This window comes from Xyrauchen texanus, chromosome 41 (assembly GCF_025860055.1).
Source record: "Xyrauchen texanus isolate HMW12.3.18 chromosome 41, RBS_HiC_50CHRs, whole genome shotgun sequence".
NCBI classification, from domain to species: Eukaryota; Metazoa; Chordata; class Actinopteri; order Cypriniformes; family Catostomidae; genus Xyrauchen; species Xyrauchen texanus.
Window position 1 is genome coordinate 22,293,599 of NC_068316.1, and position 247,061 is coordinate 22,540,659.

General features: G+C 38.9%; 3 protein-coding genes across 4 annotated transcripts; all 3 read right to left on the minus strand.

The window, feature by feature from the left end:
• Positions 1 to 22,260: 22,260 nt before the first annotated feature.
• Positions 22,261 to 36,157, minus strand: LOC127634645 (serine/threonine-protein kinase PRP4 homolog). Of its 2 annotated transcripts, XR_007969391.1 has the most exons (16): positions 36,024 to 36,157; positions 34,051 to 35,286; positions 30,259 to 30,417; positions 29,980 to 30,135; positions 29,528 to 29,609; positions 29,234 to 29,444; positions 28,953 to 29,026; positions 26,855 to 26,945; positions 26,598 to 26,745; positions 26,231 to 26,368; positions 25,942 to 26,095; positions 25,723 to 25,837; positions 25,260 to 25,411; positions 24,759 to 24,948; positions 24,461 to 24,547; positions 23,931 to 23,982 (listed from the first exon to the last, which is right to left on the minus strand). XR_007969391.1 is itself a non-coding variant. In XM_052114276.1 (15 exons), exons 1-15 carry the CDS (start codon positions 36,068 to 36,070, stop codon positions 23,779 to 23,781), a joined length of 3,054 nt encoding a protein of 1,017 aa, XP_051970236.1. In that variant the 5' UTR covers positions 36,071 to 36,157; the 3' UTR covers positions 22,261 to 23,778. The 2 variants fall into 2 exon arrangements, 1 of the variants encoding a protein (XP_051970236.1); XM_052114276.1 differs by lacking the exon at positions 24,759 to 24,948 and having other exon boundaries at positions 22,261 to 23,982.
• A 4,627-nt stretch (positions 36,158 to 40,784) lies between these two features.
• On the minus strand, positions 40,785 to 207,583 carry LOC127634650 (transcriptional activator GLI3-like). The gene is made up of 15 exons (XM_052114284.1): positions 207,252 to 207,583; positions 179,619 to 179,792; positions 144,398 to 144,643; positions 121,047 to 121,152; positions 95,144 to 95,349; positions 90,569 to 90,724; positions 84,647 to 84,848; positions 79,112 to 79,328; positions 75,391 to 75,504; positions 71,123 to 71,263; positions 48,783 to 48,932; positions 48,383 to 48,547; positions 47,142 to 47,435; positions 45,089 to 45,482; positions 40,785 to 44,973 (listed from the first exon to the last, which is right to left on the minus strand). Exons 2-15 carry the CDS (start codon positions 179,749 to 179,751, stop codon positions 42,617 to 42,619), a joined length of 4,881 nt encoding a protein of 1,626 aa, XP_051970244.1. The 5' UTR covers positions 179,752 to 179,792; positions 207,252 to 207,583; the 3' UTR covers positions 40,785 to 42,616.
• A 22,413-nt stretch (positions 207,584 to 229,996) lies between these two features.
• On the minus strand, positions 229,997 to 233,865 carry LOC127634486 (C-C chemokine receptor type 9-like). Its single transcript, XM_052114072.1, has 3 exons — positions 233,787 to 233,865; positions 233,321 to 233,355; positions 229,997 to 231,456 (listed from the first exon to the last, which is right to left on the minus strand). Exons 1-3 carry the CDS (start codon positions 233,812 to 233,814, stop codon positions 230,413 to 230,415), a joined length of 1,107 nt encoding a protein of 368 aa, XP_051970032.1. The 5' UTR covers positions 233,815 to 233,865; the 3' UTR covers positions 229,997 to 230,412.
• Positions 233,866 to 247,061: the final 13,196 nt, after the last annotated feature.

The window sequence follows — 247,061 nt, forward strand, 5'->3', positions numbered from 1 at the left end:
CAATACAACCTACTAAACCATTAACTTGATCATAGTTCCAGTAAAAATGTGAACGTTTTAAAAACAGTACACACAGAGGCCTTTCCAAAGGCTAAAAACTGGTCTTAACACATCATCATATGGTAAAGATTTGCTTAGCTTAAGGTCACCGACCTTCAAGCAGTGAAAATGGGTTCTGTTTCTTTAAGAAACACTAGAACAAGCATCTGCTAACCAGAAGTAACTAAAACATCAGCAAGTGTGATGTTTGATATCGGAGAGTTAACCAAGAAAGTCATTGTCGTGGAAATCCCCTCATCTCTCTTTAATGGGAACACTCTGTTTGGAGAAGGATCACACAATGTGGTCGGAGACATTCTGCAAGCACAGCAGAGAACTGCTCATATTGGCATCATTCCTTTGAAAAATAAAATGAGATTGATATCTACAGCTCTTCAAGTCAACATAGAGCACATTAGCATTTGACTTTGGCCACGATTAACAAATAAACTTCTGATAAAAGGAGGTGCTTGGGAAGGATATTAAAAGGAGAGAGAAAGGTCTTGAAACTTGAATAGGCTTCTCTAATCCCTCGCCTGGGCCCCTTCGAAAACATTTGAGCATTCTTGGAAACCACAATGAACTGGTAGTCGCATGCCTTTTTGGTGAAGTCACACTAAAGGTGTTTGTACCACCCAGTCTGGATGGAGGCGATGAAACCTGGATGAATACTGTTTTTCACATTAGTTTGTGCATATACTAGCACCATGGCGTTACTAATCAATGTTAGTTTATGAGGAGTTCTGAGAAAGCAGATATGAGGTTAAAATAAAAAGAGCAGCATAAACATTTTGTGTTTTACCAAATAAAAAAGTGTCGCTTGAGTAAATGATGACAGAATTTTCATTTTTGTGAGAGCTACTGTATTCCTGTAGGCAACAGACTTCTAATGCAAAACAAGCTCTTGGCACATGAAGGATTACTCCAGCGTCTGCATTGACAATCTAAGTAAGCACTGGATGGTAATGGTAGTTCTCATTTTGTGGGGCAGGGAGACCACCTGCAGCTGAACGTCAGCAAGGTGATGGAGTTGGTGGTGGACTCTATAATGAACAAATCTGCACCTCTTCTCTAAAGTGAGCTATTTAGAGGAAACTTTAGTGTGTCTTATTCCACCATGCTTTAAGAAGCACCACTGATGATATTGTCACCATGTCACCTCATCTCACCTCAGAAGTAATGATGTTGCACAAGAACAGTTTCTCTTATTTCATGAACTGAATGGCATCACAAGATAATGCATTTGTATTTTGCACCAATAACATTGCACTATATGCGTTTCATGCAATTGTTCTCAATATCTGTATTGTACTTGCAATCGATTATTGTATTGCTCCCTGAAATGTGTCTTAACAGCACTAGACAGCATTTTAAAGCATCATACACTTGCTCCTGACACAAACACTATTTCACAAGATTGGCAGCAACATTATGCAATTTTTTTCTACCAGGATTTTGAGATATCGCTGCCTTCAAAAAGTGAACAGATGACAATATCACAGTTGATAGATTTTGAAGCTAATATTGAATTGGGACATGCCTTGATGCCTTCCTATTTCTGTATACAGCTTCTAAAGGTAGCAATTTTCAGCTTTTTTGCCAGTTTCTGTCAGAGTTTTAAGGGGTCATGAATTGGAAAATCAAACTTACCATGATATCTTGACATATAAGAGTTCATAGCACTATAAAAACATACAGTAAATTTCAGAACCGAAAACTTCTTAGTTAGTCCAAAAAAAGGCTTTATTGAAACCAAGGTGCCAAAATGGCTTGTTTTCTACTTCCTCCTCACTAATACGCCATAGTGAGGTGTTACATGAGCACAGGCCAGCCTCTGCATAAACAGATCAACGCCTACTTTTTCGTCAACACTGCTTAGGCCCGCCCACTGATCTTGCGGTTAGAGTAGTGCGTTGAGATTATTTTTGGAGCAAAAAGAGGTATCACGATGGCCACGAAGATGTCAAGACGTTGTGCAGTGCCAAGTTGTGGGAAACTAGATTTCTTGCATTTGCTTCACAATGATCCCAACATTAAGAGAGAGTGGGTTATTTTTATTGAAGTCCCAGATCGCGTCAGTTAGAATGTGTTTGTTTGCTCAGTTCATTTTACTGATGATTCTTTCACAAACAAGACACAGTTCGAAGCAGGCTTTGCAGAGAGACTTAAATTAAAAGTTGATGCAGTGCAACTATATTGGACCCGACAGTGATGTCGCAACAAACAAGTGTGAGTATCACAGTATGTTAATTGTTTTGCTATGTTACAGACTGTTAGATGTGTACTGAGTATTTTATTTGATCTTAGTGATGTTATACACTCTTGTATTAGTTTTAATGCAAAGGGATCTCTAAGCAGCATTTATTTTCTTGTTCTGTTGGCATGATGGCACAATTGCCACAGATGCACCTAAAGAGAATTGATATCTATATATTTAGACAATCTCTTTCCTTTTTAATGAAAACATGAAAACGTATGAGTTTGTCACTACACTATATGATGAAAGCTGATTTTATGATGAACGAAAGCGCGACAAACACCGGTGAATGTATCCTGTATACGTTTACATGTGGCACGGTAAGTGAATCCTTTCACAGTTATAAACAAGATAGCACCATGTATTTACACTTTATTTGTTATTGTCATGCGTTACTCAGCATTTTTAAACAGGGCAATGTTTCACCATTCAAAAATGCCCTAACTATGTTACAAGATACACACTGTTGTTTAAACAAGAATAAAAGTAATACTGTAGAGCGGAGGAGGGCGGGCCGGGCTGGAACAACACATGCCCGGTCCCCAATCAGCCTGTTGGGGGCGCGTCAGGGATAAAGGCAGTTCGACATGCAGCTGCTCTGTGTGTTTATATTTGTGTGTTTTTAATTCAGTTTGTTATTAAAACTATTATTTATATTGCCAAGCCGGTTCTCGCCTCCTCCTTTCCATTGAACGGCTTTACAAATACCTATTACACAAATAGACACAGTGATTACCACGCTGTCACAGACTGCACTATTCATTGTGTTTGTGGAGGGGGTTAATTTGGGATCAGACTCTGGTTCAAACATGTATGGATGAATTCCTCCAGTTGTCATTTTTATTACCATCCGAAGTTTTCAAAACAACCCCACACGCACGTAATGGCGGGGGCATTTACACTTATCCACATGCAAAGATGTTACCCAATCACAGCAGTGGGCGTTTACACTGAAGTCTTCAAGGACACACACCCTGAGCATTTGAATCAGAGGCACAAAAACTGGATAAAAAATGACCAATTATTCGTAAATTATGACTACTTTTATTACTTTTTAATGAAAAAATCACATTAACATTATAAGTGGTCCTTTATTATAAAATAAAATTAAATTAAAAATACAATCTATAAATCAGCCACAATACAGAACAAACACACACAAAAATAAATAAGTGAACCTATATAAAATAAGTTGGCTGCACAGAACACTTCAGCCACCTACTGGCTATTATTGTTAAAACAATTTTCAAGTCATGTTATTTTTATTTTTCACCAGATGGCAACAATCTGCCCCATTACATGAGAAATTCTATTTTTTTCTTCATGTTTCAACTATGTTTTTACTGTAGGGATGTTTAAAGATATGATTGCAAACCATTTCAGTTAGAATGCAGATCACTAGGTTTTCAGAGCTTGGGTTTTAGTAATCGTTATTAAAATGCAATAATTCATTGATCTTAACAATGCTGGACACACGATTCTGCTTCCATTAACTCAGTTTACAGCTCTCCAATCAAATTTCAGCAGAAGGATTGCAACAGAACAGATTAATGAGAACAGAATAATATATCTCTTATGCTTCTCTAGGAACTAGTCTGATGCTGTCCAGGTCAACACAAAGCTCTAATTAAGTCGTTATTGTTGGTACAGCTCTGGAAGAAGCTGCTCCAATACAGTTTAAACCTTTTTTATGGTACCTATAAAATGGCAGAAATTTTTCTGTAACACCGAAAGAATGAAGGTTCCTCGTGATATTTTCCTCTCGGGTATTCTGCTGTGGACTAGCACTAAATAGCTAACATGCATTTTGATTGTCAGACCTATTGGTATTTCTCTGTTTTCATATGATGTTTTTTATTTGTGGGGCCAAAGGAGAGAATGGACCCCACTAAAGTATCATTTGTCATATAACAAAAAGATCCTGCTTTAATTTTAGTCACCTTATTCTGATTTGTGTGTTAACCTCCTCAGACCTGAGCTTTGGTTTGGCGTGCATTTTAGATTTCTTCTAGCTTTTTGGGGTTAGGAGGGACCAATACATATAATAACCAGATATTATCTTTGAACATGAAGCACTTTTTGAAAAAAAATGATGTCCACATATGTGGACACTGGGTCTGTATTCACATAAAAAAAAAAATCAAGACACCATTGTGTAACAAAGTGCAAAGCTCTTTTATTTACAGCCTGAGCACTCCTCGTCCTTGCTTGGGTTGTCCTTCAAAGCTTGGTCCTGGTGTTGGCTCTTCAAGGTCCTCGTTTGAGCCATCAGACTCAACCTGCTGAGTCCGACGTCTGGGAGTGTGCAAAACGACAGTGCTACGGTCTGAACGACAAGTTTCAGCACGTTTACGTCCCCGGGTGGCCTGTGGAATGGGGTCTTCATCCCCACTACTCTCCTCCTCGCTGCTGCTTGGCTCCTGTTGTGGAGGATGGTAATCAACGTCATTTACTGGTTCATCATTGTCGGACCAGTCTTCTACCTCGGAGTTGTCCCCAGAAATTGAATCCAGTATCAATTCCAGTGCCGTTGACGCAGGAAAACGCTCTGGAAATGAGATCATGAGGAAAATAAAATAAAAATCAATGTAAAATTATTTATCACACATGCAATGTCAATATATACTGTTATAAACTATTGCAATTGATGTTTTCTAACGAATTCTTCCCAAACTAATTTTTCAATCTTATGCGCGACTGTGTGTGTGTGTGTGTGTGTGTGTGTGTGCGCACAATCGCTAGTGAGCAAGATAGTGTGTGTGTGTGTGTGTGTGAGTGAGCATGAGTGTGTGTGTGTGTGTGTGCGCGCGAGTGAGCAAGAGTGTGTGTGTGTGAGTGTGTGCGCGATCACGAGTGAGCAAGAGTGTGTGTGAGTGTGTGTGCGCGCGCGATCGCAAGCAAGAGTGTGTGTGTGTGTGCGCGCGATCGCGAGCAAGAGAGAGAGAGTGAGTGTGTGTGTGTGTGTGTGTGTGCGCGTGCGTGCTCGTGATCGTGAGTGCGATTTTGCTAACATTCTTATACAGTTTCAACGAAGCTAAGTCCCATTGTCCACATATGTGGACATCAAATTTAGCGGCATAGTAAATCTTTACTGTTACAAAAGTTTGTCAAAAGTGCATGCCATTTTAATCATACAACACTATGTTGAGGACTCTCTCACCCTTCTGTCAACTCATCCTTCCACCCGCCCACTTATCCTCCTGAGACACGAGCGTGACTGCTGTGTGCATTTTCTATTTCGCTTTGTGATTTGTAACTAGTAGCACTTAAAAAACTAAGTTTTACATTACAAATAATACCAAGCTATAGAAAGTTATTATTTTTCCAGTTGTGTTGGTTATTCATGTTTTCGAAACGTTATAGACATTACATCAGAAATTAGCATAATTAATTATAATTCACTGTCAACCATGTTAAAATAAAATTTAGCCTCATCAATTCTGAATATGTACTGATTACCATTGTCCCATGTCTGCCAAACATGTTTAGAGGTTCAGACATCATCTGCAGCCTGAAACTGTACTTTTGGTCAGATTTTAGGAGTGAATGGATTTAGCTGCATAGAGAGGTATAGGATGTTCCCTTGCTCCCTGTTAAGTGAATGACTGCAGTCTTGTCAAGTGGCGAATGAGCTTCTTATGCTGAAGAATGACAAGACGAAGCAGAGCATCAGCTTAACTACATTTTTTGAGTGTCTTAGCAGTGGCTCTATACAGAAATATACAGTGATTTCCATGTTACTACAGTGAGTATTTATTTGAATAAAGACCATAACTTATAAAATGGTTATCAGTGGGTCATTGATAAGTATTACAATCTTGACATCATGAAATTTGTTTACATGAGGAGGAGGACCACATTTGTATCTAAAAAGCAAACAGTAGAGCACTTTGTACTCCTCCACCTCAACAATCAGTCATGTATCATCTGTTGTTGAACACAAATTAGATAAGTTCTGAATTTACCAACATCACGGTCTGTCACACCCATGTGTTTACAGGTGAAAGCAAACTAGGCTGTTATTGGGTATTGCTGAAGCCTATAGACCTGTTCTATGTTTAATAGTGCATAAAAGACATCTCATAAGTTGTATTACTGTTGTTTTAAATAATAAACCGTACTTCTGATTAAGAGCTATAATTGCAATATTTAAAATATGTTTCAGTTGTTAAATCTCCAGGAATTTCTTTTTTCTTTTAATTTGTTTTTCAGATTTGCTCTGATTCATACAGTATAAAGACACACTAGACTAATAATATATGCTTATTCTGTGCATTGTGTACTTATTTGTGTCAAATCACATTCATTTTACATATCAACAGTGCACGGTTAATTTAATCGAGCGCAAGCGGCGCTGCAAAATCAGACTCGTAGCCGAAACCCCCACTGCGCTGCACGCGCTGCTGTCACTTCCGATGTGAATGCTCTAATCTGTTATTATGGATGCTTAAAAAAATACGTTCTGCTCACGCGCCGATTGTGCTTCCGATGTGAAATGGGTGTCATTAAAAATAAACACTTTTTATTATTTTTTATTTACTTTTAACAACTTTTGATTGAATAATGTCCCAATTTCCACATATGTTGACATCATGTTCATCAGCGTGTTGACATCCTAAAAATTTATGAATTTTTTAAAGCAGTATATAAAACGAAATAAGAGACACTACTCTTTACACTCAAACAGGTTTCAATGAAAAGAACGTATAGAGGTTTCTTACCAGAGGCACTATTTTTTGGCTCTGTGTCCATAAAAGTGCTTAACCCTTAAATGAGAGGCTAGAGTCTTGTGGACAGTATTCAGTTGATTCAAATCTTAGTACAAGGTTAATTAAGAACCATTTGGCCATTGAACCATTTATTATGAAGTTCACAATAGATGTACTTCACTTACATTTAGAGATGTTATTTTCCTATGTAGCATAGGGCCTGTTCTAACCTCAGCTATCTTTGAGTTCCCCCTCTGAACCTTTGGACCAAATAGATCTTTCATTGGATAGAGTCTTACAGGCCCTTCAAGCATCACCTCCCACAAACGATCATACCGCTGTGTTCCTTTCTATGTGTAAACCTTTTTTACAGCTCCTTGGTGCAGTGTAAAGCCCTGTGTTTGCATCTCTTGAGATTTGTACCAAAGACAAGAATGTCTCTAGGATTTGTGATTATGCTCTACATGAAACAAACAGCATCTCATTTTGTCTCTATAGGGTCATTCTGACTTAATGCCCAAGGTAGTTTTTTCTGCAGATACGGGAAATGTAGATCGAGCAGTGTGAAAGAGAGGTGATTTTTTATGAACTTGTATTTGAGTAGTTGAGATGAAATACTTTTGGAAAGTTGGCTTATATATATATATATATATATAAAACCCTCCTATATATATATATATATATATATATATATATCTATAGGAGGGTTTTATATATATATATATATATATATATATATATAAATATATATATATTCAGAATTTTGCTAATCCTTATATAATTATTATTCAGGCAGCTTTTATGACCACACATTAATTGAGAGACTATCATATTTGTGTTTTTAAATATTACTTTTTCAGACTTCAGGACTATTTAAAATGAACTAGTGTGTGTCAATGAGCCATTTATGTGCTGCATGAGGGGTTGTTCACAATGAACGAGTTTTAGCATCCGTATGCACTGTTTTTAATTGTTTATCTTTGTCTAGATGGATGTTTTTCTTGCTGTTCAGGATTTTTTAGACAGCACATTAAGCAAAAGACACTTTAAAAACATGTCTCAAGGCAACTGTGTTCTTTTCTATTCGTTGCCCTGTGTCTAGATTTTTATCACTAGAACACATTTTGATTGAATGCCCTGAATAATGTTTGCCTTGTGATTCTTCAGAAACTACTGCAACTTATATGCCACACTCATGTGGATGAATAAAGCAAAGTTTGTAAACTGTGTCACGATTCCCGATCTCCACTGATTTACAGAGTTGTTTTGTTTCTTTATGTTAAGAAAAATTGGATGTCTTTGTTGTGCTTAGGCCAAGATCTTAGGTTAAGACTCTGAGAAATAAATTATCCATAAGCCTTTGCCAAGGATGTCATTCGCATCCCCCTCCATCCTATAATCATTCAGAATGGGATATAAATCTCCAAAGGCAACCTTTTCTAGCCATTCTTCCCTGAAGAGGGCATAAATCCTTTGGACAACACCATATGCCAAAGGCATGCTTCCACACTCTCTTTCTCTCCCTTCATCGTCCTATGGATCCTTTACCATCTCCCTCTCATGCCCTCCACACAGAAACCCTAAAAATCTTCATTTTTATGTGAAAAAAGGCAAAACAGCAGGAAGACAAAAAGACTGAGGCATCTGCTTAAGAACAATGAACATCTACAGCCATTCCACCCAATCAGTTCACAGGGGGCTTTGACCCAGACCATTACCTCTACAAAAATCGGGAGCAAGGGGGAAGTTAGCGCACCCATAACTCTGATTTCTGCCACACTTGTAGACACATACACACAAAGTTTGGAGAAGAGAGTGGGATGGAGAGATAGAAGGAGAATCAATGCAAACAGAAGGCCGGATAGTTGTTTTAACGGTGTAATGGACTGTGGTCAGAGTTTAATGGCAGCAGCTGGACTTCATGTTTTATGGGACAGGCGTGCAGTGCTGCTGATGGAAGCAGACACACAGGAGTGCTGGCAGGGTTCCGGATGCCCAGTCTGTGTTCTAATGTGTGTTCTAATGTGAGTTCTAATGGCCATTTGGAATTGTCATTTTTTTATGGCATAAATATGAGGGTGTCAGGGTTTGTGTAGTGATGAGGCCAAAGAGAGGATCAAAATGCTGCTCTTTTAATAATAAACAAATAGAAGATACAACTAAACGAGGGTAAACAAACTCCACAGCTGTATGCTGGCTTACAAAGCTCTACCTACAAACAAGAACTGATGAGGCACAAGAGAAACATGAAGACTAAATATTCACCAGGACTGATAGGCTAAACAAGACAAAGCTGAAAATAATGAGGAAGCCACATTACGTACTTACATATTTTTTTGCTCATATTTACCCTTGGTAAATATGAGCAAAGAAGGCTGTGAAAAAAAATCTGCATCAGTTATCCTTTATATCTTTCATTAAAAAAATCACAAAAATCAAACCTTTGATTGAAGTAAAACAATTATATGCTCATATTTACCAAGGGTGCCAATATTTTTGGCCACAACTGTATTTTAATGGGAAAATTTAGGTACAAATTGATTTTGGATTGATTTAGAGCCTATTTACACTTACTTCATGGCTATGCACTTAAATGAGATTTCCGCAAAATTGACATAAACGCGATCTATACTATTCATGCACAATATGCAAATTCACATCAGAATTCAATTCCGTGATGATGCACTTGAGGTGGCTCATAAAAACATAAAACGTGTGGATGCTAAAATAGCTTAAATATCTTTGCCGATTTCAGTACAAAAGGCAACAGCTGTTATGAGTCATATTTCTTCTTCCGTCAACTGAGTTCCGTTTGGGAGGAGTACATTTTTACACATTTGGCCAGTGGATTATGTTCTCTCACTTAATGTTCTGAATAAATTGGCAAAAATAAAAGTAAAATAAAAATTGGGAAAGGTTGCAATATATGACCTCAGTACCACAATGGATAATGGTAATATTGTTTCACTTTTAATGGACTATATCTCAATTCCAGTGGGTCAGAAATGAACATACACTTGCATACATTTACATTCACATACACAAGTTAACTGTGCATTTAAGCAGCTTGGAAAATTCCAGAAAATTATGTCAAGCCTTTAGACAATTAGCTTCTGATAATGTACAGAATTTGAGGTATACCTGTGGATGTATTTTAAGGCCTTCCTTCAAACTCAGTGCCTCTTTCCTTGACATCATGGGAAATCAAAAAAAATCAGCCAAGACCTCAGAAAAATAATGTGTGGACCTCCACAATCTGGTTCATCCTTGGGAGTAATTTTCAAACACCTGAAGGTACTGTGTTCATCTGTACAAGCAACACAAGTATAAACACCATGGGACCATGCAGCCATCATTCCGCTCAGGAAGGAGATGCATTCTGTCTCCTAGAGATGAATGTAGTATGGTGTGAAAAGTGTAAATCAATGCCAGAACAACAGCAAATTACCTTGTAAAGATGCTAGAGGAAACAGGTAGACAAGTATCTATATCCACAGTAAAACAAGTCCTATATTGACATAACCTGAAAGACTGCTCCAAAACTGCCATAAAAAAGCCAGACTGCAGTTTGCAAGTGCACATGGGGACAAAGATCTTACTTTTTGGAGAAATGTCCTCTGCTCTAATGAAACAAAAATGGAACTTTCTGGCCATAATGACCATCTTTAAGTTTGGAGGAAAAAGGGCGAGGCTTGCAAGCCAAAGAACACATCCCAACCGTGAAGCATGGGGGTGGACGCATCATGTTGTGGGGGTGCTTTGCTGCAGGCTGGACTGGTGCACATCACAAAATAGATGGCATCATGAGGAAGGTAAATTATGTGGATATATTGAAGCAACATCTCATGACATCAGCCAGGAAGTTAAAGCTCAGTTGAAAATGGGTCTTCCAAATGGACAATGACCCCAAGCATACCTCCAAATTTGTTGCAAAATGGCTTGAGGACAACAAAGTCAAGGTATTGGAGTGGCCATCACAAAGCCCTGACCTCAATCGGATAGAAAATTTGTGGGCAGAACTGAAAAAGTGCTAGCTTTTAAACCAAGTTAAACAATTTAAAGGCAATGCTACCAAACACTTACAAAGTGTATGTAAACTTCTGACAAACTGAGAATGTGATGAAAGAAATAAAAGCTGAAAGAAATAATTCTCTCTACTATTATTCTGACATTTCACATTCTTAAAATAAAGTAGTGATCCTAAATGACCTAAGACAGGAAATGTTTTTATGATTAAATGTCATTAATTGTGAAAAACTGAGTTTAAATGTATGTGTAAACTTCTGTCTTTAACTGTATATATATATATATATATATATATATATATATATATATATATATATATATATATATATATATATATATATATTAAATGTCAATTGATTTCTAAATAAATTCAAAGTTTTCTTAAATAATTACTTTATTTAAGAAAAGTTTATTAAATAATTACTATATTTTTTTAATAAATTGATGTATTTATATACTTGGAAATTGAGTGAACCAGTGAACGCATTTACATGCACATTCTTACACAGATTACGCTTAATAAGATGAAAAAGTGTGTGTTCATGTAAATGCAATAAATGGCTTTTCTTTCCGATAATATGGTCATTAAAAGATGAAGAATAAACCTGTCGACACAGGTAGATTTTTGCCCATTACCCCGATTTCACGTTGCATGTAAACAACTTTATCTCCGTTCTTACTTGCTTATCCAGTGTTCAAAAGTGTTGAGTGCATGTCTCTACATGGTTTTGAAGAGAATAAATGTATTATTTCATGTAATCTCAGGAAAAAAATTGTTTTTGCTTTGTTGGATTTAAAAAAAATAAAATGATTATTGGGAGTTATCAGCGCATCGTTGTGCATTTAAATGGGCTCATTATTATGTGTTCTTCAATATTGTCAATTATGTTCACTGTCACTAAAGCCTGGCTCATCCTCAGTGTTGTCAATCGGAAAAGCTAACTGAGCACTCCTCTTGTCATTTTCATAAAACATTGCCATGTTCATTTTTGTTTGATAAGAAGAAATACAAATCATGGGTGTGTTATTTTGCATTAATGCAATTATGGTAAACATGTTCAAATAAATATATAAATGCAATAATGCCACTATGTATAACAATTCTCAATGAGAAAATGCATTAGTGAAATTCCATTGTAGTAATTGCAATAAGTAACAGCAACATAATTAACTTACAAATATGGAGCAAAAAACTGGGAGAAAAAAACCTAATGTCATGTGCCTTAAAAACATCTGAAAGGTGAGAAAGTAAAACATTAATTCATTGTTGCCTGAAAACCAGATTGTGTTTGGCAGAAAAAGCAATATATTACAGTTGTAAGTGGAGGTGTTTTGGTACAGTTAAGTATTAGACTGTTATTAGCAGAAAAATTCTCAGTTCAGATGTAAACTCAGATATATTGTTACATACAGTGCTGGGTAGAAACAGATTGCATGTAATCTGGATTATGCATTTTGTAATTGGATAATGTTACTTTTTATATTGTGCATAATCAGATTACAGTTACTTTTACTTACACTGTCAGCTGGAATGGATCTATATTTGAGACAGCTAGAGCTGTAAAAATGTACATGACTTGCGATGTAACATTTCTCCATGCACCATTCAAATTCATATTCCTCTAAAGACTTTCTGTTCTCCATTTTATTCTGTGTAAATCACTCAAACACACAGGAACACTTTTATCAGTTTCTCTTCATAGTTACAGAATTTGTTTTTATGGTTTACAGAATTCTGCATCATACAGTATTTATACAATATGATGCCTGGAATAAGTTAAGATGTGCATTACATAGAGCACATTTCAGCCTTGCCATTTTTTTCTTTGTTTGGCTCCTGTGCAGCTAATTTACAATCAGACATATTCAATCAAGTTGCACGGTGCCAGCTGTTTAAGTAAAATTATCAATGATTGGGTCATTAATACTGGACTTTTCCATTTACCATTTGTGCATGGTATACATTTTTCCATAGACTTCAGTAAATTATTTCCACTGTGAAGTGTCTAGTAAAAAAAAAAAAACATTTACATTTTAAAAATGTGTTGTGAGATCCCTGCGTTCTATTCCATTTCATTAAGTTGCACTTCATATAGCTGCTTTCAAAAGCAAGAATGTGTCCTGTGTGACTGTCACATTAAAGTTAATTCATATAGTCAGGAAGTACCAGCAGACTTGAGTCAGCATTGCGGGTAGGAGACAGGAAGTCATGAGGTACAGACGCTGCACTTGTTTGTTTGTGATTTACTGAGCATCATTGGAGAGTGTGTACAACACTAATGGAAACATAATGATAACATACAGTATAAACAGCTATAACCTGCCCACTGCACACAAAAAAGGACAGAGCACCACCAACTCAAGTGAAGAGTAGGGGAATAAATAACATACTTGGAGCCCATGTCCTCGTCTCTCAAGGAGAGATTTTGTGATGCACACTTGCATAATAGCAGAAGCACCTGATGCATAAGCAATCTTCTAAAGCTGTTGGACTCAAATTGGTCTGCCACACTCAGGAAAGAACTCATAACAGACATGTCTTAGGTGTTAATGTCAGTGACAAGACTTCTTTTGAGGACTACACAACAAAATCAATATAACATGCTTAAAACGTCTTTTTAACAAGTAAACCTTTAACCACTGGACAGCGACTTTATCACAGCATACACAGCATCTATTATGCCAAATGTGGCAACATGCTTTTTTTCATGATTCGAGATGTGTGATGCTGCTCTCCCGCTGGTTTCTAGCATTTTCTTGGCCCTGCTGAGTTTATGTGTCCACCTCCTGCTGCAGAGCCATTTGTAGGCACTCCCGAAAAGGGTAATTTATGAATGCTGTCAAAACTGCCAAGCAAAGGCATAAATTCCCATGAAGCACTTAAATGCACGGAGTCACTCTCTGCCTTTTTACTGTGCTTTAGTGGAGGACAAGAAAAGTCATGTAAATAAAGTTACTTAAAAGGCAACAAGTAGAACTGTATAATAATGATCTAGTACCATGTAGCAATTATTGAAATGTGCTCAGAAAACTGGATGCAAAATCTATTCAACCATCAACCACACTAATATGTTTGGCACGTCCACACTAACACGTTTGAAAATGCATCTTCTCAGCATTTTATTACAGCCAAAACGGACATATTTAAAAAATGTTCTCCCAAGTTGATACATTTGAAAATGCTGATTGCGCATTTTATTGTGGACAGAGTAAACAGAGATATTCGAAAACGCTGATTTCTTGAAAACGAATCAAGATGGCGGTCCATGTTGTAGTGTAGTGGTTCTCAACCTACTTCATTCCCTTACCCAAACCTTGCATTTCTCGAATTCAAGCAGATGGAGGGCTATATCTGGGGCCTATAAAATGAAAATGCGAAGTCAGAAACTAATAATAAATGTGATATTGTTAATATATTTTACATTTGCCTTTTTATTTATTTTTTATTAAATTAAAAGAGCCAGACTTTCATTATTAAACTATGCAAGTGCATTATAAAAATACAAATTATTACATTTTAACTATGATATGCTGATCTAGAAAATACCTTAATTAAACACAAGCCATTTCAACATTTATTGCAAGGAAATTATTTCTTTCAGTTTTTCAAAAATTACAAATTTCCCCAAGTTGTAAAGTCATTTTTCCAATTAGACAAAAGTGTCAGTGAAAAGCATGCTAAAGATGAGCATTTTCATTTTCTTACTCCTCTTTTGTTTCAAATAAATAATTAGTACTGACTGACCAGAAAGGACACTTGCTTTGTAATAATTATTGATTTGTCTTCTTAAAATGAACATATTACGAGTCACACTATGATGCAAGGTCATTGAGAAAATCAGGCAAACGTCCGAGGTGGTCAGCGGAAGACAGATGTAACACAGTGTTACAACTGCACCTGCTGCATAGATAACATGGTAGCAAATGTTTTATTAGCTTTTATCCAATCAGAAACCTCAGCTACGTACGCAAGACAAATGAATTAATGAATTGCTAGAAAGCCAGACAGACACATATACTGTATATTTTACACAGAGATAGACAGATGGGCGGATGGATGGACGGACAGACAGACAGATAGATAGATGCCTCATATCATAGTTAGGAAATCCAAAAGAGTATTTCCAGCTGATGTGTTAGAATATGTATATATACAAGCATTAGCAATATTTGAAAATAACATAAAATGTGAATGCTGTGAACAATGGAACACTGCTTGGCCAATCAAACTCGCCGACCGTAACTAACTGTTGTACAATGTACTATAAATGAGTAGGCTTACTGTTATGTAAGTTAAGAATGAAGTGGACCAACTATTCACTAATGCTCATAGTTTAAAAAAATAAATGTTCAACTAGCACATATGGGTGTGGTGTTTGTGTGCAACATACTTTTGACTATGTAGTGGACTATAAACAACGTATACTATAAAGAAGACTTCCAGTTTGAGAGAGATGCCAAGCTATAATGTTTTTCACCCAGGAATGACTGAGTGGGTAGGGGTTTCAAAAGTGTGGGACATATGAAAAGACATAGAGGACGAGGAAAGGAAATTAATCAGGATGAGAGATCAAGATCCTTTTTTAATTTGTCAGAATATCAAACCCACAAGGTGACAACACACACTCCCAAAATGTAATATTTGTATATTCTCTGTGAGTGGGAACGTCTAGGTTACGTATGTAACCCCCGTTCCCCGATGGAGGGAACGAGACGTTGTGTCAGAGAAGAGACACTAGGGGTCTCTCTTGAGTGCCGATATTCACCTCTGGACTATGAAAAAAGGCCAATGAGAGTTGGCAACCAGTATTTGCATGTCCCGCCCCCGGACATACAGGTATTTAAGTGGCGCAAATACGGGAGTTCATTCAGGATTTTTCTGAGGAGCCGGAAATGGTCCGGCCACAACAGTGGCTCGGCTCAGCGACGTGGCAGGGGAGACACAACGTCTCGTTCCTCCATCGGGAACGGAGGTTACATACGTAACCTAGACGTTCCCTTCTGTCGCTCTCTCCACATTGTGTCAGAGAAGCGACACTAGGGGTCCACTTATAAAAGTGCCATGCGCTGAGCCGTGTACGTGAACTGCTGATACAGGAGCGAGCAGGTATTCTTACGTGCAGGACGACCAACTGTATCAGGCTGCACGCACCCTTCCCCAATGCCCCATTTAAGCCATCAGGATTCCTTATCGTTACCCTGGAGGGGGAACAAGGTGCTGGCCGCCAACCTGGGAACGGGCCAAGCCTGGCCGGGCCTCTTTTCTCTCTATGTTTCTCGCATAGAGCAACTAAGGCCGGGGCCCTTACACGCATTGAGGGAAGGGGGTCTTAGCCCTTATTCAGGGCGGAGAAGACCCTGCGGAGGCCACGCCTACCCGAGAGGGGAGGCAAGTTTAAGTGGCAAACCCATCAGAGGCCTGACTCAGGGCCTATGTGGAAAAGTTGGTGAGCACGGCGAGGCAGCTGTGACTGCCTAAGGGAAACACGGAAGTCAGCTCGCCAGAGGGGACAGAACCGTGGTGTTACACACAGGGGGAGTCCGAAGGAGGCCTTACCTGTGGAGCACCTATACCAGTACAGGGTAGCTTGCGGTACCCGCAGTGGCTTGGGTCGGCGAGTTCCTCCGCTGAACTGTGACCCACGAGGGCTAGGGAGGAATCAACCAGTGTCCCAAACCTGAGATCTCCTGGGAATGAAGGCGCACTGTTTCCCCTGGTTAGGGGGAAGGGCGCTAGGTGCAAGCCCGCTGCTCTACAAATGTCTACTAGGGCAGTGCTCCTAGCCAGTGCCCATGAGGACGCAACACTCCTGGTGGAGTGAGCTTGGACCCGCAAGGGGGGGGCACGGCCTGGGTGTGATAAGCCATGGGATAAGCTGCTTGGAGACAGCGTTCCCTTTCTGCTGTCCCCCAAAGCAGACGAAGAGCTGCTCAGAGCATCTGGTGCTCTGTGTGCGGTCCAGATAAATACGTAAAACACGTACTGGACACAGCAGTGAAAGGGCTGGGTCTGCCTCCTCCCGGGGCAGCGCTTGCAGGTTCACCACCTGATCCCTGAAGGGCGTGGTAGGAACCTTGGGCACATAGCCCGGTCGCGGTCTTAGGATCACGAAAGTATCTGCTGGACCGAATTCCAGGCAAGCGTCGCTAACAGAGAACGCATGCAGGTCCCCGACCCTCTTGATGGAAGCGAGAGCGATCAGCAGGACAGTCTTGAGAGAGAGGGCCCTGGGTCCAACTGAATCAAGCGGCTCGAAGGGGGGGGGTCTCTGGAGTCCCGTAAGGACGACCGAGAGATCCCAGGAGGGGAACAGGTTAGGATGGGAGGGAGTTATCCTCCGGGCACCTTTTAGGAACCTGACGATTAAGTCGTGCTTACCAAGAGACTTGCCGTCTACCGTGTCGTGGTGGGCCACGATAGCGGCGACATCCACCTTGAGGGTGGAGGGGGACAGCCTCCTCTCCAGCCTCTCCTGAAGAAACACGAGCACTGACCTAACTGCGCACTTCTGCGGGTCTTCGGCTCGGGAAGAACACCAGTCCGCGAACAGACACCACTTTAAAGCGTAGAGATGCCTGGTAGAGGGGGCTCTGGCTTGATTGATTGTATCTATGAGCCTGCCGGCCAGCTGTGTGCCAACGCGTCTGCCCCGAGGGGAGCCTCTGTCCGGGCATACCAGAGCAGACAGTGGGATGTTTCTTGGGAGGCAAACAGGTCTACCTGAGCCTTGCCGAACCTGTCCCAAATCAGCTGGACCGACTGGGGGTGGAGCCTCCACTCTCCGCCAGGCAAGCTTTGTCTTGACAGCGCGTCCGCTATCACATATCACAGTGACTCCAGTCGCTGCTGACTCCAAAGGAGGAGACAACAGGCGAGCTGTGACATGTGGAGGGAGCGTACACCACCTTGGCGGTTTATGTAGGCTACGACCGTGGTGCTGTCTGTCCTGACTAGGACGTGTTTGTTCCGAATTAACGGACGAAACTTCTGCAGGGCCAGAAAAACAGCCAGCAGCTCTAGGCAGTTGATGTGCCAGCGCAGCGGGCCTCGGTTCCACCGGCCTGCGGCTGCGTGCCCGTTGCACACGGCGCCCCAACCCAGTTTGGAGGCGTCGGTTGTGACCAGAACGCGTCGGGACACCTGCTGCAAGGGTACTCCTGCCCTTAGAAAGCAGAGGTCTGTCCAGGGTTTGAAGGTTTGGCGGCAGGCAGAGGTAACTTTTACGTTGTGCGTGCCGCTGCGCCATGCTCGTCTTGGGACTCGGAGGATGCCATATGCCCCAGGAGCTGTTGGAAACGTTTTAGCGGGACCATGGCGCCTGGCTTGAAGGAAGCGAGGCATTTCAGCACTGACTGAGCACGCTCGTTGGAGAGACGTGCTGTCATTGGGACTGAGTCTAACTCCAGACCGAGAAAAGAGATGCTCTGGACCGGGGAGAGCTTGCTCTTTTCCCAGTTGACCTGAAGCCCCAAACGGCTGAGGTGGCTGAGCACCTGGTCTCTGTGTGCGCATAGTAACTCTCGGGAGTGGGCCAGTATGAGCCAGTCGTCGAGGTAATTGAGTATGCGTATGCCAGCTTCTCGAGCTGGGCAAGAGCTGCCTCTGTGACTTTCGTGGAAGACGCCGAGGGACAGAGACAGGCCGAAGGGGAGGACTTTGTACTGATACGCCTGGCCGTCGAACGCGAACCTTAGGAAGGGTCGATGTCGAGGGCGAATTGAGACGTGGAAGTACGCGTCCTTCAGGTCTACCGCTGCGAACCAATCTAGATGCTGGACGCCAGATAGAATTTGTTTCTGGGTGAGCATTTTGAACGGGAGTTTGGACAAGGTCCGATTGAAAACTCGCAGGTCCAAGATCGGTCGTAAGCCGCCGCCTTTCTTGGGTACAACGAATTAAGGGCTGTAGAAACCCTTCTTCGTTTTGGTTGGAGGGACAGGCTCTATCGCGTCCTTTAATAGAAGGGAGGCGATTTGTTCGCGCAGGGAATGGGCATGTTGGCCATGTACTGCGGAAAAATGTACGCCCATGAAGGGGGGCGGAGACCTGGCAAACTGAATTGCGTAACCAAGTCGAATGGTCCGGTGCAGCCAGCGTGATGGGTTGGGCAGTGAAAGCCACGCCTCTAAACTCCGTGCTAGGGGCACCAAGGGGACGAGTTTTTTGGACGTACCTGGCGGGACTTTGCAGCGGTGCGGAACAGGTAACGCGGCGTCGGGAGGCAACGTGGCGTCCCGAGGCTCTGGTGCTGAGAATAAACTCAAAGCACTTACCTTGCTTCGCGCATCCGGCAGGGGGCGGGTTCGTGACTGAGGAGGAGGTCTGATGTTGGCGTCCTCTGGACTCGTCTGAACCGGCCGGGGAACAGTCGTGGCGCTGAAGGCGGGGACACCGCATCCATGGAGCCGGAACTGTTGAGGCCTGAAAGCAGAGTGCCGTGAGAACGGCATTTGTGGGCCAGGTGACCCCAGAGACAACAAGGAAATAGCTCTATAGAGTGTAAAGAATTTAACAAATAATTCTTCTCCCGGCCCTCCACCGGGGAACGGAGTGGTCTTAACAGCTCCGGAGCTAACGCCTCGGTCTCTGGGTCTGTCATCTCAGGAGCGCCTGGGAGCCTTCTGGGTCCTCAAGGGGGTCCGTGAGACGATGGGCGTCCAACTTCTGCGGGGAGCTCAACGCTGGGGCTGAGAGCTGGGCCCACTCACTTGTTAGTTGAGGCGGAGCACCACTTTCTTTCTTTCTTGAAAGCCGCAGGAGGACGCCCTCGGCGAGCAGACAGGGCATGGCCCCTGGCGGCAGGTTTGCGGCAGGGCAGGATGCTCTTTTTTTGCTTGAAAATAGCCTTCGTCTGTTTCTTCACCACTGAGGACTGCTGGGTGAAGTCATCAAGTGGTGTCGCCAAATGGACGGAGCTGGGAGACGGGGGCGTTTGAGAAAGCGTGCTTTGTCTGCCTCCTGTACTGCCTGTCCATCGTTGCATTTCTGGACCATGGAGTGGCCATCACCTGTTTGAGTGTAGTTCCTGCAGCACGTCAAGAACAGGACCACCCAAGTGCAGATTTGAAGTGCCCTGTCCCTGTGGACTTGCAGGAGGGGGCCATGGCGTGCAGGGGGGAGCGGTCTGGGACCGTTCTACCACCGAGGGTAGCGAGAGCGGAGGAGCGAGGAAGCTGGGCTCAAGGAGCTCAAGGAGTGTAGAATAGCAGTATGTTGGCTTTCACAAACCAACATCATAAAATCAGTGTACTTTTTGGTTAAATGCAATTCTCTCTAGTGGCTGAAGAAAGTTACAAATGAAATTAATCTAAAAAAAAAAAAAAGAAGAAGAAAGATTGCATGGCTTCTGCATGGTGTTGTAGTACCAAATAGAACATAATCCATTACGAAATATTGCATTTCAGAGGCATCAAGTCTGTTCTGCCACAGAAAATAACTGAACAATGGAAGTTCAAATATTAGACACATTTTTACTAGGATTAGCTTGTTATTAATGACCATTTGCAGAAGTATACTCCTGCAGTATTTCATCAAGAATTTGAGGTCATTTGTTTTACTGTACAGTAAACATATTTCTGAGCAAAACCATATGAAAATGTGGGTGCTGGGATCAGGAAAACCATGGATAATAGGCAGGATATGATCTACAGGCTTCCATTGAGACACACGACTAAATACCTAAATGTCAAATGATGCCAGGGAGCTAAAAGAGAGAGAGAGAGAGAGAGAGAGACCTCAGCGGCTGCATATGAAACAAGGAAAATGCTGCCACTGGAGGCTGTATACGGAGGTAGGAAGGGATCATGGCATGTACGAATCCAATGTTTGCATCACATTCTGTCTAATAAGATACCTTCATCTGATCTATTTTTTAAGGCAGCATAGATGTATCCTTCGCTGACTATGAAATACCACATTCCTGAGCATGCGGATCCACAGTGTTTGAGCTGAAGAAACAAATGGCGGACGAAGTGGCAGTTGTGTATAATGTACGTTTTTTTCCAAATTTTGATGTCATTTCAGTATTGTAGTTATGGAATATACACTTGGTTATTGCCTGATTTTATTCTAGATTATTAGACCATTTTGTATCGGTTGTACTGAATGAAGCAGACCCGTTACCTTTAGTTGGCACCAGGGTAGGGTTGCACCGGCTGTGCATAAGGTCTCACTTAAGTTGGGACGTAAAGTTCACACTAAGGGCTTAGTAAATACTAGTTGGTTTGTATCTAAGTCAGTGATTAATTTGGTTGCACCACCTGTTCTTAAGGCAAGACTTAACTAGTAGTTTGTAAGGTCTCCGTAAAGTAATACGTGGTCGCAGAATATGACGTTAACCTGTACTGAACCAATAAACAGCCTTCAAATTTGTACACAGAAGTGTAATAAAGCCGTGAATTTCAATTTGATCTTGCATAGTCACGGCTCGGCCTGGCCCTCCTTCTCGTCACACTCCTCCCTCCTTTGCCTCAGGCCTTGGAAACCCCTGCATGACGTCCGCCAGAGGGTGGATGAGTGATCGAAGACCAGGTGAAGAAGTTTTTTTTCTCTCTCGCCTCTCTCTCTCACTCGGGGGGATCAAAGAGTTTGTCAAACCAGATTCAAATAACCCAAAAATCCCAGCTGAGGTAGGTGTCCAGAAAGTTCAGCTGCATAGTGCCTGTTTCGATCAAGAGATAAAGAGGTGCAATGATTCTCTGTATATATATACAGAGAATCATTGCACCTCGCCCTGTAATTGGCCAAAATGCTCCGTTCTACTTTTCCGAGACCCTCTACTCTTCCCTGTGGAACACGGAAGCTTGATCTCTGACCCACTTTCTGTAGATCTGAATTTCTGTGGTTTGAATTTTAAAATATTGAATTTGGTGTTCTGAATTTCTTTTAACTTTTTTAAAATGGGATATTTACAGTGTAAGAATTCAGAACCAAAAATTTGCTGTTTGAAAATACATATTTATAAAATTATGCCATAAAAAAAAAAAAAACATTACATTTTATTAAATATGAAATGTCCAGGATTGGAGTTTAGAAAATTAAAACTCAAACCTTTTAAAATACAACATTATTTCATTTGGCAAAATCACACTTATAATTCAAATTCCAAAGTCTATAATTCAAATGTACACAATTCAAATTGTTTTGGCATATTTCTGGCTCCATACACAATAACCCACTTTTATGGTGTCCATCTGAACATACTGTGTGACAATCGTTCGCTCAACATATGTGACAAACTTGTGTCCACACTCAACATTGCCACCCAGTGCATTCTCTTATAACTGCCAGTTTTATTTGGTGTGTTCAGGATTTAACATGCAATCTCACTGTATATATGGCCAGCAAAGCAAAACTTTGTAAAATTCGAATAGTATTTTTACTATTCAAATAATTATTGCAGAACGAATATTCGAGCACATCCCTACCAATTACCACTATACAAAGATTCAAACTTGAAACATTTTATTACTAAAATGATAACACTCTAGGTGCAGTTTTTATGTTCCTTCACAATTCAATCTTTCGAGTTTATTTTCAAAAACAAAACAATCTTTCATTTTCCAGTAACAATAGAACACAGATGTTGCACATAATGAAAACTGTTAAGTATTTACATTGTAAAATAAATGTGATCACCAGTTTGTCAGGGCTTCTGTGTAAGACACTTTATTACATGTCAAATCACTTTTGAATTCAATTGCACTTCAAATTAAAAAAAAAGAAAAAAAATGGGGGTAGGGGAATTCTCGACATTTTCCTTCTAGGCTGAATTTTGCTGCCAAATACCTCAGGGCTAACAAGCACACTAAACTGAGCTAGTATAAAGCCTTGGCTAATAAACACCATTTGAGACTAATGAACCAATAAGTACTACAAATTAAAACAAGAGCTTTGGACCTAAATCAGTGCTTTTTGGACATTTTACACAATTAAGTCATATGTTAGTTAAATGGGTAAGAGTCTTCGGTAATGATGAGGGCTTCTATTGTCAATAAAAACGGACCAGAAAATGTTTTTGATGAGAGTTTGATGTACAGTACAATTGAGATAAATACAGCAAAACCAACATTTAAACAGATGTACATGATAAACTTCTGTTGTCACATGTCCAATCATTTCATCAAGGAGACAGCCTTATGAAATTACTAACCAGGAAAACCAGTCAGCCAGCCTTGGTGAACCACATTGAATTTTTGTCAGAACCAAAGACTGCCTAGTTACAGATCAGTGGCCCAAAAATCACAAAAGCACAGCCAGCCATTCAATGGTGCACACCTTGTTTAGAAGAACCTTTAATCTGTCACCAAAAGGGACACAGATTTGGGGATTACATTCAGAGAACCTCAAAAATAATTGGCCTTAAATGTCTTAAGATACCCACTGTCATGCTTCCCCAATCACTCTTGCCTTCAACACCTAAATACCTCTGTTTCAGCACAGTTCTGTCAACTTTGAAGTGAAATAAGACCAAGTCTGATAACTGCTAACAGTGCCTCTATCTCAGTGAATGACATTGTGTGTATATACAATAAAAACAAAATCATTCTGAGAGATCAATCAAAAATGATTGGGTGAAATAAAACGAAAATCACTAGAAAAACAAGAATGAATAAAAATAGAAAATTGAAAGTCTCAAGATGGTTCAGAATATTCTGAGCTAAAGTCTGTTGGCTCAGTCCTGGAACAGCAGAAGATCTCTGGCTCTACTGGGTGGTCAAAGTTCAGAAGTCAGAATTTAAATGGTGTCATATCTTCTCCTGAATGAAAGGATGCTGTAAGGCTTGGTTGATGCTGATGCGTTTAGCTGGATCCAGCATCAGCGTTCCATCCAGAAGATCCTTAAGCTGCATGACCTTCTTCCTCTGTTCCTCAGGTAACCTCTGACCTCCGACCATGTCCGCGAGCAGGTCTTTAGTAGGATTAATGGTGCTCATTACCGTTACTTTCTCCTGTAACCAAAAAAAGGGGGAATTAATTAACAGAAAGACTAAATGTGACAGGGATTATCCTCCCATCTTAATATGGAATTAAGTATGAACTATGCAGGTATGAGGAGTTTAGCTAATCATAACAGATTATAACAAAGTAACAGTAGCTTTTAAGCAAGGGATAATGTATAGTCAGCGGAAATTATTGCAAAATAAACGCAAACAGTGTAATCAATACCCCAGTGAGTTCTAGTATCATACTGAAGGATTTATTCTGCTATTATGACTGGTTGGGCTTTGTTATCCTGCTTATTACATGGCTACTCGCAAATAAATACATGTACATGAAATACTGATTTGAGTTGAAAATATTCAATTAAAGAGACTACAAAATGATACAAGAGATATAAAATGCTACAAAAAGACAGGATATGTAAGTCAAATTTTCTCTGAAGACAACAAGAAAATGATTTTGAGAGACAGATGATCTGGAACATACCCTTTCAGTCACTTTGTCTACCTCTATGTACAGGAAATTCAAATTCTGGTCAAAATGTTGGTCTTTAAACAGGCCTTTTCGGATCATCTGCACATAGAAGAAAAAAGAAATAAGCATAAAACAACATTAAATTGAGATAAATTGCCATCTTTCTACACATGATTTCATACACTTGCATAAATGGCAATTTACCATTTCCAAAAGAAACTGGTAAAAATATAGCAAATGTATTGATCTAGGTACATTAAAGGCATAGTTCAACCCCCATAAAATAAACATTTTGTCATAATTTTCTTACTATGTTATGTTATTCCAAAACAGTATGACTTTCTTCTGTGGAACACACAAAGAGATGTCCCCATTCACATTCACTGTATGGAAAAAAGATGCTGTGACAGGGTGGAGAGTGGGGCCAGGTCGTGATGCTACACACCCGGCCCCTAATCAGGCTAATCAAGCCTCAGAGGGGGATAAAGGCCGACTGGAGACTGCAGTGGGACAGAGAGAGAGAGATTTACGGGCAGCTGTCTGACACCTTTGCGTGTTTGTCTTTTTGTTTTGTTTTTCATTAAACTATTATTTATATCGTCAAGCCAGTTCTCGCCTCCTTTCCTTGAACGCCCTTACAGATGCATTGAAAGTGAATGGTGATTAGCGCTAACATTCTGCTTAAATGTTCCTCTTGTGTTCAAATAAACAAAGACAGTTACATGGGTTTGAACAACATGTGAGGAATTGAATACAGATTTAGATATTTAGGCAAACAATCACTTTAAGACAGAGATCTTTGTGTCATTACCTTGTTGGGCATCTTGCCCTTGACATCCATAGCCAGTTTCAGCATGTGATTGTTGGAGGAGCCAGGGAACAGAATCTTCCCTGCGTACAGCTCATACAGGGTACAGCCAACCGACCACATATCAATCCCATAATCATATGGCTTACCAATGACTGGGGAAGCAGAGAGAGAAACTGAGTAATAGGTGACTGATGAATGTATTTTTCTGTACTATTGCAATACTACAATGGAAAGGTTAAGTAGAAATCACACGACAGTATCAAGATTAGGGATGGATCGGTATCAGCTCCAATCCTGATGTTTAAACGGGTTTAAAGATTGTTTTATTGCCTGCCCCCCCCCCACCCCCAAAGTATGAATAATTGAAGCAGGAGAACGTGTAAAACCTGGCACTCAAATAGTGGAAATCTGCAGTCATGTAGACTGCGTGTAGGCATTGATCACATCTCAATAGCAAACTTACCAATTTCAGGTGCCCTGTAGAATCTGCTGACTAGGTAGGGTGTAATTTCATTGTCGGCGACATGGGATGCTGAGCCAAAATCACACAGTTTAAGAATGGTCTTTGACTCATTCACCTGCAGACAAATGGGAAGTCAACAAATGATCCTTGTCTAATGAATGATGCAGTAAATCCCTGTCTAGTCAGGAAGGTTGAGAGTGTGGTTGTAAAGATGCTTACCAGAATGTTGTCTGGTTTAATGTCGGCATGGAGGATGTTGCAGCGTTTCAGTAGTTTGAGGGCCAGAAAGAGCTGCTGACTGTAGGAACGCACTGCCTTGATGTGAAGCCCTACATCTTTACCATACTTCTTCAGCACCTCACGCAGATTCATACTGGGAGTTAAAGAGATAAACATAGCAAAAAACAGCTGAGAATGAGATTAATGTGTATTATCCTAACCATTTTTCTAATGTGTTGTGTTGAGGAGGCTCTCAGTAGAACACACACAAAGCAGGTGTCTGAAGTACCTGAGAGGTTCAAACACCAAACAGAGATGCTGTTTATGGTAAAAGTGTCTGAAGAGCCGCAAACAGTGGAATTTATCATCAGGATCTGCGTCATTCAGTTTCTTCAAAAACTCAAGCTCCTTCAGGCCTGTTTTCTGCCTGCAGTCAGACACAACAAAACCGTTAAAAACAAAATAAATATCCTTCTGAGCCAATGCACTGAACAAAACAAACCAAAGAGAAAACAAAGACTAAAGATACAAAATGAAAGAGTATACACAGCAGAAAACATTTATTTTGACTTGACGTTTGTTTATAATTAAAAACAGCACATATCAAATGGCACTAAGGCAAAGCAAGAGTGACAATCATTTAGTGGAGTACTCACATGAGCTCATTGTTACGGATGATCTTGACTGCCACCTCCTGGCCAGCTCGGGCAGTGTCTCTAGCTCTCACCACATTACTAAACACGCCCTGACCAGTGTACCCATACACATCATACCGCTTGTCCAGTATCTCACCTATGTTCACACCTAACAAGAGAAACACATTGTCATTTTTAATTCAAAATATATAGCCAACAGTGGGGTTAAGAGAAATAAACAATGAACAACTTCTTGTTCATTTAAAATTAAGACTTACGGTAGTATCCTTCTGAATCAGTCCAGTTATCCCTGAGATTGGGGTTCTCTTTAAAGTCTTTACCAATGCCTGCAGCCCTGAGCCTGGCACTCTGTAAAGGTAGAGATAAACAGGTCAAAATTCTCTCTTAAAAAAGAGAAAATGACTGGTGTAATTACAGGGTATATGCAGGAATCTTGAAGTTAATTTTAATACCTTTTCAAGACTTTTTCAAGAACTTCTCAATATCTTTTAATACCTCACCGCCACTTCAAGCTGTAACCATTTACATCAGTGATACTTTTAACTTAACAGTTTTAGTTTGTGATAAAGACTATAGACCACTCTGATACAAAAAAAATCAAATAGGCTGGGATAGTAAATCAAAGCAAAGTTTATTAAAAACAAACCAAAACTTTGCTCCACCCTCAACAACAATCATGCTGACATGTGCCTCAGTTCTTCTGATTTTGTTCCCAGCAGCTTCTCAGTTTGGACCAATTCGTTCCGTTTTTCTTTACTACGTCTTCTGAGGATGTTGGACTTCGTGATCAGATGTGCCATTAATGTCCCAGATTTCCCCTCTGCCGTTTGAGTTTGGTGAATGGTGTTTCTCCGCTGTGTGGAGACACCACAACACCTCAGCACGCAGTGTTGCTGTGCCGCCCAGAGCCACTCTGATGTCGGCTGCAGAAGATGAGGAAGCAGAGACAGCCCGGGTCGCAGCTGTAGCTTCAGGTGCGACTGCCGGTGGTGTAACGACGTTGGCACTAGGTTGTGGTGGTGCAACGCGATTACCACGGAAGCTAGCGATGGAGAGCTGCCGCTCTCGGCGTCTAGCAGCGGCTTTGTGGCTAGCACAACACATGTGGGACTTTAACGAGTTAATGCCCATTGACACAATACTTATTTTTTTCTTGCATAATGTACAATATGCCTCCCTGACATTCCCCTCGACTGGCTGCAGCCACTCTTTGAAGTCCGGCATTTCCATCCAGGACACTGCAAATTTGCACTTCCCCATTCTGTTCATGAGTTCACCAACCTTCTCTTAAAACATTTCGGTGCGTTGTAATACGCACTGGGAACGCCAGAGCATACATTGTGCTTTTGAAATTCCGCCCGCCTGCCCGCTCTGGTGCTCTCAGAGGCAATTTACGAACACACCCACAATAGCCTAGTTTTTTATGTACCTGTTCGTTTTTTTTATAAAAATGACTAAATTCACACACTTTTACGATGTTTTTGGGACTCAAACTGTTGGACAGCTAATTCAGAAAAAATACTTTCAAAATGTAAGACTTTATAAAGCTGTGATAAGACTTTTTAATACTTTTTAAGGGTCTTAATTTTCCCAAAATTGATTTATCACCTTTTAATACTTTTCAAGACCCCGCGGATACCCTGAATTAAGGGGTAGTTTTAATTAAGTCAACAAAATCACTGATGAAAATGTTCGTTGACAAAAGGATATTTAGATTGCCAATTATAACGAATACAAAATGAAAAAGATGCATAAATGACTATTGACAAAAATATGACAGGAAAAAATATTATTTTAAGTATATTAACTGTGCAAGGACAGTGCAATAATTCAGTATGTTAGTGATTTCCCCAATTGAGATGCGCGAGTTGAATGTGCTGAACATCGGCAAAATGAACCACTTTAACACGGGTTAATTACCTCACCCAAACTCCCAATTACACATCCTATTTATGAGATTAATCAGTATATCCAAAACATATATGTAATATTACAACTTACATCTGCACAGACAATGAAGCAAATGAACAGGTGAACTTGAACTAAGTTATGCGCTATTCATTATATGCAAAACTTGCATAGCGTAACTTGAGTTGTGAATATGCCGTTTCCATAAAAAAACAAGCTACATGCAATGCAGTCTCCTAAACTGGTTAAACAGGTAAATTAATATGTTTCTAAAGCTTGTAGAATTCTGAAAACAGTAGGCTAACTTCTAAAGATTAGCTAATAATTCATTATATGCTATTATTTCAGGATCACAGGTTTTCAAAACAAGGACAGTATTTTTGCCTATCTTGCATATGTTTTATATATGTTTAAATTCAATTACATTAAAAAGTCCAAAAATCTTACATCAAAGTCTGCAGCAAACATGTCATCTGACTCAGTGAACATGTCAGGTGCTGAAGGCTTCTTTGGGTTGGCTCCTGCAGAAGAGAGGGCAAAAAGACAGCAATGATTGAGCATTTTCTCTTGGAAAAACTGCTGCATTGAATGTCATTAAAAGAGGGACTGTCAATTGTCCCAATGAGGGACAAAAGTCATACAATATTCACTGCAATCTAACATTTTTTAGAACATTTTCTAAAACATGCCAATATCCCAACCCATGCAGACCTCTCGGAGTACACCACCTTCTTTCTCCTGAGCGATGAGGTTGTGCTTAGCCTTGATGCTGGCCTCAAAAGTGTTCACATTCTCCCGTTCGTATTCCTTCACGTCGGCTGCTACGCGCTCCAGGATGTCATCAGGGGAAGGCGAACGACTGCGGGTACTGCTCTGAGGACTGCTGGGCTCTGATGCCATGGAGCCCATATTACTGTCCTCATTTCCGGCTTTATATTTCTGGCAAAGTTAAAACAAAACAGAGGGTTTGAATTTATGGGTTTATAATCAAGTCACCTTTTGGCTGATTACTGCATCATTACCTGTACAATAGCAAGCCGCTTTTGTCGACGTTGCTCAATCAGAGCCTCTTCATCCTCCTCCTCTGCATCAAAATCTTCCAGCCTAAACACATTCAAATCAACATGAATTTACAATCAATAGGCTTTAATTTAGTAATATAGAACTGAATTGTGATTATTCTTTATAAGACTCTGCAACATACAAAATGTATAATAATTTTTTGGGTTCATTAATTCAAACTGAAACCATAACATGGGAGAAAGTAAGTGCCTTCAAATGCTCTCTTCCCTCGTATGGGAGCTTTAAAGTGAGGAACTATCCACTGCCATTGTATTGAAAAGACAGACCATAATATTCATTAAAACGTTTCCTCTTTTGTTCTGCATAAGAAAAGTCATACGGGTTTGAAACCACATGAGGTCGAGTAAATTATGGCAACTTTAATTTGTGGCTGAAACATGTTATTACTCACACTTCTTCAGAGGAAGAGTCTCGGTCTGCTTTCATGCCCTCTGATAGGCTGCCTTTGAACTTGTCTATATCTCGACTCCGCCTTCTCCTCCTCTCACGATCTCTGGAGGTGGATCTCCGTGGTCTGGCGCGACCAAACCGATCCCTTTCAACAGACCTGCCGGAACAGAAAGTGTGCATTATAAAATTAAGAATGATTTCACCAAATAATACCAACATTTATTAAGGCAATAACTGTAAACACTACTACAGTTCAAGAGTTTCCCTCACTGAGTCTCACCTGCGTCTGAGGGGCGATCGGCTCCGCCTCCTGGGTGAGGTGCGAGACTGACGCCGTGGTGATACAGATCTGCGTCTGAGTGGTGAACGACTCATCCTGCGCCGAACTGGACTTGTATCCCGCGACCTTCCAACCCCACCATCAACACGAGGACGCTTCCTAAGAGAAAATTGTTAGGAAAACAAATGACTTTAACTGTACTTTAACATGTTTGCAAACTGATTAAACTAATCAAATAGGCTCAATGGATATAAGAACAAAACAACTGCCACCCAGTAGTTATAATACACTGAAACTATAAAATTAAAGATTAAGAATCCAACAGATGAGCAATAAAATGTACATACCAACGCATGACTAATCCTACTACCTCAGTATTAAAATGGACAGGCCACAAGCTGCTCTACAGGGGACTGTACCTTTAACTAGTGATGCACCGAAATGAAAATTCTGGGCCGAAACTGAAACTTCAGGATGCACTTGGCTGAAAACCTAAAATGACTTTTTTTAAATACGGTACCTAATTGAAAATAGATTTTTTTATATAATTGTATTAATATTATACTTTTTAATAAATTACATGAATTTAATGAATCTGAATTGAAAAACTTCAAACCAATAAAATTATCACTCTTTTATTGAAAGTAACGCACCAAAATTGGACAGATTATTAATATTATATGTTAAAACAATATTAAATAAATTATTCTTTATTCAGTTCTTAAACAATCAAATTTAACTGTTTTTTTTACCAATTAACCAAATAATGTAACGTTCTAGAAAACTCTAATGATATGCAAAACAGCAGTTAAGTAATGAACTTAGCAGTTCTAGGCTAGTATCTTGCAAATACAAAAAGTTTAAATATGCTATACAATCATTTTAACGAAAACAACAGGCAAAACACAGAACAGCAGAGGGCCTCTTTTCTGTTTATGTAAACATATTTCCACTTTAATATAAAATGATTGAGCAAAACAACAGTGCAAAACAGCAGTAATAGAACTAAAACCAACATCAAACTGTAAATGACAGATGTAGCCGCACGTGAAGAACAAAGTTTTGCAGGGCTAAACAAATTATAATGTAATTGCTATACACAGCAAATTCGACTGCTTTCTATTTAAGTAAAAGTGGCAGGTTTCTCTTCAAGAACAAAAGTTGCTCAGCTTTCTGGCAGGAGAGATGGTTCCTCTTCTCATCAAGAATATGAGATGCTGCACTGAATAGTCTCTCTCTCTTTGTGCTGGTGCTTGGGGCAGACAAATACCTGCGTGCAGTCCGTGCAAGCAATGGAAAGCGATCTTTGTTCATGTACCAGCAGTCAAGAGGTTTGTCGTGTTCGCGTTAAGCGATCGTCTGTGTTCCGCAACTGCTTTCGGGTCTTTGAATAATGTATAACATGCAAGGATAATGTCCTAGAGTAAGATGGTGCCCACTAGGGTTGCAAAAATACCACTAGGGTATGTGTAAAAAAAATAAAATAAAATAAATAGAAAAAAATAAGAAAGCTAACAGTTTAACATAATTAACAGAATTATAAATATGATAAAAAATAGCATGTAACTATAACATATTATATAACTAAAGCATGTTAGTTTACATGTTAAATGAACTACTAAATGAAAAATAACATCAGCTGTGTGAGCTTTTAAATGTTTTAATGTCCTGTGATTATTAACAATTAACCTATACTGTAGACTGTTCCTGTCTGTACCTTTAAGTGCTTCTCAACTGGTTTTGCTTCAGGACAGATTTTACATTGGACATCAAGTGTCGACCTGCCATAGATTAAACATAACCTGTATGTAATGTATCCTGGGTTGCATTTCCTTTTATGTTGTATAGTTTTGTTCATGGATTTCCAGTACAAGGACATGCAGCAAGTGACATTATTTTTGTTGATGATGTCAAAATCTACAGGAAGTTTTCTCTCCCCTTCTAAAAATTGAAGAGCATATTTACTTATATGGGCCCATTATTATCCCGTTTGTTACCTAATATTAAATATTTATACACATATTACACAGAACGAAAGGCTCCACGTTACCATGGTTAGGTCAGTGTACTAGTCTTAAATAATAGTAATATAATAATAAATGACAGTATTTATGAAAAAGAAATAACTTTATCTACAGCTGCCACAATAGATTCTACCTTTAGATTATTTCAAATGAACCTATAACATTTTGTCAAAATATAACAGTTACTTTTACTCATGTAAAATCCTGAAACAAATTTGTAAAGGTGATGGTGTGTAATATATAATTTTTTTTTTTTTTTTAGCGCATAGCACAATGTTGCTCTTTTCCTCCTCAGTGCTGTTTGCCATGTCAGGGCTGGTATTGTTTGAGAGGTTCAAATTGACAATCTCCGTAACACTTTAAACTATAAAAGTCTCACTGGAATTGAAATTGGTCACATCCGTTTTGATGTCTGCACTCCGCAATATCGAGGGAAGCCCAGTTGTTGAACGCGCGCCAGAGAGAAGAGCAGATCATTAGCACAAGCTCGTTTACACTCGCAAAAGTGCAGATGAGACGTCTTTAGCTGTTTGCGAGATTATCATTAAATATTTTCAATGGGAGAACCATGGCATTGTTCTTGCCCTGCTGTCCACGATCCAGTCTGAATAGACCAGTTGGGAAACACTGCTTTATCTCTCTCTCTCGCGCGCGCGCACACACACACACACACACACACACACACACACACACACACACACACACACACACACACACACACTCGCCTCTCTCTGATATTTTCTCTGCTGCATGTTTGTGTGTGTGACGCAAGTTGACAAGTCTGACAGACAGTCGAGAAGGAAAGGAGATGCGCATGTGAGATTCTCCATCCGGTTGCATTAATTTTCAATACCGTAGATAAGAAAATGTACATGGTATGATAACCGTAAATTTTCAAACCGTGGTATACCGTGAAACCGGTATACCGCTGCAACCCTAGTGCCCACCAATAGAGTTGGTGCCCTACGCAGACTGCGTAGTATGCGTGTAGGGAGCGGCGGTACTGCTTTGATGTATTTCTACACCGCTGACATCGGCCTTTGCTGGGTAATGCCGTGATAATGGCTTGATCGATTGAGAGTGTAACTGGAGTACTGAGGGGCGGGGAGGCATACATTTTCTGCCATTTTCCATTTCGACCAAAACAAAAAATGCCATTTTTGTCCAAACATTTTCGGTGGCCGAAATTTCGGTGCATCCCTACCTTTAACTAGAGTATTTATGTTTTAAAAGTTTCTTTGAATTAAAAAGCATCTACAAAACACAAAGCATGTCTCTGATATGTTCATAAAACATAACTTCACATCTTTAGACTACACAAGACCGAATTGAAAAAAAAAAAAATAATAAAACAATTAAACAATGTTCGATCCCTTGAGTGTGACTATTTATTCAACAAGGACATTCCTACTAAGTGGGACAGTCCTTCACATCGATATCAAAACCCAAAAATAGCACTGATCCTCTCTAACACTCTCAGTGTCAGTTAGGGCAGCAAAGATAACCCCTGGAGCTCAAAACCAGTTCAACCAAAGCACAGACAACAGTCGTGCGACCAACCATGAAAAACCAACCATTATTATGAAAAAATAACTACCTCTCAACTTCTAGCCAGTGACAGCTAAAAATCCCCAAACCCCATAAATGTCCAACACAAACATGTTTAGCCTTTTAACATTAGACATTCACTTTGAAGATTTGCTGTCATTAATCTCTTCTATGTAGGCTACATTCACACAAAAGACCATAAAGGTGTGCTGACATGTACCTGGAAGGAGAATCTCTCCTGCGTTCATTCGAGCGACTTTGTGCCCTCCTGGTAGGTGATCTATTCCTAGATGGCGAGTGGCTCAGTTTGGAGCTGCGGTCTGCTGAACCAGAGGGGGGCTGGTTGGGTTGACGCTCCCGTTGCCGAGGGGAAGAACTGTGTCGTCGTTGAGGGCTCAGAGCTCGTCTGTGATGAGGTGACCGATTCTCTTTTCCAGAAGAAGTGTCTTTGGACGGAGACTTTCCCGGCCTCTTTTCTCTGTCAGTCTCTGAGCGGCCAGCCCGGGCATCTTTGGAATGAGACCGCTGTTCTCGTGACTGGCTATTGCGGCCATGTGAACCTGATCTCTGCCTAGCAGGCTCTCGCTTTTCGTCCGTACGAGGTGAAAATCGTCGTTCTGAACGCCCCTTCTGGTCAACTTTTCTTTCTGCAGAGGAGCGTCTTCTTGTGGATGGGGACAGGGACTTCCTTCCACGTTCCTTTGATTTGTCCCTGCTCCGGGAGCGTTTTCGTTCTTTGGACTTGCTACGCTCCTTGACGGTTTCTTTTGCACTTTTGGTCGTTCGGTCAAGTTTACTGTCCCTCCCTGCTTTGTCTCGGGATCGGCTGCGACTACGCCGTTTAGCACTAGCTTTGCTGGTGTCTGCAGAGTCCCATCTAGATCTACCTCCCCTGCCATGGTCCCTGGGTGAGCGGGTTCTAGCCCCACTATCTCTTTGCCTTTGCTCCCCGTTACGTGCCCTTTGTCCATCCCTGTCCTCCTCCGAGGCAGAATTGTAACCCTGCAGAATGAGACCCATGCCTGACTGAACTTTCCCCTCCATTAGCTGACTGTCTAGCTCTGCTTTAATCAGTGCTCTCTGTTTCTCCAGATCCTCTAAAAGGGCTTTATCATCCAAGGTTGCATTGCCAAGGGATGGAGAGCCATCCACAGCCCTCGTGTTGGCAGCCCCAGAGGGCAAGGATGATGCCACCTCTTTGCGTCGGTGCTTCTTATGTTTGTGTCTATGTTTGCGCTTCTTATCTTCCTCAGACACATGTTTGTGCTTTTTGTGCTTGCTACGGTGCTTGTGTTTCTTTTTCTTGTGTTTGCTGCCACTGTGATGTTTGGAAATGCTTTCCTGCTTCTTTCCATTCACCTCTGCTTCCTCTTCACCCTCCTCTTCCTCCTCCCCAGACATTTCCCCATTTTCATCCTCATTCCCGCACTTTTCTTGACTCTCCAAATCCTCCGGCCTATAAATATAGATCACAAATTAACAGTAACATGCAAAACCAGTCAAATATTTTTATTTCAATAAAGAGCTTCTGTTCATCCTTTAAATTCAACACTAACTATTTCCATGGTCGCGCACATTTTTCACGCTTATTTCATTTGGGCGGCGAATTTCATGTTTGTTTTGGTTTTGTCAAGGTAACACGATGTTCTTGACAATCTTGTCTACCTGACCAACCACACAATACGTCAACAAATGTATCTGGGTAGGTCAATTAATCTGTGTTGATACTGTGCTGTTCAATAATACTAAGAGATGACTTCTTAGAAGTTGCATTTTAATTAAAATCATGATTTTGTTGAGATAAACTCATATTGTAAACCAGTAGGTTCAGCGTGTTGATCATATGAAGATTAGCTGCAGGCACCTTACGAAACACTATCACATACAAAGGGTTATAAATACACCTGAGAACACTTGCCAGATTAAAGATATTTAAAACAGATAATTTAACAAAACCGCTTAAAAATTTATTTCTATACAACCATTATTAATATTCATAACTGGTTGTTGCATGAGAGCATTTAGCATTAGCATGCTAACACTAGGCTGACAGGAAAAACATCAAACAAATATCTAATATTTGGCTCTGATATAAACACAACCCTGATAGAAGCACCGTTTTTTCTCTAAACACTTCCAAGACATACGCTAAACAGCGCTGTTGTGGAGGTTACATAGCCCACATGCTCTTACCCGTTATTCAGCCTTTTGCTCTGTAAATCCATTTCCACGTCGGCCATCTTGTTTCAGCAGCGGAACCGCTGTCGTGTTCTTCTGCGGGAAGATTATGAGGCTGAACAGAGCGAAGGGGAGCTTCTGTGCTCTCTAGTGTTTGCAGTGACAACTGCGGGGACGTCTAAACTCCTATAGGCAATATTCTTGCATTCTCCATGAACCCTTGTGCGACCGTAGGGACATTTTTGTCTTTTTCATTTTTGTTTTTTGTTTCGATCATTTTGGCTCTGTTAATCCCAACGGCATACATTTAGCCAAAGGTGTGTATTTTTGAGGGTATTTTGATATTTCAACCTCAGTTCCTATACTGTGTACACAAAATAGTTACACTCAGGATCTTCAGGACACGAATGTCCCAATTGAAACCCATTAAAACGGTAATATTTGATCCCAGTGCCATTAAAGCATAAAATCATGAAGTCTGTGATATTATGCTTTTATTCTGGAGCCCTGGCTTACATTTTTTTATATCTTCCACCAGATGGTGCAATTTTTCTCATGTTTAGCCTAAGGAGCAAATACATACTTTTACCCTATTTTCTGTTTGCTGTATTATAGAGCACCGCAGGCCGATTGAATAAATGATGCAGCTAAAATTATGTGGGTGTGTTGGTATGGATGTCACAGTGTGTTTTGTGTGTGTGTGTGTGTGTGTGTGTGTGTGTGTGTGTGTGTGTGTGTGTGTGTGTGTGTGTGTGTGTGTGTGTGTGTTTGTGTGTGTGAAAACAACAGTGGCATTATGTAAACAAATGGGCAATTAAAGGGTTATAATCCTGTAAAAAATTTTATGAATATTTGGTAGTTATAGTTATCAGGACAGATGTTGTTTAAGTCAGTGAAAGTGAAAAATTATATTATTATTTAATATTTTTATGGCAGTTTTTTAAAGAGTTTTTTTTTATTTTATCTGACACTGCACAAAAAAATAATAATGCATCAAAACCAATGTTGTTGCTAATCATTGACACATCCCAGACTGTGATAATCAAAAAAATCTAATAAATAAATAAATAATAATAATAATAAAATCCCCTTAGCATTATGTATATGGAAAATAATTCAATTTTTTTTCTTCATAAAAAACAACAGAGGCATTATATAAAAAAATTGGCAGTTAAATAAAATCCTGAAAATGAATTAATATTTGGTAGTGATCAGGACCTGACATGTACGTGTTTTTTTTTAAAAAAAAGATTTTTTATTGAAAGTGGAAAATAATATTATTTTGGCAGTTTTTTGACACTGACATTTTTGTCCTCTAAGGACCTCTGACGCACAAGGGTTAAGACAATCTACTTTTATTATAGTCCCATACAGACAATTGATGGGACTATATGGCAATATACAGAATAAGTCACATGGTTCATGGTTTTCACTGGTATAAAAAGTCATTTATTTACATAAATGTATAATACTTGAAAATACAAAAAGAAAGAATTGCGATTTTCTTAGTAACATATTTTCCGAAATCACAGTTTAATTTGAATATAAACTGTATATTCTGCATATTCTGCATAATATGACTGTACATATCCACAGATATATGAACTATATTAACTAAGATTTCGGTGTGACACATTAACTGTAGTTTGGGAGAAACATTTGTAATTTGGAGAAAATGTGAGGGAATCTACTTTTTATTACACGTATTGTAGTTTCTAATGTTATTTTAATAACAATTAAAATATGTTAGGAACTGTACACTTAGGCTATCGAAAGAGGAGCCTCACAGTTTTAGCTGTGGGCTTATTCTATAATTGGGGCTACATTTCATATCAACAAATAAGTACAAGTGCTTTCTCAATAAAACAACTATTAGTTTAAGTTAATATATTTCTTCAGTGTAACATATCTAGTTGCAAAGCTTGAACACTTTTTTGATATTAAGGGAAAGGATGTTTTCTCTAGTGAGTTCGTCAACTATGTTAAGGCATGCAATTACAGACACTAATTAAATGCTACACTTCTAGTAACACACATAATTAAATTTTATTTTTTGTCTATTCTGCCAACTATGCAGTCATTTTTTTAAATAATTGTAAGAATTGTATGTTTGTGCAGGTATTCATGTGATATTGTCTGCACGGTCACTGACAGTAAATGTTGTAATCATAAATCTGCCTTTAATATAATTTTGGTAGTTTTAAAAGATGTTATGCAAAACGCTAACCTTTGTGGATGTAAAATATACCTTGAAGGATATCAGAAGCAGCATTATTTGAAATGTAAAAAAATCAGCTGTAACATAGTTAGCAGAGAATGTAAAGTAGTCAATAAAGCAATATGCCTACAAATGACACATAGATAAATACGATCTCCGTTTTAAATGACAATGGAACAATTTCTAGTTAGTTTAGTAATATCAATTAAATGTCCTTTAATCCCCAATCATCATGATTCACATGCATGATCACATACACAGCCTCAGTGTCCTGTGACACATACAGTACAGGCTTAAATTATGATAGAAAACTGATCTATGGAAAATAATTCATTATCATCAGTGGACACAGTAGAGTCATGTCAACTATGTTACCCAAGAGTTGGCCCTGGAGGTTACTTGGTTGACAATTCCCCCATTTTGACTGACCACATGTAATTTTCTTGATCAGGTTAAGTGATTATATATATATATATATATATATATATATATATATATATATATATATATATATATATATATATATATATATATATATTATATATTTTAGTTAAATTCAGAAAGATATTGCAAACCATATCAATAATTGATGGTCAGTTACAGTTTTTCTCAAACTCAAAATGAGAATTATTTTTTCAAAAGAGTAAGTTCAAATCTCTGAACAATTCGTTTCTTGTTCACACCAGATTTTAATTTCTTATTCATTTAAGTAAAGTGCACGTGTTTTGGCAATTGTCTACAATTTGCACAATAACTGAATGCACATGGCTTGCTGATCAAAACTGATGAGTTGATTCTCAGTGAAATCCTCACTCTTCACAACTTCTAAATATTCTTTCATCAAGTGAGAATCACATGCAAAAGGATTCATTCAATTATCAAAATCTGTCAGACATACATGTATATTCCATAAATATCTATGATGGAATGTTTTTTCATTGTTGCAGGTTTTTAATTTTTGCATGTATGTCATTTTATGGCAATTTTCTGTTCACCAATTATGACTTTACATGTACGAAATGTGTAAAAATGGACATGCAAATGTGATTTGTGTAACACATTGCTACAAAAATAAATTTACTGTATACATACAAATGAGCATTTCCTTTTTCTGTATACTACAGTATTGTACAGTATTGAGTTTTCCCAGTAAACTTTTACCTAATGTTGAAATCGGACAAAACTGACATTCTTGTATAGAACAAAAATTATATTTGTATGTAACAAACATTTCCAAGGTTGACTGCCATGGTGAAAAAACATCTAAACGTTTTGACCAGTATGGCTCACATGATGACAACATTTTTTTTTTTTCCTTTTGGTAGAATTGGCCAATTTACTAACACACTAACTAGGTTTTGAAACATGAATTAAACATTTTGAGTGAGTTACTACATTTTGCAGATATGCAATAGAGTTGTGATGTCCCATAAAACAGTTGTGATAATTGCACTTACAGTTTAGAGAACGTAAGACTGTTTCAAAAAATTAGTCAAGTGATTGAGAAAAACTGTAATATACTCCTTGACGATATGCGATTGTAGTAAAAATGTAAAATAAAATTTTTAAGTTGCAGGGTGGTGTTTGTTGAGTTACATAGTTGACAGAACTTTTGTGGACACGAGTAAAATCAGATATTTATTTATTTAAAATGTCAGACTCAGTCTAAAAAAATATTTATTTATTTTAGGATTTAAAAAGAAATAAAATATAGATAATGTTGATTTGAATTTTTTTTTTATTAATTATTTTGACTTAAGACCCACTCCAAAAATGGACAATGCAAAAACTGTCAATTAAGAAACATCGTGGCATTTTCAAGCAAAATGAAAATTGTGTGATATTTTAACAAGCTTAATGGTTTAAATTGGATATTTCTGAAGAAATGGTAAGAAAATATGTAATAATCATCAATGGACATTGAATGTACCCTAAATTATTGAATGAGCCTGTGGTTATGGTCTTACTATGGTAAATTCGTAGTGTATCCAGCAGAAAAGATCGGCTTCGACCATCAGAAATTGTCCAATGCTTGTATTTTCAACTGAGTAATAATGTCTGTCTATGAATGTTTGCCTACTCTTTGCTCATAACTTCTTCCTTGTCCACTGTACTTTTAATGTATGCATGTTTTTATGAATGCCTCCTAACAAGATTCCCTTAGGTTTTTACGTTGTTGATATGATATGACCAACACAATGACATAAAGAAGCAAGTTCATCAAGGCTCTTCAACGTATGTGCAAGAGGCTACTGTATGTCATGTGAGATGTGATGTGAAGCATTAACTCATAAGCTCACTGGTAGAGAAAGCCATTGTAAACAGTAGACATTATTACATTATAAACATCTAGTTTACATATTATACATTTTTATGTTTTATTTTAAGCTATTCATAAATATCTTTGTTGCATTCGATGCTGTCTAGTGTCACCTAAAGATAATGCATTTGAGTGTTGTTTATTGTCATCACTTCTATGAACTGTAAATAGATATTTATCTATTGTGTCCTAGATTTCAAACATTATATACAATTTTAAAGATAGACCAAGACATCTGTTGCATTTTCTTTTTTATTATTAAAACCATACAAACATTTTTTTTGTAATCTGATATAAAAAGAGCATTGAGACTTTGTTCCCAGTCTGAGGGTGCCAGGCACCGTGACTCCATTTTGATCCCTCTGTCTGAATTCAAGACAGGACATAGGTATTCTGGCTTTATAGGATTAGGATATCTGTACCAATTCTGACTCCTGCCATCTAAACTTTTTGCTATAGTCTACAGAATGAATATGTATTTACAAGCATAAAAACAAAAGGAAAGAAATGTAATAACTGAAAACAACAACTACACAATGTTCTACCAACACTGTTTACAGATCTCACATTTTACAATGCCCTGCCAACAGAATGTGACATATTGTGTATTATGTTAAGTCATAGGACTCTTGCCACATTTTTCATGTTGATTTGATTTTCTGTAATTTCTTATAAAAAAATTGGCAGTGTTTCTTTTGGATGGACAGGTATCAATAAGGCACATACCCTAGGCCCAAACCCTTTTCTTTTCCACTGGGAATGAGTCATATCACTTTCAAAACAAAAGCAAGACAATGATACACAGCTACAGAAAAATGTCAGATAACCGTACAAAAACAAATAGAACCTACCTATTAGAGTACACCTTTAAAAAAACTGTACATATGCAGTTCGAATCTGCAGGATAGTTTTAATACTGATAAAAACTTTTTAGCTCTTGTAGTGGAGCTTGATGTGTCATGGTGTTTATAAGTCTAATTTTCACTTATTATATCATTAATGGGTAAATAGAGAAACATGTTGATCTATAAAACCAAGACATAAATGATATCCCATACTACAGATTTACTGCACTTCTGACATAAACAATACACTACTGTTATAAACAAAATACAAAAGAAAATGTAAGAAAAATGTAAAATATGATGTGCAATAAGCAACATGTTGATATTGATAACAAATTACCACAATGATTTTGTTGTTTTTCACAATTGTCACATAATGCACTTCTTACTGTCAGTACCAATCATACAGAATGTGATCAGCATGATACAGAATGTAATAATGTAAAATATAAAAAAGGGAAAAAAAAATATCAACATTCATTTACAAGCATACAGTTAAGCTAAATCAAAATACAGAATTTTCAGCTCATGTTCTATTCCACACTTGTCGTACCTTTATACAACAAAATGGTCCCTCCTACTTGGCTCAATGCCGTGTTGGAAAAGTTGGTCAAAAAACATTTGGTAAGACTTATGATATCACCTCAACATCATCGATATAATCAACACTTACTACAGAAAATTAGAATAATTAAAATATGACATCTGGGCCAGCGAAGAGTGACATTTGACCTTGTCTTGACCAGATGCAAGTTGAATCTGTGCGTATTCACAGCATCTCTGTTGTAGATAACGTACTCAAAAATAAAGGTACACAATATGAGTTAATCTACTCAGTTTAGTGGACATGCACTTATAGCAACAGTGTACAATTAAACATAAAAATAGCAACAACACATGGAATACTGTTTCATTGGGATAGGAAAAAGACAAGATTCTTCTGCTGTCATCATATAGCAATATAAAAGAAGGCTTTTAAAATAGCCTCTATTCCAGAAATGGAATAACTATTTTTATAGATATTTATATACAGTATATTGGTATCTATTGTTTTTTTTGGTCACTGCCTCTGTGAGGATGAGGCAGATTCAAAATATATTTGTGTGCCAACACATTGTCTTAACATAATAAAATGTTCTCTTCCCGCATCTTTACATGCACAAGTCCATTTAATTTGTTTAATTTATTACCATTCTTATGCTTTTTTGCTGGGGGAGTACACAGACTACAGCATAATAGCCAGAAATTTGCTCTCTTCTGCAAGGGTGGTGAGGAGGGAGCTCATGTCACCAACAGCCATGTTGTTAGTGCCTGGATTCATGCTGTTAAATGCAGCGGAAAGACGAGGAGTAGTCAGTCGAGAGGGTGTCCGAGACAGACCCTGGAAAACACTTGGACTGATGATGTTAGACACCAGGCCAGCCTGCTCAAAGCCATCTTCAAGGACAGAACAGATATCTAAACCCACATTATCTAGAACACCTGGGCTGCCGTCTACTGTGCTGGTCACCTGATCAACCCCAGGAGACAGAAGTGCCTCAGTATTTTCAGTCTCTGCCGTCAAGGACTCCATTAGACATGACTGCACTAAGTTGTGAGAAGATGCTTTGGACTCTGCCATGTCAAAACACTCTGCAATGAATGCTGGCTGTTGTCGCTGAATGGAAGAGCAAGTGTTGGTTTGAAAGTGTTCACTTGCCTCTAGCTTAAGCCCAGAAACCTGATTGGCAAGGGAGCAATTGGCATTATTTCCATTACTTAAGCTTTGCTGCTGGCATAACTGTTCATTATGACCATTGATCATTTGCTGAGTGGAGTAGGACTGTGTATGATACAATCCTCTGTGGCCACTGTTGACAGGTGGATGGGTCATAGGAGGCTGGGGATGATGACGCAGTGATGATGCTGGAGACATACTGTAGTTAGCTGGTCTTTGCAGCACAAAGATATCACTGATTTGATGTGTGATTGTGTGGTTTTGCTGGAGGCGAGCTTGTGATGCAGTTGTCTGCTGGGCACAGCTAGGACGGATGGGGCCCCGAGAGATATGAGAGAAGTCTGGTCGACCAAAATTGTTCTGCCTTGATTCTAGATGGGAGGTTGAGCAAGACTCGATCTTAATGCTTGAATTCATCTTGTAGGACTGCTGTTGGGCAGGATTTTGGGTTTGTTGACGTTGGTCTGGATATCTGCACCCATAGCTCATATTTGCCACATGTTGGGCACTTCCTCTATAATGAGTTGAGTGCTGATCTATGAAATCTGTATGCTGTTGTTGTTGCTGCACAACCATGTTTCCAAAGCGACCAAATGAGTTGCCAATAATGCCACTCTGGTCTGACCATCTCCCACATATCTGAGACTGCTGTCTGGGAGGAGAAACGTCAGCACTGCCAGAGCTCACCTCATTCCATTGGATAGGCATTATGTCCTTACTGATGCATTCCTCTTCTGGTGCCCCCTGATGCTGTTGTAGACTGAGGTATTTCTGTCCATCTGCAGTACACTGGTTAAAATTGGATCTATGGGGACTGGAATCACTGGAATGGTTTTTCTGGTTGTGAGCCAATTGTTGATCTTGGGAGCGGAGATACTGCACCAAGTCATCAGGAAAGATGTCTTCATCTGAATGTAACTGAATACCATCCTGGTCCATGGCTAAGTCCTCAAGTGCTGATTGTTCCATGATGTTTGGAGGGCAGGGAGAGTGTAGACTCCTCTGAAAGCTTCCATGTGGGCAGGTGTAGTTCTGCAGGCTCAGACCCAGATCTTCTCCATCTGAGAAATGATGGGGTAAGGAATTTACATTATTCAGACTGCTAAATCGCTGTACCTGAGGCAACCCAAAAGCATTAGGATCCCGTGTCCGCACAGGGTCACTGGCTCTTCTATCACCATTGCCTGGACCTTCACCAGGGTAGAGTCCCCTTCGTTGATACACTGTCTGACTGCCATGTACATGTTGCGCACCATCACTGCAGCGTCGTGGCCTGACCAGTGGTGGTAATGTGAGCTGGCTGTTATCCTGCCCATCTCCCATCATAGCCATGCGAGTCTTTAGGCTCAATTGTTCCATGTTGGGCAAGGGTGTGGGAGGAGGCCCACCTGTAGCAGCTGCATACTTGGCCTTCAGGTGATAGTGTTGAGCTGGCGTGAGGCTCAGACCACCTTTAGTTCCCATCCCACTTCCTCCAATACCTCCACTTCCACAAGCCCAGCTTCCACCAAGCACCACCCCACCTGAACCTCCACATCCTCCATATTGGCTTGCCTCACTGGAGCGTCGGGAGGCATCGGTGGAGATTGGGTCATAAGAGTCAGTGGCGCTAAGGTTATGGAGACGTCGATGGTGGCTGTGCTCAGACTGCGAGGCCTGGCTAGAGCGGCGGCTGGAGAAGCATGGGGATATGCCAGAAGACCGACGGCTGCTGCTCAAGTAGGCTGAGCTGGTGCCACTGCCACTGCTGTCCCGGCGCTCACGCAGCAAACTCAGCACTGTCAGCTCTGTGTTGGACAGCTCAGGACCCAGGGGAGGCTGGGGCACTGGTGCCCCCACAGAAATACTCCTACCAAGGCATGTACCTGATAATGAGAGATATTGTCTTTAAAAGAGTTTGAAATTATCATTTTGATGTCACTAATATCCAATGTAAAACATTATAATAACCCTGGTGAGAGCTGTGCAACAATGACTTACCCTTCCCTGTGAGGGCAGGCAGGGCCTGGCCTTTATGGGGCGGTGTTGGGGACAGATGACCAAGCCTAGGCACAGCTCCATTAACCTGCCTTAACCTCTCCATCTTAACATGTTCCATCCAGCGTAAGGGCCGTCCTACACTTCGGCGAGCCTGCAAAGTTAGTGTTGCCGCAGTGGCTGTTGCAGTGGATACTGTAGAGTCCATGATGGGGGCATCCTCCTCCTCCTCTCCCACTCCTTCCTCCAATTCATTTTCCTGTTCCTCGAGCACTGCTGCCTCCCCCACAAACCCAATGCTGCTCATAGTAAGCTGGACTCCACGGCCGAGATGGGGGCCGTTGGGGGACTGGTCACTGCTGCATGAAGACTGACTGCTAGGGCTTGGCTGAGACGTCTAAGAGGGGAGGAGAAAACATTTAGAATCTTGCATTCATCACAGAAATTGATATGTAACATTATCATATCCTGATTTCTGGGGAATTGTTTTTTACAAGTGAAACATGTAATGATGAGAGTGAAATGCTGAAATGTTGAATCAACTGAAACACCTGGTTGATAGAAGAATTCAATTAATTGCATTCTATCATGCAACAAAACATCATTTGATACATGATTACAGTGATTGTTGCAATAATTATTTAATGTTATATATTTTTTCAAGTACTACTACAAAATACTGAATAACTCATGTTTCTAAATGCAAAAAATCTTTTAATCACTTTCATCTCTGCTTCTGCCCCTTACTTAAGTCAAAGTGAATCACAGAATTGTGAGAAATAGGCTCCCCCTTGCCCAGCAGTTGGCAATGCCAGAACTAAATAACCAACAGCGGGAGTAGATGTAAGCTTGTTTGTCCTATTTTCTGAAAACAGCTCATGGACAATGGTCTCCCTTCAGGGCTGATCGGTCCTAATTAGGTTGTTTGCTGTTTTATAAATGGTTAATGCCTGCTATAGAATGGACTGTCTTGTTAGTATTGCTGCAAGAAAGCTTGTACTTTCTCTTAGATTTCAATAAGCCATTTTCTAACCCCTGAAACTAAAGAATGAATCTGCACAAATAAGGAAACCACAAGTGCAGTCTCACTGATTTAAAACCGCAACAGAGGCTAATTACAAATTCAGTTACTTGTTGTTTATTAAAGATAGATTTATGCACGCTGAGATAATACTTACATGAACATATAATAATTAATTACAAGATTATTACAACAAAGTGTACACCATGCTACAGAAAACAAACCATTACTAATAACAGTGCATTGCATACTGCACTACTATTAATATCAGAGATTATATGATGCTATTGACTAATGACAGAAAGAGGAAGAATGATGAGATTACATTCATTCAGATGGCCCAGACTTGCATGGAAAAAATGAGCAATGAAAAGGAGTGAGAGTATTCCAATGGTGACATCACCATTCTCACCTGATCACCCACTGTCCTTAGTAAGAGAGGACAAGTTGTGCGTGAGGTAGCGGACAAAAAAACATATTCAGTTATTAAATAAATAATGCAAAGCAAGATGCAACTGGTTGTAAGCAAGTATTTGGGGCCGTTCACACTGTTTTTAAATAATCTTTCTATGTAATCATGCACTAGAGCTAGGTCTTTAACTGTTCTGCTGTGTCTCGCTGATTTGTCAGCTTCTCGTGCAGGAGTGATACAGATTTTAGACACTGTGTCAGGTTAAAAAAATAATTTTAACTTTAAAAAACACGTATGCTTGTATGTGTCTGCATTGCATCTAGTATTTATTTTTTTTTTTTTGGCGGAAGAACGCGTTCGTTCTGGATGGCCCCTTAGCTGATCAGTTATGGAATCAGGAAAGATAAAATAAGAGATAAGTCAAATCAGTGTGGAGTTATTAGTAAGGCAAAATACCTGAGAAAAGTTAGATTTAAAGTGGTTGCTAGCAAGTATTTACAGTATGTTAAACTTTGCTTACGATATGATGACCAACATTAGATACACTGAAGGCTGGAATACATTTACATGAATAAACTCCTTAAGTGATTTGAGAGATGTTTTAAATATGGAAGGAGGCTTACCATTGGCTTCTCTGTCTTGATTGACTTGACTTGTAGACATTCGGCTTGTTTCGAGGTAGAGTGGTTGTACTCCCTTTGGTCATTGATAACTCCGAGGGACAGTTGCCCTGGTGACCGGCCCTGTCCATTACCTCCATGTTCTCGGGGCTGGGATGGGGGTCGTGGGTATGTATCTCCACGTTGTTTCTTGGTGACATGGGCTTCAGGACCGTGTACAGTCTTAACATGTTTCCGTAAAGAGCTGGGGTCAGTGTATCGCTTAGTGCAACCAGGAATTTTACACACATAAGGTTTCTGAGAGACATAAAGAGAGAGAACATTAGCATGTAACACTAATAAATGTATCCTATTTCTTTTATCTTTTTTAACTTGAAATTAAACACAAAATGGCATTTGCAAAACATTTTACTACGTAATGTTTTTTAATTTTATTTGATCCCCTTTAATCCCAATTTGGAATGCCCAATTCCCACAATTTAGTAGGTCCCCGTGGTGGCGCGGTTACTCACCTCAATCCGGGTGGCGGAGGACATGTCTCAGTTTCCTCTGTATCTCAATATGCGCATCTTTTCACGTGGCTCGCTGTGCATGACACTGCGGAGACTCATGCTACTCTCCGCGATCCACACACAACCTACCACCCGCCCCATTGAGAGCGAAAACCCCTAATCGCAACCACGAGAAGGTTACCCCATGTGACTCTACCCTCCCTAGCAACCGGGCCAATTTGGTTGCTTAGAAGATCTGGCTGGAGTCACTCAGCACACCCTTGATTCAAACTCGCGACTCCAGGGGTGGTAGTCAGCGTCAATACTTGCTGAGCTACCCAGGGCCCTTACTACCGTAATGCTACATAATTCCTAGTGAAACAGGATGTAGGAAAAATATAAACATAATTTTCTACATGGAATATTTTTCTACACAGAAAAACATGACTTGATTTCATCCATTTAGAATTGATTAAATCATGAAAGTGGGCTTGGCGTGCTCTGTATACAAAAGGTGGTTGGGAGGGTTGAAAAAGTGGGCTTGTTGACATCAGCCCAAAAGAAAAGTTGTTTCAGAGTAAAGTAATTACATACTAAGCGAAGATTACAAAGACAAACATTTTTAACACATTAACACAAGCATTTCATGTTGACTTCAATTACTAATTGTCCAGACCTGAGAGCAATGGTATCTTGTTTAATGCTTGATATATAAAATGGGGCCAATTGAGGCTTGTGTTTGAGTAAATGTACCTCATTGGAGTGTGTGCGGTTCTGGTGTTTGGCTCGGTCTGATGCATTTGAAAAGGCTTTGTTGCAGCCCTCATGCTCACACACATAGGGCTTCTCTCCTGTGTGTGAGCGCAAGTGAGTCTTCAGGTTCTCCAGTCTGGAGTAAGCCTTTGAACAGCCTTCAAACTGCACAGAGAGAAAAAGACACACATGTGTCACAGTTACATTGATACGTTTAAGACAGAACATGTCTGTTGCAGCAGGTAGTTCCTACCTAAAGCCCAGATAATAGCTGTTCTACTGTACCAACTAAAATTAGTTTCTGGAAAAAAACATAAAAAAAAAGAAAAACTATATAGATGAAACCAAGCTGCACTTTTAACTTGCAGCAGTGGCAGAATGTATCAAATATAATTCTCACCGTGCATTTATGTGGCTTCTCTCCTGTATGTCTGCGCATGTGCACCACCAGCATGTACTGGGCTTTAAAGGGTTTCTGCTCTCTTGAGCACTCCTCCCAGCGACACACAAACTCCTTCTTTTCTCCATGGATATGGTCATTATTTATGTGCTGTGAGAGGAAGAGAAGATCAAAGTTCATGTTAATGAATAACATGACATATCGTCTGTGACATTCAAGTTATGTTAGGGTATGTTCTGCATTAAATAAATTTTTTCTTAATCAGAATTTTTGTCTTGTTTTGGTATATATATATATATATATATATATATATATATATATATATATATATATATATATATATATATATATATATATATATACCAAAAGTAAAATTACAAACTAATTACATAACATTTTACATAAATGCCAAGTAAATATTTGTTGAATGTTTAAATATACTGTCATGTGTAACTGTTCCTCTACATTACTGCAACTCACAAGCATGTATGAACATGATGTTATGGTATTTGTGCCACTAGGGGGCTTCAGGATCACAAAATTGTCTTGGGCCTTTAGCGACCACTTGCAATGGCTTAGCTACAGAAAGCATAGGGCCAGAGTCATGAAATATCTGAGGAATATCTGAACTGATAGTTTTAGCATCATAAAACTTGGGTTTATACTTTGTATGTCTGAGGTTAAAGTGTCATAGTCTCTAAAGGTCAACAGCAGCTGTTTTTAGGGGAACTTGACTACAGAACCATCTGTATCAACATAGAAATGCCTGTTTAGCATCAAGGGAAGCCATTCAGACTTCTGTATATGTCTTTTCTTTCTTTTTTTCTTTCTTTCTTTCTTTCTTTTAATGCTCTCATTTTTACTGCATTCAGTGAGGAAGTGTACCGTAGTTCACCCTCTATGACTCCTTCAGTGCATTGTAAACACAGTCTGTTCTCTCTGTGCTCTCTCACACGATACTTTGCAAGGAGCTTCCTGTGACGGTAGTCTTTAATTTTATTAATAGTCAGATATTGTGTCTTATTTTTTTTTGTTTCTTTGAGTTTGTTATGCCAATAATGGAGGTTTTCTTCTTGTGTTGTGTTTTTGTTTGTATATGTTTTGCCTGCCTCAACTGAACTGATGAATTTGGCTGGTGTTTATCCAATAAATACTTTTAAGGGTCAGTCTCTGAGTGTGCTGCTCTGTGTATAAAAGCACAGTGATGGTGATATTTTGGGGAAGAGTGTTATAGATTAATTTCTAGTGGAACCAGGATTACTGGCTCTCTTATGAATGTCTATCAAAAGAGGGAATCTGCCCAGTTCTGCCTGACCGCCCAGGTTAGAAGAACTTCTGTGAACTCCCAGGATATTTTTACAGAATTCAAGGTGGAAAACTTCAATTGAACTTTTGTCCCAGAGTTCACAATTCAGTTTATATTTGGGGCCCCAGATTTCACAGCCATACATATACCAATCAGCCACCAAAACAGCGCCAACCCGCATCTCAGAATAGCATTCTGAGATGGTATTCTTCTCACCACAATTGTACAGAGTGGTTATCTGAGTTACCGTAGACTTTGTCAGTTCGAACCAGTCTGGTCATTCTCGGTTGACCTCTCTCATCAACAAGACATTTCCATCCGCAGAACAGCCCCTCACTGGATGTTTTTTTATTTGTTTTTGGCACCATTTGTAGTAAATTCTAGAGACTGTTGTGGGTGAAAATCTCAGGAGATCAGCAGTTACAGAAATACTCAAACCAGTCCAGGGCTACATGAGTTTTGAAGCATTGTGGCCAATTAATTTATGTAAATATTAAATAAAGTTGTGCTTAGGCTGCAGCCTTGGACTGTCTTTTCTCCAGAAGAATCTGGTTGGGAGGGGATATTGTTTAGACTTCTGATTTGAAGATGGTAGAAGACTGGCTGATTGTTCAGACTAATGACAATGTGGTCTGAGAGAGGTAGTTGTGGCATTACTGTGAAGTAATTGATCTTGTTTTGATCTGTGATGGCATAGTCCACGGTGCTACTACCTAAAGAAGAGCAGTAGGTACATCGACCCAGAGAATCACCCTTTGTTCTGCCATTCAATATGTAGACCTAGGCTTTTACAGAGCTGCAGAACTTTTTTATTCTATTGTCATAGTTCTGATGCGGTTTAGTTGAATGCTTATTTTTAACTAATATACTGTAATCCAGTTCTTTTACAGTTCTTTCATTCAGATCCCCTATTTTTAGGACTGAGCCTAAAGACTGCAACTGAATGATCTCAGATTGTAATTTCTCTCTCTCTCTCTCTCTCTCTCTCTCCCACCACACTTTCTCTCTCTCATGTGTCAATTTCCCCTTATCTTTCAATTTCCTATTTCTTCTCTCTCTCACTCTCGCTATGCTCAGTCTGTTGTGCGCAAGCTGGGGTAGTGCATGGTTTGTGAGTCTCAGTGTCCGATTTAAACGGGATTTCAAATAAACCCCTGTCACCTCCAATCACTATAGTCCTATGGCCCTGCTTTGACAAGTGCTGACAGTTGTGCTGCTGTGGCAACTTTCAATCTGAGGCTTTGGCAGGGGTGGAGCAAGGGTGGGGGATGTGTGTGTGTGTGTGTGTGTGTGTGTGTGTGTGTGTGTATATATATATATATATATATATATATATATATATATATATGTCTGTATTGGGGGGCAGTAGTGTTGGGGTTTTAGTGAAAGCATCTCTAATGCCAGAGCTTTCCAACTGAAACCACCACCTTCATAAACACATCTTGTTGATACTGTCACCTCTAGCTTAACCAAACCCCAATGTCAACCTCAACTTTCTCTCATACTTTCAAATGTTCTCTCTCTTTTTTTCAAGCCATCAAATCCCTGTTGTGATTTTTTCAATCTTTTTCTCAACATGCTGCCTCCACCTAGGTCCTTCTCATTTTCTCTATGTAACCCCTTTTTCTGTTTGTATAGCTGACTCTCTCTGTCTTTGTTGTGCACACACTTGCACAGCAAGGGAGTCACGAAGGGTTGAAGGTTTCAAAAGAAAACACACACACTTTTACGCAAAGCACTGAGAGGATGAGGTCAACATCTGGCATCCACACAAAGACAACAGTATGCAGTATTTATGAGTTCTTTTCCTGTCCAGAATCATGCATACATACAGAACGCATTCCAAAGCAACGGTGCATCTCCAAGCAGGGATGTGCAAAATACACTTTTAAAATCAGTTAAAAAATATCTGAAAAGGTTGGTGGGTTGCCTGAACGACTAGTCAACAAATCGGTCTTTAGGAAGCTGTTTTTACTTTTACTTTTTTAACCCAACTTTTTTTAATTTGATACGCCGTTTTAAAAACCCAAAATTCCTTCCGCAAGAAAGTGCAAGAAATGTGCAAGAAATGACCCAATGGCCAAAGACAACCATCTGCATGTTCATTGTAGCAGCATCAGTTGAAGGAGCAAAATGTGCAACAGCTAAAGGTGTGGTCACACTGGACTTTCCTTCCATTTATATGCATCTGAACATGGGTGACTGGGAACACAATCTCATGTGAAAAAATAATACTAACCTGTGAATCTGTATGACGAGAAGACATATGACCAATTGATAGAATAGATTAAAGAGATATATCACTTGGCTCATTACAATGAATACTTTGTTTTTTATTATTGCAGGACAGTGGAGTAGATGGTATATTGTGCAATTTTGAGGGTCTGTATAATTTTGTATCCTCAAAACCAAGTGTGAGCACGGCAGTTACCAACTTAAATATAAAAATTAATATAATAATAAAAAAATCTCAACCTCATTAAATGACTAATTGATTGTTGGACAACTAGTCGACTACTACACATCCTTATCTCCGAGTGGGAGCAAAAGAGAGAAAAGAGAGAAATACAAAGCAGAAAAAGAAAGCGAGTCAGTGAGTTGACCAGAGTGACAGTAGGAAGGCAAAGAAAAGCGAGAGTGAAACGGCTTCTAAAATTTTTTTGAGAGGTGGTGGTAGAGACAGAGAGAGGAGCTCATCCTCTATTCCTCTTCATGACACAAAGACGGCCTGCATCACAGCTGTCTCTGTCACCTCTCCGCAGTTTCAGCTGAACTTTCACAGAGTTTGTGTGAGGAACATGTACATTTGTGTGTGCCAGTGAGTGTGTGTGTGCATGTACACCCTCTATATTTGCACTTCTACTTCACTAGATGTCCAAGTAGGACTGTCATTCAAACCTTGCTTCCTTTGAGACAAAGACAGTCTGGGAAGACCTTCAATCACCAGACTGGGTTTAGATTATGGCAACTGATCACCACGAGACCGCCAGATCTTACTTGAGAGTAACTGTCCATCAACATCACACAAAATCATACGGGCTGAATTTGATAAATTTTCACAATAATACATTCAAACACTATAAATCAATCAACAGAGTCCTCTATCGTCTTCTTGACCGGGAAGGTAAATATTGAAAATCTCATGCATATTATCTAATCAGCCAATTGTGTGGCAGCAGTGCAATTTATAAAATCATGCAGATATGGGTCAGGAGCTTCAGGTAATTTTCAACCATCAGAATAAGGAAAACATTTAATCTCAGTAATTTGGACCATGGCATGATTGTTGGTGCTAGATGGGCTGGTTTGAGTATTTCTGTAACGGCTGATCTCCTGGGATTTTCAGGCACGTCTCTGGAATTTACTCAGAATGGTGCCAAATACATCCAGTGAGCAGCAGTTCTGCGGACGGAAACGCCTCCTTGATGAGAGAGGTCAACAGAGAATGATCAGACTTGTTTGAGCTGACAAAAAGGCTTCGATAACTCAAATGACCACTCTGTACAATTGTAGTAAGCAGAATAGCATGTCAGAATGCACAACATGTCGAACCTTGAGGCGAATTGGCTAAAACAGCAGAAGACCACATCAGGCTCTTTATTAGGACCATAGTGTTCCTAATTCCTAAAGTGCTCAGTGAATGTAGATTGAATGTAATCAGTACGAGTTCGTTCTTATGATAAATAAGTTAGACGCAGTGCAAAAAATAGAGAAAAACGCAGGTGTCTCAAGGCAATTTTTAACATTCTTTTTAACTTGACACACCTTTATATATGCTCTGCTATGGTCAAAGAAGTCAGTCTAATGCATGTTTACTTTGAAAAACAATTGAAATTGTTTTTGAAGAATCAAAAACATGTTTGGTGTGAACACGTTTCCCTAAAATGGGGTAACAAGAATTCCACAAACGTATACATATGGAGGCCCACAAAGAATCTACAAATATTTTCCCATTTTGTGCACTGAATATGGGGGAAAAAATCTGTAGAGTTCCACGAGGGAATGGATTTCAATTTGGTCAAACATGTAAAACAGAGCTGAGAGATTTGTACCCTTATTGTTAGCTGCATGCTTAATCAAATCAGCCAACATAACTTACAAAACACAAACATAGGAGGGGCGGGAGATGTGTCGAATTTTGGGTGTTCCAATTCTGCGGAAGTCTACACAGCTTTGGGCAGACTTCTGCGTAATAAACTTTACACATGGTAAAATGTGTTAAACGGAGTACTGCATTCTCACTGGTAGCTGAAAGCGTAGTCGAATCAGCCAAATATCTAATAAACCAACATGCAAGAAAATGTGTCTAACTTGTGAATTAAAGTGTTCAAATCATTTGGAGCTTTCTGCAATCACTAATTCCATACAGGTCTACGTATAGGTAAAACTCTTAACCTGAGTGCAGGCCCTTGGATTAATGAATATATGTCATCATTCAGTGTACTGTAAAAACTCTTTTTATTCATTCATCCCCCATATTATACCCTGCTTCAAGAGGGATTCCCTGTGGCATGTGATCCGTCTGCCGGGCTGGCTGTTCGATAACACAGAGAAAGAGAGGCAGAGAGAGATTGCAACACATCCCTGAATGCTGGTACACTCGCTTGTACAAATGAGCTTAATGCTGTCGTGCGTGATGCATGACCCGGCTACACTGATAAAAGGATGGAAGAGGCAGAGAGGGAAGTGTTGGGGGGGTGACACTAATGCCCTAATGGCCTGATGTAATGGCAATGGTTATTGAGCGGATGATGGCGTTGTTGTAAGCGAGCGGGGCTGCAGCTGGGGGAAATAGACTAACAGGTGCTGATGCTACACAAGCTGCTCAGAGGAGAGATCTATTCATCTTCCGCCCGCCACAGTATAGGACAACAGCACAGAACAGAGCAACCGCTGGGACTTTCAGACTCAGAGGAATGAACAAGATGCTTACTTTTATTTGATTGATGCATGCAAATACAAACAAACACATGCACAATGGGGCATGACTCCAGATATACAGTGGGGTGCCAAAGTCTGAGTCCACATTGAAAATATGGGAATTGAAAATTGTCATTTAGACCTGAAAATAAACAGAATGTTTCAGGATTTTGATAAATGCAACACAAAGAAATGTTATGATGTAAACTAAGCTGATATAAAAATAAGAAATATTTAAGATTTCTAAGAAACTAATCAAATCAAATAATGTGTGACATTGACCATGTTAACAACATTTTACAAAAGGTCAAATGGATAATGTGGATCACAAAATTGCATAAACTTTTAGAGTCCATGACAGCTCGAGTGCATGCTGTCATTAAAGCAAAATGGAGACATACTAAAAACTAAGAAATATGTAATATTTTTTAATTCACATCTCATTAATAATTTGTAATGAAAAAATAAATAAAGGTGCAGTATGTACATATTTCAGTGTTAATATACTTCCATCCCAGATTAATATGCAGAGACAACTATAAGCAAGCCATTCATAGATTAATTTTCTCGAAAACTGCAAACATTTGTTTTTGCGAAAACTGTGAAAATTGCTCTGTTTGTTTTGAGCAACCTGCTTAGACCCACCCCAACAACGTTACTCAAGTTGGGGTGGGACTATCTGACTGTTTGAACAATTGCAGGTGAGGGGCATATTCAGAAAGCTGTTTTAAAACCACTGTTTATTTTTCAATTCCGTTCGGTAGAGCTATTGTCGCAGAAATGACATATTTCAGCTTTAAATTAGACAATTATAAAAATGCAATTTAGAAAAATTTTCACTAGTGGTCTCAGACTTTTTGACCCCACTGTATATTCCAGTGTAATAAGTTAAAGTTCCTATAGTAGACTCTTTTCATATAATGGCATTTCACACATGCACGAGAGCCCTAATTTGCTGCAGCTTTATGGTCGCTTAAATTAATCTACAGTATATTGTCAACTTATCTGGCTAGGTTTTTCTAGTCTGAGGCCTGAACCGTTCAAATGTAGCCATGCATGAAAAGAGCCTGTTTACACACCAATATCACAAAGCTCTGGGACCCCCAACAGTGTTTAGCATTATCAAACATACACTAATAAATCATGCTCTCTTTTCTCATTTCAGTCACTGATGTGCAATGAAAGTAGCGGGAAAAGCTGACAAGACATATAAAAAGATGGAGAGCAAGCAAGAGAGTGAGAATGAGAGTAACAATATGCGAGGGGGAGTAAATTGGCATGTGTAATTCAGCACAGCCTTTTCATCTCTGCGTAAGATACTCCAGACAGATAAGATGTCTAATCCTCTGCCTGATCAAAAAAACTCCACATTTTGCCAATTAAAGGGTCTTTGCCAGCAGCCAGAGTGGGGTCCGTCTTCCCACTCAGCCAGCGTTTATCTCCCCTGGCACAGGGAGGAGTACAGAGCAGCTTAAAAGTGATTTTCATACCACACGCACACACACACACACACACACGCACACACGCACACACGCACACACACACACGTGCCACCATCAGTCTCAACCACTATGAGTGTAGAGAGCAGGAGAGAGTAAGAGAGAAATGTCCAAAATGAACATTCACAATGTGCCACATGTGAATAGAAATGGGCTTGCCAATTGACTGGTGTCTTTTTAGGAACTGCAACAATCAAATTGTATAAGGATTGTAATGACACTTAAGTGACATGAGCAATAAAAGTTTTAGCCCAAGTGTTTTTTCATCCAAAATTCCATGTGGTGGCACATAAGTGGAATATTCCTCACGTTCAGCCACCAAAATGAAAATATGAGAAGCTATATCAGGATGTTTCTTTAACAATGTTTACAGGTGCAGTTTGAGACAGAATATCATATATGACGCTGTGAGTGGCATAATGGACTGCACTGTTTGTCACAAATATTCAAGGAATGTGGATGAGAATCGTAAAGGATTTAACGATTCTGGTTACAGAATTCAACGATTGAACCTGGTCAAATTTTTGCAAAATGATTTTTATGTGGCCTGTTGTACATTACACACCAATTTCCAGTTAATGGGTCCATCAACAATTATTTTAGTACTTATCAGAAAAAAATATTTGGAAATAAGAAATTGAATTCTTATTGATTTACTGCTCTAAGCAGCCTGTTACCAAATTATGAGAGCAACAATTACTACAAATGCTGTTTACACAGACTTTTTAATCAAGATACTTTATTCATTCATGCATTCATTTTCATAAAACACCACAAAATACAATCAAGTTTAAAATGTGTCTCTTTAACTACACATTGTCATTTCAATAACCATCCAGTAATTACTAATGTAGGTCTCACAAGTCATGGGTTCATTTTGAGTCGGACATGACAAAATGAATGACTTCATTCGAAAGTCATTAGTTCGATAGGAAGTACTGTTTGTTTTGTGGTGTAGATTCAAAAGAAGTGGCTCATAAAAGTAATTCATTTAGGAATCAGACATTGGCTGCTCTATCATAATTTGATTTCGGTATTGTTTTACAAATGTAAGGGGTTCTGAATAAGAACTGATTCTTGGTTCCTAACCCTAGCAAGGAAAAAAATGGTCAAGTAATGCCATTGTCATAGGCACAAAAATATTTAATATATTTAATAAAAAATAATGCAAACTACACTTCTATGGCCAGTAATAAATATTTTTCGAGCATGCACACAAATATTCAAGACTAGGGGGACCAAATGTATCAAGTAAATGTTTGGTTACGTATGTAACCTCCGTTCCCCGAGGGAAGGAACGACACGTTGTGTCGGAGAAGCGACACTAGGGGTCTCTCTTGAGCGCTGATATCCACCTCTGATCTATGAAAAAAGGCCAATGAGAGTTGGCAGCCGGTATTTGCATGTCCCGCCCCCGGATATACGGGTATTTAAGCGGCGCAAATACGGGAGTTCATTCAGGATTTTTCTGAGGAGCCGGAAATGGTCCGGCCACAACAGTGGCTCGGTTCAGCGACATGGCGGAGGAAAGACACAACGTGTCGTTCCCTCCCTCGGGGAACGGAGGTTACATACGTAACCAAACGTTCCCCTTCTGTCGCTCTCTCCACGTTGTGTCAGAGAAGCGACACTAGGGGACCCATTCCAATCTTGCCATGCGCTGAACCGTGTACGTGAACCGCCGATACAGAGGTGGGCAGGGATTTCATCCAGTGCCACGCATCGTCTGTACCTGGCTGCACGTACCATTCCCCAATGTCCCATAAGAACATCGGAATCCTTCTAGTTACCCTGGGAGGGGAACAAGGCGATGTTTGCCAACATGGGAACGGGCCAGCCTGGCTGGGCCTCTTTTCTCTCTATGTTTCTCGCATAGAGCAATCACGGCCGGGGCCCTTACACGCATATAGGGAAGGGGGTCTTACCCAGACCCTGCGGAGACCACACCTGCCCTTTTTCTTGGGGAGGAAAAGTGGTAGACACATCACAAGGCCGTCTTAGGGCTCGTGTGGAAAGTATGGTGCGGTGGTAGATCCAGCCTCGAAAGGGGGGAGTTGCTACAGCACGGCGACCGGGGCAGCTGTAACTGCCTAAGGGAGACACGGGGGTTCACTCGTAAGGGGACAGAACCGTGGAATTTACACACAGGGGGAGTCCGAGCAGGAGGCCTTACCTGTGGAGCACCTATACCAGTACAGGGTAGCCATCAGGGTACCCGCAGTGGCCTGGGTCGGCGAGTTCCTCCGCTGAACCGCGGACCCGGAGGGCTGGGGAGGAATCGACCAGGGTCATGACTCGGAGTGGGGCGCCCTGTGAAGAAGACGCACTACTTTACCTTGACGTCAGGAAAAGGGCGCTGGGCGCAAGCGATCCACCCGGCCGGTCGGTCTACGTGTTACCAAGTTCTACGGGCTCGGACCTGACAAAACACGAGACGCAACCGACTCAACGCGGAGGTTGTAAAACCTCGCGAAAGTGTTGGGTGTTGCCCAACCCACGGCTCTACAGATGTCTGCTAGGGAGTTGCCCTTGGCCAGTGCCCACGAGGACGCAACACCCCTTGTTGAGTGAGCTCGGACCCGCAAGGGTAGGGGCACGGCCTGGGTGTGATAAGCCAGTGTGATGGCGTCGACAACCCAGTGGGCGAGCCTCTGTTTGGAGACGGCATTCCCTTCCTGCCGTCCCCCAAAGCAGACAAAGAGCTGCTCAGAGCATCTGGTGCTCTGTGTGCAGTCCAGGTAAATGCGCAGGGCGCGCACTGGACATAGCAACGAAAGGGCTGGGTCTGCCTCCTCCCAGGGCAGCACTTGCAGGTTCACTACCTGATCTCGGAAGGGTGTGGTAGGAACCTTGGGCACATAGCCCGGTCGCGGTCTTAGGATCACAGACGTATCCGCCGGACCTAACTCCAGGCAAGTGTCGCTGACAGAGAACGTTTGCAGGTCCCCGACCCTCTTGATAGAGGCGAGCGCGATCAGCAGGGCCGTCTTAAGAGAGAGGACCCTGAGTCCAATTGATTCAAGCGGCTCGAAGGGAGGTCTCTGGAGTCCTGCCAAGACTACCGAGAGATCCCAGGAGGGAACTAGGCCTGGCCGGGAGGGATTCAACCTCCGGGCGCCTCTCAGGAACCTGAGGATCAGGTCATGCTTACCCAAAGACTTGCCGTCTACAGGATCGTGGTGGGCGGCAATGGCGGCAACATACACCTTGAGGGTGGACGGGGACAGCCTCCTGTCCAGCCTCTCCTGTAGGAACAGGAGCACTGACTTGATCGTGCATCTCTGCAGGTCTTCAGTTCAGGAAGAACACCAATCTGCGAACAAGCGCCACTTTAGGGCGTAAAGGTGCCTGGTAGAGGGGGCTCTGGCTTGGTTGATTGTATTCACAGCGGTCGCTGGTAAGCCGGCTAGCTCTTCCACATCCCGTCCAGGGACCAGACGTGGAGGTTCCAGAGGTCTGGGGGCGGGTGCCAGAGCGTGCCCTGTCCCTGAGAGAGGAGGTCCTTTCTCAGGGGAATTCGCCAGGGAGGAGCTGTCGCGAGAAGTCTGAGTTCCGAGAACCAAGTCCGAGTGGGCCAGTAGGGGGCCACTAACGTGACTTGCTCCTCGTCCTCCCTGACCTTGCACAGCACCGGTGCAAGAAGGCTCACTGGGGGAAATGCGTACTTGCGCAGCCCCGAGGGCCAGCTGTGTGCCAGCGTGTCTGTCCCGAGGGGAGCCTCTGTTAGGGCATACCAGAGCGGGCAGTGGGAGGTTTCCTGGGAGGCAAACAGGTCTACCTGGGCCTTGCCAAACCGTTCCCAAATCAGCTGGACCGACTGGGGGTGAAGCCTCCACTCCCCGCCGGGCAGGCGTTGTCGTGATAGCGCGTCCGCTACGACGTTGAGCTTGCCGGGGATGTAGGTGGCACGCAGTGACTTGAGTCGCTGCTGGCTCCATAGGAGGAGACGGCGGGCGAGTTGTGACATGTGGCGGGAGCGTACGCCACCTTGTCGATTTATGTACGCCACCACCGTGGTGCTGTCCGATCTCACAAGGACATGTTTGTCCCGAACTAATGGGAGGAACTTGCTGAGAGCAGGAAGGACGGTCAGCAACTCCAGGCAATTGATGTGCCAAAGCAGCGGGGCCCTTTTCCAACGGCCCGCTGCTGCGTGCCAGCTGCACACGGCACCCCACCCAGACCGGGAGGCGTCGGTTGTGACCAGAACGCGTCAGGACACCTGCTGCAGGGGCACTCCTGCCCGTAAAAAGCAGAGGTCTGTCCAGGGTCGGAGTGTTTTGAGGCAGGCGGGGGTGATCCTTACCCGATGCGTGTCGTGGTGCCATGCTTGTCTCGGGACTCGAGTCTGGAGCCAGTGCTGGAGTGGTCCCCTTTCCCTCCCTCCAGGACATATACACTAGGCGGTGTGTGAAAAAAGTTCGGAGGATCATCAGAGACTCCAGCCACCCGAGTCATGGTCTGTTCTCACTGCTACCATCAGGCAGGCGGTATCGCAGCATCAGGACCCGCACCAGCCGACTACATGATAGCTTTTTCCCCCAAGCAATCAGACTGTTGAACACTTGATCTATCAGGATTAATAATTAGCACTGCACTTTATTAATCTATAATCTCACACTGGACTGTCAACATATTCTCCTCAATATACTACTTCATATACATATATATATATATATATATATATATATATACATATACTCCTTACTTATTGTATTGGATATTGTGTATTCTATATTGTGTGTATTGTACATAATTATTGTGTTGTGTAAGTATGTGTACATTTGATATGTAAATTGTGTTGTGTAAGTATGTTGTTTATTGTAACTGGTATATGTCTCGTCACTGTCATGACTGCTATGTTGCTTGGAACTGCACACAAGAATTTCACCTACTGTTGCACTTGTGTACATGGTAGTGTGACAATAAAGTGATTTGATTTGATTTGATTTGATATGCATCAACCCCAGCGGCGCGACTGCCGCGGAGGACGCCATATGCCCCAGGAGCCACTGTGCCTGGCTTGAAGGAAGCGAGGCAGTCCAGCACCGACTGAGCACGCTCGCTCGTGAGACGTGCTGTCATTGAGACTGAGTCTAACTCCAACCCGAGAAAAGAGATGCTCTGAACCTCTGAGCTTGCTCTTTTCCCAGTTGACCTGAAGCCCCAAGCGGCTGAGGTGCCGGAGCACCTGGTCTCTGTGTGTGCATAGTAACTCTCGAGAGTGTGCTAGGATGAGCCAGTCGTCGAGGTAGTTGAGAATGCGGATGCCGGCTACTCGTAGCGGGGCAAGGGCCGCCTCTGCGACCTTCGTGAAGACGCGAGGGGACAGAGACAGGCCGAAGGGGAGGACCTTGTACTGAAACGCCTGGCTGTTGAACGCGAACCGTAAGAAGGGTCGGTGTCGTGGCAGAATTGAGACGTGGAAGTACGCGTCCTTCAGGTCTACCGCTGCGAACCAATCTAGATGCTGAACACCAGCCAGAATATTTCTCTGCGTGAGCATTTTGAACGGGACTTATAACTAGGCCCGATTGAAAACTCGCAGGTCCAGGATTGGTCGTAAGCCGCCGCCTTTCTTGGGTACAATGAAGTAAGGGCTGTAGAAACCCTTCCTCATTTCGGTTGGAGGGACGGGCTCCACTGCGCCCCTGGCTAAGAGGGTCGCGATTTCCGTGCGCAGGGAACTGGCATGCTCGCCGTGTACTGCGGAAAAGCGGACGCCCCTGAAGGGGGGCGGGAGCCGGGCAAACTGAATTGCGTAACCGAGTCGAGTGGTCCGGTGCAGCCAGCATGATGCGTTGGGAAGTGAAAGCCACGCTTCCCAGCTCTGCGCTAGGGGTACCAAAGGGACGAGTATTTTGGACGTACCCGGCGGGGCCTCGCAGCGGGGCGGAACAGGTAGTGCAGCGTCGGGCGGCTTCGTTGCGGCCTGAGGCTGAGGTGCTGAGAATAGACTCAAAGCACTTACCTTGCTCCGTGCACCCGGCAGGGGGCGGGTTCATGACTGAGGAGGAGGTCTGATGCTGGCGTCCTCTGGACTCGTCTGAACCGGTCGGCCGGGGGACAGTCGTGGGCAGGCGGAAGGCGGGATCGCCGCGTCCGGTGTACCGGGACTGTCGTAATCTGAAAGCAGATTGCCGTGAGAATGGCATTTGCGGGCCAGGTGACCCAGAGGCAAAGGAAATAGCTCTTTTATTGAGAATGTGGGTACCACAGCCCCCGTCAGGGGTGTGGCAAATGAAAAACAAAGGATTCTCCTCCCGGCCCTCCACCGGGGAACGGAGCGGTCTTACCACCTCCGGAGCTAACGTCTTCGGCTCTGGGTCGGCTGTCTCAGGAACGCTTGGGCGCCTTCCGGGTCCTAGAGGGGGTTCGTGAGACAGGGGGCGTGCGCCGCCTGCGGGGTGCTCGACGCTGGGGCTGAGAGCTGGGCCCAGGTTGAGGTGGAGCAGGAGCTGGTTTCTTCACCGCAAGGGGATTCCCTCGGCGAGCAGACGGGGCAGGGCCCGTAGCGGCAGGTGTGCGGCGGGGCATGATGTGAGAGATGGCCTCCGTCTGCTTTTTCACCACAGAGAACTGTTGGGACAAGTCCTCGACGGTGTCGCCGAAAAGGTCAATCTGAGAGACAGGTGCGTCCAGGAAGCGGTTCTTGTCGGCCTCACGCATCTCGACCAGATTGAGCCAGCGATGGCGTTCCTGGACCACTAGGGTGGCCATCGCCTGTCTGAGTGCCTGCGCTGTGGCCTTCGTCGCTCTCAGGGCGAGGTCGGTCGCTGAGCGCAGTTCCTGCAGCACATCAGGATCAGGTCCACCCCCATGCATGTTTCTGAGTGCTTTGGCCTGGTGGACTTGCAGGAGGACCATTGCATGCAGGGCGGAGGCAGCGCGTCCAGCCGCACTGTAGGCCTTCGCGTTGAGAGAGGATGTTGTCCTACAGGGCTTGGATGGGAGTACGGGGCGGCTATGCCAGGAGGTAGGGCTACCGGGGCATAGATGGTATGCAACTGCCCTATCGACCTGGGGAATCGCCCCTTTTCCGTGGCGCTCTCCGCCGTTGAGGGTGGTGATAGTGGAGCGGGTGGCACCTAGACGGGCGGAGAGCAGGGCTCTCCACGTAGACGTCAGCTCGTCATGCACCTCCGGGAAAAACGGGACCAGGGGGATGCGAGGCCGCGAACAGCGCGCTGCCCCCAGGAACCAGTCATCCATCCATGAAGTCTGTGGGGAGGATGGAGGGTTCCAATCCAACCCCACGCTCACGGCGGCCCGGGAAAGCATGTCAGACATCTGAGTGTCGGCCTCAGCCTGGGCCTGCTGGCCTGAAGGCGGCAGTCCAGGGGAGTCCTCGTCATCAGACATCACACTCTCCGATGCAGCGGCGAGCTCATCTGCTTCGGGCTCGGGAGGATAGACAGCCAGGCCGTGAGGCGAGCCGCTATCGCCGCGAGCATGCACGGGGACCAGCGAGTGTGTCGGGGAACGGGAGGTTCGCGGGGGGCTACCCGGCGAAACTGCACCCGCTGCCGCCCCCAAATCGCCCCCAGCGCCAACCACATCGTCCTCAATCCAGAGGGAAGAAGGAGTAATGCGGGGTGCAGCTGGGGTGGCTTGCTTTCTGTTGAAAGCAAGCCGTGACCGCAACGTGGTCATGGTCATGTTCTCGCAGCGAGAACATGAACCATCCACAAACGCCGCCTCGGTGTGATCGCGGCCCAAACACACGAGACAGCGCCTGTGGCCGTCTGAAGCGGAGAGGCTTCTACCGCATCCAGGAACAACACAGGGGCGGAAGGGCATCTTGAAAAAGAAGCGTCCTGAAAAGGACGTTCAACGCCGCTGTGTTTTGCTCTTTTAGAGAAATTACTCTTTTAATAGAAATTTGCTCTTTTAAATACACAATGTGTGTGTGTGTCTGCGCTGTCGAAGCGCTCAGGGGCAACAATGCTCGCCGTGCAATGTGAAGGAGAAAGCCGCTGTTGTGCGCCGTCAAGATCCAACAGCATGCAGATCGTCAGAGGAAACAGGAACGTTAATAGTGGTGTGTAAACTCGCAGCAAACTGCAGACAGACCATCGGCTCCGAAGAAATTTTCTGAATGAACTCTCGTATTTGCGCCGCTTAAATACCCGTATGTCCGGGGGCGGGACATGCAAATACCGGCTGCCAACTCTCATTGGCCTTTTTTCATAGATCAGAGGTGGATATCGGCACTCAAGAGAGACCCCTAGTGTCGCTTCTCCGACACAACGTGGAGAGAGCGACAGAAGGGGAACCAAGTTTAAGGACTGGTCATTGAAAAACCTGCACTCCAAATATATCTCTTTAGCTGAACTTGATTCAATCATGGAGAGTGGTTCCATTTGTTTGAAATTAGTTTTCTTATCTTAAAATTACTACGTAATCTCAACACAAACACTTTGTTAAATTTGATAAACCTAACACATTTAGACATGTCAATGTAACTCAAATAAATCTCTTGAATTTCTTCATGTACTAACTAGTAAAAGTGAATGTTACGATGCTTAATACTTCAGTGTGTAGTTTAGTAACTATGTTATGGTTAGCTCAGATATTTCTCAATGAAGCAACCAATAAAGTTTAAGTGCGAAATTTGCTTGTCCTCATCATTAGCTCAAGCTTCACTCTTCACCATAATGGTAACCCCCAAAACTCCAACATAACAGAAACTCCTCTAAATCTAACATAACAATACATAAATCACAAACCAGTATCCCTCTTTATATTCATATTGCACAAAAACGCATAAACTAATCTCCCTATCGAGTCACATGCAAAGCATGCTGGGAAACGGAAATTTCTTCAATGCTACAATAACACTACAAACAGTATTTATGTATTCCCAACTCAAATAGATCAGGTAAACTTCCATTTTATAAATGTAAATGGATGGAACACAATGAAATCAAGTTTTGATTGTGTTGCTTTAATTCATTTTAATTAAGTAAACTGAACCAGCAGCAAAAAAAAAAAAAAGAGTTTATATTGATCTTCTACTTCTGAATATTGTGGTAGATGAGTCCCCTCAACGAGGTGATTATGGCCCTGATATTTATGGCGTGTAAATGTACCCACAATTGGCAAGTTTAAAATGTTACTCTTGGACCCTGTGTGGTGGCAAATAGTAATTAAAATTAAAAACATACTGTAGCGATGCTAACTTTTGCATAGGGGTGTAAAAAGTCCTCAGGAATTATACTTATGTAAAAGTATGGATACTGAGTGAATATTTTACTAAATTAAAAATCTAGCCAAAAACATACTTGAGTGAAGGTAAAAAGTATTCATATTAAATTGTACTAAAGTAAAAAGTAACTTTTTTCCTAGTTAGAATGAAATCAATAGAGGAGATTGTGTGAGAGAGGATGTTGTTAAATTCAATTGGCTTGTTAAGTCATTTTTTTTACTATCTCTAACGACTGTCATATTTCTTCCCCAGTGGCATTAGCAACCTGGTCAAATTTTTGCAAAATTATTTTATGTGGCCTGTTGTACATAACACACCAATTTCCTGGTGAAATGAACACTAGAGGCGCTAAAACAACAATTACATTTATCCCATTTCACTCAAATCACGAGTAAAATGACAAATGATCAGTTTATAAACATGTTTTGCTCTGTTCCTCACACAATGCTATCTAATGACATATAAACACTTTTACTATAGCGCATGACTCATTTTAACGTTTGCATTACATAACCAACTACATTTACAAGCTTGTTTAAGCATGATCAAATTGTGTGGTAGCTCATCTGATAGATTGTTGCATATGTAATACAAAGGACTGTGGTAAGAGTCCTGAAGAGCACACGAGTCGACACATGAACCGAAAGTGTCATCAGAAATTATGTTTTTCATGGCACATTTGCTTTTTCTGGTTAGGTTTAAGGTTTAGGATAGGGAGGTTGGTTTCGTTGATTTACATCTCAATAGAACAATAACCCTAAAAACCCTCATATGTTCAGGAGAACATTTCACTTGTTTTTAGCGCCACACAGTGGACATTTACCTTTGGAAATTCCCTCAGATTAATAAACCACATAATGTTATTTTTCAAAAACTTTGCCGTTGCATAGGAGAAGGCACTCACAAATTGCAATGTCAGAACACCCAGTCCCTTTCGACATAGAGAAAGATTTAAAAAATTTAAATTACGTTTTGAAGAAATTGAGTAATGTTGTTGGTTTTGTGAATTGTTTGGCAAGTTTAAAATAAATTACACGTACACACTTAATTACAAAAGTCTTTTGATTTTGTATATATATATTTTCAACGTGAATGATAATTTTTGACTTCATAACTGTCCCATCTGTAAACGTAGCAGGCATTTAGAATAAAATTTAGGACAAAAACCGTCAGTGTTTCTCTCTTCGCGTTCATAGTTTTGAACAAATACATCACATTCAGTCAGGCGGTCATATACATTTAGTTGCACAAATATTTCAACGAATCCAAAGTTCAAATCAGATTCGAAATTCTGCCTCTGCAGATGGTCGGAACTCCACACAGCCATTGTGCAACACTCCATCTGTAATTTATTAGATGCAGTGAAAAGGCGGCTTTAGTCCAGTAAGAAAATTATCTGCAAAAATGTAATAAGTACTTTTCAAGTTTAAGTAAAATTGTAAAGAGTAAAATTTGTTTTTCTTTGGAAATGTAATTAAGTAAAAGTACAAGTATTCTGTTTAAATTTCATTCGAGTAAAGTACAAATCCCAAAAAATTACTTTATACCCCAGCTTTTTCACATTTACATCTTCTATGCAAACTTGTTCAATCTAACTCATAAAACTATCTTTCTAACTCTTTCTATTTTATTCACCATTAAACACCGTGGTTTGAGAGGAAACCCACTCACATCAGCTAACTTTTAAGAGCCCTTATGAACTGAGAGAGCCCCTACTGAAAGAAAGGCAAAAGAGAAATCCAGAAAGACTGGTAGAGAACCAAGCAGTTGGAGTATAAGGGCCAGAGTGTTTGAAAAAAAAAAAAAAATCTAATGAATAAGTCAAGAAAAAAGGAAAAATAATGAAATAAATCGGTAAAATTGACACCCGGCTGGTTTATGCTGACTGTGTAGAGCAGATAAGTGTGCTAAGTTGCAGAGATTTGATGTTTATCTTATCGAGAATGCTAAAGCCATGCACATAAAAGAGCATGGCCATGCGTCATGGTGAGAGGATGTTTAACATAGCTGTTTCGCACACACACAGCACAGAAAAACTTAATTTTAACACACTTCACAATTACCAGACAGGCTTCTAAAATTAGACTGATATGTAGGGAAAAGGAAGATACATATTAATACTGGGCCACTGTGATATTTTAAAAACAAAATGTAACCATGTTAAAAATGCAAACATGTCGAATATATAGTCTTGTAAATCTGAATAATAAATTACATTTAAATAAACATTTGTTTTTGCAAAAAAAGTTAACGTGTAAAATTCCAGTAAACATGGAAAATTCAGTAAAGCTTATATGCAAATTAAAGATGGACCAGAATTTTTGGAATTGTTTTTCTTTTCTCCCTCCAAAAATCTTATGGAGGTTGTGGGATATGGGGGAGGGGTGGTACACAGCTTTGATATATGGAAATGCAAGTCCCCCCACCCCACAGTGATTCTTGTTGGACGAGATTCACTGTGGTCCACACACTGCACTCATCCTATTACTGAGGAAAGAGCGATAAGAACCCTCATCCCTCAGCTGAATTAGAGTGGAGGGACTCTGTAGGCAAATATTTGTTTATTTGCATGTCCTCCATTACAACGGCACCATAGAAAGCGTCAAAATAAAACAAAAACCTAAAGAAGGCGATGGAATTGAAAAACAAAAGCAGATCTTTATATGATGAGTGATGCAAATTTGATTTGATGAATAAATCAGATGAGGAACAAATGTAGACTACATGGAATAGTTTTACTTATATGAATTAATTTGTCAGGCTATTTAAGTAAACTGCAAAAAAACTAAATGGAGATTACAAATTATAAAAACACCTTAAATACACACTTGTATATGGTCAACATATATTGTATATATATGCACTGGTGGCCAAAAGTTTAGAATAATGTAAATATTTTGCTCTTATGGAAAGAAATTGATACTTTTATTCACCAAAATGGCATTCAACTGATCACAATGTATAGTCAGGACATTAATAATGTGAACAATTACTATTACAATTTGGAAAACAAAATGTAAAACTACTTCAAAGAGTTCTCATCAAAAAATCCTCCACGTGCAGCAATGACAGCTTTGCAGATCCTTGCCATTCTAGATGTCAGTTTGTCCAGATACTCGTGTGACATTTCACCCCACACTTCTTGTAGCACTTGCCATAGATGTGTCTGTCTTGTCGGGCACTTCTCACACACCTTACAGTCTAGCTGATCCCACAAAAACTCAATGGGGTTAAGATCCATAACACTCTTTTCCAATTATCTGTTGTCCAATGTCTGTGTTTCTTCGCCCACTCTGACCTTTTATTTTTATAGTTTCAAAAGTGGCCTTTTCTTTGCAATTCTTCCCATAAGGCTGCACCCCTGAGTCTTCTCTTTACTGTTGTACATGAAACTGGTGTTGAGCGGGTAGAATTCAATGAAGCTGTCAGCTGAGGACATGTGAGGTGTCTATTTCTCAAACTAGAGACTCTGATGTAATTATCCTCTTGTTTATTTGTACATCTGGCCTTCCACATCTCTTTCTGTCCTTCTTAGAGCCAGTTGTATTTTGTCTTTGAAGACTGTAGTCTTCATTTTAAAATCTTGATATTCAATAGGAAAATTGTTATTTGAAGGGCTGTCAGTTGGTTAAATGAATTACATGATATGCCGATTAATCTAAATTATTAGCTTATATAAATATTTTAAAATAAATATTATTCAATATATAATGAATTAATTAAATTGTTATAATTATAAATAAAATAAGATATTATAAATATAATGATCTATATAATTCAAATATACATTACATTAATGTGGCAGACAAGTAAAACATTGCTTAGGCAATACCAAAAACTGCTTTAGAATGCATTATATTGCTTATTTCCATATCACCGAAAAAGCCTATCATTGGACTACAGTCCACAGCACTGTCTCTCAAAATGTGCATGTTGCCTGTAAACCTGGGGTCGGGGTTACTAACCCATGTTGACTGAGACTTGAAAAAACAAAAACAAGGTGGTACTTCAAGCTTGAATTGCTCCGGTGGTAGGATAATTGCTTATTACGGTTCAGAGGAATTATTTTATATATATTTATTTTATATTTTATATAATGGATCTGACTATATTAATGCGTCAAATCACTACCCAATTACTAAATTCAAGAATTTTGTTGATAACATAAATTACTTATTATACATACAGAAATACACACCTAGCAATCATGGCTTTTGAAACACACAGGAAAGTAGTTGTCAAGATCCTGAAGCTTTGAGCACAAACCATTCCAAGTGGAGGCTTCCAATTATAGTTAGGGGTTAGTGTGGCCGCCATGGATTGCCATGTCAGAGTATGGATAGACAGCCGTGGAGAACTGGAAATCTTTCAATCAGATATGTGCCCTTGAGGTTGTTGTGTGTGTATTTGTGTGGATGACAGGAGTGGTTAAAAGAATGACTGTGTCTGTGTTGGCCAGAGAGAAGTGGTATATTTTCACAGAAAGTGAGCTTTTATGTCTTTTCACTCCTGGGAGTGACTATGACAAATGGGATGTCTAAAGCCAAGTATATTCAGAAAAATAATAGTTTTGAGATTTTAAACTTCAGCAAATTAAACTTTCAGCATTCAATTAGTTTTATATCTCTATGTGTAGTGTCTAATAATACATTGGCAATTAACACTTAAGTTAATAAAGCTTGATATTAATTAAATCTGCCCATTTTGATCCTTTTTTTCTCCCCAATTTGGAATGCCCAATTTCCAATGCGCTCTAAGTCCTCATGGTGGCGTAGTGACTCGCCTCAATCCGGGTGGCGGAGGACAAATCTCAGTTGCCTCAGCGTCTGAGACAGTCAATCCGCGCATCTTATCACGTGGCTTGTTGAGCGTATTATCGTGGAGACATAGTGCGTGTGGATGCTTCACGCTATTCACCGCGGCATCCACACACAACTCACCACATGCCCCACTGAGAGCAAAAACCCACATTATAGCACGAGTAGGTTACCCCATGTGACTCTACCCTCCCTAGAAACCAGGCCAATTCGGTTGCTTAGGAGACCTGGCTGGAGTCATTTAGCATGCCCTGAATTCAAACTCGTGACTCCAGGGGTGGTAGTCAGCGTTTTTACTCACTGAGATACCCAGGCCCCATTTGATCCTATTATTAAAAAACTCTACTGGAAAACATAAAAATATTTTGCCCAACTTTTAATTACAGAATTTCCACTGATTTTATGGCATGTATACATATACTTGTATCAAAGATTTATAACTGTTAAAATTTGTTTAATTAACTCTAACTACAATTTTGTTTACATTTTAACATGCACATATTTAAATAATTAAAATAAATGATGACTAACCAATTTCTTCACAATTCTAGATTTTATACATGAAACATGGGTGTGGTGTGTCCACTCACTTGTACAAGCTGCTCTTGGCTGTCGAACTCTCTGCAGCATCCCTCCCAGTGGCAGTTGGTCTCATATACCACTTCTGGCTCCTGCTTGCCCTCCTCTTTGTCACCCTCTTCCTTTACCAGAGTCATTCCATCTGTTTGTTCCTGCACAGACACAAACACCTGCTCGGTGAATGCCCGTAACGCATGGAGATGTTGTCCACACACATCTAGCATAACTGTGGCATAAATATTGAAAACTATAAATTCTTCATGTTCTTGTTATGGGTCGTTCACAGCGATTAAATCTGGAGGTTTTGTGATATAAATCTCCACCTTTGACGAGCCCCGACCAGTAGGTGAGAATATGTACAAAGAATGTGATTTGCCAAAACACAAAAGAAGAAGAAGGTGAAAGAGGAGATATATAGTAAAAAAATTACTTAAATATTGATCTGTTTCTCACACACACCTATCATATCACTTCGGAAGACATGGATTTAACCACTGGAGTGGATTACTTTTATGCTGCCTTTATGTGATGTTTGGAGATTCAACGTTCTGGCCACCAATCACATTGAAAGGACCAACAGAGCTGAAGTATACTTCTAAAAACCGTAATTTGTGTTATACAGAAGAAAGAAAGTCATTCACATCTGGGATGGCATGAGAGTGAGTAAATGATGAGAGAATTTTCATTTTTGGGTCAACTAGCCCTTTAAATATTAGCAAAGAAATAGTTTGGTATTTGCTTAGATTATTTGTTAATCATAGCCTTTAGATAGGACCAAATTTGGCTGAGGGGCTCTTCAGGTACTGAAATAATTGTTAATGGAATCATTAAGGAACCAGAATTACAAAGTGGAATCCAATCGGAACCAGAAATGTTAATTTCCTTACGATTCCCATCCCTACTGTTGGTTGCTATTACGCATTCCAACTTCAGTACAGTATCGGGGGCTGATTACATGAGCCACAATCTCTGCACTCATATTGGTAGTTACTGCATTGTTACATATTTGCATAAAATGTAACGCTGCTGAAATTAATTGCATTGCCAACATTCACTGTCGCTCACGTTGCCTCAAATCGGCAGCTTGGTTGCTTTGCCACTGCAATTTGCTGTCAGTGTGAACGCCCCTTTCATCTATGCTATTTGGTAAATACTGGGTAACTTTAATCATTACAGGCATTCACCACAAATGCAAGCACTTTCTGCTGCACATCAAAACCCACACAAATATTACCCTAATGCACATTACTGCTGTGTGACATGGAGGAAATTACTCCATTCAGAGATAAAATTCTTTGTGTGGCACTGTAAATGAGGGCTGTTCAATGGTGCAGATTAGACGGTGGATGATAAATTATGTTACTTTGAGTACATGGCAGCTGGAAGAGTCTTGGCACCTTGTTTGTAATGTGAACATAATACTAAACTTAATAAAAAATACATTTGACATTTGGAACACCTTCTGAGAAAACATTTTGCTGCATGACTTTACAGTGGGGTGTTGGTGTAATTCATTTTATCTAGGAAAAAAAAACAAATCCATCCAACAATCCAAAGCCCTGGAAAAAACACTTTGCTTGTTAGGTGCCACAAATTATGTAGAACTGGCGGTTAGTTTTGAGGTTTCTGAGAGTGTTAACAGCTTTGAAAAAGGAAAACAGGTTTTCTGAATTCTCAGGCTTGAATGCAGCTGTCAGTTATATCTGATTTATTTCCATCTGGACCACAAAGCAAGAGAAGTTTTTGTGCGCCCCTGCATCTGCCTGTCTATCAACATAGGCCTCTGCAGAGTACAAGAGCCATGCAGTTGAATAGTAGCAGTGGCGTAGAATTTTGGGGGGTGGGCATGTCCCCTCAATGCTGTGAAAGGGTGATTTGTCCCTCCTAATCATGCATCTGTGCTTGTTTATATCTTTTGTATCAACACTGAAAATAATTTAGTGTGAGATACCTTGCAATTGTGTGACTGTGAGTTTGTCATAATCAGACAAAAACTAAAGTCCCGAACTGAACTCCGTTGTATGAGTAGGTATCGCCCAACAAGTTTCACACAATCCCTGTTACTGTTACTTTTCTCAGGGCTGGTCACAATGGGCCAATCACGTCGTTTATTATTACTGGATGAGGATTTTTTAAAATGCTTTTATAGATAATGCTGAGGCAGATTTCCATGTACAGGTATGAATCCTTGCAATTATACGTTTTTATTAAAAAAATAATTATCCAGTGTAAAATATTAATTTTATTAAAAATTAAACGTTCTGAGATTTAAATGCAGATACGTGGAGGATTCGGTTTTCAGAGCATTAAGCGCCTCCTGCAGGAATAAAACTTGTCAGTGGCTGACAACATGTGCAATTTCGGTCTGTAGTTCTGTTACCCAAACAAAACTTTCATATGAATTTTGTAAAAAACATTAAATAAATTACATGCGTCATATGTGTAGTCAGTGAAGATGTTAAAGGCGTCCACAGGAATTATCAGTTGTTTTTTTCAGGGCCACGGACCACAGGAAAGAACAATACTAAATGCAACTAACCATATCATCATTCATAATTAGTATAGAAAAATACATAGGCTTCTCAATTTTTAAAAGGGAGGAGAAATTAATCCTTAAATCTTTTGTTGTTGAAGTCATAGGCCGTGCACCCATCAAACCACTGAATTTTGGCAGTAATTAATTTGTCATTTGGTAGTCTGGCTAATCCTAATACAGTATTTGGCCCAGTGTTTGTTCCATATATTATATTATATTTTATTATATTATACTGTATTATATTATATTAGAGTGCATGGTAAGATTTTATGTTTCATAAACTTCATGTTTGATTTTAATGCAATTTTATATATTTTTTAAACTTTTGTAACAAAACAAAAAAATTAACTAAACTATTTTTGTACTATGTTGGGTCGCCACTCGATATCCAATGTAAAATCTGGGTCATGAAGCAAAACCAGTGCTGATTTAGGGCCATATAGCACTATTGCGAGTGTGATATTGCTTATATACAACAGTTCAATGAACAAGTACATTTTTTAAAATTAGGAAAAACTGAGTACAGTCATAAAAAGAGCATTTGTGCATGGAACTACTTTCTTATGTGATGGATCAGAATCTGCCATTGCTGGTTCAAAACAAATGATGCGTCCAAGCTTCCATTACTAATACAAAAATGTAACTTCAGAAATAGTATCACAACTTGTGCTGTTTCAAACAAGTTATAGGATAAACAAGGATGAATGTGTGTGTGTGTGTGTGTGTGTGTGTGTGTGTGTGTGTTAGAGAGACAGAGAGAGAGAGAGAGAGAGAGAGAGAGAGAGAGAGAGAGAGAGAGAGAGAGAGACGGAGCATGTGTGATCACCTGTTGCCACACCCAAGAAGAGATATTGTCAGCTTTCTGAAGATCAGCTTTCTCAGTGGAAAAATAGCATCCATGCGGGGGGTATTTCTCCCTATTTCGCAGTAGGCGGTGCACAAGAGTCGATCACTATAGAAACCGCAATGTCCTCCACCATTTTAAACAGTACCCATTGTGTAATTAATCAGTCTGTTCTGTCTTTCAGCTGTGATGAGCCGTAATGCTGAAGTTGTTCATTTAAAGCAGTTTAAAGCTATTTCCTAGCTTTAGTAGTGTAGTGTAATAAGTGTAGTATGCGATTACGAAGAGCTGTTGTATGTAAACGGCTGATGCGGATTCACTTCACGTCACCTAACTGGCTCATATTACACACAAAAATTATCTTTTGCCACCACCTGCTGGCAAACCATAGCTCTTAACAGATATGCATTGCTCTTACACTTTAGTTTAAAAATGGCATGAACACAAGCGGAGTGATATACACACAGTGAAGCGTCGGAGTGCTGATGGTGTCAGACCATCAGTGCACATGGAACGTCTCCCGTCCAATCAGATTTGAGGACCGGAACTAACAGTTGTATATGTATACTGTCTATAATAAAGTATGTATAAATCCAGCAGTTGCAACCATCAGTAATGGGTGGCATTGTAAAAAATGTGTAATCTAATTTTTCTTTCATTTTCCATTCAGTTAAGCATCTGATTAAAAGAAAAACAATTTCCTTCTGGAGCCGTGGAGATCAATGAGGCTTATCTGAAGCAGTGCCACAACAGGCGACCAAATCAAACACGCAAATAAATAGCTTTACAGTATGTCACATAATTGGTTCCCCGAGCTCTTGCTGTGTGTGCATGTGTGGGAGCTGTTTTGAGTTTATGTGTGTATTTGAGTTTGTTAGTATGTATATGAAGGTGAGTACCTGCATGCTAACAGCTCCAAGGCTGGGTGGCTCTTCGTCTGGTTTGAGTTTGGAGCGCTTGTGGTGCATGGGGTCCCCTGTGCTGCTTACAGCCGACTCACTGGTGGGTTTACTCTGGAAAACAGTATTTTAATCACACAAATGCATACAAATATGTTTTTACTCAATGACCATGTGGTACACGGATGACTTTCACTGTTGTGCACTATCTCCATGTTTATAACACGACTTCCGATGGACCTCATGCAAATATCGACAGGGGCGAATAGGGTCTGGACACTGCGGGCCCCAGAGCTTAAGCCCAGGTAAGCCTGTGAGGTAATGTGGCCCTGACCATGGCACATGTATAAAAAACCATTATATTCCCATGATACATGTCCAAAAAACATAATATTGTCACTGTGGTGCATGTCCAAAAAAATCATTGACATTTTTGTAAGTTTAATAATGTTGCATACGCATAAAAAAAAAATCGCCAACTTCTCCCTGAACAGCATAAACCCCTCAATTGAGTCCATTCTCTTATTCACGGCTTTCCTCTCTATCTCTCTCTCACTCTTTCTGCCAGGGGAGTCCCTTGAGACTGACCCGAGCCAGTAAAGAAAAAGCACTTAGTGGGAGAGGAAAGTAACATTCCCTGGATGAGAGAGCAGGATTCTTTGGCTCTGGAAGTCTCATCCTGCCAGACTCCTCTAGCGGAGTTTAGCTTCTCCTGCTCTTAAAGTTAAAACATGTCAAAATTCAGAAATGCTCTGAGCTGGAGATTCTTATTGACGTTATTGTGTCTCCCATATTAAACTTTATGTGTTTCCAGATTAAGGATATTAGCCCCAAAATAAAGCCAAAAAAGTATCATTTTGTATTGCGAATGGAGACTATAGAGACCATTTTGGTAGAGAACAGTATAAGTTTATCACAACCAAAACGTTTTAAAATAAGGCCTAGATAGAAAGGTTTGTTTACCCCAAATGATACCATTATATTCTCACTCTCATGATGTTTCAACCTGTATGATTTATTTTATTTTTCAAGTTAAATTAGCTAGTTATTTATGTCTAAGATGCTCTTGACAGCAACGTAACACAAATGGGTTTATTTGACTTGTACACTATAAGTCTTCTAAAGCTATACATGTACATTATACATTTTTACCAAATATTCAGAACAGGGGTGGTTCAAAATGTGGTTTTTAATGATGAATTCCGAAACATTTTGCATTTAGTCTCCCCAATTTTGAATATTTGTTTGTATCCTTTCCTAGATCTGAATTGTAATACAGTTTAAAGATATACTTTGGAATATACTGTAAACCACATATTCCAGTCATAATTACCCTTTAAATCAATACAAAAATTATGAAATTATGTTTAGCATAAAGAAAATAAAGTCTACATTAAGAACTTTTATGATTTTTGCATTGTGACATTTTTTAAAAAAACTTAAGTACATTTTATCCCATAATACTCATTACCATAACACATCTGCATGTTTTACTTTCACTATTCCCATTGATTTCAATGATGATTCTCATTATCATAACATAGACATTTTTTGTTTACTGTATTACATCGTGTTTTACTACATAAAGTATTTACTACTAATGCATACGGTATATAACTATTTTATTTTTATTTAAATCAGCACAAATAAAAGGCAGTACCAAAGAAGTGCTACTATGATGTATAAATATTGTATGTTACAATTTTAATAATATATAATTATTGTCTCATTGCGGTAATGAGAACTGGACAGTAAAATGGGTATTGCCACAATGTAAATGAAAAGGTCTATTTCGGGTTCAATTTAAGTTAAGCTCAATCGACAGCATTTGTGGCATAATATTGATTACCACAAAAAATTATTGACTCATCCCCCCTTTTCTTTAAAAAAAGCTAATATTCTGGGTTACAATGAGGCACTTACAATGGAAGTGAATGGGGCCAGTTTTTGGAAGGTTAAAAGGCAGAAATGGGAAGCTTATAAAAGCACTTACATAAATTTTTCTATTAAAACTCATGTATTATTTGAGCTGTAAATTTGTGTAAATCTGGATTTGTTTTTTTAGGTCGTTTTAGGGCTTAAAGCATTAGGTCATCATGGCAACAAAGTTGTAAAATTGGCAATAACTTTACACAGAAAAGGTTAGTAAGTGATTTTATCACACAAAATTCACGTTGACATGCATATTATGTCTTGTGGCTATACTTTTGAGTATTTTAACATTTATATATTGGCCCCATTCACTTCCTTTATGTGCCTCACTGTAACCCATATTTGTGCTTTTTTTTTGAGAAAGACGGGTCGAAATAATTTTTGTGGTAATCAACATTATGCCACAAATGCTGTTGATTGAGCTTAACTTGTATTGAACCCGAAATATTCTTTTAATGGCCCAAAAAATGCTTTTTCTCCTTGCAAAATATAATTTCTTGTGTTTCTTTAGATTTTCTAATACACCATGACCAGGACATTTTCTTAATGGGTTTCATGTGAATCACCACCTATATAGTGTATGAAACTAATGATACAGACTCGTCAGTGAGATCCATGAGAGAGCAGAGAATTCCCAATAAAACACCAATAATGCTATTTTCTCTGTTTGTCACTTTGAGCAATGCTCAGAACTTCCCTCCTTTTTCATTAATTGTTCTTTTACAACCACATGCTGAGACAAATGTACCACAATGCCCTTCTATTAAAGAGGCTAGTGCTGTCTCTGCGGTCAGGCAGAGGAAATGGATGACACTGTGCTGAGTAGTGTGACTATAATGGTTGAAAGGAGAGACTGGCATTGGTAAAATCTCTGGGAAAGTCATTCGTCGTCCCATTGGCTTCTACTAAAGCACAGTGAAAACAGGGATCAATACAAACAGAAAAAACAATGAACTGCACTTTGCAATTTTTAATCCACCAGTCATACCCAGTATAAATGGACATAGCTTGCTTGGGTAAAAAAAAACACATACGAAGAAAAACACTTTTACGCCCATCCTTCAAAGGGAAGGTTTGGGAATGTATCTGTGCCTGATTAATGGTGGAGGTGGAAGGATTTTTGTTGCTAACAAGCGGGGTGTTATTTCTCAAAGGTGCCTACCAGGCAAGCTCACCAGCTCACCACGTCGAGACACAACACAGAGACAACACGCACACAAGGGAAAAACTCCCATGGGGCCTGTCTGTGAGGGAGGGCTACCTGCAGCCACACTTTTGTGGCTGTTTATATATGCCGGCGTGTTGATGGTGCATGTTTTCATGAGCCACACACAATAATAAATAGCAGCAGCTCTTGTGATGATAAGCGCTGAATAAATTTAAGCCTTAAGGGGGGAAATCGCTGTGTGATCTAAACGAGTTGCCGTTTAATACAAGAACACCCAAAAGCAATCATGTTAAATTATTTAAAAAGGCACTGTGTTGCTTAAGCTCAAAAACAAAACAAAATTCTGTTCATCTCGTTTTAGTTCATCCAGATTTCATATGTGATCGTATTATAACTGACTTGTGAAGGTTGGAGCTAAGGCTTAGTGGTTAACTAAGATTGAGCCTTGGTGCTCATATGGGAGATACAGGATTGAATCCAGCTATTATTATATCCTATTCATCCTTCTTGTCCCTATAATTTCATGCCATCTCTCCACTTTCACTATCAATATCAATAAAATTTAAAACATTTAAATGATCTTCATATTGTATGAAAGTTTGTACAGTGGTTAGAACTGACCAGTGAGTCTGTGGAGGCTGTGGAACGTTCTGTAGGTGCCAAACTGGAGGGGGGAATGCCTGGTACCGGTCTCTGTGTGGCAAAAGCAGGAGCTGGGTGTATTAGGGGCGGACTGTGCCCGAATGCAGAACCTACGATGCCTGGTTGTCGGCTAATCAGTTGCTGATGCATCTGCAGTGGCACACGGCTTGGAGGATACGCAAAACTCAATGCAGGGCTGGGTGAAAAAAGAGACAACAAATTAGAGACTGAAGCATGAGAAAGTTCACAAAATGGTTACAATGTATGTAATTTGGTCCTACGCCACATAACAAACTCTCTACTTTATATAATACTTGTCATTGTTTGAATATGATTTATTGAATATTTTTTAGTGAATAAAAATTACAAATGTATTTAGAAATAGAATTTATTGCAATGTGTAAATGACCATTATAGGATCAATGATCATTATATTATATTATATTATATTATATAAGCATAAACTTCACAAATTTGTGTTAGATTTATAGTTAAAACAAGTGCTAATGGAGGACTGATGTTTAGGAGATTTTTGTCGTGTAAAAGTAAAACTTCAATACCCCTTGTACTAAGACTACAATAAAAAAAAAAATTTGGATGTAGAAGAAACATTCCTAACTTTAAGCAACAAATATGAGTTCAATAAGAGTTTTTAGACAGTTAAAAATACAGAGTAATACAGAATAAAGAAAATGTACAGGAGATCCAAACAGATCATCTAAATCTGTCAGTTTTAACACTTTGTAACCATTTTAGTAAAAATGTCAGCAATAGTTCATGTAAAATGATGTATCACCAAATGAAAATAAAAGCTGTATTTAAGCACACCATTGAACTTTCATATATCACATACTCTTCTATAGATGCCATTGTCTCTCTTTAATTATAAAGACCTGATGCTCAATAACAGACATTCATAGGGGGTTCCATTCATCGTGGGACATGCTGGCCGCTCCATACGAGCTCATACGTCTACCGGTCTTATTACAGGCCGAGAGGAAATCAATGTAGCCAGATGCAGTATGGCTGACCCGGCTGTCTCATCACTCATTGGGCCTGGACCCTTGCCTTCAACGCGTCCTCACATGTGCACATAGACGCACAAGATATGACTGATTAGCTTACGAAAACAAATCACTGATTAATCGCTCTCAGTGGGGGAAAAGTCTATTTCTGTTGTTTTCTGTCTCTCTGAGACCCCCACCCAAAACATTGGATATTGGTATGGTCTAAACCGTCTAATGGTCTAAAACTAATTTTAAAATGTAACTCTCTTACATTTCGGTTATAGCATGTGTATATAAAGTATGCCTTGGATCATTAATACAATAATAATAATCATATTAATTATGGAAAATGGGCATGTAAGAGGGGCTCTGTAACACACCCATTTTCACCTACAGTCACCAAAATGAGTATGTATATAGTTCTCATCAAGCCAAACGACTTTCATGCTCACATTCATTAGTTACGCCCAACGGGAAGTCAGGCATTTTGGATTTTCTGAACATTGTAGGCTCTGAAATTTTAAATACTCCTTCTAGGTGATTTGTGTGACTGGCACCAAATTTGTGCAACATCATGCGAAGACATTGTAAATGCTAAACTGTGGCTATTATGCGTCACAGTAATAGTGCCACCAACTGGCAGCAGGAAGTATCACACTTTTATCAGACTTTGAAATAGCCCTCTTATGCTTATATGATCTGCTTCAAAATTCTTTAGAAATATGTCAAGAAATATGGCTCTTACAACAGACTTTAAAATATTCCTCTAATATTTATGCAAATTGCTTAAAAATTGTTTAGAATAATATCAAAAAACAAATGCATTGTTTTCCAAAAGCCACCGGGTGGAAATGGGCCAGATATGCTTGAGCCCGTCATCGCTGATTGCAGGTATATATTATTATTATTATTATTATTATTATGTATTTTTATTATTTATATAATTCGTAATTTTTTTCACACCAGTTGAAGCTGAATATGCAGGCTAAATAAACTGTGGAATATGTTGTTAACTGTGGTTTCTCCTGGTATTTCAGACATAATATCTGCTGAAACAACATTTACATTTATGTCTGTGCAGTGTGCAAGTAACAATGTTATTCTGGAGGCATGAGGTGTCAAGCAATTGTAAAATGTCAAGCAAACATTTTGCAGCAAATATTAAATACCAATACAAATATTAAACAAAATGAGAATAAATTAATATAACCTACAAACTGAAAGTACTGTAAAACTCTATTAGAAATGTTTATGATACACTCAAGGCTTATTTGTGTTCACATATTTTTGTGGAGGACATTAATAAGTTAAATTACATGTGCAGAATTAGTGAAATGCAGTGGAATAAATTGCAAGATCGAGCCTCTATATATTTCTAGAAAGGAAAAGCTATTTTGTTTGGCATGTTTTAGTTTTTTTTGGAATCCTCCCTATGCAGGAATATTCTGATTAGATTTACACTCTATGAAGTATTTAAACCTCTATGGAGCATTTAAAAATGTTTGGAATAAAGGATTAACCAGATACTGTAAGTACTTTAATATGTGGATATAAATGTGATCAACTTACAGTCATGCTCCACTATAAAATCATCACTTCTTTGGTAAAGAATTAAACACGGTGCTCAGGTTGGTTTATAAGTCCTTACATGTGAATTGTGTGAAACATTTGTTGTTAAAGTGATCAGACATTCTAAGAGACATTTCAATAGTAGAAAATGTGTATAATATATGATATAGTAAATACTCTTTACAAGCTCAGATGTCTAAGATGCTCACAATTAACAGAGAAATTAAGTCGAGGATGCGGCCATCCGATCTGAACTTAAAATCCCCATGCGCATTTTCAAGGTTTACACTGTAGTAATACTGGCTTCACAGACTCATCATTGCTTTGTAATTTTCTATATGTTTATTTAAAATATTGCTTCATACCTGTGCTCATTGGATGATCAGTCTTACGAATATTTGTTCTATTATTTGGATGGATTTGTTATTATTCATGCCTTTCCAGATAAGGTATTCAGCTTCGGGTACATCACTTGTGCCAAAATCTACCAACAATAGATGGTAGATTTTGCCTTGGATATTGCACATATGAATTCTTTTAAATGTTTAATAAATATTGTGCAAAATTAGCATTTAGTTTAAATTCAGCAATTCTGTATAAATCTTATCTTTTGATATATTTTAACTGTACTGTATATCTGCATTATATCAGCCATCTTCCACCCTAAAATTTGCCATTAAAAAAACATAATGGTCAACCACTACTTGTCATTTCTCATTTCTTGACTGAACATTGTCTTGGTATTTGTGATTACATGATATAAAAAAAAACTGTTTTTTGAAAAACAAGTATTTTATACTTTCCAAAAGTCCATTCAGTTTCATATTGTTCTTTTGTACTATCAATTTATCACTAAGGTTACAAATATCTCATACATTTTACAAATAGCATTAAAGTTGCATTTACGTCATTTTGGGAATTACCGTAACTACAAGTTCCTGACTTGAAAAGCCATTCATGTTTTTGTAGATTTGTAACTGATAGCAAGAAACTCAGAAATGTATAAAAGCAAAATGATCCATGTCTGTAACCAGTGATTGACAGATTTAGATATCCCTATTTAAAAGCACATTGATAAAGCTTCAAACCATTCAGCTGATCAATATCTGAACGTCGATTAGCCTAGAGATCGATAACACTCTCAATGATGTGAGAAACACTTAATTGTCTACTTATATTATTATTACTTAATTACCTACATGTCTGTCCATCCTCCTGCTATGCACAACAACAACTAATTGGTTCCTGTTAAAATTGTACTATTTCATAAAAACTTTAATTATTCAGCTGCTAATTGACCATTGAAACAGATTAAATGTTTGGTCAGAGGAGAAAATGGTCAGTTAATGCCTAAGAACAACACTCAGGTCATCCTGCTGAATATAAAAAACATCTTAAACCAGCCTAAACTGTTTTTTTGCTCTTAGCTGGTCTCTGTTTGGTCAGTCTTGTCTGGTTTGCTGTTTTTAGAAGGGTTTCTCCAAGCTGGGAGACCAGCTGGCCAACAAGTTAAATCAGATGAACGTAAGCTTGGGCATCCTGCTAAAATAAATAAATAAATACAAATAAAAGACTAAAACCAGCATAAAATGATTTACTGGTCTTGGCTGGTTTTGGACATCTGGTGTAAGTCTCCAATCTGGTTCAGCTGAAAAGTGCCTAAAACCCCTCTAAAAACATGCCTGGCTGGGAGACCAGCTGAAACCAGCTAAGACCTGCAAACCAGGCTGGTTTAAGCAATTATAAAATTTTTTTGAAGCTCTCTTGAATTTCACCTCAGATAGCATGAGCGGGCCAGTTTTATTCACTTTATCCACAACAGATTCTTTTTCTTTTCCATTAAAGCTTGTGTTACTGTCCTCAGCCCAGACTCTGTGTTCTTCCCCGTCCCCCTTTACATGACCCCTTCATTCGTCATCCCCCCTTCCTCTCCTGCTTTCCAGAGTGAGCGATTGTGTGGCGGCAGTGTTAGGCTAAAGCTCTCCTCTGCTGATGGAGAGAACATTAATCAGGTGATGCATATCAGACAGACGAGTGTGAGGAGGAGGGGAATGTGTTCACACGCCTCATCCTAATAGCGCTCTCTGTGTTCCCTCGTTTATTTCTCCATTCTGTGTTCATTCATCACTGCTGAGGATGCGCTCGAGTGTCCACTTTCAGCACGGAGCGCTTTTCCTCTCTATCTCTTTCGCTTGCCATAATTGTCCGTTCCAATACACACCTCTCCATTTTCATACTTTGTACTATGATTAAAATTATTTTTCTCTTATTTTGTTTATTAGGGGCCAAGAACTGTATGGGCAAGCTGCTATCCAATCTGATCCAACCTGCTCATGGTCGCTATAATGTGGTTCGCTAACAGCGGGGCGAGTGGTGAGTGGATGCAGCGGTGGATGGCATGAAGCCTCCACACATGCTATGTCTCCACGGAAATGAGCTCAACAAGCCACGTGATAAGATGCACTGGTTGACGGCCTCAGTTGCAGAGGCAACAGAGATTTGTCCTCCGCCACCAGGATTGAGGCGAGTCACTACGCCACCATGACGACTTAGAGTGCATTGGGAATTGGGCATTCCTAGAGCCACCATATTTAGGGTTAAGATTTCTCCCATTTATAAGTATACCAGTGATCCATCTCAGCCTATACTATATCCTGTTTCCCCTTCTACTTACCAATATTTCCTGTCATCTCTGCACTTTTGCTATCAATAAAAAAGCAAAAGTCCCCAAAATGTATATTTGACTTCGTTTTTATCTTTGTATCTCTCTTTTTCTCTTCCTTCTGCCACATAAACTTACCTACAACAAATGAAGTGCTCAACAAAGTGAGCGCATTCTGACAGGATAAGAGAGAAGGAGAGGTGGACAGAGTGACAGATGAAAGAGCTGTAAAATTTCCACATCCTGTAAGTGTCAGTCTGGTGCATGTGGTGGTACCTAATGGTGCCGGCTGAGAGATGTCCGTACGATCCACAGGGGGACGAGCTTGAGCGGGAATTATTAAGGATTGTGACTAGAGAGTTGGGCGAGGTGCGAATCATGGCCTGCAGGTCAAAGTTTGGGTCAGACAGAGGGGAGCAGGGAAGGGGACGTTTTCTGCTGGGCCGGGCAGCAAGCCTGGGACTGGGAAACCGAGAACCTGAGAGAGACACAGATAAAGAAAGAAGAGGAGATATTTATACAGTAAATATCAAGTTATGCTTTAAAAAATAATGGTATCACAACTGATGCAAGAATACCCATTGAATACATTAATGCATTTATTTTTTCTGTATTTCTGTAAGACATAAAACTGTTGACATCATTATTTTCTTTTATTCATCATGTTTTATTTTAGAAGAGTTTTTACTATCGGTGAGAGAGAGAAACGGAATTCCCACCAACAACTTCACGCCAGACATTTTATGATCATGTCAGTGGAGCACAACTAAATCACTTCTGACATAAATTTCAAAAACATACCCATTCTTATGTGGTTTGTAGTATATTGTTTTGTGAATTAACCACACAGAAAGCTTTGCTGACCAAGAACCATGACTCTTTTTAATTATATGCCATTTATTAATCAGAGAGTGTTGGATGCATTAAAAAAATAATAATAATAATAATTCAACAATGACCACATTTCCTGCATTGCAAGCATTTCACACACGGTAAAAAAAAACAATGAAGCTTCTCTTTCCCAACTGATTCTGGCAGCATCACCGCATCATTTAATCATGTTTAATTGGGCTGAATAGTGCGTTAATGCTGAATGGAATTGCACTGGGCTGTTTTTGAAGAGCTTTGACTAGAAAGCAGATCGTACGCAGACAGGCCCTCCACTCAAGCACAATGAATGGCACCTACAGATTTAGAAATGACTTTTGTTGTCTTTTCATTGGCGGATGTCACAAACAAAAAAGAAGGGAGAAATGGTGGGAGAAGTGAAAGGAGGAGGGAAGAGGGAGAGGTGCTGGGGGTAGATTGTGGTCTTTTGTTTGGTAGAGTGACACAATGACTTTATGACTCATATTTTTTTCTTTCAGTTGTTCTGTACTTTTTTAAACAGAAAGCATGCAAACAAAACAAGATTACGCTCTCTCTCTCTCTGTCTCTCTCTTTGACTCTCGCTCTCTCTTGTTTGACACGTACAGTGATTACAGGGTCTGTCATTCACATTTAAATCACAGTGTGCGTGCGTGTGTATTCCCACATTTAGAACATCTTTCCACATTGTTGGCATTCTGCTTAGAACTCTGCTTTAGGGCTTTGTATGTTTGTGGATGTGTGGGGCACAGAAAACCACAATGCAAACAGACACACACAATCATACAAATGTGTACATATACACTGGTGGCCAAAAGTTTGGAATAATGTACAGATTTTGCTCTTCTAGAAAGAAATTGATACTTTTATTCACCAAAGTGGCATTCAACTGATCACAATGTGATCAGGACATTAATAATGTGAAACATTACTATTACAAATTGGAAAAAAAAACTTAAACTACTTCAAAGAGTTCTCATAAAAAAATCTTCCACGTGCAGAGATCCTTGATATTCCAGCTGTCAGTTTGTCCAGATACTCAGGTGTCTTTTCACCCCACACAGTTGTATCTGGGCCTTCCACATCTCTTTCTGTCTTTGTTAGAGCCAGTTGTCTTTTGTCTTTGAAGACTGTAGTGTACACCTTTATATGAAATCTTCAGTTTTTTGGCACTTTCAAGCATTGTACAGCCTTCATGCCTCAAAACAATGATTGACTGATGAGTTTCTAGAGAAAGTTGTTTCTTTTTTGCCATTTTTGACCAAATATTGACCTTAAAACACACCAGTTTTGCATACTGTGACAACTCAAAAACAAACACAAAGACAATGTTAAACTACATTTATATGAACCAAATATCTTTCAACTGTGATATAATAGCAAGTGATTTTCTAGTATCAAATTAGCAATTTAGCATGATTACTCAAGGATAAGGTGTTGGAGTGACGACTGCTTTAAATGAGATTAGATCTGATCGAAAATGACTTGTTTCAAATAGTGATGGTGCTGTATTTTACATCAGTAATGACCTGACTATACTTTGTGATCAGTTGAATGCCACTTTGGTGAATTAAAGTACCAATTACCTTCCAAAACAGCAAAATCTGTAAATTATTCCAAACTTTTGGCTGACAGTGTACACATGAACACACACACACACACACACACACACACACACACACACACACACACACACACACACACACACACACATGTTGTGTTTCCATGTTTTATGGGGACTTTCCATAGACATAATGGTTTTTATACTGTACAAACTTTATATTCTATCCCCTAAACCTAACCCTACCCCTAAACCTAACCCTCACAGAAAACTTTCTGCATTTTTACATTTTCAAAGAACATAATTTAGTATGATTTATAAGCTGTTTTCCTCATGGGGACCGACAAAATGTCCCCACAAGGTCAAACATTTCGGGTTTTACTATCCTTATGGGGACATTTGGTCCCCACAAAGTGATAAATACACGCTCACACATACACACACACACACACACACACACACACACACACACACACACAACACACACACACACACACACAGACATTCTTAATGATTAAATTATGATTTTGCATTTATGCTGGAAAAGACTAGGGGCCTGATTCAAGAAAGATTCTCAAAAATAATATAATTTCTAACTACTATTTTTTTCTCTTATTTTTCAAACTTTTCTAAGAATAAAAAAGTTACAAATATTTTGGATATATTTTGAAAAGAATTGTACTTATGTTTTTCTTCTACCTTCAGTATTTATAGCTAGATACCTTCTCACAAACTTCTTATCATTAAAACTAAGAACTTTTTTTTTAACTTTCTGAAAAAATGTTTTTTACATGGTCACCAGCATGTTGTTTAACCCTTCAGTTATGTTTGGGATGTTTTTGACCCATTTAAAGGGATGGTTTACCCAAAAATTAAAATTCCCTCATCATTTACTCACCCTCGTGCCATCCCAGATGTGTATGACTTTCAATCTTCTGCAGAACACAAACCAAGATTTTTTGTAACCATTGTAGGTCCCTACAATGCAAGTGAATGGTAATCAGACCTTTCAAGCTCAAATAAATCACATAATGACAGCATCAAATTAATCCATATGACCCCAGTGGTTAAATCCATACCTTCAGAAGTGATATGTTAGGTGTGGGTGAGAAACAGATCAATATTTAAGCCTTATTTTAATATATATCTCCACTTTCACATTCTGCAAGTGAAAGTGAAAGAGGAGATTTATAGTAAAAAGGATTTAAATATTTATCTGTTTTTAAACCACAGTGATTTAATTCCTTCAGAAGACATATATTAAACCACGAGTCGTATGGATTACTTTATGCTGCCTTTATGTGATTTTTGGAGCTGTCTAGTTACCATTCACTTGTATTGTATGGACCTACAGAGCTGAGATATTAAACATCTAAAAATCTTTGTATTCAGCAGAAGAAAAAAAGTCATACACATCTGGGATGGCATGAAAGTGATTAAATAATAAGAGCATTTTAATTTACTACCTTTAAATGGGTCAAAACATTGAAAAAAACATTTATTTGTCAAAATTTATTTGAATTCTACACAACAATGAACCAATAAATAAGTAAAAAATAAACTGTATTAAATTTTGATGATACTTGTTTATATTTATGCAATGTCAGGACATTTTTGGTGATTAATAAACTATTGCTAGGTCGTTGCTTAGGCATTACTAAATGCATGCAAGATGGTTGCTTACAGGCCCAAGTCAAAAGAGACTATCCCTAAGTCTCAAAGGTATATTGATCCCTAGGTCTGTATATAGAAGTATAAGGGATTTTTTATGTCATTTTTTGTATGTCAAGCTGATGAGTTTTAATAAAAACCATGAATCATATTTGTTTCAAAGAGATAACATTTGTAAATATTTCTAATTATCATTGCTTTTTTCCCCTCAAAATGAATGGTTTACTGCATATCTGTCCCACCTTATTCATATACATATATTGCATATACTGTATACGTGGTGCTCTTACCAAATAAATACTCTTTTAAAAATGGTGAAAAACAACCCTATACATATGTTCACGTCTACAATCAAAAAGGAGGTGCTGTATATATAATGTACCCTATAGGGCCTTGTATTTGACAGAACAAAGCAGTTGTTTGGAATTTTTGTCTGAAACAGAAGGGTCAATCAGGCTTTTTAATTAACGTTACCAGCACAACTTCCTTATTCAACCAGCTTCATCAGAAAAACACATTCTAGTCCACCAGCTAGACCACCACCAAACCAGCCTGGATTAGCAGGAAAACAATTCTGATATGAATTTAGTTTTTAAGTAAGCATGAGTAAATATCACATTGTTGCTCGGTGATACTTCTTTTCAGTGAAAACATTTCAAAAGCCAGTAATTCCACCTTAAAACCCATCTAGGCCCTGTAGAAGGCTTTAAATTGAGGTGTCCAGCTTTAATATAGATGCACCATCTAATCACTGTTGGCTAATTAGCTGCTAACACATTAAACAATGCACTGCCTGCACACAACTACACAGGACAGGTTCATTCTTTCATTAGCCAGTTTTTCCCGAGAAGTAATTACACTGATGTAGGCTAAGCTCTAAACTAACTGTGCTATCCCATCCCCATTATTAACAAAAGCTTCTAGATAACTCACTTCTCTTCAGTCAGATTCTACATATAATAAAAGAGAGCTTTAAAGTGTTAATTTGGCCAGCATGGAACACACTTTGTTAAAACAGGATGACTTATTACCAAGAGCAGATCACAGGCGATTTGAAGTAGGTTGGATGTCTCCATTTGAAAACGGTGGCCCTAATTGTTTTGTTTCAGTCTATTAATCTTAAATAGTGGCACAGAAGAAAGCATTTCTTCAGTGATAAATAGTGGGACATTCCAATTCCCACTTAATAGCAATTAATTTTCTGATATCCATGCAAGTTTGGCTAGTTTTAATTAGTTTGTGAAGAATAGGAGAGAAACCACTGACGAGCTGACTAAATACATTCTCATCAAAGACTAAGGGCCAGTCCATCTGACCTCGCTCAGAATCACTGTGCTTTTAATTTCCTATTTACAATTTAAAAGAACTCAATGTCCTACACACATTCCCCCCCTTAAACGAAAGCATTAAGACAATGGAACCATTTAAGCACTTCATTACCTAGGAATGGTTCTCTAAGAGAAAATAATTATATTTTAAATAAAATGATATTTAAAGCTGCCTCGTTTTTCCTTCTGACCTGACTTTCTAACATTTATCTCCTCTGAAATTAACTATAAACGTAAACAGTCCTTTGATTACGTTCACAGTGGTAAGGAACGAGGAGGAAGGTTTGGCCAATTTCCCCCTTGATTTTTTAACTGTCAGTAGAAATGGCCCTATTTGACTTGAGAGACTTTTGGCTTTTGCTTAAATGATAGTTCAGGTTGTAAAATGGGTATAAGGAGTTTCAGCCCAAGCCTGCATATTTTACTCAAATTTGAATTTGAAAACCGTAAATTGTAATCTCATTGGCTGGCTGCTACAGTACACAACCTCCATGAGTCTTAACCCATCCACCAGGAAACAAGGCTTTGTTAACAAATGAACAATCAGCTGCAATGATCGCTTCCGAGGAAGAACTAGTTTGAAGGACTAGGATTTGTCTAATCGAACTTAATAGGAGGAAGATAGCAGCAAGTAACTCTTGGAAAAACATCTAGTAAATGTCTTTGATAATCAAACAAGAAGAGACTTTAAGTACCAACTAAAGATGGCCTGTTAACATGAGATAGATGGATGTTACTTGCATCAGAAGAGTTATGGAGTGGGGAACTTGCCTTCCATAGCCTGCAGGTACTCCATATGCAGGGCGTTGCTTGCAGACCCAGTTGTGGATGCCACCGAGGGAATGATGTCAGCGTAGGGGCTGCGGTGACCTGCAAGCAGGGCCATCTGGTGGTAATACTCCGCAGTGGTTAAACCGGTGTGGGGTGCTGATGGGTCCAACCAGTAAAAGAGGGAAAAAAAACAAAAACAAAAAACTTTGTCATCTGCTGCAAGGAAATAGAACAAATATGCATTGTTTCCCCAATATGCTTTCAGAAGCGATGCTGCGCCGTTGCTGAATTATGAGTGCTGTTATTATCTATAGACATTTCACATGGTTCATTAATATCCATGATGCAACGTAACACAGCACCAGTCAGTGGCGTGCTTATACTGCACGCAGTCAAATGGGACACCTGTATGAAGCAAAAGGAACCTCACCATTTAGACGCATTTATTCACAGTGATGTCATCGTATAGCAGCCAATCATAGGCGAGTGCGTACACATACACAATAGAGAAACAAGAAACCTGACAGGATACCTCTTCTAGCGGAAAGTCTTTTAATCTGACAACTTCTTTGGCAAAGGTAGTAGAAATACGTATAGGACTCCAGACTGCGACTAAATAGTTGCATCTTGCAAATATAGATTTCGTTTTTTTAGAGGTGACACTGGTGTGACTACAGAGTTTGTCAACTCTTGTTGTTTATGCGTGACGCGTCTGTTTTCTGTTTCGTATGAGAAAAATGGCACGTAACAGCACTAGTCACTACCCGGGTCAACTATCAGCCAACACAATGAACAGAGCAGTGCCAGCGCAGAGCAGTCTCGCCACGCAGCGCAAATCATTATAAACAGTGTGAGAAACGTGTCGCAGATGCCAAACTCATTTGAATTTGACTGGAAAAACACTATGAAAACCCTTAGAGAGTTTAAATGTTTAACGGCACACCATTATAAACAAAACTGACCAGAACATAAATGAAAGACTGTACAATCCACACATCACCACCCTAACAAAACCATACCTTGGATTTACTATAGTAACACTTACTGTGATAACAACAGTATTTCTGCAGATGTGCAACACTCAAAAAAATATATTATAGCCTATTTTCAAGGTTGATCCATTTCAATTTAATAAAACAATTCCATCTAATTGAATTGCCTAATCTTTAACTAAATCAAATTTATAAATCTCACAAAATGGAAGTTTTATTAATTACATTTTCTTCAAGACTATTCAATTCAATTAGATGGAAATGTGTTATTCAACTGAAATGGATAAATCTTAAAAATAGCCTAAAATATTTTTTGGACTGAATGTGTTCAATTCATACTAAATATTTGTGTATTATTTATATAGTCCTATTAAATAATTAATTTCTATTACAATTATGTCAGTTTCAAAAAGTTTCTCTTTTGTTTTTAGAGTTTCTAAATGTATAGTTTCTGTCATTTCAGAATAAAAATGCCATAGTTTGTTTTGTTGAAGATACTTACTACCGTAGTAAGGAGCCATGCTTGGTTTTACCAGTGACTATCTGTGATCTAATTATAAATCTCACTTAAAATTATGTACACTAATGGAGGAACTAAAATATATTATTTTGGACCAAGCAATCAGTTTTTCTTCTGTGTAAAATCTAGAATCTTCTCTTTGATTGTAGGAAAAAGTAACTGGATTTGTTTGCCTTCAGAAATTCAAAGAGACTGTACTTAATCAGTAAGATTGCATGCAGAATATTTCAATTTAGCCCTATATAAAAGGCCTATATAGAAATAAACTTTTTTATAGATGTTACTGTTGCATCAATTCAAAATCAATGCTATACTGTCTAATGTGCATTTCAGTGCAAAATAATATATAATAGTGTCAATATTTTTTTTAATTAAGCAAACAAAAAATAAAAAATGTTCCATTGTTGCTACCAAATCAGGTGTAATCACCATCTGTAGAACTTGGTGGCACCAGTACCACTGCTCTCATGTGTTAGTCTGGAGCCCTGTGGTGACTTGGATGTTCTGTTAGATAGGTTTATAATTTCTACTGGTGTTCATGTTAAATAAAATTATTGAAAGTGATTTTCTGAGTGCCTCAAGTGTCAAAAGCTCCCAGTAAATAATAAACACACATGACAAGCTGAACATGAATAATCCATCTATAATGATTCTAAGGTCATTTTAAGCTGTTTCACCACTAACGTGCATAAATCTGGGTCCGGCCTTACAGGCTCGTGGACACATGCACTACAAAGGAAAAAATAATCCTAGGGGAAACACTGAATAATGTGAGCCTCTTAAGTGTTGCCTCAAAAATGTCCCTATATTTTAGTGTTTATCCTGCATATTCCCTTTAGTTCTAGATATCCAAATGTTGAAGATTGGGGGTGCCTAATGTAAAAGTCGAAAAATATTTATTGACCTCTAATCTGAATATTGGGGGTGTGCAGAAAACCTTTGTCTTCCCCTCACCAATTCCAAACGACAAATTGCTTTTAAAAACAAAAAGGCCTAAATCTTATTTCTAAACTCTCAAACAGTATCCTGTTCTCTGCCTCTCTGTCATTCTTTATATATCTCTGTCTTTCATGTTTTCTCTATATCCCTCTCACTATTTAGCTACAGAGAGCTACAAGTCCTTGCACTGTATCCTAAAAATAAACTTTTGGCAACATGGTTTTCAATGCAAATGACACAATTGAGAGAGCACACACACAAAACACACACACACACACACACACACACACACACACACACACACACACACACACACACACACACACACACACACACACATATACATACACAAAAAAGGGAAAGAGAATAAGATAAAGCCTCAAACAGAGCTTCTCAATGCAAATACAAAATCAGTTTAGTGGCACAAAGTGTTGTGGTTAATTCCTGTGGGGATGAAGATCTTGACTGAAGCCCGGACTGAATGCATGAAATGTGCATCTCTGATTGGTTGTGTGAATGTAAGAAGAAATTCCAAATTAATTCGATGTGGGTATTTTGTCTTAAGTATTGAAAGAGGGACTGGGTGGAGGGGGAGGGGGGTTCTTTAATTGTCTCTGTTGTTGTGTCTTGCCTCAGTCGTAATATGTCTCGTTCTCCGCTCACATGCAGAAAGAGCTTTGCAGAATTTCTAAATGGGAGATGTTGGCACTGAAGTGCAGGACTGGCGGTGGGTAGGGGTGAGGGGGTTTTGGTTGTGGGATACTTGAGTGGCAATTTTTAAGGATGAAAATGCACCCTCAATTTGGTGTGCCACCAGAGCTGGAGGCATTCTGTTGGTGGAACACACTGGCATCTTGGACGGCACACCAAAATGTCTTTCAAAAGAGGAATGGAAAGCGAGGGAGGAAACTATAAATTGAAACAGCGATAAAACTCCCACCTATGTTTATTCTCGTTTATTCTTGGGTTTTAATGCCATTTTTTTTGGAGTCAATGATGCCGATATCTAACAGGGTGGTTGATTGACATAAATATTTTCATACATAAGAAATACATTTTAATGATCATACATGACATACATGCACAAAACTGCCACAATAAAGCACATTGTTCTGTGTAATTACAAAAAAAATTGAAAATGGAACACATGCACTCTGAAGTCCTAGCCAAGTGTGCACTGTTATCTGCAGATGCTGATATCATCAAAATGGCTAAATATTGGCCAATATATCTGAAATGTTATGTTAACGTTATTGGGTTTAAACCTGGAAACATGCTCAGGAACATGTGGAACACTAACAATTGAGGGAATGCTAACAATAATACAATTACAATCTAATAATTTGTTTGAGGATTAGACACCTTTGTGATTTGTTTCTACTACAAATAACACATAGAGTTGACCCCTATTTGAAATAAAATGTTGCACTATGATTCTTCAGTACATCACATATCATGATTTATTTTACAGAGCAGTCTATGTTCCAGTCCGCAATGAAAAACAAAACCCAAAACTTTGTTTATCCATCTAATGATTACTTTTCACCTGACGCAAAGGTCACATCAAGTTAACTACATCAAGCAGTTCACTTTAGCCGTTTATAACTATCCATTTGGGAATGTTCCAAGTTACAATTCTCCTTTGAAACATGTGGTAGATAGTCAAACTTTGCTGACATGAGATGGCAACACAGTTCGATACATTCACGATTATCTGTGGCCTCTGGGAGGCCCCTCTAATTGGCCCCTTTTGCTATTTGTTCTCCAGGCTTCAATTAAGCCTCCATGCCTGAGGAGAGGGCCAAGGGGCCGGCATCCTTAAAAACAGCAGGCTATAGATAGATAAATAGACAGACAGAGGATGGATGGATGGATGGATGGATGGATTGATTCAGATTTATATTCATCGTTTCCACTGACCAGTGATTGTATCACATTGTATTTGGACTCGTTTGGTTTTTCAGGAGCATCTGTTGTTTTTTTATGTTCTGTTTATGTTTCATGAAATTACAAGCAAAAACGCTCACCATCTGTAGAAAGCATGCCCTTTATTTATTGTATGAAGCAGTGATGCTTACTTTAAGAGGAATTAGTGGACCCTGTATGGGTTCTTGAGGTACTCACCATCTGCAGGACTGAGGCCCCTGGCTGCAGAGATCATGGAGAGTGAGGGACTGCTGTGCAGCGAGCGGATGTAGTCCATGTAGGGGTTAATGTATGGATGTGGAGGGTTAAAGGGCGACTCTGCCCCCATCGAAGGGTTCCGATGCGGTGAGATCCGGATGAGGGAGATATCTGAAAACGCTGGGCTGGCCGCCAATGCAGGAGGCCTTGAATGAAAGACATAGAAAAGCATTTAAGCACCTTAGGAGTCTTTTTCTAACTGTATTCCTTCACTTGTTCAGCTGTGGGGATGTTCCAAGTCTTTGGGTTTATTTGTAAAATGTCATGTTAACTGTGCACAAACAACCCAAGCGCATGCATACATTTAGATGAAGTCATCAAAGAAAACAGAGCTCCGCACAAGACACAAAAGCTCGGCATGTGATCTATTCATTTTGGATCTCTGCTCCAGATCTAGCGTCTGCAAAGAATGGTGTAGGAGATCGAGCAGGAAATGAATGGTGACACTATCTATCAGGCTCCACCTGCAGGGCCAAATCACAGAGTGAGCGGGAGAGAGAAAGCCAGAGCTAAATTCCAACTTCTCCCTTCGCAGACATTTCCTAAGATCAAAGGCAGCTTTCAACACATCACATTTTAATCAGACAGAGATGGCCAGGAATTTTCACCGCTACCCACAATACTGTCTGTGAGTTTATGAGTGTCTCTCAGTCTGTTGAGGATTTTGGTGTTGTTGTTCTAGTCTTGAACAGCCCCTATTCCACCATTATTATTTCAGATTTGCTTGAAACTTCAAACAAGATAGCCAATGTGGGTTTGCATGACTTAGGCAATGTGTACCACAAGATACACACTTTTTGGTTTCTTATAGGAGGTATGAAAAAGAGTTTCTCACCCAATCTTGTTATCTTTTATCATTGTTGGGTCTGATTTGATTATTTAGATTTTACATTTACATTTATGCATTTGGCAGACGCTTTTATCCAAAGCGACTTACAGTGCACTTATTACAGGGACAATCCCCCCGGAGCAACCTGGAGTTAAGTGCCTTGCTCAAGGGCCCAACAGTGGCATCTTGGTGGTGCTGGGGCCTGAACACCCAACCTTCTGGTCAGTAACACTGAGCCTCAACCACTGAGCCACCACTGCCCCGATTATGTGGGTCAGACTGACCTAAAACCAACATGGCCGCCCATGGTGCAGGACATCCTGACTTTGTGATAATTAATTAAATATTAATCGTACTATTCTTCATTAAAAAAAAACAATAGAACTGCTAATATTAATTGTGACAAAGAAATGACAAAAAGTTAAATGAAATAATGTTTTGGGTAATTATTTTCCACTCTTACCTGTTTAAGGGTTAAAGCCATTAAAATAACTAATAACTAAAATAAATAAATAAGCAATTGGCCCTTGTAGCACTTTTAGAACGAGAGAGAGTCAAGCTATACACAAGAAAAGAAAATAAAGTGCCGTCAGACACCCTATAGAATTTTTTGACTTCAAGTGACATCTTTAAAAGACCGGATGGACCCAATTACACACCAAAGTTTGTCCCCTCTCAATTTTATTCTGTCAGCCTCTGGAGTCTACAGTACTTCAACCGATAATGAAAGAGCTTGACCTGTTACTCATAATGAAGGACAAGAATGGAAACAACAAAATTCCCCTCCTTTTTGTTAGTACAATTAAACCATACAAAGGTCTCAACAAGTAAAAAGTCAATGGAATTTGGCATGCCCATGTATATATACATTGTATACGGTAGCATTGAGAAGTCAGATTGATTTTAGCAATTAGATTCATATAATTCATATAATAATAAAAAATAAGTTAAAAGTATAATGTCAAGATAAATAGTGCCGTTTATCACTAAATCATCAATAAACATAGAAAAAGACAAATTGCATTGTTTGTTAGAGCTGGGTACTGATTTCCTGATTCGATTTGATACCGATTCACAAGCTTTTGATTTGATTTGATTTGAATTCTGATCCATTTGGGTCTATTTTTGGGTCTATTTCAGATATGTCCATTTTGCTTGTATATGAAAGAAATTCCCTCTCAGCTAATTCTATTAATTATACAAAGGGCCTTCTAACATACTACATTATGAAAATATTGATTTTAGCATTTTTGTTTTATCATTAGATATTATTTTAGTCAAATAGTTTTTTTACATTTTACAGATTCCATGTATTCAATCAATAAATTTGTTGTCCTGAAACTGCATGTATGGCATCACAAATACTGTATTTACTGTTTCAAGGTTGTCCCATCAAGTTTGAATTGCTCTGATGGTAGGGACATTCCTTATGTAATTTATGTACAGATCGAGGACATGATTAAAAGTGTTAATTATACAATTTATACGTATTTATACTGATATGTAGAACAAATGTTAAATAGGTGCAGTCTCTTTAAGATTCGCAGCAGTTCAGCGAGTGTCTAACAGAAGTGTTTTGTTTGAGCGAACATTAATGAATAGAATCGAATAGCTTCTTTAACACATCCGTGCTATGTGTGATTAGAATTAAACGTTTTTGTAGTTATTGTTATTGTTTATGATGAACAACTGACTGTACAGAACAGAAAGGATATATATGGGAAAAAAACATTATTCAATGACCAATGGATTGAGTGGATCTCATCTTTGGACACACATTACACGGAACGCATCAATGCAAACTTTTACTCTTAACACGCCGTGAAAGGATCTCAGTGCTGAACTTTTTCACCACTATACTACTCAATATCACTGGTGAGAGAAATCTGAAAATTGACCAACCAGTGGCTAATCAGAGGTGTCGTTCAATGAAGATTGATATGCATAGGCAGAACAGGCTCAACAAAGGATAACATGACAACTATAATATATAACTACAATATGATGTCTATTAATCTCTGAATATCACATGCCTTTGTTATGGCTCAAAGAATGTGCCAGTTTTTAGTTCACCAGATCCGTTCAGGTTCATGTTTGTCCAAAAATGTGTTTGGCTTTCAAAAGATCTGAGTCAACAGCTCACTGTCTTTTCTATCTGGGCAATACGGGCCATTTTGCACGTCTTACAATCACAAGACATGTTCGTACTTCCTCCACTAACTCACACACACACCCATATACAGCTATGGTGTAGCATACTGGTAGCAGGTGTGTGTGCAGGCATGCATGTGTGATTGACAGCACCCTCATGGTGTGTGTGTTCATAATCATTAAACATCAGCAAACAACTATAGAAACAAACATATACTCATGCCATAAAGGAGTTTGGACCGTATCACCAGAATACAACACATGCACACACACACATGCACATACACACATACATACAGACACAACAAAACTTTCATGACCATAATGACAAAAGAACCTACAAAGATTATTTATCTCCTATCATGACACTTTCTTTCAAAATCAATATTTGCAATAGTAGCTTTCACACTGCTACAAAATCAATTGCCCTCAGCAGAGGCAAAAAAACGACCTAACTTGAACTGTGCCTGATTTACACCCCCTTAAACCCACAAATGGACTGCAGCGATTTCAAATCTTTACACACTCATTGTTATCTTGTTTTAGAAGGTACAGGAAGACAAACAGCCTCTTGTTATATCCCAGTGAGACTACTCTGTTTTAGGTGTAATAGAGCATTTCAGGATTGAGAGAGAAAGCGTGAGCATCCAAAAGAGGTTATAAACATGGTTATAACACAGGGATGATTTACACAGTTGCATATCCTGACTGTTATGGTTTATGTGCTAAATAGTTTTAACTTGGAGGAGGATGCAGTCACTAACAGAAGAGAGCAAGTTGATAGGTGATATATTTAAAAAGTGAAATGTGTAGGAGAGAGAGCAACTCGTATGGACGTTTTGAGAGTGATTGTGAGGGACCGGGAAGGCTGAGAAGTAGACAACAGGAAATCAAAACGGACCCCTCTTATTAAAGGGGTCATGTCATTAGTAATCAAATTTCACTTGATATTTTGATATATAAGAGGTCATTGTACTACAAAAACATAATGTAAGTTTCAAAACTTCCTCTCCAGTTTATTGTTTCTACTTGACTCATTTTAAAATCGGTCCCATAGTGACGCAGGAATGAGGTGTTAATTTCAGTATCCCGTCAAGTTGAACTGATAGAGCGGCTGAGGTACTTCAACTCTGAAAGTGGTAATATTGTTACTGAAGTTTGCTTTTAACCAACGAAAAGATCAATATGTCAAGTAAAGTCCCCAGATGTTGTTGTGTTCCCCACCAGGGAACAAAAATCATATTTCCAATTACACGGGATGCATATTGAAGTTGCCACACAACAGAGGCTAACACTCGGGTTGACCATCCATTACAGCTGGTTACAGATTTATTAACCCTTTACATTCACACCTTGTGTTAGTCTGGACTATTTCCACTATTCTATCTTGTATGCCTAGTAATATAAGTATTCGGCAGAAACAGTATCCTGACTTTGTTTAGTTTTCGGTTGTTATTTCAGTCACAACAACTCACATAAAATTGGACATACAATGATTAATGATTGAATGGACTGATTGCTTTCAGGAGATTTTGTAAATTGATTGCATATGTTCATTCTTTCATTATTGGAAATCGCTTCAAAGATGTTAGCTTATCATAACACAGTGGGCGTGTATATTGAAGTCTTAAAGGGGACAGCACAGAAAACTGAGTGTTTCAGACAGAGGGCCAGAGACAGGGTGGGAAAAGTTCATTTAATGTTATATTATGACTGTTTTTAGTGCAAAAACCTTTACAAACATTATAAGTGAACCTCAAGAAAAATAATAAAGTAAAAAAAAATAAATAAAAAAAAAAAAAAAAAAAAAAAAAAACATGACCCCTTTACATTTTCCTGGTCTTATTGTGCAAGATTCATGTGTGAATATGTAGAGTGGAGGAGGGCGGACCGGGCTGTAACAACGCACGCCCGGTCCCCAATCAGCCTGATGGGGGCGTGCGACGGATGAAGGCAGCCGGTGACGACGGTTTGAGAGAGAGAGAGAATTACAGGCAGCTGCTCTGTGTGTTTATGTTTGTGTATTTTTGGTTCAGATTATTATTGAACTAATATTTATATTGCCAAGCCGATTCTCGCCTCCTCCTTTCCCTTATACCCCTTTACAGAATGTTAGAATAATAATATTAATAATAATAATAATAATAAAAAAACATGTTTTTATCTTACATAATTTTCTCAGCCTATGAAACAGTTTCTCTATTCTGCTGATGTAAACAAGCAGAGCTCAGTATTTTTTTCTGCTGGCTGGGTCAGGCCATTGTTCTGATTTTTACTTGCCCTGACAACATTTTTACTGGCCCCACCACATACATTATAGATTTTATTTAAGAAATGTATTTTGTATGTGCATGTGCCAGGAATAATGTTTATATTTTTAATTTAATGTTAAGTTTTCAAACTTATGAATTAGGTTGCTTTTAATTTTCCAGTTTGTGTTTACTGTAAATGTAATTGTAAAGTTTGATGCAGTCACTCCAACAGTTTTTTCCCCCTCCAGATACATTTTCCAATTTACACGAAAAAAAAAGCTTGTGACAAATCTTCACATCTTACATATTTACTCTTAAATAAAGCTCTCCCTCACAGTTATTATAAAGAATCTGCATCAAAGAAGGAATCTTTCAACACTATTCTGATTCACTCTGATATACATTGCATGAAATTAAATGCACTGAATGTTCTTCTTGAGAGAGAAAGAGAAAACATTTTTAAATAGCACAATGCAGAGAGCAATGTTTAGTTATCAGTCAATACAGGCATGAGAAAGACAAGGGAAGAGAAAAATGGAGAATGATGTTGAAAGAGTAGAACAGAGAGAGGGTGCGTGTGAACTGAAATGGAAAGGGCAGGCCCAAAAACTGAGCAAGTATGTGTTCACAGGCATGTCTGAAGATGTATGTGTACCTATATATATATATATATATATATATATATATATATATATATATATATATATATATACATATAGGTACACAAACCCACACATAATATATATATATATTTGAAAACATTCTTACGGCAGTAACACTATGTGTACATCTCTCTCGTGACTCGACACTGCATGCATGAGCTTGGACTCATAAATCAGCATGACAGAACTCCGTCTGACATGAAGGAATGTAGTGTGTGTGTGTGTGTGTGTGTGTGTGTGTGTGTGTGTGTGTGTGTGTGTGTGAGAGAGAGAGAGAGAGAGAGAGAGAGAGAGAGAGAGAGAGAGAGAGAGAGAGAGAGAGAGAGTAGTAGAGAGTGCAAGAATATTCTCAACCATATGAAGTACTTGCACTTGATTTGAGATCTGTATTAAACACTAAACCCCTCAGTGTTGAAGGCCAATGGAGGTTCAGTAAGGTCAGGCTGGGCAAATGGAGTAGAAACATTCAGAAAATGGTTGGATGGAACAAATATAAGATTTACTCTAAAAACAATAATAATAATAATAATAAGAAGAAGAAGAAAAAACAGTTGGCCAATAAAAAACAGGTCTTAATATTGCCTGCAATTTATCTTGTTTTACTAGAAAATGTGACAAAAATACTGGTAAAGAAATGTTTATTTGTGCTTCGTGCAGCTCTTAAAATGATTATATCAGACAGACAGAAAAGAGAGAGGGCGCCACATATGGAAACCATTTCCTGACCCCCCTCCACAAACACACATACTCTTTCATTGTTTTCTCTCTCTTTCATTTTCTTCTTCTGCACACCGTCACGAGTTCATTCAGGACTGTTACTTCTCTTCGTTAGGCCTTGCTTGCAGTGGAAAGATGAAATGAGCAAATTTGGACTGACGTGATTGTGTTATTCTTCGGCAGGAAATGGTGTCAGGCCGTGTTAATATTATGCTGGCAGAGAGCTTAACAACACTGTGACTTTTGCAGTTTAAACAAACTGGCCATTACGGCTCCCTGCTATGATCAGAGCGGTCGTTCTGCAAATATATACACATGGTGAGAGTAAAATAAATATTAGGTTGCATTAGCTTACATTGTTTGAAACACACGCAAATGTGTATCAAATACAAATACGAGAGGGGGGACATGATAAACTTTGATGTTCTTCTTTGATTCTGTAAACACCAGCTGCACCTATTAGTGACAATGCTCTTGTTTACCATAAAGGTCATGCAAGTCATTTCTGCACCCCTAGTGGCACCAAACAGAATTGCAAAAATAACTTCTGAAGCATATGTGAGTGGCGATGCTAGTGTGTACCGAACGCTATGCAGTTGCTTAGATGTTCAGAGTGTTTCTGGAACTTTGCTTTATGATTGCTAGGGGGTTCTGGAGGGTTGCTTACTGGCTCATGTCAAAAGAACCCACACCCTTCTCTCTTCAGCTTCACTTAGAAAATCACTTGTTTTAGGCTTCCAATGTCATCTCATCTCCTAAACATCTTGACATTTGGGTTGCTCACTGGGGTTTTTTAAGACAGTACTCCTTGTAACAGCCTGATCTCATAAAATTACGTGACTGGCGACATTTTAGCAAAATGATATTACGTGGTATAATACAATATCACAGCAGTTTCGAGGTGAAATGTCCACTGTGTGGCGCTAAAAGCAAGTGAAATATTCTCATAAACAGAGTACCTCTCTACCCTACATCTTAAACCTAAACCTAACCAATAGTGTCATTAAAAGCAATTGTGAGATAAAAAAAAAAAAACTTGTAAATGTAGTTGGTTATGTAATGCAAACATTAAAATGTATCGCTTTACAAGTCATGTGTTATAGTAAAGGTGTTTTGATGTCATAAGATAGCATTGAGTGAGGAATGGGGTGAAAATGTATTGTTTATGAACTGATAATTTGCTGTTTAACTCGTGATTTGTCTAAAAGGCAATGTGTTCACTTTAGCAGGAAACTGCCGCGATACGTACACCGAGACATATCAAAATCATTTCGTGAAAATGTAGATATAGTTATGTGATTCTATTGCTTTCTGCTACACAAATACATCTAATTAATTATTGTTTCTAAACATACAGAAGCTCACAGAGGCCATAAAATAAGTTGTGATCTTAAAAAGAAAACAACAGAAAAATACAGTAGTTCAAATGCCTGGCTTCCTTATCAACAATCATTATTTTTGCACTTTTGTTTGGTGCCACTAGAGGCAGAAATTGCACACTTCACCTTTAAGGCATGCACTAGACAATTAATGGTAGCAGCTGTCTTTTATTTCCTAAAACCATCAGGAAGTTTGCATTTAGCAGATTCCGGTCTAAAACACACCTCCAGATTGACATGAGAGAGAATGAGATCCTAAAATTCTCTGACCAGAGCACAAATTCTTCTTGGAGTGCAATGCCACAACTCCAGACTCGACAGCGAGAGGAGGAGAGAACAGAAGAAAGTGTGGGCATATGAGAGTAAGGGATGTAGGAGAGTGGTGAAAGAGAGGAGAGGACAGGAGAATGGCGAGGGGAAACTGGAGAGGGCCCCTGACAGCGGAAACAGCGGCTCTTTAATGTTCCTCTTTTCAATGAGATCAAAGAACAGAGACACAGAGAGAGAGGCTAGGAGAGGGCAAAGAGAGAGAGTGAGAGAGAGAGAGAGAGAGAGAGACAGAAAAGTTTAGAAAGTGTAAAAGCTAACCTGAGAGAGAGAAATAAATAGCGAGAGGGGCAGAGGAAAGCACAGGGTGTGAGGAATGATGTATGATTAGAACGTTGGAGAGACAACATGACAGATGGCGAGAAATACTGGCCATCGATAACTAGATAATGCGATTGTAGCTCGACATGCATGCTCCAAAAGACAGAGGTGACAAGCAACGTGAAATTAATCTGGAAATCAAACACAACACAAATAAGGTAGAGGCATCATAGTGACTGCTTGGAATGTACATTTTTGAACAGACGAGGAGACTGAACATTTATAAATAAGTGTTTGTTAAACACTTGTGCCATTTGGCCCAAGGTGCTGTCTTTAAAGTGTTTCCTTTAAGAGCATATAAATCTCTTGTGCAGTTATTTATGGTTGTAAAATCAGAAGGCAAAATAGTTTCTGTGCACTCAACTCTTCGCTTTCTTCCTGATTGGCCGCAGACAGGATTTCAAAGAAACCGGAGTGTTGTATCAGATCATATCCCTGTGAAATTTTGGCACCCCGCCTGAACTTCCTCATTCCTGAGCATCAGCGGCTTTGCACAAATCTCTGATAATGACAAAAAGACCATCTAAAGCTGTAACCAAGATGGTTTTATTGGAGGTGAGAGGATTGTTGTGCAAAAGAGGAGGAATTGAGCCCTCGCTTAATTCTGAATTGATGTCCTTTTCACACCCACCGTCAATGAGAGATAGAAAGAAGAGCTTGAGATGAAAGAGCTGGGAGGGTGACAAGGGTTGAGATAAATATTCTACTAAATGAACATCTCCCTTTAGGACCACCAGGGAACGCCCCAATTGTCCCCAAGAGAACCAGAAGACTGTCCCATCTGTGGCCTTGAGACAGTGAGAGAGACAGACAGAAAGAGAGAAAGACAGAAAGATTAAGTCAGTTTAATCTCAGCTGTGTAGTCTATCTCTAATTCCCTACTAGAGTCATATGTGAATTTTTGACTTTGGGTTCAACTTGAGACAAAATACCCCTATATGTACGCCTACAGGAACCCACATGTACGTGTACACACACTTGCTGCTAACAAACTACATCTACAGTACCTCATATAACCCTCTTATGGGGTTGGTTGGCACAAATGCACAACATAATTTTGAACATTAATTAACAAAAGTCAATAAATATTTGGTGACATTGCATAGGTTTGTTTTTTAAATAAGAACATAAGCTTTCATTTACACCAACTTCGGATCTCTTAACTCTTTGTTCTACCCTAGATATTCAACAAAGTATGAAAAGTGGGCCAACCAACACCTGGTCTCCCTATTAATAAAGGTAATAGTAGAGATTAGAGGTTGACCATTAGTGTGTTTTGCCAATACTGATAACTAAGGTGGGAAAACAGGCCGATAAACAATTATTCGGCTGATAGTTTTTAAAATGTACAATATGAATGCAAACTTTTCACTCAATGCTGAACTTGAGTAATTATCACTTTCAATGGTGATACTTTAATACATTTCTTTCACACTGGTATCTTCTTCAAAGCCTTTGCCATCTGAAATTAATTAAAATATTACAGATCAAATGTGTTTGTTTGCAATTTGGCCCAAGGTGCTGTCTTTAAAGTGTTTCCTTTAAGAGCATATAGATCTCTTGTGCAGTAATTTATGGTTGTAAAATAAGAAGGCAAAATAGTTTCTGTGCACTCAACTCTTCGCTTTCTTCCTGACTGGCCGCAGACAGGATTTCAAAGAAACCGAAGTGTTGTATCAGATCATATGACTGTGAAATGTTGGCATCCCACCTGAACTTCCTCATTCTTGAGCATTTATTCTGCCAATAGTCTTTAAAATGATATGAATGCAAACTTTTCACTCAATGTAAAATAGTGCTGAACTTTAGTAAGAATCGCTTTCAATGGCGATACTTTAATACATTTCTGTCACACTGGTATCTTCTTCAAAACCTTTGCCATCTGAAATGTATTCATTCAAATATTACAGGTCAAACGTGTTGTTTGCCATTTGGCCCAAGGTGTTGTCTTTAAAGTGTTTGATTTAAGAGCTTTTTTTTATAGAGACTGTCTGCTTCATCACTACTGACATTATTGATTTATTTTTAATAACTATTTGAACTAATTAATACATACCTTGCTTTTCTCTGTCGATGTTTTAAATCCACTTTTGAAGCATCCATCCCTCCTGCATAGTCTAATTACGTTGCACAACAAACTCCAAGTTGAGTCAGAGATTGTATTTGATTTAACCTCTACAGGGCACCATTATATCGTAGAACCAGTGAGTTCAGACTGTAGAACCCTCCAGCCATGGAGGAATTAATAAAAAAATTTAATTATAAACGATCGGAGTCTATCAGTGTCGATTTTTTTCAATGGCTAATGGTTAAAAAATGCAAATATTGTCCCCAGTTAATCGGTAAATCCGATTTATCGGTCAACCTCCAGTAGAGAGCACTGATGTATCGGCCAAACATCGCTATTAGATGATAAACTAAATCATCTGCACTTGCAGACATCGGCCAATAGTTAAAAAATAGCTGATATTGCTGATTATTTTCTAATTATGACCATTTCCTTTTAAGTTGTGAAATTAATTATCAACCATTTCAAACCATGTAGAATTTAAAAGCAGAACCACCAAATTATCGGTATCAGCAGATATTATTTTAAATAACCGGATATCGGCACACAGATTTTGTAGCAGTGCATTCCTGGTAATTAATGTGGATTTCATATGCACATAAAATATGAATTTGTCTAATGTAATACTATGCAAATTCTCTAAATAAGAATGTTTAGAACGCAATTTTGGCTGTAATGAATACACATAAACACACTCAAAACTCAAGTTTAGTTTGAGTGTGTGTGTATGTGTATGTGTATTCATTACAGCCAAAATTGCAGGGCATTTGGTGTAAGCCACTATTTTGAAAGTTTATGTTCCAGTTCTCCCAAAAAGAATCATCTTAGTTTACACAATCTCTTCTGCTCTGTTGGCTTATTTTCCAAAACATAGTAAAACACTGTTGAGCAACTAAACAGCAACTTCTTCCCTTGTAAACCTAATGTTTAAGTTCCAGCACCCTGCAATGCAAAGTTCCCTGCAAGATGTTTGGGAATGCATTTTTACACCACAATTAAATGTAATTTCAACCATCGTGATAAAGCCGCTACAAATAACAACGTCAACACAGGAAACTCAAGTCAAGATATCAAAGACAAGTGCGGAACAAATTAGACTAGCTATTTTCCTGGCTTCTCTGATGTGAATCAGCAAACCTAAAGAACTGAAAATAAGCAAACTGTCATCTTTAATTTGTTTGCTACATCTTACCTTTCCCATGGTGCATTTAAAAGCAATCTCATCTGAAAAGTTTCAGCCCAATAGAGCAATGAACTATTTCACAGTTCAAGGGTATTGCTTGAGAAGTGTGTTTTTGAAAGTTGAACTTATTTACAATTTTTTCTCTGACAGAACATGCAGCATACGTGAGTTTAACCTCTCACTCCGGCGCCCTCCGATTCCTCAAGCATGCCTGAGGCGAGAAAAACAGAAGGAGAGCGCAGAAGTGTTTTCAACACAATGGAATGAAAGAAAGGGAATATATCTCTTCTTCCTCCTCTCAAAGCAGCTCTTGTCTTCAGATACGGGGCACGGAGGCAGTGCCCAGAGCCAAACACAAAGACAAGGTTACGGGGCCCAGGACTGAGTCAATCTGCCACGTAACCTCCACAAGGAGTTAACACAGCTGGAAAGGAACGCGAAGAGAGACGGTAATAGTAGAGGTGAGGCAAGGGGAGGATGTAGGCCAGTTGTGGTGTCTTTGTGTGTGTGTGTTTGTGAGACTTTGAGGGTAAAATAAGATTTCAGTAGAGGACTCCGTGCGAGTAGGGAAAAAAATGACCACAGGATGCAGAGACCAAAAAAACTCTTTACTCCCAAAAGTCTATCCCATTTTTTCCGCCATGTAAAAGCAGGCAGGCTTTTGGGAGGGTGTGGGCTGCAATAGCCTACTTTAGTCACACCAGCAGATCCATCTTGTTCGACTAATAAAATGTCAAGAGCAGTGCGTTGATATTTAATCATGAGTGAACGGTCATGAGGGGTTCGAACTGTGTGTGTGTTTGCAGTACAGCAGCAGGGAACATCATCCAAAATCACACACACTTTTCAGCTTTAACATAACCAAAAAAGAAAATAACAAATGAGATCTCTGTAATATCTCAATTGTTTCTCCTAGACAACGAGATAAAAAAGGATCAAAGGGAAAAAGTATCTGGCCTCTTGCCAGATTTAAAAAACCCAGTAATCTCATCATATCTCATCTCATGCTCAGATTTGCCAAGATATTAACAGTCTGAGATTTCAATATGAACTTAAATAGTTCTAAGCAACTTTTCTGTGCTATGCTATCCACATTAGTTTAATAGTTTTATTCTCTTAATTTGTTAACAATTGTCTCACTGTTTCAATATAATTTCCTCTTAAGGAATTTTAGGATATATATTTGAGTCAATGTAAAATATAAACACATGTTAGAACAAGAATATTCCCCCAAATGTTGTCCCAACTAGTCTAACAGAGTTGTTGGAACAAACAATTTCATATTAAACAATGTTGCTAATTTGCGAGTTTCCTTGTATGCATTGCAGCATGAATGAATGATGTGGTTAAGCTTATTCTTTGCTGTTTGCTGACTTTATTTATGCTGTTTTAAAACCTTATTTTATGTTTTTTTTGTTACCACTGTTAGTCAATCGTGTGGTGATGTTAGGAGCTCATATTTAACTTAATGAGGTTTGTTGATTGTCACCATTATTTATGTTTGTGTGTTAAGGGTTGAGGTCTGTTGTGTGTCCATGGCATATCTTCAGAGGCAAATATTGCAGTTAACTTCATATAAAGGTAATTGAAAAATGTACAAAATTAAAGATCTCATATTGCGAATTGATAGTTGGCTGAACAAGAAATTTGTAGTTCTTTCAACAAGAATTTTAGCATTTAGCAAACAAACAAATTCACATCGACACATCATTGCATTGAATTGCTCTACAATTCTTTTTTTACAGTGTAGACCTATATTTAATTTTTTACTACTCGTATTTTATGACGCCACTGATTATAAAAATTCTGTATTTTTAGCCTTATTTTTATTATTTTATTTTTATTATAATATTACAATATTTTTATAGCATATTATTACTTTTTGAGGTGACTTTTGTGTTACTTTGACATTCAATATGCATTATCTCTCACCAAAACGGTTGTTGTGATCCAGTTATACATTTAGTTACAGTCACTGCTATATGCATAGTTTTTTAGGATTTTAGGATTTCTGTTTTCTGATTGCAATTCTGCTATGCTGTGTCTCATAACTGAGATCTCCATAAATAAATAAAAATTTCTGGGAAGGCATATTTACATATTTGTTTACCAAATTTAAATCCTTTCTTTCAAATTCCTTATGAAAGCCAGACTTGTGAAAAGGAGGTTCTGAAATTCCATTTGTGTATATGTGTATGAATATATGTGCACAAGAATGTTTTACAAAGCAATAGAAGTCTGAGGGAAATGTTTTTTCACACACACTAACCTGATGACCTCACTGACAGACAGTTATTCCTCCTTGAAAAAAGGAGGAGATGGTTTGGTCAGGGTTGCAAAACACAAATCTCCCTTCAACTATACAAAAACCACCTGTAACAACAGTTGAATAAAAAAAACAGTTTGAACTAAGCTTTTCAACTTCGATAAAATGAAGCGAGAAATTTGAGAACTGAAGTGACAGATAGGAGAAGTAAAAATGAATTCATTTTCCTCAGCCTTAAATCCATCACATCATGTCTGGTCACCTCATTTCAGACAACCAAATGTTTTAGCAGCTCCATGTGGTAAGACCATAAAATACCTCACTCGCAAAATACATTTACACAGTGCTTTTACAGAGAATGTAAGAGTAAAACAGGGGTTGTGTGAGAGAGTAAAAAGAAAACACAGAATTAGAAAGAGATGGAGAGTGTTTGGGACAGAGAGTGAGAGCGCAGGAGAGGTTTTCTGGCTGAGAGCAGGTAGGATTTATAGCTGTGTTCGGTAAAGCTGGTTGAACGCTGTAACTGCCCCCCTGAGCAAGAGAGCAGGGCCCGCAGCTCTGCAGTGCTTAATGGAAACTGCACATTTCGAGCCAGTTCTCCTCCTCAGGGGCCCGACGCCACAGCACATGCAACACCCGGATAGACGGCGTCCTCCTCCACATTAACTCATCCACCAATGAAATACAGCTCAATGGGGTGAAATCAGTTTTACTACAGGGAATCAATCACTGCAATCCAAATTTATACATTTCTATATGCAAAGACAGAAGATTTATTGCATAGTTCAATTAGTTTCCAATTTCATTTGTAGGAAAAAAAAAAAAGATTACTTTAAATATTAAGCAGCTTTTCTTTTAAAATATTAGTTTTTTATTTCTTATATTTTCATTTGCAGAATCTGCTAAAGTAAGGTTCTGGGTTCAATACAAATTTAGATCAATTAGCAGCATAATATTAAATACAAAATTTATTTTGACTTTTTTATTAAAAAACAAAAAGTAGCAGCAAAAATCGTGGTTACAGTGAGGCACTTGCAATGGAAGTGAATGGGGCCAGTCCATGAACGTTAAAATACTCACTGCTTCAATAGTTTAGCCACAAGACATAAACAATATGCAAGTTAACATGATTTTAGTGTGATAAAATCACTTACTATCCTTTTCTGTGTAAAGTTATATCCAAGATTAAAGGGTTTCAAAGTTGTAAAATGGAATATTACTTTACACAAACAAGTAAATGAATAAATGTTTTTACCACATCACAATCATATTAATACGTATAATGTTTACATCTATACTTTTGAAACAGTGTGTATTTGAATGTTAATGGACTGGCCCCATTCACTTCCATTGTACAGTAATTGCCTTATATTCATATTTTAAAAAATAATAATATTATTATTATTATTTCACAAATACTTAGTATTAAACCTAGAACATTCCTTTAAAAAAAAATAAGAAGAATGAACATTTAGAAATTAACAGCAGATAACTCAAAGTGCAGAGTAAGCAATCTTTTTGACAGTTTGTTGTGTGTGTGCGAGTGAAAGAGTGTGTAAGAGAGGGGTGTGTCTTTTCAAGCCCAATTAAAAGAGGACGTGGCCCATTGAGTGACATTGAATTACTGTCAGTCACCCTCTTTAAACTGCCTGAATTTGATTACATGGATTTATCCTGTCAATTAAACAACAACATTTCTATCTGCTGTTCAGAATGTATTTGTCACATGTGTAATATGTGGCGCTTAAAAAAAAAAACTTGAATCTTTAAAAATATTTTATACAAAGAATGAGATATTGTTAACAACTTAAACAATTTTGTTTATGTACAAATATAAAAATAATTTTTCAATATTAATAATAATTTCTATTTTGGTCATTATTTCCTAAAATAATTAAGAAATTTCATACAGCATGTTTTCTGTAAAAAAAAAAAACAATCCTTAGATTTAAAAATCTAATTAAAATATAAATATAACAAACTAATTACTGAATGCAATTTCAAACAAAACTGAAAAAGCAGTAAAAATTGATTTAAAAATTATGAGACTTATTATTGAGACTGTCTCTGTGTGTGTGTGTGTGCGCGCGTGTGTGCGTGCGTGTTTGTGTGTGTGTGTGTGTGTGTGTAAGAAAAATACTGTTAAGGATTATTACTGATAAGTGTGCAATTTTGATGAAGAAAACAGACTGAAAGCTTTATTTCCCTAATAGTTAGCATTTAATCAGTTCTCACATAATCACATGTGCTTGTTATATTTGTGTTTGAAGATTGTATGATAATTTCATACTTGTCTTTTTGCACAAAAATTATGTGAAAAAAAGTAGCTTTATTCTCTCTCTCTTTGTCACTCCTCTCCTCCTTTTTCTCATCTTTTCATTGTAAATATATTTGGATACCTCCATAATACCTATCTTCCTCAGTCTGTCTTAAAGCAACAAAAAAAAAAGGTCTGGCCATGCATTTAAGTGATGAAACCAATGTATTACCAAGCAGCGGAAAAAAAAGACATTACCTCAGTCTGCTCCCATTTCTCCTAAGGAATTTATCTCACTCCTTTCCAAATCCTGAAATTGCTTGAGAAAAAAGGGGGAGGTATTTTGCCCATTCTTGAACGTCTCCACAAAGTGGCTTGCAACTTTCTTTGCATTTTCTCCCCCTCTTTTTCTTTTCGTGAAAATTGAAGAGGCTTAATGTCAAATACGGCTAAAGCCAGCCTCTCCATATCATACAACGCAGTGTGAAAATTACTAGGGCGATGATAAGACGGCCAGATAGCAGAAGAGAAAGAGAGAGAGAGAGAGAGAGAGAGAGGGGATAAAAAGAGCAAGGGAGACTGAGAAAGGAGGCAAAAGTCGACAGAAGGGAAGTGACTCCACTCAATTATACAGCAAAATTGGTATGAGTGAATATTTTTCATTCAGTTGACTGATGATATCTGTGAAGCAGCAATGCAGATAAATAAAGGGGCTTTCTGTCAAGTATAAACATCATTAATCATAAGGCCAGCCACTGCCTGACCGCCTGTCCTCACACCGCAGTGCAGGAGCAACGGATTTGAGGGAGAAAGAGAGAGAGAGAGAGAGAGAGAGAGAGAGAGAGAGAGAGAGAGAGCGAGAGAGAGAGAGAGAGAGAGAGAGAAAGCTAAGCTCTTAAATCTGAAGGGGGAAGGCGTAAAGGATACCATACTTTAGACTTAAACTCCATGTAGGGATATTAGAATAGCCATTACGATATCATAAATACTAAGTATTTAAGATTACAGAGCTTTATGGGACTTTATATTTAGCAATTTGAGGATCATGGAATTAAGCTGGTTTATCTGAAATAACTGTAATAATTTATATGACATTTATTGTAACTTTGATGAAACAAGGAAGAAATAAAAAAAGAGAAAATTTCTTAAAGGGATAGTTCACCCAAAAATAAAAATGTACTCTCTCTTTATTTACTCACCCTCATGCCATCCCAGATGACTTTCGTACTTCTGCTGAACACAAACAAAGATTTTTAGCGGAATATTTAAGCTCTGTTAGTCCATACAATGCAAGTGAATGGTATCAACAGTTTGAAGCTCCAAAAGGGCATAAAGGCAGCATAAAAGTAATCCATAAGACTACAGTGGTTAAATATATATCTTCAGAAGTGATATGATAGCTTTATGTGAGAAATAGATCAATACTTAAGTCAGTTTTTAACTAGCAATCTCCACTTTCACTTTCACATTCTTCTTCTTTAGCTTTTGGCGATTTGCATTCTTCACAACCTACTGGGCCGGGAGGAGAATTTCTGGTACAACAGACTTAAATATTAATCTGTTTCTCATCCACACCTATCATATCTCTTCTGAAGACATGGATTCAACCACTGAAGTCTTATGGAATACTGTTATGCTGCCTTTATATGCATTTTGGAGCTTCAATTTGGTACCCATTCACTTGCATTGTATGGACCTACAGAGCTGAGATATTCGTCTAAAAATATTTGTTTGTGTTCAGCAGAAAAAATAAAGTCATACACATCTGGGGTGGCATGAGGGTGAGTAACTTATTTTTAGGTGAACTATCCCTCTAAGTTAAACTGGCTACATTTAGTGAAGCATGAGAAATTCATATGTAATGCAACTAAGGTAACAAATATTAAAGAAAAGGTCACATGCCAATGCACATAACTGCCGACATAACACATAACATTTCATATTTTGTATGTCCTATATCAAGAGTATTACATTTTTAATAATAACTTTCATTAAGAACATTAACTAACATTTCTTCAGATGATTATAATAGATCATTAAAATAGCTGGAAAAGTTGTGCACATTTAAGAAACTGTTTTTATACATGCATCATCTCTATGCACCCCTGATTAAAACCCCTGATTATAACTGAATCCTCTTCAATTACTACAATTGCAAAGTTACTTTTTGTACATTCTTTTGTAGTGAGGCCATATACAGTATATACAAATAAAGAAAGTAGGCCTATACAAGGAGAGAGGATGGTGCATGTGTTTGCGTCTGTAGGGTGCTGTTGAGATAAGAGACTGTTCTTTATGCTTAACACAGCGTCCCCACTCTGTGTGCAGATTGGGCGCCCTGACAACAGTTTATGTAAATAACACAATTCAAAGCACTCAGGCTCACACACTCACACACACACACACACACGCACAAAAGCACAAATGGTGCATGTATGCACTGAGATTTTATGCTGTGTTTTGCTTTCTAAAATAGGCTTGAGATGCACAGCAGTATTATCACAATCAACACAACAAATCGTCACCTTATTTAGCTTATTTTGCTTAACTTGCATTACTTTGAAAGGCAAACTAACAAACACTGCAACAATGCCTTGGCCAACTGTAAAAATCTGAGAGAAGGTAAAAATATTGCATAGGCCTATACAATAAACAAGTCAAGAAAACAATGAAGAAATAATGAGAATATGTTCCAATTTCAAAATGAATGATACATCTTGCTGGAAAACATGAGGTGTCTTTAGGGTAAAACAGTCTTTCACTTTTATTTTATTTTGGAGCTTTATGCCATTTTATTGTTTAAGACAATGTTGATAGTAGATAGGGATCGGAAAATGACCCAAGCTGGATTCAAACGCGGGTGACCTGCATATACAGTTGGTACCTCCGCGCAAAATGTACAACCACCAGGTCACATCTCCAACAGACCTTTATACTTTTGTCAACAAAAACACATTCTAGTACAACGATCATAAACTACAGCCAGCTAAATCTCCTTGCCTACCTAGCTATTCATTTGACCATAATTAGTGCAAATCAACATTTAAGGTGCTTGTAATTTCCCCTAATGTTTTGACATTAAGCTCAGTTCAGTTACTAAATGCAAAGAACACTAAAGTGCAGACCATACAGTGATGTCAAAATTCACTCAAATCACAAATCACCCAGTTTTTTTCTGAAAGACCCTTTTTTTTCTAGTAAACAGCTTTACTGGTAAGCCAAGCCAGTGAGTCTATTAAGTATGTGTGAAGTGTGTCTAGTAGTGTGCTATTTTATTGCTTTCTCAATTGCACAAGGGACTCTAACTCTTGAGTAAACTCTAGCATTGGGCAATTGACTTACAGCGAATGCCTCCGTTTGTCCAAGCCAGTCACCGAGGAGACTGGATCCTGTCACTTGAGCTTTGTGTGCGTGTATGTCTTTTGTTTGGCTGAGGAAATAACACTGAAGCCAACAGAGACACTGAGACAGTGAGGGAACACTTACCATTAAGCACCAAACACAATGAGCAAGTCAGCAAGACAAACACTCGCAAACAGGCGCCCTGCAGAGAGTGTCTCTTTAGCATTTCAAGTATTTTTTAAGCAGAAGTGATCAATTAAAACTGGGATGAATAGAGCTGAGCTGATCCCAGGTCAGGACCGGTGAAAGGTCAAGAGAGTGAAGAAATTTGTTGTCACTATAAAAGTTTTGAAATTTGTTGAGTCAATATAATAGAAATTAACCAAACACATACAGTACACACATATATACTGTATATACACACACACACACACACTGATCAGCCACAACATTAAAACCACCTGCCTACTATTGTGTAGGTCCCCCTTGAGCCGCCAAAATAGCACCAACCCACATCTCAGAATTTCTTGTACAGAGGAGTTATCGGAGTTACCATAGACTTTGCACTGCTGTCACAAGATTGGCTGATTAGATAATCACATGGATGATTGTTGGTGCCAAATGGGCTGGTTTGAGTATTTCTGTAACTGCTGATTTCCTGGGATCTCCTTGGATCTTAGAATGCAAAGCACTTTGGAACTAGAGATGTATGGGCTGCAGAAGCAGAAGACCACGTCATGACCATAGTGTTCCTAATAAAGTGCTCAGTGAGTGTATATAGATATATTCAAGTGCACAAAAATGCCATTTGCAATTCACCCTTTAGTCCAGTTGTGTTTCAGAACCACACTTAACTTCCAGTATGACAGTATGACTTCCTGTGTAAGTCAAATAAACAGAACAACCACACAAGTCAACACATCCATCCCGTGTTTAGCCCAGCCTTTCTCTCTATCTCCCCCTTTAATATTGAATACCACACCGTTGCCCTCTCCCGTATGAATTCATAACCCACGTGATTTTCCTGCTTTGGTAATTGTGCTTTCCCATGGCCTAATAAGACTGCCGCGGGAAAGAGGGAGCAAAACACAAAGGACAGTTAATTTGTGATTTCCTCTGCTCATTCGGAGGCAAATTAAGTGTCAAACTGCTAATATGAAGCATATTTCATTTTATGAGCTTTTAATTTAATTCCATCCCCTCATATCACAGCCATTAGTGTCGTTTAGAATGCTACGCTTGCAGCTTCCACTCAGAGCAAAGGGGCAATAAATAAACATGTTTCAATTAAAGCTTTCTCAAATAATAGGACAGGACTGGCTAACTCTGCCTCGTCAACTAGCAAATCAGCACCGGTCGAAGGAAATGAGATGGTCATTACCACTCTGTTTTTCTTTCTTTCTTTTGCTGTTTTTTTAAAAAGTCATAGATGCCCACTCGTGGCTGAGGAAGTCTGTGTTGATTGATGGCACTGCCGCGAGGTGAAAGCTACTGTAATTACGGACTGTAATGAGGAGCTGCATGGGAAAGTACAACAATAATATCCTGTCAGTTCTTAGGCATATATTTAAGAGTGCTAATAACGATTAATTCTCACCAAGGAGAACTTTGTCTTAAACAATTTAATTTTTCTTTCTTAACATCCACTCCCACATCTCTGTCACTGCTCCCGAGTTGTTCACGTACAGATACACATCTACAAACACCTTTGCTACCTGTAAATGTTACATTAAAGTATAACAAAAGAGGAAAGTGACACTATCAAAAGCTACTTAAAGGGATAGTTCACTTAATTTAAATTGTCATCATTTATTGAACTTTTTTCCATGCAATAAGAGTGAATGGTGACTGAGACTAACATTCTGCCTAACATCTACTTTTGTGTTCCATGAAAGAATGCACTTACAATGAAATGCACTTAAAATGGAAGTTTATGAGGCCCCATAGACTTCCATTGTATGTGCATAAAGTAACCGTAAACAATTATTTTCTGACACCTTAGCCGGTCCCTACTCTATTGTGTGATAACATTGGATTTTTAAATATCAGTAAAGGAGCTGCATTGCCACAAGACGTCTGACACATTTTAATTTTGCAAGAGTGAAATACAATTTTGCCCACTCTTACAACTTCTTGGCCATCAAAGATAATCAATACAATTAATTGATGGATATGTGTCAACTATTCCAGAATATCAAGGAAAGTCTTTACAAATCGACAGCAGAAAACCCTTATCACATCTTTTTGGCTAACATTAAAGGAATAGTTTAACCAAACATGAAAATTCTGTCTTCATTTACCCTCCTTTATTTATTACAGTTCTTTATGTCCAAGCTTCTCTTTTTCATTCAATGAAAGTGAATAGTGGCCATGGCTGTTAAGTAAATATTCAGTGCATGATTCTTTTTATAAACAAACACTTCCATTACGGTCTATACACAAAGCTATCATACAGTATGGCTTAAGTAGACTTGAAATATAGCACACAAGTCACATGGACTACTTTTATGATGCTTTTTGGTGCTGTTTTATCCTTTTTGGAGGTTGACAGCCCCTAATCCCCATTCACTTTCATTGTATAGCATTAGAGCATCATGGACATTTTTCAAAAATTCTCCTTTTGAGTTCCATTGTCAAAAGAAAGTCATACAGGTTTGGAACAACATGAGGGTTAGTAAATGATGACAAAAAATTCATTCCGGGGTGAACTTTCCCTTTAAATCTGATCCTTATCAGGGTGACTAACTCAACTTGTTTAATTATAGTGCATTGTCAACCCAAGAATCCTGGCTATTTTGCTTTCAAAGACAAGATGAATATCAATGGTGACTGAACACAATGAACATTGCATTACAGTTAACCGACGACTATCAGTTTACTGTCACTTAAACATAATGAAGGTTCTTTCAGTGTCACTAAACTATATTAATGAGCCTAGACACAGTTATCGCTCTTTGTCATATTCATAGATTCAAAAGCAAAGTGATTTGTGGCTTGACTCATACTCTGTTAAGTATGTACAGTACATAAGGGTGCGTCTGTCCACTTCAAGGCAAGTCAAGCAATACAGCCACTCCACCTGTAATTCAATTCACCTGCTTCCTCGCACGCTGCGCCTCTAAGCCGTGCCCTGTTCCCTTCATCTCTCCACCCGATGATAAAGCGTGGCATATGTTTGTTTGAGACTTGTTTGAGTCTGGTGTTGCCCCATTATCTCCGCATAAGCTAAATGCTAAATCATATTTGCCATTCTGCTTATGCTGACATTGGACATCAATCAAGCCCCCGGCACGTGCCTTCCCTCCCTTTTTCATGGGTTTTCTTTAGTGCATGGGTTAGTGCAAGGAGATGACATAAAAAAATCATTATTCTTTGTGGTGTAATGGCGCAAGAGAGATATGACTCCAGAGAATGGAGAAGAGGGAGGGGGGCACAGGGGCAGGCAGAGGATGTAATGATAAAGAATTCGAAATGTAATTTGGACCAAGTAGCTGCCCCATTCAATTTGTCCCACCACAGAGCTACAATGGTTTCATGTGACGGTGGAAAAGAGAGAAAAGTATAGACAGATGAGAGCAATGGATTACAAAGCAAACATATCGATAGTAATTTGAAAAGGAAACATGGTAGACATTAATGATGAATTACTTATAAGATAATGTAGCAATTAGATTAAAAGAAAATGATAGAAACAACATGTAAGAGAGAGTTTAGAAGATGAAAAGTAAAAAATAAAAATAAAAACTGGGAGAATCCCTCCATATAGAGAGCTTATTCATGATCTCTAACCAGAACACAATCCTTTTTGGACCAGAACTTTGAAGCTCCAAAATGACAATAAAGGCAGCATAATCCATATGACTAAAGTGGTTAAATCTGTATCTTCTGAAGAGATATCATATGGATTAGAAGCAGATCAATATTTAAGGCCTTTTTTTACTATAAATTCACCTCCCTGCACAGTAAGTGACATTATGCATGACTAATGTGAAATAAAAAGAATGTGAAAGTGAAAGTGGAGATTGATAGTAAAAAAGGACTTATATATTGATCTGTTTGGAGCTTCAAAATGTTGGTATCCATTCACTTGCATTGTATGGACCTACAGAGCTGAAATATTCTTTAAAAATCTTTGTTTGTGTTCAGCAGAAGAACGATAGTCATACACATCTGGGATGGTATGAGGGTGATTAAATGATGAGAGATTTGTAATTTTGGGGTGAACAATCCCTTTAAGGAGCAAATTATTGTTCTTATCTCATGAATCATGTTTTAAGCAGGTAACATCTTCATACACATTATCATATCAGTGTACATTAGCAACAAAGAGTTTCCTGGCTTGGGGTTGAGGTGGGGAATTGTTGCAGTGCATGTGACAGCTTGTAGAACAGCTGTGGAGAGTGAGGAGTTTGTTCCGTCTCATCTGACAGGGGCTGATGAGCGGTTTTAGAGAAATCACGTACTAACAGGCTGCTCTGTCTGTCTCTGTGTTTGACGCACTCATTAGCATGTTGCTTGACAGCGTATTCCCCTGCCCTTTGATCTCTGACACTAAAAACCAGAGATCATCATAGTGATGTATGGATTACACCCCATGGTAAGAGCGCTAACAAATCTCAAAGTACTGTCATACTGCTACAGTAGACCAGACACAACCACCCTTCCCGTGACACACCTAGCTAGACAAGACCTTAAACAACTTAGTAAATAATGCATGCAACTATGAACGTTCAAGTCTAAAATGTTATCTTCTTTTCTACATTTTGGCTTTCCATCCCCAATGACAGTTTTGACAGCGAAAATGTAACTACAAAAAATGCTCTCCCAAGTGGATACATTTGAAAATGTTGTCTTCGCATTGTAGTGTGGACAGGGTCAGAGACGCAGTCATGTGATTCATTTAACCTAAAACAATCAGGATGTAGGCCCATGTTATAGAGGAAATTTTGCCTGCTAGCGTTGTCCACTTTGATAGCATTTTTAAAGATAAATGTAACTTTGTAAAACCTTCTCATAGCATTCCTTCAAAGGCGACAGGAAGTTTACTCTGAATTGTTGTCCAGCAATGGATAACGAGGACAATTGCATTTCAGACCATACATGGAACAGGCAATTTTTTCGAATGCGCAGCAAGACAATTTGAGAGGTTTCATTCTTTTCAGTGCGGATGAGAAACTTTTGGAAAATGCTTCAAAACGGCAGTGTGGACGGAGAGCATTTCAAAAACTAAAACACCGTTTTCAGATTTCCCCCACAATTCATTACCGTCCAGGTCATTATTCAAGTTATTTTGTAATTGTCATTATATTTATGGAGATATTCATTAGATTATTATTATTATTATTACTGTAATACAATAAAAAAATAAATACATCAGCATAAAGGCAGTAGAACAAATACTGCCTTGGTGTATAAATACTTAACATTTAAATAATTTATCATTATTTGGTAACACTTTACAATAAGGTTTCACTTGTTAACATTACTTAACAACATTAGTTAACATAAATAACAATGAAAAATAATTTTACAGCATTTATTAATCTTGGTTAATGTAAATTTCAACATAAAGTAAAACATTTTCAAAATTAAAAAGGTTGTATATGTGAACATGAGTTAATGCAATATGAACTACATGAGCTAACAATAAAAGATTGTACTTTCATAAATTAACATTAACAAAGATGAATAAATTCTGTAAAAATATAATGTTCATAGTTAGTTTATGATACCTAATGCATTTGAATGGAACCTTATTATATAGTGTTACACAGTATTTTTTTGCATTACAGTAATGAGAAAACTTTTTTTATGGTAATGTGAAATGGTAATTAGTACAATTTTAATGGCCTAAATAATAGGCTTTATGTTCTTTAAGCAAAATATATAAAACATTGTATTATTATTATTTTGTACTGAAATATGACTGGTACGATGCAATATGAAAGAGGAGTAGATCTGCTTGTCTGGACTGAAAGCTGCATTACAATTGAAGCATATTGAGACTGGATAGATGTCTATGTCAATGGAGGCAGTTGAAGGTGGTAATAGACACAAAATGAGTTTTGCAGGTGTGTATGTTTACTCACATGTGTAGTGGAGGTACTGGCGAGTGTTCATAAATGTACCGTCCTTGTGTGTGTCGGTCATCGATTGGTACCGGAGGATGAAATGCAGGGAAGAACTGAGGCGGAGCTGAAAAAAAGAAAAGAGAGAGTTTAAGAGCTTTTTCTATCATTTAGTTGTTATTCATTTCTGTGTGGATCTGTGTGGATTACAGTTAAAAATAATAATAAAAAAAGTGTATGGTATCTTGGAAATACCATACATGAATATATAATCATTCAGTAGTATGGTATATATGAAAGTACCATGATCTTACCACGTGAAACTATCACTGTAAAAGACAATGGTACCGATATAGTACTTTTTTGTAAGGAAGCACTCACAGTAACAGACTTGAAATGTTTATTCCAAACAATCAAAATGCAGTATCAGTAAAATCAAACAGCAATAAAACACAAATAACCTCAAACCATTTCACAAATTTGTGTTTAACATCACAGACACTGTTGCTTCAAGGCTAATCAGCAATGACAACTTTTTGTGATTAGATTTTCTGTATAATATGTCCCACATGTGCTTATGTTTACACATGCAGCAATGGATGTGTGCGCCGCTCCATTTCAATGAGCTTCACGGATACAAAAAGTGATTCGTCACAACCATCAGGGAGAAGTGGGAGGATTTTAAAGAATACAGATAAAAAACTGGGATAAAATCAGATCACAAAAACAGCCTAAATTTAGACCTTAAAGAGGAGCCGTAGAGTCGCATAATCACTCTTAAACATCTTTAAACATCAGCATAAAATATATTTCAATGCGGCAACTTTTGTTTAAGTCTAAATCACTTTGAGTTAAAATGTGATGTCTGATTCTGTTAAAAACTGGATCCAGGAATCAATTAGCTACGAACAAGAGGCTAATTTAAGAAACATAATATACCCATTGGTTAGCCAATCATAACAGACGTCATTTATGTATAAAAGTATAAAAGATTGCAAAAAATATATATTTTAATGGTGCGTTCACATACAATGCGAAGCGAGCATTTTGCGTGGCATGATTATATACAAAGTCAATGCAAAGATGCGAATAGACGCAAATTCATGGCAGGCGGTGCGAATGAAGCGAATGGCGCGACTCGAACAAGCGAAAATGTGAAATCGCTTCATTCGCGTATCCACGCGAGTTTACATTTTTCAACTCGAGTGAAAAATCTGCATGCCGCGTTGTCGCAAAAGCCTATAAGCATTGAGATTGTCCGAATGTCACTGATGTAGTAGCAGAAGATCTGGAAAAATTTATGAAAAAATTGTTGTGGGCACCCGGGATTGCATGACACATTGCATGAAAAAAGACATCGCTTGGAGGAAAGTGAGCGAGGAAGTTGGACTACCTGGTAAGTTCTGATAATATGCAAGTCTATTTGATTCCAGCCATTGGCTGTACTTTATATAATACTATAAACCAAGTCGTAGATGCCCCTCCTCAAGTCCTTTTCCAGAAGAGAAGGGGGAATACTCGCAAGAACGCGAGTTTAAACACATTTATAATCCAGGGTTCAAAGCTGCACGAGCAATGCAAGGCTAAAAGTTATTCGCGTTGTGTGTGAACGCACCATAAGTGTCAGAGATGGAGGGAAATTGTCATGTAAAACTGTATCACCACGACTAACATTAATAGGCATTGTTATGGTATCAGATATCATAGAACATGATCTAAATGATGACCATATTAATGTGCATTGTTATTTATGTATACATGGTACTGCAAGGTACGTTAATGAATATCATCTTACTTTCCAAAACATCATGGTATTACCATGCTACATGTCCTAAAAACAAAGTAAAAAAAAAAAAGTAAAAGTAATGCGGTACTATTATGGTATCAAATGCCATGGATATATAGTATTGAACTGATTGATTAGAAATATTCAGGCACCGTTGTATTTATATGGTATTTCAATTGAATATGTAATTTCATGGTACATGAAATGTACTATGTATGGCGAGAAAGAGAAGAATGGATAAAGAAAAAGATTAAGTGTGCTCTGGCACTGTAACAGGGTGGGGTGCTGAGGCAGATGTGTTCTTAGCTTGTAAACATTTTGCATCCATGTGCCAAGGTGTTTAAAGGCTGCACCCAGTTACCAATGCCCAACATCTGGGCACAATCCTGTGCAGTCCACACTGCCAAGCCTGGCACTCACACCAGGCAGTCATGCCACTCCCCACTCACATTTGTACAGGCCTGCCTTACCTCATTCCTCACCTCACATTAGGGTCCATTAGCGTTTTCATACACCATGTGACACCACTCAGAAACCTAATTGGTGAAACGGCAAGTCCCACAGCTCTTATTCCAACACTAGTCCTTGAGTAAATCACACTTGATAAGATCAAAAATTCCAAAATGCAAGCAAGAATTTGACTCTAGACTCCAAACGTGTCTTTGAGGATTGTACTTGTTGCCCTTGAACTGAAACAACACAGCGGAAGGAAAAAACTCCAACAGAGATGTATTGTGTCAAAAGTTAGAAGACCATGTCCACAGTAAACGTGATGAACTACACCTGTGTGAACTTGATACATCCACTAAAAATCACCTCGATAGCAACTGTTACATTGAAACATGTTACATTGAATTTTGAGAAAAGACATCATTTGTTTACAGACAACACTTAGCTTTATATTTTTTTTATCTAATGCAGTGCCAATCATGCATTTTTATATGTGACTAAAGTGTCCAAAAACTTTAGGGGCCACTGTATCTGTTACGAAGGCAGACGAGGAGTAGGGATCTAAATGCAGTTTTATTGTAAATAACTAGACAAACACAACTGGAACAAACAAAACATCCAATATGGGAAAGAAAAGATATAAACAAGGGAAAACATCCACGACAGGCTCAGGCAGGAACACAGAACCGAATATACAAGGCATAAATACTCACAAAAATTCACAGCAGGGTTTAAATACACAGGGGTAATGAGGACTAAACGACAAACAGGTGAGAACAATGACTGAGTGCTGGCAGTGATGAGGGCCGGGAATTATGTGAATTGTAGTTTATGATAGGTGACGAGTGAAACACGGGGCAGACATCAGGGGATCGTGACAGTATCAGTTAGTTATGCAAAAATGCAAATATTAAAGAATTAAAGAATGAGTAATAGAATGATAAATAGAGTGATTAATTGGAATAGAATGGATAATCATTCTTTGCATAATAGAATGTCTTAAGATATTTTTTTAAAAGTTCAAGTTCTTTTAATTTGAAAATCTTAAATGCGGTTATCATACACTAGATGCCAAAACAAAAAGTAAGATGCGCTGCACTGGTCAAAAACACTGAATAACATTTGCAATGATTGGAATAGAAAGCAGGTGTCTTGAGACAATAAAAAAATAAATCAATTTCACAAAGCTTCTTAAAATGCAGTGGTCCTATGTTAGATGGCAAAAAAAACCAGCAAGATGCACTGCACCAGTCAAAATGTTGAATAACGTTTGAAACGATTGGAATAGCGCAATGATTGGAATAGAACACAGGTATCTTGAGACAATTTTTACAAAAGTTAAATTTCTTTTAAGTTGACAAAGTGTCTTTAAAATGTAGTGGTCCAACGCCAGATGCCAAAAAAAAAAATAAAAAAGTGAAAAGCACTGCACTGGTACAAAACTTCTGTGTAGTGCAATGTGGCAGGGCGGAGGGCGGGGCCAGGTCGTGATCCTACACACCAGGTCCCGTATTAGGCTAATCAAGCCTCCGTGAGGGATAAAGGTCGACTGCAGAGGATCGTGCGGGAGAGAGAGATAGTTTACGGACATGTCCGTCATATGTGTGTGTTTGTCTTTTGTTTAAGTTGGTAATTAAAATATTATTTACATTGCCAAGCCGGTTCTCGCCTCCTCCTTTCCATTGATCCCTTTACATGCATGTTTACAAAAAACAACCACTAAAAACAGCGCAAATGTATGAAAAAAGTGTTCAGTGTGAACAGCCCCTTACTCAATCTCAAACGTAATCTCATAACTTTATAGACAAAAAATTATTCTATAGAGTTGTCATGACATGCCACATCTTTCTCTCTATCTCTCATCTGCTGTACAGCTTCACTCTTTCTTTATCAGATTATCATTCCTCACATTTGCTCTTGCACTGTACTCATAGTAACCTTCCACTTCTGTTTCTCTCATCTCCATCACTCAGCACTCGTTTTATTCCCTCCCTTTTCCTGTTTCATCACTCATAGTGTTCTGTTCATCCCTCACATCAACACTGGTCTCTCCCTCGCTCCTCAAAACTTCTACGTCCCTAAATTCAACTTCCTCCACTGCATCAGGCCATCATTCCCTCATTCCAAGGCAGCTCTGCATTGTGTCAGTCCTCTCTCACTCTCCTCTCCCACGTTCCTCTCTCTTAGTACACTCCTCCCTACTTCTCCCCCATTATCCAACATGATCACATGGGAAGTTGGCACATTGTTCCGAGAGTTCCAGTACCCAAGGATCGGCCATAATATGCCGACACACTGACAAGCGGCATCTCCTGTTAGATATTTTTACATCAGCTCCTACATGTTTACCTTCCTCTGTGATGTGACTAGAAGCACGTTGCATCAGCAGAGTGGGAGCCCTGGGTTTGGATCCCCGACCAGGAAGTAACTGTGTTCGCATAATCAGTGACAAGCGGGATTCAGAGGTTGCATTTTCCCCTCTAACATAAAATTTTTACTCTTCATTGTATTACAGTCTGTACAGCTGAAAACAACTCATGTCACAATTTTGGCGCCCCTCCGTGGACATAACACTCAGAAAATGGAGCTTTCACGTGTCCATAAGCTCAACAACACTTACTGGCTTGGCCACTGGGGGCAGTGTTTTGAATTTCGGTAAGCACAGACCGATTTTGGCCAAAAACAATCAACCTACTAAATCCGAATTTACTGTGATTTACTATCAGTCTGGATCATCGGCCTCCTCTTCTTTAACACCAACTCTTCTTCTTATCAACTTCTTGTCTCGTTCCTTCTATCAGGTACTTCTATCTCACTCTAACTATCGCATTTGACTATATGCGCTTAACAATTTCACTCTCTTAAAACCCATCCCTTGCCCCTCTCTTCCTCAATTTCTCTCAGCAGAGCTGACAGATGTTTATTGGACTTTCACACTTTTGTTTACATTGAAAAAGTCTGTATCTAAATAGAGTCTGCCGTCATCTTCCTCTCCTTAGCCCACTCACTACATAAAAAACAGGGCACTGAGAGAACCAAACATACAGTGTACTGAGAACAAAAATGGAATGTATATCTCCAGTAATCCATATCCTCCTCCACCTAAGTAAAGGAGTATATTGTGTGACTCTGGATTTCGTTTGGTGGTTGTATTACCAGTTTGGCTCTGATTAGAACAAAGGCCCACATTTGCGTGAAGATACTCTGTCCCTCTGAAAATAAACCTTCTTCACATGATTCAGAATGAAGGTGCATTTAAGGTTTAACGGTAAATGTTGACAGTAATACCTTGTACAAAAAGTACAAAACACACGCCTCAGCAAAGGACATGCTTGATAACAAGAAAAAGTGATGTTCAAATCTTCAATTTGTTGTTTTTCTGAGACAAAGCAACAAACCCAATTGTGTCATTTGTTTGGTTGGCTTGTAAAATAGAAAAGCTTAAAAGTAAGCAATGGCAGCTACATCAATTACATCAAAGCTCAATGGTTATCACTGATTCTTAAGACCAAACTTTTTGATACCATGTTGCAAGAGCTAATGAGGTTTGACAATATCGACATTTGATTTGATCTGTGAAACCAATATTGACATCCAATATATAAGATCTGGGTATCAAGACGTGACATTTTACAGAGATCTTTCAAATTCGGAGTGGAAAACTGTGGACTTGTTTGTGCTTACACTTGTGCAGTTATAGCGTGTTACTGCCGTACTGTCGACAAAGAATTCGGCTTTTGGACCCACGATCTGATCCTCCCTCCTCGGCTTCAGTCACCATCACCGAGGGTATGGAGAGCACATGCTCTTAAATGCATTTTTTATCAAACCCCTTGTTCAACTGCACATCCAGGGGGCTCGGACATGTCATTCAAGCTGAGATGAGCCACCATCCTCAGCTTCATTCACCATCATGAGGGCCTGGAAGAACTGTTCCTCCCGACTGCATTTTTTCATCAAACCCCCTGTTCGACTGCACATTCAAGCCAAGATGAGCCACCCTCCCCGGCTCAGCTCACTGTGAGTTAGACCCCAGAGCACACGCGCTCCCAATGCATTTTTTTTCACTGCTTTTAGTTCAGTTCGTATTTGGAGCAGATATGCAGGTGATCGAAGCCAGGGAAAGCGAGCCCCGGCTTGAGGCAGTGGCTATAGCAGTGTTTCTGCAGGTTTTATGAAGCTAAATGTAAGATTTTAAGACCTTTTTAAGACCAACAAAAGAAAATTTAATGAATAAATGTGTGTGTGTGTGTGTGTGTGTGTGTGTGTGTGTGTGTGTGTGTGTGTGTGTGCGTGTATTTATCACTTTGTGGGGACCAAATGTCCCCATAAGGATAGTAAAACCCGAAATGTTTGACCTTGTAGGGACATTTTGTTGGTCCCCATGAGGAAAACAGCTTATAAATCATACTAAATTATGTTTTTTGAAAATGTAAAAATGCAGAAAGTTTTCTGTGAGGGGTAGGTTTAGGGGTAGGGTTAGGTTTAGGGGATAGAATATAAAGTTTGTACAGTATAAAAACCATTATGTCTATGGAAAGTCCCCATAAAACATGGAAACACAACATGTGTGTGTGTGTGTGTGTGTGTGTGTTGGGGGGGGGACTTCAGAATCTATATTTTCCCGCATTTTAAATGTGCTGTTTGCACATTGTGCTTCATGTGGATTAGCTAATGTTCTATGCATCCGATTACAATGTGTGTGGGCTAGTTTTAACAGGAACCCCCTCCTATAAGTAATGTCATGTGATATTTTATGTTCTGTTTATTTTTCGCGAAGTCAAAACTGAAAATGTGGCTTATAAGCAACACCTTTTTACATGTAACATGTATTTCAAAGAACTCGTTCAGTTTTGCTCATAATGCCTACATGCATTGTAAAGTACAGCTTCTAAGCTTTAAAATGTAATTATCAATAATTTGAGAATAAATTCCTTGGAACAGGGCAATCTGATCTTAAAGGGTTAAAGGAATAGTTAATCTAAAAACTGTGCTACACGGAAGGAAGAAAGTCTTATGGAGTGACTAAACTACAGAATTTTCACTTTTGGGTGAACTTTTCAATTCTTCTGCTAAAAGATATTGTTCCAAAGATGTAAACTTATGTGAATAGTTGGTCTCTTTGTGTGCTACGCAGTGATATACTGTACACACCAGGGCTGGACTGATAATGTGGCATACTGGACATCTTCTCCATTTTTTGGGCCGATCAGGGTGGAATGTCCATCGGGAGTACCGAACGGGCAGGTGGTTCGGCCACGAAACATGCCGAATGGGCCATAATTAGCAACAATTAGCCGCCGCGTTATACACAATGGACCAAAAAACGGCGCTGCGATATGCAGAGAAGGACAGCGAACACCCCCACCACAACAGTTGGGCCAGTTGCCTTGTAAAATCCCGTGCCGATTTCTCTTCCAAGTCCAGCCCTGGTACACACTAACTAGGTGAAAAGATGTTTCAAATCAAAGTTGTTACTATATTGTGCATTTTTGCATGGTTGTACTGACCAATTAGCATCCAGGACCATACTGCAGCTATCCATTTTATTCAGAAATGTTTACTGCTATTAAGTTGACATGAATGGCTTAATTCAGCATTCAACGCAAAACAGAACAATCAATATTTGGCAGAATGAAGTGACCTCTAATCTCTAGTACACTACTGGATTGCTTCCCAGAAAGTACTTAATCGAAGCTCATAGGTAAACTGCTCCTAGAAAGAGACCCCCAAAAAAATCTCAAAATCTAAGTAGCATTCTTTTTCTGAAGTTTTTTAAAAGCATGCTGTGCATATTGGTCTACCATTCCCAACATCCCTGCTTTTTAACTATCACTTTTTGTCATCATGCATAATGCAGTGGGCTATTTTTTTGCTGTCGTTATTTCACGGCGCAGTCATTAAGACGAGATTATAAAGGGTTTTAATGAAAGAGCTGATTAAAGGCATATTTTGACCAGACTCATTAGTTTCTGATGGAACACAAACACTCAGAAAAGAGTGTGAATATGATCACAATTACAGCTTATCATTTTATAGGATGATACAGCCTGAAGCATTTACTAAAATCACTCCCTTAATCGTTTTATGAAGACTTACTTTTTCTTTTCTTTTCACTCCTTCTCTATTGAAGTTTCATTAAACATGCTCTTTAGGGGATTGGTGTAATATTATGTTATATCCCTGATCGAGAGGTAATTGTATTGTGACAAACAGATCAGATTGTGAGAACAATAAAGGTTCTCTTCTAACGCCACTTAAAAAGTCATAAGCAAAGCAGAGAAGTGAAAACTTTCTCAGATCAACATCTCATTCATGCTCACACTCAAGTCACTGCCTCGCTGAAAAAATACAAAGACACAGTGACAAAGTGTCAGAGGTTTATAGAAGAGAATGATAAGGAAAAGGAGGGAGAGAGCAGAGAGAGAGAGAGAGAGAGAGAGAGAGAGAGAGAGAGAGAGAGAGAGGGAAGAGTGGAGTCCTTTTATGAATCAGAAATATGGAACATATAATGGCTCAGTGATGCTGTTCATTGTTGGGTGTGTGTGTGTGTGTGTGCGTGCGTGCGTGTGTGCGTGCGTGCGTGCATGCGTGCGTGTGTATGTGTGCCTTGTGCTTAGCCAGATTTCATTTCGCCACTTCACTCACTCATGATCTCACTGCTCAAACACGCTCCCCTGCACAAAGCTGATGACTGAAGGTCCAATGAGCATTAAACCCTGTGTGTGAGTGTGTGTAAACTTACTTATACCACAAAGTACTTATACTATTTATACACAACTGGTTGTAAAACACAATTTATATATATATATATATACACACACACACATATATATATATATATATATGGTATCTGGCACCAAGACGTTAGCAGCAGATCCTTTAAGTCCTGTAAGTGGCGAGGTGGGGCCTCCATGGATCGGACTTGATGGTCCAGCACATCCCACAGGTACTCAATCAGATTGAGATCTGGGGAAATTGGAGGCCAAGTCAACACATTGAACTCTTTGTCATGTTCCTCAAACCATACTGAACAATTTTTGCAGTGTGGCAGGGTGCATTATCCTGCTGAAAGAGGCCACTGCCATTAGGGAACACTGTTGCCATGAAGGGGTGTATGCGGTCTGCGACAATATTTTGGTAGATGGTATGTGTCAAAGTAACATCCATATGAATGCCAGGACACAAGTTTTCCCAGCAGAACATTGCCCAGAGCATCACACTCCATCCAACGGCCTGCCTTCTTCCCATAGTGCATCCTGCTGCCATCTCTTCCTCAGGTAAACGATGCAAACACACCCGGCTGTCCAGATGATCTAAAAGAAAATGTGATTCATCAGACCAGGCCACCTTTTTCCATTGCTTCATGGTCCAGTTCTGATGCTCTTGTGCCCTTTGTAGGCGCTTTTGGTGATCGACAGGGACATGGGCACTCTGACCAGTCTGTGGATATGCAACCCCATACACAGCAAGCTGTGATGCTCTGTGTGTTCTGACACCTTTCTATCATGGCCAGCATTAAGTTTTTCCTAAATTTTTGATACAGTAGCTCTTCTGTGGGATTGGACCAGACGGTCTAGCCTTCGCTCCCAACATGCTTCAATGAGCCTTGTGTGCCTATGATCCTGTCGCCGGTTCACAGTTGTCCTTCCTTGGACCACTTTTGGTAAATACTAACCACTGTATACTGGGAACACCCCACAAGACCTGCTGTTTTGGAGATGCTCTGATGCAGTTGTCTAGCCATCACAAATTGTCACTTGTCAAAGTTGCTCAAATCCTTACACTTGCAACATATTAGGTTAGATTGGGAAAAGAAACACAGACATTGGACAACAGATAATTGGAAAAGAGTGTTATGGATCTTAACCCCATTGAGCTTTTGTGGGATCAGGTGCGTGAGAATTGCCCGACAAGACAGTCACATCTGGCAATTGCTACAGGAAGTGTGGGGTGAAATGTCACATGAGTATCTGGACAAACTGACAGCTAGAATGCCAATGATCTGCAAAGCTGTCATAGCTGCACGTGAAGGTTTTTTAGATGAGAACAATTTGATATAGTTTAAAATTCTAACTGCAATAAAATTTTTTCACGTTATTAATGTCCTGACTATTCATTGTGATCAGTTGAATGCCACTTCGGTGAATTAAAGTACCAATTTCTTTCCATAAGGGCAAAATCTGTACATTATTCCAAACTTTTGGCCACCAGTGTGTTTGTGAGTATGTATATATATATATATTCACAATATTGTGAAATTTAAAAGGTTTTCTTTTAGGGTCAGGGTAGAAAGCACAGATAGCTTTGGTTTACAACTAGTAAATGGCGAAAATGGTGTCTACTGTATGTATGAGTCTGTAAGCCGGGTAATGGGTAAACAAGTACTTATTTCACTCTATGTGTGTATGAGCAACAAAGTATCACAGGCAACCAAATGCACACAGACTCTCACAGACACCTGTGCATGCATGCGCTTTGTACAGCGTTATGCGCTCAGGCTGCGGGTTCCAGCTGCGTCTGCATGTAAACACACATGAGGGCTGTTGAGCACTGCTCTGTGGGGGTTACTGTTGACTTTTGTGCATTCTGTTAATTATAGTTCCAGATTGATGTGACTGTAATGGGCTAATTACAGCTGTATAAATTATGCGAAAGATGGAGGGAGGGTGGGAGGAAGGAAAGAAAGAAAGAAAGAAAGAAAGAAGGAAAAAAAGGAAAGAAGGACAAAAGGAAAAGAATCATATTCTATCCCATCCTCTGTATGAATCTAGGAACTATATAGGGGTAGACGTGGAAATCATGATAATATTTTGTTTTGTTTTTTGTCTACTATTAATCAATTTTTGGCCACAAAACCAAAAAGGATGCAGTACAAAACAAAATACTGGTCTACGAACTACTTTATCAAATATAGAGCCAATCACGGAACAGATTCCCTCTATTGATTTCTGACCATCCCACAGCGGGATAAATTAAGGAGGGCCAGTATGGCAATAATCCCAGGTGCCTCTTTTTAACAAGAGAGAGCAAGCATGTGGAGAGAGAAGAGTCTGTATCACAGTAATCAGTGTAATCACGGTCAGGTCACAGAGGTAGATAAGGGTCAGCACCTCAGGGCAAATTAAGACCTTCACCAAACCAGCTCCATTTGTCTCAGTTTGGCTCTCTAACTATTGATTTCTCAATGTTTTTACCCTTCATTGCTCTCATCCTGTCTGAAATCAGTAGGCCACTTCACTTTCTGATTTGAGCTCTAAATATAAGATGATGCTCTCTGATTTGGTGCTCCAAGAGAAGATAAATGGGCAGAACTTCCTGCCTTTTAATTTTTCAAATTTGTCAGTTGTTCTCTTTTGTTTACACATCCACGTTTTGTACTTCCCTCCTTCCCTCAATACTGACATCATCCCTCTCGGCACCCTGAGACTTATGGCCCAAAAAAACAAGCAGGAGTTGTATCCATTTATTCTGTCCCACCAAACAAATGATTCCTAAATAATCCTTGACACATCCTTACCCTGTGAGTGATAAGGGTCCCATCAAGAGATCAGGCCTTATGAGAGAAAGCGAAAGGATGAAAAGAGAGGAAAAAAGAGAGAAACAGGAACAGTAGTAATTTGGTATTCTCTCAAGAACAGTGAGGAAGTTTTGAGCAAGTTTAGGCTTTAGGGTTTGATTGTATGTAAATGAAATGCTGCATCAGAGCTGCCTTGCGGTTGTCATTACACTGAATTTGCATCTTAAATATCCATAAAAACCCATAACATCTTTAATATTAATACAGTTCTGGCTTGCATTCACTGTTACTCAGAATTGAGAGAGTCAGGAAAAGAGAACATCCAGTCCCGCCACATTAGCTGCTGTCTCTCTCTCTTTCTCTGTCTCTCACTCTCACTCTTTACCTCTTTATCAAGCAGGTGGTGCCCTGGGGTGGCTGGCCCGGACTGCCAGACAAAAGCATGTGTGCTTTAAAGCTGATTAACCCAGCCCTACTGCCTTAATGAGAGCACAGTGTAGCGGGCACCTCAGAGACCTCCACGCTGAACCCTTCCTGTGCCTCAGACCCCAGCCAGTCATCCCACTTCACACACATCAAAGAGCTTCCAGCACAGAGCAGGAGAGGTGAGGAGAGCAGGGGGTTGGTGGGAGGTGAGGGGGGATGGACAGAGGGATCCCTTATCTCCTCCTGAGAGGATGCTGCTTTGCAGAGTGAGATTGTCTGGAGCTGCCACCTGTCCCAGGCATCTTTGAAGGCAATGCTAAGCCTGTGATGGGCCTGACCTCATTCAGCTCCTCTTCTTTTATGTTTCTCTACACTTTCTTTTTAGTTACAACCCCCCTCATCCATTGCTCTACTCCACCCCTCTCTTTCTAGTGATTAGTACCAGATATCCATCCATTTTACTGCATGCAGACTTAATATTTTAAAATCAATAATTTTATAGATTTATTTTAGGTTTATTTTCATACATATTTTATGGCAAGACTGGTTAAATGATCAGGAAAACAATAAAAGTGTCTTTAAAAATGTGACACTGCCGAAAATCTATTTCTAGCAAGTGCACTTTAAATTGGAGCAAGAGATATGGAGGGACTGACCTTATTGTATCAGATATATCGCTTTGCTTAAAGCTAATTGGTGTTGCATCTGTATGAGATCTGTGATCGAGAACATAACCTGCCACAGAGCAGGTTAGCCACTTAGAGTATGTTACTATGGCGTTGAACCTCGATGAAAACCTATCCACCTTGTTGGTCCCACAAATTCAGAGTTCGCTCAAAGTTCAAACTTACCTGGCTAGCCACTTAATCCTGCTTTGTGATATAGGACACTGATGTGTGAAGAGCACCAGTAAGCAAAGGTTTGCCAATTAAAACAGCATGTTTAATTATTTGGGTCACAGGGAGGGTGGAAAATGTACATGCAAACTAAATCAGGACAAATAATAATAATAATAATAATAATAATAATAATAATTAAAAGGAAATGTTAAACACAAGAACTTTGAAGGTGAATTAACTTTTCTACAGTTTAAATACCTTCTGAACAAAATAAAACGAAACACTGAATAGAACAGAACAGAAGAACGTGTAGAATACTGCCCCTTAAAGCAAGGGTTTTTAAACTTTCATAGCCTAGGACCCAAATATGGCATTTTGTTATGGCAAAACTATGCAATTATGTTATGATGTTTGCTATATCAGTTAATTATTATTATTAAACCAAATGTGACATGCACATATTTATAACATGTTGAAACTGATCATTTACTTAAAGTTTGAACTGTCTGGAAAGCATCATATTTTGCAACCCCTAAGAAAATGTACCATGGCAACCATAGTTTCTTCCAAACTGAAAAGCCTCCACCTTACTTGATATCATGTAAGAGAGAGAGAGGGTGTGCCTATCAAATGATATTGTGGAGTTATACCATCACCATAACAGCGTTACAGCATGAAAGATTGCACTGAGAATAGTTGATTTGCTCTTAGCCTTTTGAATTACTCTTACTAAGGAAATAGTTGCACATTTATTAAAATAAGTCACGACCCAACGTGGCTTTGCAACCCAATTTGGGTGGTGACCCATAGTTTTAGAAATGCTGCATTAAAGTTGTACACCTTATACTCCTTTCAAACAACACACACACAGGCCTGAAGTGTAATGCTGCCTGAATACCCACTGAGATTATTCAACAGACAAGAGCAGCATGTCAGGATAAGAGTGAAAACCAGTAGTGTGATAGATGTACACAGTAGTAGTCCACTAAAAAAATAGAAAGAGGGAAAGAGAGAAAGAGAGTCCTAAAAGGTGTCAGGCAACTGTTGCTTTCTCCCACATCTTTAAGACAAAGTCTTACAGTGAGTACTGAAGTTACTGATAGCAGTTGTCTCCATCCTTCAAAAAAGATTTTCAAACCCAAGGTTCAAAGCATTTCTTTCTCCAAGAGATATGAAACAAGGCTTATGCATTATGATCATTCCAGAAAAACATGGAAGCGTGAAAGGAAACACATGTCTCTTGAATGACTGTGGCATATCCGACAGATATAGTTTTCTGCAGGAATTTCTTATATAGATAAAAAGTTTCCAAGGAAGTCCATTACTCCAGTATCAGCCAGCACTGAAGTGCGTTTTCACTCTCAACATGCTTCATTTTGTACCCTTCAGGCAAAAGAGAGAGAAAAGAGGGAAGCTAAAAAAGCACAGGAATGTGATGGTACCATACACGGCCAGACTCCTTTAATAAGCTCTATAAAGGAGGATCATGTGATTATCTGTGGTGTACTAGACCGAGAGGGCTAATAACATCGAAAGATTCCCTTTCTTCATGAAAGGATCAGGATAAAGGAGTGGAGGATATTTCTTACTAGTGCCCAAAGACTGCTCTCGGCATCTTGACCCCTATAAGCTCTGGCTAGGCAACAGCAGGGCCCCTCTTTCACAAATCCAATATGGAAACAAACATGCACACCAGACTTGCAGTGGTCAATGGGAGTCTCTCTCTAAGGCTTGTATCTTCATTTTGAGGCATCTTATGGTCACAAAATAGGAACACTTATGTAAAACTACAGTCCTGCCTCATTTAAAGCATAGAAAGTTCCTTTACTTTTTGTAACTTTTGTTGTACAAACTCCAAACCAAGGTATGTACTAGAAAAATCATTTGTATCACATGTACCATCAAAATTGAGTTAGTCTTCCACTAAATGGAGATCAGTATTGCTTTAATTGCCTGAACAAATAACCACCACCCCTAAAGGAACGGCAACTAACAACTGTGTCTTCTGCAATTTAAATGCAATTTTAGACAAACAGAACAAATTTGTAGTTTTTTTATATTAGTGGCTAAGTGGGGGGTTAAGAGTGACATTATAGAGTAGCGATGTTCATGATGTAAGATTTTATGTTGCAGTTTTTACACTGGAATTGGAACTAACCAAGTTTGTGTAGGTCAGAGTAAGGCCGCTTTTCATTTAGTAATAAAAACACAACTCACATCATCTAGACTACTAGGGGGCATGGGGTTAACTTCATTGCTAATCAACCTGATTCTGCTCTTGGGAAGTTCTTGGGAAGTGACCAAGTGTTTGACTTGGCCAACAGCCAGCATGGAAGGATGTTTAAAGTCTAGATTCCATATGTCTTCCATATGATTGGTTGTGTTTCAAACACAACGAATCTTATTTTGGAATGGTTATGCAGAATACGTCAATTTCCGTTCTGGTCATGTTCAAGTCTTTGACATCTTACTCTAGTTCAGTGGTCAGTGGAGGCTTGATTTTTGTGATGAGTGTTGTGGGGTTGTGTGCAACACAGCAATATCCAACTAATATATCAGTGTCTATCTAGACAAATCCTTTTTTTGGTTGACTGTGGCTTGTGTAGGGTATAACATATATAATTTAGAGATGTGGATGGGCTCAGTTAAAACGGGTATTTTGCACACATTTTACCACCATTATATGTAGGGTAATTTGCGCGCATGCTAAATTTAGGAGGGAATTTAGGGTCTTGAAATATGTGAGCTATGAACTAAATTAAACTGTCGTTATTAGGTAATGAAATGTATAATGGAATTAGTCACGTTCAACAACCATTATAAATTAGATAAATAACAAAATTATATATCTTAATAGATTCCCCACCATTAAAATCATAAAACAACGTCTCATTGTATCAGCTCACAATTTCTACTGTAAGGAATTAGCTTTAATAAGGGAATTATGATTAATTCACTTATTGGAGTAATATTATTCTCATGGCTTATTGAAAATAATATCACACATATTTAGGTACAGCTTAGAAGTGAAATCTTTCAGAAACAGGGATGAGATTATTTATCAAAATACACCAAAGTCAAGTCGTCTTTGAACAGAGACAAACTTTATTACTATTCTAAACATAAACTAATCTAACTATAACCAAGTTGGTGAAAAGTGACTGAATGTGAAACAACTGATCAAAACAGTGAAAATTAACTTTACGGAGTCTGTTGACAACACATTAAGAACCATTTATCCTTCTTTGAGTCTACATCGATTTGTAATCGTATTACCCAAATTATTTAATTAATACACCAGTACTTTGAGCACAATATTGGAGATGTAATTGCTTGTCTTTGTGGTGTTTCCTTGCGTTCTTTGTGTGGCTTGGTTCTTGGTTGAAAGTTCGTTCCGTTGATGTTTTCCGACTTCGATGACGAAGTTTCTTGTTTGTATGAATTAGTTTGGCTGTGAAGCGAGGCCTTCTCATGGGTTTGTGAACTGTAGAGAGTGATGAGCTTTTTTGGGATGTAGAGTCCCGAGCTCCCTTGGACCTCACATGGCATGGAGTCAGAGGGAAGTCTGAGTAGTCAGCGGAGCAGAAGATGAAGAGACCGGAGAAGAGTGAAGAGACGAAGAGAGCAAGTGAGAAGAGTTTTTCCTGTTTGGAACTATTTGAACTGAAATTGGCCGCATCACCCAAAGGGCATCAATCAGAAGTGACTTTTCAGAGTCCCGTGGTCAACTGGGCTGTCTTTTCCAACAGTTGAGTTATGGTCCTTTGTTTCACACTCAAAATAGTGCATATTAAATCACAAGCTTTTATATCTTGAGAATGGTACAAGAGACATGATATTCGTTTCATCAGCTTTATCTTCATAACGCAGCAAACGCTTACATACTAAACATGACATTTTTTCATGGATGTTATACGTGTAGGTAACTAAACATGAAAATCTCTGGTTACAAAATCATATTGGTTTTTCACATCGTTGCATTTTATCAAGTTAAGCCTTTTAGTTCCCATTCTTAGTAGAATGAGATGCATCATACAAAATTAAAGATTATATTTATCAATTATAGGTGATTGCATATCGCTACACAAATTTTAAAGATCTCCATTAGCCTATAATCATTAATTTGCCAGGTAAAAATGTTACCGCAGATGAAATGTCTTAGAGTTGTGCAAATCTGATGGTCCTTGTAACCTTACACAGAACAGCCTGGTGTAACTGGGTGGGGGTTCTGGCTGAAGGTCAGTAATTTATGACGTGGAAACATTCCAAACTGAAAGACTGGATTTTTCTCGTTTAAAATCATGTTGTTGGAATTCTTCTGCATATATAATCTTACACTTGCTATGCTCCACCAAGGGTATTGAAGTGGGAATATTCTTCGGTATGGTGCACACCAATGCAGAGCTGACCATACAGGATGCAAGCAGTGACAGAGGTATGGAAGTGCCTTTTTGATGGGATATCGCCAGTCCATCCTTGTTTGTGTTTGTCTGGACTTTGGTGTGAGGCATCAATGAAGCTTTGATAGAGGATTACAGGCTTCATGAAACTGGGTAGATCTTTATCCGAGCAAGAACACAGAAGACTGAAACTGTAGCCCTACACCACTGAGTAAGCTAAAGGTGGGAGCCAGCTTGTTTTTTTTTTGGTGGGGTCAATATTTCACACTGAGAAGTTGTAGACCAAAACTAAGTACGTTTTGGAGTCTATTTGCAGTAATGACACTCAGTAAGCTTGAATGTCAAGGATAAGGGACTTCAAAGTGCTAAACTCTCTAGATATTTGGAAAGTGTTTGTGAAAAGGCAGAAATGCTTTAAGACTGTAAGGACAGCCAAGACTGCACTGACTGAACGTGAATAAAGCTATTGTTTATTGAATTTGCTGAGGAAAGGATATGGCTTAGCGGTGCTGGGACAATTATGTGTCGGTCCAAGATTTTTAAGTATTGGAGAACACTAGGACAACTAAGATTGTGGCCCTCCCTGTGTGCCTTGTTCGAAATATTCCCATTCTGTCTTAAGATGAAAGGGAAACTTTCAATTCAGCATGCTTCAATTCCCATAATGGGACATGGCTCTTACTGGTGAAGAGCACATCTGTTTAAGAAAATAAAAACACTTAGAGAAAGAGGATGCGAAGAGGAGGATCTTCCTATCCCCAAGAGATATAAAAAAATGCAAGGCTAGCAAGTGCTGCACTGTTGCTGAGGCCCAATGACCTGCTAATCAGTGGACAATATAAACAGATGTCGCAGCACTAGCTGCTTTTCACACATTTAGCACTCTTCCCTTCATTAATCCATCCTTCAGTGCCACAGTCTTATCCACACTGTGCATTAGTACAGTGCTAAGCAGGATATGGAACTCTTATCCAGTGTATCCAGAGAAAAGAGGATAAAGCTCAGGAATCACAGCTAACGCTAATGCTGTGGCTAATTCTCACAAAGAGGGCTATTTATCCTGCATGCTCTTTATGCTAAACATGCCTGTTCTTTATGCACTTATGCAGCGGGTGCAAAGCATCTGGGTAAATGTAGTATTACTGTCTTAACTCATTGAAGAAGGAAAAAATAAACAGAGAGGCAGAAGAGAGGAGATGTGTAGCAGTGTTGCTACAACTTTTAGCTACAAGCTACTCGTAAATCAAAGTAACTAAACTACAGTCAAGGTACTGTTTAAAAAAGTAGTTACACTACCGTTTCAAACATAAAAGGAGTTACAACATTGAAGCTTTTTAAAGAAAATATTGTATAAAATATAAAAATATAGTAGCTATGTACCTGGAACAAAAACAATGAAGACCTTGAACAATGCTATCGAAGTGAATAACAAGACAAACAACGCCGCTGCAACATGGGCTGCCATCTTGATTGTTTTGGGTTGAATGGATCATATAACTGTGTCACATGACATCAAAAATGTCTTTGTTTTCAGATTTCTCCATTTCCCCTGTCCAAAATACAACATGAAAACCACTTGGGAATGCATTTTCGGATAGCTCTGTTTTCGCTTTCAAAAATGCTGTTGTGTGGAAGGAATGTCAAAACGTAGAGAACAATTTTGCATTTTTTTAAATGAAAACATATTAGTGTGGACATGGCCTTATATAACTAAGTCAGAAACAAATTGATAAGCAATTAATGTAATATTTTGCATACAAACGAACATGAAGTGACTTCTGTGCAGGGGCTCAAGTGAATTTAAATTTATTTATTTCAACTGGTTCTTTTTCATGAAACATCCAAATGAACTGATTAATTAAAATGAACTGAAGTTCCAGTAAAAGAGAATTGGTGAATCATTGATTTTACCGATACATTTACTTTAACAGTCCAAATTAACTAATTAACTTTATCGCTGCGTGCGAAATAGAACATGACAAATATTGCGCATTTTGGCCCATGACTTGTTGGAAAAAGTAGCTTCGAAAATATTGCTGAACCACTGTCACACATTTTAAAATTACTAGCATCGTTACTTTAATCAGTCCTTTAATCACTACTCCCCAACAATGACTTGTGGAACTTTCGAAGAGGTCCTTGCTGTGTCAATACTATCGTACCTTCTTCTTTTTCTGGCACTTGTCGTTTAGCTCCCCGATTCCTGACACCCACTACTAGGGTGCCCCACTGTGTGTTGCCGTGGTGACCAGGTGTGCCGAGGCGGCAGGTGGAGGCTCATTTAGGCGCATTAGGCCTTGACACGCACCAGCAGGAAGAGTAATCATGCTTTACCTGCATCGTCTCACACCTACCTCTACTAGTGCATACACAGCACAAAGAGCACCGACTTGCTCTCCATCACATACTTACACACACACACCGGATCACAGTTACACTAGCACACACCTGGGATGCATTTACGAGCTGATGGATCTCCAAAGGGAAAGGGTAGGGGGGGACACACCGTCACAGAGTGTGTGTGCATGGGGGTCAGGGTTTTTCACACCTCAAAGCCAATGGATGTAAGTGAATGGCGCCAGGGTGTTTTAAAGAGCTGATGAGTGATGTAGCTCTGGAGGGTTAGTTAAAGGGTCCTGGCCTATCATAACCCCAACTGGTCAGAAGCATATGCAGTGTCTCTGATCTACAACATACAATGAATGCTTTATTCACACAAAAAACTACATAATTTGGCATTTCACAGTCTAGACAAAAATGGCTTCTAACTCCAACACTGCCAACTCGAAAAAGCACAAAAAGCATCTATTTACAGACTATTATTATTATTACTACTGCAATATTTTTTAAAACCCCTAACCCTAAGTATTAAACTTTAATACCCAATTCATCCCACATTGCTACGGACATGAATGATACTTAAATTTGTGTGGCATGTTGAGGAGAGGTGTGTTATTACTTTTCTAAGCTGTCAGACTTTCAGATTATAAACGAATGGATGATAAAACAGGCTACAAAATGAATCACCATCTACCAACAACCCAAAACAACCTACAAATATGGCGGCATGTTATACACCAGCAAGCACCACTCATGTTTTCTCCAGAAAATTTACAAATCTATTGTAGAGCTATAGTAGGGATTATTCTGTTGAGAGAAAAGTGGTTCATAGAATTGCACACAAAAATGTTTTGGAGGTGCAAAGACCTTTTACAGAAGTTGTTGCCTCTCCAGGCCAACTGTGGCTATCTTGGTGCAACTACAATGCTTTTTCATTTAGTAAGAATAAAATCAAATGCCCGAGGCCATGTCTGAGAGACATTTCATAGTCAAGAGAGGCGAGGCGAGGCGAGAGGGCCTCCCACTTCTTCCGACATTCATTCCATCATCAACTTTCTCCATTCTGCAGCTTACTGGTGCCCAACTGATCCCCCATGCAGAGAGAATGGACATTTCCAAGACTAAGAGGCCCTTTTGACTTCTCCTGCTGCTTTTGAACCCTTCGGTTTCAATGTCTGCCTTTTCCTCCTGACCTCTGACCCCTACCACCCTTTCGCCCCGCACCCTCCACCCCAGCCTATCCCTACGGGCTCCAGCCAACCGGAACACCCCTATTTCACTTTTGTTCACTCTTGCCTTCATTCCCTCTCTATTCTTGATTATATTTCTCTCTCTTGCAGTTTAACTCTCTCTCTTCCCTCCACTCATTTTCTTTGTCTTGCTTAATTTTTTTCATTTCTTGTTTGCTCTGTAAATTACCGTCCTTTTGTAACTTCAGTTAATCTGTCCCGACGTTTTCTGGACCCTTGACCCCAACCAACACTGCCTTGTAACCTCCCCCATAGCAATACTCTCTATTTCTGCCTCTTTCTCTGTACATAGAGAGTGGCAGATTTGCTGAGCTGGTCAGGCCTGTATTAGTCAATATGTGAGGGGTTTAATTTTTCAGATTGCAGTTGACCTTAGTGCATTAAGACAGACAGACCAAAACAGACCAGCAACAAAGTATCAAGAACTCCTAAATGAACAATGGACTAAATGATCAGTGATACAGTAAATGGTTTTGTGCATGTGAGAATGAAGGTAAGAGCATTTCGCTAAGTACTATGGATTAAAACCACATTTTCAAACCCAATTCTAGGCCAATTTAGCAAAACTAAACAAGCCATCACATTGAATCATCGTCCATGGGTGACATCCAGGCAAAGGTGGTCCAGAAAATTAACCTCATAAAAGGCCTTGACTAGACTCATTTGTCTTTCTCTCCCTTTATTTCTCTTTTTTACTCTCTTTTGTCCATTCAGTCATCCTCTCTCATGCAAAGAGTCTCTCGTGGTTATCTAGAAAATGACGGGGGTGACTGGTGGGCCAGAGAAAAGCGGGAGAAAGAGGAATATGGCAAAAAACAAGGCGGGGGGAGCCTGACTGCTCTACTCTCTTCAGTGCTTTGATCACAGCGCTGATGATCGAGACTGGAGTTGTGTACTTACACCCAGCCCCTAATGAGGGAATTAGGGAGCAGGGAAGAACATACTAACTTCCCCTCTGAAAAAAATTAAAAGGCAAGCAAAAGCGAATGAGAAAGAAAGGGCAACTAGTCAACTGTCAGGCCCAATCAATCAATTAGCAGCTTTGCCTTTTGCCTCACAGAGGGGAAAAGTTAGCATGCTAGCTCTGCGCTAAATGTTCGTCCTTGAGTTTTGTGCAACAACAATATCTAGTCTTTAGGGATTTCGGGGGAAAGTTCATGATGACTGCCTAGTAAAAAAAACATTATTTAAATCCACCAGGATTTCGTAGCACTTTCTCTTGATACTTGCGGCTCAAAATGACTGAATTTGCAGCTTTTCTCACAAATGACCATTTGCTGCATTTGTGTGTGTTTGTGTGTGTGTGGTTTTGCAGTGAAAAGTCACAAAAAACCCTACTATGCTAGTGTCATTGGTGTCAGTAACTTTATAATTGCAATTACCAGTAAATACTGTATTTTATTGCATAATAACTGAATAAGCAGTTATCACTGAAAAATAACATAAATATACAACAAATATCATACATTTAAGTGTTAAACCAATGATATGGCAAATACTTTTAAAGGTGACTCTGTAAATTTTATCTTAGTGTCATCTTGGACTTACACTGACACCTAGCAGCTTGGATTCAGCATAATTTAAAATCAATAATTTCAGTTTCAGATGCCATTGTAGAAATGTAGTATTCACAGTCAGCCATGATTACTTTAATCAGTGACTGAAAGTGTCAAACAACAGGATGGTTACTGAGATTAAATGAGTAGTATTCGGCTGGTCATGTGATTCTAACATGGCAGCCACCATGTGTGGATCATCTCCATGTAGAATAAAACTCAGGTCACTGATATGACTGGAGTCTTCAATTTAATGTGAGTAGTTATGATTTCCTACATATATTGCAAAATTACAACTCATGTCTGCGCTTCATCTTTGATCCCGTAAAAGTTTAGACAAGGATTTAAATAGTAAATGCAATAGGATTACCCTCTTGCATCTAGGCTCTACGATACTGGAAACTAAGCATCCCATTTGGGCGTCGTCATTTCTGCAAAAATACAGGACATTCATGCTAATATGGGACAGTTGGCAACTCTATATGGAGATGATAAAATAGCGGCTGTGCATTTGAAGATGTAGATGTTTAACAATCAGTCATTAAAAAACCCATACAATCGTCCACTAGTATGACTACTGGGGGAACAGTTTTGGATGAACTATCTCTTAAAGATTTAAGGAAGGGGCCTAACATATACTATTTTTAGAAAAAGACCAGATAATGTATAGTTTATTTCAAAGAATCTTTTGTAAATATCTGAAACTAGTCCAACAGATCAATCCATAAAAAGCATTAGTAAGGAGATGTTTTTGCAGAAGTTACCAAAGTAAACAACTTCCTGAGCTGCGAGAGGTAATACTCACTATAATGAGGGTCCAGGTAACCATTTCGAGGGTCCATGGTGAACAGTGTACCCCGGTAGGGTAGGGTGTGGTCTGCCAGGTGTGGCAGGGAGCTGTGAAGTTCTTTTTTCACCAATTGGGGGCGCTCTTCTGTAGATGTGGATGGTTCCTCTCTCAGTTTTCCAGCTGATGCGCCCAGAACTGCAGTCTGCCCACCGATGGCATTACGCCTCTCACGATGATAAGGGGGACCTGAACCGTCATCCTCTAAATGAGAGAACAACAGAGACAGAAAATGTTATAAATTAAACATTTTGTTTAGATTTTTGCCACTTTCCTTAGTAAATTAAAGTGAGATGCCAGAAATTGATGGGGAAAAAGTGGGAAATGGGATCGGGAAATGACACAAGCTAGATTTTAACTCATGTTGCCCAAACAAGCACCAAAGATCAATGTTTAAAAAGGACATTTAAATGCAAGAATCCAATCTTAGATTATTAAATGCAAGAGTGTATGGATCTTTTGCACATTTTTGAGCTCAACATACAGTATTTGTACAGTTTTAAGCTATAGCTATATATCACACATTGCACTCAGGTTTCTGGCAATTAAGTTATAGCTTGAATATGGATCTGCTACACAGGAGAACTGTGCATCTGTGGAGGACATCTGTGCTATGCATCAGTATATGTGACACACCTACAGTATATGAACAGTGCTTTCTATCCAAATACACAATGTGGGAGTGGGAAATCACATAACAACTGTTGCCTGTACGTAAATGTGTTGTGTTCCTTTTTTGTAGAGTCAAAATACTTTCTCTTATACAAGTTTAATGCAAATAGACAACTTTAAGTACACCCTTTGTAGACTTATTTTCTGAAAAGTGTTAACACGTACACTATGTCAGTGATCTTCTATAATGAGATAACAACCTCCATGATTTTACCATAGATCATAACGGTCAACTAGCTTGTTTCGACAGTAAGTCACCGTTTGCGGATACCATTTAAATGAACGAGGAGAGCTGTAAACTGAGACCTACCGGTCACTAAATTGGCAGTGACTTCTCTTATAAAACAGCAAGGTTATCATCATAAATTCCACACATAGTTAATTTCAAAAGGATTGTTTGGTGTAAAACATGTTGAAGATTAGCAGACAGGTGGTCAATTCATTAAGTGATGAGCTGTTTCCTCACGAAAGCAATTTATTCAGCACACTGAAGCATCTACTCCATAAAAATCCATAAAACAAATATCTGCTTGTCTCCTCGCCAGTGTACCACCCATAGAATGTCTATGGGACTGCCCACGTTATGCACTGCTATGCTAAACTTGTAGGCTCCCCTTGATAGAAAAGCTCTGGCTCTGTGACTTGAGTGGCCCAAAGTAACAACACTGGTTCAACCAATGGTGTAAATTTAGGGCGGGACTACCTGTTTGTATGACCAATGACAGGTTGGCAGAGTGTTTGGGAAACCTGTAAGAAAACAATAATTTTTGCAATTCCACTTGGTGCCACTAGTAGCCCAGAGCTACACATGTAACCTTAGTTTAAAGGGATAGTTCTCCCAAAAATTGAAATTTTGTCATCATTATCTGAATCTCATACCATTCCAAACTCATATGACATATCCATTTGAATTAAATGGAACAAAAAAGTCATATGTGTCAATATAAGTCTATGAGTTTAGTTTTTGGGTGAACTAGCCCTGTAATATCTGTCATGGTTATTTCATTACAAGCCTTTAAACAAGCACTGCAGAGGGAATTTTCACAACACATGTTCACACAAATCTACAGACACGCACACAAACATACAGAGACACTCACAGACAGACAGACGTACCGACAGGGGCAATAAATATGTGGAACATGTTCAGTCATGCTGAGAAGTCTTTGGGTTGTGCAAGAAGGCAGTCTTACTGCTAACGTTTGCTTTAGGGAGCTCTTTATGGGTTTTTTGTGTAAAGCCTCCTGGGCTTGAACTCTTGCAGGCAAATGTGCAGGCTCACAGCTCCAAACAAGAGCAATAGTGTGTCTCTGTGTCTGTGCTTGCCACTGTCTGTGAAATAATACAGTCCAACATTCAACATCACAGCAATAGTCAGGCAAGGATTTCCCACAAGCTTGCTCTCTCTCTCTTGTTCTCTTTTTTTTCAAAGACACAGAATCCCATGGAGAGGGCAGCTGAGTCTTTTCCCTGCATTCCAAACTGCCCATTAAGTGGCCTCATGGGTAGTATCAACGCCCACAAGCTATCCGCCCGCTCTCCCTCTCTTTTTCTCTCTACCAGTCTTCTAACACTATTCCTACCTCTCTCCTACACACAGGCGCACACACACAAACACAGAATGAGATGTACTTTCCCTCTTTCTCTGTCTGTAAGTAATCTGTTCTGGCGGGCAGAGTAGGACTTGTACCCCAGAGGGACGGAGTCTCCAGTGGACTAAAATGGGGCAGGGAGAGCCAAGTTTACAGGGCTTTGCAGGGTTTACGAGGTTTAGTGCTTGGTATTTGCTGAAGACACGTGACCCATTACCTGACCCCATCTGGGTCACAACCTTTCAGGCTAGAAAGAAATGTGGTGCAATACAGTCCTCCATAATTCAGCTCTATGGAAAAGTCGTCTAACCCCTCAAAGCATTTTCATTGCTGTTTAGTACCACTCGGTGCTTGAGGAGTTTAAAACTACAGCTGTAATGGGTCATTGAGATTAGTTATAATGTAATTTAGGCTGTTTTCACATTTGGTTTGATTGCTTGGTCCAAACCAGAGTTCAATTCAACCCCACTCCCCCTATTCTTACAGGTCTATTTTCACATTATACCTGTTGGTGCAAACCACAATACATTTGCATTATCATTGTAATAACCACCAATAATCACCACTTGCACTAGCATCAGCTATTTACCATGGTAGCTAGGTAACAACTCGAGATGAGAAGATACCAGCTATACTCTGTGCTTTTACATGCACTTTGAAAGTTGCATTTCAACATTAAAACACTATATCATTGAAGACAGTAGCTCGACTACACAAAAACCTGGGGTAGCTTGATTATAACTGCACATGTAAATATACTGAATATGTTAATTATTTGTCCCTTTGAATTTACAGCCAAAACATTTGAAGCACAAAGCGGGACTTGCGTTTGTCTGCCACAAATGCATTGTAAAAGTTGCGAAAAATGTGAGCTGCTCTCTGAAGCCAATTTAGTTGGAGTCAAGTAGTAATGAGGTTGTATGCCGCAAATACATTGCAAAAGTTGCGAAAAACGGGAGCTGCTCTCTGAAGCCAGTTTAGTTGGAGTCAAGTAGCTATGAAAAATTATAAGCATTATTACTACAATAAGTGTGACAAGAATCATGCAAATAAACAAATTATATATCAATAATGGTTCACTTTCATGATTTAGGACGGTTTGCTTTAATACGATTGTGAACTGTTCTAGAGTTCAAATGAATTGTACAGAATTGTTTCCACACCGATAGCTCTAACTTTAAAGTACCCTACAGTCTACACGTTTCTGCATCCCATTAGTATACTCCATTGACAGTGAGTCTGTATGGATGTGTTCAATGCATGCGCACTACAACTGTTTTTTTCAATCCCAGGCATATATTGGGCTAAAAAAAAATGGACAACCATAAGTATAATGTGGCCTTAATAAGGGGAGCACACAGTGCTCCTTAATTCAGTGTTATAAAAAACTTTTCTACCCCACCAAAGACCCAGTTCATAACTGCAGCTGTACTGGGGGTCAATGAGGTTGGCAATGATGTCATTTCAACCTCACATTTGTTGCAGAACCAGACAATCCCAAATTAAGTTGATATTTACAGCTTTATTTCTACCCAACGTTTTGGAATTCAAAATTAAAGCACTTTAAAAATCTACCACAAATTTTTAACAAAATTCAAGACCATATGACCATACAAGCCTTGGGAAAGCCTGTAAGAGTTGCTTTGACAGAGCGTTTATTTCTTGGCATGCAAGAGCGTTTGTGACTCTGGTCATTAAGCTCAAACCATAAGCCTCCTCCAGTTTAGTGGAGTTTAGCAGCTTGTTGTTGCTGATGTGAGTGCTGCTCCAGTGCTGGGTTGTTTTAAAATATCTCTGAAGCTCTGGCATGGAGTTACGTAGCTGGAACCAAACGTCCTGTAGCTCTGGAACTAAGGTTAGTGAGACTCAACAGCACAACCGCTTGGCCCAGTGTGCAGCGCTGCAGCTCGGAAAAACCTATTAAATCAAAGAGTCGTTGTGGATTAAAGAGTGTATTTCAACACTGTGGAATACACTTCACTAACTCAGAGAGAGAGAGAGCATCTGAGGTTCCTCAATCCGTGAAAAATGACAGCATCAGTTACGTTTTAAGTATTTAATCCTACTGCATAGCCAGTGATCTTATTGAGGGAATAATAGCACTTATACAGTTAAAGCGGGTTTAATTGGCCAGCTCCCACAAAACCACAATATTAACATAAAGGGATTTAAGTATCATCCTGTTACCATTCTCAGACACACATACATGGATTTGAAAGAGGATGCTATGGTACGAGTATACACAGGTCACGCACCAAGACCATTTTACACACATTAGCACAAGCAATTCTTATCCATTATGTAGGGTTGAAATTTTCCGAAGAATTCCCCTCAATATAAAGCAATTTAAGGTTAAAGATTGAATTGTTAAAGATCATGTCACAGTAATGGGCTCCACTATTTGTTGTGCTGAATGAATATCCAAAACAATATAGGAGAATAAAGGTCCCCAGGTTTCATTAGTACTAAATTCTGAATTTGGTCAGTGGTAAATAAACACTCTTCCTGTCCTCAGGGGAAAACTGAGTCTGATTCCCTAGCTGGTTGGCATTAATCACCAAAAAGATCTTTCATCAAAGTCCTATTAGTGTAAGCACTATGGTGACCAACAACAGCTGAGATATACCATCTAGTCCAGAGGCCGAAACAGCAGACTCTTTGGACAATGAGCCTCACTATGGCTTATTAAGACATTAATGCAGTGTTATGCCAAAATAACAAGCACATTATTTGTCAGGATTTCATTTTTGCCATCCCTTCAAAAAAGTTGCTTGTGTTGTATGAAGCGATTCATAAGCGATTCAAAAGGATTCAGTGACAAAGCCTTTCTTGTTTTCTTATTTAAAGTAAACATGAAATGACATTCTTAGCCAATTTTACTTTCATAAGACGTACCAAAAGGCTTATTTACATGGACAACAGAAAGCTGCAAAACTTTCCATCATGACTGGCAGCAGAATTGTGTTGCAATAGTCGGGTTTTCCTCTTACTTCAAACTCTGGAATTCCCCAGTGTACTTGAGCACATCTACATGGACGTGAGGAACAGTAGTCAATATTTTTATATAATTGGTGTGTCGAATTGTTATATTTTTATAGTGCATGTGCTTTTCCCAATGTACTGCCAGAAATGTCAAATACTTTCCGCTGTTTTGATATGATTATGGGTCTAGGGCTAAAACGATTAGTTGACGTTATCGGCAACATCGACAATAAAAAATTGCCGACAACATTTTTTGTTGTTGAATAGTCATTTGATCTAATTTAACGTAACATGAGATCACATTAAACTTCAATTATGATGCGCGAGAGCAGCACTGCAGTTCGTGCCTGATTGTGGAGAGGAAGAATTACACAGCTCACGGTCCAGAAACACTCTAGACTTTCCAAGCTTCAGGTGATGTAGATCGCAAAGTATGAGGGAATTATAATCCAAAAATGCAAAATAAGTAAATACAGAAGCACTCTCATTGTGGAATAAGCAGAGCTGCCGATCCGCTGAAGCAAAACTTGTGTGTCGAGCATCTTTAAAGGAAACACCTTGGCATTACATCTTAAATGCAGTAATATTTAATGTGTTATAGCTTTATTACATTTCAAATAATACGGAAGCAGATCATGTAAACAACGTGGCAAAACGCAGCTTTATTAATAAGAGAGAGTTTGTTTTTTGAGAGTTAAATATGGATTGAAGTGAACAAAAAAGTGAAAAAGGGTAGTCTTCGCCCCATTACACACTACAACAAAATACGTTTTGATTTGTGTTTGTTTTGGCTTGTTTTACAATATAAATATCTAAAACTAATTTAAAACAACGTACAAAGTTGCTAGCACAATAGTGGTTAATCATGCAAAGTGCTTGCTATGCTCACAAAAAAGAGAGAGGGATGGAGGGATGGTTAGGGTTACACTAATTGACCAACCCTAAAGCCCAAAGTCTACTTTGTTCAGACGCGAATACTAGGCGCCTGCATACAGGACGCGTGAATGCATGCACCATTACTAACCACACATGCGCCTGAAATTATTCGCAATAAGTGGTTTCACAAGGTGGCAAAACTCACATTTCAGCCGTTGCTGTCATGACAAAACACTAAGAAAATGTAATCGTTGCTTAAAAACAGGAGACGAATGTGGAAACAACAACAGTGGATGCGCACGTCAAGAACACATTTGTGAGGAGCTCAGTAGATACCTGCATCTGTATAGCTCGAGTCTGAAGGAATATAAAGACATCTTTATGGGCTGAAAATCTTGACGAGAAATAGTTCAGTATCTCATAGCATTCGTAGCATGCATGTGCCAACCGCCTGTGTATGCGTGCAAAATCAACTGAAGTATATACATTGAAAGGTTAAGTGTTCAACTGTACACAGACACTAAGCGTCAAAACCAACATATACTTAGAGCTTAGTCCTGACCCTAACCCAACACCACTCTTAATGGCTCTGCAAACACTCAGTGGTGAGGGGTCGATAGCCTCTTGATTCATTCAACAAACAAAGCTGAAGAGCAACATTTCTGATAAACTCTCCCTCTTCTCGCAGCTCTACTCATTTGTTCTCCACTTTTCCATATCTACTCTTGCTTCTTACACCCCTGAAGAAAATAATTGTTGCAAAATACTCACTGACTTCTCAGACATTACAGAGGTGAGATATCTTCTAAATCTCATCTGTAGAATACTGGGGTAAGCCATCTGGACCACCAAAACACCTCACTTTATTTCACAATTACTTATTTCACTAGAAGCTCTTGAAATTTTCAAGGCCTCTACTCCACAATATTGGGGGGCCAACACTTTAAAAACAGAGTTTCTGAAAAACATTTATTTCCAGGACATCAATTTCCGCAAGAAACTTGGTGCAGATCTGACATGGACAGTCATTGCCCTTTAGGATACAGGGAAATTGTATTGCAATCACTTAAAAAGCATAATGTGAAAGTAGAAGAGACTTTGGTGGGGTCATCATTTGGTACAAAGAGACTTTAAAAAACAACCTATCGATCATGAAAAAGACTCAACTCATGTTTGCCAAAAAAGGCACCATAGACTGATAAGGACCTTAACAGCTGTGCAGCCTACATACCTCCATCAAGGACAATCATTTTGATCAGCTTCAGATGGAAACCTGCCAATTCTAGGCCCAGGGAAATGTGATGTTATGTGGGGACCTAAATGCAAGGACAAGTTCGGGGAGGGGGGGAGGGGTGCACTAAAGGAGAAAGCATAAAGGAAGAACGAGTCTGTGCTCACTGTGACACGGTGAGGTCGAGACAGAAACACAATTCTCCTTAAATCATATATTTTATTGGTTACAATATGAAAAAGTACCTCCTATTAAAAAATCTACCTATTTACTTACCTGACTGTCCAAGAGAATTGACAATTTCTCTCCAACCCTTCTCTTTCTCCACCCCGTTGTTGTACAGTTCAGAGGAAACATCAAATAGGAACTGGTGCTCCTGCCAATGTTCCACTAATTTTTCCTCCATTTCTTCTGTCCAATGAGACTTTCTTGATACCACAGCCATGCTAGTTGATGTTCTGTTGCAGGTACATCATGACTCCTCACGCTAAAAATTCCCGTGCCCTATTTCTTGCTCTCTCATTGGCTGTAGGTCAACGCTGCAGTTGTATTCAGTCAAAACACATTTCACATTGCATGATTTGGAGTCGCAGACGGGTCCAGATATTAAAAACTTCTAGATATCTTGCTGACATCGGCGACACGTCGGCGCTTCTCTCAAATCGTGTATTTAAAAGTTCATACATTACAATCATCATTCACGGGAGCGAGCTCTGATTTGCCTATGATTTAAGGCTTTTGTTGGCGATCTCCACAAAACTGTCGGCGAGCGAAAATCGAGCTTAAAATCGTGTAGTGTAAACTCGCCATAAGCAATAAAATATTCCTCTGGAGTAGGGTGATGGTTTTAAATCAGAGTTCATGTTTCAGGATGTAAACTACAAAAAATTGTGTTAAAAAATGGGAGAGGGGGGCAGAAAAGGTCAGGGAGAATGTATGGAAAAAGCAGATAAATGTGGGGAGATCCAATAGGTAGAGAGAGAGACAAGAGCCCATATCAAGACTCAGAGAAAGTGAGTGGAATAAGAGCGAGAGACAGAGATCAAGAGACACACAAAGAACAGGAGAGAGAGACGGTCAGAGAGGGAGAAAGGGGAAAAGAGTTGGAGCCGAGCTGCCGAGACTATTCCTGTGGTACTGAGAGCTGGTGAAATACTAGAGCCTGGGCCGTGTGCCTCTGATCAGGGCGGCAGTGAGCACAATTACCTCCTTTTCAAATCCTTCGGTGACACCACGGGAGAAAGGAGGACTTTGAAACTTGAAAGGCAGGGCGCTCGCTTTCAAACCTCAAACGCAAGCAGGAAAGGGCTCTGAAATTTGTTCAGCGCTCCCCATCCACCATTAGCTTGTTTCTTCCTCTTGCCTCCAGGCATTTAAGCGATTTTTGAAAAGATGTTAAGAAATTCATTCACTACAGAGGGTTATAGAGGGAGCGCAATAATTTTTTCCCTTTCTCCTTCTCTCTTTTTCGTTCTTTTTTGGTGGAGCAAGCTTGCCCCCATGGTCCACAGAGAACAAGCTTGCTGTTTTTGTGTTGGAGTGAATAGACCGCTGAATCTGTGGAGCAATGGTGGAGACCAAAAACGCAAAAGGAATAAAAGAATTTGGAAAAAAACACACACACACATACACACACAAAAAAAACGAGAGGAAATAAAAGAGCTGGGTTGATGGTCAGGGCCATGGAAATCCTTCTCATCTGCCTCCTGACATGTGTAATCTCAACATCAGAGGCCCGCTGAGCCCAGCAACAGCACACTCACCTTCATCTGAAAGTCTGGGGAAAACTTTTGAACTCTGCTCTGTAACATGGCTCAAACAGAAATCATTTTATGAGGAAACTGACTACATGAAAGTTGTTAGACTGTCTATATTAATTGTCCCGTAGGAAAGAAAAAATCCCAAATAATAAATAAACAATAGAAAGAATTAAGAAAATAAAATGTCTCCTAGACAGCAATGACATTAAATGGAGAGCATAAAGGTGACTATAGCTAAAATTTCCTGATTTAAATTTTTTTTGCATTAGAAAAGGACCTTAGTAATCGCAAGCGTTTCAGAAGAGATCTCAATAATAGATGGGGGTTTCCATACAAATATTGTAGTTCGAATTTTCAAATTGTGTTACTTGAAATTACTAGAATCTCTCCTCCCTGCCCAGTAGGTGGTGATATGAAAGAAGAATGTGAATCGCAAAAAATAAAGAAGAAGAATGTGAAAGTGAAAGTGGATATTTATAGTAAAAAAGGACATAAATATTGATCTGTTTCTCACCCACACTAATCATATAGCTTCTGAAGACATGGATTTAACCACTGGAGTCTTATGGATTACTTTAATGCTGTCTTTATCTGCTTTTTGGAGCATTAAAGTTCTGGCCATCATTCATTCACATTATATGCACATAGAGCACTTAGAAATCTTGTTATGTGTTCAGAAGAAGAGAGAAAGTCATACTCATCTGGGATAGCATGAGGGTGAGTAAATGATGAGAGAATTTACAATGTTTTACTAACTAAAAATGAATAAGACGTTTACAGCACTTATTAATCTTGGTTACACATTTTATTTTCATTTATTATTTACAATAATTATTTTACATTAAAAGTTGTAAATGTAAACATTGGTAAATGCATTAACATGGACATTTAACTATGGCATTTTTATAAATGAACATTAACCAAGATTAAATTATTATTATTTAAAAAAAAATATTTCATGATACCCAATGTATGTACAAATGTTAACCCACACAACCTTATTGTGTGATGACATTTAAATATGACTCAATATTAATTTTAATAGTTTATGTAATTTATCAGACCAGCATTTATCGGGCAAAATAAAAATGGGGATCTCAATAAGTGTGGCAGCATTAAACCTGAACAGAATTTTATGCTAAATACAACTAATAACACTAGAAAATAACCCAATTTATATAACTTGAAAACATAGTGATGAACAGCAGCATTTAATTAAATATTGCCTCGCAAGGACTTCTGCACAGGGACTCGAATAAACCTGTGAATCTTTACTTTGAACAAACTGATTTACTTAAATGAATAAAACTTTCCAGTGCTATTTGAGAGAAGACATTGCTTGAATGTCCTTTCATCAAGCTTGAGAGTTTCAAACACTCTACCTGTCTCCCACTGTTTGACAAACAGGTAATACGGTCACTAGCTCATGCCATTGGTTTAGCCTTTGTTGTTGTGTCCATCCCATTCGGTGGCGGAAACAAAAGGACTATAATTACGCTATGAGCCACTAACCTTTAAGTTAATAGCAAGATGACAATAATGCAAGAGAGACCATTAGGACAGGTATGAACATCGCTCTTGTGACCAGTGTGGGATGCTTCTGGCTGTGGTATGGGTTATGGGTGAGTGTAAGGGCAAACTCAAAGGCAGAGCCTACTTCCTCTCTTCCAGCAGCTCACAGCTGACTCTTTGATGCATGCCAATCATATCTCACCCGGCTCAAAGTGGAACGTGCTGCCCCGTTGCTGAGCGGTCGGATCATGCAAGTCAAAATACAAGCGGGGTAGTGCAGAGGCAATTTATGTCAGATCTGCAGGCTGTTGCACATTGATTCTGGTGAGAACGAGGGCTTTGTAAAAAATAAATAAATAAAAACAACATCAGAAAAAGCAAAAGGTTAAGACTGAATATCCACCTGCAGATGTTATGAAGGGTTTGTTGTCAATAGTAGAGGATGGGTTGGCTGGGGAACCTTTTTTGCGGTGTTGGTGGGGCTGTTGTGTGGGGATTAGGGGCTGTTCACACCATTTTTTTGTTTGCACTATTTTTGTCTGTTGTAACATATTTTGCATTTTGTGCAAGAATGTCATGTTTTTTAGTCACCTGTATTAAGAGCAAGAACGCATACAGTCTGAACGCCTCCTAAGTGTGGAGGAAAGTAGAAGATCATGAAAAATCAACAAAACCTTTCCTCAAAGCTTCCCTCCTCCTGTGAAATAATCTCTCCCTCCTCATTTGTCTATTTATTCCCTTTCTCTTGCAAATCAACTTGCAGAAGAGGCTGTAGCAAACACAATTAACAATGCTAAGAGGATGCAGATATTCTTGTGCTTGGCGTGCAAATAATAACACCACTTTTCCAAACGGCTTACCTGATTCTTCAGCTTGGCACCTGCACTAATAACCAGGAAACACTAGCGATTAGAAAATACCCAAGGAGACAGTGAGAGGGGGAATAAGACCTGAGAAGAAGACTCAGTTGTAGAAGGAAAAGAGCAACAGGATTACTTCAAGAGTGTGGGATACTCCTTCGTTCAACTCCTTGGCTCCCTGTGCAGTAAGAAGCAAAGAGGTTCTCAGAGACTTATCCTTTAACCCCAACCAAGAGGTTTAATGCCAAATCAACACACCCTCAAAGATGGGTTCAACTTCCCATTGTGGAGGCAAATAATCTATGTGATACAGAGCAGTGGCGGGTTTACAATACACCATCAAAAACAAAGAAGACGATCTGTTTTGCATATATGTTTTGAGCCAAGAAATGTTGTTCACCCAAAAATGAAAATTCTGTCATAATTTACTTTCTTTCAAGGAACACAAAAGATGTTGTTAGGCAGAATGTCAGGGACCAAATGCTTCCCTATATTACAAAACTGTAATAAAAGCATATCCTTTTCTTGACACAACACAAATATTTTCTGTATTATTTTTATTAATTTATTCTCCCCTTTTTCTCCCCAATTTGGAATGCCCAATTCCTAATGCGCTCTAAGTCCTCGTGGTGGCATAGTGGCTCGCCTCAATCCATGTGGCGGAGGATGAATCTCAGTTGCCTCCGCGTCTGAGACCGTCAATCCACGCATCTTATAACGTGGCTTGTTGAGCACATTACCGCGGAGACATGGCACGTGTGGAGACTTCACGCTATTCTCCACGGCATCCACAATCAACTCACCACACGCCCCACTGAGAGCGAACAACATTATAGTGACAACGAGGGGGTTACCCCATGTGACTCTACCCTCCCACTCAACGTGGGGCCAATTTGGCTGCATAGGAGACCTGGCTGGAGTCACTCAGTACTCCCTGGATTTGAACTTGTGGACTCCAGGGGTGGTAGTCAGCGTCTTTACCACTGAGCTACCCAGGCCCCATTTTCTGTATTATTCAAATGTTTCTATTTGGTGGGAACTGTAGGTGAGTTCATTTTAAAATGGTGATGCAAACTTTTAATGTGGCTGCATACAGCTGCTAATTTATAAGAATATTCAGCATTGCTATACTGCATAAAACAACACTTGCATCCAAAATAATGTTTCTTTGGAACACAAATGATCTTACACCAATGTATTTTGTCAAAAGACTGTGATTTAAATTTCCAAACAGCTCCGGTAAGGTAGAATTAAAACCTGAGAGACAAATAGGAGGCAGTGGTGGCTCTGTGGTTAAGGCTCTGGGTTACTGACCAGAAGGTCGGGGTTCAAGCCCCAGCACCACCAAGATGCAACTGTTGGGCCCTTGAGCAAGGCCCTTAACCCTATCTGCTCCAGGGGTGCTGTACCATGGCTGACCCTGCACTCTGACTCCAGCTTAGCTGGGATATGTGAAAACTAATAAATTTCACTGTATATATGCAAAAATCCTTGTGTATAATGTGTGACCAAAATAAAGGATTCTAAGGATTCTAAATAACTAAAAGCAAGCTGTTCAATCTAGATCACTCCAGAATGCCTACACCTTCCCTAAATACTGCCTGAGCACTGCCAAAGGAAAATCAGATGATAATATCAGAATATTTTATCATGAGCCACATAATTTAAATGATGAGAGCTGAGTAAAAATAGAAATGTAATGATACTAGCATTAGGGGATCTCAAAGAAAGAAAACAGGAAGCAGTTTAAAGATTTAGTGATGTGAAATGCATCCATTAAAGGGATAGTTTGCCCAAAATGTTTTAATTCTCTCATCATTTGCTCACCACCATGCTATCCCAGATGTGTATGACTTTCTTGATACACATCTGGGATGGCATGAGGGTGATTAAATGATGAGACAATTAACATTTTTGGATGAAATATCATGTTGTTCCAAATCCATATGCCATTCTTTCTTCTGTGGAGCACAACAGGAGATGTTAAGCAAAATGACAGCCTCAGTCACCATTCACTTTAATTGTATAGAAAAAAAGAGAAATTAAAGTGAATGCTTACTGTGGCTAATACTGCCTAACAGCGTTTTTTTGTGTTTCACCAAAGAAAGGCATATCGATTTGAGTTAATGAGCGGGCGAGCTATTCCTATAATATTTTGCATTACAAATGGTGTGTTTACATCATGTCGGAATTACTGTCACTATGAGATTCAAACCTGTTAAAAGCATCCACATTTTTGAAGAACTCATATTTACAAATTGTAAACTCTGAATTCTATAAAAGCTCTGACTTTACAGTTGTGACGTCATTTAAATATGGTAGAGGCCCCAAAGGTTAAAAGAAGTGAAGACATATTTCTGTTTGATATGCCATTTTAATATGCCATCGTTACCTGGAGAGTTTTCTTTATTCTTAAATATTTTGCAACAACATATAGAGGTAAATTAATGAATGAATGTAGTGATAAAATATTTGGCTGTTATCAACAACAAAGCAGTTTTGACGTTATGAGTGTCAGAAACTAATAACTTCCAAAGTCCCAGGACTTGAACAGCTTAGTGTAGAATCTCAGAACTGCCATCTAGTAATTGTGACACAACATGAATGCAACATAAAACAGCAGTGAGTGTAAATTATTTCATTCTGTTCATCAGAAGGATTCTCCACTGTTGCCCCAGAATGACGCTTTGATTTCCACAAACAGCCTCACTAACTGCTACTCATGATAAGCATCTTGCAAATTCGACAGCTCAATTTGGTTGCACATGCACCACATACCATTTGCAGACAACAGAATCCCACGTAAAACATTCTGCCGCTAGGCCTCTATGGAGAACCAGGAATGTTGGGCGTCCCTGATTCCCTTCCCAGCAGCAGTGGGAAACTCTGAGGCCTGGAATCAAAGACAAGCCAAGGCCTCTTCCCGCTCTCCATTTTCACCTCAAATCAGTGTCACTAAGAGCTTGAAAGCTCTCCAGGAACTTCATCTCTCTTCTCTCCCACCCCCGGCCTTCTTGGTGTAACAGCAGCATTCTGAGAGGCCGGTCTCTCTACTCAGACACACGTTCCATCAAGAGCACATGATTGTGGCTGGTGAAAGTGCATGCAGGGCTGCGGAGCTGGGAGTGCTATCAGAGGGGGGGACAATGGTGCATTTGGGCTATTCAGAGTTTGTCTTTTCACCGCAGTTGCTGATGCAGTGCTCATACTCGCATCAAACTCCACTAAAGACTTTGACCAGCCATTCCAAGGCCTTGATCAGAGGACATAATGGAGCGTGATTGGTGCTAGCAGGTATGGACCAAACCCAGGTAAAGTATTGAAAGTAGAAAAATGGGTGCATTTTTGCTTCACACAGATATTTCCCTACAGATGGTGTGTTTAAGGTCATCATCTACAGTACAACTTTCAAAATCACCACATTTGTATGAAATAGTTTTTCGTACAAACTGATTGTTCACTTACCATCTAATCTACCCAGACCTTGATATGTGGCCTTGTTAGGCTATGTCAGGAGATGTTAGGATGTTAGGAGATGATCAAAGTTATTCGCTTCCGATGTGAGTTGTCAACATTTTGGCTCATCAGTTTATGTAAAAAGATGCAATGAAATTGTGACTGAATGGTGACTGAGGCTATCAAATTGCATCAAATGTATTATGTTTTCCATGGAAGAAAGTAAGTCAGGTTTGAAACAAAATGAGGGTGAGTAAATGATGACGAAAGTTAACTTTTTGGGTGACCTATCCCTTTAAATTAAACAAAACTGAGCAATAAAGTCTCCATTATACACAAAGTGTGTAATTTGAAAAATGTAATAATACATTTTTAAATATATTTCAGACAGATCAAACTAACTGCATCGGTTAAGTCAAATTTGCTGTTGGAAACCGACATGCATAAATATGAACATAAATGTATCTTTTGTGGACTAGTTACCTTGTTATTGTCACAAACTCAAAGACTTCTGCTTACCACCAGAGATCTCCCTCGCCCGAATTCTAGAGCATTGTGAACTACAATTCCCAGCCTGCCCTGAACCTTGCCTGTTTTTGACCAGGACTCTCATCTATCTATGCTGTTCTGTTGCTGGAGATTTACCCTGGCTGCCTGTTTATGATTTGCACCTTTTCTAATAAGCTACACATGGATCTTAACCCCAGTTCTTCGGAGTCTATGTTGCAGTTATGGACTAGATCTGGAAACTCTGAGCATCTGATAATGTGATCTTCTCACCTGAAAGCATCCGATTACTTGAGAGCCAGAGTCCTTCTATCAAGGTGAGCTTAAAAGGTTAGCATAGCAATGCGCAGTTTGACTAAATTTGACTTTCCATTATCGTCGACAAGAGGTATGTATTATGGTGTCAAAATAAAAGTTACTCAAGGAATATGAATAAATGAACCTGGAGTCATCCATGTTTCCCGTTCTTTCCGACAACAAAGCACGAGAACACAATGTACTCGTAATTACCACTTCAGAAGTGGGAAGTAGGATAATTCCGATAGAACATGAAGGTCGCATTAGTGTCAAAATGCGTTAATTGACCGTTACGCTCTCTACTATGGTAAAGGCATGGAGGTTGTTATCTCAGTATAAAAGATCTCAGCTGAGAGCCTCCCATCACACGACCTAAGGTCAAGGTTGACTTCCAGCAACATCATCACCCAAACAGAACAAAGAGACAAGACACTTTTGTTCCTGGAGCACATCTCCAATTCAAATCCTCATTTTAATCCATGCCATGTACAGTATATTTTAAGTATTTAACTCACCTTTTGGTTCAATGCTTGACTGCTACGGAGTCACAGTTCTTTTTAGATTTTCGGCAAAATCAAACTTCCAACATAAAAATGACTTGTTTATAGTTCTAGTAAGAAATGATAGAAAGTATTTTAACAGGAAAAAAACTCATCACTTTAAGATGAAACAATTGAGCTATGAAAAAGCAACCTCTGAGCATGCATTTGAGTACAGTTATGGACCTTAGTCAGTGTAGATGCCATATTTACAGTAATTTAAAGCAAATAAAAACAAGGCTATGAGGTATAAAAGTGCAGACCATTCAATAGGTTTTACAGTTGAGTACATTGGTTTAGATCTTTCAGCCAACAAAACATTGAAAGTACGTCTTTCCAAACAATTTAGAGTGGACAAAAATTCTGGAAAACCTTGGAAACCTAAGTATCAAACGTATTGTACATCAATCACTCACAGCTTAATATTCAATCACGTCAAATTAAGTATGGCGTCTACTCTGACTCATCTCCATTTGATCAAAATATGAAATTTGTTTGCTTGTTTTTCCTTTTCGATGAGAAACTAAATTCTGAAAAAGGAATTTTTCCTCTGGAATTGGCACTGGCCAATTGGTCTGCTTTGGGTGGACTGAGTCAAAAGACCCGTTAGGCCTGTGTATGCCAGCTTTCCACTGTGCCTGACCATTGGCATATCCAACTCAACGAACAAATCGGGGCCAAGCCTGGGGCTTTCAGATTATGGACAACTCGCCACAAATCAGGCTGCCAAAATGTACACTTGGTCCAGACCACATCCTTTCACAATGTTATTAAAACAATAAAAGGTCAAAATTGGTCAAGAAAAATATATCCATGTAGCAATACTGGAAAGTAGATTTTTTTTGTTATTGGACATGAAGTAAAACTGTGGTAAAGACCACATGAAATGGCTGACAAGTGCAGTTTTCTTTCCTGTGTTGCTGTTTTTACTATTAAAATAGGAAGCTGAAGCTAAATAAGAACATATTGAAGGGTGTTGTTTTTAAATAACCAATAGCCTTTAGCTTACGTCATTGCAGTGAAACCTGATTTGCTACTTGCTATTGCCAGTCAGAGGTAGGTGGTACTGTGGGAGGGACATTCTAGAGAGCATTTAATTGCACAATATTTTTGATACCCATGAGTGCAATATCATCATAGATAATTTTGGTATTCATGTTAAAAGCTAATTGCTAATTTGCTAATATTGTCAAATTTTAGAACAATGCTAGCATGCAGATGACCTCAAAATTAATAGACATGGACTAAAAGCAACAAATCTCTTTTGTGATAATTATAGATAATGCATTTTGTTTGTTGTTGTAATTCTTTTGTAGCTGCTTTGCTATATCGCAGCATTACGAGTAAATACATTCAAACCAGCGAGACTGGGACAGCGGAGGCCTTATTAAGACAAGTGGGATAATTAGACAGTTCAAAGGCACCTGCCCGCCATCCCACAGAGGCTGGAATTCTCTGGCCCATTCCCCTCCCCTTGCATTTAAAAGCATGTTAACTCCTATCAGGGGCTAGCAGGCTAATTTAACTTCTGACATTTGATATCTGAGGAATGAGAAGGATCAGCCGTTTAGCCGGAACGGGATTACCCCCTCTATCTACCCCCACTCCTCGCTCTTTCCTTCCCCCGCCCTGATGAGAAAGTAGCTCTCAGTCAGGCCAAATTCATTAATTTACTCGCCGCTAAGCACTTTATCAGTGATGGCGAAATGGCGCTGCACAAAGTGGAGCAGCTTCCCCTATGCTAGCTACTGTGCGGGAGAGATTTCAGGCCTTACAGGCCGACTGGTGAGCCACCATTGCTTCAGTAAGGTAATGGTTTAGTCCTGCTCACTATTTTACTGTCAATCCAAATTGATTTTGCAAACGAATAAATAAAACCTAGCTGGTGTGAAACACAATTTTTTCTTGTCAATAAATTCCTAATTGAATATTTCATCATACATTGGCCCCAAAAACTGTTTGAAAAGTTCCACAATGTATGAGTGACAGAGAATGAGATATGAAGAGGAGAGAAAGGAAACTGGTTGGTTGGCAGAGGTATTTGAGTGTGCTGTGCTGCTCTGATGAATGTCTGAGCTTCAGTGTGAAAGGAGACAGCTTTGGGTGAAACTGTGTAACGCACTGCAGGCTTTTGAAGGTGCAGCTGTTGATGCTTACAGTTTCTCAGCTGCCGCGTTTAGACATGAGGCCTCTTTCACAAGCCACCGTGACAATCAGAATTCCAAGCTACAAACCAAACCTCGTGGAAATAACACGACAATCCACAAGTTTGAAACCATTTAAATAACATGACAATTCCTATGTCACAAAAAACACCAAATTGTGGTTGATCTGTTCATCTAGCTCCATGTGGGACTAATAAAGTCATCTTGCACATTCAAATGATTAACTTTTCATGAGTGAGTAAAGACAATGTGTCCTTTGCACAAAAATCCTGGTGTTTTAAATGTCTGAGTTCCTTCCTGTCTAAGACACCTGCTAGAGATTATCAAGGTATTTTAGTCACTGTTCAGAACTTTTAAACTGGCGTTATCAAACGTGTCATAATCCGGCAGAAATGCACTTTGGGGCATCTACTTGTTTTTTGAGCAGATTGACAACATACATTTTGGTCCAACAATCTGAATTCCTACTGTCTTTAGGTCATTTTTCACAGGTAAAGAATATGTTTTAAATACGACATTGTTTTTGGAAATGGAATCAAATGTTGTGACTTTGTCAAGACCATCAAAACAAGAAGGAAAAGTTTTTGTATATAATTGTTTAAGAGAAATAACAATTTGCAACAAATTGTTCCTTCCATTGTATTAACGGGTCAATTTTGACCCGTATGGGAAGAATGAGTTGTGACCTTTCACTTTCAGACATTCTGGATGTTATAAGACTTTAAATATTTTTTTTTTTTTTTTGCATCTATGAAATTAATTTTACATAAAATGCTACAAATTTAGCACCCTCGGCCCATACTATTCTCTAGCTCCCCCATCTGCTCCACTGGGTACTGCATCTTTCCCACAAATTGCATGCTTTCTTCTTAAACTGGGTTTGTACACTGTGTCCACAAAGATTTTTATTTTTTTTATGCATAAATGCATAAATGTTAATGAGTTTATAGCTCGGTAGAAAGGTTTAATATCTGCCCCATCATGTTTAGGTATTCAACCCAAACCCAGATCATTAGTTCAAGTCCCTCTCCATGCACCCACATGTACTGCCCAAGAGCCTGTTAATGTAATCAGATACACTCCGCAGTCATCATTACTGACAATCTTGAATCACTCCTTATATCTCCAAAGACATGGCATTAAATACTGTTAAACCTGCTTCTTATGAGCTTCTCTCTCTCAGTGCTTTTATCTCTTAACTCTTGATTTTTCCCTTCCTTTCTCTTAGTCAAAAAAAGGATGTAATTCTATGTGACTGTACTGACCGTCGATGTCAGCTGATCTGCAAATGAGCCATGATGTTGCAGAAAACAATATAGCTTGGGTCTCTTTCAAGCTGTCTCATTATTGAGTTAACCAATGACAATACAAAATGTTTTACAGGTACAATGTGTAGATCAAGCAGGAAATGATGTCGCTGTTGTCGAATCAGAATCACAGTGGTACAGTCGGAATGAGAAATGTGTCTTAAAGCAATATTTTTATAATAATCTCACTCTCTTTCTCTTGCTGGACCCATGCTGAGCAGAGGCAGAGCCAGAACTATACAAAGGTACCATTGATGAGGTGATGGGCGTGAAACAGGCCAGTCTGCCCCTCTCGAACACACAGCAATGATCAAAGTCATGAGGTTGCCAAATTATTCAAAGGAAAGACAGGACAAGATGTGTGTGCGTGCTTCTAATTCAGTTTAGAAACACACAGTAATTTGGAAAGTAATTCACATTTCATTAGTATCAATTTATTTCCTCTAAATCACACATTTCCATTAAGTGTGGATACAGATACAGTGTGCCTCTAATTTATGAAATTTTATTCAAATAAAGCAAACATTTTGATATAATTAAAATCAATAAAATAAAATCTGTAAATTAATAAGGCAGATATTAAAATTGTATGACAAGAAAATGTTTTTTTTAACCTGATTTCTGTTCAGTTTGATTGGGATTTTTCACATTCATTACAATAAAATGCAAGTTGGCGTATATAGTGAGGTGGCCACCATAACTAAGTACACAAATTTACACAGAACAAAAACTATCAAAACAATATTGGGTAGTTTAATAAATAAATATGAGTGAGAGTACAGGCGATATTTAATTCATAGTAAATACACATGCCTACTAGGGATGTCATAAAATATCAATAAATCGATTATTAATCGGCACGTTATTTTATCGATATATTTTGAGGCATTGATATATATTAAAATTAGCCTACATTTAAATTAGAAGCCCAATTGCCATGCTTTCACTCGGCTTGGCCTCTGTCTAACAGTCTGGCATAATAGCATTTGAAGACAACAAGAGGACGATATACCATTTACTCGGCCGGTCGTGTTTGTGGACACGATCACACACACACAGGACGAGCTGAAGTGGAGCAGATGGCAGTTTTTAGGTTAGTGAAACTGGTGTAACTGTGCAATGTGTATTATGCAATTTATCTGTATGTAGCCATTAATAGGTCTTTCATTCTAGCTGTCAAACCACAAAAATACATACTTGTAACTGATGGGCATAAACCCACCTTTGCTGGACCAGACAGGACTGGAAAAAGTGCTCTTCACTGACGAGTCATGGTTTTGTCTCACCAGGGGTGATGGTCGGACTCAAAGGAATGAGCGTTACACAGAGGCCTGTACTCTGGAGCGGGATTGATTTGGAGGTGGAGGGTCTGTCATGGTCTGAGGCAGTGTGTCACAGCATTATTGGACTGAGCTTGTTGTCATTGCAGCCAATCTCAACGCTGTGCGTTACAGAGAAGACATCCTCCTCCTTCATGTGGTACCCTTCCTGCAGGCTCATCCTGACATGACCCTCCAGCATGACAATGTCACCAGCTATACTGCTCATTCTGTGCATGATTTCCTGCAAGACAGGAATGTCAGTGTTCTGCCATGGCCAGCGAAGAGCCCGGATCTCAATCCCATTGAGCAGGTCTGGGACCTGTTGTATCGGAGTGTGAGGGGGTCATTCCCCCCAGAGATGTCTGGGAACTTGCAAGTGCCTTGGTGGAAGAGTGGGGTCACGTCTCACAGCAAGAACTGGCAAATCTGGAGCAGTCCATGAGGAGGAGATGCACTACAATACATAATGCAGCTGGTGGCCACACCAGATACTGACTGATACTTTTGATTTGGACCCACCCTTGTTCAGGGACACTTTATTCCATTTCTGTTAGTCCCATGTTTGTGAAACTTGTTCAGTTTATGTCTTAGTTGTTGTATCTTTTTATGTTCATACAAATATTTACATGTTAAATTTGCTGAAAATAAAAGCAGTTGAAAGTATGAGGACGTTTCTTTTTTTGCTGAGTTTATATCGATAATCATCAGGAAAATGTTATGATAATCGATGCGTAAAAAAGGCATCGATCCCAAGCCTCTCTTCAGTCACCACTACACCACTGGTTTTACTGTTGTGTACCTTGGAGTCAGTTTGTCATTTTCACAACCTACAAAGTTAAGATGGAGCGTTCACTAGGAAAGTTTCAATTTGTTAGTTTATATTTTAACAACAGTTTGGAGCAATACTCTGCTGGGTGCGTGCATCAGCACATGAGTGCTTTTCAAGCTCTTCCAGACAAAACCTGATTTGGGCAATGTTTCTCATAAGCATTGTAAGCCTAAGCAGATTGTAGAAAACATTGGTGCTAATGGTCACTATGATCAACTTAAGCAAGCGATGCTTTTGAGAAATGCAGCCCTGGTTGACATCCACCGTGCGGCTCAGGGACGCTCGGCGTTCAATTGAATGACGCACAAACGCACCATTCATTGCTTTTATATATTCCCTTAAAATTCACTTAGTTGGCCATTTAAATGTGACCGGAATTTGAAGTGCACAATTATCTCAAATAACCGCGATCAGATGATTATTTAATAATCACGACAGGCCTATACCCAGGTAAACAACAGTACAACTTTTGGGCCGCACACACGAAAGAGTCTTTGCATCGAAAGAAAAAAACAAGACATAGCACATACCATGCGCATGCAGGTGTCAAGACACTTTTTAAAATTTTAAGTTCTTTTTAACTTGACTTGGAATGGAAAAAAAATATGACACTGGAGAAAAAAAAGTGAGGCACAGCTCAACGGTCAAAAATGTCCGTCTTGCGCATTTACACAGAAACAAGTGAAAAATAGCGCAGATAGACACAAATATGTGTTTGGTGTGATCGGACCCTTAGACTGCAACAGTATGAATTTTTTTATTCTGATTAGTTGATACAGTATACATTTTAAGGGTGTTGATTAATTGTCTAAAACTGTGCAGCTACGAAGAAGTTTAAGATTTGTTGACAGTATTAGAAAAGCAGATACTTAATTGGTGGCGTAACAAAATAGTTATAATATAATATATATAGACCATTTGAGGGATGTTGTGGCGTTATGGCCTTTGGCATGCATTAAATATTCAATAACTCAGTGGTCCATCGTCAATTATTCCTCAGTTATTATGTCTCTATGTAATATTTGATCGTGATCAATCAATCTCAGCGTTCACATATTTTTGTATAATGATACATAAGCTGTATATTTTACCAGGCAAACAATTTCCTACATGGTTGGGCTTATCATTTGTATCACTCTGCAACCTTTTATTTTATTTTTCAAAAATAATTAAATAATTTTAACTCAAATCAATATTTCATGTCCATGTATTTATTATTTTGCGAGTAGCCATGTAATAAGTCGGATAACATACCGTGAGTCAGTCATTATCCCCTACATATTGATTTGACTGTACTTCCACCCCTCACAGTCACTTTTTCATTTGTGTTCAATTAAATGTGGGCTCTACTCTGACTAAAGTCTAAACAGGCTTTGCAGAAAACAGTTTCAGTAGCTCTGAAAGGAGAAAAACCTCTGCAGAATTGCCTTGTACGAGTCGGCAGCTGCGCCATTGATTGGTTGCACAAGCGGGACCTGCCCTGGTTCAAACTGTATGTCTTTACAATGTAATCACAGATACTTTGACTCGCTGGTAAAAAGATGTTTCTTACACATGTCTGCTCAGTTCAGCAGGCTACGTGCTCTGTTCTTAGCTAAATCGATCTCTTTTTAGATGCTCGGTTAGCTAAGTGAGTGTTGGCATTCCAGGGCCAGCAATTATGTGGGCCGAGCTCTTATCCGATGAAGACAACAAAAAGATGTTCTGACACTCCCTCCCTCAGCTGCATGAGAGAGAGGAGAGGTTCTGACTGACAAGAATACACCTCACCTTATCAGCTCACATCTCTCATTGTCAATAATGTCTGTGGCTCACACACACATTACCTGAAGTATTTACCACAGAGATGAAATGGGGAGGGAGGGCAGGGGGGGTTGGAATCAAGATCTGTTTCTAATCAATCATCGAAAATCATTGTCATACTTCACCGCTCTTTGAACTGGGCTCGCAGTGAGGGGCACTACAGTGAGGCGACGAGTGACGGAGAATGTTTAAACAGGAAAAGCAGCGAGTGAGGAGTGTATTAAGATTTGATGGACAGTAAGGAAAACCAATTAGACTAGAAAGTGCTTAGAGGAGAATATATGAAAGCTATATTTTGTCTGTGAATAAAACAAATAGGCTGGTTGTATTCTACTCTTTAAGAGTATTCCAACGACTTATAGCACATGGCTATATGATTAGATTGATGTTTTTGCCAATTACAATAATAAGTCAAGTGCAAAATGATTTGTAAATGGTCAAAACGGAAGACTTCTGATTGTTATTGAAAAGTTCAAATCACTTGTTCAGTTTTGGTCATAATGCCTACATGCACTATAAAGTACAGCTTCTAAGCTTTAAAACGATACTGATTTTATTTTGGCTAGGACAGTACGTTATTAATATTTTGAGAATTTCTTTTCTCGCTGGGAGATCCGAGCTTAAAGGATTTATGCTTACTGCTTAATTAAAGTGATTTAAAATGGACAGAAATGAGACAATTGTTGACATAAGTAAAACTACATAAAATTAGCTACAGTACGACAGTATGTTGCAGTTATTTTTTTGCCTTTGATTTAAAGGAAATTTCGATATAGACAGGAAAGTGGGGTATGGACTCGAACGTTAATGAGGCACAATCCAGGCAAGCCACTGTGCAATGGCTATGACATCATGAAGAATGTTTAAATTCATAATTAAATCTCTGATTTCTGATTGTAGCCATTGATGTCTTTGATTTCATGTTTAGTGATGTTTAATGAAAGGAGTGTAAATTGATATTTAATACACTTAAAATTAGACTTTTATTCAAATATGCAATAAGTGATTCAAAAGTAAACCAATTAGTTTACCTGAATAGTGTGATGTAAAATATTACAAAGTTGTGTGACTTGTAATCAGTTCCAGATTACATTTCAGCAGCAATCTACCAAACATTGCAAGTAAATTCTCCCCAGGATTCCTCACTATCTATTCCAGACACAAATCGTGAAACCCTGCAACTCATCAGTAAGTTTATGAAAAACATCTGACCGGGAGACTACTCATAAATACTGCATTCTGACAGCAATAAGAACCTTTGGAGAGCTACTGAGGCCATATCAAATCCGGGATATTTGAACTAAGAATGCATGTGTGTGTGTGTGTGTGTGTGTGCGTGTGGGGCAGGGCCGTTGAGGGCCTCTTCTCATCTGTACCAGCAGGGCCTGAGCTAATCCCTGTCCTGAGGCCCCAGAGAGACATCACCCTCTGCCAGCCGCCTGGCCGTCTCCCTGCTGCTTCAGGAAATGAGCTCCGCAGCAGCAGCCAAGTGGAGACTGGCAGACTCAAGGCCAGCGAGGAGAGTCTCTGTCTGGGCTGCAGGGACACAGTTCCCCCCTTCCTCTCCCCGGAGGTACAAGGCCATGACCCCAACAATGCTAAAGTATTTCAGCTGCATTCTGCATGAGCTGGGCCAGAATAACAAAGGAGATGGGAAGAGGAGGTGTGGACAAGAAAAAGGCTAAAATGATAAAAGTTTTAGAGATTATGTGTGTGTGTGTAATTGAAAAAAGAGAAGGTGTGTTTGTAAGAGAGGTAGAAAGAAGAAGGGATAACAGTTAGATAAAGGAATACTCTAACAAACATTTATGTGCAGACTGAGTTTACATTAGTTCCTGTTCCTGTCAATGACACCAAATGGCATTAGTTCTTGTATGTCTCATACATGTTCAATGCACATACTGCATGAATATGCGCATACGTATACATTTTTCAGTGAATAGTGACTTTAATTTAACAAATAAAAAAAAGCTATTGTATGGCTTCAGAAGATTTGGAATATAGCACACAATTCATAATGACTACTTTTACTCTACTAAATAAAGTAAATAAAGAGAATTATCATTTTTGGATGAACTATGCCTTTAAAAAACTAAAGCTCCTCTTCAACACACAGTCAATGTATCAAAATCATTAAACTAGAACAAACTAAATAAAATTTCATACACCAATTATGCTTACATAATTAATAAGCTGACAATGTGTAGGTCATGTAAACGGGGTTAGGTCATAAATAGTTTAGGCAAAATCGATCCATGCATGAAGAATTTATCCCATTACAAATATTAATTGTTCATGTAAACATCTTTAACAGTGTTCTTATCTGCTTATCCAATGTGTGCAAGTTGTGGGCATACCGTTTATGTTTTGACATCAAAAGCATTTGACATCTGATTTTTTTAATAAGCTGATTGATAATTATCAGCATATTGATTTGCATGTAAACGTGCTCTGAGCAAGCCTTCTGCATTTGGCCTTATGTTGCTGTAGAACAGCAGGACAGAGTGTCGAAACAGTTGATTATGAGTCCCATCAAATGATCAATGATTTCATTAATAAGACAGATCATACAGCTATCATGACAATGACATCAGTGTGAAAAATGATCCTGCAGCACATTTACTAAACCCTCTATCCCAGGAATACCGGAATTACCCCCCACACACACACACACATCAGCACACTCATTCAATAATTCCCTGTTTGTATAACACTGAACAGAGAGGGCGGGGGGACAAGTAGAACGGGACAAAAAAATGAAAGAAGCGTCAGGATGAACGGTCTTGGAGAGGTAGAGAGACAGGAAGAGGAAAGGAGAAAATCCATTTTGAGGCCCCATTTTCAATTAGGCTCCACAAGCTGTTATCACAGGTGTCGCAGAATAGGGCCGAGCGAGTGTGAGTGGCTGCTATCCGCCTTCTGAAATGAACCCTTATCTGCGCGGCACAAAGATGGGCCGGGACAGACTATCTGTAAATTACTTTCCGGCCGCGCTGCTAACAGGAACTTTATTTCTGTCAGATGACATTCGCCTCTATGTGCTGGTGATTATTTAAATGCCAGCCTTAAAAGAGGGACGTCACCTCTGCCTCTCTCGCTTTCTGTTTGCGTGGCTGCTCCTTTTATCCTTTTCATGAGCCCTTTTTTCTGTATAGTGCTTTAAAGGCTTTAAAGGCTTTTTTCTCAAAATACGACCAAACTAATTTTTGGTCTTAAAAAAACATTACTACACTAAATCAGCAAAAACAAACAAATAAAATAACCTCTTTGCTTTTTAACTGTTGTGTTATGTTCGCTTGTACTAACACCTTTTGTGTTTCCGGTCAAAAATGACCAGCCCACTAAGATTGTTAATAAATCTCTTATCCCAAGATACTGCAAGGCTAAGGATTTTTTCTACTGGCCCGATTGGGCCAGTGCTTCAGATTTTTACTGGCCCTGCCAAAATTTTCACTGGCCCCAACACAAAAATTATAAATAGCTGTTTTTACCATCATGGCTTTAAAAATGTGTCTGAAGATAAATCTTTTTTACATATATCATGTTTTTAAGACAATGTCCCCCCAAACTGAATCATATTTATAATTTGCAAGATATGATTTATGCCTTATGTAATCCCATATAAGCCCTTTACAGATATAAATTCATAAATACGTCACATTAACCTCAGCCGTCCTGCCATTTCCACATGTGTTTTTAAGCAAAGAGTTCTGTTGTGCAGATGATGGGATTTCGGTCACTTGTTTAGTCATACTGTCATGCAGCTTTTGGCCATGTGTAATGTATTCACACAAAGGATCAAAGATTTAATCACTGAGTTAAAGATGTGATTATTGGCTGGATGTAATAAACATATGAATCCTTGAGAAGAAACTTCCAAATCGCTTGTGATGTGTAATATACATTAGGGGGATATTAGGCCTAATCTTTGAATTAAGAATGTCTGATTTCATGTTATATACACAATCTAAAGACCAACACATCCTGATTCACAAAGCACAAAAACTAAAATACCTGTACAGTCCAGAAATGAGACATACAACTGGTGTTTTATGAGGATGATATGAAGTAGACTGTTTTGAAAATTCAACTTCACCCTGCAGCTAAACAGATCTGATAATAATATTCTAATAGCCATAGTGATCTTGCTTCTTTTCATATAAAACGCCATTATCATATCGAATTAATGATTACATTTTGAAACTAACCTAATTAAATGTATACTTACATTTTGGATACTGAGCAGCTTGTGATTTCCAGACACGTGTATAACTGGGGTTTAACAAAGTTCATTACGTCTCATTCGCGCTTCATCTCTAAAATTAATGAGAGAAAATGTTGCACGGAGAGAGATGATGAAGAGACATTATGCACGGAGAGACATGGTTTTTCAGTCCTATAGAATGAAACTGTGTGGATTACTGCTTTTCACCAACATGTAAAAATTGAAAAAGGGGGGATTTCGCGCACTGTGAAAACGGAATGTGCAGGCATACTTAAAATGTTGCGTAAGACAAACAATCCCGCTACAAAAGCAGTAATCTACAGTGGGATTTTTTTCCTTCTATTTCTACACATTGGTAATAGCTGCTGCTAAGACAAGCCACATCAACTACTTACTGGGGTACCTCAGGGATCAGTGCTTGGGCCACTTCTCTTCTCTATATACACAACATCACTGGGACCATCATTCCAGCACATGGTTTCTCATACCACTGCTACGCCGATGACACACAACGCTACTTGTCTTTCCAGCTCAACGACACCACCGTGACTGCTCAAATCTCTGCCTGCCTGGCAGACATCTTGGCTTAGATGAAGGAACGCCACCTGCAAATCAAAGCTGAACTCCTGGTCTTTCCAGCCAACCCTGCTGTTGAACACAACATCACCGTGCAGCTGGGTTCGACTACAGCTTTCAAAACAGTCAGAAATCTAGGGGTAACCATTGATAACAAACTAAATTTCATGGGCCACATCTCAAAGACCGCAAGAATATGTAGATGTACACTCTACAATATCAGGAAGATAAGACCCTTTCTATCTGAACATGCCACACGACACTTGTCATAACTAGACTGGACTACTGTAACGCTCTCATTGCAGGCCTTCTTGCATGTGCTATTAGACCTCTGCAAATGATCCAGAATCCAGCAGCACGTCTGGTCTTTAATGAACCAAAGAGAGCTCATGTTACACCACTCCTTGTCTCTCTCCACTGGCTGCCGGTTGATGTACGTATCAAATTCAAGGCTCTGATGCTGGCATACAGAACAGCCACTGGGTCTGCTCCAACATACCAAAAATTATTTCTGCAGAGCTACACGCCCACTAGAAGCCCGCGGTCGGGCTAAGGAACGTCGCCTTGTTGTACCAACAAAAAGAGGCACCAAAACACTTTCTCAGACTTTCAGCTTCATCATACCATGTTGTTGGAATGACCTTCCCATTTCCATCCGTGATGCAGACTCATTCGCTGTCTTCAAAAAACGATTTAAAACGCATCTTTTCCAAGAGCACTTAACTAGTCCCTAACAAAAAAAATAAAAAATAAACAAAAAAAAAATTCCACTTGTATATGTTTTGTATACTATTCTGATGCTAGTGAAACTTTGTAATATGGCACTTTTGTACCACTGTTTTCCTCTTTTGTAAGTCACTTTGGATAAAAGCGTCTGCCAAATGAATAAATGTAAATGTAAATGTAAGACACTTGGAAAAGAGTGAGGACAGTGCTAGGAGAGTGCACTCCGTGTCTGCACGATCTTGTGTGTGCACGCGACTGTGCCTTGGCGCATCCTGTATATTATGTGCTCACGCATCTTTGCGAGCTAAATAGCATCGCGGTCACTTGTCGGTTAGAATACTTCGTTCGCTCAGTGTAATTGTTGTGCTTTCTCACTTGTTGTTTTCTTGCACTAATGTTATAAATGCAATACTGGCCCAATTGGGCAAGTGATAGTTCTAGCAACTGGCCCGAAGCTCTCTCACACTGGCCCCGGGCCATCGGGCGGTCCTTATTGTCGACTGCTGTACTGCATTCGATATATAAGTGTACTAAATTATTGGGATGCTACGGAACTCTTCTGTATTTTGTAGTCTAATCCATTCATTTCTAATGACCGGTCACTTTAGAAAGGGAACACCACAAGTGTAACGATGTGAGAGAAAAAAAACAATAAAATATAATGAAGTTATCAAAGTGTGTGTGTGTGTTCAGATTCCACGTGTGAACAAAGTCATTACATTTTATTCCAAATGTACAAAATAAACTAGTTTTCAGAAAGAAAAAAATAAGTTAATTGGTCAGTTTTGACCGGAACACAATATACAGGTAATGGTTAAAAATGATAAAAATAATATTAATTGTGTCATCATTTATTCACCCTCATGTTGTTCCAAACCTAAATTGCTAATTTCTCCCAAGTATTTCTTGGTCATTTTTTTCTCTCTAGTAGCAAAATGAAATAAAAAGTACCAGACTTATATTCTTGCATGCATTATATTCCAAGTCTTCCGAAAACATTCAAAGCTTTGCATGATAAAAATACTCCATAATGTAGTTAGTTCACTGATAACCTTTCCCTCTGCTAAAGCTCTGAAGTGACTACAAATGTTGTATGGATAACATAAATGGCACAAGAAAAGCCACAGGTTCTTGTGTTTCTTTTGACCAAAAAGTGACATCAATGTCATCATATTTGATTTGATAGCAACAGCGGAGTGGAAGATTTTCAGTGAATAATGACTTCAATTTCTGTCTGTTCGTTATATGAATCTATGGTATACAGCATACAGGTCGGATGGACTACTTTTATGATACTTTTGTGGAGTTTTTTTTTTTATTTGTCATTTTAGAGCTTGACAGTCCCCTTTCATTTTGATTATATGGAAAAGAGTGTCCAGGATATTCCTAAAAAATAACACCTTTTTTGTTTCACCCCAGATATTATACAGGTTTAGAACCACATGAGAGTGAGTAAATGATAACAGTTTTCATTTTGGGTCAACTATTCCTGTAAGGTCCGAAACTTCGAGAAATATGCTGACAATCCAAACTCTCCTCCCTCCTTTATTCTCCTCTGTCTCTCCCTCCGTTGCTTATGTGTCCTTCCTTTATGTTAATTTCATCACTGTGGCATCCATGAAAAAGTACAACAAACCAACAATCCTGAAACTCTTTGCACACTCATTCTCTCTCTCCCTCTGTCCCACTGTCCTCTCTGAATGGCAGGTGCCTTTCGCCCCTTTCTCCTTTTTAATTAACAAATTATCCCATGACGACCGGGTTTATTCAGCCGAAGTGCACGAACATCTCTCTCTCTCTTTCTTTCTCTTTCTTTCTCTTTCTTTCTCTCCCTCTCATGGTCCAGGCAGCAACAATAGAATCAGGGGACTTTGTGGTCCACCTGCCTATCAAATGATTTGAGTTGAGGAGAAGGGAAGCCCCCTCCCTTCAACCCTTCCAAAGAGGACCAATCAGGCCATTGTGGTGGCACAGTTGGTTCCTTTGAGCTGTCAGGCCGGGGGAGCGGGTCCGCAGATGAATGCTGTGCAGGCCTGTGCCAGTCTTTAGCTAACCATGTGGGAATGCTCCCCACCAAGCCAGCACAATTACACATCGCGGCTAAACTTTTTCATAAACTTCTATGCTCTACGGCAAAAGAAAGCAGAAAGGAAGAAAAGTATTTGTATAAAAGGACAAGGAAATGGGAAAAGAGAAATGTTCTTGTACTTTTGGGTGTTAGTAACCCTAAAAAAACAGTTTACTGGTCTTGGCTGGTTTAACCTGGCCAAGCTGGTCTTCAACTGGTCTCCAAGTCTGACCACCTTAGCTGTGGCCAAACTTTCTGCCAGTTTATTTTACCCAAGCATTGGCTTGAAATACATTTTATTTTCAAATAAAATGCTACAGTGATCTTTTTCCAAGTGAAATCAAACTTTCTTATCAAACACCTGTATTCCTTTGCTACCTTACAAGCTACTCTTTCTCAAAATCATTCATGTTGGCAAGTTTTTATTTTATTTTATTTCATTTTTTTTTTCAACTCTGCACCACTACCACATTCTCGCTGTATTATTTGGTGTTTCCCCTTCTGCACATTGCTGGGACGTGCCTTGACTGATCTAGGATCATTTTCAGTGTTTATCTCAAAGTTAAAAGTTTAATACTGCACCAACTTTGGCTGATCCCAGGTCTGTCAAAGAGGCGGGACAATCGAACCGCTACCACAGTTGGGCTGCTCACAATTGCCTTTTGTTAGTGTCGAGGGGGCGGCCTGGGCGACATGGGTTAAAGTTGATGGGGGTTCAGGTTACATCAGATAAGAGGTTATGAGTATTGGGAGACCAAGAGAATGCAGGGTAATTATAACCACACCAGGAATGTGTAAGCTATCTTATGGCTGTGGTAAGACCCTTCGGGGAGCAGGCCTGGGGTCTGTTGTGATGGATAGCTCATTTTGGTTCTGTTGAGAGCTTGCGGTCAGAGTTGCTTACTGGAATCAGAGCTTAAGAAAATGCTGAAAAAGTTTGCTCCATTGGTATGTCAATTTAGAAGATTTTTCATTAACATTTTGCCTTCTACAAACAGTTTGCTCTGCCCACAGAAAAGAAAAATCACAAATAAGATCTCTTTTGGAATATTCCAGGTTCAGTAAACGTTGAGCTCAAACAGCACATTTGTGGCATAATAGTGATTACAATCAAAAAAAGAAGCAAACATCATGGATACAGTGAGGCACTTACAATGGAAGTGAATGTGGCCAATTGTTCGAAGGTTTAAATGCAGAAATGTGCAGCTTATGATTTTATAAAACCAATTCTTCCATTTATTTCTTCCATTTCTTCCATTTAAACTTGTGTATTATTTGAGCTGTAAAGTTGTTTAAATCGTCGATTTAGGTTTTACATCATTGTCAATATGGCAACAAAGTTGAAAGATTGGATATAACTTTACACAGAAAAGGTTGTAAGCAATTGTATTACTCTAAAATCATGTTAACAGGCATATTGTTTGGTTTGTGGCTACAATTTTGAAATAGTGAGTATTTAAATTTTTTATGTTTGGCCCCATTCACTTCCATTGTAATTGCCTCACTGTAGCCCAGATTGTCCTTTTAAAAAAAAAAAAAAAAAAAAAGGAAGAAACAAGTCTAAATACATTTTTGTGGTAATCAACATTACGCCACAAATTGATTGAGCTTAATTTACACCTGGAATTATTCCGCCTAGAGAGAAATGAGATTTAAAAAAACTAAATATTATCTATATCAGAAATTTTCTCTTCTAAATGACTTTTCTAATGACAAAACATACCTCCATAATCTCACATGTGTCTCCTCTACACTGGTTAAATCTATATTAAACAACTTGCAGCTGTGGTTGCCAGAAATTCACTGTAAAAAAAAACGTAACCACATTTCAGACTTTACGGGATGTCATGTTAATGTCTGTATATTTTATGGCACATTATCGTCATTTATATTATTAAATGATAAACTTGATATTAAACTTCTAAAACTGTAAAAATCTGCTTTTAACTTTATAATGTATTGTTAATTACCATAGTAACTACAGAATGGCACATGATGACATCAATAGTGGCTCTTCCAGGAGCATTGACCAATAAACATGTAGAGACACAGTGCTCAGTGTCACTCACACAAACACTAAACACCATCAGGGTAACACATGTGAGATTTAAATAATGCAGTAAACATTAACTAAATTACATCAAATATAACACAGAACACCCCAGTGTATGTAACTGATATTAAAAGATGAAACATAACTATTCCCATCAAATATAATGAAATGAAATGGGTCAAGGAGAGAATTCTGGGAACACCTGATTATTGTTTTTACTGTCATTTTAACAATAATTTACCATAAAAAGTACATGTACTCTCTTGTTAAACATGATATACATTTTTACCATTAATTATATGGGGAAATCAGCCTTTTTACATCTAAAAAATTAAGTTTGTACAAAATTGTTAATAAAACTAAATGTATTGCCTTTTAAAATATATAAAAGATTTGTACTGTATATTTTAAGGTAACTACATGTTTACCAATTATGGGGGTTTTTTTGTAGCATTTTTACAGTCTTTTACTGTTAAAATGATGGACATTTTTTACAGTGTAGAGTTTCAGAAGATAATAATGTCTCACTTTGTGCTCAAGTCTGCGCTATCTGAGCTATGCTACCCACATCATTTTTATACCTCTATGCATACTCTTACTGGATGTCAACAATTGTCTCATCTTTATTCATCCCAAGACAGTTTAGAAGAAATATCTGAGACAAAGTTGACATTTCAATTAAACATCACAGCTCCATTAAGACTCCTGACCTATGAATGAACAACCTCTGAGCAATAATTAAAGTGCCAGATGACCTCTGACAGCTGATATAATCCTTCACATCTTGGATCTGCACATTAGGAACGTTAAAACACATTACAGATGAAAGATTTGTCATGCTCTACTATTTCATAAACAGTTTGCATGGAATATAAAACTTGAGTCCCATGGTGTTATGAGGGTGATGTATTCATTTAAAAGTGAACCCCTGGGTTTCTCCCCTGAGTGTAGGACTGCAATCCTGGCCAGATGATCGCTGCAGCAAACTTTCCAAGACAAACCTTATGTTGTTCAGAGGAGTAATTACCCTTGCATTACAGAGAAAAATCCACAATCAGCAAGCCAAATTACATCCATGCTTTTTCCACAACAGTAAAAGCTCTATCCCCCATCTCTGTCCCCCACCTGTAATTAATGGAAGAGAGCTGGCCATCTGGGAATGAATAACAGTGAAAGAGAGAGAAGGAGAGGAAGCTCATAAGAGCAATTAACGATGCCCTCCTCCACAAAAAAAAAAAAAGAAATTTCTTTTTTTGACTTCCTGCCATATCACCAGAGGCTCTCATATGGAGTGGTACAAAAATCCCACCACTCATCAACCAAGACACACACTCAAACACACACGTACACAAATACATTTGTGTGACTTGGTGGGAAAGGAGAGTGCTTTATACAACTGTGCTGGAAACTCCTGGTTTAAACAATTTGAAGTTGGAAGCTGAATATTCTAGCTGGTCCATGCTGGTCCATGTTGGTATTTTATGATCATTAGCTGGCCTAAGCTGGTTTAGAAGGTTGATCAGTTGGACTACAAGAAACAGACCTGGTTTCAACCTGGTTGGCTATCTTGTTCAAGCTGGTAGACAACCTTAGACCAGCAAAAACCAGCTAACAGAAAACATGTGTCATGTAGAGGTATTTCAGTCTATAGGACTCCATAGGAATATCAAACAAATTAAATAGATAGAATGGAGGAAGAATAGAAGTTAGAATAAGTGTAAAGGTTTCAAAAGTAATTGGAGGAAGGACAGAAGTTTGGAGAAGTTTAAAGGTTTAAAAAGTAATAAGAAAAAGAAGACGAAACATAAGGTGAAACTGTACCATTGGAGGTAGTACTGGAGGCCACGGCCTTCTCGCTGATGTCTGTGCGGGTGGATGTGCTCTTGGTAGCTACGATGGTCTCCACCCTTTTCTTCTTCTCTGCTGCAGAACTGGTCTGGGACTGGGTTTCCATGACAAATGCGCATTCCTCAGTACCACATCAAGACAAAATACCTGCAGGTTTAAGGAAGAGGTAAAAGGTCAGAAAAATCAAGGTGAGTCTTGGAAATAACTTCTTAAATCCAGTAAACGCTGGAATATGAGATGACTCGGTAGAAATACGCACAACATTCACATTTAAAAAAGTTACATATTTTCCACATAGATGTTTGAAAGTTAAACATTTAAAAGAAAAGAAAAAATATATAGCTATAATTGATAGAAATGTTTAGTCTGTGTCGGCTGTATTTGAATGATCTCACAACATTTTGAATTGTTTTCTAAGTCTCTGACAGGAGTAGGTTACATGGGAAATATACTAGAGGTAGCTGTCTGGGACTTACAACACAGCTATTCAACTTCAGAGTGCTTGAATCTCCAGAGGAGGGGTGTAACCATGTTAAATGGGGGTTGGGCAGACATACACAGTTAGCTTTGTTTGTTTAGGGACTTTTTTCCTTAACCACTCGAGTGTGTGTTCATTTTCAGTGAGACAGAACATCTGCTAACAATCCTGGTTGGGACATCCATGCAATTATCAAGCGTTCTGATTTTTTTATTTTGTTTTGTTCTTGCAAGGAAATTTGACTTTGAATTTGTTAATGGAGATTAGTTTGTTAGTAACTGTTTGGTTAGTAACTGTTGTACCATTGAAACTTGGCAATCTGTGTCACAAAGAAGAAAAGTTTCCCAGAAGTCAATCTACAAAAAGTCTGTCTGTGGACCAAAGGTAAATGAAAAAAGAGTGGACAGAAGAAAAGAGAGATCGGGACATACACATTCCAGTGGACAAGCAAAAACGGTGAGCCTATGTCCACTCAAGCATAGCTGACATGTCTTTTGTGTGCTCTATGGGGCGGCTAGCCATTCAACTGCACCAATTAAGACTGGGACCTTTTCACCCATAATCCCACTGACCTGGCCTATGCCACCTTATCACACAGGTGTTCAGAAATCCAAATTCTCCATGCTTCTACACCCAACTCCTCTCCCTTTCAACAACACTCTTTTTCTCTCTCTCTCTGTTTCATACTTTTATCCTGTGTTCATCTATCTTTTACACATATCCAACAAAAACAGTAGATGCAAAATTTAAAATTGTAAAAGCATAACCACCAAATTATTGGTATTGGCAGATACAACATAATCTCTAAATTATGTGATATTGGTATTGGCACACAAATTTCATATCGGTGCATCCCTACTCTCCATTTTAAAACAAATTCTGTCTAGATGAGAAACAAATTAGATCTCATTTGTGATTTTTCTTTCCTATGGGATTCAAGTTATTTGCTCATTAGATGAGAATATTTTGTCTTTTTTTTTACCCTATGAGACTATTACATAAAGGTGTACTTTATAGCGTGTAGGTCAATAACACAGTGTTAAGTAGTGCTGGCATGAAAATAACAGATGATAAGCTTATGACCTTCATGTACGTGCCAGGATGTTAAATCCTGGTATCTAAACATCCTGAATTGAAGAACCAAACAATAGAATGCATTAAAACCACCGTTTCGTGACAGTTGTTTCCCAAAATAAATGTAAATTCTCATATTAATGTGTATTCCTTGCACTAGACAGAGTCCCACACCCAATTAGTGGTGGGAAAGAGAAAGGGTGTTTCTTTCTGTGTTCTGGCCCATAATCCTTTCTCACAAAAAGAGATGCGATTAACCAGGTTTAAAATACCACAATTCATCCTTTTCCAAAGGAAAAGAAAATCTTATTTAAAGTACATTAAGCAAATCAATTTAACATAAATTATACGCTCTGCTTACAAAAGCTAAGAGTTGAAAGTCAGCTGTGAATGGTACATCAAAGTCACAACTGAAATACTCTCAGACTCAGCTTGGTAAAATTTGAATAACTTCAGGTGTTCGTCTTCACCTTGACATCATGTAAACATAATTTCCTTCCAGAGGTTTTAAAACTAGCACACTTCCCATAAACCAAAGTCGGTTTCTAAACTGTGGGATTTAGGATTGGATTCATTGTCTCTGGTGAGCAGGTGAGCCTATTAGAGTTTTAATTTAAGGGTCAAAAGAACATATTTTGGGTTTAGTGGGAATGTGAAGCAGGGTTTGTTTAAAATGGGGTACTGATTGTTTTGTTAGAAAAAATTCCAGGGTAAAGATTAAGTCACAGTCGAAAGTTTGACATAAGAGTATGACTTAATTATAGGGTTCAGAGACTGTAGTTTAAGTTCAAGGTTGAAATTTATTTAGTGGAATTGAGATTTTGGTTTTTGAAATAATGGGCTCGGGTGTAAAACTTTAGGGTTTAGGGGTAAATATCACTACAGAGCTGTACTGTTTCTCCTTCAGAAGACATTCCACTTAAAGCAGTTCCTTCACCATCATTACTGATGAGATGCTGGTCAACTTCTGGATCAACTGATCAACTTCTGGACTTATGGTGTGAGTACGCTGTTCGCGTTTGGCTGCCGCTTCACATCGAAGCTTGTTTGTCTTGAGCTGAGGTGTCTCACCCGGCATCCCTGACACCACCAGCCAGCAGCGGTGTCTCGCCAGGCCTCCCTGATTCTAGCGTGGCCTAGCATGATTGCTGCAGATGGTGAGGCATGATTTCTGAGGATGGTGAGGCGTGATTGCTGCGGAGGGTGTGGCTGCATTCTCTGATGGTCATTCGGCATTTGGTGACCTGGACTTTGTGCTTTTTTCAGCTCTGTGGCGTGGGAGATGCGGCAGGTCGATGGGGGTTGCTTGGTGCCCCCACACAACGAGGGACTACTCTGGTCATGTAATTTTTTACTCAATGGCTCATGTTGTTTGTACTGTTTGTCGGACATGTGCAAATCCACATTTTTACTCCGAACTATACATTTGACTTCTGGTTCTTTGTGTTGCGCTTGTAAATTTGCCTTGCTTTGTGTATGGTGTATTGTTTTATTTTGAAGTGTTTATGTTTGTTGATCCTTGTAAAGCACTTTGAGCTTTGGAAAATATCAATTAAACGTTATTATTATTATTATTATTATTATTACGTTATAACATATGGAGAGGGCAGGATAAATTATGTGAGGAACATGTGAATTGATTAAAAGAATTTGCAGATTGAGTTGAGTTTTTATGATGTAGAGCCCCTGATAAGACTTATAAGGAAGGTAAAAGGAGTTTGGATTGGGGGGGGTTCAGTTTATAAAATATGCATTTTGCGCAAATAAGCAAATACGCTTTTGGTGCCACTCTGTGGACATTTTACCCAGAAAAGCAACACTTACCGCTTTGGGCAATGTTTTGAATTTAGGTATGCAAAAGTCAAAACCTTCTTTTTCCGATTTTACTGTGAGATCAGTCTGTAGCTAAACACCAACTTCTTAAAGACTTCTAAAAGACAATGTGTAAATATGTAATAAAGTGATAAATACTAAAAGTACTGTTGATGGACCAACTGATTCTGATCCTAACAGAATGCGCTTGCTCACCTTTTGCTACCTTTACCTCCTCAGGTGAACATGACTTCTGTTCACAAGCATCTATTTGGCCTCAGGCAAAAATACTTAAAATGAACAAGGACCGCAGTTTAGCACATGTAGTTTTTAAGACCTTTCGTTTTGATCTTATTAGGGGGGACAAAAAAAACTGTGTACAAAAACTGCCAATCCAGCACAGTTAGGTAAGAGTCTAAATTACTTTCTGTTGTAATCAAGAGCATCCCATAGGTTTAATTTGTATTTAGTCAGAAATATTCCTTCATATTCCATGGGGTCAGCTCATTTACAAAGCTATCAACAGGCCAGAATGTTTGACTTTTTAAACAGTTTCTATTAACTCTCTCCAAAGCCATCCTTGTGATCAATTGCTCTATATCCAGCTACAAACAAGTTTTCCTCTTGGTGCGCAACATCTGTTCATATTGAGGCAGTAAAGTAGGGAAAAAAAATTGGCTGTTTCAAGGACGAGTGAGCTGAGCCATCGGTGAGCGTTTAGCACAGGGTGCTAATAAGATTAGCTTTCCACTCTCTCTTAACACGGAGTGTCATACAACCTTTTCCACTTAAAATGCTTTATATGAGCCAGAGAGGGACCACAAATGACTTTCACTGGCAATTGAGCCCGCCGCGTCTTAAAATTCCTGGGTAACAAACGCGCAACGATGTAATCTTAACACTTACACAGCCCCTCTTTTGCACTCGCTGCACATTAGATAAGAGTGGAATAAAGAACGCATAACAATTGCAAACCTCTAGTGAGCACCGGCACCTTGGGTTATTAGTAGCCTTGTTTGTTTGTTTGTTCTGCCCTGTGTCGATTTGTAAGCTGAGAGAGGGGGGGGAAAGCGGTGACACAAAGAACCAGAGACCAAAAAGACGTGGCGAAATGAAGGAGCAGCATTTTTCTTCTCCCGTTCAACCCCCCAGAGCAGAGAAGTTTCTGTTGTGTAGCCATCTCGCAAATGCTCCTGACATGACTCATTTCCACGTTGTGCCACAGAGCTCTTGTCAGATAGTTTGCATGATTTATTCTCTCAGACAAATAAAAATAGGGGGAAATGCAAGTTCAGCGGTTGTTTGAAAGCCACAAAACTATCTTATTCAAGGCCTAACGTGAACGGACATACAGAACGTTTAAGGTACAAGCCTGAAAGCACTGTGGCGGAACCATATGTCAGATGGTTATACTATGGTAATTTGATAAATACCACATTACTGTAAGGTCATATGATTAAAAAAACAAAATTACTACACAGCTTGAATACTCTATTCTGATTGGTCATTTGCAAAAATATGTGGTCAAATACTTTTTGATGTCTGCTCACATTCAAGATTAGTACAAAGAGAAAGAATTTTAGTTTATGGACGAAGCTGGTTGAGGTTCATCTTGCAAAGAAGATTGACTTTTAGCACCCCTGTTAGTAAAACATCAACATCATAAAGATTTCTAAAAGAGAAAACCCCCCCAAAAAATGTATCTGTACATACATCTGTAATAAAGTGATAAAAAAAAGAAATTAATTATGTTTTGTTTATGTACCAATTGATAATGAAATGAAAATTGTTTTGAAAATGTTGAAATGTTTCTCTCATAATACGCGCAATCAACGCTGTTTAGTATGAGAATAATAATTTATTACACGGTTCAAATACTTGATTCTGATTGTTTAAATTGCAACATTCTGCTGTCAAAAGTTGCAGAAAAAAAATATTATTGTCCGCTAAACTGTATAACTGGCCATTGTCCCATGCTGGTAATCAATTTGATACATAGATGTGCTAGTTTAATGTCTCTTGTATCATGCTGTGGCCTATTTTACTATAACATATTAACATAATTTCAACTCAAATCAAAATCAATATGTCATGTCCATTTATTAATTTATTTGGTAAGTAGAAATGTAATTATCCCCTTCAGGGTGATACAGTCCCCACTGCTTCATTTTGTGGGGTTTATTTTGATAATTACTGGCTGACAGTACATTATTCTTTACATACCGCATCTATATTAACTGTTTTTATTCCAAATAAAAATATTATTAAAAATCACTGAATCAACCTGTATACATTAGGTTACACCAATTATACTATTTTTAATGGTTAGGTCAGGTAGAAAAAGCTCCTTAAGGTAACAAATCCAGGTTACAATGTTTTTACAGTGTGTGCATATTTACATAGTTCTATATTACCAGCAAACTCTACCCTTCTTTGAATCTAGCCAACATCGTACAGTATTACCACGGTGCCATGTAAAAAAAAAAAAAAAACATGATAATACCATTTAATTTTTTTCAGCCTGATCTTATGAAACTTACTTGACAATGGAAATTGTCAAAGCTTCATTACACATTTGTCTGCAGTTTCCCAGGGAAATTTCCAGCAGTGGGTGCCAAAATCGAGTGAAATTATGCTATAATCAGACAAGGTTTTTAAGGTGAATTTTAGATGGTTGTTTTAATTAGTAAAATATACCTCCCTAACCTAAAACTTTAACCTAACAAATAGCGTCTTAAAAGATAAATGAGAGGTGAACAAAACCAACATCCTTACCCTAAATCAACACCTATATCCGATAGTGTTTTAAAAGCAAATTCAACATGAAAAGCACATTTACTGAAGCAACTACGTCATTTCCTGTCGCTTCTACGACACTTTCGCTTCATTTTCACTTTCACTTTCATTTTGAGCATCCTTGGCATTGCTAGAGGCAATGTCTCTAAGTCCAAAGTCCAACACTCTATCAGGTGAGCTACCGAGCAAGATAATCACATTGGAATAAGTGAGTAAATGTAGATGGGCCTGTAATACAACTGTTAAAAATGTATCGTTTTTCAAATGATGCTTTAGAGTAAAAGTCTTTTGATATTATTACATAGCAAGGTATGAGTAATAGAGTGAAAAGTAAGTGTTTATAAAGTCCTAAACAGACACAGTACCAGTGATTTGTGTGAAAGTGAAAGAAACGCAGAGCTTCTACTGTTAATTTCAACAGGAAACTGCAGAAAAATTTATAAAGTGGCACGTAAAACTCATTTAGCTAAAATTTTGTTTTAGTAACATTCATTATATGAGACTAGGTTGATTGTTTTTGGGCTGATAAACTAGCAAGGCTAGTTTCAAAGTTTAGGTTAAGAAGTAGTCAATAACCTGTCTGATTGTGTGTACATAAGTGCTATCAACGACACACAAGTTTGATGGCATATTGAGAATCTAGAAATGGGCTGTAGAGAGACCCATCTCATTCTGCATCCTGTGTTTGTGCGCACAAATACAGTATTTGCGTTTGTGGAGTGTGAATCTGATGTACGGGTAGCTGAAGAGAATGAAAGAGGGTTTCCTTTGCTGATGCAAAGCACCCAGTCTGCCCATCATTCTCTTTTTCTCATATACACACACACACACTGCTTGCATTGACTGAGATCAAACATAGCTGTGGTGAGGCTGCTAAGGCTTTTAGGGGGGGTCTCGCACTCATCTCCCCAGGGGCTCGGAGCACACCTCAGTACCTGTCACATCTCAGTATCTCACAAACTCACAACAGGTACTGTTTACCACAGAACAGCCGCTCACTTACAACAACAGAGCCACGCATACATCTACAGTAACTACCTTACCCTGGCTATACTTCAACAGATGATAATCACATTTTATTGCTAAGAGGTCACTCTTTCATAACTCAGGTGACTTAATGGAGCTTCATTAAAGTATACATTTTGTTTCAGATGTTTCCACCTAAAATTCCTTTAGAGAAGTTCAAATAAAACATAGATGCACACCATTTTCAGATACTAACAAAATTTCAGATACACACTATTCATTACGCTCATACATGCTCACACAAACAGGCCCTTGCCTATTCAATCACACATCCAATTCAGAGAGGCCTTATTAGCCCCATTGGTGTAGAATCAGGGAGCAAATTATCAATCCCACGGCTTCACGATTCATCATGTTACAGCCCAGTCCCACAGCGGCCCCCACTTCTATCAGCCCCCCTGGAAAACTCATAATGTTTACTTAAAGACAGGCTGCTTCCCCCACAGGCATGCTCTATTAGTTCTTATTAATTCCTATACAGATCCCGGCAGCCTCACCATTTACAGCGTATTACAACCCAGAAATTAGACTAGATGAAGTCATCCTGCATCCTGCTCTGTTGTTGAAAGAAAAGGAGGGAGGGGGCTTCCATAGAGGGCTGAATCCAGAATGAAGAAAATTAAAGTGAAATGGAGGGAGCGAAAGATGGATGGAGGAGAGCAGAGTGGAGAAAGGAAAGGTCAAGCAAAGTGAATTCATTAATTTTAACATAAACAAAGATAAAGACAGAGCCGAGGAAAAGAGAAAGAAGGACAACAAATCAGGCCAGATAAAGTTAGCGAAATTTACAAAGTGAGGGATGGCAAGAGAGCTAGAATGAGAGAGCGAGAGAGAAAATGTATAGAAAAGAAGGCGAGTTGAGACTTTTAGGGTTGATGTCACATGTAGGTTGGGCGCTCTTCCAAAAGCTGTTAAATCGTACATGCCAAAAATAGTTTCATGTAGTTATACATCTGCTTAAACATCTTTTGCTTGGTTTATGTTTTTCATTCCATTCTTTAATGACTCTTCTATAAAGTGAGCTCAGTTAAATTTTTTCTCAGGTACAGTGTATAAAACCCACATATTTAGGCTTCGTCCACATAAATCCATATACATTTGAAAACTGTGTTTTCGTTTTCTAAATGCTCTCCATCCACACTGCCTTTTTCAAGCATTTTCCAAAATGTTCTCGTCCACACTGAAATGTATACAAACATTTAATGGAACGACATGTACATATATATATAATATATACATTCTTGTGGCAGAAGAGTTAATCATTGATAAGACAATACAAAAAGCTGCTTTAGAATACAATGTATTGTTTACAACCATATTATTGATCATAAGCCAATCACTGGCACACACTTCACAGCAATCCATTTCACAAGTGAATTTGTCAATCAGTCAGAGATTTATTATGAGGGCTTGTTTAACATCCTGTTAATTTCAACAAGTGTCAGACATGCTTGTGTAGCATCTCGGGTGCGTTGCGTCATAAACATGAATTTTTTAGGTCACTGTGTCAAGTTAAATATAGTTTAATACTTTAAAAACATCTTGAGATCCCTTAGTTCGCATTTGCACTCCATGAAGTGATTGAACGCAAGAACGTAATGCATGTTTGTGTTGTTCTGCCTACTGAAGTGTTTTCTGCGCATTGCCACACAGCTGAAATTTCAATTACTGCCCTCTGAAGTAAACAGGTGGTACTACATGCTTGCATTTCTCAGGAATCTTCCTTATTACTTCCTTATTATTATTTTTTATCGCGTTATTTTTTATACAATTAATCGCACTGAATTAACGCGTTAAATAGACAGCCCTAAAAAAAACCTACATTTTCCACGTGTTCTGTCACTGAACAGCAATTCCAGATAAACTTCCCGTCACCTCTGAAGGAATGCAATTTAAGGTTTGTACAAAGTATCATTTATCTTTAGTAATGCTATTAAAGTGATTATTCAGCAAAATATCTGCACTACAATATGGGCAGTCTGATTGTTTTGATTGTTTTGCTTTGATTGAGTGGATCACATGGCAGTGTCAGATGACAATAAATACTTCATCGTTTCCTGATATCTCAGTTTTCCCTGTCCACACATGAAGTGTTCGCTGTCAAAAACACAGTCTCAGATGGATGCCAAAACATAGAGGAGAAGATGCGTTTTCAAACTAAAACACATTAGTGTGGACGTTGCCTTAATTAACAAAAAACAGTGAAGAACTTATAATGAGACCACAGTAGAAGATGACCAATAAAATGCCATTTTATACATAATTTCATTTCATGACAATTAAAGGAGATTTACACAAAACTGCTGAAAAGAAATGAACACTTATTTCACACACTATTTACTTAAAATGTTTAAAAAAAATAACACAAAAACAATTGTCACAGAAATTGTTTACTATCCACTGACAAGACTATCGGCTGATTTTGAAACGTACTCAAAATTTTGTAACTAAAACTTTTGTTAACTGGCTAAACAGAGACAGTTATGTCTCAAAATGGCCAAATATCATCAGATTAATCTGCCTATACGATATATATGTGTTGAGAGGAAGGTTTGATCTGGGTACAATTAACCATGGTTTTACATAGTAATATTGTATTATCCATGTTTTTGGCAGAAGTCATAGTTTTAATGCAATTAACTATAGCAACAATGTTTAATTCCATCTTTACTATGATTTTCCTACAAAATACCATTGTGATACTATGGTTGCTGTAGTTAAACAATGGTTATTTTTTGTAAGAAAAGGTTAGGGTTAATGGTTGGTGTCTGTGGGACTCTAAATAAACACACTGCAGTGATGCCACTATACTGTGTTTGTATTTAATTAGGGGAGCAATTAGCATCTAACACTATATGCACTTGAAGCAAAGAAGATACATTTTGTGTAATATTGAATCTATCACTATTTCCCCTTAGTGCAACTAGCTTATGCCTTTTAAAAAAATCGTAAAAGTCTGTATCATTGGACCGATAATTTTTTTAAGAACTTTCCTGTTACAGGTGACTCAAATGTAACAATAAACAGTTATACTGTGTGAGCATGTGTCTAAAGTTTATTTACTCTCGCTAACTGCAAGAGGAAGACACTGAGAGTGAGTGAGTTTGTGTATTCCTCTGTAAATCAGAGGCAAATAAAGTTGTAGAATCCAACAGTAGGGAAGGAAACTAAGATGTGGGACAAAGGCACCAGGGAGGCAGGCACAGGGGGAGTTCTGGAAACTTCTAACAGCTCTGTGACTCCCCACACACGCTCAGAAACATCTCCTATCTGCAGGTACACAGACAGACTTCATCTGTCTTCTACCGCAGCCTTCTCTCCATATTCTTCATCATCATTCAACCCACCATATTATCTCATATCCAATCTCACACACAATTTCAAACTCGAAAGTGAATAGTAGTTTTAATGAAAGTCATAACCATGGACGTCTTCCACTGCAACTGTGTGCTCCTTGAGCAAAAACTTTGTATTCAAAGTTTTGAAAACAAACATTCACAAGTATCTAATGCTTTCTCCATTTTATTTGAGAATTCACACCAATAATGATCTCAAGAAGTCTCAAGAACCAAAAGGGGTTCTACAACCTGATGCGATTGGAGAACATTTGTAGGTAGTATTGCTAAAGAACCCAGAACCAAAACAATAAGTACATTTACATGCATATTAAAAGTTGGACTTTAGTTGGACTAAAAAATCATTTTAAAAAACGCTTTAGTCCGACTGAAATGGTGCCAGTCCAATAGTTGGACCAACAGACCTAGTGCAATCATAGCTCGTCTTTGTCCAGCGTATATGCACGTTATCTGACCACAATTGGCCAAGGTGCAGTGTGTATGCATGCACGCCCCAAAAGACATGTATTTCACCAAGCGTATTGTACATCCTTCCATCAAATATTTGATTATGCATTGTGTCATGTACAGTCTATGTGTCATTGGACAGACTGTAGCTAGACTACGGAAAAACCCTGGTGCAGCTCAATTATAACATATAATCCTATAAATTTAACATCAAACACTTTAGCATACAGTAAAACATCTCAAGAACCCTATACAGTACAATAATACAGTAGTTTCCGAAGAACCTTTACTTTCATGTACCAAATATGCACTTTAGGTATTGGTACATATTAGGTACGTATCACCACAATCCAAAATTTAAGATTACTCTGAATCAGTAACAGGTGTTACAGCCTGATCTCACAGTGAAATCGGAAAGAGAAGACCAACTTTTATTTAGTCAAAATCGGAATACGTTGACCGAAATTTTGAAACACTGCCCCCAGTGTCCAAATGGTAAGTGTTGTACCATTGGCATATTGGCACGTATGAGCTCCAATTATGTCTAGGAGAGGTTGCCAAAAGCTAGTAGTGAAGCAAGTGGTTTTCAGCTTTACTGGACGTTATACAATGAAGAGAAAAGCATATATTTATAGATTCTATCCCCAAAATTATCTTAACCATTAGTGCAGTAAAAAGTAATGTTAGAAGAAAAAGTGAAACCTCCGAATCATGCTCGTCATTGATAATTCAAACATGATTACTGCCTGGCTTTAAACCCTAGTCTCCCACGCAGCTGATGCAACATGCTGCCAATCGTGCCAGGTGGAATGGTAAACACTTTGAAACCATTGCAAGTATGTCTGATAAGAATACTGCATGTCAGCGTGTCGGCATACAGTCACCGATCCTAGGGTACTGAAACTATCGGAAACATAGAAAATCACTAATTTCCACTATCTCTTAAACACACACACATACACACACCTCCACATAAACCAATGTCTCTACACCCACTTCAATGTCTCTACACACAATCAAATTAGAAAAACACAGACACCCACTCACACTAATTAACACATTAACCTAATCTCACACATGTAATTTCACTGATCTGCTGTGTTTGTGTGTGTGTATGTAAAAACAGAGACAGGTCTCATAGAGTTAATGAGTTTACATGGCTTATTGAGCACGCAAGAGGCACTTTGCATTGATCTCCTCTCGCTGCGCGAGAAGACAAATCACTCTGGCTCGACTCTCATCTCGACCTCTCACTCTCTAATCATATAAACACACTCTCAATAACTGCGCCATTAACATATGTCACTACCAGGGATGCCCGCAGTTTAACCAGCAGGAAAATAGTCTCCGGCGTTTAGGCCTTAGCTCGCTCCGTAGACTGAAAATGACCTTAAATTATCTGCTGCCTCGAACACATGGAACAAAATATCATATTTGATTTGTTGTATTGAGCATACATCGTTTAATTTTACATTATAGAATTGTTTCATTAAAATTCTCTGAATGAGATCCAATTGATTTTGACTGTTGAGCACCCTTATTGGACCTCAATTTAATGAATGTTCTGGGTAAAGCTAAAAATAGGGTGCTACTATGCAAGACGCTGAAAAACAGTGAAATGAGGCGCAACTATCAATGATGTCCATTTAGCGCAAGTTTTCAATAAAATTAATATAATTTATTTTATACAAAAATCTTACTTTTTGTAATTGTTATCTATACCGTCCTTTTATAGAACTACTTGCCCCATAGACATCTACTGATTTTACATTACTCTATTTTACAGTAAAAAGTAAAAAAAGATTTCTGTTTTTACAAACTTACGAGCATACTTTTTTCTATAGTAATCGACAGATGATCCTTTTTATTTATGAGCATGAGAATTATAAAAAACAACAGGCTCCAAATATGTAAGCCTGTAAGACATTATATAATCGACGGAGTGTCTCTATCCTCTCAGAAGGCTCTTAGCGGAAGGGGGGCATTTTGGTGGGATGAGTTGATTTAATTCAGAATAGTAATTCAGTCTAATAGGAGGAGACAAGTGCTTAGACTGTAGCACAAAAATCCAAACAACATTAATAATTCTAAAAGCTAAGGAGCCCCCTCTGTATGTGGAAGCACCCCCTGAATACAGTCCCCACACACACACACAATCTGACACATGATGCACACACATATCCTGGCATCTGAGGGATTTTTCAAGCCTTTGTGAGAGAGGACATATTCACATCAATAATAAGTATGTCTGTAGGCTTGTTCTATATATCATACTGGTCATATAAAGACACAAAAAAATGTACATATGCATTCATACTTAAAGGGATGGTTCATAAAAAAAAATTCAAATGTAGTTAATTACTCACCTTCTTGTTGTTCTAAACCTGTATGATTTTCTTTCTTCCGTGGAACACAAAAAGTGTATATTTGAAGAACATCCTGGCTGCACTATTTCCATAGAAGCAATGAATGAAATGCGATTGATGTTTTAATTATGTTTTCAACTTTTAATCTGTTCCTTACACAAAGCTATCATATGATTTAAGAAGACTTGGCATACAGCACACAATACATATGGACTACTTTTACAGTGCATTTTTTGTCATTTTGAAGCTTAACACCCACAGTCTCCATTGACTTTCATTGAAAAAGAACACCTTTTGTGTTTCACGGAATAAAGAAAATCATATGGCTTTGGAACAGCACAAGGGTAAAGAAACGATTGAATTTTTATTTTGGGGTGAACTATGCCTTTAAATGCCTGCACACAACGAAATACAGACCGACTCGAAATGTGCACATGAAACTCCAATGTGCTCTACGCAAACATGCACTTTATATGCATGAAATAACTCACACAGGTGGGCAAACCTACAAACACACACACAAGTTTGAAATGCACGGCGATAGAGAACTGTGTTGTAAATCTCTTTGTGAAAGCAGCTTTGGGACGTAGAAAGGAGCTTTCACACTGAGCTTTGAGAGGAAATATCACTCCCCGCTCAACTCTTTCTCTCTCTCTCCCTCTCTCTCCACCTTTCTCTAATCTCTTGTCTTCCGAACTCTCCCGACACCTTTTCTTTCTCATTGCCCTTACTGTCTTGTCTACATTCCTCTTTCTCCTTTTTCCACTTTTTTCTCTCCAAAAAGGACTAACACAACCTCCCACCCCCCAACATCCACATCTCTCAAAATGTCCCATATAGATTATTTTGCCCTATATAAAGACTTCAATTAAACCCATTCAGAGGATTTGGAATGTAGTTCACAAGTTACAAGCCTGATCTCATGAAAATGATGTGATTGTTGTGACATTTTTGAAAATTGAACCACAGCAGATCAGGGCTCCAGACTAAAAAAATGATTTAGAGGCTCCCTTAACTGAAACGTCAAGGAGCCAACTTGCTGTTTTTAGTAGCCAAATCACAGGTAGCCACAGAAAAGAAAGTCAGCAGATGACCCATTAATCGAAGGTTTAATAAACTGTATTTATAGTTGAGAAGATAAGTTTGCATTCAATTTTGTCTCATAAATGTTCACACCCCTTTCAGAATTTATACAAATATAAGAGATAAAATATTTTTTTATTTAGTGCTGCTCGTCAGAATCTAAATTACAGATATTTGCATGAAGTATACTATGCATATAGTAGTGTGTTGTCTTCTTGAGCATCAATGAATGTTTGCACCTTCTGTAATAGGTGCCTCAATTTTCAAAAGTGTCAAAAGCTTGATCTCATATATATATATATATATATATATATATATATATATATATATATATATATATATATATACAGTATATAAATTGTTTTACAATATTGCCTTAGACTTTTACTGTTACCAGATGGCCCCAGACACAGAGACTACAAGAGTGCAAATTAAATGAAATTCCAGATGCAGTATATTGTGCAACTCCAATCCCAATCAATAATTACCAGAAGAAAATAAAGTGGTGCACAAAACGGGACTTTAAATTATAAAGAAGCCGAAATACACATGGGACTCTTTTTTTAAAATGTCTGCGCTCGCATTTATAAACTCACAATGGCTGATTCACTGAGAAAGTGAATCTGATTCAAACTGCTAACCTGAGCTCCTGAGTTCAAACATTCAGTTCTTTTCGGGTGATTCGCGAAAAAGATTCAGTTCAAAAGAGTAATTTTTAAGCACTGGGTTTGTTGTTGCGTGCTCATCAGAAACAGAATGGGTGGAAAAGTATCGCGAGACACACTGGTTGTGCACGTTCTAAAAATATATTCAATAATTCACAAGACGATATCTGACGAAACCGCATATGAACACACACAACCCGACTGTCGCCAGTGGCGACTAGATTTTAAATTATTGTCACAATCAATTAGCAGTCTGGAGCCCTGCAGAGCCGAGGTGAAATGTCCACTGTGGTGCTAAAAGCTAAAATCTCTCAAACAGATGAGGTTTTTAAGGTTAATGTTCTATTGAGATTTAAATGAACAAAACCAATCTCCTTACCCTAAACTTTAAACATAAACCTCACCAATAGTGTCATAGAAAGCAAATGCGAGATGAAAAACTCAATTGCTGTAGCAAACGTGTCATTTTTTGGTGCTTTTATGACGTTTTAACAGCTGAGCAACCGCACAGTTTGATCAAGCTCGAATAAGCCTATCCAAGCATGCAAATGATTTGGTGTTATAAGATAGCATTGTGTTAGGAACAGGGTGAAAAAATAAGTGTTTATTAACTGATAATCTGCCATTTTATTCGTATTTTGAGTATAAATGCATAAAAGTAATTGTTGTTGTAGCACCTCTAGTATTCATTTTACCAGAAAACTGCCTTAATACATACAAAAAGCCACGTAAAAATTATTTTCCAAAAATGTAGGTATAGTAACATCATTCTGTGTGACAAGGTTGCAAATCACTGTATATGGACTACTATTATGACACTTTTAGTGGGCCATTTTTGAATTTTGGAGCTTGACAGCCCTTGTCCCCATTCACTTTCATTATATGGAAAAGAGCAGCCAGGATATTCTAAAAAGTTACAGCTTTCTGTTCCACAGAATAAATAAAGTTATACAGGTTTGGGACAACATGGGGGTAAGTAAATCATGACCCCCCCAGAGACCACTCTCTCTGATCCTCATATGGTGAACATCAGTCCGGTCAAGGTCACATCTAAAAAGCCCTGTTGTCCTAGTAACTAACTTTTAGTATGCAAACCCAATTCCCCATTCATAAACCTAGTAAGTCTGGGTGCCCTGGGCCCCTAGTCTCTTTCTCTCTTCCTCAGTAGTGAGTAATGTCCTGCCTCTTCTCAGACAATGACTTCGGCAAGTAGCCGCCAAACTGCGGGGCAGCAAGAAAGGGGAGCACTCGTGAGTGCCTTTGAAAATGGAACCTTTCGCTCTAAACCGTGGCTGCTGGAAGAGCCTTAACTATGGCACACGGTGTCCGCAGAGAGCAGGCTGCAGCCTAAAGAGTCCAATGGTGTGTATGTGTATACCTGTGTTTGTGAGTGTGACTACATAATAATATTCCACAGTAAAGTCTAACCTTATCCTCCTACAAAAATAAGATGTATTTTCCAAGCAAGCTGGGCCCTCTTGGTAAAAACAGCCTTTTGGAGTGGTGTGGTGTGGCGAAAGCCCTTTTACCGCTTATGTGCACATTTATCCTGCTTTAGCTCTCTAAATGCTTGCCCCTATTAAGGGCAGGTGTTACAAACATAATTTTATACCATGCTATAAGTAATATAATGTATCTATCACAAAAAGTACATATCACAATATAGTTAATTGTGAACACATTCGATTAATTATATATCAAATACGCATGCCAGTAAATTAAATACTTTACAAATGAAAGTTTCATATATTTTTAATATTTCTTCTATTTATTTGGCACTTTACTTTTTTACGCAAACCAATGCAAAATGCAAAAACAGCTGCGAAAATCGAGTGAAAAACAAAAGACTCAAAACAGTAAAACTACTGTAATATTATAAATTGGATATTTGCGGCTCTGAATTCTGATTTGATGAGCCACTTTTGAAGCTGCTGTAAAATAGCTGATATACACACCTGTGACTGCACATCATTTTAATTTTATATTAACACAGCAAGTTGCAACATTGCTCAGCGAGCGTAAACAATAGAGCGCAACAGTGCCCCCCATTTTATCAGCAGTCTTGTTTCCGAAAGTATTTTTCCCATTAATTTGATGCTGTGGGATTTCATTATATCCCATAATAAAAACATTCTAAGCCATGACCCAAACCAACCAGCTCCAAAGTGAATCACATTACAAACTTTGATTTAAAGCAAAAAAGTGTTTGACAATCGCACAAATAGACAAAGGTACAAGACTGTGTACTTAATGTCTTACATGAGGGAATGAACTACATTCCCATGAAGCATTGCGAATGACGTAATCGAATAAAAAACAACAGAAAAAATATAAATGTATTTACATTTACATTTATGCATTTAGCAGACGCTTTTATCCAAAGCGATTTACAGTGCACTTATTACAGGGACAATCCCCCTGGAGCAACCTGGAGTTAAGTGCCTTGCTCAAGGACACAATGGTGGTGGCTGTGGGGATCGAACCAGCGACCTTCTGATTACCAGTTGTGTGCTTTAGCCCACTACGCCACCACCACTCCACATTTATCTGAAGTTGTTGATTATAAGAATAGAAACTATATATTTTAAATTTTGTTGCAAAATATTCAGACATATACAAATATATAAGTAGTTTGAGAATGTAGGAAGACCGACTCGATTGCCTCATGGAATGGGTGGGCTTCTCCTGGACTCTTTTGCTGCAGTTTGTTTGCTGTGATTCTCTGATTGGTGAAATTTTCTCTGCATAGGTAGATCACCAGCATGAAGTTTGTTTTTAAAAAATGACATTGAAACTAACGGCTTCAGCGGAACCATATAGCATTGATTAACAACAAGACAGTAGATCTGCCTTTAACCTCGTGCGACTCCGTGTACAAATGCGTGGTCATTGTATTTTGGCTTCGCTATATGCAACGCATAATTTAAATACATTTAAACCAACTGATCTCAGTTCAGGAGACTCTGTGCTATCAGTAATTGAGATCAGACTCACAGAGTCATGAGACAAAACAACATGGCGCTGACCACAGCAGAGTTTGTCTTTGGGAGAAGCTGCAACAAAACTACATCTGGTAGGAAATATAATTACATTTTTACATTGAAACCTGTTTGAGACTCTAGTTTCATCTGATATACTATATTTTAAATTTGAGCTATTTATTGTGAAACGCCACGCTGCTAAACACAAAGTACACTAATATGAACTTTAATGCATGTTTTCCATAAAAAATTATATATGTATTTTGCATTTGCACATCCAGAATCAATGGATTTATCCAAAAGCTGAAAAACATTGCTTTCAGAGGCTTTATATGGAGTTAGGATGAACAGCACAGCCAGCAAACTGAGGTTAAGTCATTCACTAAAAAGGGAGCAAGGGAGCATCCTATAGCTTTTCTATGAAGCCAAGTGCATTCAATTAAAACTTCCTATCAAAAGTTCAGTTTCAGACTGCTGATTATGTTTGAACCACTTGACATTTTTGACATAAAACTATATATAAAATCTGACTTTCTATAGCTTGGTATTATTTAAAATTTCACAACTTAGTCCAGCTGTCCACATGTTGCCATACATTTACAGGAAAATTATTTGCTCTAGAATGTTTTTTAGGTGCTACTAGTTACAAATCAACAACAGGAATGGAAAATGCACACAGCTGAAATGCTTGAGGATAAAGGTTTATAAGTTATAGTTAAAAATCAATTAGCCTATGGAGAAAATGAATGAGATTTTAACATCCGAACAGACTGTCACACCCAGAGGTGTAGTGGTAAAAAAAGAGGTGGGTAAACTATAAATTCTGGTGAACCAAGACGTGGTCACCCGGTAAGGTTTATTATTTTCATAGTCGATTAATCTGTTGAATATTTTCTCGATTAATCAATTATTTGTTTGGTCTATAATATGTCAGAACAATGTGGATCAGTGTTTCCCAAAAGCCCAGGAGGATGACGTCCTCAAATGTCTCGTTTTGTCCACAACTCAAAGATATTCAGTTTACTGTCACAGAGGAGAGAAGACACTAGAACATATTCACATTTAACAAGCTGGAATCAAATAATTTTTTACTTTTGTCTTAAAAAATGACTCAACCCGACTAATTGATTATCAAAATAGTTTAGATAGTAAAATAGTGCAGATTAACGACAGAAGAATGAATCTGGTGCCACATATTTAAAAAAATATTTTTTTTTTTAAGAAAAAAGCTTCCTGCTGATTGGTCAACACTGACAGTAATGCAGCCAGGGTTCCCCATACGTTCATTTATATGTGGCGGCCGGCCACAATATCAACGCTGACCGCCACACATTGATTTTCCATTTATTTTTTATTTTTTACTAAGCCTATTTAAAATCGTATTTGATTGCAGAGAGCCGTAGCGCATTCGCGCAGCACTAGGCTACCTCTCGCTCGTCCCTCTCTCTCTCTCTCTCTCTCTCTCTCACCCGTACCTCTCGCGCTCTCTCTCCGTCATGGAACACCGCTGCATAAATCTGTCAAACACAGCACTGTCAGTTATTACTTATTAGCCAGCATGCAAGGAGCCTAGCTAATAAGGAGAGCTAAGTTATTGTTAGAATACAGCTGGATTTTTGAGGTCAGCACGCTGTATATAGCTGGTAGTAGTCAATATCGATGCACGCGCATGGGAAACACTGGCAGCAGCGCATTATGAAAGACTTCGTCTTAGGTTTAACAACCTATGAAACTAATAATGAACAATATGAAACTAAAACGACATAAGCTTAATTTAAAATGGCTTAGGAGCTATCTATTTAGAGGTGGATAAACGCAATTTAGAGGTGGATAAACCCACTTTGGAGGTGGGTAAACGCTATTTCCGAATTTTGGGAGGTGCGTAAACGGCGTTTACGTGCGTTTAGCCTCCACTACATCCCTGATCACACCCTATTAAACTCTTCAAGTTGAAAAACTCCATGATAACAAGTTCTTCCTCAACTTGACTTCATTGGGACATTCTGTTTTCTCGCTCTGTATTTTCACATTATTTCATGTTTTTTTCATCCCTCTCATTTGTAAATAATTTAACACATCCCTTTCCATTGATAGCAGCGCAAAAACAGGTGCAACTACTCTGCTGCAGCATAAAGGGTATAGCAAAAAAATCTCTCCTGGTTGACACATTTCTATCATCACATGGTGTATATACCATCTACTCTATTACTTCTCCTCTCTTGCCCTTCTGAGATTATATGTGTCATTATAAACAACTGCAGACTCTGGAGGCCCGTTCTCTCCCTCCCCTCCACTCCAAAAGCTCCTTGAGGGAACTAGTCTGCAAAACTTTTTCCTCCACCCCCTCTCCCTCTCCCTCTCTCTCTCTCTCTCTGCTTGGAAGGAGCTGGTCTTTGTTCAGCAGGCGAGGGAGCCCTCCAATAGCCCCTGCCTCCCCTTCAAAGTTCCCTGTGGAGTATTGTTAAAACAAAGCCCCCCCTCTTACACACCTCTTTCCCCCTCTCTTCTTCTCTCTCTCTCACTCCATTTATGCCTGGGCCCTAAAACCAGCACACTTTGCATGAGAAAAAGCGATTAGTATTCCGATGCTGTGATGACAATGGGGGAGTCTTTCAGGCCTGACTGAAATTTGCTCATATAGTTGAGTCCCTCTTTTTGTTTTTGTAAATAGGGACATTATTTATCTCAGGGACCGGATAGGCAAGGGCTTTGACGTTTACTTTTAGAAGAACTCCAAGGGGACAATAAAAGAAACAGCACAAAACATACGGGGTAGAAGAGGCAAATAAGATAGGGTTTTTAATGAGGGATTTAGGGAGAACATATGCCCCTTCGTTGACTGTTTAACCTTTCCACATATGGATCTGATGTTCAGTTATTCCTGAGGTCTTGTATGTCTGACCTAAGGGTTAAAGTTTATGTCAGTAATATGTGGATGATTAAAATTCTTAGAAACAAGGTTTAATGGTGTATCTATTTGTATTATTATTAATGAATGTGAAATGCTCTAAAATCTTATCTTTATCATTTGTGCTATCTATATAGCTTAAAATAAAAGATTGATGTAATGAAATATTCATTTAATTAATAGACTCCTCAATTCAATCTCATAATTTTAAATGTTACTTTTAAAATCCTTTCTCATATCCCAGATTAAAAAAACCTAAATGAGCCATTTAGAGGTTGATTCTCCCAAAAAGTGTACTGTTGATTTGTGGTAATATCAGAACATTGCTCTGTTGGTTTGACCAGCCAGACATAGAAACATTGGCTTAAACAAAAGCGAAAGTTTGGGACTTTCTTTGTCCCATGTATGGAAGACGGGAAGTATTTGGGAAACCTGTTTGAAAACATGCATCATTTTTGCAATTCAGTTTGGCGATGCTGACGCTAGTGCCACATACACACATCACCTTTAATTAAATATATATATAGAAACTTATAAATTCAATTATATTTAATATGTAAGGGTCAGCAAATATTGTGTGCACATTAGTTCAAATAAATCATAATTTGTGAACATTTTCAGCATTGCAGAAGACAGAGACTTCGATCACACTGAGGGTCAAGTCATCTCTCCCCTCTTCATGTGTGTGTATGTGTGTGCAGCTTCTTCACATTTGCTCAAAATACCTCACATCAAAGCTGACATCCCAGCCCATTTACAACACCATAACTCACACACTAAGCACTCCGTCACCAGTCCTTCACACACTCTGTCAGTACTGAGTTCTCTTGTTGCTGCACTTCACACGCAGGTTTAAAGACGATTTTACAACCAGGATAGCAAATAAATGAGGCAAACCATGAGGCTTGTGCCAACACACAACCTCAGCTGTTTGCAGTCACCTACTTGAGAAAAGAAAACATTAGCATTAACCATGGTACACATTTCTTGAAACACACAACACAACAAGCTCTTCTATACAAGTAGCACCCTCCTGAAAAGACCAGCTAAGACAAGCATGGATTTTCAACTGTAGTTTAGGCTGATGTTATAGCTAGTTGGATCTGTATACCTAAGATGTTCACCTTAGTTGGTGAAACCAGCATGATCTTTGTGGTGAAGCTGGTTGACCACGGACATCTTGCTGGTAAATCTATTTAAGAGGCCTGATGGCGACACCAGCACACCAGCATACAAACATGTGTTGGTAACCAGAATGCAAAAATCCATCTAATGTAAATTCCCCTGAAGAAACGCATCTGATCAGGGTCAAGTGAACCTAATTAAAAGGATCCAGTGCTAAGCACCAGCATGCAAAACACAACATAGGCTGGTGAACGACTATGCTTGAATGTTCAGCAGGGCCAGCTGCAGTTCTGCTCAGCTCAAGAGTATAATTTTTTGGGATGTAACTACTGGTTTTTTGAATAACTATTTTTTTTCTCCTTTTCCCAGTCTCTAGCCCTTATCCAAAAGGGTAAATTGCCAGGCTAATTGGCAGGTCAATTTTGAGTTTCCAGCAGCGAGCGCTGCCAGTGAAAACAAACTGTCACTCTCAAAGTTTGGTATGGACCTGCTTATTTCCCGTGACTGCCTGCAGGCTGTATGTGAATGAGAGAGAAAAAGAAATAAGGTGAGAGGGGGGAGTTGTACAGTATGTGACTTAACAAGCGAATGAGCATGTCTTCTTGCCCCTGAGTCCCTCAAGCTGCATGAGAGGAGCTTTGGCTGGGTTACTCACAGGTCCTAAGCAAGTTACTAGAACGGTGGAGATTATGGGGCCCTGGCAGAGGCAACACAAGGCATAATTAATAGGGAAAAAACATAGTAGATGGAATATGTTCAAGGAAGAAAAGAGCGTTACAGTGGTGTCCACAATGAAAATCTGTGAATTCTTTCATTTAAATCTGATTGTGATAAATCTGGAAATCTCGGGGAATTCTAAATGTATGATTTGTAGGCCTGGAGAAGTCATGGAAATTGATCAAATCTTAAAAAGGTATGGACATTTTTTTAATTAATATACTGTACATGTAAGAAATATAAATGGGAAAAACTTCCAATGAAGCATACAAGACTCTCCCTTGCTTATTTTTAAAAAATGCTTATTTTTAAGCATTCCCAAACTATGCTGGATAACATGGATCATCAGGTGCTACACAAACTGCCATGCCAAATCAAGTGCATACTGTCATTACAGTGCAAGGGGATATAACAAATACTATGAAATTCTGAAATTCATGTAAACATTTCCATTTCAATTCCATTTTTACTCAAATTGTTAAAAGGAATATTCTGTTTTTTGCCATAATATTGATTACCACAAAACATTATTTATAATTAGCTCTCCTTTTCTTAAAAAAAAAAGTACAAATATAAGTAACAGAAAGACACTTACAATGGAAGTGTATGGGGACAATATTTGGAGGGTTTAAAGGCAGAAATGTGATGCTTACAATTTTATAAAAGCACTTACGTTAATTCTTCTGTTAAAACTCATGTATTATTTGAGCTGTAGACTTGTTTAAATCTTCATTTTTACAGTCATTTTAGGGTTTGTTGACATGAAAGGGAGAAAAAGAAAAAACGACAGAGAGAGAGAAACAGAAAGAAGAGAAGGCAGATCTAAGGCATGCCCTGAAGGGATGACTGGGCCTAGGGGATTAGAAGGGGGTAAAGAGAAAAGGAGAGAGAAGGAGAGACAGATAAAGCATAACAGCAAGCCCCCCTACAATGCAAGAGACCCCCTCCACTGAGACACAAATATAGATGAACACTTTTGACATGTCTCTACTTTTCCTCAACGGCTCAACTTCTCATCCAACAATCTGCACTCTAACCTGTCCCACAGCTCGAGAACCTCTCCCTCTCTTTCTTTCTGTCTATGTGCCTTTTTCTCAATTACTCACTCTTACTTGTTCCCTTTTCTCTCTCTCACTCTGTGTCCTTTGCATTTGATGTCAAATGTATCAAAGTTGAGGATCATCAAAGTAAGAAATTTCAGTTCAAAGTCATGGTTTGTTGACAGCGTTGAGTGAAAGCAGAGCACCACTGTACCGCACAACAAAGGTTTCCTCGCAGTTGTAGTCAGGTGCTGCTTGTTAGGGTCAAAAATGCTAAATATGGGCAAATACATCAGTTATGTTTAGAAAAAGAAAAAAATAAATTTTACCCCTCAGCCTCTCTCTCTCTCTCTGGAGGCGAGACGTAAAAATCTGACAAATCTGACAACAGAGGGGAAGCAGAACGGAGTTCAATTCTTGATGAAATACCACATGCACAAAAAGCCTAGTAGTCACCTCATGCCCCATAGATCTACCATAACAAATCACTCTCTATGCCTCAGTGCAAAAGCAGCCAGCCCAGCGTAGATGCTAAGATGTCAAACTCAAAAACCACCGTGTAACAAGAAAAGTAGAAGCTTCCAAACGCCCCGAGAGCACTTCCACAATCTCAATCTGTTATCAGCCTCACAGAGACACACAAATTTCCCATCCATTTGTTCCTTATTGGTTTGGACAATAAGCACAGCGTTATTCAAACTTGCATTAGCATCTCAATGGCCCCCTGTTAGTCATCTCATTCCCAAATGCACCTAATGACAGGTAGAACTGCTTAAGGATGCTAAAGGACCCTGAGGGTGAAGGGAATGGGCATCCCTCTCAAAAGCTTGGCCTAATCTGAGGGTTTATGTACGCGGCGTGGGGGAAGGAGGGGGTAGTGGGATGACATTGAGCATAATCGTGTGTCATCTCCGCTTGTTAATATTAGCCGGTGACATAGTGTGCTCAGTACGGCGGGTGGGAAAGGGGAGGCAGGTGGGAGTGACCCGCTAACCTTCAGTTTTGTTCTGCAATGCAGCCATGCATATATGAACAGTAAACCATGATAAACTCCTATTTGATGATGGACTCTTACAAGGAACTGAAAGTATTGTAATAAAGATATGAAGTCTATTTTTGCCTTACTGTTTATCTGAGTCTTCTCCTCCGTGCATGACTCAGTGAGGGTGAATAATTAATAAGGCAAGTGTTTTTGTAAAATTTCACCTGTTTGATCAAAGCCTCAATGATCAATGTTTCATTATGCACATTTGTAGAATTTTCTTATAAATTATACACATTCAACAAATTTACTGTAAGTCTGTTATACATTACTCTGAGCACATGTAACATAAGTATTCAAATTCAGTTTAATCTGTAATGTTTCATGTTGTAAAACCTCTAGTGCAATTAATTTAATATCCCAATATCCAAATATTGTAGAATTGCATTTATTTAAAAATATAAATCATAAACATTTGTTCTTGATTCATTTATTTTTTGGAAGATCAATTTATCAATTAAATTTTTTTTTGATTATTTATATTTTAAACTATTTAACTTTCTTTTTACACAAAGCATACAAGCCTAAATACATACTTGTTCCCAAAAGAAACGAAGCTTGAGAAAGACTTGAAAACTCACGTAGTGGAATTTTTGATAACCACACTAAGATTTTAGTCTTTTCAGAGAACACCTTATCATAAGAGAGCTCAAATTTAAGACCTCAAATGGATGCTTATTTTATAACAAAATTAACTAAAGGGGGGGAAAAAACATCGTAAATCTCTGCTACGGCCTACTACGGGATTTGACTTGAAAGACAGAGCAGATTACAGATTATATGACTATTCCTTTCCTTTGACTCACATCATGTATATTTACTAGGCCTTTGTACAATAATTGACACAAAACTAAATATTACATATTACATAGATATAAAAATAAAAAAATAAAAAACTAATTCGGAATTGCATTTAATTATCTGAGAAAATTTTACATCACCCATATGGTTTTTAACATTTAAAATGTACTGAAATCAGGCCTGGGTCAATCATATGTTTGGAAGTAAAAATACAGCTTTCTAAACAGACCTATTCAATGAAATTCCAATAGTTCACTTGGAAAAAAACTGACATAAAATTCTTAAAAAAGGTAAATGTAATAGAAGACCAAAAGGAGAAATAAAGGCTAAATTGGGGGTTGGGGATCAAACATGCAATCTGCACTAAAGAGAAAGTGCACAGAACGAGCAGGGCTCATTTACTTGTCGGAGAAAAAAAAATGCTACACTTTACATTACAGTGCCCGTTAAACATGTATTCTATATGAGCACAATAACAATATGTAACAATCAACTCTACACAATTATTTCAGATAAATGACACGTCCAGTGTTTACTTTTGTAACATCCAGTAACATGAACACTGTAGAAACTCTAAAGTGTGGCCGAACCTTTAATTCGAATTTTGATTTTCAAATTTAAATTTGAATTTTTGTGGCGTTCTGAGTCACCGTTAATTGCGCGCCAGGTGTCAGACACAATTTGGCGGGGCAACCGAGGCACACACATTCCAAATACTCTCATGCGTGTTGCCGATCTGCAAACCTGCAAGTTTTTGACGTGTCCGTTCCTTGAGTGCAAGCGGGTTGAATGCCAAAAAGTTTGGATAAGCTGCAAGAAAATATCTACACAAGTGATGTGGAACATTAGTGCACTAACTTTGCTTTGATGATAATAATAATAATGTCTAATATAATCAAAATCATATAGACAGTTATTTCAATCAGTAATCTTTTAAGTGTGTGTTTTAAATCATCATACAGAGCCGACAATTAATTTATAACACCTTCATATTTTTATTCAATTTAGCTAAATAGGTAAATCATGCATTATTACAATCGAACATAATTATGTTTAAATAGCTGGCCCACCTGATATTATAATCGTCTAAAAAGCCTATAATTTGTTTGAGATGTATTTTTATTTTTTTACATTGTAATGCCAACATGTGTGTAATTTTTTGCAACGTATAAGATTTCAGAAATAGACTGTTTTTTTATTTGTTTGTTCTCTCGCTCTCTCGCTCTCTCTCTCTCTCTCTCTCTCTCTCTCTCTCTCTCATACACACACACACACACACACAGTATGAACTTAAGTATTTATTAAAATTCTACTGGGAGGAAAATGGCACTGAAATATGATATCCCAAACTTTCCTTCAAGACTATATTTAAAAACACGTCTAAAAGACCACTGTGAACTTACTTGAGCACTTTTAAATATTTAAAACTGTCGCAATGGACACACTGAAAAGTGCATTGAAAAGGGCGGATTGCACTAAAGCCCGTTGCGTCCTGATGGGTCTAATAATTTTTAGAAATGATCAACGAGACAGGCGTAAAACATCGGGACACTACACATATTAACGGACCAATAGGGGCCGCAAGTTTTTCAATAAGTACCTAAAGTGTGCAAAACGGCTTGCGGAATTTGCGCTGCATTATATTAAGCACAAAACAAAAATAACTGCCAACATTGTACAATAAACTTTCCGTTCACGTGTTCGTTCCATTGATTTAGTGCAATCATTTGCACCAAACTGTCAGGGGTATCGCATTGCGCATTTTGCGACTTATTTGAAACGCGATACCCCTGACAGAACGGTGCATTACTCTTTCTTCACTCTTCTTTTGGCAAAACTTTCATGCAACCAAATGCAAAGAGGCAAAACTCCACATTTCTAGCACTTACTCGTCCGAAGGTTGCTTCTTCCCTCCAGTTGTTCCGAAACTTTTCTTTCCTCCCCTCGAAGACTTTCTTCTCGCTCGCGCGCAGATGCTTGCTGCAGAAGGATATAGACTCTTTGCTTCTTCACTTAAAACTCCAAAACTGCTCTGTAGAGTTTTTTTCTTTCTTCCTTCGTCTTCTCTTTCTTTTCTAAGTGTGCTTGGAAGGGAGCAGCTCGAGCTCTAAACTAACGCTGTCTTTTGCATACATACCTAAATACTAACAGCAAAAGTACAGCGACTCGTGAAACTCCTAAATGTTTATGGCAATAAACACTGTAACGGATAGTTTCTCGAGGAAAGAGGATTTGAAGTGTGGAGCTCCAGCTGCCCTTTCCCTTTGCGTGACTCCTCCCTTTCAGAGAGCAGACACACTACCTCCCCTCTTTTTCTTTCTGCCCCTTTTTTCCCTCCCTTCGTCCTTCGCGTATCCCAGCGCTCTTTCCTGAGACACTGGAGTCACTTTTGAGGCATATTGGAGAGGGAAAACCAGACACACTTTACAGTGTTTATGTAATTGTGCAGGACAGGTCATATAAATGTACTAATTATGTAGGCGAAAAATTTGATTAATCAATTTGTTGCTGCATTTATTATCAATTATATTTGTATTAATATGTGTAAAAACATTGACATTGTAATGAAGTGACAACAAGCAAATACTGCAAAAGGAAACTCAACAACATCAATCCTTAAAAAGATGACTTGGTGTTGATTCTTGGATTTGATTTCCTTCAATACAGTATGAGATCAACTAAAGGTGGCATATAACTGTGGTTAGAATTCATTCACCAACAGGAACTTTTCAGAAAAGTTGATGCTAAAAATTATAATAATAAATAATATGTTTCAAATGCTAATTCCCCATGATGTAATCAGAGACCAATTTTGCTTTTTGGCATTTGTTGAGCTACACTGCTACATAGGAAAAAAGTCAAACAAAATAATAAAAAATAACACTTTTAACAGAAGTAAAAACAGAAATAAACAAAACAGAAACTACAGCACTGACTTGTCTTCATGCAATATTTATGGAAAAAGGTTTGTGTAAACAACACTGTAATATTTTAAATACACATGCTAAATTATTTGGGCAAATTCAATTTCTCACCTCTGAAGAATCTCAAAATTGGCATTAATTGCTTATTATATAATTTGGGGGTGCTATTTTATACAAGTATATGTTTTACTCTATGTAAGATTGAAACATGGAGAGGGGCCTATATTGTTTATTTTAAACAATATATTAAGGTTTGACACATATATCAATTATAACATACATATAAATGATCTGTTATGAAACTTTGTGACCTCCTCAATAAAACATGAGATTTTGAGGAAGTAAACAGGTTTTTGGAAAGGATTATAAAAGACATATTATCATATGATGTGACTGAATTACACATATTGTCAATCTGAGCATGTTTTAACCTTTAATATTATGCTTTGAAACAGGGATTCCTTCATTAAAAAAAGTCTAGCATATAAAAAGTCTATCATTGCCTGATATCTCAAATCTGACTGTACAATAGGCTACATTTTGTTGTAAAGTCAGAATGTAATATGTAATCTTTACCTCAAATCTAATTCTCAGTGCATGCAGTGTTTCAGGGTCACAGCCATCCATCCTGGGATCTGGAATGTGGAAAAATGGCAAGCTTATACAGTAGAAGCTGGGACCGCTGTCTCTAGGGAATACACCTTAAAGTGAGACCTTAATGCAAACATCGAAAGGAGAACTCTGCCTCATGGTTATTCCTACATATACATAATCAATATACAAGGAAATTAGATGGTTAAAAAAGACCTTCTGGGCTCACCATCAATCAATGGACCAGCAACTGATTTTTTTACAGTTGAAAATCACGCTCTAATCTCTTAAACAGGATCTGGCTATGCGTGTGGCCGAGAAGTTGAGTCCAATAAAAGTAATTTCTTTTGTCAATGCTGTTGATGTGTCTGTCTGAGAAAAAAACGCAGAGAGTATTGCTAATGGTTGTACAATATGTTGCACTTTGTCATGGTGATCAAGATTGAATTTATTTACCCTTAAAACAATATGAACAGTTTTCACATGTATTCAATGCAAATCAAACCCCTTAGAATGAAATCAGTCTTTCATTGAGCACATTGAGATGGATGCATGATATACAGTATATGTGTGTACGTTTTACATATATATATATATACACTCACCTAAAGGATTATTAGGAACACCTGTTCAATTTCTCATTAATGCCATTATCTAATCAACCAATCACATGGCAGTTGCTTCAATGCATTTAGGGGTGTGGTCCTGGTCAAGACAATCTCCTGAACTCCAAACTGAATGTCAGAATGGGAAAGAAAGGTGATTTAAGCAATTTTGAGCATGGCATGGTTGTTGGTGCCAGACGGGCCGGTCTGAGTATTTCACAATCTGCTCAGTTACTGGGATTTTCACGCACAACCATTTCTAGGGTTTACAAAGAATGGTGTGAAAAGGGAAAAACATCCAGTATGCGGCAGTCCTGAGGTCAGAGGAGAATGGGCCGACTGATTCAAGCTGATAGAAGAGCAACTTTGCCTGAAATAACCACTCGTTACAACCGAGGTATGCAGCAAAGCATTTGTGAAGCCACAACACACACAACCTTGAGGCGGATGGGCTACAACAGCAGAAGACCCCACCGGGCACCACTCATCTCCACTACAAATAGGAAAAAGAGGCTACAGTTTGCAAGAGCTCACCAAAATTGGACAGTTGAAGACTGGAAAAATGTTGCCTGGTCTGATGAGTCTCGATTTCTGTTGAGACATTCAGATGGTAGAGTCAGAATTTGGCGTAAACAGAATGAGAACATGGATCCATCATGCCTTGTTACCACTGTGCAGGCTGGTGGTGGTGGTGTAATGGTGTGGGGGATGTTTTCTTGGCACACTTTAGGCCCCTTAGTGCCAATTGGGCATCGTTTAAATGCCACAGCCTACCTGAGCATTGTTTCTGACCATGTCCATCCCTTTATGGCCACCATGTACCCATCCTCTGATGGCTACTTCCAGCAGGATAATGCACCATGCCACAAAGCTCAAATCATTTCAAATTGGTTTCTTGAACATGACAATGAGTTCACTGTACTAAAATGGCCCCCACAGTCACCAGATCTCAACCCAATAGAGCATCTTTGGGATGTGGTGGAACGGGAGCTTCGTGCCCTGGATGTGCATCCCACAAATCTCCATCAACTGCAAGATGCTATCCTATCAATATGGGCCAACATTTCTAAAGAATGCTTTCAGCACCTTGTTGAATCAATGCCACGTAGAATTAAGGCAGTTCTGAAGGCGAAAGGGGGTCAAACACAGTATTAGTATGGTGTTCCTAATAATCCTTTAGGTGAGTGTATGTGTGTGTATGTGTGTGTGTGTGTGTGTGTGTGTGTGTGTGTGTGTGTGTGTGTGTGTGTGTGTGTGTGTGTATATATATGTATGTATATATATGTGTGTGTGTGTATATATGTGTGTGTGTATATATATATATATATATATAGTATTATGCAAATTATAAATATTTATAAAACTTTATCTACACCTAACATGTTTTGAAAATACAGAAATTTATGAAGATTTAATTTTTGCCGGATGTGTGAAAAAATTAGGAAAAAATGCTGTATAAAGTTCCTGTAATGCACAATGCACAAAATTAAACAAAAGAAAATCAATATAGCACAAAAAACTGTAAACCACACTGTGGTTATAAAAAAAAATAACAAGCCAAGGAAAATACTCAGACTAACATCATCCATTACACATAACATCGAACATTTATATACGTCATCTACAAAAACCACAGTCATGTGTGTTCATTTCTGTATTTGGGCACATAAAGGGACTCAATGCATTTGTAATTAATTTAAACATATGCATCTGAATAATGTTTTCTGCCACAAAGTGCTTCTTATTTTACTAGATACAATTTCAAATATTTGAAAACAGAAGGCTTAAATGAGTCTGGAAGATCCGTGGGCAGACATAGATAACACATACTACACCTTTCCATTTACTTGCTCTCATCTGTTCTGGTCAAGTGGATGGAGAGACTGATATAGAGATGTAGGCAGTCAGTCAGTCAGCTTTTTTTGTGAATCTCTCTGAGAGAGATGGATTAGAGAGTGAGAGAGAGAGAGAGAGAGAGAGATAGGGTACACGTAAGAGAGGAGGAACGAGGAGGGGTTAGGCAGAGCGGGGATTGGTGGTGGTTAGCTGCTCCCGAAAGTATTCCATCAAAGACGAGCCGGATCCCGGGGATTGAGATTTTGCCTGGAGGCAAGTAACCGTTGGTCTCCCAAGAACATATTCCAAAGTCAGCCTCGAAGAGCCAAAGCACACATCAAAAGCTACAGTGGTGCCAAAGCAGTTCTGGAGGAGAAAGAAAGGGGTACAGGTCCCTCCTTGGCCTCCTCTGAGCCGCTGATCTCACCCCAATTAAAGAAGAATTCCTAAATATTCCAGACCTGATGCACATTGACATGGTGCACACCCTGAGACTAAAGTACATATGATCTTACAGTAATTTTGCCATGCATGTGGAAAAAATGCACACATAATGTACTTCTGGAGGTTGCTCACACATTTACATGAGAACAAGATTTTTTTTACTTAAATTTTGGTCTTTCTCACGCAAAGCTATCATGCTGCTTCAGAAGACTTTGCACATGAGTCATATGGACTACTTTTATGATGTGCTTTGGATATTATGGAGCTCAACTGCACCCATTCTCTTTCCTTACATGCATTTGTATTGGCAGGCACTTTAAACCAAAGCAACTTACAGAGCATTCATACTATTCATACTATACTATTTTATTAGTACATGCATTCCCTAGGAAACGAACCCACAACCTTGGCATTGCTAGTGTCATCCGAAGACACCGACTGGCATTGAGAATATGCACACATATGGTCTCAAAACACTATACATGGGTCCATGACTTGATGCTTAGTTTTTTCTCTGGAACTATGAAGTTATTCAAAAATACATTAACAATTCGATTTACACAAAACAATTACTTCAATACACCTCTACTATGATGCATTTTTGAGTTCAGAGTAATTTGGTTTTTTTGATGTTGCTTTTTGATATAAATGTTGATTTTTTAATACATAAAAAAAAGTGCAAGTGCAATAACAGTCCAGCGACAATAAAAACTAAAAAAATAAATGTTGGCATAATTAGTTTGGAATAATCTTTTGTTATAATTTTTTAATTAAACACTATATATACAGTATATATATATTGAATTATTAATACATTTTTAATTATTATTACAAAATTATTAATTCATTTTTAAATTATTAATCATTTAAAATTCTTATTTTTTAAGCAGTGAAACAATTTTGTTTTAAAATACTAATATTTTAAAAACTTTTGTCCACCAAATCAAAGTCAGGTGGTGTAACCAACTGTTATGTATACTTTGCCTTGTCTCACGTTTGCCCTTTGTTTGTCATTTTTGTCACTTTCGTAGTTCCGTAGTTTTCATTTTGTCCCTTTTGTAGTTCCATAGTTTTCTTGTTAGCCTCCTGTTCTCTGTTCATTGTTTGCACCTGCCCTCGTTAATTTGCCATTTGCCTCTTTTTATTCCCTTGTTATCTTGTTGGAGTTCTGTTTGTTCATTGGCCCCTTTTTCTTATGTTCATGTATTTATACCCTGGTTTTTGGTTCAGTCCTGGTCAATCGTTGTATGTAGATGAATGTTGATGAATGTTGTCAAGCCTGGTCTGTGTTCCCTACCAGAGTTCTCAGTTTATGTTTCATCGTATTTTATTTCTTGTTTTCCCATTGTGGCAGTTTCCTTTGTGTTTGTTTGTTTTAATAAAGTTAAAGCTGCATTTAGATCCGCTCTCCTCGTCTGCCTTCCAAGCCTCCCATTCGTTACAGAACGATTGACCAAAATGGATCTAGCAGCTTATCCGGCGAATTACCGGCTCCTTTGCCTAAAGCAGGGGGACCACCCTTTGGAGGACCACGTCCAAGATTTTCTGGAGCTGGCACAAATCTCTGATTTCCCCGACCACGCCCTGGTGGTATTCTTCCAGGGTAGCTTGAACGGGTCTCTGAGGGAGCGGTTGCCGCCGCCGAATCGTTGCTGGACACTCCTCAATTATGTAGAGGAGACCCTACGAGTCAGCGGATCGCCGCCCACTATGGACGATCTGGAGGATGACGCTACCGCTCTTCCCACGAAGGTACTCCCCCTGTCTGCCACGATTCGTCTCTCCACGCCCGTCCTGACTTACAGGCTGCCAACCTCGTCCACTTCAGAGCCGGTGTGCCCCGCTTCCGCGATCCTCGAGCCGGCGTGCTCAACTTCGTCCGCCCGGAGGAGGAAGAGAAGACGGGCTTCTGCCTCCCGGCCCACGCCTGCCCCGGTCTGCGAGCCTGCGCCCACGTCAGCCACGGTGAGCGAGCCTGCGCCCACGTCAGCCACGGTGAGCGAGCCTGCGCCCACGTCAGCCACGGTGAGCGAGCCTGCGCCCACGTCAGCCACGGTGAGCGAGCCTGCGCCCAGGTCAGCCACGGTCTGCGAGCCTGAGCCCTCGTCAGCCCCGGTCAACCAGCCAGCGCCTGTAGCCTCCGACGTCAGCGAGCCAGCGCCTGTAGCCTCCGACGTCAGCGAGCCAGCGCCTGTAGCCTCCGACGTCAGCGAGCCAGCGCCTGTAGCCTCCGACCGTCAGCGAGCCAGCGCCTGTAGCCTCCGACGTCAGCGAGCCAGCGCCTGTAGCCTCCGACGTCAGCGAGCCAGCGCCTGTAGCCTCCGACGTCAGCGAGCCAGCGCCTGTAGCCTCCGACGTCAGCGAGCCAGCGCCTGTAGCCATGACCGTCCAAGAGCCAGCGCCAGCAGCCATGACCGTCCAAGAGCCAGTGCCAGCAGCCATGACCGTCCAAGAGCCAGTGCCAGCAGCCATGACCGTCCAAGAGCCAGTGCCAGCAGCCAGGAAGAGTCCTTCCAGGACTCCGCCCCTCAAGTCTCTCGAGCCTCCCAGGGCTCCGCCCCTCAAGTCTCTCGAGCCTCCCAGGGCTCCGCCCCTCAAGTCCTTCGAGCCTTCCTGGGCTCCGACTCCCGAGCCTCCTACGGCTCTGCCCCCCGAGCCTCCTACGGCTCTGCCCCCGAGCCTCCTACGGCTCTGCCCCCCGAGCCTCCTACGGCTCTGCCCCCCGAGACTCCTACGGCTCCGCCTCTATAGTAATTTTAGTTTGTGTCACATGACTCGGCACATCAGAAGTTTAACCCTTAATGACTGTCTAAAGTGTTGTGAACAGTATCTATTTGGTTTAAATTTCATTTAATTATGCATTGTGTATAGCCAAAATACAACATATACACATCTGTACGTGGGGTCGCACGAGGTTAAAAATGTTCAGTGGTGTATTGGTGTAACAGTTAATTAAAAGGTCTCCATTTCATCCATCAATCCATCTTCTAAAGCCACTTGTCCTATATAGGGTCGTGGGTAGGCCTCCATTTGACCTGAACAAAATGTACATTTTCATAAAGTCCAAATATTTAATTTGTTTAAACTTCACACACGGACATGTGGGTCTAAATGGGTCATCTCTGGTTCATTCTTTTCTTTTTCACAACACTTTAGACAGTCATTAAGGGTTAAACTTCTGATGTGCCGAGTCATGTGACACAAACTAAAATTCTTAAAAGCATGGCGTTGAAGTTCTTCTACAGCATAGAATTGACTTTTTTTAATTAAAACCCATTTTGGTGTAAAGAGTAGAGTCTCTAGTTTGGTTTGATATGCCACTTTAAAAACGTAATTTATTTTTTACGTGTGTGTGTTATGATAAGCATGATGTACACATATGTGTATTGTGGTACATTATTCCCACAAAAGTTTAAAAAAAGTTTGTTATTTTGAATAACTTTCCACATTAATACATCTATGTGTCATTTTGTTTCATTGTAATATAAATGTTGTTATATTTCCTATATATTTACTGTGCATTTTCACATTGAGAATCAATGGGTTCATCCAAAAGCTGAAAAATTTTGCTTTCAGAGGCTTTATATGGTGTTAGGTTGAAAATAAGGTGCATTTCCAACTGTTCTGAGACCAGTACAGACAGAAAGTTCACTAAGTAGGGAGAAGGGAGCAAGGGGACATCCTATGTCTTTCTATGCAGCAAGTCCATTCACTTCTAAAATCTGACCAAAAGTTCAGTTTCAGGGTTCAGATGATGTTTGGGCCACTCAACATGTTTGGCAGACATAAGACAATGGTAATCATTACATAGATTCAAAATGTAATAATGCAACATTTTATTGGCAGTGATTGGATAATGCTGGCCAAATTGCTACTTTGGTACTAGAAAATCCCTTGCTATTATATCAAACACAGTTGAAAGCTATTTGGTTCATTAAATTAAGCTTAACGTTGTGTTTGTGTTTGTTTTTGAGTTGCCACATGCAATAGACTGGCATGTATTAAGGTCAATATTAGGTAATAAAAAAAAATGGCAAAAAAGAAACAGCTTTCTCTAGAAACTCATCAGTCAATTGTTGTTTTGAGGAATGAAGGCTATACAATGCTTGAAATTGCCCAACAACAGAAGATTTCATACAAAGGTGTAAACTACAGTCTTCAAAGACAAAAGACAACTGACTCTAACAAGGACAGAAAGAGATGTGGAAGGCCAGATGTACAATTAAACAAGAGGATAATTACATCAGAGTCTCTAGTTTGAGAAATAGATGCCTCACATGTCCTCAGCTGACAGCTTCATTGAATTCTACCCGCTCAACACCAGTTTCATGCACAACAGTAAAGAGAAGACTCAGGGGTGCAGGCCTTATGGGAAGAATTGCAAAGAAAAAGACACTTTTGAAACAGAAAATCAAAAAGAAAAGGTTAGAGTGGACAAAGAAACACAGACATTGGACAACAGATAATTGGAAAAGAGTGTTATGGATCTTAACCCCATTGAACTTTGTGGGATCAGCTAGACTGTAAGGTGCATGAGAAGTGCCCGACAAGACAGAAATGGAAATGAACAATGCACACAGCAGTCATGGTCGGGTCTCAGAAGGTGAAGTCTTTAATTATGTAAATGTTTTTAAAATGTTGGTTATGAAACAACATGGACACAAAAACTACATTTCCTCGAACTTGGCACACATTTTTAAACTAGATTTTAAAAAGATTTCTTATTCTTATCACCTCGGACAACTTTATTTGTCAATGACCAACAGCCTAATAAATGGCCACTTTATTTTCCCACATACAGACAAACACACTGACATACAGACACCAAAAACATACCAAAAATCGAAATATTGATCCAAACTGAAATAGAAATATGTGACATAATTTGATATCTTCCATACAACTTAACAATCAAGAAAAGTACAAAGAGAGGATTAACATACTAGCATATACAGATATTACAGAAATCCATAATCCTTCCCAATATACATTCATTAATTTATATCACATTACTTAACAAATATGACAAATGAAACACATCTGACTGTTTTTTCAGCTTGAACCAATCCTGTCATTTATGAATTGGTAGCCAATAATATAACTCATATGGCCGCTTGTTTGCTTAGTTTTTTGTTGAATAGCTTGAGCAGGGATTACCAGATGGTTCACAGACTAAGGTTTCTCATCTTGAAGTGTTTAGTCTTGAGCCTAGTAAACACTCCACAAAGGAGAGATTATTGAGTACTAATCCACTGTATGCTCAAAGGCTACAGAGGAGAAGGACTCTATCAATTCTAAAGTTTGAAATAGCCCACTCAAGTGTCGAATACTCTCTCTTTATCCCAGCAAAGAGCAAAATGTGGTGATATTATCTTTCTCTTTTTGTGTCTCCTTTCTACCCCTCTTGTAATATCGGGATCTCTCTGTGCCCTCCTCCTCTCGCTGTTGGAGGTATATCTGGTGTCTATGAGTAAGCCATTAGTGTGTTCGACCGATAAAGGGTGCGCTCTCTGCTACTTAACCAGCCCCAAAATCGGTAAAGGGATATTTGTGTGATTATTTTGAAGCTGTCAGAAATAATAAACGCAAAACTGAATCCACTTCAGCTAGTTAAGTAATTTTCTGACTGATAGTATCCCGTGGGGGATTCCATACCGCTTCTGAAATGACAGCATAATGAAAGTGGTATGCGAGTTCTCCCTTATCGACAGGGATTAGAGAGGAGTAATGAAAAGGAGGGGTTGCTGAGCCTTGTGTGGCATGAATTTGATTATCTAATGGACGACGGTGGAAAAGCGTGCTAATTTCACTAAAGCATGAGACCTTTCTACGCCCCTGGCTCCTCTCAACTTCTCTTCTTATTCATCTGTTTTACTCTCAGACTCTCTTCATTTTTCTATTGTATCATTTCCCTCTCCCTTTATTTCTCATTACATTGAAGCAATGCCCCACAGAGATTATTTTGCACATTAGTATCTCTATGTACGAATGCAGTGTGTGCAAGCGTGCACAATTTAATCCCTCTGTTTTTCAGCATTCTTTCTTTTGCAATCTTTCCTTCTGTACTGATATTGCCTACACTGTCCTTCAGACACAAAAAATAAATAATAAACACACTCAAGGCGATTATCAATATTCAGATTCTATATAAGTGTATTTCATGCCTGGACTTTTTCTTTGTTGCCGCAAGAATGTGGGTCACTTCTACCAGCAACTCAAATCAAACTTTTTGAGCAACTGCTGGAAATCTTATTTCACGCTCGTACTCATAGGAAGTATTTGAATATTAGGTCAAAGAGTAGTCGTTTCATTCTCTTACATAGAGAACTTGTGCATATTTGTGTCGTTTGCCATTTTAGTGAGAACATTACTTCAAATGAGCACCCAAAATTACCAGATTCCCTTCAAATCATAAAATTAGGAACCATGTATTTACTTATTACTCTCATGACAACTAGCAATAATTTGTGCAAGATGGTGAAATTATAAGATATCAAACGACTTGGCTTGTGTGAAAAGGAACAACGTTTATTCCAATACAGACCAACCAATTAACAAACAGAATTATAAATCGATACAATACAGGCATACAATTTATCATTTAGTATGCATGACTGTGAGTCTGTCTTAGCCATACAAAAAGCTTGCAGTGCCCCTTCCGTTGCACAAGTTGGTTACTCCCAACTAGTGGATGTGACCGAAAACTGGAAAATGCTGCCTTCGGCGGCTGTATATGGAGGTAGGATGAAATAAGGTGCTTTTCAAATTGTTCCAAGACCAGTTTCATTAAGAGTTCCATTCAAGTTGACTATGTGCAGGTATTGAGGTGTGGGGTTATTAGCTCCAATAACTGATTCTCGTTCTGATGCTGTGATCCTTAATTAATCACATTTCATATTCTACAGATCCACTACACAAACTCCTCTTGCTGAAAGGCAAACTAAAATCCCTCAGGAGCTTCTATCAATTGGAGAATTGCTATCAATATTTCATCAAACTACAGTCTGTATATGGTCAATATCAAAGACTTAACTCCTGTTTAATAGCAAACTTAGGCTTTTTGTGTTGGATCCTTAACATTTCAAGGGGGTAACTATACCTTAAAAACACAGCTCTGTGTAAGGATATGTATTAAAAACTCTAAAAACATGACTGTATCTTTAGGACAAAAAGGAGAGGGTGTTCTCAGAGGTAAAGCCTCACATTCTTCTTATATATGACAGCAAATACAGGTAACATTATTGTAATAGTTCCAGAAAAAAATAAAGTACCCGACGTGGTCTTCTGCTGTTGTAGCCCTTCCGCCTCAAGTTTTGACATGTTGTGCATTCTCAGATGCTATTCTGCTACAATTGTACAGAGTGGTTATCCGAGTTTCTGTAGGCTTTGTCAGTTCGAACCAGTCTGGCCATTCTCTGTTGACCTCTCTCATCAACAAGGTATTTCTGTTCACAGAACTGCTGCTCACTGGATGTTTTTTGGTTTTGGCATCTGAATAAACTCTAGAGACTGTTGTGTGTGAAAATCCCAGGAGATCAGCAGTTACTGAAATATTCAAACCAGCCCGTCTGACACCAACGATCATGCCACGGTCCAAATCACTGAGATCACATTTTTTCCTTGTTTTCATATGGTTAATGTGAACAATAACTGAAGCTCCTGATCAAAGTTGAATTTGAAAATCGTATAGCTCAGAGGTTGCTCTTTCATAACTCAGGAGATTTCATGGAATTATGTTTCAATTACAGTATTAATTCTGTCCCATACTTTTCTCCTAAAATATAAATAAATAGTACAATTATTGACAAATGGTAGCAATAAAAAGCTACAAAATAAACGTGGAAAGCTTAGCTGAGAAAATTTGATGTGACATGTTGGAGGTTATTTTGAAATCACTAACATTTGTTTGGACTTTAGGTTGGACCGGAATTGCTTAAAATTTGTTTTCTGTTAATCCCATTTCTTTCTAGGAGAAACAACTGAGATATTAAGGAGATCTGATTTGTGTTTTTTCTTTCCAATGGGTGTGTGTCTTAGAACAACGAGCAATAACGTTTCTTTTCAAATGGGATCAGACTGCTGTTTTGATACCAACATAGGCCAAGGCCAAAAAGTTAAGTCAAATATCACTAAAGCTGAGACATCTCTAAAGCACATTTCAAAAGTCTTGCTAAGTCCTGTTATTAAAGACAGGAATAAAAACAATGAAAAACAGCTGTAAGCAAATCAAGAAAACAGCTTAAAAAAACAGATATCCAGTGAGAACAGCAGAACATTTTCAAAGCTTGAAAAGAGCATAGAATAGCACACTTTCATAACACTATTCAAGATTTCACACAGTTAAGTTCTGAAGCACTGAATAAAAAAAGTTTGAGTTCCCAGCTACATCACACAATAGTCTGGATTGGCTGCACCATAGTCCATTGTTATTTGTGGTCTCCAGTGTGTCGGACCACAGAGGAATCTTACACTCATCATCACATCTCTCTGTGTGTGTGTGTGTGTGTGTGTGTCTTGGAGGAGGACAGTGACAAATGACACCCATCGTCCATCACACACTTATCACAGTGCTAGTAACACATACACGGGCGGCAGCATGACTGAGATGAAATTGTAATGTTAGAGAGATATTCTATAAATGGAGGGATGAGGAGATGAGGAAGGATAAGAACAGAACGGCGGTTTGGAATGACACTTCTAGAGATGGCTCAGTATCCAGGTTAACTAGTTGAGAGCTTATGAAAAGTGTTAGGAACATAATATCACTCCATCCTGAAATCCCAAAAGAAGATAGCGATGACAGGGAAATTCAGGGAATGGGTGAAAGAGGAGAATGGCCTTCATCTTTAACCTCAGATAACCCTTGAATCCAAATATAAATATGCTCACATACAAAATCTAAATATGCTCAAGTCAGAGGGAACTAAAAGAATAGTTCACCAAAAAAAATTAATTCTGTCATCTATGATGCACCCTCATTTTGTTTCAAAAATGTTATACTTTCTTCTGTGCAACACAAATGGAGATGTTGGGCAGAATGTTCAAGCTACTGTTCTCCATATGAAAATATGCAGAAACACTTTGTGACCAGAGTATGTCAAGGCCCAGAAATGAAGAAAAAGCACCATTAAATAATATGAATGTTGGGGCCCTGGCTAGCTCAGCGAGTATTGATGCTGACTTCCTCCAACGAGCTTGAATCCAGGGTGTGCTGAGTGACTCTAGCCACGCCTCCTAAGCAACCAAATTGGCCTGGTTGCTAGGGAGGGTAGAGTCACACGGGGAAACCTCCTTGTGATTCTCGCTCTCGGTGGGCGAGTGGTGAATTGGATGCCATGGAGAATAGCATGAAGTCTCCACATGCACTATGTCTCTGCGGTAATGCGCTCAACAATCCACGTGATAAGATGCACAGACTGAGAGTCTCAGACGCGGAGGCAACTGAGATTCATCCTCCACCACACGGATTGAGTCACTATGCCACCAAGAGGATTTAGAGCGCATTGGGAATTGGCCATTCCAAATTGGGGAGAAAAAAATATATATAAAGAAATAAAGAAATAAACGATAATATGTATGTTGTCCATATGACTTGAATGCAATATTCCAAGACTTCTAAATCTAAATGATAGTTTTGTGTGAAGAACAGAGGGAAATTTAAGTCATTAGGGTACAATGTGGCTACAGGCACCCCAGGCTCTAGACCCCATAGATGTTGTGTGAACTCGAGGGAAAACAAGAGTGAGTGCAGAAGAAGACCTTAAAGTGCGAGGAAGAGTGTGGATTTGAAGAAGGTCAAATAAGTATGAAGGGGCAAGATTATTAAGTGCCTTATAAGTAAGGAGAAGAAATTTAAAGTCAATGCGATATTTAACTGGGAGTCAATGCAGGGATTGTAATATTGGAGTAATGTGTTCAGTTATAGGAGTTCTGCAAATAATTCATGAAGCTGAATTCTGTACTAGCTGGAGTTTATAGAGAAGTCTTGATGTCAGACCATAAAAAGGAGCATTACAATAATCAATACGGGAAGTTACTGAAGCATGAACAAGAATAGTGGTGCTCTTTACTGAAAGAGCCGGATGAAGTCGATTAATGTTACGTATGTGAAAATATGCAGAGCGAATAACATTGTTTATATGTGGTTCGAATGATAAAGTAATATCAAAGATGACATCCAAAGTTTTAACCTGTTAAGCAACAGAGACTGGAAAATCATATTTCATACTTTTTTTTATACTTTATTTTTGTTCAATTTATTTTGTACTTTGGTTGTGGATTGCATTGTAAAAAGTGGGCGTTATATACCGGAATGGAGGCAGACCTAATTGGGAGTTTGCAGTCGACACACTTTAGTCCCATTGTACCCTATAGCAACTTAAATTAAATAAATAACAACTTAAATTTCAGCCTTTTCATCACACAAATCTATTGTGCATCTTTAAAAGACTTGGATTATAACACACATGCTGAATGGACTACTTTTATGAACTTTTATTTTGCTTTTTTGTCATTTTTGGAGCTTGATAGCCCCTTGTCACTATATTACTTTTTTGTACAGAAAAGAGCAGCGTGAACATTCTTCAGACCATCTCCTTTAGTGTTCCACAGAAGAAAGTCACAGGGATTGGAACAACATAAGGTTGAACAAATGATCACAGACATTTTAGGTGAACTATTCCTTTAAGCCACAAGCACATAAAAAATAGACAAACACACAAATCCCACACATAAACAATCGTGCTTGCCCACACACATACTCTGGGGAGATGTGTAATGAATGGGATGCTCAGAGACACAGGTGCTGCTCCACTTTTGAAATACGCTCTCTTGCCATAGCTCTTAGGCTGCCCTCCACACTGTTTCTCTCTCCTGTGTAATTGACCTGATAGTGAGAGAAAAAAAGAGTAAGGTAGTCCAAGGCAGAGAGAAATATGCTATGAACATAAAAACTAAAGCCTTATTAGCCCTTAAACACCTGTGCTGTTGGTTGTGGTCTTTTGTTTACCACTGTTGTCCATTTTTCAAAGGTGTAGTCCAACCTGAAAACTTAATACAACACTAGATGTCGCTATTATTGCTCAATTTAGCTTCTGTTATAATTTTAGGCTTAACGCTTCCGCCATATGTGCAGCTGTCGCCATCTATTGGACAACAAAGTGAAATGCATTGTCTTCCTCGAGATCAGTTCGAGTATTTTGTGGATTGGGGTTTTTGTGAAAAATCATGGCACATATAAAAGTATTTTAAATGGCTAGTCAGATCCTGAAATTGTTTGATCTTTATTGGCAGTAAGATAAAAAAGTGGATACTAAAATCTATTTAAATAGGCCTACATTTTAAAACAGACCATCTACACAGTTGTGAGTGTAAGAACAGACCATCTACACAGTTGTGAGTGTAAGGAGGATAACCCATGTGTCTTCCAGTTTCACACCACCTACATACTTCACACACATAAAACCAGCAAAGGAGGTCTGATGTTGAGCTCATGTCAGTGCAGGCATAGAAACACGTGCAGCATGGTTGAAAAGGACCACATGAAGGACTTATGTGGCTCCAAAAGAGCCAGAGAACTTGCAAAGTGTGCGTCACTCAAGTTCCATCTCGACTTAACGAAAACAAATCCGTTGCAGGCCAGTGGGAAAACTTATGCCATTTAAACAAGACAGTATAATAAGAGCACTCATTTTGTTTAGCCCCCATTAGTAAATAAAGTAAATTGTGTTAGCTTTCCAAATACACATTACTGTATATAATACATGGCAAAAGAACTTTGAAATATGATTGCATTTTATTTACTGGATGTTGCAGCATTCTCTCACAGTTTTTAGTAAATGCACTATAGAAGTGTTAATGGATGAAAGTTAAAGAAATGACCTAATTAGCATCTCTGGTGTACAGCATTCTTTTTATCTTTATCTCATTATCTTTATGTAGTATATTTTTTTACTAACACTTTTTAACTTTTTCAGGTGAAAAGTGTGTGATGATGCTCCACGTAGCAGAGGGGCTCTAAAAAAGAAAGTTCTAGAAAGGTTTACATATCAGTAATTCACTACATGCTGTCCCTGCAGTTTTCTGTGTAGTTGACAAGTGGCACAGCTATAGCATTAGCATGCATATGGAACGTTGTTGACATGATTGACAGTTTCCTGTCGTGAGAAGAGAGTGAAGCAGAGAAAGTGAGAAGGTGAGTTAGTTCTTTAAGTGTGTGTGTGTGTGTGTGTGTGTGTGTGTGTGTGTGTGTGTAGAGAGAGAGAGAGAGAGAGAGAGAGAGAGAGAGAGAGACCAAAATTGATCATACCACAAACTACACATACCTTGGGCTGAAATTCAGTGCAAACGGAAACCTCAACTTGGCCGTGAATGAACTAAAAGAGAAAGAAAGAAGGGCTTTCTATGCCATCAAAAAATCTATCCAATTTGAAATATCAATCAGAATCTGGCTCAAAATATTCCAATCAGTCATTGAACCAATTGCACTATATGGCAGTGAAGTTTGGGGTCCTCTCCTAAATCACCAATTTGACAAATGGGACAGAAATCCGATTGAAGCCCTGCATACAGAGTTCTGTAAGAGTATCCTGAGAGTACAGAGGAGCACACCGAACAATGCATGCAGGGCAGAATTAGGCCAATACCCTCTATTAATCCACATCGAGAAACGAGCCATCAAATTGTGGAAACATCTAAAACTGAGTGACCCCAACTCTTATCATTTTAAAGCCCTTAAAAACCATGAAATGAATGCTGAGAAGAGTCCCATCATCCAGTTGGTCCTGAGGCTCCACAAACAGACTAACACGACTAACAATAATCAGCCTCAGGACACGGACACCCTCATCCACACAATCCGGCCCAACCACATGATGAACACACAAAAAGAAAAGTACCGAACTTATTGGAATGAAACAACACAAAAACAAAGTAAACTGGAATGTTATTTGGCCCTAAGACTACACAAGCGCAGAATACCTGAGTACAGTGAAAGACTGTAAATTAAGAAGAAGGATGACGAGGTACAGACTGAGCAATCACACTCTGACTGTAGAGACGGGCAGATACAGACAGAACTGGCTGCCCAGAGAGAGACGCATCTGCCCGTAATGTGACCAGGGAGAAGTGGAGACAGAACAACACTTCCTCACCAGCTGCCCCAACTATGAGGACATTAGAGGGACTTTTTATACTAAATTTGAAATACTTTGCCCTAACTTCATCAAATTAGACAACAAAACACAATTCCAACATTTATTAGGTGAAAAAAGAGATTGTATCACACTAGCAGCAAGATACATTGATGCTTGTCACAAAAAGAGAGAGTCTACGACTAATCAGTGATGCGCTCACACACACACACACACTCTCTCTCTCTCTCACACACACACACACACACACACACACACACACTTACACACTGAACACTACATTGTTCACAGATTTTTTTTAATGTTCATAAACTGTTCTAATTATTATTTTTATTTTATTTATTTTTTTATTTGTTACACTGTTAATTTGTACAATTTAATTTAATTTGTACATATAAATGTAAGTTATGTTATAATATTTTATATTTTTTTATGTCTTTATAATTATTCTATGTATTCCAAGCTTTGGCAATATTGTATTGTGTACAGTCATGCCAATAAAGCAATTTTGAATTGAATTGAATTGAGAGAGAGAGAGAGAGAGAGAGAGAGAGAGAGAGAGATGGTGGGGCGGTAAGACAAAGAGAGCAGTAGAATAAATGTTGCAGGTGAATCTGTGGTCTCAACAACACCTCAACAACATCATACTTGTTTATCTCTTGATTTGGAAATAAGTGTTATATATGCCACAGAGCAAAACATGAAACCACATTTTCTAAAAATTGCAAAGAATTTGTAATTATTTTTGTTTATAAAAAATTATATATATATATATATATATATATATATATATATATATATATATATATATATATATATATATATATATATATTATAGGCCTAATCATTGCATCAAAATTAATGTCATTTTAAAAATGAAATCAAGTTTCACAGTTGTTCATTTATTTTTATAGCTTTAAATTGCTAAGCTTAGAGGGGTATTTCACCCAAAAATGAAAAACATGTATGACTTTCTTCTGCTGAACACAAACAAAGATTTTAATAAGATTGTGTAGGTCCTCACAATGCAAGTGAATGGTGGCCAGAACTCGGAAGATCCAAAGAGCATATAAAGGCAGCATAAAAGTAATCCATACGACTACAGTGGTTAAATCCATATCCTCAGATGCGATATGATAGGTATAGATCAATATTTGAGTCCTTTTTACTATAAATTCTTCTCCCTGCCCAGTTGGTGTCGATATGCACAAAGAATGTGAATCGCCAAAAACAAAGAAGATTTATAGCTATACCCTCTGCCCTCTCCAGCAACTTCTCTGTCTCTCACACCCCTCTGCATACCGGTAGAGATGAGGTTTGCTCATTCCAGACAACTGGACATTTTCACCACTCTCCTCACTATGCAATAAGAACTTTGAATTTCATGCTATTACTACAACGCAACCTACAAAAATCCATGTTGTTATCATATATCGCCCTCCAGGTCAGCTGGCTAACTTTCTTGAGGAGCTGGATTTCCTGCTATCCTCCTTCACTGAAGATGGCAACCCACTTGTGGATCTTGGTGAATTCAACATAAATCTTAACAAGCCCCCAGGTCACTGGACTTGCTCTTCTAGCCTCGTTCGACCTGCTATGCAATACTGCAATGCACAGATCGGGCAACAGCTGGATCTCATTTTTATACATAACTGTACTGCTAACAATGTTCTTGTTATACCTTTACATGTTTCTGATCACTACTTTGTTCAATTTAATGTGACAATTCCATCTAGACTAGCACTTCTCTCTGGTTTCCTTGCGTCGTAACCTCTGGTCTCTCACTAGAGACACTCTTTGCTCCATTTTAACAAACTGTCTAGACAGCATCTGTCCTCCTCTCTCCTCCAGGTCAGCAAGTATGACACCCCCCAACCTGTGGCTCTCTGACTTTCTTCATGAACATCGGGCTGACCTCAGGATGGCTGAGATGAGATGGCGGAAATCTAAATATCCAGAAGATCTAAGTAAGTATCAGTCTCTGCTTGCTTCCTGCTCCTATAATGTTGCATCTGCAAAAACATCCTGTTATCAGAACAAGATTAACAACACTACAGACTCTTGCAGACTATTAAGGACCTTTAACACACTCCTCTGTCCTCCCCCTCCCCCTCCACCCACCTCAATGACAGCAGACAGTATTTTTTTTACTTATAAGGCTACAGCAATCAGCAGTACGTTCTAGGCATCACACCCTCTAAAACACCCATCTCCTGTATGCAGATCTTTTCTCTATATGTTCTCTTCTTTACTGACAGTAAGGTCTCTAAACTCCTTCTGTCTAACCACCCCACCACCTGCCCCATTGACCCTATTCCTTACCACCTTCTCCAAGCCATTTCTCAGTCCATCCTTCTTGCACTTACACACGTAATTAACACATCTCTCTTTACAGGCACTTTTCCTACTGTGTTTTAGCAGACTTGAGTAACTCCACTGCTTAAAAAACCTGAATTTAACCCCACACAAGTAGAAAATTACAGACCAGTTTCTCTCCTCTCATTCATGGCAAAAAAAAAAACTTGAAAGTTCTCATCTTTTCTCTCACAGAACAAGCTGCTAGACAACAATGAGTCAGGCTTCAAAAGTGGACATTCCACAGAGACTGCCCTGCTGTCTGATGCCGAATTCATAAAACAAGTGAGAGCTGGTTCCAGATTATCTGTTCTCATTCTGCTGGACCTATCTGCAGCATTTCACACAGTTACCATCAGATCCTCCTGTCCACCCTCTCTACTCTGGAAATCACAGGAACTGTGCTTAGCTGGTTCAAGTGCTATCTCTCAGGTAGGTCCTTCAAGATAGATTAGAGAGGTAGGGTATCCAAGTTACATCAGCTACTTCCTGGGGCACCTCATGGCTTGGTGCTTGGGCCACTTCTCTTCTCTATATGCACAACTTCAATGGGACCCATCATTCAAGCACATAGGTTTCCTTACCATTTCTCATTTTGTAAGTCACTTTGGATAAAAGTGTATGCTAAATGAATAACAGTTAATGTAATGTAAATACCTTGAAGCCACACATTAAGTGTATGAATCCTGTAACAAAATATAAAGTGCCGTTCAATTAAAAAAAGAACAAACCAAAACATTTCTACAAAAAAATTAAAGAAAAGGAAAAACAAAGTTGTCAGGCTTAAGTAAAAACAATAGCTATTCTGTTCAAAATTAAGACAAAACATATTTGGACACATTCTGGATGTCAAATGTCCTCTATAATTACCTTAAGACCAGTTGGTTAGAAGTAATTGCAAGAATGGCTTAAAAATCTAGTTCTGAAAAAAAGTCTTGCATCATTTGTTTGTAGATATAGTTTAAGTGTTCAAACATAATGGGACCACTTTACAATACATCCAGTTGTTGGGTGAAAAAACTACCAATGCAGTGATCATTAAATGATCTTTAAATATTTAGTACTTATATTTAAATGTTTGTGTGTCTGAAAGGTCTTGTTCTTCAGTTGCTCAGGGACCTGAATCACTATGCTGTGGCAGCTGATTTGCCAGTGCAGTTGAGTCTGCAAGCATGGTCTCATCATGAGTGCCTAGTACCCTCTGAAACCGCTGTGTCACGCTTGCTTACCCAAGGTGTCTGCCAACCAGACCTTTATATTATTCATCGTTGTGCTCAATTCATACCAGACACATCAACAGTCATAGAGAAAACAAGGCTAAGACAAGAAGCCACATTCACAAACTTGTCTCTTACCACAGAAAATACGTTACAGTTAAAAACACCATGTGGTTTTCTCTCAGGTTTTAACAAAAACAAGAACTGATGGTCTATTTTTAAGGGAATATCTTGACAGTCAAATATGATAATTTGTTTCATAAATTCACAACATAGACACATTCTATAACTCCTGAAATGTATAGACCAGAGAACAATGCAGAGTGTGTACAAGACCACACAATAACAAGCAATTTCATCACCCATTTACGAAGTAAAACTTTGCTAATGTGCAGCATTAAACAATACAGTAATAGGTACTAATAGTTCTAACAGTTACTAATTCTGTATTAAATACAATTACACAAGACAGTAGGCTATGAGATTTAGCTAATCAATCAGATTTTAAAGTCTACCATTTACAAATCTGAACACTTTACATAAAACATCAATGGAAAAATAATTAGCCTGAAAATGGCTGCAACCAAAGCCTACGACTTTAAGGCCTTTGCAAACCAAACACGAATGTGTAAAAAACAGGATGAAATTTCCAAGGATTTGTACATGGTTATAAAAACAATTAATCATAAACTGTGAAACATCCATTCTGACCAGCGCAAAGAAGAGTAACAGATACTGCATGACCTGGCCATCAATGTGCCGTTTCAGCAGAAGTCTGAACAATAATTTTGGAAAAATGATATTGCAAAAAATAACCATTGAAATTTGACTTGTCAGATTGTTATGCACCTTAGGCAGTAATAATAATAATAATAAATAATAATAAAAACTGTTGTGTAGGGCAAGATCCTATTTGCCCATTTGGTTAATCTTGCTTTGATTTGTTGCTTCTTTATATGGGAAATATTAATTTGGTCACATAATAAACAATAATCTATGATTTTCTTATTTCTTTATAACCTATTGGATGAATATATTCAAGTATTGGGGTATTTGAGACAAAACCACTTTTGCAGGACAAAGGAATCTTTCTTTTTTGTATTACTTTCTTTTTTCTTTCATATCATGTTAGGTTGTCATATAGATGTCAACATACTCATCAGTTAAGGCTAAGGTTAGCTCCAGTTGAATCCATAAGGCCCACATTTTTATTGTTACCCTAATGGAGGTCACTACTAATCTTATCTAACCAGATACATTTGTTTCAGTACTAAGCAGGATTGTTTTCTATCAGCAAGCTGCATTCGTGCCATTCACTTTATGAGATGTATTTGCGGTTCACAACTTGTGGTGTTTATACAAGCGTAAATTATCCAATTCCAGTACCCTGAAGTGCATCTAATTTTGTGCAAAATCTGATTTTTACCTTTATGCTGATTGTGTTAATAGTTTGTGAGTAAATGCAAATTAATTTTTTACAAAAACAAAGTTAGAACTCATGATGTCTTTCTTATCAGTTTATTTAAAAATACAAATTGTACATGCATAAAACATAAACAAGTACAACATTTTCTCAACATCTATTTACAATTTTATACAATGATTTTAATAGACTTCAAAAAAAGTATGGAAAACATAGTAATACAGCTACACAAGCTATTACACCCCTCTAATCATCTTTCCCAAATCCAATGAGTGTAGAATGCTCAGGTACAAACTATATACAAAATCTTTGCAATCTCCCATCATGTACTTTGAGAAAATATTGGAGTAATACTACAATGAAGCATATTACCCAGGCCTTGCCCAATAATGTTTGTTTGTAGAAGGGCCATTGTTATAGGGACAAGCAGAAAATATAACTCCATTAACATGCTAAAGACATAATCTGTAGATGTATATGTAGATTTTGAAATGGCGGCCTGGTCTATAATGAAAAAACTGGGGTGGTATCTGTGTCGGACATAATAGAAGGCCTCTTAGGAACTGGTTGCAATTTGCTGTTGTTGACCAGTCCCAGCCCACAAGACAGACGGTGACTCAGGCTCAAGAGATCCTTCCTGAAGCGAACCCCAATAAAGGCATACAGGATGGGATTCAAGCAGCAGTGTGTGTAGGCCAGACACTTCACAATTTGTCCAGCCATATCTAAACTCTGCATGACATCGCAGTCTGTTATTGTGGCGTTATTAGCTTGGGCAGCCTCTATGATCAGATACCCATTGAATGGCAACTGGGAGAGAACAAAAGCTGCCACAACTGCAAAGATGACCCTCAGGGCTTTGTGTTTTTCAAAGTTTCGAGCCTGCATGAGTTTACGGATAATGACTGAGTAGCATATTACAATGACCAAAAGGGGGAGAAGGAAGCCAACACAGATTTGCAGAGCAAACACCAGGATTTTGGTTTGATTCTTGTCTGAGGTCGAGTACATCAGGACACAAGAATTGGGCTGAAACTCAAAGGTTTTTACTTTGGCGAAGATGAAGTCTGGTAGAGCTAAGAGGCAAGAGGCAACCCACACAAACACACAAGTTATTTTACTATACAACATGCGTTTTTTTTTGTAGTTGTGAGCTTCGGTTACGTGGACAATGGCGATATATCGGTCCACGCTAATGCATGTGAGTAAGAGCATGCTGGCAAAGAAGTTGATCTTGTAGACTGAAGACACTCCTTGGCAAATGATCGAGCTGAACACCCAACCCTGGGCGGCATTTGTTGCCCAGAAGGGCAATGTACCAAGGAAAAGAAGGTCAGCCACTGCCAGGTTCAGCAGGTAGACATCAGTCATGGTTTTGAGGCGGTTTCGCACTGTTGTGAATATGCAGACAACAAGTAGGTTGCCCAAAGCCCCCACAACAAAGATGATCCAATAAAGCGGGGGCTCGTAGGACTTGCTGAACTGCCGCACATATTCTTTGTTGCATAATCCACTGGACTCAGACCCATAGTCAGTTGTATCAGTTATCTGAAATTGAGAGGACATTTTTATTTATTTTCAGGCACTTTTAACTCTCTAAACACCAAGAAGCATCACTTTGGTACTATAAATTTTTGGTATAAAAGGAACAGTTCAGCGAAAAATTAAAATTGTCATCATTTACAGTACTCACCCTCCTGTTGTTTAAAACCCATATGACTTTCTTTCTTCTGACATCAAATATGACGTGTTGCATATAAATGTAGAGACTGGAGGGCCAGATTTTCAGTAAATAATTACTTAAATTTCCATCTTTTCCTCACACAAAGCTGTCGCATGGCTTCAGATGACAGCACACAGGTCATATGGACAACATAATCTCATAAAATGAATGTTATTAAAATTTTTACATGCCGTGGTCTACGTTTCAGTGCAGTTTCGTGGTGAAATTAACATTAGTGGCACTACAACAACTGTGCTTTTCATTCACGTTCACTCAAATCAAGAGTTCATTGGCTGAATAAATAACATAAAGTTTAATGTCAAAACTGAAACCTAAAGCAACATAAAACAAACACAAACAAAGACACACATGCAACTCGGCCATGTGCGTCTCACTCTCTCTCTCTCTCGAACTGATGCCTCCGGCTCCCCTTTATCTCACACTCCCGTTGATCAGCTGATTCAGTGCCGGCTGTGCATCATCACAGCCCGGCCACACTCTTGTCCGCATCACAAATACATTATTCAACATTTCTCTTTTTATGTTCCATGCAACAAAGTCATTTGGGTTTAAAACAACATGATAGTAAGTAAACGATGACAGGATTTTCATTTTTGGGTGAACTTTCCCTAATTAGCATTTCATCTAAATTTGACAACATAACATTGCAGTTTGACAATTTCAGTCATTTATTTTTAATGACATTAGCTTCTTTCCTGTCAAAATGCTGATTAAAACAGTTGAGTTTTTTTTTTCCCCCTACTCATACGACAACCACTCCCTATCTACAGTGGTTTGATCCATGTGAAATATAACTGTCTCGCACCATTTTGGAACTGTAATCCAATTAATCAGCAAAGTGTGAATTTTGTGACTAAAGTGTGACATCAGGAGTTGCAATCTAAATTTAAGAAACACGTTCCATAGCTAAGCTCAGGTGCAGGTGTCTCTATTGGAGAAACCACACTAGTACACCGCATCCACATCCTCTTTCAAGCCTTTTTAAAGCCTGCGCAAACAGATAGTGTATCACCCACCCCGGGGGGTGACAAAAACAGAGCCCCTTTGGAGCACATCTAAAGCTAGATGCTTTTACGTGCTGACATACATACAGGTGACAGATAAAGGATATGTGACATACACAGTGGAAAATCTTTTCATTATCTTACTTAAAAACCACCGATGTGGTAACAGTTAAATTTGTTTGCGTGATTTTTTATCTGAATCCAAGTAGAGCATCAGATAATAAGAGGTAAAGATGTGCTTTAGTATGAGTTTTACTTGTCTGACATATTTAACAAATTATTCAGAAAAAACGAAACACTTTTGATGTACAAAAGTCATGTCACCAACAGGAGCAGATATTAGCCACCGTTCACAAGATACATGACATGCTTTGTGCAGCTTTTTTAATATTATTTAGTTATGACAAAAGCTTAGAATTTGCCAATATCCATAATGAAGATACAAGTTACTGTGTTTTTTTTTTGTGCGTTTTTTTTTAACCACTGAGAAGGCCAGATATGTGGATAATTGTAAAATCATAATGATAATATTTTTGATTATATACTGTAACTGACTTATTTACTTTTCATAGTTATAAAAGTATAAATATGAGTCACAAGAAGCTAAACACAGAGAGAGCAAAACAAGATAATGGATAGAGTGTGTAATAAATGAACAACTTACCAATTCATCTGTGAAATTATAGACATCAGTTTCATCTGATGAGAGACAAAAAGTGAAATCAGTGAAAGAGAAATATGGAACATGGAATGTACATGTAAAATTAAAAATGACCACAGAAAGACAATATCTTTGATTACTGAAAATATTATAATATTGTATTGATGTTGCGGGTAACCACAAATCACAACAGACATTTCGTAAGTATGTCTAAATTATAAAATTCAAATAAAAAAATTGCAAGCAGAGTTTAAATATTTGACCAAAGAAGCTAAAACATTTGTTATTTTATTTTTTGTAAAAAAAAATAATAATAATAAAATAAAATAAAAAACTCACATGGCTTAAAATACAAATCAATATTCAACCATTTGGGTGGAGTTGTGCATTATCTAGAATTTATAATATGTCACAAATATGATCATACTGAAAAAAATTACATTCATTTTTTACCATATACTGTACTTACATTTAGCAGTTGAAGTGAATAGTTCCATGTTTTATCTCTGGGTAGAGTCAACACAGATAACCAAGTGTCTTAAAACCATTCAGTCATGAATAATGCTCCCCATTGTCTCTACCAGTTTATATGATGTTATGCTCAGACCACAAAGTCACATGCTTCTGAAAAGTGATGTCAAAACCTACAGAGGTGCTATGCATTTGTCACATGACAATTCCACTTACGAAAACTTATTTTGGGTGGAGACTGTAGGAATACATACTCTTCATGCACAAACACTGCCATTTGAATAAAACTATTTGATGGGACACAGAAAACAGAAGTGTGGGTTGTTATTGTATACTGTGATGACTCAAAAGAGGAAACCCTTTGGCTTTGTGTTGCATTCAACAGATGTCCTATACATTTACATCATGTTGAGCTTCAGTGTCAAACAGCAAAGATCATATAAAGCATGACATTTAAAAAAGTCAAGCTTGCCAACACTAATGGGGAAAAGGTTAAAACACTGCAGATGCAAATTCAACTTTGGCACCTAAATAAGGGGGATCTGCATCGCTTATTCAGTAAATGGAGAGCCTCTCTAACAACCCTTTAACTTTTTTATAAGTGGATGAAATTATATGTGTTATCATGAAATGTGAATATAAATGATTGCATGGGGATTTTAAGAGCACAAGTAATATGTCATAAAACAACAAGGATTTTCCCTTTTCAACCAGGAATCATGACTGTTTATAGCATTTTAGTTTAGAGATACTGCTGTGGGAACTTTCAAAATGCACATCACCAAAGAAATCCTGCTTAGGAATCAAATATCCTTTATTTTATATCGAACAAAATAATATTCAAATAGATTGTACAACCAGGGTTAAAAGAGGAGAAAGACAACGAAAAATAGAATCAAAAATAGCAAAAAAGAGGAAAATGAAATTAAACATTTTAGATGACGAGGTCAAAGTGGCTGCGCTTTCACTCTTGTATAATGTACCAGAATTTCCCACACCGTGTATGTTTTGGTTCTCTAGAACAATACTTACTTCAGAGCAAGTAAACATTTAGTTACTTTTGTATTCTGAAATCAACAGCTCAACCTAACTGACATAAACATATTCGGGCTGTCGATTTAACGTTTTAATTTAGTGCAAATTATTCAATGAAAAATAACATGTTAAACAATTAACGCAATTAATCATGCCTCCTGACCCGTATGTACGTTTTGTAATAAAATACGTATTTCTTTACCATTGCAGCAATTCAAGTTTACATGTAACTTGTTTTTACAAGCCGCATCAGTAGGGGGCAGTCGGTGCACCTCAACAAACCTCACAAGCAGCACATCTACAGAAAGAGAGACAGGATGTGTACTTGACAGTTGGAAGAAGCACGCAGGATCTCGAGACACAACTAGTTTTAACTTGACAAAGTATCCTAAAAACTCAAATTATGATTCGCAAAACCAGCAAGACGCACTAAAAGCATGCATGTGACGCATGTGTACATAGACAGCAACTAAAAATAGCGCTGACTGACAGCAAGTATGCATCAGAACAACAGGACAGATTGAATTACTCAATTCCGAGATGGATTGCTGTCGACTGTAGGCTTATGTGATGTTATGCAATTAATTGTGATTAATTAATCGTCATGCCATTTAAGACTAATTCAATCTAATTTTATTTTTAGGGCCGTCAATCGATTACAATTTTTAATCGAATTACTATATAATGTTAGTTCAAGAGACCTAGCAACACTATAACATAAATTAGATTGCGACACATTTGGAAATACCACTTTGGATTTCAGACAGAAGTGGACAGGCTCCCTGAATTGTGTTTACTTCCTCTTTATCTGGGTCCTTCTACAAGTTTGAGGGAAGTTCCTTGTTTTGCCTCTGTCACAAATGGCTGGCTCATGTCTGTCATGGTGAATATCAGCTTTCAAGTGATGAAACCAGATGAGACTGCTGTGAACGCAACTCACCTTTGGTTAACAGTGGCAAACTGAATTCACAAATGAGTCACTGCTATGACATGGTAATGGTTGATGAGGATTATAGATCTGTAGTAAGAATAGTCAATGGGAAATGTAAATGTGAAAATGTGCAAAAATATTATCTAAAGGTATTGCTCACCCTAGTATGAAAATTCTGTCATCATTAACTAATAACTTATATATTGTTCGAAAATCCACATGACTTTCTTTCTCAGCCTCATCAGTCATGCTTTTGGAACAACATGAGCATGCTTAAATGATTACAGAATTTAAATGTATGGGTTAAGTATCCCGGTAAGGAGCTATTTCAACCTGTCCAACCTTATCTGAACTTTAAAATGACTTTTGTGTGTTTAACCCAATGTAGTTTCACAGTTGTAAAGTGTGTTGTCATAAAACAAGTGCACAGATGTGGTCATTAAAGCTAACATTTCTTGAGAAAAAAAAAACACAACAAGGTCTGCATGGAGGGAAATCCTGAATGTGAAAACACCCTCCTACTTACTCAGGGGGGTTTCAGTACCAAAACCTGATTTGATAGTTTCAGTCGTCAGGTACAAAGCGTTGTTTTTTTCTGCAAAGGAACCAGAGACGGTATTGTGAAGGTGACCTTGTACCCACGAGTTTGTAATTTTTCTATCTCAGTTTAGACCACAGTAATGCAGAACCAGTAGTGTAGGGCATCTTTCTAAGGATTTTGTGTATGCCCTCCTAAAATAAGTGATGATACGTTTGGCCACCAGAACAACAAGTAGGCTTTTGACCAGGAAATTAAGCAGTCTACTATTGCGATGCTGCAGCACCTCTGAGTGAAGGAATTAATATTATTATTATAATTATTTTAAGTGTTCAGAGATTCTCTCTAAATGCACACTGAGCTGCAGTAGGTGGGAGCACAGCTGCCACAGATAAGACAGACAGTCCGACTAAGCTGATCCACCAATCAGAACGTTCATTTCAGATGCGACAGAACGTTCATTTCAGATGCGACTGGATATCTGCTAATCAATCATATTTTCTATTTTAGTTAGTAAGGGGCGGGACATGTCCATTTCTGATGCCCAGACATTCCTGGTATAGGCCTAACCATAATTTGCACTGTAAATTTTATTTCCCTGCTAAAAGTAAATCTATATATATCTATATATCTATATATCTATATATATATATATATATATATATTAGGGCTGTCGATTTAACGCGCTAATTCAGTGTGATTCATTTGACCAAAAATAACGCATTCAAAAAATGTACGCAATTAATCGCAATGCCTGCACTGATATGGAAGATTCCTGAGAAATGCAAGCTTGTAGTACCACCTGTTTACTCCAGAGGGCAGTAAGTGAAATTTCAGCTGTATGAGCAACGCACAGATTATACAGTGAAGAAAACACTTCAGTAGGCAGAACAACACAAACATGCTTTACGTTCTTGCTTTCAAAACACTTGAAGGAGCGCAAATGCGAACTAAGGGATATCATGTGTTTAAAGATTGAGTATTGAACTATATTTAACTTGAAACAGTGACTGTATAGAGATGTTTCCCATCTCTATACAGCACATGATGTGGACCTGAAACTAGACACTAGACCTGAGACTATTGCAACTCATTGTACATTGGTCTACCAATAACTGGTCAGGAAAGAGGGATCACATTTCCCCAGCTTTAGCATCTCTATACTGGCTTCCAGTGAAATTCAGGATGGATTTAAAAATTCAGATTTTTGTCTACAAGACACCATCTGGTCTTGTGTCCCAATATATCAGTGACCTTCTACACCCCTACTCCCCCACCAGAGCACTCAGGTCTTCCTGATCTTCTATTGAAGTTTCCTCGTTGCCGCTATAGATCTAAGGGTGACCGTGCCTTTTCTGTGACAGGTCCTAATCTATGGAATAGTCTCCCTTTCCATGTTAGGTCAGCTTAATCACTCGCCATTTTTAAATCTTCTTTAAAAACATATTTTTATTCTGTGGCTTTTGAAAAGATAATTGAATAGGTTGAAGTGGATTAATTCATGATGTTGTATTTAAATGTTTTTATTTATTTTATTATGTTTTATATTAACTTTAAATCAGTATGTTTTTATATATTTTGTTTGTTTGATCTATAAAGTTGTCCACTTTGGGACAACTTCTGTTGTTTTTAAATGTGCTCTATAAATAAAGGTTGACTTGACGACTTGAAAAACATGTTCCGCAGCTCTGTATTTATTTAATATGATATGGGTAATTGTGGGAACTCGTCATAGGGGGTTTCTGTTCCTCAGCACTGCCGTATGGCTCTCAGTATAATAGGCCTAGACTTCAGGGAACTAAACAAATGGTTGGAGTCATGGAATCATAAAAGGTAATAGCTTCCTTAGGTGAAAAGTAGCCTAGTATACATGTTATCGAATCTAATTCTTATGACATAATGACTTATGTATCTAATTTAATCCAGTTTGATTTTGCCTCCAAATACGCTAGTTTATTTATTTTATGCTAGCTAGTTTTTATCTATAGTTAATTTTGAACACTTTTTTTATTTTTAGCTGTGACCGATATATCACTGCTGAAATAAAGTTGACAGGGCCCTGAGAAAATGAGTCCTGACCTTTTGAAAAGTTTACCCTAATGTGTGTTATCAGAACACTGAACTGGGGAACATAGGACACTTTGTCATGTGTTCATTATGTACATATAAATCTGGGGAAAATAGGAAAACTATTTCCACACAATAACATCAGCTAGCAGGTTGGCAGAAGCCTACAGCTGTGCACTGGCGTACATCATAGCTACAACACAAAACTCTGCATTTGAACTCTCTTTAGCAGATACATTCACAAATAATCAAGCATACTTACAGGTTGTGATCCTGAAGATTGTCCCAACAAAATGGGAACTGATTCATCTTTCAGGAGTTACCCTCTTCAAAATCTGGCCTTGGTTGTGGTTGTACTGCTAAATAATTTATAAATACATTTTAACCACTGATATACAATTCATCTGCCTTTGCGGAGTCACATCGTGCAATTTATTAGGATCATAGTGTTCCTTATAATGTGCTATGTGAGTATAGATTCAGAATTGATGAAGTTCATTTTGATTTCATCATGGTAGGCAGTCATTGGACTATGTTGACCATAACTTTGATACAGAATTTATGAATCTAATTACTTTTGTTATTAAAAATGTTTCCCCCAAACATTCTCCCACTCCCCCCACCCTGAAAAAGTTGAGGGAGAGGTTGTGCTCCTGACACCAGTGTGTGAGATTACCAAGTCTCCAATACCAAATTTAAATCTTTCTCCCATAATCTCTAGAGAAAAGTTGAATCTCCATCGCCCAGAATCTGAATTAGCAGGGAGTAATACACTGATGCCTCATGACCTTTTCCAAAAGCAGTAATTACCACTCCCAGAGTACCTGCCGCTTTAGGGGGGTGAGTGCTACTCCTAAAAATAGTGCAGAGCAGGTGGCACAGCTGTAAATACCTAAAGAACTGAGACCTGGCAATCCTAAAATGTTGAACCATATTTTCAAAGGATCTCAACACTACACTCTCATATAGGTCACCAAGGGTATTAACCTCCCTTACAATCCACTCTGACCAGCATAAAGTGGACTTATTAATACATAATTTTGGGTTCAGCCATATGCTTAAGGCATCGTTTTAAATAAATGTCCGAATTAAACACTCTGGACACTTTTGTCCATACCGAGTGCAAATGCGAGATAACGGGGTGTAACTTCTCCGATTAGTTTAATAGAATGGCTTTGCAATTGCGAAATAGGGACAAGAAATTCCTGTTCAATACAAAACAAGGGAGGGGCTCTCTCAGGTGGAAGTGACCAATGAGCCAAATTTCTGAGACCAAATGCATAATAATAAAACAAAATCTTGGGTAGGCCTAGCCCACCTTTGACAATCGGCCAGTGTAACTTATTGAAATGTGTAAAGGGATTAATGGAAAGGAGGAGGCGAGAGCCAGCTTAACAATATAAACAATATTTTAATTATAAACTGAACCAAAAATACAAACACACACAGCTGGACATCTGTCCGTAAATCTCTCTCTCTGTTGCACTGCCGTCTTCGGTCAGCCCTTATCCCTCTCGAGGACTACAACCCGGCAGAATCACGACCCGGCCCCGCCCTCCGCCCTGCCACATTCCTCTCTCGTTCTCTCAGGCAGGGTAGCCCCCCACATGACTTACACCCCCCCCTTTCCCTGGGGAGAGGCATGACTTCCGCCCCTAGGACACTTACCATTCCAAATGAAAGACTTCACTATGCTATCAAATTGCTTGAAATAAGAAAGGGGGACATCTACAGGGAGAGACTGTTGCAGGTAGTTGATTTTAGGCACACAATTTATTTTAATAACATTAACCTTCCCAATCATAGATAAATGTAATCAAGCCCACCTGCCCACATCACTCGAAAAACGTTTTATTAAGGTGTCAAAATTAACTCAATCACACAAATTTGCTGGGAATAAAACGGCCAAATACTTAATGCCCTGTTTGGGCCACAGGAAGGTGCCCAGCTGAAAATCCGTTACTGGGCTTTGGATTTAGACCAATTGACTGTGTATCCTGAGAACATAGAAAACAAATGAATAATTCTGTGAAGGCAAGGCATAGATCTATTGGGGTTGGAGACTAATAATAAAATATCATCTGCGTAAAGCAAAAGCTTATGCACCATACCTCCCACCACCACCGGAGTCTGATCATTCGCCACTGACCACTTGATATTGATGAAATGCCTAACGTTATCAGAAGAGATGCGGCTCTGAATAAACCCCATCTGATCTATATGTATAAGAGATGTCATAACTTTAATTAATCGATTAGCCTACATTTTTAACAATATTTTTTACATCTAGCTGGATATGGGAAATTGGACGCTAACCCTTACACTCGCTTGGATCTTTGTCCTTTTTAAGAATCAGACTGTTCTAGGCTTCTGTCATTGTTTGAAGAAGCTTTCCATTCTTTAATGATTCCATATATTGCCTGTAGGCAAGGCCTTAATCATCTCGCCAATCTCCTCCAAATTTATCTAAGAATCAAGAGAATATTTTTGCTCAGTTGTCAGTTTAGGGAGTTCTAATGGTTACACAAAGTTTTGAATATCAAAACAAACTCCAACCAATAGGAGGCATAAGCACAAAGAACATTCAGATTCACCAACAAAACTGTCCCGAAGGAGTGTTACTACAAAAAACAAACCCCAGCCGCTATACAGAACCAGCACAAAAAAGGTGTTCAGTTTCCTCGGACAATCAAACAAATGTTCAGTGAGTTGTTCCACTTGGCTGCAACGTGGGTACCACAAAATAACTTACTCAGTCCATTTACTTAGTACATTGCTTGCTTAGTACATTGCTTGCTGTGGACACGTAAATATTTTACGGCCATCCTTCGCATCTATTTTCAATTTGGCCAGGAACATTAGTGCAAAAGTGACCTTCCGTTGATGTAAGGGTTTCTTGCATTCATTGAATCAATCATGTTTCTCTCTTGTCGAATTTGCAAAGTCTGGGAAAAAGAAAATGCTGTGGTTCTTCCAAGAAAGCCTTTCTTTGCTCCTCACCTCGCGTATCACATTGTTACGGCGCCCTGATCTGCTAATTCCACGCACTCTTGCGCTCTATCCCCTGAGTACTAGAGCTCATGCTTCAGCGCAGTATGGATCATTATGATTTGATTGCTTCCCAGCTGTCCCGCATTAAACTCTCGCCCTTAGACTATATCTGCCTCATTAACTCGGCGTCTTGTGCGAAGTATTGTTTCACCCCGTGTTGCATGTCTGAGCATTCTCAAAGTTACTCTGTTATTCCGATCCCAGCCTGTCACTAAACTTTCTGCCTGTCTGCAGCCTGCCTAACGACCCGTGCCTGCTACCGGACTCTGATATCTCGCCGCCCGCCCCGAACCGAGCCTGTCTCACGCCTCTCTGTCGTCTGCTGCTGATCCCGGATCCAGCCAGACCATTCCCCTGAGTTGAACCCTTCCCCGGGCATCAGACTGGACCCTTTGCCTTGTGTTTGCTCGTTTCTGAGAAGATTTATGTTTGCTTGAAGTCTGCCCATTAAATTGTTGCAAATGGATCTGCCCGACATGTCTGATTCTTTACACACATGATCTTTACCGGATTATCTCAGAGATTTGGCAAGAATTGATCATGGCCTGTCTCTCTCAGTGGATCGCCAAGCCGGAACCCAGTGAGCTTGATCTATTTCCAGCTTATGGCCTGTTATGTCGAGCTGAATCAGAAAGAGACCATCCAGGAATTTCTCCATATCATTAGCAGGTTATTAGCAGCTAATTCCCTCTCCGATGACTCCAGATAATCGGTCCATTTTCAACATCCCTCACTTTTGTAACCACCTCAGTGAATTTCGTCTCCATGGTAGTGATCCATTGACATATTACAGCAAGATACTCCAAGTCAGCAACGACCTTCATCAACATTGCCGACATGTTCAACAATTCTCACCGAATTTCCCTCACTTCTCCAGCCAAATCAGATCCCGGGCTTGCGGCCTGCTCGGGGGCATCAGCTTGAGCACATAAGTGTCTTTTAATGTCTCCAGGGTGTATCGACTCTCATCGGTTTATGACATTAAAATTAGCAAAGTGCGCAGAGCTCGCCACTCACACGTCCGAAACTCGCATGGTGTCACGTGACTCTATGAAGCTAATTATTGATTTTTCAAAGGCGACAGCACTGGCTACCACTTGTTTGTTTGACAATCTATTCTAGAGAGATAATAGTGACATTTTTTGGCCAAGGTAGAGAAGATATATAAATAAAAATTGTGATACAAAAAGAAGACTTTCTATAGCTTGTTGTATGAATTAAAAAAAAAACATAACATAGATCTGCTGTCCCCAAATGAGGACATGCATTTTCAGGCAAACTATTTGTTGTTCTATGAAATTGCATTGTTTGCATTAGGTGCTACTTATTACAAATCATAAAGGGAAATGGAAAATGCACACATAAATCTTGCTTTTGTGTATTTTGTTAAAGTGAAATAAACATTTTTGCAAGCACCATTTAAATTAAAAAATATATTTTTTTAGAGACCAATTTTTGGAGGACTCTTAAAACCATGAAATTATCTGTGTCTGCCACATTACGCATCATAGCTCAGGATAGGCCAGGAACAAATTTCCAAGCAATTGGCCACCACATGGTCCCTTTGATCATTAATGTGCATTCATGTGGCGGTAATAAATCTCAGACCTCAAGAGGAAGATAGAGTTACCTTAAAACATCAGTCAGTAAACTGGATGTGTTATTATTCAGGTAAGTTGCAAGAGTCTCTTCAAATTGTTGCATGACAGTAACTGGCATGAAAGAGAAAAATCAGTGTAGAAGCAGTTCAAACTAATGTTGACTGCGACTGACGCTAGAGGCTGTAGCCTTTAGCCTCCTTGTTAGCGCACCCGCCTCCAATCCCGGAGACGCCGGTTCAAGTCCCGTATGGAACGGAAATGACAAGAGCGGGACAATGGTGCAGTGACCTGGATGGGAGTGAGGTTTAGGGGATGAGTGTAATGGTGGCCAGTTGATAGATAGCTGTGCAATGTGCACTTGCGACTGATACTAGAGGATGTAGCCTTTAGACTCCTTGTTAGCACACCCACCTCCCATGCCGGAGACACCAGTTCGAGTCCCGTAAGGAGCGGTTAGAACGTGACATGTAGCTAGAAGCATCAGAGTTCATGTACTTGCGTAGAGAATCTTTCAGCTATGAGTCAATAGTGAAGTATTTGGGACTGTATTGTGATGCCATCAGCCAATCAGGGTCAAAATGACTTCACTGAGTAAATGGGAATGCTAATGGACAGCTTTCTCCAGATATGATAAACCACTTGAGATTTCAGATATAGACAAATATATACTAACTGAGTTACTTACTGTAGATTTAGAGTGAGTTTAGAAGATTTAGACTATTGTTCCTCAATGTGTTTCTGTGGGAAAACTTGTGAAAGTGATCTGTTGTCATTATGCCACGTTTCATCCAATGTAGTTAAACTGAAAGTCTGGTCGCATAACTTGCTTTTTACTGACTCATTCAATTACTAGACCTGGTATGAGAATAAGTTCAGACAGGCAGAGTGTATAACCACAAATGGACTGAGGTAAAATGGCAACTGTTTCTCACAACTGTTTTAAAAGCTGAGATAGGAAAACAACAAAAATGCTAATCCTACTGGTCTCCTTGGCAGGACTGCAGAAGACTGCAGAAGCTATAACCTGATATGACCTGGAAGACAGATCATAATTTTACCTAATAGAGATCTAAGGAACCAAGCCTTGTTGGGTGTATTAGCAAAATCCCTTTAAGGAAAGTCAGGTCTCTCAGCAACCATGTTCATAAAGCCTCTGGGCATCCTCCGGGAAGCTATTTTCTATAAATACAAGTTCAGCTCCTATTTATTTGAATGGGGAAAGACCAAAATCTCCAAATGGTTTGTCAAGGTAACAAGCATATAACATATTTCAAATCAGCATTAAAATCTGACAACAATCATATCATAAATTATACCTCTTTAGCTCAGATCACGCTAAAAACGCAATTTTTCAGATTGGTCCAGTTACTGTGCATGCGCTCTCTTGATGAATACTGCCAGAGGGTGGCTCTATCAAAATTATTATTGGTCTTTTAACTGCAACATGTGGTAGAAACATTAGTATGAATAAAAAAGTATTTCAAATAGCATATAAATAGACAAATCATATATCAAACAAAAGCTCTCATTCTCAAGAATGCAACTGTATATATTTTGAAAGATTTTCAAAAGAATCACAAAGTGAAATATGATTTCTGTAAGACATTAAATTCAAATGTCTCTTTCATGTGCTGATCACTTCTGCTGTAAGCCCCAAGTAGCTAAAAGTAGCTCAAATTTATACCTGCTTATACCTTAGTTTTCAAAAAAAATTGCCATTTTATACTTGTCTGAGTTTGCTTGTGTGAATAATTAATATGTTATATCTTAGATGTCTAGAACAAAATATGCGGTCCAGAAGGAAAAGCATGCTAAACAAATCATTGGAAATATATGTGTGGGAGGGCGGAGGGCGGCTAATTAGCCCTCAAGAGGGATAAGGGCCGACCGAAGACGGCAGTGCGACAGAGAGAGAGATTTACGGACAGCTGTCCGACCCCTGTATGTGTGTTTGTCTTTTTGGTTCAGTTTTATATTAAACTATTATTTATATCGTCGAGCCGGTTCTCGCCTCCTCCTTTCCGGGTTTCAGCACCAGTGTAAAGGGATTAATGGAAAGGAGGAGGCGCGAACCGGCTCGACGATATAAATAATAGTTTAATATAAAACTGAACCAAAAAGACAAACACACACACAGGGGTCGGACAGCTGTCCGTAAATCTCTCTCTAAATCTTGTGCGTAATTACGACCCGGCCCCGCCATCCACCCTGCCACACTATTGATGATCAAATATTCAGCGCAAAGGGGAGGATCTCAGCTTTCTAATGAAACATTGATTGAGCTTCTAGTCCACTCAGAGGCCGAGAAATTCTATGACAAAACGGGGGTTGTGCGTGAACTGAAATAAGGTTGGTGCGTGGGTTACATTCTGAAAAAAGTAGACACATTTTTGGCAATTAGTCCACAGAATATGTAAATGGTGGGCTTTTAAATTTGAATGTGAAACATTGCAGGCGGTACCCCAAAAATGCCCCAGAGTTTAAGAGGTTTGAAACTGATATGTCTCTGTTTCACTTTTGCAAGATAATTTAAGCCATATCAAACTCAGCGATTATAGCTTGATACTAAATAACTTCTGTATTCACCATGGATTTAGCCTCACAATTTAAAGACTTCACTTAGTAAATTCTGGTTCTAAAGGAGAGATGTGGAAAATCAATTTACATGTCACTCTATCCATCAATAATATAGTGTATAAATCTGCTTGCCAAACTACTAAACAAAATAAACTTATTATGCACCAAGACATAATGATTAGTCACGAGATCATCCTCATGATCAGCAGCTAACTTTAGAGCTAATGTATCTATGATTGAAACTGAGATGACAATATTTTTCACTGCAAAAATCCCCTCAAGTTTTTGAGGCCTTTGTTGTAGTACTGGGAACTCTACAGCACAAGCACAGTAACATTGATCGGCACTTGTGAAAACTTTAGAAATAACTACAAGTTTCCACTTTTTGACAATATTCTAGTGGTACACACACACACACACACACAAACACAAACACAAAAGATTTTAGTGGGACAGTTTGAATAGTATAGCAGAAAATTACCACTTCCTGCTTGTTGCTTGTGCAATGTGTGCTGAGATTTGTTTCAGTTTGTTATGATAAGGCATAAGCTTGGAAACTTTTATTAAAATTACCAATGCCATTCTAGCATGTTTACATAAAAAAAGGTAAAAAAAAAAAAAAAAAGTTTAAATGGTAACATGGTTTCCCAGATCACAAAATCTCACAATGAGAAGTTTTTGGTTTTACAAGTGCCCCAGCAACATGACAGTTAGGATTCTCATAGCATGCAAAGCATAAACATTGCCTTAACAGTGTCATAAATCACAAACTGAAGTTTCAGTGTCTGTTATGAAAAGACAGTTAGTTAGACATTGGTGTTATGCTCATATGAGTACTCTGATTGCATCTTGATAGTATACCTTCAATGTTTTGTTGAAGGCAAAAATAAAAAATAATTCTAATTGAATTCTATTTGAATATATTGAAAATGTTTCTAATAGAATAGATTCAGGATTTCACTATTATTTCATTTGAAAAGTTTGCAATACAAAAATAAATGTTATAAATAATATTGCAATAAACGTTTCAACATTTCTTAAATGAGCTTTTATTTGAAGTTACTTAACATTACCACACATGCACACACACACGCACACACACACACATCATAAGTTCTGCCCCTGAGTTACTGTCACATTTATGTGTTTTGTTCTTGTTTTCATGTCTTATATTTTTAGGTTTAGTTCCTGTTCAAGTCATGTGATTTCCTGTTTCCTCATGTGTTCCTGGTCATGTGATATCCTGTTCCCCTCCATGTGTCTTGTTTTCATAGGTTCATTATCTTATTTCATCATCAGTCTTATGTCAATTGGTTCATTGTCTTATTATTAGTTCAGTCTTGTGATTAGTTGTTTTTTTACTTGTTACCCATGTCTGTGTATTTAAGCCCAAGCCCTTATGTTTGCCATTGTCTTTTGTTAGGTATTGTTTATGTAATGATGTTGGAAGTCGATTAATTCTTTCTGTTCATG

Coding starts and splice junctions, on each gene's coding strand:
- LOC127634486 (XM_052114072.1), bottom strand. CDS start 233,814: ATGGAACTATTCACTTCAACTGCTAAAT. Junction 233,356..233,786: donor ATTCACTTCAACTGCTAAAT/GTAAGTACAGTA, acceptor GTCTCTCATCAG/ATGAAACTGATGTCTATAAT. Junction 231,457..233,320: donor ATAATTTCACAGATGAATTG/GTAAGTTGTTCA, acceptor TCTCAATTTCAG/ATAACTGATACAACTGACTA.
- LOC127634645 (XM_052114276.1), bottom strand. CDS start 36,070: ATGGCCGACGTGGAAATGGATTTACAGAGCAAAAGGCTGAATAACGG. Junction 35,287..36,023: donor AGCAAAAGGCTGAATAACGG/GTAAGAGCATGT, acceptor CTATATTTATAG/GCCGGAGGATTTGGAGAGTC. Junction 30,136..30,258: donor CGATCGCCCCTCAGACGCAG/GTGAGACTCAGT, acceptor CTGTTCCGGCAG/GTCTGTTGAAAGGGATCGGT.
- LOC127634650 (XM_052114284.1), bottom strand. CDS start 179,751: ATGGAAACCCAGTCCCAGACCAGTTCTGCAGCAGAGAAGAAGAAAAGG. Junction 84,849..90,568: donor GTACCTGCAGGCTATGGAAG/GCAAGTTCCCCA, acceptor TGTCTCTCTCAG/GTTCTCGGTTTCCCAGTCCC. Junction 79,329..84,646: donor CTCTCAGCCGGCACCATTAG/GTACCACCACAT, acceptor TTTTTCACCCAG/CCCTGCATTGAGTTTTGCGT.